Below are 288,358 nucleotides of genomic sequence, written 5' to 3'. Positions count from 1 at the left end.
GAGGCTTAGATGTATCTGGCCTGCCATGAGGGCTGCCAGGAAGAACTGGTCAGTCCATGCCTTTCACAGAGGCACTGGGTTGAGCAAGTGAATGGGCACTGAACTGTAGCCAGTGTACTACTTACCAAGTCATGAGCCCTGAACCAGGACTGCATCTTCTAGCAGGAAGAGGACCTTGTACTAATACGTTCACAGGCACAGTCTGTTCACCAAGCCTTGTGCCCTTGGGCACCTTTTTCTAATTTGCACAAAACCTATTAGTAGGCAAGCTATGGTCTTACACTCGGCTTCTAATTCTGACTTAGCTTCTTAGTGGCTATATGCCATGGGCTAAGTCAAATTTTTTTCTATGAAACGATTTTATTCATCTGTAAAATGGGCATGTGTACCTGGTCATAAGACTTAAATGAATTGCCATGTATGAAATGCCTGGACCACTTAGCACACAGTAGGAGGTGCATAAGCGATGATAGCCTGGATGGTGATGCTGTACATCTCCCAGTCTACCACCTGGTATTCTCTCCAGGTGATCCCTCCACATAACCTCTCGGCATGTGATTCCTCTCAAATATTCCTTCTTTAGTTGGCCTAACTGTGGGTTCTATTTAGAGCCATTGGCTGATCTGGATGACCACAAGGGCTGCTTTCCAAACATTTGAAAAAAAAAAAGGAGACTCAGGCATTGAAATTCCTTGCCTGGCTGAAGCAAAGACTGTCAGAGTCAAGGGACAGTGAGACAGGCCCATAAGTTCCCATTGCCTGGAGCACACAGCTGGCAAGTCTAATTTTAAGTCTTGCTGAAGTCCCTTTTGACACCCAATAAATGCAGAATGTCCTATTTTATCAAAACAATGACTTCTAGCGAGACACTAAACAGATGACAGCCATGCAGCCTTCCCAAATGGAGCAGAACACATGGTCACAAATAATGTTTGTAAATAAATTAATAAGTCATACAGAGAAATGCAGAATTGAGAATGGATAAATAACAAGACATTTTTCTCTTAATTAAAAGGACTTGACTCACTTAAAATACCATAGCACCTTTTGGCTTTGTAGAGAGAGAAACACTTGGAATCATGTGTTAAATCTCTTCTGATAATTCCATGACAACTTCAAATCTCAAATATATAATGTTTTTAGCTTGACATCCTTCTCCAAAAAAGGGACAGTGCCTTGAATAAATCAACTGTAAATGAATAGAAAAAATATTTTTCAAAAACATTTAATGGCTTTTATTTTTATAGAAGTCAGTGTGAAAACATCTGAGAATATAAATCCTCTGTAGAGGACATTCCTACTCCTTAGGACTCTGTTACAGGTTAATTACAAAAATTTCCTAACAAAGCATGTTATCATCTTTACTATCTTTCTTTCTGTCCCTTCTCTTCCTCTTCTCTACAGAAAAGCAAACTGCACAGTGAGAGTTGTGTTTGTGCAAACCTGGCAGTTGTGCTGTTTTTCAGTCATTAAGCTGTGTCCGACTCTTTGCAACCCCATGGACTGTAGCCCATCAGGCTCCTCTGTCCTTGGGGATTTCCAGGCAAGAACACTGGAGTGGGTTGTCATTTCCTTCTCCAGGGGATCTTCCCGATCCAGGGATCGAACCCGTGTCTCATGTGTCTCCTGCATTGGCAGGCGGATTCTTTACCACTGAGCCACCAGAGAAGCCTGACAGACAGAGTAAAAAAGCTAGGAACAATCAGTTTTCTTTTTAGTAGTTCTCCCTACCATTGGCTTTCTCTTCCTCTCCTTAAAGTCTGATCTTCCTATGTACATGTGTGCAAGAAAGAGAAAGAGAGGGGAGGAAGGGAGATAGAGAAAGAAAGAAAGTAAAAGAGACCAGTAGTAGATGAGACAGCTGGAACAAAGACAGGAGGGAGGGAGACAAATCTTGATGGTCCCCTGGGCTCTTTCACTAGTGTCCATCGAGTGAGATTGATTCTGTGATAACTCATCAAAGTTACAGAGAACTTTGTGCTCTGGATGAGATTTGAGTTTCTATTGCCTTAATCTGCTCACAGCTCCCAAGACTCTCCATTGACTCAATCCCCTTTAAGCCATAGATAATAGAATCACAGCCTAAAGAAAGAAAGGAAAAAAAAAAAAGCCTTTGAGGTTGTGTAGTTCATTTTGTAAAGAAAAGGACTAAGACCCAGTGAAGGGTGACTCAGCCAAGGTCACTTGGCCAGCTGTAGCTGCATTGCACTGGAAATTGCCTTTCCTGAAATCAGTTCAGGGCTTTTGTCACTGCCATATGCAGTGTCCCTGCAGTCAGGTCAGCATTCTCCTCATCTCTAGTTTGATGTCACCTTGAGCTTTCTTGAAAATACAGTCAGATAAATGCGAGTTGGTTTGTGCATAAATTTACTTTTCTTATACTTTTTCAGGAGGCTGAGGAAACATGCAGTCGTATTAATTTTAAATACTTTGACTTAGCCTAAAAGTTTCTCCACCATCCTCAGGCTCTCTAGTCTTCCCCAGCCTCATGTTTCAGGGCCCCACATTTACCTTTTATCCCTTGTACACATCTAGTCTCACTTTCACATCCTTGCGCAAACCACAACTTCTGCCAGAAATATCCTAGCAACAGTGGCATTTAGTGGAAGCATACAGTGCCTCACCAGCAATAGTCAGTTGGCAGATTCCTAGGATCCTTCACCTCCTGACTTTGAACATTGGCAGACTAAGTAAACATGCAGGGATATTAGGAAACCATGACACTGCCATCCATTGCTTCTGTGGCTGAAGGAAATATTTCATTTGTTGTCCAGGGAGTATTATGGTGTATCAGTCAAGGCTCGGACAGGAAAACAGAAACTGCTCTAGGTGTTTCAAACAGGAAGGGCTTTAAAATTGGGAATGGATGCTAGAAGAACTGAAGGTTGAGAGGTCAGGAAAAAGGCTCTGCTGGTTCTCAGGTTCCTACCAAAGGTTCCTGCAAGATGCACAGAATGTTCACCACAGTCTGGAACACTAACTTAGGTGATCTTCAGAGACCACTGCAAAACCTTTCACCCACCACCTAAAGCCCATGAATTCCCATCCCTGCTCTGCTGGAAGAGCACTAATATGATTCTAGTTCTCCTCTGTCTTCTACAGATCATAGGGGTTCTTTTTATGGATGCAAACCAGCCTGGAAACCTGGAAACCAGAGGATTCTGGAAAACATAGTTTCCAGACTTTCATCCTCTAAGATGAAAGTAAGATACAGGGGATAATGTACAGGAGAGAATGGTATCAAATTCCCAAACAACCTGGCACTGATGGCATCCATGTTTCTTCACATTGCAGTGGGAAAAGGGAGAGGAAAGTCCTATTTAAGCTTCTATTTCCATTCTAGGTAGACAGTGACTTTTATAATCAAACAGAATTTAAACTTCCCCCTCTCATCACCATCACCTAGAAAAGAACACAGACCGTATGGAGAATAAAGCTACCAAAGATATCTCAAATAAAACACAACTGTGCTAAAAGTTGCAGTCATTCCCCGGTTAATGATCCAGATGAGAGGTCAAGAAATTTTCCCCAGAAATGACCAGATAGTAAATATTTCAGGTTTTGTGGTCTCTCTCAGTCACTCAGCTCTACCCTGGTAGTGCCAGGGCAGTCACAGACAAGTGAGGAAGAATGAATGTAGCAGTGTTCTAATAGAACACCACAAAAATGGGTGGCAAGCCAGATTTGTCCAGCAGACCATAATTGTTTGATCTCTGGTGTAGACCACTAATAAGTAAAAAAAAAAAAACCCAAAAACCTATCAGCCACCTTACAGAACTATCTGGGAGGATGGCAATGTAGGAGACAATGAAGAGAATATAGACTAGGCAAGCATTATTTGCTTGACCAGGCATCAAACCTGTGTCTACTGCATTGCAGGCATTTGAGCCACCAGGGAAGCCCTTCTGATTAAGAGGCAGGGGTAGAGATGGGCACTGTTCCTGAACTGTGGTGAGGAGAAGCAGTGACTGAGAACAGTATCCTTTGTGGTTGCTTATATATATGAGTTGGGGCTTCCCAGCTGGCTCAGTGATAAAGAATCCGTCTGCCAATGCAGGAGATGAAGGAAGTGCAGGTTCTATCCCTGGGCCAGGAGGATCCCCTGGAGAAGGAAATGGCAACCTGCTCCAGTATTCTTGCCTGGAAAATCCCATGGATAGAGCAGCCTAGCAGGCTACAGTCTGTGGAGTTGCAAAGAGTTCAACATGACTAAGCAACTGAGCATGCAGGCATACATACGAGTATGTACAGTTCCTGGGGGATTTAATTTTTCACCTGAACCTAGGCATTCTCCACAACACACTTTTTTTGTGCACCATTATCAATAGTCTTTCCATTGCAAGTGATGAAACCCAATCCATATTGGCTAAAGCCAAAAGATGAATGTCCTGGCTCTTGTACCTAAAATCATCAGGGCTCTTACTAACTTGCTGCAAAGTTGACTCTAGGTATGTGTCTAGTGTTGATACAAGTCAGTCTCTCACCACCACTAAGTACTACTTCTCTCTGCTTTTCTTTGTCTCACTTGAATCGACATTCCGTCTGCGCTGGTGATCCATGATCTGCTAGCCCCACAAGCCCTGTGGGAGGATGGTGCCACTTTCCCCACAGTTCCAGTAAAGTTCTCTCTGACTCTAGTTGCTCTGACCTGAGTCTCAGGTGCATTCTAGAACCAAATTATTCTGGCAAAAAGAAAGGAAAATACTGACTATCTAAGCCTAGGTTATGTGCCCTGTTGCAGGTGGGATCGGGCCCATCTCAAATGCACAGACTGAGAATGAGGAGGAAGCATAGCTCTTTTGGGAGGGGAGAAGGAAATGGCAACCCACTCCAGTGTTCTTGCCTGGAGAATCCCAGGGACGGGGGAGCCCGGTGGGCTGCCGTTTATGGGGTCGCACAGAGTCGGACATGACTGACACGACTTAGTAGTGGTAGTAGTATCATTGCTTTACAATGTTGTGTTAGTTTCTGCTGTACTGCCAAATGAATCAGCTATATGTATACACATATCCCCTCCCTCTATGTCCTCCCTCCAGCCCCACTCCTATCCCACCCCTCTAAGTCACCACAGTGCACAAAGCTGAGTTCCCTGTGCTATACAGCAGGTTTCCACTAGCTTATCTGTTTTACACATGGCAGTGCACAGACATCAATCTGTCTCCCAGTCATGCCACCCTTGCTCCACCCCACGTCCACATGTCTGTTCTCTTCGTCTGTGTCTCTATTCCTATCCTGCAAATAGGTTCATCCATGCCAGTTTTGAGAAAATCATAATTTAGAAAGACACATGCACCTCCCAGTATTCATTGAAGGACTGTTGACAATAACCAGGACATGGAAGAAAACTAAATGTCGATCAACAGATGAATGGATAAAGAGTGGTGCATATATACAAGGGCCTCCCTGATAGCTCCGATAGTTGGTAAAGAATCTGCCTGCAATGCAGGAGACCCTGGTTCGATTATTGGGTCAGAAAGATCCCCTGGAAAAGGAATAGGCTATCCACTCCAGTATTCTTGGGCTTCCCTTGTGGCTCAGCTGGCAAAGAACCCACCTGCAATGTGGGAGACCTGAGTTCGATCCCTGGGTTGGGAAGACCCCCTGGAGAAGGGAAAGGCTACCCACTCCAGCATTCTGGCCTGGAGAATTCTATGGATTGTATAGTCAATGGGGTCACAAAGAATTGGACATGACTGAGTGACTTATACATTCACATATATATATATATGGGAATATTACTCAGCCCTAAAAAGGAATGGAATTGGGTCATAGTTCTGAAAGGAAAATCAAAATGTCATCTGAATGCTGTGCAAATAAAGGCCATGAGTCTATAGCTGGACTTGCTTTCGTAGAGGTCTAGGTTACCCATGCTCAATTAATGCCCTGAACTAGGCAGACAGCCTCTGATGCACATTGTTCCGCTTCTAATGTCCCTCTAAGAGAAAGTGCTGCCTCAGCTGCAGGCACAAAGCTGGTACAAGGCAGATCAGTAAATAAGGGTGAATGAGTGAATGGAACTTATTTAATTAGAGTAAGTATGACAGACATTTTTGGAGGATACTTTGCTGAAGAATCTTAAACAAGATGGAGACACCATTTTCTTCTCTAAACCAGAATCCTTTGATCATTTGTTCTGGTTTTTTCTTAGTTCTCATGAAAGCAGTTAATGAGAGAGAGCTAGGGAGGGAGGGAGAAAGGTCACAGTGTCCTTTCTAGGAGGCCGTGGCACTTGACTTTACCTTTCCTTTAGCTTATCCGCTGAAATGGATAAAGACTTTGAAGCTTTCAAAAGAAAGAGCCAATAGATTTCATTTTATTGGGTTAGAGAGATGTACGTTTCCTCAGGCCTAAGATCGCCCCTACCCTACCAACCGCGGATACGTGTTTAACCGTGGCCACCAGTGCTGCGGTGTAAACAAGCACTGACCTTTTAGATTAGTGCCTAAGCCTTCATTAAGAAGAGCATCCAAAATGACAGCCATGCCTCTGAGGAAGCCCAGCATTCCACACCAGTAGCCCGAGCAGGGAAATTGACTTGGCGTGGGATTCTCCTCTCCCGGGCCCCCATACTGGGAGCCAGGGGCGCAAGACAGCACGCTGGCAGATTCCAGTCACTTAGGAGCTTTCCTTTATGATGCTGCTTTGTAAGAATGCGTCTAGTTAAATTCACAGGGTCATTGACTGTGGCTTTCAAAACACAAGCTTTTATGAAGGAATGCAGACCTGGAATCCAAGGTTCAGAGCCCAGACCTTCAAACAGATTAATCGCCATGGGGAGCATCATAAAAGTTTTCCAACTCTGGCTTCTTCCTGTGCCCTAGCAACCGTGGGGCCCCTATTCAGCAGACCCAGGTGTCCACTATGGTCTGTTGGACAGAGCACTGGGCAGGGAGCCAAGAACTGGGGCAGGCTCATTTCAGCTTCCCAACTGGTTCCGTATGTGCCCCCTTGAGCAGGTTTCCTGCTTATTATGTTAGAAAGAGAACAATAATGCCCCAAGACACAGAGTTCCAGGGTGAGGGTAGAGGTGGGACAGGTGGATATGTGTGTGTGTATGTGTGAGTGTGTGTTGTGGCAGGGAGTGTCTGGAGAGCAAGTAAATCATTTGCAATGGAAATAGTGTCCTGCTGTATCTAGTGGATAAAACAAGTGACTATTTGCTGCTCTTGATAAGCTGAAGCGAGGGGGAGACGAAAGAGAAAAATATGACTGAGGAACAAATGAAGACTTGACAGTTTGTCCTGTGAGCCTAATGTAACCTTCCTGAAGAATTTTCTGATGCCTTGTATAGAAATGTAAAACTGTGCTTTTCTAAATATGAGGTTAAAATAAAATTTTCTTCCAGATAGGGGACATATGGGAGATGCCAAATAAATGTTTATCACATCAGTCAAATAATTTTAAATATTAGCTAGAATGCAGCCATAATTAGCAAGTACACTTCTGTCTGTACCAGACAAGGCAAGCTGTGGAGATGATACCATTTCCTGAGTGCCTACTGCATGCCAAACACAGAGCCTCACACTTTTGGGTGGCTTATCTCATTTCCTCTTTTCAATAGAAGCATAAGGTAGGGTGTTTACCATCATCCCCATTCTGCAGACGGGAAAGCTAATGGATGTACAGGAGTTAAATACATATCATGAGGTTGTGGAGGGGGGATTTGAACCTAAGCAGTACAGTTATTTCTGGAGTGGGCATTACCCCAATCACTGCTCTGCCAGTGATGGCCCCATCTTCCTGCTACTGTTGCAAAGACTAGGAAGACCTGGGACAGAAGGTACCATCCAGAAAGCAGTGGGAGGGTTGCTGGATTTGGCAAATAAAAATGCAAAGTGTGCACTTCAATCTGAATTTCAGATACATAATGATTAATATATTGCTGTATGTCTCAAGCAATATTTGGGACTTACTTATACTAAAAAATCATTTCTTATTTGTCTGAAATTCCAATTGAACTGGGTGTTGTATATTTTATCTTACAGCCCTCTCCTCAGGAGACATGGGTGCAGTGGAAGGGAGGATCCATTCCATACAGCCTGGCTTGTCTGGGTTGCCAAAGGAAAGGACCTGCCTGAAGAGTTCCTCTTTATAATTTACCAGTGGATCTCAACCTTCCACCCAAGACTAGTTGTTTCTCCAAACCAGCTGAAATCTCTAGTGCCTCAGTTGCTTGTTGTAAATGTAGATGACTGAGCATGGGAGAGAAGTGGGTACCATAAGAAAAAACCATCCTTATATACATGTGTTTGTAGCAGAAGCTCCGGGAAATTTTTGCTCTTAAAGTAGTAAGGACTGTAGGTATGTACCCTCCAGTGTCCTGTGGCTCAGAGATGTATTTTCTTCGGCTCAATGATTATTGTTGAGGCTCTACCCTTTGTCCACTAAAGTGTCCATGTGTCCTGTTTTTTCTTAACTACTGGCCTGCCCCACTCATGCATGATATCTGTCTGCACCTCTCCCCAGCCATTTGAGTTGATAACTACTTTTAGGAAGGCACCTCCCCAAGAGATAGCCAGAATTCAATTTCCATTCTAAAACTGCATGGGAATCCTTGACATAATTTAGACAAATGTATGCAGGTTTTAATACAGTTTATGCAAATTCCCAATAATCTACCTATTTTATACTCATAGCAATGGCCATTGGTAAAATCCTAGTGAAGCCCACAGGTAGAGATTGTGTGTAATTGAGAACTGGATGAAGTCAGGGTTCTCCGAGCCTTTAAAAGGGCAAATGGTGTAAATGTTAATAGGGATGAACATGAAGGGGAAAACCGCAGGGACTGCAATGAAACATCTTTGGTTTGGAAGCAGTGAAGCACTTAATCTTTGATTTATAAACAAACCAGAACCAGATGTAGGAATATTCGTTTCTGTGAATATGATGTATCCTGCTGATGAGAATCTCTTTCTCCAAAGAAATAAAGTGAAAATCTGCCAGCCATTTAAATGAAGAGAAATGTGTCTGGTACTTTTGCCTGCCTTGTTGTAAGCCAGACTGTGAATTCAGAAGACTTGGGCCTTACTCATGGCTCCATGCTCTGAACAGTATCGTTGCACCATCTACCAACTGAGATCCACTCAGCTGTCGAAAAAACTGTTTAGGGCTTTAAGAAATGATGTTAGCATCATGTTTACCAGTTCATTAGGCAACTCGCTTTAGTTTTTGCTTTTGACCTTTGGTATCAACATCTTTTATTGTCAGTGGATTGAATAAAGGAATCATCATGGGAGTGATTTGAAAACCATGCAAGGTGAAAAGGTGTTGATGTAACCATTAAGTGTTTCTTAAACTTTGTCTTTGGTCAAAACTTCAGTTTTTGTTTTACAAATAAAAGTAGTGTTTGAAGAGACTAGCTCCTACAAATGAAAAGTAGCATTTGACCTGGGGAGAGAAATGTACCTCGGATTACTTCCCTGTTTCTAGCCTTGAGAAAGATCAGAGATGAGGGGCCATAGGAGGTAGTGGAGTATAACTGCCAAAGCCTGTTATGTATTTAAACCTGGCTGGTGACTATTTATCTTCATGTTCCTTTTATCCTCACCCAAACCATTAGGTAATCAAGTTTAGACTATTCAGATATGCATTTTCAATATTTATCTTCAGGTCATTTAAACCAAGGTGCATTTCCGTGATTAAAAGTGGCACAATGAGGAGAGTTATGAAAAAAATGGCTATAAAAGAAGAAAATTGGAGAGATAAGCTAAATAAACGAAACCAATTAGAAAACAGGCTTCACAAAGAGATGAAAATACATGTAATTTTGTGGAAGAAATAGATAATGTTAGTTAAAGCTTTATAAAGTGCTTGGGGGGAATTGAGAGAGAGCCATTTAAATGTGAGGCAGAGATGAACTAGAAATCAGTAGACTTGATGGAGTGGGGGAATAAATTATTTGAGATTCAAGGTTTTTAATGGGGTTTCAATAGTGTTTTGAGACAGAATGTCAAAAGACCAACATGGGTGAATTACAGAGATCAGGATGGGAGGTAATGAATAAACTTGAGAAGCCGGGATGAAGGAAAGAAAGAGAATGAATTCTAAAAGGATGAAACGGGCTTGAGTGGTAATGAATAACATACTGAGACTAAAATATGAATATTCAACAGTAATATGAGACCATCAGATTAAATAGTTAAGAAATGATATGAATATAATAGGAAATAGAAAACATAGAGCAGATGGAAAATAAGGCATTTTCTATTTTCTCTTTTAGGATTAAGAGTTCTGATTGCAAATGGAGGGAAATAAATGTCAAGATAAATAAAATTAATGTGCTTTGGCAAATAAAGGAAGCTGGAAATACCAAAGAGGGATGAAATGTTGCTCCCTCCCCCAAACACACAGACTAAAGTCAACCATGATTGGCAATTCTTGCTTCTTCCAGGAAGCAGTCCCTGAAAATCCTCACAAAACATCTCATTCATTATTGTATTTGAATAATAAAGTGGCACATTTTGTAGTGTTTTTCTAATTTGCAATTTTCTTTGTGTTTTGATCAAATTCTTTCTCATTGTTATTGAATATGTAGGTTTCATATCTCCACCATTTTTCAAGGGTAAAGAACAGAGCTGTGATTTCATTTGTCTTTTTCCCCACTTCATAGCATCTGCTCACAATGTTTTTTGACTGCTTTACCATTACACAAAAATTAGGTATGTGAGGAAAGTCATATTTTAGGAGAAAGAGACTAAAATTTAGAATGAGAGTTAAATTTAGAAATAAATCATCTGAATGGAAAGATAGAAAAATATTAAACAGATGAGAGTTGATTCAAGCACATATCTGACTGCAGGGAGGTCATGAAGGCCATGGGAACAAAGATGTTTCAAGTTGAAAATGGAAACTTAACTCAAGCATTATTTCACCTGACAAGGAATATCCACATACTTACACAAATGGACGTTTTTTTTTTTTTTCCTTTTCTGTGGGCAGGAAAAATCAATTACATTTTTTTTTCCTAAAAATGATGTCTGCTTGTTCTGCTGGTAATGATGGAGGGATTTGTACCTCACCAAGATGAATGTTCTCAAGTCCCTGTGTCTGACCTTAAATTCGACCAGAGTTTCCTCTAAGTGTTTTTCAAAGACATTGAAAATTTCCTTCTACAAAGTAAAGTGAATTTAACAATCAAAGTCATTGAGAAGACCATGCTGGTCATCCTCAGCCTCAATTGGGCAGTCTACTGCTATGCTTTTTCTTTTTACATGAAGGATTAGCTGGTCTTCAATTGGAGTCACAGCTAAAAGGCACAAAATTGATGGTGACTTTTAAATTTAAAGGCAAAAGCACAAGAGAGATAATGCACTATTTTGAGGCATGTTCAGGTAATTCATAGTGAATCTGTCTAGAAACCATACTAGCAGGTACTGTTTCATTAGGTCTCCAGGCTTCACTCACTAATAGACCTGTTGGCAGGACACAGAGATCTCTATTCCTTATCATCAAATGACCACTTGAATTAGGTCCCTCATATTAGGTCTCAAGAAAGCCATCTTTCTGCTCTCAAGTGATTTCCTTCTGACTGTGTGATTAAGGGTACCCATTTGCAGTTTTCCAGTGCAAAACAAATTGAGAAATTTTTCTTTGAAACAGAAGGCTGCATTACAGGGCATTAAGCATTCTTTATGACACCAGCAAGATTCAAGCAGAGCGTGGATCTTTTCTTTCCTGAAGTGCTAATGGCACAGGGAACTGGAGATATCATTATGCACTTGAAAACTCCAAAAATTACTTTCAGCTGAGTTTCAACATGATTCGGGTCCTTGATTCCATCAGGTGGGGGCAGCAATTGTTTCAATGGAGCAGTACTGAGAAGCAGTGAATGTAAGAGCTGGGTTTCCAGAAAAGAGAAGTCACAGTTCATGGTGCCTGCTCCAGGCTTTGGATTGTGGCTCATACAAATCGAAATTCTTTCTAGATTTTCCTCTAAATCTAGGTTTGAAAGAACTGGAACATTTGTTTCATTTCCCCTGCCTTTTTTTTTTTTTTTTATCTCTCCCCATTGATATTTCAATTTTTTTTTCATATGATGGAAGCCAGTTTTGTGACCCTATTCTGATCTCCTTCTCTTTTCTTCTTTTCTTCATCCTTTATTTCTTCCTCAGGCCTTGCTATGGGCCAGGCACAGAGTTGGTGATGGGGATACAGGGCAAAAAGACAATAGAACTGCAGGGAGAAATAGGTAAATCTGCTATTATAGTTGGAGATTTCAACACACCTCTATCTAGTAGCCGACAGAGAAAAACAAAACCTCAGGTGCTCACAATCTTGTGGGACATTAAGACATGTAGCATCCATTATCAGATGGGTGATGAGTGCACCAACAAAGACAGATCCCTTGTACTATGTGGGGAGGATGACCAGGAGGGTCTGGGAAGGGTTTTTGAGTTACGCGGGCAACTCTGCAAGGACTCAGAGTAGCTGCTGTCAGATGTTGAAGATGGTTAAGAATTGGAGGATGATGGAGGGATGAATGAAGGGATGGAAGGACAAATTAAGTGAAAGGATTTGCATCTTGAAGAATAAGATGCATTCTCATGTAGGGTACATAAGAATTCTATACTAGGTATGAGAGTTCTCATACTAGGTAGGAACTCTCATACCTAGTATGAGAAACTGAAACAGGAGACACAGTTTTAAAGCTTTTAGGATTTATATATTTAAATAGATGTGGGATTGATCTCTGGGTCAGGAAGATCCCTTTGAGGAGGAAATGGCAACCCACTCCAAGTTGCCTGGGAAATCTCATGGACAGAGGTGCCTGGCAGGCTACAGTACATAGGGTTGCAGAGTCAGACACTCACTCTCTCATATAAATATTATCATATTCATAAAAATAAATATACTACCAGGCACAAAGTATGCAGTTTTTATCTTCTTAACTCAATTACTACAGAGTGGCCCTTACAGATTCACAATGTAAAAATATCATTGGAATGAATGAAGGTGATGGAGGCCATTGGAAAATTTTAATTAAGGGAGTGAACTGATGAGGTCCATATTTTAAAAATGTGATCCTGGCATTAGTATGGGGTACCACTTTACAGCTTTGTTAATGCATATGTGCTCAGTCATTAGTGTATGGATTATAGCAGGTTGGGTTATGGCCCGCACTTAGGAAAAATGTTTGTGTGACACAAAGAATAGGAAAAATCAGCATGCATTGCTCTATTTTTATGTATTTTGTACTGCTACGCAATGCACTTCTTACAGTGCCTTGGACAAAAACAGTTTAAGAAATACTGCTTTGAGTTTGAAGAAGCAGAGAGAGCATCACAGGGTACATCTGCAATCGAGGCAAAAAAAAACAATGAAGGCTTGGACCAGGCAGCTGCTTTATATTGCAAGGAATTACACTGGGCTACTTTTCTGACTCATCGTATATATTCCTGTGTTGAACTTTGCAGGACACTGAATAATGGAGGAAATTGGCAAGTTGGAAGCAAGCTCTGAGTTTAAAGTCAAGAAACTGTGGTTTAGTGCTTCCCTTTGTTACAGAGCTGGGACACCTGTCCTCCTCCTAATACAAGTCATTTGTTTTAGAAAAAGAAATCTTTAAACATATGTATTAAAAGTATGGCTACTGATTTCCATGGTGTCTGAGTCCCACTCCAGTGTGGAAGTGACTAGATTCATAAACTTTCAAAGAAGGAGAAATGGCTATGGTAGAAGCAGGGTATGCTATTGGAGGCTCTATTAGTTTCCTAGGGCTGCTGCAAGAAATTTCCACAAAGTGATATCTTAGAGCAGCAGAAATGTATTCTGTTGCAGCTCTGGAGGCCGAAAGTCTGAGATCAAGGTGTTGACAGTGCTGTGTTCCTTCCAAAGGCCCTGGGGAGAATCTGCTTCTCACCCTCTCTGGCTTCTGCTGGCTGTGGACATTGTTTGACTTGTGGCCACATTGCTGCAGTTTCTGCCTGTGTCTTCATGTCTCCTCTTACTCCGTGCCTGTCTTCTCCTCTCTTTTTCTCATAATGACCCTTGTCCCTGGATTTAGGGGCTACCCAGGTCATCCAGGATGGTGTCCTCCAGATTCTCAACTTCTATGGTATATGCAAAGACCCTTTCTCCAAATAAAGTAATAATCACAGGTTCTGGCCATTAGGACATGAGCATGTCTTCTGGGGGACTACCACTCAGCTAACTACAGAGGGAAAGCGCACTTTAGTCAATATTTGTATCTGATATTCCACCAGAAAAGACCTGCCCTAATGCATCTGCTATGGATTGAATGTATGTGTCCTCCCCTCCCCCACCCAAATTCATATGTTGATTTTCTAACCCCCAGTGTGATGGTATTTGGAGAGGCCTTTGGGAGGTAAATAGTCATGAGGTTGGTGCTCCCATAGTGGGATTAGTGTCCTTATGAAAAGACAGACAGGAAAAGTACATTCTCTCTCTCTCTCTTCCCACTCTCTCAGCCATGTGAAGGTATACAGTGATAAGGCAGCTGTCTGCAAACCAGGAAGTGGTCCCTCATCAGACAGGAGAAGTGCCAACACCTTGACCTTGCATGGCCAGCCTCCAGAACAGTGAGACATGTTCGTGGTCTAAACTCTGAATGTGCTGCTCTTTTGCAGCAGCCTGTGCTGACACAATCTTGCTAACACAAAGTTAGCTAGAATCCACTTTGTGGATTCATTCTATGGTTGATGCTGAACATTGGTGCTGAGGCAAGGAGGCCAGGATGCAATTGAGGTTTTCTGTCCTTGCTGTCATAAAAAATGTGTTAATTAGTTGGGAAGAGAAGTAAATGGCACTATTCTGGAAAAATAACACCAAATATGCAATGCAAAAATTTATTACGAAAGGGATGCTTGATGTGTGATTTGGGACAATTGCCTGACCTCTCAGATGCTCAAAATCCTCTTCTTTATGATGAGCAAATTAAACTAGATTATTCTAAGTTCCTTTCCACTTTTATTTTCTTCTGTAAGAACTTTATGGGCTTCCCAAGTGGCTCAGTGGTAAAGAGTCTGCCTGCCAACGCAGGAGATGTGGGGTTCGATCCCTGCGACAAGAAGATTCCGTGGAGAAGGAAATGGCAACCCACTCCAGTATTCTTGCCTGGAGAATCCCATGGACAGAGGAGCCTGGTTGGTACAGTCCAGGGGGTCGCAAAGAGTCAGACATGACTGAGCAACAAAATGCCATACCACCAAGAACTTTATAGCAGATGTCCAGCTCCCCCAGTCCCTTTTCCTTGCTTTGTGCATTGCTAAGTGCTTGTAGCTTGCTTGCCTTATCACAGGATGGCTTGCTGACATGTGGGAAAGCTAAACCCCAGAGTAGCCTGCTTCTCTTCCAGTGAATGGCTCTCTGGAGAACTCCAGAGTGAAGGCTACATCCTTAAGCAAATTAAACATTTCATTGGCAAAACATATATCTTGATACTGTATATACACCTTATCATGACAATGTAGCAAAAAAAGAAGATCCAGTTTGGGATACCAGTGAAAGAGTCGACGTCAATTTGCACATGATGCATGTAGCGTGGTCCCAGAGAATCCTTGTGCTCAGTCACTTCAGTGTGTCAGAGAATCGTTAGGTGTGACTAATTGCTTGTTGAATTTGAATGCACAGGTCTAAGAAAAATGATCCCTGCATAGTCACTACTTTGGAGGGAACCCCTGGAACCCCCACATTGTCCCTGGCTCGCCCCCTTTTCCTTCCATTTCAGAGTTGAAAACCTGGGGTCGTACTTGCCCTGGAGTTCACACAGCTGCTTCAGCCTCAAGAACTCCAGCCTTGTTACGAGGGATCTCTGTTCCCTTCCCTTCAGAGTCTGGAGCCCCTGGCATGATATTCACTCCAGGACTCCAGGATTCAAAGGGTTCTGCAGCCATGGAGCAGCTTTGCTTTTAAATGGCCTCAAGCAGTTTTGGAGCTTTGACTCTCTCCAAGCCTGGGCGCCCCTGGGTTGTGACTTCTGTGCTGAGAAACCCCAGTGCCACCTCCTCTCTCCAGGCATCAAACCTGCAATTAGAAGCTTATAGGAACACCTAGTGAACACCTTTCTGTGGGACTCCCTTGTGGTCTGTCAAAACCACCTCTGTCCCAGCCACGCTTCAATTATTTCTCCTTCCAAGATAGAACAGGGGGAAAAAAGGGAGAGTCAAGTGGAACCAACTCTTACGTGCTAATCTACAAGATCTGGCCCAACTCTGGGGTCTATAGAGTGCCCAGGCAGCTCAGAGACCACCTCAGTTACTGTGGCAACCAGACATTCACGGGGCTCTCAGCCTTGCTTAATATTTCATAGGGATTCTGCATTTTACAGACTCTCCCTTTCAGTCCTGTCAGTTTAAGCACAACTTGAGTCTACCTTCTTTAACTGATGAATCCTGTGGTTGTTTGCATTTTTTAAGTAGCTGAAATTTTAGACATAAGATGTCTCCAATAAATACTTCATAAGTGAATAAATGGTTTGAAATGCCTCATTTTAAACAGACTCAGGAGAATGGATTCCTCTAGAGAATGAGGCAGAGTCAAGAAAATCTAAAGGAGATTGGGACACTTAATTTTTCATTCATGCACAATCTACTCTTTTCACAAGACAGATCTGTGCTATTTTTACATAATTCCAGACTGTAATTGGCTACAGATATTTAACCATAGCAGACACTGGTCTTCAAATAAACATTTTTAAGTAATTTGAAGATTTCTAATTGTTATCATCCTCCAAAGACACTGCCTTTCATGTCAGCGCTGCATACATTTTTGTGTGGCTTTGGCTATCCTCCAGAAATTTCCCCTGAACCTGGCTAAATTCCTCTGCTCTCAGAGCTCACTAATCCTAGATATGTTTCTATCATAAAACGTGGGCTATTATATTGGAGACATGATATTCATGGAGATATGAGTGTGACTTTGTCTCTTTCCCTCAAGTGTAGGCTTCTCAGTAATAAATTCTTATTTATTACTGAGAAAATAATAAATTCTTATTTTCCCAGTGCCTACTATGGTTGTTGAACTGCTCTTCTTGATTTTGACTCTGCTTCTCCCTCTCTACCTCCCCCAGGGCTTTCACACTTTTCTTCTTTAGTTTCTACAGTGGACCTCTGAACTGCTGTTCAGCTGTATACCTGAAGTTTGCCATGGAGAATGGATTTCTGTATAGGACTTTGGATGGAAAATGAGGTCAAGTGACCAGTCTGTTTAAGAAAGTGTTAAGTCTCCAGCATTCACTATAAACTGTCCAGCGAGGGAGAGATTCCTAGAGCTCACAAGCTTCCTTTTATAAGGATTTCTCCTGATAGAGGCAGCAGGAGAACTTTCCCCACAAAGAGCAGCGTTCACCCTCCAAATCACAGGCATTTTCTGGAGTGTCATGCTCATTTCTTTGTTCAGTTCATAGATACTTATGGTGCTTACTGTGTGCCAGGGCCTTTCAGATCTGATGGGCTACAAACCAGTGGGTTCTTTAGAAATCGGCAGCCAGTTGAATTGATATCACCGTGGCAGGAAAATAGTACAAAAAAAGCATAAAATCCCTGTCCTGGGCGATCTTAACATCTTACCATCTTAAAATGGCTTTTTGGTGTTGAGAATGAAAACCAAAGTACTGTCACTTCTTCAGCAATGAGGCACCTCTCCTCCCCCAAGGAAATTCATTTTTCTCAAAGAATGCTCTTAAATGTTCCAAGCAGAAACTAGTTCTCTATGGATTTCATCATAATTTTCCCATTCTTGCTGTAAAGCTGTAGTTTTCAAAAAACAGGCTATTCCACACCTACCCTATTCGCTTTTAATATTTAAGTTTCTGGGCTTAGGTAAAACTGCTCAACTCTTTAATATACCCCATTTCATATTCATCTTAAGTTTCTTGTATTTTATCTTTTACATGAATTTTAATTTTTGTTTAATATTGTTGCAGAAAGATTTACTGACAAGTGAAAGTGATGTTGGTTGTTTTGGGGAAGCTCTGTTTTGGTTTGGTTTGTAATTTATTTCCAAAATTTTCTACAGACATATGAACAAGTGGTTTTCTTTTTAAAAATATCAGAACTCTGGTAAAGAGATGAAGAGACTTGAGTCTGAGCCCTTTTTCTGCCACTTTCTAGCAAAACAAAATAGCATATCACAGCAGTCCATGCAGGCCACCTGGGAGTCAGACAGACCTAAATTGGGAACCACATTCTGCCCTCGCTCCTTTTCCCCATCTTTCTGCTCTGTAATCCTCTCCAGCTCCAAGCAGTGATTCTCAATGCCCCCAAATTTTCATATATAGGATCCACATTTTAAAAAGACAATTGGAGTGCATATAGCCAAAGAAACCCTTCCCATGGCTTTGGTTTTTATTCTAATGACTAGCTGAGTGATGTTGGACCAATCTGTTAATTCATCTTTAAGATGGAGAGGGCTTGGGCTAGATAATCTCTAAAGACCTCTCTGGCTCTAAAATTTAGTAACACTCTATACACTTTTTGGAAAAAAATGTCTTAGAGGTTTGAATATACCTTATAGTCCAGGAAGGGTCAAACTCACTCTCCTTAGAGGCAGTTCAGGATCCTTTTTATTCCTTCTACTGTGCTAGGTCACTTTGGCCATGTCTGACTCTTTGCAATGCTATGGGCTGTAACCCACCAGGCTCCTCTGTCTATGGGATTCTCCAGAAAGAATACTGATGTGGGTTGCCATCCCTCCTCCAGGGGATCTTCCTAACCCAGGGATTGAATTCTTGTCTCTTACTCTCCTGTATTGGCAGGCAGATTCTTTACCACTAGTACCACCTGGGAAAACCTCACTCTCCTTAAATTTTTAGGAGACTTTTCAATTCAGTCTTTTATTCGTTTATTCATTCAACAAACATTTACTCAATACACACCAGGTGGCAGTCTTTATAACAGACACTGGGTTTTAAGATAAAATATAGTCTCTACTGCTGAGACATCTATGGGAAGAGTGCCAGGTAAACACTGGAATATAATAGCACATAGTGATATATGGAGAGGAGTGGGAACTTCTGGAATACATCCTTATCTCAGGAGAGGATGGGCATTTATAAACAAGGAAAGAGGTAGATTTTTTTGCCTTCCATTTCTCCTGCCCCCTACCTCCCCACACCCAAACACACATGCACACATGTTCAACACAACCAACGTGAAGGCTCACTGTGTGCAAAGCACTTTGACTTAGCAAAGTGTATAAATGAGAGAAGCACATTCCATTTTATCAAGTGGTTTATACCCTATACAGAGGTAAAAGATTGGTTCATAGTTGTCTGCACTGTTACATAGAAGGAGATAAGATAAGTAGGTCTAAGAACATTGCTAAAGGGATTCCTGAGAAGCAGAGAGCACTGTGAGTGGAGCATCAGGGACCGCTTGATGGAGAGGCTGACATTTCAAGCAGACTCCTGTCTTCTCGCAGGCTGGCTGAGCAATTCCAGCCAAATATTGGGTATCTTATAACTACTGAACTTCAAAATGAAATATGCAACCTGGAGTAACATCACTTCATATTTCTCCTTTTGGAAATGATCGCTTTCTTTTTCTACATGAACGTGTGAAATATCTTATATAAATTAGCAGTTTTGGCCTGAGGAAGCCTTTTTAACTGACCCTTCAGTTTGCCTGCATATTTCTACTTTCAGAAGCTGCTTTGTATGCTTACCAAGGGACAGTTGTATTTATTCCCAAGCTGGGTGTCATTTAATTAAATTTTATATAAAAGTGATGAAATATGAGAGAAGGAAAGAGGACAGGAGTTGTTATTTGTACAAAATTAAACTGCTCTAGAAAGGCTAAATAAAGGTGAGTCATTAAAAATTGCTGTTAAATTGGAAGCAGATGAAAAAAGGTAATTTTTTACTTTTGTGGAAAAGTAATTCAACAAACTACATTTAGCAGACCCACACTTAAAGAAAAAAATGACTTTACATAAAAATTTAGTTAAAACTTTGGAGACACTCACACAACATTATAAAGCAATTATCCTCCAGTTTAAAAAAAATCTATATTATAGGTTTGCTGTAAAAATTAAAGTTGTTATATGTAAAGTAACCTAACATACAGTAATTACTCAATAAATACACAGTGATTTGTACAGTAATTATCAATAAATGCTGTGCTGTGCTTAGTCAGTCAGTTGTGTCCAGCTCCTTGCAACCCCATGGTCTGTCGCCCCCCAGGGTCCTCTGTCTGTGGGGATACTCCAGGCAAGAATACTGGAGTGGGTTGCCATGCACTCCTCCAAGGGATCTTCCCAACCCAGGTTTAGAACCCAGGTTTCCCTCATGGCAGGCAGATTCTTTATTATCTAAGCCACTAGGGAAGTCCAACTATCAGTAAATGATAGCTACTAAAAAAAAAAAAAACTTTGGAGTGAAATATGTATCATGTTTATGATCCCCTGCATAAATTGACTTTATCAACTGAATGTTTCAAATTGTGTAATGAGGTCTCTACTAACTCAACTCACTCTGAGTCCTTTTGTATTACTGCAGACTTTACTGGAGCCTTTAGAGTAACACTGTAGAAGTTCTTTGTTTTGAATGATGGTTCTGATATGTGCATTTATCATTCAGCTTAAACTCCAGCTCCCACAAAGCCAAAATAGCCATAACACTATGAATTCTGAGAAAGAGAAAAAGAGATTCAGAGTCCAGCCACAAATATTTCTTTCTCGTTTTACATTTTCTCCATGAGTAATCTCTCCCACCTCTAGTTTTTTCCTGCATTCTCACTGACTGCCAAGTCTATATTTTCTGTCCCACGTTCTCCACATCTTTCTTACTGACACCTGTACATTTTCATCTGGTTTCATAAAGCCTTTGGCTGTTGATGACACTTTTAAACTGCATTATAATAGTCATCTAAACATGTTTGCTGGTGTAAATTAATGTCTTTTTCTACCTCCCCAAACAGAATTTCCAAATATCAACCTAGCCAATGAACATGCATTACACGTAGAAAATATACATTGTGGGAAAGTGAACCAAAACAACACATCTAACAAACGTTAAGGTTTCATAGTTGCTAAGTCGTGTCTGACTCTTGCAATCCCACGGACTGGAACCGTCTGGGCCCTCTATCCATGGGATTTCCCAGGCAAGAATACTAGAGTGGGTTGCCATTTCCTCCTCTCTGGGGATCTTCTTGACCCAGGGATCAAGTTCACATTTCCTGCATTGCAGGCAGATTCTTTACCACTGAGCCACCAGGGAAGCCCTGTATTTAAGTTAGAGATTCATTAAAGTGTTAGTTTGAAAGCAACTTAAAGTGCCTAGGAAGATACTTTTATTAGTTTTGCTTTGTGTAGTTTACTAATTCCTACACAGAACAATCTAGTCTGGATTAGCATTTGAAATTATTATGAAAGTTTTGTTTAGTTTGCTTTTTAAAATTTATTTCTTGTGTTTATCTCTAATTTTGGTGGGATTAATATTTTCTGAAGAAATCATATTTGTAAAGCTGCAGTCAATCCATCTATTCCCCAATCAATCAGCAATTCCCCTAAGTCAGAACCTCTTAGGGGGAAATTTTTAAAGACAAAAAAATTAAGTTGCAACTCCAACCTGTTTAGACCTCTGGAATCAGTAAGTTTGCTGGCAGGGCAATGTTTACTTTTTAAACTCTTGCTGCCTTCCAGAACCGTGATTTGTAAAGGATTACAAGTACTATTGTGCCTGCCACCACCATCTGGAGGAACTTAACTGAAATGCAGGTCCAAAATTTTGGGTAAATAACTTTTTGAACAATATAACTTACCACTTTGACCAGATTTGAGAGATATAGAAGCCATACAATGACACTATTCTATAACGTTTCGCTGGGTAACAAATATAGGGGAAGTAGTTAAATCAGAGAACTAAATTTGTAGACGTTCTGTGTAATTAACTTCTTCATATTAGTTCAGCTTCTCACTAACAGGAAAAAAAAAAATAGAGCCAATGAAACAACATAGCTATACACGTGCTTCTCAGATTTGAGCCAAATTTCTGTCACAGTCCATCCCCGCTTCTCTCTCTGCCTTGCACTTTGAATTGTCTTCGATCACGGTGACACTTTTAAACTGTGACTGGTTATAAAGAACACCGCTTTTCCAGAGACTCACTGGCAAGAAGGTTAGTGGTTTTGGAAGTGTTTTTCTTGGCTGAACAGTGTTTTGGTTTCCTCGGCATTACTCTCCCTGACTGCCTTTTGTCGTTTGTCTAACATTCCCACATCCTTGCTTTTCTTGCCCTAGCATCAGGGTTTTGACTGTTCAGCTGATGTTTGCCTGTTCCTCTCTGTGACTAGCTTTTCCCTGCTTCCTCTAAGTGGGCCAGTTTCAATTTGCATATTGAAATTTTTTCTTTCACCCTTCTTCCCATCTCAGTTTGTTCCTCCTGAGCTTTCCTGCCCAATACCTTTCTGCAGGAGTCCAAAGGCAAAAACAAACAATCTGTTTATTACTTAGAGAAAGGTTATTAACCTAAATTCCTCCAAGGACTGGATGAATGCAGTAATGAGTCAAATAGGCAGGTCAGGGGTTGGGGTGAAGGGCCAATAACAATTTGCTCAGCTGGATGTTGTCTTGCTAGAATCAGGGCTAAGGGTGCTAGGCCACCCAGGGTTTTCACAGAAGATGGTAACCTAGAATTTTAAGTAGAGTATCCTTACTTTTAAATGTTAGCATCTTATTTAGTTATTTTTAAAATCTTGTGAAAGAAAAAAAAATAGTCATGGGTAGAGGATGGACTGCAATAACTTTTTGCACACTTTCACAGAAATGATGCTGCCCTTCCTATTCTTAGTGCCACCTCTGCCACCAGATATTTTCACTGTTGCTTGTGTTCAGGTCACCTGCCATAAGGAGGGCCACCAAGATTATAAGTGTTCAGGTCTTCCCTGGGTGTTGTGAGTCTCCCCAAAGTTCATACATTGAAACCCTAACCCCCAATGGATTAGGTATTAGGAGGTAGGGCCAATGGGAGGTAATTTGGTTTACTGATGTCAGGAGGGCAGAGGACCTGTGATGGGACTAGTGTCCTTATAAGGAGAGACTAGAGCTCTCTCCATGAGGTGAGGACACAGCAGGAAGGTAGCTCTGCAAACCAGGAAGAGAGGCCTCACCAGCTGAGTCTGCTGGCACCGTGATCTTGAACTTTCCAATGTCTCCAGTAGCAGTGCTGTCTGTGACTCGGTAAGTAGGCTTTTATAATTCCAAGCTTCAAATTAGAAAGTCCCTGTGGCTACCCACCTAAGGTATGTTTTCCACATGCCAATAAAGCTGTCACTGTGGTCTCCATCAGCCTGGTGTCTCCATTTGTTCTGCCTGTCTCTTAACAGGTTCAAATTTCTAGCAGAGAATGAGGTATAATTTCTAATCTCAGACATCAGATTTAGATTCTTTGAAATTAAATACACTTTAACTTGACTTGTTCAGGAAAAATCTTTCTTTCTGTGCATCCCTAGAGACACAGGGAGGATTCTGGCCCTATCTTTTCTTTTGTGTCCCAAGAATGGGCTCAGCTCATCCCAGAAAGAAGGATCCTGCAGCCAGTTTTGTTTTGCTTTCAGGACTTAAAATCAGTGTTTGTATTTAAAATATCCTTCCAAGATCTTCTCTGTTTAGGGATCATACTTGGGTGTGTTATCCTGAAAGTGTTAGCTCCCTTGATAGTTTCTTCCTCCCAGTAAGTTGGTCAACTTGAGTCATCAAACTTTATCTCTTCTGATCTTAGATGAGACAGTAAGACTAACCAATATTTTTCTCATCGAATGTCAACAAACATCATCACAGATTAGTGTCAGAAACATTTGTTTTCTTCCAAATATTTTCATCATGCTCATACTCAGAGAGTGAGAGAGAGAGAGAGGGAAAGCTAGTGCATACTGTAGCTGAAATCCTAATCATATTAATCAAAGCCAAGTTTCATTCAGTTGAATTCACTAAAAACCATGAAGATCATCACTAGGGCTTCTGCAATGGAGAGAAAAAAGTATGGGACTTTATGAGGAAAATGGCAAGCTTCAAACTATAGATTAAAAATAATATTTTTCCTATGTTGTCAGGATTTACCAAGGCTTAGCATGTGGCATTCATCACTGTCCACTAACCACATATTACAAGAAAAGATTTACTGTTGGATTTATCATTCTGACCCCGATATGTTAGAGGTCCTTTCCAAACCCACTCTGAGTCTTGAGCCTCAGCCAACGCTTTTCATTATAACCTATGGAACCCTTACTCATTCAGGGATAAATTCTACCCTAACCTTTGCCTCTTTGGTCCTCCCCTAATTGAAATGTGTTTTCCTGTGACAGTATCATTTCCTTAGAAGCTTCCTTCTTTGAAAGGTGCCCTTTTGTCCATCTTGAGTCAGTTACTTCCAGACTGTTGTTTTTAGTGCCATCACTCAGCAAAGTTCATCTTATTGAAAATGGATACAATATCTTGGAGAGGTACTATCCTCCTGGAACGTACCAGTCTTATTCAGAGACTTCAGTACCTATGTTTCTTCTTTACCCTACTCCATTCAAGGGTCTTCTGGGTAGCAACATCTGTGCTGACAGTCTCTAACATCTTGGATGTGCTTGTTTTCAACTCCAGTGACCTGTCTTAATTTGGGCCTTTGCTCTATCTAGTATCACTCCCTTTCTCTTTCTAAGCTTTCAGACCACTTTTCAGCCTCTATGTTTTTTTTTCCCCCCAATTCATCCAAACAGTTGTCATCTCCCTTCACTGAACACCTATAGTGCTTAGCTTCTGACTTTTTTCTGTCTCTTTTCTGTCTCTTACTATGTGCCTGCCTTATGTCAGAATCATTCGTGTTCCTCTGTCCAGAGTATCTCATCAGAGGCAGAATGGAATGGAAGACAGATGTGTGGCTGAGTCAGACTGCTTTGACTTTATTTTTTTTAATTTTTATTTTTTCATTTATTTGTTTAGTTGCGGCACATGGATTCTTTAGATGTGGCATGTGGGATCAGTAGTTGTAGCACATGGTCTTAGTTTTCCCCACATGGTATCTTAGTTCCCCAACCAGGGATCGAATCCCTGTCCCCTGATTGCTGGGTGGATACTTAACCACTGGAACACGAAGGAAGTCCCTGGTTTGACTTTAAATGCCAACAACTCTGCTTAATGACTTTGTGATCTTTGGCAACTTATTCAAACTGTTGAAGCCTTAGTGATTTTGGTCTTTTCTGAAAGTTGGGGGCAATAGTATCCACTTTTATGATTGATTCTGAGGATTAAATGGAAAAAATACATGTAAAGCACCTAACTGTTTTGTTAGGCAGCAATCAGAAATTGCAGGGAAGTTATTATTACTAGATACTGGAAGAAAGAGTCTGTTACTGATCCTTGTTGTTGTTCAGTGGCCAAGTTGTGCATGACTCTCTGCAACCCCATAGACTGCAGCATGCCAGGCTTCCCTGTCCTTCACTATCTCCAAGAGTTTGTTCAAACTCATGTCCATTGAGTTGGTGAGACCAACCAACCATCTCATCTTTGGTCACCCTCTTCTTCTCCTGCCCTCCATCTTTCCCAGCATCAGGGTCTTTTCCAATGAGTCAGTTCTTCACATCAGGTGGCCAAAGTATTGGAGCGTCAGCTTCAGCATCAGTCATTTCACTGAATACTCAGAGTTGATTTCATTTAGGATTGACTGGTTTGATCTCCTTGCTGTCCAAGGAACTCTGATTTTTACCGATTCTTACTGATTCTTATCCCCCATGCTTAGTGCCTTAGCCAGCAGATACTATGGTTAATATTTATTAAATAGTTAAATGAAAAAGTGAATGAGTTGAAAGACACGTCCTGGCAAAGAACTATTTTACTTCTTAATAAAAAATAAAAATGGATGTATTAAAAATAGAGGATACAGATTAAGTTATTAGTGTTGCCTTCTATATTGGTTTCCTCAGTTCAGTTCAGTCACTCAGTCGTGTCCGACTCTTTGTGACCCCATGAACCACAGCACGCCAGGCCTCCCTGTCCATCACCAACTCCCAGAGTCCACCCAAACCCATGTCCATTGTGTCAGTGATGCCATCCATCCATCTCATCTTCTGTCGTCCTCTTCTCCTCTGGCCTTTTCAAATGAGTCAGCTGTCCGCATCAGGTGGCCAAAGTATTGGAGTTTCAGCTTCAACATCAGTCCCTCCAATGAACACCTAGGACTGATCTCCTTTAGGATGGACTGTTTGGATCTCCTTGCAGTCCAAGGGACTCTCAAGAGTCTTCTCCAACACCACAGTTCAAAAGCATCAATTCTTCGGTGGTCAGCTTTCTTTATAGTCCAACTCTCACATCCATACATGACTACATGACTAGACGGACCTTTGTTGGCAAAGTAATGTCTCTGCTTTTTAATATGCTGTCTAGCTTGATCATAACTTTCCTTTCAAGGAGCAAGAGTCTTTTAATTTCATGGCTGCAATCACCATCTGCAGTGATTTTGGAGCCCAGAAAAATAAAGTCAGCCACTGTTTCCCCATCTATTTGCCATGAAGTGATGGGACCAGATGCCATGATTTTAGTTTTCTGAATGTTGAGCTTTAAGCCAACTTTTTCACTCTCCTCTTTCACTTTCATCAAGAGGCTCTTTAGTTCTTCTTCACTTTCTGCTATAAGGATGGTGTCATCTGCATATCTAAAGCTGTTGATATTTCTCCCGGCAATCTTTTGGTTTCCTAGGCCTGCTGTAACAAAGTGCCACACACTGCGTAGCCTACAGAATAGATATTTATTGTCTGATAGTTTTGGAGGCCAGAAGTCTGAGATAAGGGCTTGTTTCCTTCTCAGGGCTCTGAGAAAATGAGCTGCTCAGGCCCCTCTCCTAGCTTCTGGTGGTTTACTGGCAATTCTTCTTTGTTGGTCTATAGAAGCATCACCTCATTTCTGTCTTCATCATCACATGACAATCTTCCTATATCCCCACATTGTCTTTCCTCTGTACATACCTGTCTCTTGTGTCTATACCACTCCTTACTTTTTTAATAAGGATGTAGTCATACTGGGCTAGGGCCTACCCTAATGACATCATCATAACTGAATTGTCTGCAAAGACCCTATCTCCAAATAAGGTCCCGTTCACCGACAATGGGGGATTGAACTTTAACATCCTTTTAGGGGAACACAATTCAGCCCATCCATCACAGTTTCTGATTTATAGAACTGTAATATATAGAGGGAAACAAGACCAAGATAAGAGTAACTAATGAGCAACATAAAAAAGAATACAGTCAATCATTAAACTGAATGACATAAACCACTAAGTGGACTTCCCAGGTGGCTCAGTGATAAAGAATCGGCCTGAAATGAAGGAGATGCAGGTTTGATCCCTGGGTTGGGAAGGTCCCCTGGAGAAGGAAATGGCCACCCACTCATGCATTCTTTGCCTGGGACATCCCTGGCAGGCTACAGTCCATGGGATTGCAAAAAGTCAGACACGACTGAGCAACTAAACAACAGAAAAAACCCCTAAGTATTCTATACTTAATAAAAATAATGGTTTTCAGGATCAAGGAAAACTTCGTGGACAAAGGGTCATCTGAAGGTGGAGTCTTTCCTTAAATAAATATTATTTCTAAATAATCATATTTTCTACATATTGTTACTGGTTAACATTTTGAAATAGCTTTAGATTGCTCGAGCTAATGAGACAGCTCAAACAATAGGATCAGACTGCTAATGTGCCACACAGTAAATGTGTGTTGCAGGAAAGAAGTTTCCAGGGAACAAGAATTGCTATGGTAACCTGATATATCATTAAAAATGTAATGAATAAATATCAACAGGGTCTCAGATTCATCACACAGAAAAAACTTCAAGACTGGGATAACTAAGTAGTTCTCATGCTGATTGTTCAGTGTTTTGTTTGCTAAATCAGAGTGATTGTCCATTAGCAAAAAAAGTAGTAATATTCAAATAATTCAGGGCTCCATAAGGTACCTGATAACTCCTTCAGTATAACCTTTTGATTTAAATCACTGCCATTTCCCTCAAAATATTAATTTTAGCTGTAAGAAATAGTCATGATAATAGACCTGATTATATGCTTTTCAAAAGGAAATATTTTGCCAACTCTTAAGAGTACAATAGACACTGTAGTATCTTGGTATTCAGTGTGGAATTAGGAAAGAGATCTTTTTCTTGGAACTCTCTCCTACTGTTATAGTATCCACCTTTCATACCCCACCTTTTCTCTCTCCCAACTTAACAACTCATTTAATCCCTAAGATGTATCTTGCTGTTTATTTCAGCTTATTGCATCTGTCTCTGAAGAGATGAGGCAGTGTTAAACAAAATCCAGTAACTTGGGTAGAGGATGTAGAAGGCACAGCTTGGAACAGGTGACTTCTGTAAGTTCTTTCTCTGGGATTCACTTTCTGGATCTCTTGCATGATATCTGCACTTATGTTCTCAGTTTCTTTATACCCCATGAGAGTAATGTGGTGATATTACCAGTGGTCTATATGTCCTTGGGATGCTCCTCCTACCACAGGGCCTTTGCACAGACCATTCCCTCTCTCTGAGACACTGTCCTTCAGATTGTATCTTGTCCTTCAGAGTGCAACTTCAGCTTTACTTTCTCACATAGGTCTTCATCTGATTGATCACATTCCCTTTCTATAGGGTCTCATAGCATGCATACCTTTTGTTCATAATAATTATGGTGTCACCTGTATGACACTTTGATTAAAGGAAGAACCATCATGGAATTACTAAGTATTTTTGCTCACCACTATGTTTCCAACTCTGGTACAGTGACAATGACAAACCTAGGCAGAATATTAAAAAGCAGAGACATTAGTTTGCCTTCAAAAGTCTGTATAGTCAAAGCCATGGTTCTTCCAGTAATCATCTATGGATGTGAGAGCTGTACAACAAAAAACACTGAGCCCCAAATAACTGATGTCTTTGAACTGTGATGCTGGAGAAGACTCTTGAGAGTGCCTTGGACTGTAAGGAGATCAAACCAGTCAATCCTAAAGAAACCCTGAATATTCATTAGAAGGACTGATGCTGGATCTAAAATTCCCAGTACTTTGGCCACCTGATGAAAAGAGCCAACTCATTGGAAAAGCCCCTGACACTGGGGAAAGATTGAGGGCAGGAGGAGAAGTGGACGAAAGAAGATGAAATGGTTGGATGACATCACCAACTCAATGGAAATGAGTTTGAATGAACACCGGGAGGTGATGAAGGACAGGGAAGCCTGGTGTGCTGCAGGCTATGGGGTCGCAAAAATCGTACATGACTGAGCAATTGAACAACAAGAACATGGTACAATCTGGACACATGTTTATTGGATAAATTAACGAATAGCTTGTGTTCCCTGGATTACACTTAAGACCTTCTGACTTAGCTGTGCTTGCATCCAAGAAGGAGCCCTTTCATGTTTGCACTGGCACCGTGTGTTGGCAATTAGCATGCTGTGGTCTCACGATCTACAGTGATACCACTAATGACTGCTGAAAACGGAAACTCTTGTGCTCTTATTTGGGGTAGTGTACTTTGTAAATTGAATTGCTCAGTTATAATACCACTGTCCTTGCTGATGTGTATTGTTCATAATATGGCACACACAGTTGTTAATGTAATGTAGCCAGGAATTTTCTAAGGAGAAGAATGCTAAGCTTTAAAATGGTTTTTGAGGTACTGAATTATTACTACTGTGAATGCAGCTGGAAAAAAAAATGGTAATAGATATGCAGAAACACTTTGAAGTGCAGTTGGTTCTTTAGGATTCTGAGGCCATGTCAGTATTTGGCAGGAAAGAGTAATGTCACAGACTTATAGGCTTAAGAGGTGAGAAGTGATGGTATATTCTCCCTCTTTGGTATACTATTTTGGAATCTCAGAGAAATAGAAGAAATGGTCTCTGTCTTCAAGAAGCTCAAAATCTAGTTGGGATATGGTCCATGCTAAAATATAAAGAAATCTCAATTTCTGACAATACGGTAAAACACACAGGTGCGCACACACACACACACACAGAGCATTCTTCTGTAGCCATTATTATAAGCAAGAGACAACATCCACCCCATGATCTACAGGGTCCTGTACAATCTGAATACCAACCTCTCTTACTTCTCTGAACACACTTTTTACTGTTCTTTTGCTTCTTTCTGGTCAACTCCTCGATTCTTCCTCAGGGTCTTTGTACTTACTGGTCCCTCCCCGTGACATGCTCTTCCGCCCAAGAAGTGCAGAGCGGGTGTCCTCAAATCCTTCAAGACCTGACTCAGTCACCTTCTCAGTGATGCCTAGTTTGGCCACTCTGTTTAAAACTGCAGCATCAGGGAATTCCTTGGCAGTCCAGTGGTTAGGAGTCCACACTTCTGCTTCAGGGGACACAAGTTTGATCCTTGGTCAGGGAAGTAAGATCTCTTAAGCCACGATCCATGGCCAAAAACAAAGAACAGCAACATCAACAAGTCTCACTGTCCACAATACCCCTCCCTTTATTTCTCTCCAGTGCATTTTGTACCATGTAATAATACTGTATCATCTTGCTTTCTGGTGGCCTTCCCTTTAGAATGTAAGCTCACTTCAGAGCAGAGACTTTTGTCTATTTTCTCACTTCTGGGCCTCCAGTGTATATAGAACAATGCCTAATACATAGCAGGAGCTCAGTATTTGTTGAATGAATGAGAGCACTGCAAAGGATAGAAGGGGAAAGTATTAATACGGGCTATAGAGTTAAAGGCTCCATCTCTACCATTTACTTGCTGGGTTTTCCCAAGTACAACAGTTAGCCTCTATGAACCTCACCAGTAAAATGGAGAATACCACCCTCCCCACCAACTCATTACTTCCTAGAATTTTTCTTGTATGTGCCACCTGGTCTTTAATTACAGAAGTGAGACTAGTCATCTCTGTTATTCTTCTACTGGTGGCCTTGTTGATGGCATACAACAGGCGCTCAGTAGGTAACAGCTGTTGTTAACATAAGAAAGGCTTTCTGGAGGAGTCAGTTTAGATAGAGACTTGAAAGAGACTTAGCAGAATCTGCAGAAACAAGTAAGTGACCTGTGGGGGCTGAATGAGATAATGAACGTTAAGTCTAAGGACAGAGCTTGCCTATAGTAGGGGCTTGATCCCAGTGGCAGAGTGTTCACTGTTCTCACAGTGCTGAAGGACGTGGCCTACACTGCACAGAAAGGAGAGTGCTGGAACAGGTTAAGAATCTCTGAGCCATGTGGAGACAGCAAGGTGAAGAAGGAGATGTGGGAAACTGAGACCATCTCAGGAGGTCATGACATGACCAAATATTGGGTGGGGAAGATTATTTCTTTAAATACATGTGGATGTTTGGAGTTTTGAAAACCAACTCAAAAGGACTGGCAAGTGGTGATAGGTAGCTTGCTGGGGATACTGCTGCTGCTAAGTCACTTCAGTCGTGTCCGACTCTGTGCGACCCCATAGACAGCAGCCCACCAGGCTCCCCTATCCCTGGGATTCTCCAGGCAAGAACACTGGAATGGGTTGCCATTTCCCTCTCCAATGCATGAAAGTGAAAAGTGACAGTGAAGTCGCTAAGTTGCAACCCCATGGACTGCAGCCCACCAGGCTCCTCCGTCCATTGGATTCTCTAGGCAAGAGTACTGGAGTGGGGTGCCATTGCTGGGGGTACTGGAAATGTTCTTTAGCTCAGTCTGGTTGATGGTTACAGTGATGAATACATATGTTAATTCATGAAGCTGTACATTTTACAGTGTGTTAAAATTCATCAAGTTATGTACTTGACCATATGGAACGTATGCTTCAATAAAAAATGAAATTGTGTCTATGTGTATGTGCATGTGTGTGTATGTGCATGTGAGTGCATAATCCCAAGGAAACTTGCTTCACAGTGATGAGGTGATGATGATATGGATGGCGATATGAATAACAGAGGAGAGATTCAGGCCAGAACTTTATCAGTGATGAGTAATACAGAGAACTTGAACTTGAGAGGCCAGAAAGATTGTGGTGCCACTGTCTGAGCTAGAGAAGGAAGGAAAAGATGTTCCTGGGCTGAGGAGGGAAGCAGGGGAGGTTCAAAGGAGTTTTGGGGTCATTTGGTGTTGAGTCATCACATGGCAAACTGTGAAGCTGCTTCAAGGAAGAGAGTTCTCTTTCAACTTAAAAGAAGAACTGATAGTGTTGCAGACCTGGAAATGTCTGCTCTGAGCCCACAAGGCGAGTTGTAAGATCTCCTTGTGACAGTTGGAGGTATTTTTTAATACCACAAAGGAATGTGGGAGAGCTCTAGAAATTCTAGCTTTCCAAAGTAAAATACACAGGACCAACTATCTATAGGAAAACTTTGATGACCATGTTGAAGTTGATTCTCTCGCACGCAAGCATAGAATGACAGGTCTGAAAAGGATTTGGTTCAAGAGTCTCCCTTTCTAAAGCTAACCCATGGTGACATAGTTGGTTCATTTAACTGAAATGGAACTTAAATTTACGAAGTAAACTGCTTCTTGACTCCCTCCCTCCCTCCCTCGTTCCTTCCTTTCCCCCCTTTCCTTCCTTCCTTTCTTCCTTCCTTCCTTTTTCCCCCCTCCTTCCTTTCTTTTTCAAATTAGGAAGGCATGTTTAATAATTCCCTTAATGACAGGATGAATAATTACTTTTTATATATTAAGAAATTGGATTTATTTTAGTTCACTCTGGTCAATAAATTGTTATTCAGATTGAATTATTTAATATATTGAAATTTATTCTGAATTCTTTGTCTAAATGGAAATATGAAGTAAAATAGCATATTTGTTTTCTGTGTGCACACTTGCCTTAAAACGAGCAATAAGATTATTTTAGGGTCAATAGCACCTTCACAAAAGGAAAGCAGAAACATTAATATTATAATCCTGGGTAAGCTGTTCAAACAAACACAACAGCACATCTTTAATTTCTTTAATTCACACTAAATTGTTAGGAAAATTACTCATGTTCACAGCATGGGATCTAACTTCAGGATCTGTAAAACTAAAACAAAAAGAAATGACATGGAAATACTGGGAGAAAAGTCAACAATTAAAATTTTCAAACTTAACCTAGTCATCATCAATTAAACAACCAAGGAAGTGAGTCAGTTTTGAGATGGATCTTAGAACATTTTCAATTAAAGGGAGCAAATTCATTTTCATCTTTTAGTTATATCTAAGGTGCAATTGAAATTCTAAAATATTTTTGAATTTAGGCCTTACGACTAAAATGTAATAGTTCATGATACAGTATATTAAGACTTATGGTACTTTTCCTTTTTATTTCAAGTATCAAAATGTAAGAATGATTATTATCACCTTTTAGTGAAATAGAATATATTAAGTGAAAGAATTGACATTTTTCTCTCCATGTAAGTGCATCTGGGGAAAGAATTTGAAAAGTCTTGTACCTTGAGCTCATATGGGGTTCTGCCCCTTAGTGGACTTTTCATTGTTTGTTGTATTCCCACATGTGAATCATTTTTAACCTCTAAATCAGGAATGAAAAGAAAAACAGGAATGGGGAGATGTGTTTTCTCTTTGATCCATTCTGTGATCATAAAGGAAACTGGGAATATGGAAATGCATTTTCTCTTTGATGCAGGTTTTGATCAGCATATTTATAAGCAGCACAGGGAGTTCTTGCAGAGAAATAGAGATGGGAGAAATCTCCCACCCTGGCACATCTGTGGTTCCAATGTATCTGACATGATTATAGAAAGTACAGATGAGCTCAGCTTTCACGGTGGAGTTAAATCAGATAGTCAACAAGTATTTATTGAACATCCACAGGGGTGGACAACTTTGAACTGCACCCCAGGCATACACTGTAACCTCTCACAACTCAGCTCTATGGGGTAGGAGATTTAAGTGTGGCAAAGAGCTTCATAGTGGCAAAAATTGTTATTTATCCGTAATCCGGAAACTGGCCTTAAATCTGATATAAAGCCATCCTAGCTGTGGTCACATTCACAACGTTGGAATAAAAATTCATCCGTATCCTGGGAAGCCCACATCTGTACTACCTTGTTTATCATTTTCGAGTTCTTCAGTTCTTGACATCAAATGGAAATCTCACTCTGTTAGTGATCTTGGTTGCACTCCTAGAAACTCAAAGTGTGCCAGTGACAATAGATTTCTAATAGGATTTAGTGTCTCCATCATCTCCGCCTTTTTTCCTTTCTTCCTTCCTTCATTTTATGTGGCCACCCACCTGCCCAAAACAGAGCTCTAAATGCATATCCAACTTTGTTGTTATGGTTATTAACTCTCACACCCAGTCGGGTCAGGAATCCCCCTGGGGCCTTGTCGTCATGGTGTCCAGTGGGAACTTCATTCTCTCCTCCTCTTTCCCAGAGTGAGAATCCAGTCAAACGGCATGGTGGCATGGAGCAGTGGTTCCCACACCTTAATGATGATCTCAATTTTCTAGGGATTTTTTCTTTAAATAAAAGAAGTCCCAGGGCCCCATCTCTGGACATTCTGATTTCAGTAGGTCTGGGATGATGGAGCTGATTTGGGAAACACCACTTTCCTCTCCCTGGTGACTCAGATGGTAAAGAATCTGCCTGCAATGTGGAAGACCCAGATTCAATCCCTGGGTCTGGAACATTCCCTGGAGAAGAAACTGGCAACCTACTCCAGTATTCTTGCCCAGAGAATCCCAAGGACAGAGAACCCTGGAGGGCTACAGTCCTTGGGGTTGCAAAGAATTGGATTCAACGGAGTGACAAACACACACACATACACTCACACATACTTTCCTCTAGAGCCTGCTACTCAGAGTGTGGTCTGCAGACCAGCAGCCTCAGCCACACCTGGGGCCTTCTTGGAAATGCAGAATCTTGAGCCTCACGCCAGACCTCCAGCATCGGTCAGAATCAGCATTTTAACCAGCTCTCCACGCATGAGCATGTGAAAGCTTGAGAAGTTCTTCTGTGAAGAACTATGACTCTGAAGCAGACAGCTGGATTGTGCCCTCAAAATTGCTAGTGATCTAGGAAATGTGCTTTACTTGCCCTAAGCATTTCCTCATATTAAAGAGAGAAATGGAGAAACACAGAGATGGCTTAAATACCTTATTTTACAAGAATCTAATTAGTTTTAAAGAGACTTTTTTTTACAACAAAGTTACATTAGAAAGATAATCAAGACAAATGAAAATCTCAGGGTGTGTGATATATTCAGGGTGTGTATGTGTGGTATATATAGCATGTGTGTGTATATGTGTGTTGATGTGTATGGTATGTCTGTGTGTGGTGTGTATGGTATGCACATGTGTATGTATGCATCTGTACATGTGGTGTGTATGATGTGTTTGTTTATGTGTGTGCATTATGTATGGTATACATGCATATACCTGTGTGCATGTATGTGTGTGGTATGTATATGGTACATGTGTATTTGTGTGTGTATTTGTGCTGTGTATGGTATATATGTGTGTGTATGGATGTGATATATGTATTTTTGTGCGTGGTGTTGGGGAAGCAATGACTCCATGCCCTATGGTATCAGTGTGCTAGGGCTGCTGTAGCCAAGTTCCCCACACTGGGTGCCTAGACAACAGAAGCGTTCAGTTCAGATCAGATCAGTCGCTCAGTCGTGTCCAACTCTTTGCAACCCCATGAATTGCAGCACGCCACGCCTCCCTGTCCATCACCAACTCCTGGAGTTCACTCAGACTCACATCCATCGAGTCAGTGATGCCATCCAGCCATCTCATCCTCTGTCGTCCTCTTCTCCTGCCCCCAATCTCTCCTAGCGTCAGAGTCTTTTCCAATGAGTCAACTCTTCGAATGAAGTGGCCAAAGTACTGGAGTTTCAGTTTAGCATCATTCCTTCCAAAGATATCTCAGGGCTGATCCGCTTTAGAATGGACTGGTTGGATCTCCTTGCAGTCCAAGGGACTCTCAAGAGTCTTCTCCAACACCACAGGTCAAAAGCATCAATTCTTTGGCACTAGCCTTCTTCACAGTCCAACTCTCACATCCATACATGACCACCGGAAAAACCATAGCCTTGACTAGGCGAACCTTTGTTGGCAAAGTAATGTCTCTGCTTTTGAATATGCTATCTAGGTTGGTCATAACTTTTCTTCCAAGAGTAAGCGTCTTTTAATTTCATGGCTGCAGTCATCATCTGTAGTGATTTTGGAGCCCAAAAAAATAAAGTCTGACACTGTTTCCCCTGTTTCCCCATCTATTTCCCATGAAATGACGGGACCAGATGCCATGATCTTCATTTTCTGAATGTTGAGTTTTAAGCCAACTTTTTCACTCTCCTCTTTCACCTTCATCAGGAGGGTTTTTAGTTCCTCTTCACTTTCTGCCATAAGGGTGGTGTCATCTGCATATCTGAGGTTATTGATATTTCTCCTGGTAATCTTGATTCCAGCTTGTGCTTCCTCCAGCCCAGCATTACTCATGATGTACTCTGCATATAAGTTAAATAAGCAGGGTGACAATATACAGCCTTGACGTACTCCTTTTCCTATTTGGAACCAGTCTGTTGTTCCATGTCCAGTTCTAACTGTTGCTTCCTGACCTGCATACAGATTTCTCAAGAGGCAGGTCAGGTGGTCTGGTATTCCCATCTCTTTCAGAATTTTCCACAGTTTATTGTGATCCACACAGTCAAAGGCTTTGGCATAGTCAATAATGCAGAAATAGATGTTTTTCTGGAACTCTCTTGCTTTTTCCATGATCCAGCGGATGTTGGCAATTTGATCTTTGGTTCCTCTGCCTTTTCTAAAACCCGCTTGAACATCTGGAAGTTCACGGTTCACATATTGCTGAAGCCTGGCTTGAAGAATTTTGAGCATTACTTTACTAGCATGTGAGATGAGTGCAACTGTACGATAGTTTGAGTATTCTTTGGCATTGCCTTTCTTTGGGATTGGAATGAAAACTGCCGTTTTCCAGTCCTGTGGCCACTGCTGAGTTTTCCAAATTTGCTGGCATATTGAGTGCAGCACTTTCACAGCATCATCTTTCAGGATTTGAAATAGCTCAACTGGAACTCCATCACCTCCACTAGCTTTGTTTGTAGTGATGCTTTCTAAGGCGCACTTGATTTCACATTCCAGGATATCTGGCTCTAGCTCAATGATCACACCATCCTGATTATCTGGGTGATGAAGATCTTTTTTGTACAGATCTTCTGTGTATTCTTGCCACCTCTTCTTAATATCTTCTGCTTCTGTTAGGTCTATACCATTTCTGTCCTTTATTGAGCCCATCGTTCCATGAAATATTCCCTTGGTATCTCTAATTTTCTTGAAGAGATCTCTAGTCTTTCCCATTCTGTTATTTTCCTCTATTTCTTTGCATTGATCACTGAGAAAGGCTTTCTTATCTCTTCTTGCTATTTTTTGGAACTCTGCATTCAGATGCTTATATCTTTCCTTTTCTCCTTCACTTTTTGTTTCTCTTCTTTTCACAGCTATTTATAAGGCCTCCCCAGACAGCCATTTTGCTTTTTTGCATTTCTTTTCCATGGGGATGGTCTTGATCCCTGTCTCCTGTACGAAGTCACGAACCTCATTCCATAGTTCGTCAGGCACTCTATCTATCAGATCTAGTCCCTTAAATCTATTTCTCACTTCCACTGTATAATCATAAGGGATTTGATTTAGGTCATACCTGCATGGTCTAGTGGTTTTCCCTACTTTCTTCAATTTCAGTCTGAATTTGACAATAAGGAGTTCATGATCTGAGCCACTGTCAGCTCCTGGTCTTGTTTTTGTTGACTGTATAGAGCTTCTCCATCTTTGCTTGCAAAGAATATAATCAATCTGATTTCGGTGTTGACCATCTAGTGATGTCCATGTGTAGAGTCTTCTCTTGTGTTGTTGGAAGAGGGTGTTTGCTATGACCAGTGCATTTTCTTGGCAAAACTCTATTAGTCTTTGCCCTGCTTCATTCTGTATTCCAAGGTAAATTTGCCTGTTACTCCAGGTGTTTTTTGACTTCCTACTTTTGTATTCCAGTCCCCTATAATGAAAAGGACATCTTTTTGGGTGTTAGTTCTAAAAGGTCTTGGAGGTCTTCATAGAACCATTCAACTTCAGCTTCTTCAGCATTACTGGTTGGGGCATAGACTTGGTTTACTGTGATATTGAATGGTTTGCCTTAGAAACGAAGAGAGATCATTCTGTCATTTTTGAGATTGTATCCAAGTACTGCATTTTGGACTCTTTTGTTGACCATGATGGCTACTCCATTTCTTCTGGGGAATTCCTGCCCGCAGTAATAGATATAATGGTCATCTGAGTTAAATTCACCCATTCCAGTCCATTTTAGTTCGCTGATTCCTAGAATGTTGACCTTCACTCTTGCCATCTCTTGTTTGACCACTTCCAGTTTGCCTTGATTCATGGACCTGACATTCCTGGTTCCTATGCAATATTGCTCTTTATAGCATTGGACCTTGCTTCTATCACCAGTCACATCCACAACTGGGTATTGTTTTTGCTTTGGCTCCATCCCTTCATTCTTTCTGGAGTTATTTCTCCACTGATCTCCAGTAGCATATCAGGTACCTACTGACCTGGGGAGTTCCTCTTTCAGGATCCTATCATTTTGCCTTTTCATACTGTTCATGGGGTTCTCAAGGCAAGAATACTGGAGTGGTTTGCCATTCCCTTCTCCAGTGGACCACATTCTGTCAGAAGTGTAGGGTCTCACAATTATGGGGACCAACGGAGCTGGCTGGTTCTGAGGGCTCCGAGGAAGGGGACTGCTCTCACTGCCTCTTCTCCTTGCTCTGGCAGCATAGCTGCATTCTCTCAGGACATTCTGTTTCTTTGAATGTCTGTCTCCAAATTTCCCCTTTTCATAAAGACACCAGTCCTACTGAATTAGGGCCCAGCCTTATGTCATCACTTTAATGATTACTTCTATAAAGACCCAGTCTGCAAATGAGGTCACATCTGAGATACTGAGGGTTAGGATTTCAACATGTGCTTTTAGGGGAGACAGTTCAACCAGTAACATCCAATATAGTAGCAGACTACAAACGAGTTGGGGGACATGGGTCCCCACATCACCCTCTCTGTCCTCCGCACATCTGCCTGGGATTGGATCAGAAGTATTGTGGGGAAATAGCTCCTGGGAAGGCCTGTTCCCTGGCCTTGCGGGCATACCAGCCCAGGCTGATTATGCTAAGCATCAGGCAAAAAACACACATCCTTCCACTGGGCTGACTTTTTTACTTCTTGACCATAAGTGAATAGAGGATCAAGACAAATGATCTCTGATGGAGTACTGGCAAGGTTTATTTCCACTAAAAATCAAACCCACCATCATTTCTTTCTAGTGGCCCAACTTATCCCTGATCAAGGGGCTACAAATCTACCCAGACCTCAGCCCTCCTAGCTTCAGGAAGACAAAAATGTCCATGATTGTCTTTACTGGGCACCCTTCCAGGGTCCCCTGGGTCCTGGTTTTATTATTGCTGTATTCGTGAGGTGCGGTCTGGGCATAACCTGAGAAAGTTAGCTACATGTTGGACGATCTTGATTTAAAGCAAAATTCCATGGATGGACTAACTTCCTCAAATAGTAGTGGGCTCAGAGAAAGGGATGAGGTCAGCAGAGCTGGCTGGTTCTGAGGGCTCTGAGGAAGGGGCCCTCTCTCACTGCCTCGTCTCCTCACTCTTGCAGCATAGCTGCATTCTCTCAGGACATTCTCTCTCTTTAAATGTCTATCTCCAAATTTTCCCTTTTCATAAAGACTCCAGTCCTACTGAATTAGGGCCCAGCCTTATGTCATCACTTTAATGATAGACCCTGTCTGCAAAAGAGGTTGCATCTGAGGTACTGGGGGTTAGCATCTCAACATGTGAACTTGGGGGAGACACAGTTGAACCCATAACATCCAAAATAGCAGAAGGCTACAAATGAGGAGGGGGACATAGGGTGAGAAATGTCTGAAATTTGAACTTGAGGTAGTGCGGGTTAGAATCTCAACATGTGAATCTCTATAGTGAGAAATGGCTGAAATTTGAACACCTTCAGTATTCACAAAATCCAAGGGGACACAGATGTATCGTACCAGCCAGGAGCAACCTGCGCCCTGCAAGTATTTCCTTTAGAGCCTACAGAATTACGGAGTGACTCAAATCGTGGAGTAAAATGCATTCATGTTAAATCTGTCGGTGATGTCTGCTTATATGAACTTAAATCAAGTTCGAGCTGACCTTGACAAATTGTAGAAGTGGATACATGCAACAGGGAGATGTTTAACAGATAATTCATGTAGGATAGTTCAAGCTTTGTAAATATAAGTCAGTCATGGAATTGATTTTGCAGAAGAATGGCAACTAGGTAATAGAGGCTAGGTGGAGTGGGCTAGGTGAAGCTAGAGAGGAACAGCTTCCTAATGTGATTAATATGTACAAAGAGGATGGACAGAACCTAACATAAAAGTTTTCAGACTTTTTTGATTATGACTCATAATAAAAAAAGAACTTCACCTTGTGACCTTCTATATGCACATTACATATATCTGAAACAAATGCTTATTAAAAGAATACCTTTATTATATTTAAAACTCTGTTTTCTCTTCTATCCATCCCATCCCATTCCAGGTTATTCTCTTCTATCCTATCCTGCCCTATGCTATACCTCTGCATTCTTTTTTAAATTTTAATGTGGGTGTGACTCACTGCATTGATTTTATGACCCATCTAAAGGGGTGCAACCTAGAAAGTTAAAAAAAATGTATCACTAAACCACTGGTTCTCATCAGGGTTTGGGTTGGGTGATATTTGACCATATCCAGAGAAGGCAATGGCACCCCACTCCAGTACTCTTGCCTGGAAAATCCCATGGACAGAGGAGCCTGGTGGGCTGCAGTCCATGGGGTCGCTAAGAGTTGGACACGACTGAGCGACTTCACTTTCACGCATTGGAGAAGGAAATGGCAACCCACTCCAGTGTTCTTGCCTGGAGAATCCCAGAGATGGGGCAGCCTGGTGGGCTGCCGTCTATGGGGTCGCACAGAGTTGGACACGACTGAAGTGGCTTAGCAGCAGCAGCAGCAGCAGAGATGCTTTAGACTGCCTTAGTTGAGAGGGTACTATAGGCATCTAGTGGATAGAGGCCAAGGGTGTTGCAGAACATCCCATAATACACAGGAAAGTTCCCCACAACAAAGAATTATCCTGCCCAAAATGTCAATAGTGCTGCTGCTGAGAAACTTGGATCTGTACTTAGCACTCTTCTAAATAATCTTTAGATTGTGATGTTCACTCTGAGTTCCCTTGGAGCCATAGAGCTCTGTCAGAGTGGTTCAGGGGTACAGTGAAGTGCCCTGGGACTCCGACCCACTCCCACACCAGTCAGAACAGGCTAAACGTTTGTTTGTAGGATGACCGATTCATGCCAGGTTGCTTAGGATATTCTTGGTTTTATCACTGTGAGCCCCACATCCCAGGAATTCCCTGAGAACCCAGCAAACCAGGTCAGATAATGACCTTATAGTATATTAGACAAGAAGAATAGTTCTTAAGAAGAAGAGTTTCCCTTAAAATAATACAGGAAGGCTGTTGAAAGCCATTGCTTTCAGAAGCATAAATATTATAATGGAAGGGTGTTGAGAACTTGGAGGAGACCTCTGAGGGATCATTTTTTAAATGTTATTAATGGTTTGGCAAAAGAGTCTGATGAAGAAATGTTAAAGAATTAGGTTTTTCTCCCTAGACTGAGAACCCTGGGGAGAGAAGGATCTTAATCACCAACTTCATGGGGAGGAAGCAGCCACACTATTTGAATGAATTTAAGCAGTTATTCTCTGCTGTTACATTTGACAGGTTAAAAGGGATTCATCCTGCAATATCGGGGAGAACTCCTTGCCTTTAAGAAAATATTGGAACGTCTTATTCTGGATTTTTTTTCTGAGAAAATAAAAAGATAAAAATTTATCTTTTAGAAAATTAAATTTTTTGAGTTGGGTATTTCCTATAGTCAGGGAACTCTTGGCTGTGGTCCCTTGAACTTCCTTCTGTCCATGATTCTATGAATGGCTTGAATATTTATCTGGCCAGTGCCCTGGGCTAGGTTCCCTCTGGAATTAATGAAAAAAGACACGAATCCTGTCCTTTTGGAGATGACATTCCCCAGACAGTCAATCAAAAATCAACTGCATCCTTTTTTAGGTCGTGTCTACTTGAAAGTGTCCCTGTAAGGATATTTTTTTTTTTTCCTATTTCCTGCAAGCCAATTTATCGTGGTTACTCAGGTAGTTTCTCTCAGACCTCAGAGGTACAACTAATTAAACTTCAACAAGGTAGCCCCTGACCTCACTGCCTGACCTCCTTTCGGTGCCATTTTGTTCTCCTTTGGTTTGGTATTCTCTTAGCTGAAGGTCAACAAAATATTTCAAAGCTATAATTAATAGTATCTCTTGTTCTTTAAATGTTTTTAAAGCAATAGAAATCCCTCCTGATCTGTATTTGCTTGCCAGAGTTAAAATAGTTATGTATCAAGATAGTTTCATTTGAACTTCCTTTCTCCAGAAGAGTCTGTAATAACATTTTCTCTTGTGAAGATGAGATATCTACCCAAAGGTGAGGACAGGATGATGTTCCTGTATGTAGAATGTCTCCAATCATTTTAAAAACAGAAACTACTTTTTATTTCCTTGATGCATGGAGATTTGTGGAGTGTGACATGGTGGTGAAGTCTTGACTCAGGAAGTAAAAGGGCTGCTCACTGAGATGGAAAGCGGGAGAAAGAAGCACTAGAGTGAGTTCAGCTGCTGTCTCCTTTCACTGCTCCCTTCATGGAAACTTCCAGAGAACTGCAGAGACAGGGCAGCCAAGGGGCTTTGGGCTCACAAATGAGCCTCTTCCACCAGCTTGTCAAGATGCTTCTAGATGTAAACAGTGCATTTCTAACAAGGCAACACCTCATTTCCTTCCCTTAGGAATAAAGAGAATCTCTTTGAAAACTGAGGAACTGTGTCACCGTTGTTTACAGTATTTTAATTATTACAGACCGATTTGTTCAGTTCAAGAAGCCATGGATAACACTTAAATACCTGAATGGTCTAGCTTGCATTCAAAGAGTTACTGAGCTATAAAATACTTATTTGCCAACCCTGTTGTCTTAGACCATTAGCTACCTCCGAGATCCATAATGATTTGGCCAATTCTAGCAATAAGCAAAATAGAAGAGGTTTCATTATCTTTAGCACCCAAAACTGAAATTGCTTATTGCAACTCTTAACTGAATGGTTCTATTTGCTAATAGTCTGTGCGACCCCATAGACGGCAGCCCACCAGGCTCCCCTGTCCCTGGGATTCTCCCTGGGAATTGCATTGTCCCTGGGAGCCTGAACACTGGAGAAGGCTTGAACACTGGAGAAGGTTGCCATTGCCTTCTCCAAAGCATGAAAGTGAAAAGGGAAAGTGAAGTCACTCAGTCATGTCCGACTCTTCGTGACCCCATGGACTGCAGCCTACCAGACTCCTCGGTCCATGGGATTTTCCAGGCAAGAGTACTGGAGTGGGGTGCCATCGCCTTCTCACATAGTTTTTCCTAAGATTTATTTATTTATTTATTTTGTCAAACAAAAGTCATTTTTTCTTCAGATAACCGCATATATATTTTGTTCTAGGGTACCTATCATGTCCTTAGCAAAAACTGAACGTGGAAATCTTTCTCACATTTCAAATAAAATATCATTAAGCAAAGTTCTTGCTGCTTGAGTGAAAAAAAAAAAAAAAAACCCACTGTGTAAATAGTATCATACAAAGTAATGACCTTACTCTGGTTTGCCTTGTGGGTGGAACACAGTGCCTCAGCACAGACATTTAAGAACCTCATGGGAAAAAGGCGCAACACAAAAGGAATAGAGACGAATGGTAGATTCAGGATGGTTTGGTGATTGCCTCGCATTTTCCAGCTGGGTAAGGAACATAATTTGACAAATACCACAGAGCAGAGGGTGAGAACCTGATGGTCTAGGTTGGCAGTAGTGTAAAGACCAAAGACAACTAATCTAAATTCATAATAAATCATTCAGAATGAAGTGTGTGAAAGGGAACAGATAAGGAGAAGGAGAAATGGGAGCAAAGGAAGGCTGAGGCAGCTGGTGAGGAGCTAGACTCTGAGCAGAGGCGAGGCTCACTTTGAGAACTAGGAGCTGAATATTGGATCTTGATTGTTTGTACTGTAAGCCCCCTCAGTCTCTCAAAACCATTGGTAAACTCCTAAGTGGCTCTTGCATGCGTGCTCACGTTTGTTTGCTTTTTAATTTTTTTTATAAATACCATTTATTATTTATGAAGCACTTAATATGTTATCTAATTAAATAGGTAAGAGATGTAGGTAGAAGTTAAGAGATGTAGCTAGAGCATCTTTTGGTATTAAGAACGTATCCAAAATAAGAAAACCAAGGTACGGTGTGCCAACTTTTGTTCTAGTGCCCTTTCTCTATATGTAGCTCTACACTTTATTTTTTTCTATTAAAAATTATTTTATTGTTTCATATGGAAGCCATACGCTAATTTGCATTAGTTTTGTTAATAAAATTAACTGTTTTAAAATTTTGTGTGTGTGTGATTTGTTTTGCTTTGTTTTAGAGCACTTACTTTCTGAAACTCTTATATGAGATCTCTATAATCTGTGTGTTTGTGTACGGTCTGTAGTTTCTTTTCTACGTGAGGGGATTTTGTCTGTTTTGTTTCCCCCTCTAGTTCAAGGACCTACAATAGTGCCTGCTTCAGAATGGATCCAGATACATACCTTTGAATGAATGAATAATGATTGAATAAAAGCTACCAAGACTCTTAGGTTTTCAGAAACTTTAGGGGGAAGTCTGGAGGAGGCTTGATGGCCTGCCTCAGGTGACCTCATTTAAATTTGCTGGTTACTGGTTTAAATTTGCTCATTAAATTTGCTGTTTACAAAGGCTCCAGTTACTTTAAAGTTCTAATAGTTCTTGCTTTTCCCAACAACCAAGCATTCATCTGCATAAACTCATGGCATCTCTCGCTAGTCCAGGTGCATGGAACAAACTATAATCTATTTTGTTTAATGAATAAAAGAATTCTGGTTTTTCAGATTCTGCTAATTTATTTACGATAGGATTTTTTCTATTCTCATCAATAAAATGATGATGATAAATTAATAATAAATAGTATTCAGCAATGATATTTTTTTCCAGCTCTAGAAATACAGATGAAATTTATGGTTGAATCTCAATACCTCATACCTTACATTCTGCTTCTGGTTTTCAGCTCCAACTCTGAAAGCTGACAACCCATGCATTAAATTTGCTTAATTCAAGGAATTTGTTTTGAGGATGGCAAATGGAAATGCTTCATGGTCCAGAACAGCAGTGCAAATCAGTGAAGCTGACCTGCCTGTGACAATACAAACAGGGGCCTGTGGTGAGTTGGAAAGTTCTGGCCTCATCTGAAGGTATTCAAATTCACAATTTGAAAAGTTGTGCTGGTCGAATATAATGCACTTACATTACTATTTGTGGAATGCCATTTTGTAGTTATGATTCCTAATCTCAAACATAAAGGGGTTAAAAAGCTGATTTTGCTCATAAACTCACTTTTGTTTTCAGTCATTTCGATCACTCAGTCGTGTCTGATTCTTTGCAATCCCACGGACTGCAACATGCCAGGCTTCCCTGTACATCACCAATTCTCGGAGCTTGCTCAAACTCATGTCCATCGACTCGGTGATGCCATCGATCCATGTGATCCTCTGTCATCCCCTTCTCTTCCTGCCTTCAATCTTTCCCAGCATCAGGGTCTTTTCCAGTGAATCAGTTCTTTGCATCGTAGCCAAAGTATTGGAGTTTCAGCTTCAGCATCAGTCCTTCCAATGAATATTAAGGACTGATCTCCTTTAGGATGGACTGGTTGAATCTCCTCACAGTCCAAGGGACTCTCAAGAGTCTTCTCCAACACCACAATTTATAAGCATCAATTCTTCGGTGCTCAGCTTTCTTAATAAACTCGCTTTTGTTTCACAAGTCCTTAAAAATTGTCCAGTCAGTTCTTTGACTCAAAGGAAGATTTATGTGAATTTTATATATATATATATATATATATATATATACACACGTTTATGTATAGGAGTTGTGTTTCAATCTATAGTGTTGAGATACACAACAAAGAACAAATGCAGAAGAGGATAAAGCCATCTATGAGCTGAATAATTCAGCAAAAGCATGAAACTGGAGGCGAAGGTGATGAGAAAAAATATAAGCTGCCATCCTGTTTCTAAAATTCCTGGTGAGCTCAGAAGGAATGAGGCTTTCCCATCACATACGGAATATGACTCAACCCAATTCTGTTTACAGCCTATTGAAATTCTAGAGCCCCCCTTACTAGTTGTTTAGCCTTGGACAAGTTAGTCCTGTTAATTCTGTGTGGAAGTGGCTTTATCTGTTCGGTAGGGTTTATAATGGTAGGCATTTCTTGTTTCATCATTCAAAGGGATGTTATGAGGATTAAATGAATTAAAGCACACAGAGAACTTAGAACAGGAACTGAAAGGATTTTATATATCTGTATCTATCTATCTATCTATCTGTTTTTATTTATTGTTCTCCTTGTAACTTTGTTGGGCCCCCCCATGATTCAGCAATAAAGAATCTGCTTGCCAATGCAGGAGACATGGGTTCGACTCCTGGATCAGCAAGATCCCGTGGAGAAGGAAATGGCAACCCACTCCAGTATTCTTGCCTGGGAAATCTCATGCGCTGAGGAGCCTGGGGGGCTATAGCTCAGTGGGGTCACAAAAGAGTCGGACACGACTTAGCGACTGAACAACACCACCTTTGTTGTTACTTCAAAAGCAGGGGTGCTCTGCTGATATTCAGGTTATCCTTACTCACCATTTCTGTCTTCCCTGCTCCATATGCCCACTTTTTAGGTCAACTGTAATGGATTATACTGATCAATGTAACTCTAGTATGTCTGCATATCACTTATGGATATGCCTTTTTTTATATTAAAAAAAAATCATGTGTCCTGTTGGTGTCTTCTAGATGATAAGCCACTGATGTGCAGGAACTAGGGCTCATCCTAGACCCAGATTCTCTGATAGTCCCAAGTCCAGCATCTTTTGAAACCTAATGCCAAGCCCATGTGGCAGTGTTTCCCAATTTGGTGAAGCCCATTATAGGTCCTCAATAAGAGCCTGTTGACTTTGTGAAGCCATTATGCAACCCCACTTGCTAACCAATGGAAGGAATCCTTTCTCCTGGAGATTCTATTACAAAAGTATACTCAGTATTTTGTGTCCTTGTGCCCTTAGTTTTGCAGTCCTTCAGCCAATCTGCTCTTCAGCTTCTAAATCTGACTACACCTTCCATGAAAAAGACGAGTGCGCTTTTCAGCTAGTGAGCATCAGATGTCCTGCCAACCTGTCCCCGGTCTGCTTCATGTCTCCCTCTCCTGGGTACCAACACACATATACACATGCACAAGCATAAAGCAACAATGCAATCTTTTTACTTGAGCCAAACAAAGCAAACCCTGTGCTCCCCAAAACAAACCTTCTGTGCATATGAACACATGACATCAGTGCCCACTGAAGTGATTGAAAAAACAGTTCTGCAAACAAAAGGATTAAGCTGTTCCTACATAACCTGACAGAAATGGCATGTTTTCTCCAGGCTCTCAGAAAAGCCAGAGCTCACATCCTCTAATCAGAGATGAGGTTGCTCTTGATGGCTGTGTGCCTCTCTCAGGCGGCTCAGCTCAGTTCAGTTCAGTTGAGTCGCTCAGTCATGTCCGACTCTTTGCGACCCCATGAATAGCAGCACGCCAGGCCTCCCTGTCCATCACCAGCTCCCGGAGTTCACCCAAACTCATGTCCATCAAGTCAGTGATGCCATCCAGCCATCTCATCCTCTGTTGTCCTTCTCCTCCTGCTCCCAATCCCTCCCAGCATCAGAGTCTTTTCCAGTGAGTCAACTCTTCGCATGAGGTGGCCAAAGTATTGGAGCCTCAGCTTTAGCATCAGTCCTTCCAAAGAACACCCAGGACTGATCTCCTTTAGAATGGACTGGTTGGATCTTCTTGCAGTCCAAGGGACTCTCAAGAGTCTTCTCCAACACCATAGTTCAAAAGCATCAATTCTTCAGTGCTCAGCTTTCTTGACAGTCCAACTCTCACATCCATACATGACCACAGGAAAAACCATAGCCTTGACTAGATGGACCTTTGTTGGCAAAGTAATGTCTCTGCTTTTGAATATGCTATCTATGTTGGTTATAACTTTCCTTCCAAGAAGTAAGCGTCTTTTAATTTCATGGCTGCAATCACCATCTGCAGTGACTTTGGAACCCAAAACCCCTTTCAAATCCAGTTTTAGGAGTTTAATTGCAGGGGTAAAGTTCTAAGCAGGTCAGCATGTGTTTGAAAAACTGCATGCGATTAGCCAGTCACTGCTTGAATTTTCAGGCTGATTGTCTCGTGGTCCTGAACTTCTGGCTTTCTTATGGTTGAAAGGAGAATAATGTAGGACCTCACCAATGAGGGTAAATAAGAGGAGGCAACCTAAGTAAATGCACTAAGCAAATCTCTAGCATTTTCTCTGCATCCTTAGATAAGAGGGCAGTGACCAACCTGGGGCCATGAAGGTGACAACCCCTTGGCTGCTTCAGACAGTGGCTCACAATTTTCTAAGACTAGTTTGGGCATTATTAATAGCAGTTAAAGTTTATATTTCTGAAGGATTTTTCCTTGATGCTCTCTCTCTCTCTCTCTCTTTTTTTTTTCCTGGCTTTCACAAGCATTATTTCCCCTAGACCCAAACTCAATTACAAAAAAAGTTTGATATTAAAAAAAAAAGTAGCAGCATTATGAAATAAACAATTTTCAAACGTTATACAACCTGCAGGCATTAAGGAGGGCTGTGGCCCTACCTAATCTCTCAAATAACAAAGATAAAACCATAACAAAATGTTACTGCCAGAAGGAATTTAAAACCCGACACATGTTGAATGTATCAAGGGATTTTAGAGAATCCTTACCAAATAGATCACCATCACTAAGGTCCTTAAGAAACTTTCTAAAAATGAGTTTTTGCTCCACACATGCATAGAATTCCAGGAAGCTACAAACCATTATTTTAGAATAAACAAATATTTGAAAATAAATGATTGCTAATTAGCATATCTTGAGGATTTATTGTGTGCCAGGCACAGTTCCAAGTGCTTTACATGTATTAATCCACTTAGTCCTTCTAAGAATTGAACAAAGACTCTTCTCAGAGGGCCATACAGCTCATCAGAGACCATCTGGGTCCAGACTGCTGTTTGGTGCAGGTGATATTACATTAACTAAAGAATGTGCAGTGGGTCAGAGATGCTCTTCCCTCCTTCCCTTCCTGTGTGGTGGTAGCACTACCTCAATGTGAACTGTTCACATTCCTGCCTGATTATAGACTGCATTCCCTTGATTTGGGCTTCCCTGGTAACTCAGACAGTAAGCTGTCTACCTGCAATGCAGGGGACCCAGGTTCAATCCCTGGATGGGGAAGACCCCCTGGAGAAGGGAACAGAGAATGGCATGGAGAAGGGAACAGAGAATGGCATGGAGAAGGGAATCCCTTGTTTGGTTTACAGATACACACGTGGCCTTATGACCATGCATGGGAATCCCTGAAAGACTGTTTACAGGGAGTTGATCTGACTGTGAGGCATCTCTCTGTCCATCTGCTTGTCCTCCTTCAGGCTGGTAAGGTACATGAGAAAGTTGGTGCAATCACACAATAGCAGGACTTTAAGGTTGAAGCCATGTGCTGTGATGGTGGCATAGCAAGTAGCCTCCATCCAGTTTTGATCTGTCTATATCTAGACTCGAGAAGACAATGGCATCCCACTCCAGTACTGTTGCCTGGAAAATCCCATGGATGAAGGAGCCTGGTAGGCTGCAGTCCATGGGGTCGCACAGAGTCAGACACGACTGAAGTGACTTAGCAGCAGCAGCAGCAGCAGCATATCTAGCCTTTTATTTTTAAGACATTTTTTTTAATGTCTTAAAGAGGCCTTTTATAATAGCCTCTGTTTTTGAGGATCTCACTTAACCTCAGTTTCCTTAACTTCCCCCCTAATTTTGTCTGTAATGAGTTCATCTCTTGTTGTCTCTTTCCGTCCAATCTCTTCAACTTTCTTCCTCCCAATCCTTCTCCACCTCCCTCTGTAAGAAGAAAAATTAGGAATGCACATGGAAGATAATATGCAACTGTGAATGAAAATATGGTAATTGTATTTGCATGGTAGAACTGTGGGTGATTTCAGTACTACTCTACCACTAATACATTCCAAAGTGACATATTTTGTTTTTCAGTAAAACATAATGATAAGTTATGCATTTATAATCATGTCTAAAGGTCATTGTTTGCTATTTCATATTTATTCAAAATCGTTTTTTTTTTCTTAACCACAGAAGTTTCCCTTATCGTTGAAATGTTCAGAGGTTACCATTATTGTGTGGCCTGGACAAGCAAACCCGTTTTAGTATCAGGGCAGTGTAAATAGAATTAGAAAGTTAAATATATTTTTAAGTCATATAATACATTTTAATCCCCCCAAAACAAGGATTTGGGGATTGTCTGCAGGTTTGTATTATCCATAAGGGTTAACTACTCCATGCAGGAACTGGGTGTTAGTTGAAAATTAGCAATTGGCTCATGTAATCCTAGAAGGACAATACCTAAAATCACTTTCAGTTGTAAGAAAATCAAATGCCTGCAAGAAGGAACACCATGGCATGGCAGCGCTCTCTGTTGCTTATATCTGTGAATTTGTGCAGAGGGAGCAGCCCTTAAAATTTCTAAGTATCTTCTTTCATATATTCAGTAGAACTTTCATTCTCAGAGCCTTTAAGTATTTTATAAATTTGGGAATGAAAAGCAAGTCCCTTCTAGGTTTTACAGTTCTAAAAACAAACAAAAAAGAGGCTGACTGAGGAAACCTATTGGTTAAACAGAGCTAAGTGATTTGAAATGGTCTTTTCTTTTTTTTTTTTTTCTTAACACATTTTCATTTCATAAGGCAACATGTAGTTCCAAATATAGAAGATATCATTTAATTTTTCTTTTAATGTTAACATAATGAAGATTCCAATAGAGAGGGCTGAGAAAACTAGGAAAGGGGGAATCTGATTTGTGTCTGTTTCTTAAAATAGAAACATTCCTAGCAATGGTAAAATAAAATGTACCTTCATTTCTCAACTTGTGAAGTTTGGACAAAGCATGCTCCATCATCAATTGCTTTGGGAAAATTGCATATGTTCTGATTGCATCATGTATCTGTATGTATTAAATCATTGTGCAACAAGGATCTATTAATGTAAGAGGAAAATAAAGCATTTTCCTGGGTGTGTAGCTTTCTTCAAGCTCTCAGTGCCACTTATGCTTTGAGAGTGGCCTCTCAGATATTGGAGCTTCATTACCCCCAGGATTTCAGCGCTTCTCCTTTAACCCTTTCATGCCACCTGATTTTCTCAGAACGTTTGTTCTACTATCAATGGCAAAGCTGGCAATTTTGATTTCAGAGAGAACATAACCGATAAAGACGACTATCAAGAAATACAATTAAGTTATGTTCTGTGAATTGTAAATTGTGTTGTCTCCTGTAGGTGGTTCAGATTTTTGTCGTCTGCTTCTACTGTCTCCCTTTTTCTCCTTTCTCGCTCCTTTTTTTTCTTATAATATTAAAAGCCAGTTCAGTGATTTCCTTATCTAAGGAGACCAGCTGTTTCCTGGAGGTTGGATCTAGTCTCTCCTTTCTAAATCAATGCCTGTCATAGGGAGACAGAAATATGTGTATGACTTACAAGATTTGTCTTCATAATGATGAATGTTTAGTTAGAACATCGATTATAAAAATAGAAACCAGACTCTGAAAAGCAATTTAAAGCTATGGTATCTGTCGGTTACGATCATTAAAAGCTAATGAGTATATTTCTTTGGTGTAGTTAATCTTTCCACAGTCTAACAACAAGTTAATGTGGGAAAGATTACATTTTCATGTATGATAAACATTTTGCTGATTAGTCCCCAAATTATATGCTAACTATTTAGCCCATTATTTAAATACGGCATAGAATAGAATCAGCTTCTTAACTAACAATCAGTTGGAAAATAATCCAGTCTCAGGCAGATTTGAAAGAACATTTATATGTTCTATGCTTGAAGATACATTACATGTGATTACAGTTTTAAATTGTTGCTGGAACAGTTGTTTTCAAAGAGATCAAAGGTTGGTTTTATGCATACAGCTTACTGCAGTTGGTTTATAATTATTTATCAAATGTCTGACAAGGCTAATGAGCTTTGTCTACATTTTCTATCCATCTTACTAGAGTTTTATTCTCTCTGTTTTTGAAGACTATAAATATGCATAAAACTACAACTGGCAGAATTTTCTCTAAATTGGAGGAGTTTGTCATAAAGCAAATGGCTTTGTAAAACACCTGAAGCTTAAGTATGAAACACCTAAAATTCAAAAATTTCACATCATTTGTAGTTTGAATTGACAAGCATAGGTTTTTAGATCTGGTAGGTAGATCTAGAGATTATCTAATTTAATCCTTATTTATACTTTTAAAAGAAAATATTGAAGAAAAAATTCAATTGGAAAGTTACTCTCAGTAAAGCATTTAATTAAAAATTTGTGGTGCTAATTAGAGGAGTCTCTATATAAATTCATAGATATGGCATAAACCTACATAACTGACTCTGTTGCATAAGTGATAGAAACTGTAAACTGGCTTTCACAAGGTGGGAGATCTTTTGGCTTCTGTAAGTGGATCATCCAAAGATATGCCAGGTTTCAGGGCTGGTGTGATTCAGCTGTTCATGGATGTCATAGAGGTCTTTGTTCTTTCCCATCTTTACTTCTTGTCAGCTTCATTGTTGGGCTGATTCTCCCATTCTGCCTTTGAAGTTTTCGTCTTCACATCTACATATCTTACCAACCAGATCAAAAGAGAAAATTATGGCTTTCTCAGATGAACAGATCACTTTTTTTCCTTAGAAACCTCTAGAAAATTGCTGGTCATATTTAAATCAGACCAATACCTCTGACCAGAATCATGCCACAAGTTGAACGGCACAGGGCTGGATTTACTTGACAAGTAGCCAAGGATGTGGGTTCCCTCGTAGTCAGATGATAAAGAATCTTCTAGCAGTGTAGGAGAACCGGTTCAGTCTGGTTCAGTCCCTGGGTTGGGAAGATCTCCTGGAGAAGGAATTGGCAACCTACTCCAGTGTTCTTGCCTGGAGGATTTCATGGACAGACGAGCCTGGTGGGCTACTGTCCATGGGGTTGCAGAGAGTTGGATACTACTGAGCAATTAACACTTATTAAGGATGTGGGTAAAACCATAAGTTTAATTATGGGTTAAACTCACTGGGTTAAACCATCAGGGATGATGCCTTGAGTTGGAGAAAGACCTGTGCTTACTTCTCCAACCTCCACCACTGCTCCATATTGACAGGGCAAACAGCCATAACTTCTGTTACTGTCTATGAATCTTTTAGCAATCATAGGAATAATTTCTGATTATTGTAGAAAAATTGAAAAATGTCTTCAAGAATAGTAATAAAAAAATCACTGATACTCTCACTTTTAGAGATGACAACTAGTCATATGTTAACTAACCAAGAACATTTGTGTATCTTCTTTTAATCGTTTTAAAAATGCAGAAATAAGATTGTATGCATGCATGCAAAGTCACCTCAGTTGTGTCTGAATCTATGTGACCCTATGGACTGTAGCCCACCAGTCCCCTCTGTCTGTGTGATTCCCCAGGCAAGAATACTAGAGTGGGTTGCCATGCCATCCCCCAGGGAATCTTCCAGACTCAAGGATTGAACCCACTTTCTCTTATGGCTCTTGCATTGGCAGGCAGGTTCTTTATCTCTAGGGTCACCTGGGAAGTCCACAATTAGCTTCTTTTAATTGTTTTAAAAGATGCAGTATTAAGATTGCAGCATATCTGTGTCTGTCTGCCTATCTATTTATGTATATATCTTCAGTTTTGTATCCTACTTTACACTTCAACCTAATACTATTGGAAACCTTCCGCATCACATTTAGAACTTTGATTTTTCAAGGTTGGCTAAGTAGAACTATTGGAGGAGACAATAAACAGTTACAGGAAATGCCTTGTTTCCCACCATGTTTCTAAACCTTTGCAGTGTGTCTTTTTGCATTGTTGGGCTGAAAAGTTCATTGCATGGTTCTAAAAAATTCCTCAAGTTTCTAAGACTTGCAGTGGAGGAGGACTGCAATCAATAGAGGTATAGAAGCTGTCTAGAGAAGGAAATGGCTATCCACTCCAGTATTCTTGCCTGGAAAATCCCATGGACAGAGGAGCTTGATGGGCTACAGTCCATGGGGTCACAAAGAGTTGGACACAACTGAGTAATTAATACACAGAGAAGCTATCAGTTGCTCAAAGAGGCCTTCTCTGGAATAAAGCAGATAAATGTTGAACAAAGAGATCACAAGAACTGATCAGGCATGAGGGCACTGAGTTTTTAATTCAATCTCTGTAGAGTTCAATCTCTACAACTATCTGATGTGTGAGTTGAAAAAACATTGTAAATGCTCTATGCCTTTATTTCCTTATTCCTCAAGTGGGTTAAGAACTCTCAATTACCTTCTCAGAATAAAACAATATAAAAAGTTTAACTATGAGAGTCATAGCTGATTTCCTAATATATGTCTTAGTGTCAGCTTAATTATTTCATTGTAAAATTTTGTATTGTTTTATCTTCTTGTGAAGTGTTGGGATTGGTAGAGCAGATATTACTAACCCCATTTGACAGATGAGAGAGCTTAGCATCCAAATAATATCATTAACATTAGAACTGTTCTGCTTATTTAAAGTATCTCCAATAAGTGATGAGGATGCCCATGATGGTTTGCAATCATGGTGATGATAGCTGTCAAGAGAGGTTAAGCAACTAAGAACAAAACTACCATGAATAACATTTGTAGCCTCTATTTTTAAAAACTGGACTTAATCATTCAATTTTCTGTGTTCTAGTTGAATTGGTTGAAAATTGCTTAAAATATTTTTATTCTAACTTTCTAAAGTAGCACATATTCAGTAAAGACAACTTAGAAAATGCAGGGAAGAAAAACTAAATAGAAAATTATCACTCTAATTCTGTGAGCAAAATAGAAAACCAATGATAGGAATCCCTTGAAGGTCCAGTGGTTTGGACTCAGCACTTACACCGCCAGGGCTCTGGTGGGATCCCTGATCAGGGAACTGAGGTCATGCAAGCCACAGGAGAAGACAAAAAAAAAAAAAGGAAAATAAAAGAAAACCAATGATGACTGGCCCTTCAAGTTAGAAGTAACTTTATATGACAATAACTAATAACATTATTAAGTGCTAACTCTGACAACATTACCTTAAGTGCTTTAAAGATATTAAATATACCACTCACAATGACTGCTAACAACTTATGGATCAAGTTCTAATATGTTATCTCTGTTTTATATGTGAAGAAACTAACACCCAGGAAGATGAAATCATTTGCCCTTAGGTCCTACATTGGACTTAGGCCAGCTGGCTCTAGAGTCTGCATTCCTAATTTCTGTTCTGTGTGGCTCCCCCTGCAGTGCACCAGGGATGGCCTAGAATCTGATTCGGGACACTGATCTAAATCCTGAAAGCATTCTTTGGACCATCTCGTGAGCATGTTTGGCTTCCTGAGGAGTGTTAAACAAACTTGCAGCTGAAGCGCAAACTGGAAGCGCTGGAAAGTCAGTTGTAGAGAGAGCTGAAATCCCATAACCTTGGCTGCTCATTCAATGCAGGGAGCTTGTGGAGTTCAGAGTACAATTGGTCTACCTGTCTCTCCCCAGGGAATGGTCAAGGTGACACAAGACAAGAGTGTTTTAGAGGACTTCCTTTTTGTAGAGTCCGCTAATGATGTTCCTTTTAGTTGGTGTTCACTTTCTGAATGGCTGCAATGACAAATGATAGTTTCCTTACAAACAGCTGTTAAAAAGCTAAAAAATAATTTCAATTAAAAAAATTGAATTTCTTAAATTTTACAAAGTAAATACATATTACGACTTTTTTATAACCAGAAAACAAAACCTAGGACTGTATTTCCTAGGAGGGACTATGGCAGATCATGGAGTCAGACTGCCTGTCTACTGTATAATCATATATATATATATAAACTCTGCTGTTAGATTATAAGATCAGTAGAAACAAAGATATTGTTCAGTATTTTATCTTTATGGAATAGGACTGGCACCTAGGCTCTCAGTGATTATTGATTAAAAGAGGGAATAAATATTTGTGAATTAACATGAACGAAATTCTGTTATATAATAATTGGAAAAAAAAAAATAAAACAAGTTATAGAACTTTCTTCCCCATTCTTTGCTTGCCTTTTCCTATCTTCCAGTTTTAGTTTCTCCCAGAGCATTTTCTGATCAATTTGCCCAGGGCAGGACCATCCAGTATTCTCTTTAAGAGCTCTGTGTTTTTTTCTTTCCTTGGGCGGATCCCAATTTATATTTCTTTAATTTACATGTTAACCTGAAGTTGTTGTTTTTCTCTTTCTTCCCTTCACCACAGTGTATGGTACCAAAAGGCACGCACCGTGTCTCATCTGTTCATCCTTACAACCCCAGCAGGCATACACATAGTCAAAGTGAAAGACACTCAGTCGTGTTCGACTCTTTGCGGCTCCGTGGACTATAGGCCAGCATACTGGGGCGGGTAGTCTTTCCCTTCTCCAAAACACATAGTAGGCACTCAATATTTCCTGAATGAAGGGGTATAAAATTAATATGGAAGGAGTCACTATGCTCTTCACAGTGGTTTCCTCTAAAGTATGGAGACACTACAGGAGCTGGGTGAATGGAATTTTTATTTTTTACTCTACTTTCTAAATAGTGATTTTAAAACAGTCTAAATCACATTTATCACTAAAATATAGAACTGTGCCAGGATACTCAGATTTGACTAGAAAGGAATCAGTGTTCATTCATCTCTCTTTGTCACGACCATCTCCCTCAGTGGAGTTTCAGTGGAGGACAGCAACAGAGAGAGGTTTCTGGGTCATCATCCTTCTCCCTCTGTGGGAAGGGCCTTTCAGGATTGTGAAAGAAAGTGAAAGTCTTGGTAGCAGATCCATTCTTTACCTAGGATCTCTGTTTCCTTTAAGCATGTTACTTGATTATATATTTCGCTAACCTTCATCTTCAGTTGCTCAGTCATGTCAGACTCTTGTGAACCCACAGACTATAGCCCACCAGGCTCCTCTGTCCATGGGACTCTCCAGGCAAGAATACTGGAGTGGGTTTCCATTTCCTTCTCCAGTTTCACTAGTGAGTTTATTTAAAATGCATGTTCTAAGACCCTCTTCAGGAGTGTTGAAGGGTGACCACAGGTGGTTGGGAAGATTATTCACCTATGGTGATGAGTGGGGAGACATAATGCATGGGAAGACAGTCTTAGTAAATTAGTACATAGCAACATAGGCTTTAAGAGAGAGTTGCTTCCATCCTTGTCTGATGAACAGGTGCTGAAATTACAGATAGGACAAACATATACTGGAGATGTGACAGTACTTCCAAAATGATGACAAAATGTTACCCCAAATTTCAGCAACCAAAATCCTTTCATGATTCAGATTTGAAGCTAAGTTTATACATTCTATGTAAACCATCCTTCTACTAAACATCTGCTGTTCCTTCCATGAAGGCGGCCTGAAATTGCCATTGGGTGATGATGACTTGATTGGCAAAATATTTATGTCAGACATACAAGGTTTGGCTTTGGAAACCTGGATACCCAGCGGGCAACTATAAGGGAATGGAATAGAGACTTCCTTGCAGGTCCAGTGGTTGAGACTCCATGCTTCCAATGCAGGGTGCATGGGTTCAATCCTTGGTTGGGGAACTGAGATCCCATGTGCAGCTTGATGTTGCCAAAAATGAATACATAAATAAAATAGCTAAGTTCTTAAAGAAAAAAAACCTTAACAACAACAACAAAAAAGAATGGAAGAGAAAGCTTCAACTGCCCCACACAACACCAACACACACATATGCACACACACGGACAATGACCTTCTATCACTGTGGCTTGCACAAGACAAACATTACCCTCCCTCTCAATTTTTCAGCCTCAACACCGTCGACATTTGGGGCTGGAAATTCTTTGTTGTGGCAGACTCTCATTTGCATTCATAGGATATTTAGCAGGATCTTTGGCCTCTACCATTAGATACCAGTAGCACCACCCTCTCCTACTGTGACAACCGAAAACATCTCCAGACATTGCTAAGTATCTCCTGGAGAGCAAAGTCACCCCTGGTTGACAATTATTGCTCTAAACCATGGTTTTCTAATGATGAGAGCAGTTATTAGTATTATGCCTTCATTTGTCTAGCACTTCATAGTGTGCAAAGCCCTAAGAATATGTTTCAGAAAATCAGTTTTATTGCCACCAGGGAAAGCAGTATGAAAAAGTGGTTGACCGTGTCTTACAGTGATCTTCCACCAGCTCTTATCAGAAGAAATTGTTGGCCAGTGGGAGGCTGATGAATGGAACTTTCTTCTTGGTTTTAGTTCCTTTGATGCCACCTGCAGTTTGGAATCCTGGGGCAAGTTTTTTTGTTCACATCCCCTTCTCTTTAGAAAATGTCAAAAGAAATGCTGGCTGAAAGAGTAAGTCATAACTTAAATTATTAACTATATTTCATTAGTTTATCTCTTATGTTCCTATTCTTCAGGGGCTTGGGGAAAAGTGTGAAGGAAAGTCAATGAAATCTCACCCTTATCCGACACTCAAAAGTCTTTAATCCATTCTTTACGAGAAAACCTAAAAGACGGCTTAAATACATTCAGCAGGTGGAGTGTTGGCGGGTGCGTGAAATAACCTTTAGGTCTTTAACATCGTGCGACTGTTCCATTCAGTGGCTGTCTCAGCTTTGTGCAGGGGGGGTTTGCACCTTTAGTTATTGATTATTTTTTCTTATATGTGATGCTGTTGTCCAACAATATTATCTCTTGTCTGTCTCTGTTTATGTCCATCTGTCTCTCTCTCACTCTTTGTCTTTCTCTCTCTCAGTGGTATCCGAGGCCTCAGCATCAAGGTGTTATAGGAAGAGAGAGGTCTTTGAAGCCAGATAAGCCTGAATTTAAATCTTGGTTTCAACCATTCTAAAATTGTGACATAGGGCAAAATTTCTAGCTTCTCAGTATTTCAATAGTCTAGAGTTCATGTGTCAGGAGTATAAGAGCTACTCTGTCAAGACTTAGTTATGCTTAGTTATGAGTGACATATAGCCTTACTCAAGTTAACCTAAGGAAAAAGGAAATTTGTTTGGCCAATATGAAGAGGAAAGTCTGTGAGTAGAGCTGTCTGCTTTCAGGAAAGGTTTGATCTAAAGTCTCAAATATTCTCACAAAGGTTTATTTCTCATTGTTCTTTCACTGACTGAATGTATTCTCAGGTCCATATAGTGACTCACCTGTCTACCTCACTTCCATTGAACACCTAACCTGTGTAAGAGAGTTTGCACCTCAGTATATTAGGCAAAAGTTCTGGGGCTGTCTTGATGTCATTGATTAGCCCCAGTTGATGAAGAGTCCAGATGAACCAGTAACTATGGTAAGGGGGTAGGACTGCACTAACTGGCTTAATCTGAAGTACATGGTGAAAGAACTGGAAAGGGTGGTTCTTCTAAGTCAAAATCAAGGGCAAACCGTAGAAAAGGGACTGGATGCTGAGCAGAGAAATAAGACATAAATTAAACATACAAAAATTACAAAATAACCCTAAACTCCTAAGTCCACTAATGCTACCATGAAATATATGTTAAATTATGTCATATGCAAATGCCTTTGGGGATAATTTTCTCCTACTCCAGAATTTGGAAAAGGCAAGATGTTATTTCATTCATTTTAATATATTTTTATGTCTTGTGTGTAGGTGGATGTGTGTGTGTGTTTAATTGGCATTAAACTCGTTCTCAAATTATTTATTTTTGAAAAAGATATTTTCAAAATGGTCTCATGTCACGCCTAGAAGGAACAAAAGGTTATATTATGAACACTATATCTCCCCTTCCTGTTCCTCACCCACCTACTTGTCTTTCTCATACAGCAGTTTCTTGTATGAAAGTGAAAGTAAAAGTCACTCAGTGGCGTCCGACTGGTTGTGACCCCACGGAATATACAGTTCATGGAATTCTCCAGGCCAGAATACTGGAATGGGTAGCCTTTCCCTTCTCCAGTAGATCTTCCCAACCCAGGAATCTAACCAAAGTCTCCTGCATTGCAGGTGGATTCTTTACCAGCTGAGCTACCACGGAAGCACAGTTTCTTATATGGACTTCGAGAATACTTCATGCCTATACACATAGAGGGGGCTTCCTAGGTGGCTCAATGAGTAAAAAATCTGCCTACAAAGCAGGAGATGTGGGTTTGATTCCTGGTTCGGGAAGATCCCCTGAAGGATATGGCAACCCACACCAGTATTCCTTCCTGGAGAATCCCCATGGACAGAGGAGCCCAGCAGGCTATAGTCCAAAGGATCACAAAAAGTCAGACACAACTGAAGCAACTGAGCACACACACATGCACAAATAGAGACTTTTTATCTCCCCTTCCCCTGGAAGCACTCTTCCCCCCGTTTCTCCTCCCCAATTTTTCCTTCTTCTTCTACACAAAATAGTAGCGTATTTTGCATATTCTACTGCCTCTTACATTTTTCACGTTAAAATATCTTAGAAATGTATCTATATGTTAATGGCTTTTTCATACTTTTGCATACTATATCATTAATTTTTTTTCAACAATAGGTGTTTATTATATGCCAGGTGGAGAAGGAAATGGCAACCCACTCCTGTATTCTTGCCTAGAGAATCCCGTGGACAGAGGAGCCTGGTGGGCTGCTGTCCATAGGGTTGCACAGAGTTGGACACAACTGAAAAGACTTAGCATGCATGCATGCATTGGAGAAGGAAATGGCAACCCACTCCAGTGTTCTTGCCTGGAGAATCCCAGGGACAGAGGAGCCTGATGGGCTGCCGTCCATGGGGTCACACAGAGTTGGACACAACTGAAGCAACTTAGCAGCAGCAGCAGCAGATGCCAGGTCATCTGTGAACAAAACAGAGAACAAATTCCGCCCAAATATCTGACCTTATAAAACTTGCATTCTATTGAGTGCAGACAATTAAGAAATAAGAAAAAGAGCAAAGTATGTACGATGGTAGAAGATGATAAATGCTGTGGAGAAGAACAAAGCAAGCAAGCAGGATATAAAATGAAAATTCAAATGTTTATTTTTTATTTTAAATTCATTTATTTTAATTGGAGGCTAATTACTTTACAATATTGTATTGGTTTTGCCATACATCAACATGAATCTGCCACGGGTGTACACGTATTCCGCATCCTGACTCCCCTCCCACCTCCCTCTACGTACCATCCCTCTGGGTCATCCCAGTGCACTAGCCCCAAGCATCCTGTATCCTGCATCGAACCTGGACTGGTGATTCATTTCTTATATGATATTACACATGTTTCAGTGCCATTCTCCCAAATCATCCCACCCTCTCCCTAGTGAAAGTAAAAGTTGCTCAGTTGTGTCCAACTCTTTGTGACCCCATGGACTACACAGTCCATGGAATTCTTCAGGCCAGAATACTGGAGTGGGTAGCCTTTCCCTTCTCCAGAGCATTTTCCCAACCCAGGAATAGAACCAGAGTCTCTTGCATTGCAGGCAGATTCTTTACCAGCTGAGCTACCAGGGAAGCCCTGAAAGGCCTCTCTAAAGTGACATTTGAAAAAAAGAAGAAGAAGAAGACAGTGAGGGAGTGAACTATACAGTATGTGTGCTGAAAATTTCCCAGGCAGAGGAGATGGCAGGTACGAAGGGCTTGAAGAAGAGATGTCTGTGGTATGTTCAAGAAAAAACTGAGGCTAGTATGGATTGAGTAGTGAGCAAGAGAGTGTGACAGGTGATGGTGCCTGAGAGCCAGTGTAGGAAATTGTGAATAGTCTGCAGCAGTTACGATGACTCGTTTTTTACTTTGCATGCAGTGAAGAAACTTTAGATGGTCATCAGCAGAGGAATTGGAGAAGGCAATGGCACCCCACTCCAGTATTCTTGCCTGGAAAATCCCAGGGACGGAGGAGCCTGGTAGGCTGTAGTCCATGGGGTTGCTAGGAGTCGGACACGACTTCACTTTCACTTTCACTTTTCACTTTCATGCATTGGAGAAGGAAATGGCAACCTATTCCAATGTTCTTGCCTGGAGAATCCCAGGGACGGGGGAGCCTGGTGGGCTGCCGTCTATGGGGTCGCACAGAGTCGGACACGACTGAAGCGACTTAGCAGCAGCAGCAGCAGAGGAATAATGTGATTTCATGTCCTTTTAAATGCCATCCCTGTGGTCAACAAGTGAAGAATAGACTAGGGTGGGAAAGGGCAAGAATGGAAGCAAGGAAATTATATTCATATCTTGTCTACTATTTTCTGTTTTATTAAGAATGTTTCTTAAAAATATATATTGAATTTTATCATGTACTTACTTTAGCATGTTAGGTAATAATTATGATTTTTTTCCTTTGATCTATCTACTATCACTATAGTATAGTGAATTATATCAATAAATTTCCAAGTAAAGAATCAATCTTGCATTCCTGAAATAAATCCTGCTTGATCATAGTATATTCCTTTTAACATGCCTACTGTTGCATAATAATGTTTTATATGAGATTTGTTTGTTAGTTTTCATAACTTTGATCGGTTGAAAGTTTTCTTTCTGAGCAATGTTTTTAGGGTTCTGCATTGATGTTTCTATTACTGCAGAAAAAAAAATTGGAAGCTTTCCTCTCTTTTCTGTAGTCTGCAACAATTTGAAATAGAATGAGAATTAGCTGTTCTTTAAAAGTTTGTTAGGAGTTTTTCTGTGAATCAGTTAAGCCTTGGGACTTTTTGGGAGGGGGTAGAGAGATGAAGCTATTTCACACATTTCTTTATTTCTTCTACAGTAATTGATCATTCAAATTATATCTCTCTTCTGAAGTCAGTTTTACAATGTCACATCTTCATCTCAACCAGATTTTGAAATTAATTTGGAAAAGTTGTCAGTCAAAGCCATTTGAAATGATTTCTTAAATTTCTTCTGTATTTACAATTATTTCTTTTCTGTGTTTATATTCTCTCCTTTCCTGATTGCATTACTTAATAGTTTATCCATTTTACTGTATGTGGGCATGTTGTTGTTGCATTATATTTAAAAGCCATTTTTTAGATTTGTTAGCTCTCCATATGTTCTATATGCTAATTAAATAACTTTTGCTTTAATGTTTACTTTTCTGATTCCTTATGTTTACCTTATTAATCTCTAATATCATGAGTTGGATTCTTAATTCATTCTTCTTGTTTATTCATATGAGTATTTAAATATGACTTCACTGATGATTCCTGCTTTAACTGAATCATGTGGTTCTTATATGTAGGGTTTTATTGTCAGTTTTCAGACATTTTTCAATTTTGCTTTATGAATATTCTTTTTGACCTAATAGGTGTTTGAGTTTTTAAATTTTCAAGTGGTGGGTGGTTTTTGTTTTCTGATTTGTTCTGTTGCATTGAGATCAAGTATTAATAATATTTTCAGTACTGCTTCTTCTTGGAGTTTCTTGATGTTTACTTTGAAGCTTAAATATGTCTTTCTCTAATGACTATTCATTTGATATCTAATAATAAAAATAATCAGTTTTCAAGTTATAGGATTTAATATATATCCATTTGAGCCACCATATTAATTTTTAGGCCTCTTTATGTATAATGTTTGTATATATTTATGTATAATGTTTGTACTTTTGATATGTTATGGACTAAAGCGAAGTAACTGTATTTCTTATTACATCACTTGTAGTTTTTGCTTTAGAAATAGTGATATATTTGGTAAGGAGACACTGAGAGCTTCTTTGTGGATTGTACCTTTTCATATTATAAACAGTTTATTTGTCTTAGTTAACACTGTGTGCTGAATCTCAGCACTGTGTTAGTCTGAGATTAGGATCACAGTTCCGGTTTCTTTTTGTTTTTATTATACTTGCTATGCATTTGCCTATCTTTTTGTTCTCAACTCTTCTGAATCTCTTTGCATTACCCATCTTTTATATAGCACACAATGGAGTTTTCTCTGTAATACTAGCTACACATCTTTTTCTTCTAATAGTTGAGATTAGACCATTAACATTAAATGATATGATAAATATGTTTGATCTTAGGTTTGTTACTTTATGTTTGGTTTCTGTTTTATTACTTTCAAATACTTTTACCATGTAACTTATTTTTATTGCTTTATGTGTGTATGTTTTTTCTGATAAATTTGAAGATTTATGGATTTTTTTGTACTTGCTTATTGTTCCAAAGGTTTTCATAATTTCCTTTATCCTCCACTTCTTTAGCATTATCCATTAATTCTCTACCCTGAGTAACAATCTTATCCATCTTTCCTTCTTCTCTCTTGCTATTCAGTTTTAGAAGATAATCTTGCCTTTATTATATATATATTTTTTAGTATTAAACCTCCACCAATTAATTTTTTCCATTCAACTTCCTAGTTTTATTATTTTTAACTTTCTATTTTATATCGGACTAAGCCTCTTGAGAAACCTGTATGCAGGTCAGGAAGCACCAGTTAGAACTGGACATGGAACAACAGACTGGTTCCAAATAGGAAAAAGAGTATGTCAAGGCTGTATATTGTCACCCTGCTTATTTAACTTATATGCAGAGTACATCATGAGAAACGCTGGGCTGGAAGAATCACAAGCTGGAATCAAGATTGCTGGGAGACATATCAATAACCTCAGATATGCAGATGACACCATCCTTATGGCAGAAAGTGAAGAAGAGCTAAAGAGCCTCTTGATGAAAGTGAAAGAGGAGAGTGAAAAAGTTGGCTTAAAGCTCAACATTCAGAAAACTAAGATCATGGCATCTGGTCCCATCACACATGGCAAATAGATGGGAAAACAGTGGCTGGCTTTATTTTTCTGGTCTCCAAAATCACTGCAGATGGTGACTGCAGCCATGAAATTAAAAGACACTTACTCCTTGGAAGGAAAGTTATGACCAACCTAGACAGCATATTAAAAAGCAGAGACATTACTTTGCCAACAAAGGTCCGGCTAGTCAAGGCTATGGCTTTTCCAGTGGTCATATATGGATGTAAGAGTTGGACTGTGAAGAAAGCTGAGCATCGAAGAATTGATGCTTTTGAACTGTGGTGTTGGAGAAGACTCTCGAGAGTCCCTTGGACTGCAAGGAGATCCAACCAGTCCATCTTAAAGGAGATCAATCCTGGGTGTTCACTGGAGGGACCGATGTTGAAGCTGAAATTCCAGTACTTTGGTCATCTGATGCGAAGTGCTGACTCATTTGAAAGGACCCTTATGCTGGGAAAGATTGGGGGCAGGAGGAGAAGGGGACGACAGAGGATGAGATGGTTGGATGGCATCACCAACTAGATGAACATGGGTTTGGGTGGACTCCGGGAGTTGGTGATGGACAGGAAGACCTGGAGTGCTACGGTTCATGCAGTCGCGAACAGTCAGACACAACTGAATGGCTGAACTGAACTAAAGTTGATTAACAATATTATGTTAGTTGCCTTTTTATAACCACCTTTTTGCATTAAACTTTTACTTTTTTCCATAATGTGTCAGCTTTAATTGTTTGACTTCCATCTATTTTGAGAAAAACACTGTGCTTAAGTTTTTTTTTTTTTATCTTCTATCTTCTCCAAGCTGTTGTTAGTTATAACATTTCTAATGTTTATATCACTATATTCTCTTATATTGGAGAAGGCAATGGCAACCTACTCCAGTACTCTTACCTGGAGAATCCCATGGATGGAGGAGCATGGTAGGCTGCAGTCCCTGGGGTGGTACAGAGTCGGACACGCCGACCCAACTTAGGAGCAGCAGCAGCAGCATTCTCTTCATACTTGTTTTAATCTTAATCCTGCCTTAAAGGGATTCAATTTTTACCAGTGGTCTTTTGCCATAGTATTTCCCCAGTTATTTCTGAATTTGCTTAAGTTTACTTTATAGAAGATTCTTTATACATGAAGTTCTTATGTGAAATAGTCTCTGAATTATTTAATGTTTTAAACTGTTGATTATCTTTTAATGTCTAAATGGCATTTGGGCTGCTGTTGCTGCTAAGTTGCTTTAGTCATGTCCGACTCTGTGCAACCCCATAGATGGCAGCCCAGCAGGCTCCACCATCCCTGGGATTCTCCAACCAAGAATACTGGAGTGGGTTGCCATTTCCTTCTCCAATGCATGTTGGCTAGTTTCTGATTATAGGGGCTTCCCTGGTAAAAAGTCCACCTGGGTTTGATCCCTGGGTTGGGAAGATCCCCTGGAGAAAGGAAAATCTACCCACTCCAGTATTCTGGCCTGGAGAAATTCATGGATTGTACAGTCCATGGGATCGCAAAGTTGGCCATGACTGAGCAACTTTCACTTTCACTTAGATTACAGGGTGACACTGTTCTTCAGGATCTTGTAAGTTGTGTATTGGCTTGAAGAAGTTTAAGGTAACCAGATTTTAAAATTTTAATTACTGTTTAAGGTACTCAGCCATTTTGCCAGGAGAAACTTTGTATTCTTTATTTTGGTATTCTTTTAATCTATTTATTTCTACTTAGAGGATAATTGCTTTACAATATTGTGTTGATTTCTGCCATACATCAGTGTGAATCAGCCATAGGTATACACATGTCCCCTCCTTCCTGAATCCCCAACCCACCTCCCACCCCATCTCAGCCTTCTAGGTTGTCACAGAGCCCCAGTTAGTGCTCCCTGTGTCATATTCTAATAGTTTCTTAGTACTAAGTACTCAAAGTCATTATATTCTGGGAATACTGTACCTTCCCTGTAGGATGATAAAATTCTTTTGTTATTAAAAAATTTTTTTTCTTTATATATTTTAACATTTGTCCTATTTCATTACTTCAGTTTTCTTTTTCTGAGACTCCAATTATGTACATGTTGGAATTCTTTTTTCCTTTTTTTTGCTTGTCTATTAGTGCTTGAGTTCTTTGTTTCTCTGCTTCCTCCTCATCTTTTTCTTTTCCCTCTCTCCTCTCCTCTCTCACGCTCATCTTTTCTTTCTTTCTTCCTTCCATTTGATTTTACTCATTTTTAAAATTTCTGTTCTTTGTATCTCTTACTGTATTTCAGCAGTGTCTGTACTCCCTTAATATGCCTAATTCATACTCATTTCTTAATTTTAATTTTTTTTCACTGTTTTTGCAGATCTCTGGGAACTCCTATCTCTTGTCCAGTTTCCTATTTTTCCTCTGGGGTCCTTTATTACAAGTTATGTTCTTGCTTCTTAGAAGTAATTGTCCTTTTAATAGTAGTAGTAACATTTAATTAGATATTTGTCATAGTTTTCATCTACTTCACTGAAACCTTTTTGCAAAAATATTTTGGTGAGTCTTCTTCATCTATCACTACGTTTGTGACTCCTTTTTTTAGTTTTTTTTTTTTTTTATAGTATCTCTATATATTATCCTTATCTGTCCTTTATGAATTCACCCTGAAGTGGAAAATGTATCATCTTCTGAACCCACCATTTGCAGGAGGTTTCTATGTATGAGCAGGGAAGACCCGAGATCATGTTTTAGCTGAGTAGGAATTTTCTGTTTGACCCAGGTAAATGTGAGATTTTGTTTAGCCTTACCTCTCCCAAGTTAACAGAAAGAGCCAGCTGTGGGGTGGTTCATGATACAAGCTCTCTTTTCTCCTCACTGCCATAAGTTGCCTCCTGCAAAGTTTAGCTTTTCTACACTATTTTTATTTGGCTGGGATTCTTTTGTTTTTCAGAACCAAGTCATATCTGAGGAAACTCCCCTCTCTAGCTGGTTTGTTATTATTCACTCTGTAGTAGAGCAGACATTTAGATTTTTAATTTATGTTAGGGAAATAATAATTTAATAGGTCTCTATGATCTCTGCAGCTGAGGGAACTCCCCTCTTCATTCTTCTGCATATACCTCCACATGATCTATACTGCTATTGGTAGCCACTCCATCCATTTTCTGATATAAAGCTTCAACTGTATCCTAATTTCATCAGATATAGAGCTTTAATTTCTTACTCACATTCAACTAATTTCTTTGAGGGAGGAGAATTTCCAACAGGATAAAAGGAAAATACTAACTTTATACCACAATATTAGAACCAGAAATATTTCTGTTTCAGCAGCTTAACCTGAATATTTGATTAAAGTATTTCGGCCATGCTTTTCCATTTTGATCAGAAAAAATCATGTCTCATGTAACCCAGATTGACACTAGTGTTTCATTTACCAAACACTTATTCAGACCCCTTTTCTTCAACAAATTTTAATGATGTATTTGTGATTATTTTTAATAAAGATTAAATAAATAAAACCAATTTACCTTATAAAATTGATATTTTAGCCTTTATGCTAAAAGTAGGAAACAATGGTCCCCAAGATCTTATATGCAGAGTACATCATGAGAAATGCTGGGCTGGAGGAAGCACAAGCTGGAATCAAGATTGCCAGGAGAAATATCAATAACCTCAGATATGCAGATGACACCACCCTTAGGGCAGAAAGTGAAGAAGAACTAAAGAGCCTCTTGATGAAAGTGAAAGAGGAGAGTGAAAAAGTTGGCTTAAAGCTCAACATTCAGAAAACTAAGATCATGGCATCCGGTCCCATCACTTCATGGAAAATAGATGGGGAAACAGGGGAGACAGTGGCTGACTTTATTTTTCTGGTCTCCAAAATCACTGCAGATGGTGATCGTAGCCATGAAATTAAAAGACGCTTACTCCTCGGAAGGAAAGTTATGACCAACCTAGACAACATATTAAAAAGCAGAGACACTACTTTGCCAGCAAAGTCCATCTAGTCAAGGCTATGGTTTTTCCAGTGGCCATGTATGGATGTGAGAGTTGGACTATAAAGAAAGCTGAATGCTGAAGAATTGATGCATTTGAACTGTGGTATTGGAGAAGACTCTTGAGAGTCCCTTGGACTGCAACAAGATCCAACCAGTCCATCCTAAAGGAGATCAGTCCTGGGTGTTCATTGGAAGGACTGATGTTGAAGCTGAAACTCCAGTACTTTGGCCACCTGATGTGAAGAGCTGGCTCATTTGAAGGGACCCTGATGCTGGGAAAGACTGAGGTGGGGAGAAAGGATAACAGAGGATGGGATGGCTGGATGGCATCACCAACTAGATGGACATGGGTTTGGGTGGACTCTGGGAGTTGGTGATGGACAGGGAGGCCCGGCGTGCTGCAATTCATGGGGTCACAAAGAGTTGGACACAGCTCAGCGATTGAACTGAACTGAAGATCTAGAGGACTAAACACCTAATTTTAAATTGTGTTTTTACTTTTCAGTAAAAACAATAATATGACTAGAAATATAGTTCCTTAGAACTGTTAATGTTTGATAACCAACCTGATTTCTGAATCAATTAGTCAAAGAGTGCTTATAGCTGCAAAATACAACCATATTGTTAGAGCAGCCTCATCAATGTATGAAATTAAGTCTAAGCTCACCATAATGACTAATTTAATTAAGAGAGTCTTTCTTAATTGGAGATACTATAATAGAAAATACCCCTAAATTATATGAATTGGAAATAAGAGGAAAACGCCTTAAAGGAATTCTCAGAAATTATATCAAAATAATAATAATAAATTCAGAAAGGACAGTCTATCACTTTCCTATTTCTTAAAACTCTTAAATATATTCCCATTCCTTTTAGAATAAAAATCAGAACTCCATGGGCTTCCCTGATGGCTCAGACAGTAAAGAATCTACCTGCAACGCAGGAGATGTGGGCTCAGTCCCTGGGTCGGAAATATCTCCTGGAGAAGGGAATGGCAACCTACTCCAGTATTCTTGTCTGGAGAATCCCATGGACAGAGGAGTCTGGAGGGCTACAGTCCACGGGGTCACAAAAAGTCGGACATGACTGGGCAACTAACACTTTCACTTTCAAGCATAATCAACCAAACTTTCTCTGGTTTGGCTCTTACCTACATCTCCAGCTCCATCTTCCATCATGCCTGTAAGTTGCCTTTTCTAGAACAGGAAATCTTGTCTATTTCCCTCATGCTTGGCATGTACTTTTCTGTTCTTGGGCCTTTGCACTTGTTTTCTCTCTGCCTATAGAAACTTGCCCATTATCTTTGCTTATTTAACTAATATTCCTCTTCAGATCTCAGCTCAAGGGTCTCCTCTTCCAGGGAGCTTTCCCTGGCCTACAAGACTAGCTGTCTGCTGTATTTTCTCACAGAATCTATCCTTTTCTTTTGCAATTTTAATGTCTTCTCCACTAGCTATAAGGTCAGCAAACATGGCTGTTTTTGCTCAGTATTTTATTCCCAGTGCTCATCACAGTGACTTTCACATCGTAGGCACTTTATAAATATTTGTTGAAAGAATTAATAATGATGCTTAGCATTTATTGATTGCTAACTATGGGTCTGTCTAGTCACAGCTATGGTTTTACCAGTGGTCACGTATGGATGCAAGAGTTGGACTGTGAAGAAAGCTGAGCACCTAAGAATTGATGCTTTTGAACTGTGGTGTTGGAGAAGACTCTTGAGAATCCCTTGGACTGCAAGGAGATCCAACCAGTCCATTCTAAAGGAGATCAGTCCTGGGTGTTCATTGGAAGGACTGATGCTGAGGCTGAAACTCCAGTACTTTGGCCATCTCAAGTGAAGAGTTGACTCATTGGAAAAGACTCTGATGCTGGGAGGGACTGGGGGCAGGAGGAGAAGGGAATGACAGAGGATGAGATGGCTGGATGGAATTACCGACTCGATGGACATGAGTTTGAGTGAACTCCGGGAGATGGTGATGGACAGGGAGGCCTGGCGTGCTGCGATTCATGGGGTCGCAAAGAGTTGGACACGACTGAGCGACTGAAGTGAACTGAATTTTGGGTCAGATATCTGTGTTATTTTATTGGAGATGGAGATTTTTCTTTTAGCAATTATGAAGTAAAGCAAAGGAAAAAAAAAAAGAAGAAGAAGAAAAGGAAATAAATGAATTTAATTAAATGTCCTTGAGGAAGAATTTTTGGTCTTGCAAAGTTTTGCATATTTACTTCTTATGTTGGTTGAATATGAAAGGTACCCAGGAGTCTAGAATTTGCATTGAAGGTATCTAAACTCTTAAGCTTATAAAAATATGCAAGGAATCTAATGATAGATTTTTAGAAGATATATTTGGCATTTTCTGCTTGTAATTGGATTAGGGTTACAAGCCAATCAAATTTTCCCACACATTTTTTTGTTGCCACCCTTGATCCTATACTAAACCAGAAAGCCTAAGGTAGCAAGGGAGGAATACATTTTTTTTCCCCCTAGGGCTTTGTCTTCTGGAACCTAATGAGAAGTTTGCTTTGGCTTTTGATTTTTAATTTCTCATATTTATTCCACTTTGTGGCACCTTCTGGATATTCTCCTGTTCAGTGCTACTTTGAATTTTGAGAGAAGAAAGTGAAGTAGTAGGAGAAGGAAATGGCAACCCACTCCAGTATTCTTGTTTGGAGAATCCCATGGACAAAGGAGCCTGGTGGGCTACAGTTCATGGGATCTCAAAGAGTCAGACACAACTGAGCAACTAACACATAAGTGAAGTAATTAAGAATTACAGAAGGTTAGAGCTAGAAGAGGGTGTAGAAATTATCTGTTTGATACTTCTCATTTTACAGATGAAGAAACTGCTACCTGGACAGCATGCATGCCAGAACAGTGAAGAGAACTGTAGCTTCCACAGTCCATTCTCAACCATACCTGATCATGGAAAAAAGACAAGAGTTAGACCCAGTGTTGAACCTTGCTTATATATCAAAACTAATTTTCTCATAGACTTGGCTGAAACATAGAATTATTAAGAATATATGTTTTGAGAATACATGGATTTTATATAAACATCACAATGAAAACATAAAAGCATTTCAACTTTCAAGTCTATATTCTTTAAGTATGATTTTATATCATATAGAAGTTACAATTTTTGATCCACATGAAAACTGTACAGCAGAAAGCACATACAGATCTTTGCCATAAGTATGTCTGTGTTTAATTCCCAGCCCCTCCACTTACTAGCTGACATTGAAATAGAAGGGAAGGGGGCAGGGCACAACTTTAAAACACAGGCAAGGCCAGTGACATGGACATAGGACATGACAAAGACTCTTTAGAACCAAATGGGTCCAAGATGGTGGAAGAGTTGACTTCCAGTAGACCTCAAACCTCATTATGTGCTCACTATAATACATTAGCATTCTAAATGACAAACCCACCAGCGCCATGCCAGTTCTGAGACCAACCAGAAGAGGTCAAAAAGTGGGCAGTGGCCCATTTCCTGGACATCTCCACCCCCTTAATAAGTGGAATAATCCTCCCACTTATTAGCCTATTAAATTACCCAGCCCATAAATATTAGCCCTGCCATATTTTGAAGCTTGCTCTCTCTCTCATCTTTTAAGATGGTCCACATTCTGTCTATGGTGTGCATGTGTCTCTAAATAAATCCACTTCTTACTGTCATTTCATCTCAGAATTCTTTGCAATGAAGCAAAAACCTCAAATTCACCAGTAACAACACTTTGGGCAGAATACTTATACTTAGAACCTTGGTGTCATTATGTGAAAAATTAAAATATTGCTACCTGTTTAGAGCCAGACATTTTGGAGTGTGAAGTCAAGTGGGCCTTAGAAAGCATCACTATGAACAAAGCTAGCGGAGGTGGTGGAATTCCAGCTGAACTATTTCAAATCCTAAAAGATGATGCTGTGAAAGTGCTGCACTCATTATGCCAACAAATTTGGAAAACTCAGCAGTGGCCACAGGACTGGAAAAAGTGAGCTTTCATTCCAGTCAAGGGCAATGCCAAAGAATATTCAAACTACTGCACAATCGCACTCATTTCACAAGTTAGCAAAGTAATGCTCAAAATCCTCCAAGCTAGACTTCGACAGTACATGAACTAAGAACTTCCAAATGTCCTAGCTGGATTTAGAAAAGGCAGAGGAACCAAAGATCAAATTGTTAACATCTATTGGGTCATGGAAAAAGCAAGAGAATTGCAAAAAAAAAGCATATGCTTCTGCTTCATTGACTACACTATAGCCTTTTACTGTGTGGATCACAGCAAACTGTGGAAAATTCTTAAAGAGATAGGAACACCAGACCACCTTACCTGCTTGCAGGTAAGAAACCTGTATGCAGGTCAAGAAACAACAGTTATAACCAGACATGGAACAACGAACTGGTTCAAAATTGGAAAAGAAGTATGAAAAGGCTATATGTTGTCACCCTGCTTATTTAAATTATATGTGGAGTACATCATGTGAAATGCTGGCCTGGATGAAGCACAAGCCAGAATCAAAGTTGCTGGGAGAAATACAGGTAAGCTCAGATATGCAGAAGACACTACTCTTATGGCAGAAAGCAAAGAACTAAAGAGCCTCTTGAGGAAGGTGAAAGAGGAGAATGAAAAAGCTGGCTTAAAGCTCAACATTCAAAAATCCAAGATAATAGCATCCGGTGCTATCACTTCATGGCAGATAGATGGGGAAACAATGGAAACACAGTTCCTGCAGATGGTGACCACAGCCATGGAAGTAAAAGATGCTTGCTTCTTGGAAGAAAAGCTATGACAAACCTAGACAGCTTATTAAAAAGCAGAAATATTAGTTTGTCAACAAAGGTCCGTATAGTCAAAGCTATGATGTTTCCAGTAGTCAGTTGTGGATGTGAGAGTTGAACCATAAAGAAGGCTGAGTGCTGAAGAATTGATGCTTTTGAACTATGGTGCTGGAGAAGATTCTTGAGAGTCTCTTGTATGTAAGATCAAACCAGTCAATTCTAAAGGAAATCAACCCTGAATATTCACTGTAAGGACTGATATTTAAGCTGGAGCTCCAATATTTTGGCCACCTGATGCAAAAAGCTGACTCATTAGAAAAGACCCTGATGCTGGAAGAGATTGAAGGCAGGAGGAGAAGGGGACGACAGAGGATGAGATGGCTGGATGGCATCACCGACTCGATGGACATGAGTTTGGGTAAACTCCAGGGGTTGGTGATGGACAGGGAGGCCTGGCGTGCTACAGTTCATGGGGTCGCAGAGTCGGACATGACTGAGCGACTGAACAACAACAGCACCTGTTTAATAGACAAATATTTTTGGGGATGTTAATAAGCAGATAAATACATATTTAATAACACAATACTTTACAGATAGCTATAAGGAGTACATGATATGACAGTGCCTGGAGTATAAAACCTGTGTGCTAAATCTTAATTTGCCTTCCTTTTCTGAAATTAGCGGAACTGCTCATCTCAATCAGCTTGGGTGACGTTTTGCTTTTCATCCTCCAGAGACAGACTTTTTGAGATCTCCTAGGGAAGACACCATTGGAAAATATTTCATGTCAATGTTACATGACATGGAACATGTACTGAGAATTTTTTTTTTTGTACTGAGTATTTAAGTGGTTTCTAAAATGACCCCTATGGTGGTTGCTGCTGTAAATGACAGGAAAATATGCATGCTTTTGTGATTGAAAATTGCTGCTTACTGGTACACGAAACTTTTGTTAACGTATTGATGGAGAATATTTGCATACTAGTTTTAAAGTTCTGTCAGTTTAATATATTTGACTATCAACGAGAAAACAACACATTTTTTTGTACAAACCATCAAGTCAAATTCAGTATGCCTCATGAAGCAGATTAAATTCTTCAGAAGGCCATTGCTACATGACACTTGAAGAATATATCACTTCAGGGTGAAAAATTGCTTCAGATCCTGGCTTTTTCTACTTAGAACCCTATGGCCTTGGGGATTGGCAATAGAATTTAGTGGGATAATTAACACTGTCTTGGGCTTCCCTCATAGCTCAGTTGGTAAAGAATCTGCCTGCAATGCAGGAGACCCCGGTTTGATTCCTGGGTCAGGAAGATCCACTGGTGAAGGGATAGGCTACCCACTCCAGTATTCTTGGGCTTCCTTTGTGGCTCAGCTGGTAAAGAATCTACCTGCAGTGTGGGAGACCTGGATTCAGTCCCTGGGTTGGCAGGATCCCCTGGAGAAGGAAAAGGCTACCAACTCCAGTATTCTGGCCTGGAGGATTGCATGGACTATATAGTCTATGGCATCACAAAGAGTTAGACACGACTGAGGGACTTTCACTTCACTCCACTTCTTCAAGGTCCCAGAACCAAGAAGAAAGAGTTGAATTACCTTCCAGGTGTCATATTGTTGTGGAAAAGACATTGGACTAGAAATTCAGAATCCTGCATTTTCTCCTACCACTCTTTTTGTTGTTCAGTCACTCAGTCATGTCCAACTTTTTGACCCCAGGGACTGCAGCACACCAGGCTTCCCTGTCCTTCACCATCTCCTGGAACTTGTTTAAATTCATGTCCATGGTGTTGGGCAAGACCACCTAACCTGTTTCAATTCTCGGTTTCCTTTTTAATAAAGTTGTAGACCTGAAGTAAACTCTCAGTAAAGGAATAAAATTCTGAGTCTGTCTCACTTACTAGAAAGATATTTTCCCAAGAGCCATGGGGATCCAGAAACTGAGATTCCATTGTCCTAGAAGGGAGCCTATAATATGTTTACACCTCATTCTTTCCTATTCTGTGTATTCAGTGTTAGTCACTCAGTTCAGTTCAGTTCATTCACTCAGTCGTGTCTGACTCTTTGCAACCCCATGAATCGCAGCACGCCAGGCCTCCCTGTCTATCACCATCTCCTGGAGTTCACTCAAACTCACGTCCATCGAGTTGGTGATACCATCCAGCCATCTCATCCTCTGTCATCCCCCTTTCCTCCTGCCCCTAATCCCTCCCAGCATCAGAGTCTTTTCCAATGAGTCAACTCTTTGCATGAGGTGGCCAAAGTACTGGAGTTTCAGCTTTAGCATCAGTCCTTCCAAAGAACACCCAGGGCTGATCTCCTTCAGAATGGACTGGTTGGATCTCCTTGCAGTCCAAGGAACTCTCAAGAGTCTTCTCCAACACCACAGTTCAAAAGCATTAATTCTTTGATGCTCAGCTTTCTTGACAGTCCAACTCTCACATCCATACATGACCACTGGAAAAACCATAGCCTTGACTAGACGGACCTTTGTTGGCAAAGTAATCTCTGCTCAGTTGTGTCCAACTCTGCAATCCCATGGGCTGTAGCCCACCAGGCTCCCCCTCCATGGGATTTCTTAGGCAAGAATATTAGAGTGGGTTGCCATTCCCTTCTCCAGGAGATCTTCCTGACCCAGAGATTGAACCTGAGTCTCCAGCATTGCAGGCAGATTCTTTACCACCTGAGCTACCAGGGAAGCCTCCTTAAAGCTGTTAAGGATGGCATTTTGTACTCCCTTCCCACTGTTGCCTTTTCTAGGCCAAATATCCTTATTACTCTACATATTGATGTGGTTTCAAGTTATTTTATCAACCTGGCTGTGCCATCTGGATGGGCCCCCACAGCTCATGGTCCCATCATATGCTGGATCCCTTGACTTCAACATAATACTCTTTATAGAGTGTCTCCAGGGCTGAGGACAGAGGCCAAGATTTCTTAGCTACAGACCTGTTTCAGGTTTCTCCATCTTATCTGCAAAAAGTCTTAGGACAATGATCTGCTAGTTTGGAAAACTCCTATCAAAGAAGAAATATATTTTGTTCAGGATTACTCATTTCTTAAAGAATCCAGGGGGCCTTCCAATTTATTCTGTTTCCTTTGTTAATTGCTCATAACATAGCCATTCAATTATTTCTAGTAGCATTTTCTCCAGTAGTTGATGTCAGACTCACTGATTTATAGGCTCATAAATCTAGAGGACAAAAAATGATCCTACCTGTTCATCGTATTTGTGACTTGAATTTTTTTCAAAGTCCCTAAATGCTCTTTTTTAAATCATCTCACTTCTTAGTCCCTCTAAGCCAAACTAGTGCTTCCAGAAGCCTGGATTTGAATGTCTTTGGATTGGTCATCCACTCTCCAATCCACTCAATCCTTACTAAGCTTTCTGTTTTAATCTAGCATTTTCATACATTTCTGGGACAGGACTGGTTCATGGAGGATTTTGAGTCTATAGGCTATATTATTTCTGTCCTTTTTATCTTGAGGGTTATTTCCCTTGGTAATGAAGATGGAATCACAAAAGGAGTTGCTACCTTTGCTCACACTGGATTCCCTGTCTAGAATCTTCTCCACTTTTCCTACATAGACTCTTTCAAACTTTATATCACTTGAGAGCAACAATAACAACTATTTATTGTGCGCCTACCATATCCTGGGTGCTGAGAAATGAAAGGAGATATGAAAATGAATGTGTTCTGATCCCGGGCTCAGATTCTTGGTCCTACGTGATGGAATAATGTGTAAAGCTGGACTTACAGTGTGGTGTGAATGATGTGTTTTTGCATGTGAACTCAGGAGCCAGACTACCTAGCTTCAGACCTAGGCCCAAAACCTAGTGACCGTTTAGCCTGCAAAAAGTTTTCAACTGCTCTGTGCCTCAGTTTCTTCATCTGTGAACTGGGGATAAAATTAGCACCCCCTTGTAGAGCTGTTGTGAGAATTAAAGGAGCTAATGACATCACTGACTCGATGGATATGAGCTTGAGTGAACTCTGGGAGTTGGTGATGGACAGGGAGGGCTGGTGTGCTGTGATTCATGGGGTTGCAAAGAGTCAGACTTGACTGAGTCTGACTGAGTACTGAACTGAATGCATATAAGATATTTAGAATAGTACCCAGCATGTGTAAAATTTCAGTGTTTGCTATCATTTCCATCATTCTTAAAATATAAGTATAATAAGGAAACCATTCTCTGATCACCTTCCTTCCCTCATATAACTACTTCCATGTATTAGATGTTTCTTCTCTTTGCTGTACTACTCTGTGTATATGTATATATTTATAACAGCCAATGCTAAAATGATATAATGTAATGGTCTCTCTCCAAGGTACTGGTGGTATTATATTGAAATCTTTCCTCTTGTTTGTTTTATTTTTTTAAATTTTATTTTATTTTTAAACTTTACAATATTGTATTAGTTTTGCCAAATATCGAAATGAATCCGCCACAGGTATACCTGCATTCCCCATCCTGAACCCTCCTCCCTCCTCCCTCCCCATACCCTCCCTCTGGGTCGTCCCAGTGCACCAGCCCCAAGCATCCAGTATCGTGCATCGAACCTGGACTGGTGACTCATTTCATACATGATATTATACATGTTTCAATGCCATTCTCCCAAATCTCCCCACCCTCTCCCTCTGCCACAGAATCCATAAGACTGTTCTATACATCAGTGTCTCTTTTGCTGTCTCGTACACAGGGTTATTGTTACCATCTTTCTAAATTCCATATCTATGTGTTAGTATACTGTATTGGTGTTTTTCTTTCTGGCTTACTTCACTCTGTATAATAGGTTCCAGTTTCATCCATCTCTTTAGAACTGATCCAAATGTATTCTTTTTAATGGCTGAGTAATACTCCATTGTGTATATGTACCACAGCTTTCTTATCCATTCATCTGCTGATGGGCATCTAGGTTGCTTCCATGTCCTGGCTATTATAAGCAGTGCTGCAATGAACATTGGGGTACACGTGTCTCTTTCCCTTCTGGTTCCCTCAGTGTGTATGCCCAGCAGTGGGATTGCTGGATCATAAGGCAGTTCTATTTCCAGTTTTTTAAGGAATCTCCACACTGTTCTCCATAGTGGCTGTACTAGTTTGCATTCCCACCAACAGTGTAAGAGAGTTCCCTTTTCTCCACACCCTCTCCAGCATTTATTGCTTGTAGACTTTTGGATCGCAACCATTCTGACTGGCGTGAAATGGTACCTCATAGTGGTTTTGATCTGCATTTCTCTGATAATGAATGATGTTGAGCATCTTTTCATGTGTTTGTTAGCCATCTGTATGTCTTCTTTGGAGAAATGTCTATTTAGTTCTTTGGCCCATTTTTTGATTGGGTCGTTTATTTTTCTGGAGTTGAGCTGTAGGAGTTGCTTGTATATTTTTGAGATTAGTTGTTTGTCAGTTGCTTCATTTGCTATTATTTTCTCCCATTCTGAAGGCTGCCTTTTCACCTTGCTAATAGTTTCCTTTGTTGTGCAGGTTTTAAGTTTAATTAGGTCCCATTTGTTTATTTTTGCTTTTATTTCCAATATTCTGGGAGGTGGGTCATAGGGGATCCTGCTGTGATGTATGTCAGAGAGTGTTTTGCCTATGTTCTCCTCTAGGAGTTTTATAGTTCCTGGTCTTACATTGAGATCTTTAATCCATTTTGAGTTTATTTTTGTGTATTGTGTTAGAAAGTGTTCTAGTTTCATTCTTTTACAAGTGGTTGACCAGTTTTCCCAGTACCACTTGTTAAAGAGATTGTCTTTAATCCATTGTATATTCTTGCCTCCTTTGTCAAAGATAAGGTGTCCATATGTGTGTGGATTTATCTCTGGGCTTTCTATTTTGTTCCATTGATCAATATTTCTGTCTTTGTGCCAGTACCATACTGTCTTGATAACTGTGGCTTTGTAATAGAGCCTGAAGTCAGGTAGGTTGATTCCTCCAGTTCCATTCTTCTTTCTCAAGATAGCTTTGGCTATTCGAGGTTTTTTGTATTTCCATACAAATTGTGAAATTATTTATTCTAGCTCTGTGAAGAATACCATTGGTAGCTTGATAGGGATTGCATTGAATCTATAAATTGCTTTGGGTAGTATACTCATTTTCACTATATTGATTCTTCCAATCCATGACCAGTTAGACCTAATTGATATCTATAGGACATTTCATCCCAAATCAATGAATTTCACCTTTTCCTCAAGTGCACATGGAACCTTCTCCAGGATAGATCACATCCTGGGCCATAAATCTAGCCTTGGAAATTCAAAAAATAGAAATCATTCCAAGCATCTTTTCTGACCACAATGCAGTAAGATTAGATCTCAATTACAGGAGAAAAACTATTAAAAATTCCAACATATGGAGGCTGAACAACATGCTGCTGAATAACCAACAAATCACAGAAGAAATCAAAAAAGAAATCAAAATTTGCATAGAAACTAATGAAAATGAAAACACAACAACCCAAAACCTGTGGGACACTTTAAAAGCAGTCCTAAGGGGAAAGTTCATAGCAATACAGGCATACCTCAAGAAACAAGAAAAAAGTCAAATAAATAACCTAACCCTACACCTAAAGCAACTAGAAAAGGAAGAAATGAAGAACCCCAGGGTGAGTAGAAGGAAAGAAATCTTAAAAATTAGGGCAGAAATAAATGCAAAAGAAACAAAAGAGACCATAGCAAAAATCAACAAAGCCAAAAGCTGGTTCTTTGAAAGGATAAATAAAATTGACAAACCATTAGCCAGACTCATCAAGAAACAAAGGGAGAAAAATCAAATCAATAAAATTATAAATGAAAATGGAGAGATCACAACAGACAACACAGAAATACAAAGGATCATAAAAGACTACTATCAACAATTATATGCCAATAAAATGGACAACGTGGAAGAAATGGACAAATTCTTAGAAAAGTACAACTTTCCAAAACTGGACCAGGAAGAAATAGAAAATCTTAACAGACCCATCACAAGCACGGAAATTGAAACTGTAATCAAAAATCTTCCAGCAAACAAAAGCCCAGGTCCAGAGGGCTTCACAGCTGAATTCTACCAAAATTTTAGAGAAGAGCTAACACCTATCCTGCTCAAACTCTTCCAGAAAATTGCAGAGGAAGGTAAACTTCCAAACTCATTCTATGAGGCCACCATCACTCTGATACCAAAACCTAATAAAGATCCCACAAAAAAAGAAAACTACAGGCCAATATCACTGATGAACATAGATGCAAAAATCCTTAACAAAATTCTAGCAATCAGAATCCAACAACACATTAAAAAGATCATACACCATGATCAAGTGGGCTTTATCCCAGGGATGCAAGGATTCTTCAATATCCTCAAATCAATCAATGTAATACACCACATTAACAAATTGAAAAATAAAAACCATATGATTATCTCAATAGATGCAGAGAAAGCCTTTGACAAAATTCAACATCCATTTATGATAAGAACTCTCCAGAAAGCAGGAATAGAAGGAACATACCTCAACATAATAAAAGCTATATATGATAAACCCACAGCAAACGTTATCCTCAATGGTGAAAAATTGAAAGCATTTCCTCTAAAGTCAGGAACAAGACAAGGGTGCCCACTTTCACCATTACTATTCAACATAGTTTTGGAAGTTTGGGCCACAGCAATCAGAGCAGAAAAAGAAATAAAAGGAATCCAAACTGGAAAAGAAGAAGTAAAACTCTCACTATTTGCAGATGACATGATCCTCTACATAGAAAACCCTAAAGACTCCACCAGAAAATTACTAGAACTAATCAATGAGTATAGTAAAGTTGCAGGATATAAAATCAACACACAGAAATCCCTTGCATTCCTATACACTAATAATGAGAAAACAGAAAGAGAAATTAAGGAAACAATTCCATTCACCATTGCAATGGAAAGAATAAAATACTTAGGAATATATCTACCTAAAGAAACTAAATACCTATATATAGAAAACTATAAAACACTGGTGAAAGAAATCTTGTTTGTTTTAAAAAGTTGTTATCTCAAGGTTACCTTTCCATCCACTGTTCTCATTCACTCTCTCTTGGCAGCCCCATGACCTATCTCTGATATTGTTTGACTTCCTTAAAATATAGCAACTAAATGTAATCAACTTAAAGTTAATTCCTGACATGGAAGGGTCTTTAGGATCTCACCCCCAGTGCTAGTTTTCATTATTTCATTCTCATTGGTCAGTGCCCCAGCTATACTCTTGTTAAATACTTTGAATTTCACTTTTGTTTTATTCCTCTGCAATTTATATAGAATAGTTAGTTAATTAATTAGTGTTAGTCACTCAGTTTTGTCTGACTGTTTGCAACCCTATGGACTATAGCCATCAGGCTCTTCTGTCCATGGGATTCTCCAGGAGTGGGTAGCCATTCCCTTCTCCAGGGGATCTTCCCAATCCAGGGCTTGAGCTTAGGTCTTCTGCATTATAGGTAGCTTCTTTACAGTTTGAACCATCAGAGGAGCCCTTATACAGAATAGAGGTCCAAATTTTTTTATTGATGATTCCTAAATTAGAAAAGAACTGAAAACCAAGGTTTCTCCCTCCTCCTTCTCTCCATCTTCTTTCTTCCTTCTTCTTTCTTTCCTTTTTCCTTCCCCCCCCCCCGCCTCTTTTTCATCCTTTCTCAGAGATCTCTCTCTCCTTCAACTTATACTAAAATACATGTGACCACAAGTCTACACATGAACTGAGGGATGGAGTTTACAATCTTTATTTGTTATTCCATTTAGTATTAAACCAATATGTTTCACTACAAAATTGTTAATGTATTACAACCACTGCCTCAGACTATACTGGGGATTTTTTGAAATAGTGTGTATATTATTTTATATTTCCCCCACATTTTTGAATTCTAAAACATGTCTGTCTCCAAGAGTTTCTGATAAGAGATTTGTGGATTTTACAGACTTTCCCTTCAATTTAAACCTTGGCCCTTCTGTATAGAGGGCTTCGCTGATAGTTCAATTGGTAAAGAATCTGCCTGCAATGCAGGAGAGCCTGGTTCGATTCCTGGGTCAGGAAGATCTGCTGGAGAAGGGATAGGCTACCCACTGCAGTATTCTTGGGCTTCCCTTGTGGCCCAGCTGGTAAAGAATCCACCTGCAGTGAGGGAGACCTGGGTTCGATCCCTGGGTTGGGAAGATCCCCTGGAGAAGGGAAAGGCTACCCTCTCCAGTAATCTGGCCTGGAAAATTCCGTGGACTGTATAGTCCATGGGGTTGCAAAGAGTCAGACGCAACTGAGTGATTTTCACTTTCACTTCTTTCTTCTGTATAAATTGTGTGATGTTGAACAATTTGGTTAACCTTTCTCTATATCAGAAACTCTCATCTTAAAATGGAGATAGTATTAATATCTCTCCATAGAGTTCCTAATAGAACTCAATAGCTAACATATGGAAACTGCTTTAAACGTTCCTGTTTCATGGTAGGCACTCATTTATTAGTAACTATTACTTTTACGTTTGTTGTTGCTGTTTTTATTTGAGGACAAGGTGTGCTTTCCAACTTCATGCTTGTATAGTACCAACTGCACAGTGAGAACTCTGTAACAGCTTGCTGGATAGCTGCATGAATGAATGACTTCATTTCCCCCCAGGAGTGAATTGATCCCTTTCCAGTCCCCCCCCCCCCCCCGAAAAACAGGTTAAACAGGTTAAAATGCTTGTTTCATTTTTCCCTTTCTGATAGCATCGTATAGTAATAGCTCTTGGGCCTCCTATTCTTTCCATGCTTGGATATATGATTTTCTTTCTATCTTTTTTATATGACTCTATTCAATCAAGCACTTTAAAAATGTACACTGTCAAGCAACACTGCTTTCTTCAAATTTTCCTTATTCATATTTTTTTTATGCTAAAGTTATTCTAAGAATTCTCATCATCCTTGAGACCTCTTCCCTCTTGAGTTCTTCCTGGCACACATAGAATCCCATCTATATTTCCTTGAAACTTTCTGAAATCCACTTAACATAGTACATATTTCTCTTCTGTGGCTACTACAAACCACAAGAAATAGACATGTTCTTCCTAGGCTACCATCATTTTAACCCCAAGAAATATTGTCTTTTGTCCTTAGGGTCTATTTTGGTTTCCAGCAAAACACACAACAGCATCTCAGTACATTTTTGTTTTAAAAGAATTCAGTGCTTCCTTATTGGTCAGAATGAAGTTCAGTGACTCTGCCCCATTCATTGTGTATTCCATCTTCTGAGAGTCAAAACTATTGCAAGGGTTGACTTGGAGGTATCAGGTTGTTCCTTTGGAACAGAAGGAGACTTTCTGAACAAGCGCAGATCATTGGAGTTACTCAACATTGTCATGTCTTATTCCTATAGTTATTTATTTTATAAATTGTCTTTTCTAGCGGGGATATCTGCAGAACTCCCCAATGGCATTAGCCTTCTTGTTCCTTTTCTCTTTCATTTTTATTCAAGTTCTTTTTATCTGCATTTCTCTACTGGCATCCTCTCTTTAGGTACACTGTGTTTTACTTCCACCACTTCCATTAAACATATTGATTTTGAGCAAAATACACATTTTCATTGTCATAGTCTTATCATGACTCCTATCATTTCAAACATCAGAAATACTTTAAGATCATACCTGTTTCTTTTGTTGACTGTCTCATTTCAATTTATTGTCCAAATATTGCTCATTCATAAATATGTATTGGAATGTACATTTATTATTTATGACACATTTCCTGTTACTTGAGAACTTATGCACCTTTTACCTACTGTTCACTAGTCATATGAACCTTCTTCTCTACAATTTTTGGGCCATTTTCCTCTCTCTCAAATGCAGTTTTATCACTCTTATGATCTAGTTGGAAAGTCTCTGCTAAGAACATTCTTCTTAGAACACATTGTCCTTTACCAGGAGTTTTTTATGCAGGAAATGTTTATCATGTTCCAGAAAGGCAACCCTGTTCCTTGACCCTATATAACTTTCAGGGCTTTAACTTCCTGTTACCAGTGGCCTGTTTCTTCATTCAGTAGCAGTTATGTACTCTCATGGTCTTGATTGGAACTATTCTCCCTCTGATATCTCAGTTTCAGACTGTAGTCTCACGTCCTTCCGTCTCATTTATTCAGTCTTCAACCTTGTCAAGACCAACAGCCCATTAGCCCTACCCATTCTCATTTGTGAGGAGAAAGGAAAGGCTTCTTTTCCCTCCTTCTCAAGACATGATTCCATAGTCCATTAAAACAACACAGCCTAGCAAATGTTCCAATTCATTTTATCTAATATCTTTCTCGTTTTTCTTGGCAAAGCCCCAGACTGGTAACTTCTCAGATGAAATGGTTAAAGTTCATTGGAAAAAAAAATCACACATGCATCCAGAGTTTTATTTCATTTAGATTCAAGACTGTAAACCTCAAATCTGCCTGACAGCTCATCTATATTTATCTAGTAAACTCATATTTCTACCCCACCAATGACAAAGACTCTCTCAATGAATGACAAACTCTGGACAGATTCCTCTGAGCCCTTTCATAATTAAGCCCTGACCTTGGGCTCTGTCCTTGGCTTGCTTAGTCCAGTTTTAGCAAAAATCCTGCTGAGTCAGTTTAGAAAAATCTACCATCCTTGGAATCTGATTACCCTTTTTTGTTGTTCAATTGCTCAGTCATGTCCGACTCTTTGCGACCCCATGGACTGCAGCACCCTGGGCTTCCCTGTCCTTCACCATCTCCCAGAGCTTGTTCAAACTCATGTCCATTGAGTCAGTGATTCCATCCACCCATCTTGTCCTCAGTCGTCCCCTTCTCCTCCCACCTTCAGTCTTCCCCAGCATCAGGGGAGTCGGCACTTCGCATCAGCTGGCCAAAGTATTGGAGTTTCAGCTTCAGCATCAGTCCTTCCAATGAATATTCAGGACTGATTTCCTTTAGGATTGACTGGTTTGATCTCCTTGCAGTCCAAGAGACTCTCAAGAGTCTTCTCCAACACCACAGTTTAAAAGCATCAATTCTTCAGTGCTCAGCCTTCTTTATGGTCCAACTCTCACATCCATACATGACTACTAGTAAAACCATAGCTTTGACAAGATGGACCTTTGTTGACAAAGTAATGTCTCTACTTTTTAATACACTATCTACATTTGTCATAGCTTTTCTTCCAAGGAGCAAGCATCTTTTAATTTCATGGCTGCAGTCACCATCTGCAGTGATTTGGGGACCCAAGAAAATAAAGTCTGTCACTGTTTCCCTCTATTTTCTGATCAAATCCTTTATCCCCTCAACTCTTGGTATCTTATCACCCTGGCCTCCCTTCAGCAAGAATCCTGTCAAGTTGGTTTAGCTAGAATCCTCCTTACCCTTGATGTTTCTTTCTTCTTAAAAATTTACCACCCATTAACACCCACTGTTCTCCTTGGCTATAAATTTCCACTTGTCCTTGTTGTATTGTGAGGTAAGCTGATCTCTCTTCCCTACGGCAAACCCCCCAAATGCAGCGGTCTCTCTCAAATAAAGTCTTCCTACTGTCTTTCATGGGCTTCCCCAGTGGCTCAGATAGTGTCTTTAACAAGTGTTATGAATAATTCTTTAACACAAAATGACATATTTCGTGCTTTCTTTTCAAACTTCTAGATCCTTTCTTCTCCCCTTGCTCTTAGCTGATCACTTTGACTCACACTCTGTTCTCTTGATCTGTGAGGAATATCCTCCTCTTTTTAGCACCAAATCTACACACCTACATGCTTCTTCTTAGATCTTCATTTCATTGCCTCCTGTGATACTGGTGGAACCGTGCCTTCTCTAGAAAGTTTCACTCTTCCACGGGTGCTCTAAATTCTACCCCTTCTTGCCTTGTCAAAGTCTTCAGTTCTTCCCTCATTCTCTCTTTCTCCTCAATCAATAAACTCTTCTTTATACATGGATGAATCCCATCATAGTTAACATGCTCCAGACTCTTCCATATTGAATGTGTAGAAGGAAGTCTCCCTCAACTTCACCTCCTCCCCAACAGTTGTTATACCATCTGCTTTCTTTCATGACCAAACTTCCCAAAGATTTGTCTAAATGTGAGGTCTCCACTTCCTTACCTCTCAGTCATCCCTTGACCCATTTCAGTGTAGTTTTTACCTCTGGTATTCCATAATGTCACCAATGAACATTAAATTTCAAAGTACTCTTTTTTATTTCTGTATTCCTTGACCTTTTCATAATATTCTACTCATCTGACCATTCCATCCCTCTTGAAATAGCTTCTTCCTTATCTTCTGGGGCCTGATGTCTCTTTGTTTTTTCCTTATCTCTTCGGTTGTTTCTCATCTCCTTTTGTCATACCTTCTGATGTTGACATTTCCAGATCTCTAGCTTAGGACTCATTTTCTTTTATTTTTTCTGTACAGATTTTTCCTAGATGATTTTTTTTCCCCTGGAAATGAAGTATCTTTAAATACTACCTGCTGCTGCTGCTGCTAAGTCACTTCAGTTGTGTCCAACTCTGTGGGACCCCATAGACAGCAGCCCATCAGGCTCCCCCATCCCTGGGATTCTCAAGGCAAGAACACTGAAGTGGGTTGCCATTTCCTCCTCCAATGCATGAAAGTGAAGACTGAAAGTGAAGTCGCCCAGTCGTGTCCGACTCCTAGTGACCCCATGGACTGCAGCCCACCAGGTTCCTCCGTCCATGGGATTTTCCAGGCAAGAGTACTGGAGTGGGGTGCCATTGCCTTCTCTGTAAATACTACCTATATGCTGAAAACTCACAGTTTTATGTTTCCAACCCAAACCATATCTCTGAGACATCCAAAGATGTTTCAATCTAATGTATCCAAAAGTAAACTTTTGCTCTTCCCACCCCATCAAATATGTCCTTTTACTCTTTTCCCCTTCCCATAGTTGTCATTCACAACAATCTAGAAATTGTTACCTCTCACTTCTGACTCACTACCCACACCAGCCTATCCATCTCCACATGTTAACAATTCTGCCCCCTCCGTCTACTCAAATCCATCTTCATTTTCCCATCTTGACAGCATCTCCCTACTCTAGGGCACCAGCATCTCTTTACTGGGTCTCTACAATTTATTTGCTTGTCTCTACATTTGGGTTATTCTAATCTGTTTGAAACATGGCATCCAGAATGATCTTTAAAAATGAACTTTGATCACATCACTTCTCTGTTTAAACTCTTCAGTGATACCCTTATATGTTTAGGACTAACTGACTTGAAGCCACATTCTGTGCACTCTCTAATGAAATTATAAACCACCATCACCCTCACTCATCTTGCTGCATTCACATTGGTCTTATCTTCATCTTCTTCAAACAAGAATGATCTTCCTTTGTCTGGAACACTCATCCCATACAAGTGGTTTGTGGTAGCTTCATTCTTCTGTTCTTGCATTACAGATGTTGTTCTTGGAGGCACTATGATTTTATTTAATACAATATATATTTTATTTGCTTGTTAACTCCTTTTTCCCTCTATCTCCTCCTGACTAAGCTCCATGAAGGCAAAGATAATGGCTCTTATTTACAAATGTACACCAGACATCTACCAAAGTGTCTGGTATCTGATGTGTTCAATAATAATTTGTTCAGTCACTGAACCCAAAATTTTAACTGGCAAGGTCTTTAGTGCTTCTTTGACTCCCATTTTATTCTCTGTGAGGTTCAGTAGTATGGTTCAGTATATCGGTAGGAGATTTCTTTGTTTATTACTACTCAGTGTCTTCTCACACTCAACTACGCCACTAGCCAGGATAACTCAAGGGAATCCCTATTCCTTGATCCTCAAAGAACTTGACCAAAGTAGCATCCTTTAACAATGTCTACCTACCTTACCATCTTTTAAGATTCTCACCATATAAGTCAACTCATGGGACTTCCCTGTTGGCTCAGTCAGTAAAGAGTCTGCCTGTAATGCAAGAGTTTGATCCCTTTGATGAGAAGATTCCCAGGAGAAGGAAATGACAACCCACTCCAGAATTCTTGCCTGGGAAATCTCATGGACAGAGAAGCTTGGTGGGCTATAGTCCATGGGGTCAAGAGAGTCAGATACAACTTAGTGACTAAACCATCACCACCACCAAGTCAACTTATACTTTTCTCTTTCAAAATCCATATTGTAGCTACTTTATCTGATGAAAGTGGAATGAAAAGAAGAAGAAATCTTATTATGGTATATAATTTTGTTCACACTGAATAAAAATTCAGAATAGCTAGCCTATTTAGGCTCTATGCTCTTTGGATATTAAAAAAAGAAAAAACCTGACATGGAATACAGTATTTGTTGTAATAGCCAAAGGGAAAAGTACATAGATTTCTACATCTTATGGAAATTCAAAGGTTTTAGTATGAAATATACAAAACTATATCTATTATGTAGCTTAAGTACATTGATAGAAATGTTATTTTTTTTCCTAAAATGATGATTATATTTACTGTCATTTCAATAGTTTAATATATATAAATAGAATATGTACTTCTGTGGTAATTAACAATGGTGCTATTTTCATCATAATCTTAAAAAACAATTAATAATGGGGCTATTTTCATAATAATCTTAAAAAACATATTTAAAGCTTAAAGTTTACTTGTAAAGCATCTATAGCATTGTGACAAATCCGATATATTTAATAAGTAGTTAGAGAGTAGACATTTCTCTTAGGAGTATAGCAACCTATAAGTAGGATTATTCAGGTGCCAACATTATTAAATAACATGAAAGCTGAAAGAAAAATCAGTTTAACATTTAAAATTCCCTTAAATGCTCAGTTTTAATAGGGAAAAGAAGTACATAAAACAGTGTACAACCAGATTAAGTACTGAGCCATTACTTTATCAAGGCTAGAAAGAAATGAGCAAATTTCTTCCCCAGGTTTTTACTGTTTTGCTAAGGACAGTCTAGATTAATTTGAAAATGCAATGCACTTTTCTTAACAGAAAAAAATTTGAATCAGCTGATAGATAAGAAGAATAAACACTGAAGTAAACATTGCAGCCGAAACTAAAGTAACTGAAGTGAAAATGTTTTCATAATGAACTTTTATGTTTAACAAGCCCAGACACTTGGAACAGTGTAAGCTATATTAAACCCTTTTATGAAAGGATTATGTTTTGTATGATGAGTGTTTTAATATAAGTATGGTACACAGCGTAAAATACAACTACATTTAACTCAAAGTAATTACGAGAATTCAGGAGAAATTATTTTCTCCTGTACTATCACATTGATACAGAAAAAAAAATTCTTCTGGAACCTTTCACCAACATGTCTCTGTTTCAATTATTTTTGGCAGTATATATATTGCGTCTCTGTCTCAGCTACCTTTTATATCGACAGTTGGTAGCACAAGCCTTTTAACGCACAAAGGGTAGCAGCTCTTCAGCCAATCTGTGATAAAAGGGAAAAAATGAAATCACTATGGAAACTGCAGGAAGGATCTAAAAGCTCTCTTTATAAAGTAAACGTCTGATGTTTGTGACTGCAGGGGTAAAAAATTCATAAATCTGTGTGATGCTATCATTTCTGATTTGTTATCACTGCAAATGCCAATTGGAAGCAGCCTGACCTTAGCTTCATTAAGTGTCTGTTCAGAAATAGTTACTATTCAACAGGAGGAAGACGGGGGCCTGCGGAGAGGTCAGGGGTTTAAGCGGGTAGTGTGGGACAGAGGGAAGAAACTAATTTGCTTCGAATGTTTCTTTTCTCATTTGATTGTCTTTTTCTTTTAAATCACAGTGACTTGATGGAATCGGGCACAATGAATTTGTTCTGCTCTATGTTTTATTTTGGTTTGTGTTTCATTCAGAAATGGAATAAACCTCAGACCCAAATTCAACTTAGAAAAGTATGTCTGTTTTTGCTTTTGAATTGAAAGAAAAAAGGGGGAAAAAAATCACTCACCCTCTCCTTTCAATCAAAAAGCAAATAAATACCAAGGAGAAGTCTTCTCACTTCAGCACCCTGGACCCTTAGGAGTCAAAAAGGAAGGATCCTGACTACACAAGCTGTGATGAATTTGATTTGACAACAGACAGCAACAAACACCTGTGTCGAGGAGGAAGTTTCAGAATATCTCATCAATGCTCAGAAGTTAAGTGACTTTTAAAAGAGTTATATGGATGTTGAAATAAGGAACTTTTTATTTAATAATAGTTCACCTGTGGTGGAGGGACTATGAGGTCAAGAGGACACTGAAAAATTCTCCAGTGTGAAATTCTGCAAATTCAATAGTAGCCTTAATTCAGAGGAAGATGAAAATTCAAGTAAGTAAACCAGTTTCAGCATTGCATATGCTACGATGCTTGTCTTTTCAATGTTTGCAATTGAATACTATTTCATTAGTCAGATTCTCAGGCAATAGAGACTGTGACTTCTTAAAAAAAAGTTTATGGCAACTTTATCACAGTTGTAATGCATTGAAATGAAATGTCAAAGATTGATGTGCATGGTAATTGATTTCATATCGTCATGCTCTATTTAGACAATTATAAACATCGCTAATCTAATGTTTCAAGGTACTTACGAACAATTAGTGATTCTGTACCAGCATCTCAAACACACTTTTGATGATGATAATATACTGAGGTGAGTTCTATAAATCCTAAAAGGGCTGTTGTGTAAATTATGATTAGAAAAAATATTAGAGTTTTTTTTTTTTTCCCAGTGAAATGATTAAGGATTTGAAAATAAAAACAGGAGCATTCTAGTTGTAAGCATGTAAAAATTCAGCACAATTAGCAGAGAGAACACTTTGCTTTGTAATAATATACTTGTTTAAAATAAAAGAATATGACATCTACCATTTCAACTTTATTTAACTTCTACAATTACTAATGACTAACTTGGCTGTTTGTGCAGCCTTTTCAATTTCCATGGTGCTCTCGTATTAAAAGGGTGTCGTTAAATGGTCAGTGATACAGAGTCGAATGAAAGTGTGTGTTTGGGTAGCCAAACATAAATATGTGCAGGCTTTCATTTGAAAATATTTAAATGCCTCATACACACTGACTTCACTGATGCTTTTTGTGCATATAATGAAAACCAATTATCTGTGGAGAAAACTTGACTGGGTGGAAGGAAATTAAATTGGTTTTTAAAGACTTCCTTAAACAGCAGTAGCTAGGGAAAGCTCCAATAACATTTTCCCTGAAGATTGTAATGACTTTACCATATTAATAAATCATGCTTTATCCTGACTTTTATCAAAAGACTTGGATGGGAAGACTTCACGTGACAGAGTGAAGAGAGGGGAGCACTTCCAGTTGGAGCTGTGGGGCATCAGCCACTCTCCCACTTCCTGTGAAGCTCTGCAAACAGCTGTTGGAGAAGTCAGGTAGGTCCTAACTTACCCAAAAAACAGGATACAGGGTACTTTTAACAGAACTTCCAATTGTAGTTTCTTGAAGGGAATATTCTGTGATTTTTAAAATGCTGTACAAAATAAATGTGAGGAAATCTTGACTAACTTTTCTGCCTAATTTCCTCTGGGAGTTTCCCAACTTCTTCCCTATGTTTTTGTGTTGAATATGAACTCTCATCAATCAGCTCTATGTTAATTTTTTTTTTCTCATTGTGCTGTAAGTCTGAGACCCCTTAAGGAGAACATTTATGGAAACATGGAAAACATATTGTTTCCTTTACACATGGAACAATGCAAATGTTTTTCCTTTGTTACTATTCAAAATATTAGCATTCTGTTGTCTCTACCTATGTTGTCAGATGTGACTTCCAACAGCTCTTGGAGAATAAGGAAAACAGAATACCCTTATCTCCAAATATCTGGTTGCTTACTAATTAATGAATAAAATATATCATGGAGTTTTTCTGAAACCAAATGTTTCCCTAATTTAAACTCTGTATCAGAAAGCTGATTATGGAGACTCTATATAATATGTATTATTCTGCTGCAGTGAGGGGATTGTTAGGGAAAAATGCATACTTTTCCTTCTATTAATTACCAAATGGCTGAACTGTTAAATACTGCCAGCATTTAGGTGGTGTAAAGTAGTCTCTAATATTTTCCAACAAATTTTCACTAACTTTTCACAACAGTGCTCCTAGAAATAGTTTTCACTTAGTGAATTAAATGGAAATGTAAGTAGCATTTATCCCATCTTGGATCTTAAATGTTGAGAAGAGAATTTATATATTCCACTGTGTGTTTTCTAGTCAGCCAGTTGCATGATCAAATTTTTAAGATATTGGTTTTGGATATAGCAATACTTTCCTCTCACACAAGAGAAATTTTGTTTCTCTCCAACTCTCAAGAAAGTAAAGTTCTGTGGAATACATCCACGAGGAATCTGTTTATGGCACTAAATACCCAGGATCTAAAGGTGGTTTCTGAAGTTGTTTGTAGTTTTGTATTTTTTTTGTCCTATTAGAAATACTTCGTGATACTGCCATGCATGGCCAACTTGCAGCTGTTAGAAATCTCAATTCCACATGAGCTTTCACTCTGAACCAGAATTTACTTTCTAATCTCAAATCGGCCAACTGAGATAAGACAAAAACTTTTAATTAGAATTTTAATATGTAATCCAAGCCATTTATAGATTATGCACAGAGGTGATCTTCTATATATTTAAATAACTGTGTGGAGAAGTTAGATAATATTTAATTTGGTGGGGAGACTATTTTTAACTTTGCTGGAGTCTGGTTACCTGCGATGTTCCTGGAGAGTCACTCAGAAGTTCTATCAGCATGAGGTTTATTGTGTGAATGAGTAACTGAATGTGTCTGTAGCAAGTCCTGGGGGTAAATTATAAAAATTGGACTATTCTGTAATATAATGAAGATATTCTGTTTTCCTTTCACGTTTCTTCTGGGAAGCCTAATTTCGCATGTCCGTGTTCAAGTTATGTGGATGAAAAGAGAGAGACGCAGCCGAGTACCAGGGGAATTAGCCTACCCCTTGCTACCGTTAATGAGTGGTGCCCCTCACCTCATGGGTTTATTCCTCAAAAACCCAGCACATGAAACAGTTTTTTTCCCTTTCCTTTCAAGAAACAGTTGGCACTTTATGTTGGACTTCTGCTTGACATGAATTATTTGGCAAATTGGGGACTGAAGTGTGAATTATAAACTTAGGGCTGTGTAATAGGCTTCAGGGGTGTTCCAGGGACAAAGTCATCCTAGCAGAGTTCTCACAAAGAACTTTATTGAGAAAAAAAAGTGATCTTTTCCCTCACTCATAAAAGAACAACAATAAAAATGTATAGCTGGCTGAAATACTGATTTCCGTTTATACACACACACACTTTGCAGGAGTGCATCCTCGGGTTTTTTATTTCCATGTGCACATGACTCTCATTAATGTTGATAACCCTCTGCACATGCTTCCAGAAAATAATGGACCCCGACTGTGAGAACTGTCAATATTCAAACATAGTAAGAGCTGAATATTTAAAATCTGTTTGGCACACCAAGCTTGGTTTTTTGAAGACAACAGAAGTTGGACAGAAAGATCAAAAGAGAAAAAAAAAACCACCATAAAAGATAATGACATCTGGATGGGGCCTGGGTAATGCTCTAATTAAATGTACTTACACCTAAGTCTTATCACATGCTCAGGAGCAGAGCTTAGATGCCCCTTTTAAACTGGTGCATTAGAAGCAGTCGTGGGAGCCTTGCCTGCTAGCTGTCACCTCCTCTGTGATCCAGTTCTGTTCTATATGTGTACCTATAATCTATCTTTCTTTCACTGAATGGCCTTCTGCTATTTTGCTATTAAGACAGTCATGATAAATTGGATTATCCCTTAAGCTTACAAAGATATGTGTGTTCTTTAAAATGGGTTTGAAAAATGTCTGTTTCTTCCACCTAGCAAAAGCAGGCTACAGGAATCTCTTGTTTTGTTGCTGTCTCATAGGTGAAGATGAGTTTAGTAAGAGACCTTGCATACTTTTCCTCCCTGTTCAGGTAACGTCTTGACATCCTTTCCTATCTGAGCATAATAGAGGCTCTCCCTGAAGACCATACAAGAGGTAGACTTCCAGAAGTCACCACATCAGGCAATTTTAACTTCGAAAAGAGTTCTGTGTTAATTGCACAGAGTTCTAGGTAAACTGGCCTAACTTGAACTGGTTTAAAAATGCTGCCATTTAGGCTGTGAGACAGTATGAAAGGAGGGAACTGCATTTGTTACGTCTTGTTTTTTGTTTTTTTGTTTTTTTTCCTTTTGTTTAAATAGTCTTGAAACATCATGATGCAATCTCTTATTTGGTTCTTAAAAAAAATAAAACAACACTAGGTATTTAGAAGAAGCTCCTGGGCAGCATGTAAATATGTATAGCATATCTCATTACTATTAATAGCCATGCATGCTTTAACCTTCCCCTACAGCTTTGAGTATTTCCCCCCTGGCTTTGTAAAGTGATGCTTGAGTGTGGGTCTTACCAAGGAATTTCATAGCCATTTTATAGACTCAGCAGCACACTTACTATATCAGAATACGCACACTGTTTCTTGCGTAAATGTGAACAATTAATAACATTAGTGTTCTTTATGGAAAAAAGTCCAAAGTGCTTGTGGATTAAGGCTTTGCGGGGTGCATAAGTCTATCTCTTATTTTAACTCAGTGAGAAGCTGCTTTTTCTTTTGTTTTTCTATTACCTGCCTTTTAATAGTGCTAAACAATCAAATGCAAGGAATTTTGCCTTCTTTCACTTTGCAGAATAAAATTATTCAGTTGATACAGAAGATAAAGGTTAGAAACCCACTGTCATCTAGAAGGTCCAGGAATTTAGAGAATCAGAGGTACTCCCTGGATCTCAGGATCCATCAGGGGAAACAGAGCCCAAGTTATTTTTCTCTGAGCTTCCTTAATTTTATTTTACTGCCTTGGGCATGATTAGGACAATGGTGAGGCTTTGAGGAGGGAAGATGTTTGGGGGGTGCTTGAAATATCTAATGGGGTCTCCAAATGTCTAGTCCTTCTGGAGACCAGAAAGACTCCAACCCCTAGGAAAACAGAGGTCTCCTGAGCAGTTTTTGTGCGGAAGGAATTTCGTGCGCCACACCCCTCTGCAAAACGTTGGGACCCCTTTGGCTCAGGTAACCCCCTTCATATTCTAGGCTGCTTTCCAGAGCCACAATTGCTCCCCTCCTTTTAAGACTGGCTGTTCTGTTCATCTTGGGTGCCAAGATTTTTCTTTTACTCGCTAAGCCTTCCCCATATAATCTAATGCTTCATTTCTTCCCAGAAAAAATAAGATAGTTACTTCAAATTCAGCATTTCAATAATAGTAGTAAAAAGTCCTTCTTTGTAAAAGGTACAGGGTCAGTTCCTGCCACAGAGCTCATCTGCATCATCTCCGTTTCTCTCTTGTGGATGAGGAGAAGACCTTTGCATTTGACCAAAAAGCACTAGTAAATAAGGAGTTAAAATGAAGGCAGGCTCACTGGTTTGCTGAGATCTGTCAGAGTCTGACTGGCTGGCTACATATCTGTCTCTGGAACAATAGGTACCTGTATTCTGCACGGACTGCTGGGCAGCGCTGACACTCTGGAGAAGGTCTGCCTCTGCACTTTCCTGGTGAGAATCCCCAATGACAGTTCCACTTTTCAGTGGAGGAGAAAAAAATATCTGTCTGCTCTCCTGATGAAGGGCAGAGCTTTGATCATTTTTATTCAGGCTTGTCTTGGCCGGAGGTTTCAGGTTCTTAGTCTCAAGTCAGCAGTCTCTCTCTCTCTCTCTCTCTCTCTCACACACACACACACACACACAAGCACACACATCCACTCCCTCCCTCTCTCTTACTCTCTCTCTCATTTCCCCTCATAGGTTCTATGCAGGCAGATGAGTACCACAGCTGTAACTGAGGCACACGGCAATAAACACAGTGGAGCCAATTTCTACGATGGCGAGAGAGGGGGCATCAGAGTTGACAACAATGACAAGGATCCAAGGACCGTCCTTCTGACAAGTTTCAGGTAAGAAAATATTTATGCCCCGATTCTTGTATTTTGCATCCTTGTGGCTGAGAGAGACATTGAGCTAGAAAGCAGGAGTCTCGATAGGGAAATATTTGTCTGAGAGTATCATCTGCTGTCACTTGCCTGCAAACCTGTGTTCTCAGAGCTTTGTTAGTAGAATCATCGGAGGTGAGGTGTGAGCGGGGCTGGGCAGAAGGGTGAGTTGCTTTTTAATGTCTGTCTGGTGACATTTATCGTGCTGTTTAAATTCATATCTGGAAAAAATGCTGTTTGATGATAGTTAGCAATGTTTTGGGTAACATAGAACATATGGCCGTGTAGAATTCAAGGATGCTCTCTCATTCTTAATTTGTAATTATTTTTACACTCAACTGTACTGAGGTCAGAGAGTTTTAAAAATTAATGAGATTCCCTGTGGAGTTCAAATAGTAATGCCTACGTGAGCTGTTACAGAAAGATAGGATTATGCGGATATATTTTTATCATAGATTTAACTCTCTTTTTTGAATGTACTCCATTTGAAATATTTGAATTGTACAGTAGTTTATGGAAGCTTAAGTATTTAGAGATTTTTGTCCTTAATTTTTTTTGTTGTTGTTAATAACCTGGAGAAATTTTGTCAAAATTAGACTGTGGAAGATGAATATTTTCTGTGGAGTTATTGCTAAAACTTAACAGATATCATTGCTATGACAATGGAGAATACCTTATACTTTCGAGGAAATGACAAATAAGGAATGAAACAGATGCTAAGAAAATCTGCAAATTGCTTTCACCTTAAGTAATAGAGAAAAATTCAGGAGATGGGGTAAAAACTGCTGGCATGAACAAAGAAGCGGGTGTATACAGAGATGAGAATTCTTTGTCACAAAAATGAATCCAGGGCATGGATTTAGGAGGTTAAGTGATTTCTACATTCTTGGTGCCCCACAAAATGGGTGAGTCCAGGCATTTAAAAACGTACCGAAAACTTTCATTTCCCACAATTTAAAAACATTGTTTGTGTTCCTGATACAACACATTGTTTAAAAGAGGGGAATTGGAAAGCAGTCTGAGTATACAGTAATCGGGGCTAAAGATGCTTTTTATCCTGAGTTCCCCATTTACAAGACCCATTCTGAGCTTCCTGTGATATATTGTTATGTAAATACTGTGCAGCCAGGGAAAGCAGTACTATGGAGATTCAATTTACTTTGAAAGTTGTTCATTATAGCAGGGATGAATGTTATTTATTTGATGTGATTCAAAGGCTGGAAATGACTTTTTCATTGTGGCGCCTTTTGTAATGGGTGCAGGGTGATCTAATCTTTTTAATTTTGGCTTTCACACCAGTGGAGATGAAAAGAGATCTGAACTCATTTATCGGTTGCTAGGTCCTTCTAGAGACCCAAGTCCTGTTCTTGGTTGCTATGGCCAGTCTGACCTCAATCTCTGTGGTTTTGGGGACTTAAGCAGTCTTTTTTTTTTTTTTTTTAATTGAGGAGCATGTACCTTGATTTATGTCCAAAATTGTGGCTGAACGTCTTTGTCTGCAAGTGATAAATGGTGACGAACCATTCATCAGTTCTTACAAGTAAACACTGCTGTCCCACTAAAAATATGTTTTGTTCTGAGTTAATGGTATGGAACAAGGCAGCCTCCACACTCAGCTATCTTTTATTGTGGAGGGGCCTCGGAAACTTGGAGCAAAGTGGAGGAAATTGGCATTCATTTTCTTGTCTGTTAGCATTTCATTCCTGATTCGGATGATGCGGCTGTAGGTGGACGGAGGATGAGAGGGTAAACCTTCCAATTCTTTCCTTTCTCTTTAGTTGGGGCTGCTTATGAAACAGGCCTTCTTCGGATGCCAGGATTCTGCTGGGGCACTAAGAAGTCAGGAGTAGTTTCTACGGGGTTGGCCTCCGCTTGGCAACTGCCACGAAGAGCTGAGGCATAGACGGGCGGGTGTGCTGCGACTGGGTTGCCTTCAGTTTCACGCGGACTCTTTGAGGGAAAGTTGTATCCATTATTGGTGGCTCCTAGGAACGTTCTGCCTCCATGCTTACTTAATGGTCCCCGGACGTCCTTGCATTCTAGAACCTTGTTAAAAGGAGCCTTGGTGATCAAAGAGGCTGTGGAGTATACAGCTCGTGCTTAGCAGATGAGCCTGCGTGCATTTCCCCGTTTCCTTAAAAACTGATTAATTGATGCTGCGGGGAGCACACAGTCTGCTAATAAGATGATGATAACAAAAAGGTATCAGGAAAGGCATTTATGGCTTATAACTGCCATCTGATTCCTTCCAAGAGAGATTGCGGCTTTGTAGTGTAGTTTTCTCTTTTAATAGTGATATGCTAATGGTTTTTATTCTAAATTGGCCAACACTGAGTATCTCCAGGAAAAATGGGTTCCATAAGAAGTGGCATCCTCCTGGAATTGAAAGGTAAAAATTAAACATTTTTTAAAGTGCAATTTTCAAACCGTTTCCGTGTACTTCTTACCAGTAACATTAGAAAACTGCTTTCTAAATGAGTGTTTAAAATTTAAACCCTTGGTCTAAACATAAAAGGTTTAAAGAAGAAACTCTCTTAGGGAATTTTATTGTTAGTCATTTGCTAAAGATTGCCTAGGTTTTATTAACAAAAAACAACCAGACACTTTGTATGTTTACTTTCAGCCTTGAGAATAAGTAGATTTTTATATTTTAGAGAAAATGGTCATTTGAGGATCAATTAAAATAATCTTTATCTGTTTTATGTAGACTTTGTTTCTAGAGCTGGTTAGAGAAAACAGGATTTGGTGATATAGATGGTCTCTTCCAGCTTAAAAATTCTTCAAAATGTGTTAGTTTTCTGAAAATACACACAAGGATGCATTAATTAGTGTAATTGGACTAATTCAACTAATGTTTAGCTCTTTAGTTGAACAGCAGTTAAAAGTTCTATGTTCTGTTGAACAGGCAATAATTTTGGTGGATGTAATTTAAGAAAAATTGATTTTTGAAGATATTTTTACTTAACTGCTACTTTAGCGCTTTAATAAGAGTGAGGTTTTGCAAAGCTTAATTGTGGCTTCTTAACTTGGGTTTCTTACTTAGGTCTTCTTGAAGGTAATGCATTGTATGAGTGGTTAATTTCACGAGGAATATTGAATTCCAGGTATCGGAAGGCACATATTTCCCAGGATGTGGTATGTATGTATGTGTGTATATGGACATATTTTAATATAAAGTGTCTTATAAATTTCACATTGTGTTTTGCTTTACTGTTATTTCAAAAGATTTAAGTGAATGTCGAATAGCACTCAATTTCCTGAAATGATTAAATTCAGTCTCTGAAGAATCTGGGGAACAGGCCTGTAATGACATTTTGATGACTTTCATTTTAAGGTGTAATAGAAATTGAGTAAAATATTTTAATAGCTATTGTCTAATATCTCATTCCAAATACAATGTTTTTATTGCTCATTCTAGCTTACAATTTTCTGGTGATAATAATGTTGGCTGCTGATTGTTTCTTACATAGAAATCATTTTATCCTTATGTAGAAGTATTTTAGAAATGTCTTCATGAATTTATCTCAGCTGAAGCAATTGTACTGAACTCTTGAGACAAAATAGTATTTCCTGATTCCTCCCATTTTAATTTGGTACTTCCTTACAATATTTAGGTGTATCTTAAAGGAACATATTAAATATTACATATGATAGTTTGTGGTTTAAAGAAGAAAAAACAGTCATTCATATAAGTCAGGGAAGGCTGAGGAAAGAGAAGGAATAAATATTGTTACTGGCCATTATCACAAAATTAATTTGATTTTTCTTCCAGATATCATGTATTTTTAAAAAATTTTAAACGTGCTAACAAATAAAAAATATGTGTAAAATACGCAGTTATTATATCTCTTTATCGAATAGGTAAGTGTAAGTATATAAACTTATATGATTGCACCTAATGTTACCAGAAAAATCTTTGCACCTCAATTCTTTCAGGAGATGTAGACACAAGTTAAGTTAAGCATATGGCTTTTAAAGAAATCTTTTGAGAACTGGAGTTGTGACACATTAGATCAATTTTCATGTTAAGTCAAAATGAAATCCTTAAATCAGTTTTTCTGTGTATGTTACACAAAGCCATTAGCTTTCAAATTGCATTGTTCTAAATGCTAATTAGAAAAAATTTATGTAATTTAACTCGACTGTAGTGAATATTTAAAGTCAGAATATAATATTATTGCTGAATTAACATGCCATAAGTACATTTTTTAAAGTAAAATTATGCTCTAGTATCAGATTATTATCCTCTTCTAATGTGTTTATTGAATTTTCCCAAGTTTGGTTTCTTCTTGTAATTAATATTCCTTTCAACACACCAGTGTTGCAGGGTTATAGATTCCTCTTAGTTGCTTTCTGCCTCCTATAGCTTTGGTTTTTGTCTTTTTGGTATAACATTATTCTGTCACCTAGAAAGTTGTATTGACTTTGAAGGTATTTGTCTGAACTATTTGTCTGAGTTTGGGGTTAAAAAAAAAAAGAAAAAAAAAGAAAACACCAAACTTGTTTTATTAGAAATTGTGTATAAAGTGCTGAAAGAGTTGAGATGGCCTTGGGATGTTGTTCAAGGGGTTGATTTTAGGATATAGGATTTTCCCAGTAGTGGCAAGTTACTTGTATAATTCAGTAAAATCTTTCCTTCAGCTACATGAGTTTATTTTCCACAAAATAGTTTGCCAGGTGACAAGCTGTAAATGACACTGACCATCAGCAGGGAAATTCATTATAGAGAAAGAACGGGGAAGGGAGGGGCCTTTTAGACAGCTATCGGGCTTGCCCCAACTTACTCTCCAAGCATGGTGACAAGGGCACATGGGAAGGTTTTATCTACTGATTAATCACGTCCAAGATCCAACAGCAGATTTTAATTTGCACAGCCAACAGTCAAATACTTTTGTTTAAATGATACCAGCATGATTAGAGAAAATAAAAGTTTTTCTAAAAAGCTGAATTGTATACTCTAGCACTCACTAATAATTAACTGAAACATTTAAAACTTATTCAGATTTTAAAATTTGAAAATTGTAATTTGCTTAATGGTGTTTATAATTTTTTAATAAAAAAAAATGGCCTATATAGACTCATAATGGCCCCAAGTCCTTCTAAAGGCTTTGGACTTTATGATCCTACACCATATAGTAAACAGAACCTTTTTCCATTTTTAGTTATGTCTCTAAGCCATTATTTGTATTCTTAATGTTGTTTGGCATTATTTAATCACAATGATTCATAAATCCTTGAATTTCTTGCATTTTTCTGACAATTGAGTTTACAGTCCAAAAGTAAAGACTAAAATATACCATAAGGCTAGGAGTGTCCTTAGAGAAAGGAAGACAAGGTGGCTTACCATGGTCAGGAACATATGGTGTAGAGTTAACTATCACAATCTTAAGGGTTTTAACATAATTTACTACAGACATCTTTAAAAATATTGGATTTTTAGGAAATGCTTGAAGACAAATTCAGTTTGCTAGAAGTTTGAAACATAGGTATCTAGTAAATTATAGCACTATCTTTCCATAAGGATTTAGAAAATATTCATTCATTCATTCCACCAACACTGATTCAGGGCCTACCCTGTATGTAGCTCTTAATTTAATATTCTCCAATGATTCAATATTCATTATTTGCCTGATTTTGCAGATGATAGCAAGCTCACCAATTATTCATACATCATCGATCAATCACGTCACAATCCATATCATTTTGGAACTTGTATTTCTCTTGCCTCTTCTTTAGATGGCTTAAAGTAAATTCTAGGCATATATACCAGTTTAGAAGAATATATTGGCAAAACAGTCACAGTGAGTTTTAATAAGCTGTCTTATTGATATTCAGGCCCACGATGCAGCAAACAAGTTGGATTTATCGCTTTTTATGCTTTCTTCCAATGCCTCTGATTCTATTTTAAGGGACCTCTAATTCTTAGTGGCTAACGTTTCTTTTCCGTTTGCCAGTCAATTTCCTAAGCTCTTTATCTTTGTTCTTTCAATTACATTATGAGAAAGGTGGCATCATTGACCCTCCTTGCAGATGAGGAAAATGAGGCTTTAAGAAGTAACTGCCTGGGGGTCAGCAAGCTAGTAAGCAGCCAAGATGACTTAAACCCCAGGTCTTTCAGGCTCTATTCATTCCTCTAGTCACTAAGCAAATATTACTGAGCATTTATGATGGCCTTGGCTGCTTAATATGTTTAGAAAAAAAAAACGTCTCTAAGAGGCAAACCTCTGCCCTTACGCAGATACGCACAAGCACTTTGACACTTTCATTATGTTATTTTCCTTTGCATCTATGGATTCCCCAGAACCCATAGGATAACATTTTAAAATTTCAAAACTTCTTCAGAAATCTCACCATTTGACTTCAGTCTTTTTTTTCTTTTTCGATTGTGTTATTGTCTATTTGTAGCCAGGCATTTTCTACACTGGAAGGTTGATCTGCTCATTGCCCCCACAAAGTTTGCCTTGCATTTTCTCTGATGAGTCCTGCACCTGAAACACTTTCTGCTGCTTTCTCATTGCCTCCCATCCTTCAGTGTCTGGGTCAAAGCCAATGGTTGCTATGAAGCCTGTCTTAGAAATGAACTCCTAAGATTCTTTTATCTGTGCTGATCATTTGACATGTGGCATTTGTAATAAGTAAAGTGGCTTGTGGCTGGGTAACATCTCACATATTTCCTGTGTCCCAGTCACTTCGCTGTTTATAGATGTGCCCAACTGACATGTTGGCAAAGAGTTCAGAGAATCCTCAGTAAAATCAGAAAGTAGAAAAGCTAAGAGTGGAAAGTTTGGCAGCAGGGGCCCCACTGCCCATTACAGTGCCTGGCATAGATCATACAGCTAATATACACTTGAGGTGGGGATATAAGGAAGAGAGACCAAGGAGGGGGAGATGGACAACAGACAGAAAGTTCACAGAGAAAAACAAAATAATATTTCCAAATTTACAGCCCAGGGCATTCAAAGAACTTTAAATATTTAATAAGGGTTGGAGAGCCTGTTAAGGGTTATATAGCTACACACAATAAGCTTTACTTTCATGTATTTTTGCTTCTTCTGAGAATAAACTGTCACTTGTATCAATATATATCCTTGAGATACATACTGAACTTTCTGATGTTCCTAAGAGAAAATACAATTGTGTCCTGTTTATACATGTTTTCATCACTATTAAGGCCCACAATACAGAAGTTGCTGGCCCTGCCTTTTTTTCCCCACCCCCTCCCAATCAGAAAACAGCCAGTCTCTTAACCAACATAAAGCTTTATTAGTTAGGATTTTTTTTTTTTTAGTAAAATTCAAATTCAGCATTCAAACTCCTCGCACAAATCTCTTAGATCAACGAGCAGCTCTTCTGGTTAATCTTACTTATGTTTTTACTCAATTGTATTAAAAAATGTAGCCTTGAACTCTCAAGGGAAATATTTATGTCTTTATTTTTACAGATTCTCAAACTCAACTGCTGAAGTTAGGAAGTGTACTTCATAGGAAAATACAGGTGGATATTTCTTAAAGCAACTACTATATCTGACCTCTGCCATGGAGCTGTTTTACTGACTATAAGAGTCATGACTTGTGTACATAGATATGAATATAGGGCTTACTTCAAGAAGGTATTATTCATACCTGATACATACATAACATGTACTAATTTTCTTGGGTGAAGCAAGTTGGAAAGGTTGCACCCTGAACCACTGAACATGATGGCCGATGTGCACCCTCTAATTTATATGGAGGTCCTCTGCTGAAGCATCCCCATTCTTTGGGCATCCCTGCAAGCTAATTGAGATAAGTGAGGATGCAGCTTGGGCCATGAGGCTTTATCCTGCTCTTAAGAAACAAGAAACATTACTGCAGTCAGTATTGTAATAGTTGCGGCTGAACTGTCAGTAAGAGTTCCAAATATGAAACTGTTCCAAATGCGTATCTGCTTATCTCATGCTGTGTTGCTGTTGGTAAAATGCAGAGGATGAGCTTGCCTCCCTTTTAACCCTAACTTTCTTTGGTCCTTTCATTTTGACACTAATTTTAGGCATGAGCCTTGGCACTCAGCTGCAGTGTGTAATTGTTGGTATCTCGCGGGTGCACAATGGAGAACAATATTTAGTCCCTGTGATTTGCCGTAAGAACACACCACATGCAGTTGGAAAGGGAAATGTGTAATCACCCAGTTTTCTCCATGCAGTTTCAATCAGTTGAATCCTTTGAAGATTTTATTTTCTCTAAGTTAACTGGTTGTTTTGTTACTGCTCAGGTAAAACCTTTAGATCACTCTGGAATTTGGACTGTGTAAATTTGGGGACATTATGTATCAGTCTGAATGGACAAACAAAGAGAAGATATTTTTAAATATGCTATGTTAATAACTCATTTTGGTCAGAAGATTTTTTAGAAAAGTTCCTTGAGTCCTCTGTTTCATTGTTGGCTGTGGACTTAATATGTAAAAGGCTCTAAGTGACACATGAATAATACCATTCCCTTTTTAGGCATATTGTGTGATGATGCTGTTGATCTTTAGAGGAAATTCCATTTGGTGACATTTACAAAAATAGTTTCATGTTAGCAGCTTTTAATTTTAATTTTTTAAAAATAACAAGAATGGTATAACTTGCAAGTGACAAGAAAGTCACCCAAGAGGCATGTATAACTACATAATGGAAATATGAAACATACCTTGTCACCCACCTGATGTTGTGCTTATTTGCAGTCCAGGGAAATAGTTTTGACAAGTAGAAAAAATGGCATAAGAATGGAATTATCTGTGTAAACAGGCAGTGTATCATATTAAAGATTGAGATCTATGTTTTTTTAATTTTTAGGGCTGGTGCTTTCAAAGTGCAAGAAAGATTTGAGTCCAGAGTTTAGTCTTCATTGTACTTTACTCCTGCAATGCAGTGCAATGCAATGCAAAAAAAAAAAAAAACATTTCAATTCACCTTGCTGCTTATTGGATTTCTAATATTTATGAAAATTTTAACCTCCTCTAGACAGTTATCTCTTTAAATTTTTATTTAAATACATTAAATAAATACATTTAATAGATACATTTATTAATATATGTATTAAATACATTAATACATGTATTAAATAAGTACATTAGGGAATATCAGTACATGTGGTGAAGAATTTGTGATTCTTTACTGCAAACAAAATATTTTTAAAGTTTGGGATTTCTACCGGTTTAGGGCATTTTATTTTTCCTATTCTAGGTTGAGTGAACGTTGGTATAACATATGATGTTCCTAACTAAATCAGTCTCTTTTACTCAATAATCATAATTATTTCATAAATTTGGGAAGAATTCAAATCATTTATTTACTTAATTATTCAATTGGCTTTTCCCCCCTTAATTATCTTGTCTGACCAGTGTTGCTAAAGGCACTCTAGAGGATTTTATAAAAGGAGAAAATATGATCTTTGTCTCATCAACTATAGTATAATTGGAAAGAGAAAAAGAACTCTAAAGAACTAATTGGATAATATAATAAAATTACTCCTAGTTATCATGCTTCGGTACTGTGAAGGGAGAAGCTATTTTCTCACAGGTGGAAAACAGTATTAACAATCAAATATAGCTTTTGGGTTCAGAAGATTGTTTCAGATTATTTGTTGTGAGAACAATAATGACAGCATTTAGAATAAAGGCTAACTTCTTGAAAATAGATTTTACATCTTTTAATTGATTTCATCAGCAAAAAATTTTCCTTTCATGACGATTTTAAAATATCAAGTGTGTTGCAAGGTTAGTCAATTAATTCAACTGTCCAAAACTTTTAAATGCCTTACTTTAATCAATTATTTATAATAGAATATGTGTGTGGGGATTGGTGGAGTTTATCATTGCCTTATTTGCACTTCATGATATTCTTCCAAAATTTGGGCAGACATGTAAATTGAAGTTTTTTGTTTTTAATACTTCAACTTCCTTGCTATCTTGAGAAGACAGGCTAACATAATCTCTAAAATGGAAAACTTTTCAAAGCTGTCTTTAATAGCATCTCTGGTTGTTTAAAGCCCTGCCCATAGTTTTGCTCTCTGACAGAGGTATTACACCCATTCACCCACAATAAAATAAAAACACTATTCCAAATAAAACCTAACATTAAGCAAAGAGCTTGGGGATAGGTTCAATTTTAGTTCCTATCTGGAATACAAATTTTTAAGATTTTAAGAAAAACCAGCAGTTTTGCTTGCATATTGATTCTCATCTTCCAAAGCCAAAGACTAGTCAGTCAAAAAAATTTTAAACTTAACAAGCCTTGAAATGTTTATCTTTAGTTACATTGAGAACTGTGTTGAAAAACCCAATAATAATTATTCTTTTATCTTGAGGAGTATATATTTTGTAGACATAGAGAGAAGAACCTTGACCCATTTCTCTTTTCTCAGGAAAGGAAAGAATTGGGGAGGAAAAAAACACACTCCAATCCCACCAGAATTTCCTATGGATAGGGTATGGCAGCCACCAAGCAGGGGAAGACAGATGTCCTGTTTTTAAGGGTTTCTGGGAGGGCGGCAAAGAACTGTTTCTCCTGGGGATCCTAGTGTGTGAATGGACTTATAATAGATATTCATCATGGGGAAGATCAGACAGAAGGATACTTAATGAGACCCACTTGGAGACTAGACAGAAGCATCCTCTCTAGAATGTAGCAATTCTCGATTCTCAGTGTCTTCAGGAAGCAAGGTTCACCATCTACCTGTCTAAACAGGTAATGAGAGCAGACACATGACACACCCCCCTGTGACTTATAAATTCCTTCACTGCCCAAAGAAGGAACTCCTCTCACTGCTGTCTGCTCTCAGCTGTGTTTCATCTTGATAGCTGTTTGCAGTAGAAACTTTTGAACTCCATGCAATGTAAAGTTATGGTTGAAAATTCCTCAGTAGAATTTCTCTTTTTTTCTCTCAGGACAATTTGGAACATGAAGATTAGAGACTTAGAGACAGTCTGTCTAACCTAAAACTATACATTTGGGCTCACACCACTTGAAGAAAAATGAAACAAATGGAAAAAAAACAACACTTGAGAAGGTCAAAGAGTCCTACATCCGGGAATATGGAAAATGGTTAAATTTGTGAACCAAAAGAAATAAAGTGTTTAGGAAAAAAAGAGATCAAGTTTGTGCTGAGTTAGAGATTCACTGTTCTCGGTTGCATTTGCACTTGCTGCATCATGAAGTCTTACTGTCTTCTCCAACTGTGATTTTAGCATCACACTTCTCAAAGTAAATAGGTTTGCGTGTGGACATTGTCACCTTGTTCATTCTTTCAGGGGTTGACACGCCTCTTTGGTCCATCTCCTGCATGATCACACTTAATTTAACTTCGGCACAGCTTGCTCATCGTCATACAGTTCTTTCCCCCAATAAAGTAGCCAAAGTGTTTTGATGGATGATGCTTCTAAGGGCAAAGGCTGCATTTTATGTTTCGTTTGGAAATATGTAAAGGTGAAATTGAAATTAGAGTGTCCCATCCATGTCCAGGAGCATGGAGCCGTTTTCCTTGCACCTGTAGTGAATACACATCTTTCCAGTAATCTATGAGTGTCAGATTTTTCAGGTTTATGTTCATTTTTTAGGCAATGTTGACTGGCCATGGTTTTGATCCTTTTTACTTTTGAGTTTAGTGCTCCATAATTTGAGGACCTTGAATAGTTTCTGAGAGTCTAATATTCCAGTATTTGAATAAACATTTTGGAACAAAGGTGTATTAGAATGCAGGCTTCCTAGAATAATCATCAGGATGGCATGTAGAGGATCTTCTCAGCTGATGTCTCCTCTTCTTGTTCACCTCAGGGCTCTAAGTTAAGCAACAGCCTTTCGGGCAGGAAGGGTAGAAACTTTGGAAGCAAATCAAATTAGATCCAATCCCAGACCTGCTGTAACCTTGGACCAATTGTTTAGCATCTTTGAAACACCATTTCTTCCTCTGCAAAATAAGGATTATGACACCCACTAGTGTTTCTTGGCCATTTCCCACATTCCAGATATCATACCCACATGCCTATGAGGCAAGTACTATTATTATCCGCAGTTTCCAAATTACCACACTGAGCTTGGAGAGGTAAAGAAAACCTACTTAAGCATACATGGTTGTTAAGTATTGGGGCCTCTTTTTGGTTCTTTTATTTCTGTAGAATTTGTTTTTAGGAAAAGACTTTCAGGATCAAAAGGTAGGCACAAAATAAATTTAGTTAATTTTCAAAAATGTCATTTAGTTTCAAGCGTTTGACTCTGAGAAGCAGTGTTAAGGCTGTAATTTATATTTCACTATGTAGCCACGCTGCGGACCGAGGCTATTTGAGAGTGGCTCTGTAAGTGGCCGTGGAGGGCTATATGCTATGAGAGCTGCTTTATGCTTTTATTCTTGAAGATGGTGATGGTGCTTCTCATTCTGATGAGCACAACTCCTTCTCAGTAAAGATTCTGGATAAATGGCTGTTACGTGGAATTGAATGCTAGTCTACAAGGTAATTGTTGTGCCTCAGAGGAAGAGTGGATGCCATTTCCAGAAGAGCTTGACATTCTCAGGGAGGAGTTTTGTAGCTTTGAAGAATTTTATATGTGTGATTTTTATGACCCTTGATAAAGAAAAAAGTGAGTATTATTTACTATTATTTACTAGAAATTTCAGGCTTTCCTTCTATTGCGGCTTCACCTGCTGCACGTTCCCCATTCACAAGACACGTCTAACTTCAGCTTCTTCTCCTACTTCATCTGCAAGCTCTTGAAGTCTGTGGGAAGCCCCGGTGTGTGTAGAAACATGGAAATAGCACAGTCTCTTTGGTTGAGAATAACATGTCAGTTTTCTTTCCTTGCTTTTGTGTGCTCTCTGGAGCTCACCCATGCATGATGTTCCAGTTGACTTCAAAGACAAGTCTGTGGTTGGATTAGCTCCACAGGACTGGGAGCAAGGTTTTTTTTTTTAAAAAAAAAAACAGGCTTAGTGCTTTCTAAGCCCACTGAGGAGCTGATAGAGCTATGTGGTTATTAAGACCACATAGCTTGTGGTTCATTATGTCCTCCTGGAAGAACAGGTAAATTTGCATACTAGTTTCTAGATTATTCTCACTATTAAAGTTATGTTTTAAGTGATGATTGAACGGTACCAGAAAGGGTTGACTTACAACTATATAATTCTTGCACTTGGGAGCTTAGTGTCTAATAAAGGAAATACAGATATAATACATTTGGAGTGGGAAAACACCACTGAAGTTATGAACATATAAGACATGCAAATCATAGGGTAGTTTTAAGTGTTGAAAAAAGGGATGGTGTAGTGAGTGGCATGTGGTTGAGAAATTACAATGAAGGTATGTTTGCTTTCCAGACATTGCCAGAAAAGGTAGACTTCTTACATAAGGCTAAAGCCAGAAATTGCTGAGGGAAAAAGGGGAGAAGACTGAATGAGTTGAAGGCATCATCACAAAGTTGGGACACATTTTGGGAGAAGGCCTAGGAATGGAAGAGTAATGAGTGGGCATCAAGAGGCTTGCTGGAGAAGAATATGGCTGACTAGAGAGGGCAAAGAGACAGGGCAGGGTGAGGTGCCGCTATGGACTGTGAAGCTAGGAGAGCCTGTGGAATAGAGTGTCCATGAAACTTTGACTATTCAGGAAGTAGAAGTCATGAGGTCCAGGAAAAATAGGGAAGCAGCCCTAGCAGTTCTGCTGTGTATTGACCATAGGCTTGCTCATGAAATTTGAAAGCCGTGTAAAGGCAGATGAAGAGTTTTAATTTTCAGAAATCAGAGGACCAGATCAAAGAGGCCATAATAATTCAGGCAAGTGACTGCCAGGTTCTACACTGGGTCTGTAGATGTGATGTGAAATAAAAGGGGGAAAATTTAGTAGACATGAGTTTGAGCAAGCTCTGGGAGTTGGTGATGGACAGGGAAGCCTGGTGTGCTGCAGTCTATGGGGTTGCAAAGAGTAGGACATGACTGAGCAGCTGAACTGAAGGAAATAATCACACAAAATAACATTGATGAAATCCAACAGCACTGAAGGTGTACTCGGAAACAGTGAAGGACAGAAAGGAATTAAAAATTGTTCAAAGGTTTTGCTTATTTGATGGGAAAATTACAATAGGGTGAGATTGAGTGAGGGTATGTAATAAATTCCAGAAAGAGGACCCAACATACTTACTGCGTGTTTTTTCCTTCTGTCTCTGGAATGAAGAAGAAAGAGACGTAAGGCTATTTCTTTGCACTTTGATTTATCCCATTTTAGATCCAGGATCACCAAGTATAAACATATATTCACATATTGAAAGCTAAAGCATTTTTTCTTTCCCAGCTCCCATACACTAGAGTTCTCTGAGGTCTTCTCATCCGGCATTGTCTAGGGAGACACTACAGAGAGAAACTGCAGCCTGTGCGGTAACCAAAGGCACAGCCTCTGTATTACTGAACCTCAGATTGAATCTCGACTGTGGTTATGTTCTAGTGAATAGAGCTGAAAGAGAAACGAATCATTTGTCTCCAGAAATTGTCATTCTGACTCTGCCTTTGGAGACACTGGCATGCGTGCTGTGGCTGGAACAATCCTGCTTTGATTTGTCATCAAACACTTGATATTGGACTTTGAAAAAAGAAAAATATTGTGTGATTCAGATGACTTTTCATTTAAAAAAAAAGGACTACGTGTATAAACTCTCTTTTCTAATTCTTATCAGTAGGTATGTCTCTCCCATGATATATGCCATAATTTAATGACCTTGAAACTGTTGATTTACTTCAGAACATATTTGATGTAATTTCCTAAATCGTAGAAAATGTAATGGGAGTTTTGGTCATAATTTTCTTTTAGCTGGAAATTCTGGATGAGGAAACCATTTCATAGTTAAAATGGAGACTGAACTTAGAGGAGGGACTTGCATAAGGTCACAGGGCTAGGTGGTGACAAAGCCAGGAGACTCTCAATTCTATTTATATCCAGATGAGCCTCTATTTATGCTGTGCTGGCCTTTCCCAGTGTAGGAGACTCTAAACTGTAGAAAACTAACGGCACGTATATTTGCCATCAACCAACAAATCAGATCATTTTTTTCTATGTCTCATAATGTGGCCGCACATCTATCACAAAGGCATTATTAGGAAGTATTATCACTCTAGTAATAACTGACAGGGCTTAAATAGCGGTTAAGAAAGAGATTTTTTAAAACAGTAATTATTTAAGAAAAAAAAAATCTGTTCTCTGATTTCTTCAGGAAATATCATCAAAGAATTGTGGATCTGCCTCTATCTTATTTCATGCTTGCTTGCTAAAGAACCTGCAATCCCAGGACTAGGGTTGATTGTCCAGAAATTTTCTCCGTGTGAATGTAGTAGAACAAAAAGGACAGTTGGAAGAGAAAAGGGAATGGGGTGGAAGGGACATTGGTGGAGCCATAGCTGAGTTTACTTTGGTCTGGGTTGGCACTCAGGCATCTAAGATGACTCAGGTCATCTGTTCAAGCGTATCCCTGTATTTTTCCTGTCTGAAAAGTCCTTTCCCTTGCCTTGTCCATCTTCATTCCCATCTCTCTACTCCCCATCTTATTCAGACCTCTTAAAAATGTGACCTGTATGTGCTTTGCTCTTTGTCTTGTCTCTACTTTACAGTTCCCAGCATCTAATACCTGCTTTAACTTCACAATGGAGCTAACGATTCTTGGATTGCTACATCCAGTGGGCTTTGAGATCTTTCATGAAGCTCTGAATTTCTGGTGCATTGATCATTCTTTCCTCCTCAAAGTTCCCTACTACCCTGGCTTCCATGGCACCATTCCCACCAGATCATCTTATTGTTTCTTCTCTGTCTCTTTGATGGCCTTCTCTTCTTTTTCTTCCCCAAAGTTCATCCTTAGCCCATTACTTTTCTCACCCACCACACTTGCCTTTTATACTCTTATTTACTGCCCGTGATTTACAGTTACTCAGAAATATTAAATGTAATTTGAATTTCCTTACTGCAATTCATACTTGAATATCCAACTATCTGCCCTGTCCATTGGGAGCCCTCCAAACAAACATGTGTAAACAAACCTCCTCATTGTTCCTGTAACCTGATTTTTCCATTTGTGGTCTCTGCATAGTCTTGTTTCCACAAGACTTCTGCCTACTCATTTACCCAAAACTACAGACCCCAGAGTCATTTTTGGCTTCTCATTTCCCATCTCTGTTGCTTTTCAAATCAAACCCATTACCAGGACCTGCTAACCTTACATCCTAAATACTTCTTAAATCTGACTGTACTGACCATCCTTACTACCACTGTTGCAGGCCAGACCTGCTGCCACTTGCTGTGGTTTATCTCTTGCTTGGGCATCTGTGCTATTCAATGACTTTTCTTCCACCAGCCTTGGCACCATCATATCCGTACAACCCAAAGTCAACCTGCCACTTGCAAGTTTAAAACCCTCCCATGTTTTCCTGCCATGCTGGATAAAGCCCCAAATAGTCGCATCTTAAATTCTATTCCTAAATGTACTATTTCCTGCCTCTTGAAAGTCTTATCTCTAACGATTTCCTGTTTTAAACTTTGCTCTCAAGCAGTACACAATAGCTGCAAATTCTACATATAAACCACATCATTGCTTTGCTTTTACAGACTCCTTGGTCTCTCAGTCACTTCTCACTCCTCTTCCCTCGCCCCTCCTAATCTTCCTTCCATCAACACAAGTAAGTGTGTTACCTCCTCCAACAATCTTTTCTTTACATGTCTCGTCACCCTCCACCTGTCTGTTCTTATCAGTACCCTGTGCATATGCCAGTCATTGAATTAACTCTGATTTTCTAATTTGTATTTTTGTGAACTGTACAGTCCACCAGTAGCTGTGAACAACTTGTTAGTTACTTACTTCCTTCAACTAAATTCAGATGTTCTTTGATAAGAATTCAGTACAGAAACACTTGGTCCCACTGCTGGCAACTGAGTCAGGAAGGTGAACATTTAAATATACATGTGTGTATATATATCTTTGTATATGTGTTGTGACTTTAATTTAATTTTACTTTTCCTTCTGAACAGTACTTTAGTCACAAATATACAAGTATCTTTAACCTCTCTCCCAGCATCCACACCTTACTTATGTTTTACTCCCCCAGAAAAGCTGAAATTTAAAAAAGACTAAATTATTGACTTGCACAGAATACCACAATTCATTTAGAAGAGTCGCAAGAGTCAGTTACGATGTCAGAGAAAGTATTTTAAAGGTGTATTTATCCACATTTCAGATATATATTTTTTTTTGTACCAATAAGTAGCACACTGTGCTTTGCTGTCCCCCAAAATATGACAAATGTTATTTTCTCAGGGAGAAAAGTAAGGTTTATTTTTTGTTAATGAAATGCCAGACAAGCCCAGCCAACTTGCGGGGCATAATTAAATTGGAGCATCTTTGGCAGTTAGCTCTGTAGCTCCATCCATGCAAATGTTTTGCAAAAATTTATCTTAAGCAATTTTTTTTTTTGCCAGATTCTTTTCAGGATAAAGTTGGGACATTCAGGAATTGGGGCAGTTCTCAAAGCATCATAAACATGTCTAAAGACTGGTTAAATAAGATCCATTATTGTCCTAATTATTCAACTCCAGCCTTTCTCCCTACTCCCGACTACAGACACCCGAACTTTAGCACCTGGCCCATATGGGAGTGAATGAAGTGGCAAAGTTGAGATTTAAAAGCTTTGCTTGTAAAGTCACTCCAATGTTAATTTGTATTCTCTCTACCTATGTTTTACAATGCTACTTACTCACTGTACCTTTTTGTTCTTCCTAGTATCAGAGAGGAGCACACATTCTTTAAGAATTTACGAATCTCCTACAGAAATAGATTCCCAAAAAGAACACACCAAAGACTTCCCTGTCAGTCCAGTGGTTAAGACTCTCTGCTCCCAGTGCAGGGGAAACAGGTTTGAACCCTAGTCAGGGAACTAAGATCCTGCCTGCATGCTCAATGTAGCCAAAAAATAAACAGACACACACCCCAAAGTGGAAAATAGACAAATAGGTGCATTCTGTTTTATACGCACATGGTCCAATTTTACTTAACTTATTCTTTGTTCTAGCTATTCACCTCTTCTGTCGTAGTGCAAAAGCAGCCACAGATAATACATAAATAGACGAGCATGAGTGCCTTCCAGTGAAACTTTACACAGAGGGCAAGCTGAATTTGGCCCAACAGTCCTAGTTTACAAACTTCCCATTTAACTCCCTGCCTCTGTTAGTAGCTCTTTTATTTTGATTTTCAAAGGGTGGACATAAATATTAATGCTCACTCCTACAATGAATAAGATTTTAGGTTATATTAAAGACACACACATGAATTCTTCAAAGTTTAGAAAAGATGGATTTTTAAGATCTTTACTATATTTGAAGTTATTGCTTGTACAGTTTTAAGTTTCTTGAGGAGAGTGAATAGAGGATAATTCGTCTTCTGATCTCACTTTACCAAAGTGCCTGGTTCATGGTAAAGGTATATTTTCAAACAAATGAACGATTAGGGCCAACTCATAAGTCAAATTGGTCATATTGTAGATAAAATATTAGACCCAGTTTTTAAGACTCTTAGTTCTTTGTGCTCTGTTCTGTCAAAGGATCCTAGCTTAGCTGCGTTGATAATGGGATAAAGAATGGTGCCCTTGGCAGTGGGGAAGCAGTGTGTGCTACCTGGGCCTGTGTTCTGAAGCTTGTGGGGATTTTCTATGCTGAGTATATATGCATAGGTTTATAATAAGTAGGGTGCAACTTTTACTCTACTGCCTTAAATCTGTCCCATTAAAAACAAGAAGGAAAACCCTTTTAGCTGTGAACGTGGGCTGACAAGCATGAAGGGTTTACTACTATTTTCGATTCCTTAGGTTTCAGGTTATTGCAGGCATGGTGTCCTGGGTGAAACTTTGAAAGCTCCTGTGATGGCTAAATGCCAGAAAAGATGCTTACATCAGTCAAAAATAGCTCTTCTACAGAACTCAGTTACCACCATGGAGTAGTAGGCTTAATTATAAAAGACATGGATATATATATGGGCCCCCTGGTGGCTCAGACGGTAAACAATCTGCCTGCAATGCAGAAGACCCGGTTCTATCCCTGGGTCAGGAAGATCCCCTGGATTAATCATTCCATGCTAGCTGGAATATCCCTCATTCTTGTTTATGAGAGTACTGCCCATTATAAAACTACTTCATAGTTTTCTCCCCCGCCCCTACAATAAGTGCTGTGAAGTGCTTATAGCAGTATTCCAAAGATGCTTGTGTTAATTACTTAAAAGAGATAAAATAGTCCTTCTCATGGTGGGGAAATGAATATCTACTTTTATTCATCTAGTTTTAATTGGTTCATGGATGATTGTTGATAGCTTTGTGCCAAATGTGTCCTGTAACATATTTTTCTGTGACTATTTGCATTTATAATTATACAACTATAAGAGCCTATGCCTGCATTTGCACACGCATGCACGTAAGCAGATTTATTAATTTCAAGGAGACAGTTCAGATGGTCAAGCTCAGAGCAGGGATCATGATGACATGTATCTGCCCTTTGTGACAATGGTGTCCTAATAGTACAGATTTCGAGCCTCAGAATATTCTACCATCCTACAATAATTGCTCCATGCTTTTAGCCATATTGAAAAAGAGCATCTTTAGTCCTTTACGAAAGTGAAAGGGAAAGTCGCTCAGTCATGTCTGACTCTTTGCGACCCCATGGAGTACACAGTCCATGGAATTCTCCAGAATACTGGAGTGGGTAGCCTTTCCCTTCGCCAGGGGATGGATCTTCCCAACCCAGGCATCAAACCCAGGTCTCCCACATTGCAGGCAGATTCTTTACCAGCTGAGCCACAAGGGAAGCCCTTTATACCTTACTCTTCAGAGACAGTTATTTTTAAAATTTCCAAATTCACTTGCACCTCTATTCTCTATGGGATCTTCCCATCTCTTCCAACTGTGCCAAACTATGCCAAAAACAGGAGAAAACAAGAAGAGACTATACATGTCATTCATGTTGGCTGAGAGATAAGCTGAGAAAGCAAGAATTGTATGATGGAGGATTAAACTGTACCATCATTTGAAAAACAAATTCTTTTCTTTCAAGCTATATATAACTTATCCTTTGTAAACTGAGTGAGACTATTAATAGTAATAATTATAGTAACAACTTTCCTTACATTCCTCTATGCCAGTAACTTCAAAGTCCTCCTCAAACTTGAACTCATTTCATCTTTTTGACAGTCTCATCCATTAGTCAGGACAGAGCTTATTATTTTCTCTTTGCTTCCCACCTCTGCAGTTACTTCCTGCTGCTCTTTCCAAACCTGATGCACCAGATTCAGAGAAGTAGAACTCCTGCCTTGAACACCTAGAAGTCATTATGCTTGGGCAGCATGCTTGGGGATATGTTAGAACATTTCTGCTGTGGTTAGCATCGCCTTAGAGCACAAAATCAGTAAAGAGCTCAGGTCAGGTAACTTAGTATTACTGAAGTTATGCTACTTTTTTGAAATAGAGACAGATGACAGTATAAAAATGGATAGCATGACTTAATTCTTCAAATTTATTCTCAGTTATATCACAGAGTGATTTCAATTCCTACCATTTCTCCAGTAAATTAGTCACTGATAATCATAATTATGACCCTTAGGTGCAATACAATAATGAAATGCCTCCTGAATTATTAAAATAGTATTAATTTATGTCTACCCTGTATGTCATTTTGAGGATTTTACTGCATTATCATTTTTTGAAAACTGGTCACCTGTACATATGATATATACATAAGATTAAATTTTAGTAATGGTAATATTTTTTAGAAGAAAGCCGTATTCCTAGTGTTGAATAAACATGATTATATTTTATGTGGATTTGTCCCCTAGATTTCTGTTCGGTGTCCATGACGTATTTGCTCATTAGGTCTAAGTTGTTATTTGAGAAGAGATAATGCCAAGCATTTGTATGAGGCTTTATTATGAATCAATGCTTTCATTGCCACATACACTGCCCAATTTATCATATAAGCTTCAAGAGGTATTATTACCAGCATTTTATAAAGTAAGCCTCAGGGAGTATGTGTGGTTTGCTCAAAGCCACATGGCTAATAAGTGGTAGAGAGGAAACCCAATCCCATTTGTTCAAGTCAAGAATTTTTTCCATCAAACCACAGCCATCTCAGAAACTGGTCTCCCAGAATTGTGGCAGGAGTTTTAGCCAACATTGGCCTCTCTACTTGTAAACCCATCTGGCAGAGTTCTTTTCCTAGAGCTTGTCAGAGGCGTTAATATCAACCAACAAATCCGAGATTCAGAAAACTTGTTGTAATCCCGATTATCAGTGAAAAGGGATAATGTCCCCAGTATTAGATTGCATTCCATCCACCTGGAGAGGTGCATAGAATGCAGCGTTTCGCAGAGAGATGACTTTATTTATCCAACAATACAACCAAGACTGTGATAAAGCGGGACCCTTTGTAATAGCTTTTTACCATATATGAGAATAGTCAGCTTTGAAAGGAACTGGAGATGTGGGCATTCTCCATTTACCTTGGATACAAAACAGATTTTCTGCCTTTGATGAAAAGAACAGGCAGTGCCCATTCTAAGGACAGAGTGTGAAATAAGAGAGAGCTCTGAGCTCAAGGTTTTATCATCACCTCCTGGTTTTATTTTTTCCATTCTAGTCAGAAAGCTGCTTTGAAACAAGCTGCCCTGATATTAAAAAGTGACATAGAAAAGTCACTGCCTTGAACTTGCTCATATGAAAAGTGGTACAAGAAGGTGAGGGTCACCTCAGAAGGAGAAGTGCCTTCACCATTAACAATAATCTATAAGGAACAAGCAGTGTTTGGGAGGTAGGGCTGAATTCAGAGAAATAGAAATCTGAAACATTAGGGCGGACCTCTGCTTATTCATGAGATATGACTGGTGCTGAATGCAAATTTCCAACTAGAATAAAACTCATAACAAAGCTTTCTGCACTCATTGATTCTGGAACAGTAAAGAGCATGGTCTTGTATTTATTAAGCCATTTCTAATTATTTCTGACAAATCAAATACACTGAGGATATAAAGAAGAGAAGATTGGGGAGGGGGGTTTATGATGTCAGTCTTCAAAGAATTGAACAAGTGGCCCAGAAATGAGGCCCCATTTCCTTAAGACTGACACTGCCACCTAATAAACCAACAGAGAAAATATTTAAAGGAATTTTGTCAATATTCAAGGACTAGTGTAATTTTAAACAATCAGGCATATGGCAAGATCAAGCTTGATGTCATGGTCATTTTGTGAAAAGCTTGTCATTTTGTGAAAAGTTTTTGTGAAAACTTGTGAATGAAAGGGAAGGAGAAATATTTAACTGTGGAGTCGAGGTAAGGAGATGGATACAGGAAGCCTGAGATTCCAGTTCTATCTCATCTGACCTTACTGATAGGCAAATTATTCCACTGAGTCAAAATAGCAGAGATGAAACAACCAAAGTTTCCAAAGAAAATAATTTCTAGTTTCACCACAGAAAAAGTTAAGTGTTGTATTTGGAACATCTGAGATGTGTTGTCTCATTAAAATTTATGATCAGAATTAATTCACATTCATTCTAAGAACCAAATCACCTGGGTTTGATCTGTGTAAGCAATCATAAAAAAAAAAAGGGTAATGAGAAATGACAGCAGGTCCACAGAGTGGTCAGTGAGGACCACTCGGCAGATCTGAGTTTTCTCTTCTCCTCCATTTTTTTTATCTTTTGGGTGTTGGGAAATCAATGTCATTGGTTGATGTTTGCACATGATAAGAAATAAGTGACATCCTTTCTAAAATCACTCTGGTTAAAGGATTTAAGTTACCTTAGTGAAAAGTGAAAGTATTAGTTGTTTCAATCATGTCCAACATTTTGTGACCCCATGGACTGTAATCCATCAGGCTCCTCTGTCCATGGAATTCTCCAGGCAAGAATACTGGAGTGGGTAGCCATTCCCTTTCTCCAGGGGATCTTTCTGACTCTGGGATCAAACTGGGGTCTCTGGCATTACAGGAAGATTCTTTACCATCTGAACCACCAGGGAGGCCCTAAATAGCCTTAAATGAGACCTAAATATGTGGTGATAAGGAAAAATAACACTGCTACAAGAACATGAGAATTTTATTTGTGAAGGATAGTTTTGTGCCTGGCACATCACTCCATTGATTTAATGATGCTCGCAGATAGAAAGCCTGAGCATGGGATAACCTTCCCACAGCATTGCTGAGGCAGTCCATTTCTTTGCTCTGGATGGCTCAGCATTTCAAGTGAGAAACCAAACTGTGCTCTTTGGCTCCTCGTCACTCCCGTTCTCCACATGCTTTTGGTTGCAGAACACCAAGCAGAGCATCTCCTCTTCACACCCCTATCATTCGTGTAGATAACTCCCAGATGAGGCTGCTGACCTGTCTTGCCAGTAGAAGACGGTTGTTTCCAGAACTTTCCACTTTCCTCAGAAGAATTGAGTTGCTATCAGGAAATGTACGTTTCCTGTAACACTTCAGCCACCTTCTTCTACCTTCATGAATTCTAATCCTAGAATTGCCCCTGACTCAATGATCTTTTAGGCTGATGGCTTTCTGGGATGCACCATCGTTATCTGGAGAACTGGAGACTGATTATTGAGGAAACTTCCTTTCAGAATGAAAGGTTTGTGTGTTTGTAAGTCTGAGCCTTCTGAAGGTTGATGGTGGTCAGCTTCCGGACGTGCACATGTAGGATCAAAATGAACACCTTGTGTATTTCTCTTACCATTCCTATTTCTGTCTTTTTATGCCAGATGAGACTACACTCTGACCCCTTTATTCGAAATTTTAATTCTTGACTAGCTTTTTACATCAATGCTTTCTTCTCCTCAGGATTGTCAAAGAGTATCTATCCCATGTTTGAGGCACTGGGAAATGAGGCAAGTGCCCCCTACTCCACCCCCCTGCTCACTGCCAGCCCCTTGGGGACCGGCAAGTGGTTCCCAAGTCCCATGGTCCCTGGACCAAAAAAGGATATTCAGTGTATCCTGAGAATATTCAGTGCATCCTGGGACTATCCAGCTGAAAGCGTGAGCTTTACCTCAAATAGCTTCTCCGTAGTTCTCTTTGGGGGCCTCCAGGCTTCTTGCTCTCTCTCTGGTGGCCGTGTCCATTTTAGAACTGAAAGAAAAAAAGGTTCCAATCTGTTCCTTTTTCTCTGTATAACTCTTAGAGAAGAGCCCGATGCTAGTAGGCATTCTGCGAGTCATCTTCTTCTAGTGCTTACATTACTCTCTCTTCGATGGAAATGTCTATTTTAGGTTCCTAAGTAGCCATTTCTAAGTCTCCCTTTTGACCTGAAAGAGTTAGGACTTAAACATAAGTCTAAGTTTTTAGAATCTAAAGAAAAGAAGGGAGCAGAGAAGGAAAAGACAAGTGAGGAGGGCGGACACTTTTCCTGCTGCTGAACAGTGCAGTTTTAAAATTGCATCTTTGTTGTCTGTCAGTGTCTCTTCAGTAAAGCTGTGCAAAAATATGGATTGTGATATAAAAGACAAACAATTAAGCAAGTCATCCTTTTATGCTACTTAAAAGTTAACCATATAGAAAAGCCTACTGGCTCTTGAAGTGAGTTTCTGACAAAATTTTAAGCTCTGATGATTTTTTCATCTTCTGTAATTTGTCTGTGCTCTCACCAAATAGAGGAGAATGAAATTATTTGTGGAGTTATGTCACGGTGAATTTTAAAAACCAAATTGTCCGTGGGTTGAAAGAATTGCCTGTGACCACAACCAATTTTCCTAAAATCTATATTAATGCTTTTACACTGAAATGGTAAAACTTTTGATGGTCAGTGCTTAGTTGCAGCTCAAGTCTAATCTATACAAACTAAATGTAGTAATAACAAGACTATATATATATTTTTTGAGCGCTTGCTCATGCCATGCACTAGGTTAAGTGTTTTGTGGGGATTAGTTTATTTAATCCTCATAACCCTCAGTGTTAATACCATTTTTATTCCCATTTTATAGATGAGGAAATTAGGTTGTCGAGAGATATTAGTAAATAACTCATGCAACTTGTGAAAAGTAGTACTGTTAGGAATTGACCTCAGGAGGCCTGACTCCATTAGGCTACAATAGGTACCTGCTCTACTGAAAGTCCCTATTCAATCATTTTCCATTCTTGCAGTTCCTTCTACGATTTGATATATATTTTATGTTCAGTGAACATCTTCCAGAATTTAAGTTTTAAAGGAGTAAATAGTATCCCAAATGATGATCAGTGAGAATCAGTTTTGCTCTGAGGTGCATTGAACTTATTCTGACAGAAGGAGATGCTGGCTCTATATAGACGACAATGCCCCAGGAAGAAGGGGATAAATGAGCCTGGGGCTCATTCATACCACGTTTTGATATGAATCTCTACACATAATGACATTGGTTTGGTGGCTGTGGCCAGGCAAGTACAGGAAAATCAGTGTCACATGACTCTGAAGCCAGACTGCCCTGATTCAAATCCTTCCATTTTCAAATCCTACCATTTGCTGACCAGGTGATCTGGAGTGAGTGCCTTGCTGCCTCTGTGACTCTGTTTCCTTATCTGTAAAAGAGAGACAATAGCACCTCCCTTACAGAGTTGTTACAGGGATTAAATGAGTTCATGTCTATAAAGCATTTAGAACAGTGTCTGGCACACAGGAAGTACCACAGTGTGCTTGTTATTTCATCATCATCACCACCATTGTCATCATGACATCATCGTCACCACCGTCATCATGACATCATCGTCACGGTGACACTATCAACATCATGAGGTGCTCAGACATGGCGTGGCAAAAACACCAACAGTGGTTTTATATTTAGACATTCTTAGGGCTTTTGTATGGGAAAAGATACTAGATTCAATTTATCTTAGATAGAGTTGGCTACGTAAAGTGATTCTTAAATCACCTAGATTTATTTTGGTTTTAGAATGAGTGGTAGTTTATAAGTTAGCCAACAAATGTCTTTTCATGACTTGGTCTGGAGGTGGGATTTTGTGCCCTGCCAAGGGGACCTTAGCATCTAACTCGAAAGATTATTAAATGGAGAGACTAACCCCAAACCTAAAAATCTGAAGATAAGAGTAGCAAAAAGTGGGGGTAGATAATTCTACCTGCATTAGGGTAACTAGAGTTTGGGGTTTACATAGCATAAGCATAGCTAACTTATTTTGGGGCACTGTAAAGTGAAGCTCTGAGAGTGCAGTTCTGATTCATTCCCACACATTCTTCCTTTCTTCAAAGGGTTGGAATGGATGCTCCCTAACACACTCTGAGGCATCTGTGGGCGTGAGAGAGGCTTTATTCCTTCAAGGCAATTTGGTCCAACTCTGCCTGCTCACCGATGGGGGGATCCTGGCAAAATTCCAAATGTGATTAATGTTGTATCTATTATTTCACAGGGTGGAGTGTGTTTGGGTGGATGGAGGGGGAAGCCTATAATTTCATAGCTGTTAGAAGAACATTTCTGCTAAATCTCTTTTTATTCTAAAAATTAATTAAAGGATCTCCATGTTCAAGATGATTTGATGGTATAGTACTGTCCCCAGAATAGAATGCAATCCCAGTTGCTACTAAATCTTAATAGTGCAAGTTAGAAGAGTGTAAATACTTCCTACAAAATATCCGTTACCATTTTGACCCATTTTTTTGTGAGGTTGAACTAATCTTTTTAATTAGTTGAACTCTGAAGATTGTTCTCAATAAATATAAAGTCAGAGCTATAAGTTTTATCTAGATCAGTTAAGAAAAGGTACTGCATTTTAAAATCATGCCATCACTGTCTTGTTTAGGAAGAATATGACTTGGATTCAACCAAATGTTGAATTATCAACTATTTTAATATCCACATTCATTGTCGCCTGTGAAGTGTAAGCGTTCTTATTTTTTGTAGGGTCTTTGAATTGCATCCTAAATGACTACCATGTAAATAAATTAGAATAACAATCACGCCATGCCTTTTTTGTCGTCATGGGTCATTCTCATCAAATGCTTAGTAGTTTCATTGCAGTTGTGTAATTAGGTGCAGAACCTCCACCCGAGCCTCCATGGATCAGCTATGTGGACTCTAGCTGCCAAAGGCGCTTCTCCTTCTGAACCGAGCGCTTTGCTCAGCCAGTGTAGACATGGCCTGATAAACAATGGAACTTCTCCTTTGAGAACTGGAGTCTGGACTGATCTAATTCTTTAACTCAAAAATGTGCACAGGTTTGATGAGCAGTTAAAATGCCTATGTTTTAGTAAAACGGGAGCTTAAATTGACAGTAATGTGAAGAATACCATAATTTCTAATGAACTTGAAGGCAGTAGCACTCTCTGTTGTGCAAGCTAATCAAGGGACGATCAAATCAAAGTTTTAACATGAGCTTAACTATCTGTGGCAGGGAGGCTGTTCTTGCAGGTTTATATCTGTCAGATCTTAACACTAAACCTGTCACAGAGCAACATGGCTGTGTCACTTTTAACCAAGATGTCACATGTCACATATATTGTGAGAAACGACCTGCTTTGTGTTTTCCTCTCTAGGATTTTACAAGGAAAAGCGAAGGAAAAGGGAATTTTTTTAACACTGCATTTTTTATTTTGCAGATTTGCAGCCTCATGGAGCGAGTGACGGAGTGGGTTGCCAACTTGTAGTGACTCCACTCAGCAACGCAGAATGGCTGCGGGAAATGTGTATTCAGATAAGCCCAAAGAAGTCTGCCCAGGGTGAAACAAGTACCTTTGAAGTTTAAATCAGGTGTGTGAAGAATGCTGGAAACATGACTTCTTAGGTTTTAGATTTTTTTTTTTATATTTATGTTTCTCAAGGAAACTGATGACTCTTGCCTGTTCTCCTAGCTCTTTTAACGCTAAAGAACACACCCTAAAGTGTAACCCACCCTCTCTCCTAGGATTCAGTATGCTCTATTCCACTGCCTGGAAGGGTCTTCTATTTTATCAGAACTTTTGATTTTCAAGGCATGATTGTGATTTTCATATTTAAAAAAAGGTTTTGATTTTGGAGGTATTTTTAAATTGGGAATTGAAGTTTGATAGGCTTTACCATTTGTCTATTTTCTTAAAATAGTAAGTAGTAATTGTAACATATGTGTTAATTGCAACATACTTAAGAAAGTAACAATCAAGTTGCATTTTAAAACTATATGTTCATGTTATCCTTAAAAAGTTAAGTGGATCAGAAAAATCAAGCGAAGCTAATAAGTTTTTTAGAAAGTGTAAACCACATTTCCTTGCAGGATGAAGTTGTGCTTAATAGCCTTTTTAATTTATTCAGAAACTACACAACTTTTGTTGCTATATTTTGTTAGAAAGGAAGGAGAGGCTGTTTCTACAGGTGTCAGAGAAAAATCGATACTGAGCCATGGATTATTGAATCCCGTAGAACCATGGAGGCTTGGCAGTGAAATTCTTCCAAAGGTGAGTAAGGGCATTGATTTTCCTTTTCATACAGAAGAAATATGACACAAGGAATGGAGGCTAAATTTAGACTGGAAACAAGTCTGATTTGAAACTCTGCCTTTAGAAAATTGGTGACTTTTTTTTTTTTTTTCAAAAAAATTAAATGAGGCAATCCAATGAGAATTTGGACCATATATTTTTCTTAAATTCACTTCTTTTCTTTATTCCTTTGGGGAAAAATTATCTTATGACCAACATCTTATCTATAATTCAGATCCAGTGATTTCCTTGTGGAATACTTGTGTTGTACAATACAAAACAGTCTCTCTTATAAACTTACAACCAAGGAGGCAATATTCCTTCAGTTTCTAAGAGAAAGCATGTTACTTATGCAGTCAAACTTAAAAATATGTGCCCATTACTGATCTTCCTGATTTAAACTGTGCATTCTTCCTGCTAATCTATGCCAGAATTTTTAGACACATACTTGCTTGTTTGTGTACTTATTTTAGGGTTTCTTCTAGATTTCACAAAGTTGAAAAACTATACCTAATGCATTGGTGGTTTGACTGCATTGCTTAGCGTTCCGTCCATGCAGGCAGACGGTGTTCCTAGGTTTGGAAACATAAATCCCAGGGGAAGTGAGCTGAAGAACATTTTATGCATCACTCATCCTATTATGAGCCCTATGCTGCTCCATCTCTACAAGGTAAGCAATATATTGTGAGTTGGCTTCCGGCAGTCGAACATGATGTATGCTCATGGCTCTTGCTTCCAAGCGTATGTTTTTGGAACTCATAATGGGGAGTATAGAAATCCTTTTATAAGTAAAACAATAATTGGAGCAATTTAAGTTACTCACACATGCTCTAGCTTGCTCATCTGTCCCCAGGTAGCATTTGATTGTTCTACCCTGGGACCTACATTCTATAGTATTGTCTTCCTCATGTGAAGTGAGGTGGTAAATTGGTCATTTTCATAATGAATTTGAACAGAGTAGATGATCAAGGAAGATAATTCAGGCCTCCAAGTAGAAAACTGCCAAATTACCATGCTTTGCTATGTCTGGGGGTAGGTAAAATTTGGATTTTCATACTTTGTGGGATCAAAAATTGATTAAAAGGAAGTTAAAAATATGAAATGCTAGCAAGTTTGTGGTAATGCATAGGATTATCTTAATATTTCTTTCTTTTTGATATCCAGTGGGAAATTCTTAGCACTCTTTTTCATCTTGAACTTTCAGATTGGCTGAAGCAATAGTAACTGCAAAAAATTGTTTATGATTTGCATTCTAACTTTCCATCATTTGGTTAATACCCTGACTCTGATTACCCAAGAAAACAATGTTCTAAAAGAAAGACTATTAGAGGGTTGCTGCTGCATTATTAGTGAATAACGTGGAAAGTGCAACATTCTAGATGTCCCATCATAAGAGGTAAGGTTTTATCATGTCTCATTAAGTTGAGATAAAAGTTAATATTATTTATTATGATCCCAGCCTAAGGAAAATTTTGCATTTCAGTTTGACACAGAAAACCATAATATAAAGCTTTACATGCATTGTCTCAATGGTGACCAGTTTCAGGGATTTAAAGCTAGGCTGTTTAATGTATTTTATTTCTGCATAAATTATGTTCTTTTTATTGTTTTCCCATCCTTTCCAGCTCAGACAATTATAACTCAATGTATCATGCATATTTAAGCAAAAATAAATTATGTACACGGCAATTCTTTTGGGGGGAAAAGGCAAACTATTCTCTAACCTTTGATGAAGTTTAACTTTTGATGTGTGAGTTCTTAAATGCGATCAAACCAAAGACAGTGAAATGCTTGCTTTGAAGTATTCTAAAATTAATGTAGGAACTAAAGATTTCATGGTAAGTGGCAGCCTTGTGTTTACTGTTATAATAATATAAATTCTGCATGGGAAGAAAAAAAGTACAAAGTATGATGGAGAGGTGATGGAGGAGTCAGACATATGGAAAATTCCAGGTGCCCGTAGATACAGGGTGAAGATTCTCAAATATCTAGTCATCTCTATTTGGTACAGATTGGCCAAAAGATCTCATTGGCTCTTTTTTGTAGCCCAAAAAGCTTAGTGTTTTTAACATCACTATGCTTTAGGTTTATACAAAATTCTCCCACAATATGTACAATATATCTTATTGATGTCTGAGCAATGTAATAGCAGCCATTCTCTCTTTGGATTAAGTACATCCTATGACTTTTCCTAACATGTTGCAAAGAATTTCCACTAGATAATTTGTAGTTTGTAAAACATGAGTTTTTGAGGGGGAAAGTGGCAATTAATGGAAGCATAATTATCTTCAGTGTGAAAATAGTCTGGGAGGCCAGCTTTGGCGAGCAGCCTTTGACTCATTACCATTTTCTTTGCTTGCTTTGTTCTCATCCTTCGGGTTCTTTCTGGATCCATCTCTCTTTTGTTTCCCTTTGACTCCACTGTTGTATTCCAGTTGGCCGTTAAAGAACAGAAACAGAGCAGTAAGACTGCGTGGCTACATTTTCCCAGTGCCACCAACTGAGAGTTAAGCTGACTAACGTGTTGAAAGCCCAGCCCATTTCGTTCACAGCAGGCATGGCAGGTAAAAGCATTTCTGTATTAAAGTACATGCTTTGTTTCTTCAAGCTCTTGGTCTCATTTCTCTTGTTTGCCAGTTGGGGGGAGAAACAAAAGTAGGTTGGGGACCAAATGCCTGGGGTATTTAATCAAATGCCCAGCGACTCTTGATTATAGGATACAGAAATTTCACTTTTGAGGATTAACTCTGGTGGATTTTGTCAATCCAAATAGGTATCTCCTTCTACTCAGCATGTTATTGGGCTACTTCCTACCACTGACGAAATCAGATGTCATGGAAGAATCTCAAGTAGTTTTAATAACTCTTGGGTTAGCAGAAACTAAATGTGCAGGGAGAAAATTGCCATTAAATATAGGTTTTTGTGAGGGTTCTCAAGTTGTACATTTTACAACTTGTGTTATTGTTTGCTTCTATTAAAACAAGAAATTGAGAATTGATTTCTCTGTGTTCTGTTAATTTGACCCCTCTTTCCTAAGTGGTAGGTATAAACCTCTTTAAATATTTTATGAAGATCACTTAATCAAGCAAATATCCTAACACATATCACTGTGTTGATCCCTGACCCTTTGACCTGTCACTCTGCCACATTGGTTACCTTTTTCTGATATCCTTGCAGAGGAGAATTTAGGGAGCAGAAGGCATGAGGAAAGGTGTTAGTCTTCTCCCTGAGCAGCAGTGGGCAGTGGAATTGTCCCCTTGGAGGTGATTTCCTTGTGAGTGGTGAAATTGGGATGAATAATATCATTTTGCACTTGTACTGAATATATTATTAAGGAGGCTTAAGGGTACGATGTAAGAGTCATCTCAGAGGGATAAATGTAATATACATTTAAGGTGGGAAGACTAGTGCTCTGAGATACATCTGATTATTGAGATACAGCTGTAGCAGGCTTTATGAATAAATCAAAATATTCCTCACATGGTGCCCACATGTCATATATTAAACAAATTTTACCAAACCTCTTCTTTCACTGGAATTAGAGGCTGTACTTGTACCTTCTTACGGTGAGGTATAAATTTTGTTTTATGTTCTATGACCATCCTATGGCTATTTCTTATCAGACTCAATCAAAAGTTAACAGAGATTGCCATGGAAAAATAACTCTCCTTTAAAATGTTAGCAAAAATTCAATTGATAAATATATGTTTTCACATATATTTTTTCATTTATATATCTACAAACACATGCATACATATATATGAATGATTAGAGGCTTATGGATATCCACGCCATAACTATATCTGGAATTTTTTCAGGAGTGTGAAGTCCCTCCATTTTAGCCATTAGATGGATTCTTTAGCCAATTTGACCTTAAGCTGACAAAGATTTTCTATTTATAAATATCCCTTGGGGTCCTTGAAGAATCTCTGACACTCGTTTATTTTCTAAAGAAAGGTTTAGGATCAATAAGTTCAAAATATTTCAGACTTACCATGTACTTCTTTGCTTAACTAAATCAGCATTGTCATGAGGATAGCCAGAGTCTTTGGGACACTTGAGATGGCTGTACTTTAGTGGATGAAGTGACCTCCCAGTGGTCTAATAGCATGATATCTCACATTTGGGTAGTTAGTGCTTTCAGGTTTTCAAAACCCTTTCCCAGTATAGTCATGGTTGATAGCCATCCCTTCTATAGGCAAGGGACAGAAGGGTGGGGGATAAGAATGATTTTTTTTTTTTTTTGCATTTCTATCTGTGTGTTTCTTTTTCTAATTTGTTGAATGCAACATGCTGGAGTATTAAGTGTCTTTCTTTTGTTTTTGGATCAAATAATTGCATGAAGTATGAATACATAATTGTTGTGATGAGGAGAGAGGGAAAGAAACGGTTTCCTTTCAGCTACTGTGGTTCTTAGGGGCCATGGTGCTCTCTGTTAATGAGCTAAAAGGAAGGATGCACCATTTCTTTCTAACAGAGCATAAAGACAACAGATCCTTTAAGTCAATTCACGTTTAAATATGAAGGTCAGTGATCCATGACCAGCTTGCATATGTGCACACGCATATTCATATGTATATACTTGTCCAGATTTTTCAGCCAAGTTAAAAAAATGGTGGAAAGGAGAGAAGAGAGCCTCTAGAGCCTGGGGAGTGGGGTGCTGACCCAAACAGGTGCCAGAGCAAGTCTGTTTTTAACTTGAAGTTTTAGGTTAGACATTCAGTTACATTTTAAAATATTTTATTCTTTATGTATTGTGATTGCTTTATTATTTGAAAAACTTTTAATTTACTTTTCTTGGGCTTCACATTTACTGAGCTTCTCCTATGTGTCAAACACTATCTTACCCCTCCCCCAACACTGTCACATATTCTGGATAGTCCTATTAAAGCCTGAAAAGCAGAGAGCAGAGATAAATACAAGTTTGTGAGCCAGATGAATTGGCAATAGATAGGTGACTTGTTGGAGAAGGAAATGGCAACCCACTCCGGTGTTCTTGCCTGGAGAATCCCAGGGATGGGGGAGCCTGGTGGGCTGCCGTCTATGGGGTCATACAGAGTCGGACACGACTGAAGCGACTTAGCAGGTGACTTGTAAATCACTAATTACCCATACTGTGTACATTTTCTACCTAGGGATTTTAGATGAGCATTGTCAGAATTTAGTAAAAAGCCCCATCAAATCTGTAGGATTTTGTTGAACTTAAAGCAATTCGTTTAGAAGGTTACATTTTTATTGTCTATTTTTCAGAGCTACAGAAAGTTCTTTTTTTCCCATTTCTACTTTGATAGATGTTCCACACTTAAACTTTTATGTCTTTCCACTTTCACTCTTTCTCTCCTTGTTTCCTGTCTTTTCTGAAGCTAAACTGCTACATTCTTTTCCTTCTTAATCCAATTTTTGTATACTTGATGTATATTAAACCAGGAGATTAAGAGCGCAATAGGTGGAAGGCTCTGGCTTCTTTGCTGCTGAGTGCTAAGTTGCTTCAGTCATGTCCAACTCTCTGCGACCCCATGGACTGTAGCTCACCAGGCTCCTCTGTCCATAGGATTCTCCAGGCAAGAATACTGGGGTGGGTTGCCACATCCTCCTCCAGGGGATCTTCTGGACCCAGGGATTGAATCCACGTCTCTTGCATCTCTTGCATTTGCAGGTGGGTTCTTTGTGTCACCTGGGACTAGGTCTAGAATATTGATGTGTGTGTGTGTATCATGATGAAAACACTGCAGCTTAGATTTGGTGCACAAAGGTAGTTGTTAAACTGAAATTAGATTGACTGGTTTGAATTCTTGTTTTACCACTTACTAGGAGGAGCCTGGTAGGCTGCAGTCCATGGGGTTGCTTAGAGTCGGACATGACTGAGCAACTTCACTTTCACGTATTGGAGAAGGAAATGGCAACCCACTCCAGTGGTCTTGCCTTGAGAATCCCAGGAACGGGGGAGCCTGGTGGGCTGCCATCTATGGGGTCACATAGAGTCAGACATGACTGAAATGACTTAGCAGCAGCAGGAGCTGTAAAAACAGTTTCTAAATTTACTTCTTCAGCTATAAAATGAGGAAAGCAGTCATACCCACCCCCATTTGGTTGCTGTAAAGATTAAACAGAATAATAAGTATAAAACACAGTGCTTGGTAGATAGTAAGAGGTCAGTAAATACAAGCAATGATCAGAGTATTACTAATTTTTATTGCATGTTAGTGCAGATACATGCATACGCTGTATACACAGTTTTCTAAGCAGTGCCTTATTCAAAGAATAATGGCTAATCTTAGGCAAGTTGTGAAAAGTCAGTATCTCCCTTCAGCATTGCCAGCTTTTATTGTGTAGCTGCATTCTCTCCTGACTCCCTTTGAATGCCCGGTGTTTGCCTCTCTTCTTGCCTTTACTGGTAAAACCTCCTTTTAAGTAAGGACCTGAAAGTTATCCTCACAAAGGTCTAGATGACTGAGAACTTTTGAGCCGTTGTGTTTGTCAGGGTCCCTGAATTCTTATCAAAGATCAGATGCAGAGCTGATGAGATTCCAGGCACCTGGAAGCAGCTGGAGAAGTTTGTTTGACAGTGTGATCTCTCCTTTGCCTCTTGGAAGTCTCCTCAGAGTGGGAACAGTTAACTGGGCCAAGGAGTAAGGTTCCTTCTGCTGCCCGAGGTGCCGGCATGGGTTCTCCTGGAGGTTGTCTGACATCTTCAAAGGCTGCCTCTCTCTAAGCCCTGGGGCCATTTAGGAATGTCTGTCTGCTTTCTGTTTTGTTTTTTTTTTTCCCCCATTTGTGTGTACGGGTTTTGTATTTAGTGATGCCTTAGACCACAAGCATTAATCCTTTGAACATTTTTTCCTAATACTCTTCTTTATTTTTAGATATACATCCACTCACATATTCATTCTTGGTTATTCGCTGTATTTCTTTCACTAAAGCCTGTATTCATGATTTAAAGTTTTTCACACATCACACTATTATTCTGAGATAGCTCTTGAAATATTCTTTTTTTTAAATAGCACCCTATTTTTTTTATTCAAACACGTTATATTGTAGGATACAAAGTTGGAATATGAAGTCGTGAAGGAAAATAATTATGCATCTATACAAATGGCCATCGTCAGATTAAAATGTAGTGCTTACTTAATTCCTTACATAAAAGTATATGGCTCAAAAATTTAAACAAAAAAGACTTAAAAACGTTGAAAAATATGCAAGAATATGTTGATAATGTTTTTTTATTTTATTTTTTTCTGGAAATTCTTTTTTTATTATTTTATCTTATTTTTAGCTTTACAATATTGTATTGGTTTTAATGTACCTCTACTTTACCTGTATTTTCTGTGCATAAGTTTGAGGATTTGAAGGACTGGGTTCATGTTTCAGATATGCCTACACAAGGAACTTATGGCTGGAAAATCGTTTCTCAGCTTCAACTGGTCAATGGAGGGGGCACCGCTTTGTGTTGTAAGCCTCAGCTGCAAGTGTGTTGTAAACTCAAAAGTGAGGTAGAAGCTTTTATGGCTTTCTTTTCAACCATTGTGACTGCCTTCTCAAGCAACATTTTTCTGGAAGGGCATGAAAAGATGCATTGTGTTTAGTAATTTGTGAAAGAGGAGACAGGATTTTCTCCCATTGACATTTTTCCTTATTATCTAAAATAGCTCTTCTGTGTATTCTTATGATACCTCTGTCCGTTACCTTCTGCCAGCATCATGCCATATAATGCAGAGACAGCCCAGACAGAAATTCTTAGATGAAACTGCAAGAGGAGACACGCCTACTGGAGTACAGAAGGGGCCTGTCTGGATGGGCTAGATCCACAAACTGTTTTATCAAAGGCCCCAGATCATTCTTTTGAGCATCTGTGTGCAGCATGGTCAGTCTGAAATGCTGCTAGGTCACTCGGAAGTTTGGACTGAGCCCATGAACCATAACAAGATCCTCTATACAAATGAGAAGAGATGATTACCTACTATGCTTAGAAAAAAAAAAAACTTTCAATAATAATAACTGCTAATTTTGGGGTTTTAGTAGATGCCAAGTAGGTGCTGAGTTACAGACATTACCCAGTTATCTAATCCTTATAGAGGCTTTGTGATATGGTATTATTATATTCATTTTACATTCGAGGAAACTGAAGGCAGACACCAAAGCCAGTGTTTTTGGTTTTTTTCCCACAGATACTGGGATATAAACAGCATTATGTGCATTTTGCAGATAAGACTGTTGAGACACAGGGGTTTGAAACAACTTGTCCCCGTGGCTCTGGGTGGAAGCACTAGACTCTCCTGCAGGTCTGCCTGACCCTGCACACCAGGCACCACTGCCATTCTGAGTCGTGTTTCCCTCTTAATTTACAATCTGATGCAGATTAATACTTTCATAAAATAGGATAAAATTGAATGACTGGAAAGATAAAGTTAAAAAAGGCATATACAACACAAATACTTCTTTATTATAAGATTCAGCGAACATTAAATTACTCTCACATGGCTACAGGCACTTCCAAATCCTTGCTTGCAGTTTCTGGCTTAGCTCGTTGTGGATCAGTAACAAAACTGCTTGCTCCAGCACCCGTGCAGACAGTGCTTTGAGGAGCACTGTCTTAGGCCTTTGAAATATGAAGATGAGACAGTTTCCTCATTCAACAACATAAGTCTTATAGCCATAGATTTAATTTAATAATACCCGGGTTGGAAATATACTAAAACACAGTTAAAAGTCAGGGCCCTTGTTGTGTGTGTGTGTGTGTGTTTTAAATCTAAATGAAGTTAAATAGAATGTCGTAACAACATACCAACAGGAACGAAATTAATTTTGTATGGAATGCGGCTATTACATGAAGGCCTATCCTCTTGTAACCTCCATAACTGAGATATGTAGACCACTGTAAATTAGCTTATTTGATATAATAGAGATAGCCCCATATTGAGAGTATATCACTTTCTCTCCAGAGGACATGTTCATTGTTGTATCGATTCATTAATATTCTCTCCCACTGTCTCCAAGTAGGTGAAAGAAATGAAAAGAAGTATGATAACAAAGCCAGCAAAGCAAACATTTCTGGTTAGTTTCCACTGTGACTAGAGAAATGCTTGTCACCTGCTCCTTCTTGCTGGACAGAGCAAGTTAGCTTCACCATGGTCCCTTTTTTGGCATTCCTAAAAGCAAGTCTTAAAATAGAATGGCCATGAAAACAGCGAACACACGTTTCCCGGGGAGGACGGGGTCTGCAGCACGTGCCTGTCTTCATATCCATCTGGAGAAGCGTCTGCAGGAAATGGATGAGGGGGGAAGGCTTAATAAACAGAAGATGTCAGAGTTGCTGTTTTTGATGTTAATTAGCAGAATTGTATCCCGGATTTCAAGAAAATGCTTAGTTTTTGCCTGATTCCTAGCCGACCTTTCCAAGCATATGATGGCTGTTCATGCTGCATTTACATGGTATTAGTGTTGGTTATGGAGAAGGCAATGGCACCCCACTCCAGTACTCTTGCCTGGAAAATCCCATGGACGGGGGAGCCTGGTGGGCTGCAGTCCATGGGGTCGCTGAGAGTCGGACACGACTAAGCGACTTCCCTTTCACTTTTCACTTTCATGCATTGGAGAAGGAAATGGCAACCCACTCCAGTGTTCTTGCCTGGAGAATCCCAGGGACGGGGGAGCCTGGTGGACTGCCGTCTATGGGGTCACACAGAGTCGGCCACGACTGAAGCGACTTAGCAGCAGTGTTGGTTATGGAGCTTCCCTGGTGACTCAGAGGTAAGGAATCTGCCTGCAATGTAGGAGACGCGGGAGATTGGATTCAATCCCTGGTTCAGGAAGGTCCCCTGGAGGAGGGCATGGCCATCCACTCCCGTTCTTGCCTGGAGAATCCCATGGACAGAGGAGCCTGCTGGGCTACAATCCACAGGGTTTCAAAGGGTCAGACAGGACTAGAGCACACACAGTGTCGGTTATGGTTAATCTTAATTGAGTTTTAGCTTCTCGGAAGAGGTGCTAGATTTGAGGATCTGTTTGTATCGATCATTGTATCATGTTGTGTCACAGATTCTCTGCAGCCAGTGGTGGTAAAAATAATGGCAGAAAATACAGAGGATCTTTATTTCTCCTTATAACGGAGCTCTTTGCTGACCATGACATTGGTTATCTTAGTACACTGAAATTCTAATGAAACTCCATTCTTGTCCTTAAGCAATGCCCTATCTCGATATCTAGTTTGTTATTCAGATTTGCTGCAGTCATACACACAGCGATCATTCATTTATGGAGTATATACTATGTGCCGGGTCATATGGGAGGCACAATTATGAGGACTTGATTCCACCTTCAAAGAGTTTCCGGCCTGACTGGGGAGGCAGAGGGATGCAGAGATAGATTTAGAGTTTTGTAGCATCTACTACAATACACAGGGATGGACTGACTTGTGAATGTAGGAAAAGTGACTCACTTGGGGTATAGAGTCAGAAAGTGCTTCACAAAATGAGTGACAGGCAACCTAGGTATATAAAAATCAAGAAGCATTTTAAATTTAGTAATGGTAAACATACGGGCTTCTCTGGTGGTTCAAAAGGTAAAGAATCTGCCTGCAATGCAGGACACCCAGGTTCTATCCCTGAGTTGGAAGGATTCCCTGGAGAAGGAAATGGCTACCCACTCCAGTATCCTTGCCTGGAGAATTCCATGGACAGAGGAGCCCAGAGGGCTACAGTCCATGGGGTTTCAAAGAGTTGGACATGACTGAGTGACTAACACTACACTCCTAAAGACATATCAATATTTTTGCACAGTGTCAGTTTCCTTGGGTTTTCATTCATGGTGTGTTTTCTTAGGACTCACTAATAGGTCTCCCAGTGGGACTACTATTTTTATGGAATATTTTGTATTTCTCTACTTCATGCATCATATTGCTTGTGTCTGGACAATAGCTAAAAGTTAGGAGTGGTTTAAAGCAAAATTTTATTTATGATCTCAATATCTCCCTACTGACTATCTTTGCCATATTGATTGCCAGCAGCTTTCTTCTAGTTTCAAAAACTTACCATCTGCTGATGGTTTTTATTTCCTTCTTCCCCTACAATAAAATTCATTAGTAATTAATGAGTTCCTAACTGTTAAGTAGGACTTTAGCCTTGCCTCAAAGATCTTTAAGATAAGACATACCTAAAAAAAAAAAAAAAAGACATACCTAAGATAGCATTTTATTTTTTAGAAAGCTTATAGTTAATGAGTTTTAGCTATAGGAACCTTGACAAACAGAGGCTTTTGTTTAAAAAAAATAAAGAAAATTAGTAAAACCAGAAGGAGACTAGAGAATGTTTTAAAACATCCTTCCCCTTGCCTTGTTTTGTTTTTTTTTGAGGATCCCAGGAAAAAAGTATGATACTTTTAACAAAGTAAATAAGCATTTTTTAAGAATAAAGATTGTCACTATTTATTGCTAACTGACAGTTTAGACAAAGCCAACAAGGAAAAAAGATTATATTAAACAACAGGAAAATTTCCCGTGAGCTAAATTGCTGTCTCAGAATTTGAGACATTGGATGAGGTCACAAAGAATTTAAGTGTCATTGCTAAGAGATGCCATAACTATGGTATATGTCAAATAAAGTGTGAAGGTAGTACATCTTTATACAAGTTGAGAAAGTGGTGAGAGTGAATCCCAGGATTGTATTTTTGAACAGACACACACTTTGTTCCCATCCAGAATCCTGCCGTTCTGACATCAATAAAGACATCTGAACATCTGAAGAAGCTGATAGGAAATGCTCGATAAATGTCAGTCGCTGTTCACTTATTAAGTTAGACTGATATAATTAAAACACTATTTTTAAACAGAAAACCAGAAACTTGGCACCAGACTTTTACATGTGCCAGACACAGTTCTTCTAGGGATTGGAGACACAGCGTTGAATGAGAAAGAGTGCTTCTTATCCTGTAGCACTTAAGATCCAGACAGGGAGACAGACACTCACCCAGTGTGAAGCATGTGACGACAGGTTCAGTAGAGGGTACAATGGGTGCAACTAAGGAGAAAATATATACAAGTCTTGGGGTGTCTGTAAGAGTTTCCTCAGGAAGTAAGGTTTTAGTTTGAAGTTGAAATATCAATTGAAGCTAGAGGCTAGATTGGGTGAAATATGGAGTCTAGGGATAGGATAGAGAGGGGGAAAATGTTGAGCAAATATGAGAGATAGGATTTCCTAAGAGAGTAGATTCTATAAATTCCAGAATATAAGCATTAGAATATAGGTCAGGTACCTTTGATGAGCAGGAAGACCAATTATCAGAAGATGAAAGATCTAAGACCTAATGTCAACTTGCATGCTTACCAAAAGTCAGCTTAGGGATGTGTGTATCTCATAACAGATTCTCCAAGCAAGAATACTGGAGTGGGTTTCCATGCCCTGCTCCAAGGAATCTTCCCAACCCAGGGATTGAACCCAGGTCCCCTGCATTGCAGACAATTTCTTTACCAGCTGAGCCACCAGGGAAGCCCAACTTCTTGTCTTTCATCTGTAAAATGGTAGAAATGATATGGACCTTGCTTAGCTTATGGGATGACTGTGTGGATCATACTAATATATGAAAATTCTTCATAAGCAGTGACGATATTTGATAATGAAGCTTGTTGATTAGTACTTTACATGGAAAAGGAAACTACTTGGGAAAAATTGTTCCAAGACATAAATCCATTTTGGAAGATCTAAATCTAAGATTTATGAATTCCAGTGAGCCAGCCCTTCACGTTAATGGTGAAGGGAACTCATGGCGATGATATAGAATAGTGGGGACTGTGGCAAAATGGAAAAGGCCTGGTCTGTCTGAAAACCAAGACAATGCACTGTTATATAAAAATATGGCAATGCCAGGTCTTGTGATTTTAACTTTTAACGATCTTCTGGTTATAAAGTTGGAAATTCAGATGTTTCTATGAAACTGGTTGGTGACTAGTTCAAATATTCAACAATGATCCTTTTAACAACCCTCTCCCTCTAACACACCCACACATAAACACACACACACACACACGAGAGCTGTGAATTCTGACCTATGGATTGTGACATCAGACTTAAATGAATAATGTAGAGTAAATATATCTCTAATCATTTGAAATTAATGTCAATGGCATATAAATTATCTCCATTCTTTGGTGCACAGGGCAGAATGTGTGTGTGTGTGCGTGCATGCGTGTGTGTGTGTCAGTTGCTCATTTGTGTCTGACTATCTGTGACCCCATGGATTGTTGGCCACCAGCCTTCTCTGAATTCTCCAGGCAAGAATATCGGAGTGGGTTGCCATTCCCTTCTCTAGGGCATTGAACCCAGATTCCCTCATTGCAGGCAGATTCTTTACCATCTGAACTGCCAGGGAAGCCCACAAGGGCAGAACACTAGGGTAGAATATCAAATGATGTAAATGGCAGTCTTTATGTCCCTTGTCACTAGATTCCCAGACATTTTGCTTACCCTTTCATTTTTTCATGTCTGTAAAACCCATTGCAGCTTCAGAGTCATATTTGCTCACTTTTATGTTGAATATGTCACTCCCTTGCTCAAGATCTTTTAAGTATTTCCCATCACAGACATCAAACTCAAAACCTTCTTTCTCTTTCTCTTGCTTTGTGTTTCTTTTCACTCATACCACCAGATCCCTTCTTGCTGTTCTACTCTTTGCTCGCTACATCTTACTAAGAGCCAGCTCTGTCTTATTCATGTATATTGAACCTTCTGAACCCATTTTATTAACTGTCAGCTCTCAGAGTTCTTTAGAACCACAATATACAATTGCAGAGCTTATAGTTATTTTTAATGAACTTCCAGAAATTTTCTTAAGCTGAACAAGAAATCTGGGTCTTGTTAATCATTTATTAGTATGGCCCTGTCTTACTAAACTATAGTGTCTCAAGCTCAATGGAAATAGATGTCAATACCTGATTGAGAATGTACACACACACTCATTTAAATTACTCGGTTTAGTCTAAATTTAAATGGCTGGATTTCCTAAAATACACTTCATACTTTACATTAGCATTATCATTATAATGTTAAAATATTGTCCTAAAAGTATTATTAGCACAATAACGTTCATGTGTAATGGATGTAATATCATAAAATCTCAGCGTCAATCACTGGCTTTTGTATTCCCATAAAAGGACTCTGAGTATTATTGTGTGTCATTTTAGAAATATGAAGAAAAAATTCTTAGACAGAATTACATTTGTCAAAAGTGGTCAGTTTTATTTATTCTTATATTTATTTTCACCATATCTTCGAGGTGGCTTCCCAGGTAGCGCTAGACAGCAAATGCTTGGATATGACAACAAAGACTGAAAAGGTTCACAGTGGAAACTGAGATTCTCAACACTTGTCTTTTGCAGTAGTGACTATTTCAGGTTTTTTACTGTGACTACAGACGGTTCCTTTCGTGAAAACCGTAACAATATATGGTAACAATGCCATGTATTACTAACTCTTGTTCTTTTGACCCACCAACTAACAAAATGGACACAGTTGCTGTTGCATATTAATAATGGGTGGGTAATATACAGGTGGCTTCTGTTTTACTAAAATCACTTGTTTTTATTCTTCTAGAGATTTCAATATAATACAAAGAAAAATTTAAGAATTAGGCTTAAGTTTTGAGATCACTGCCATGACAGTTTTTAAAATGAATTTAAGAAATATTCTACTTATATTGATTTAATTGCCAAAAAAAAAGTTAGTCTGATTTGTAAATTTTCTGATAGGACAGAAAGAAAGTATGGTCAGATCTGGGTACCTGAAAAGCAGTTTATTTTCTTATGCATTGTCAAAGAGGATAAATACACAACAAATTTTATATATGAAGGTATTAACCATTTAAAACATTTATTGACTTCTGTATGTATGAAGTCATTTTAATATTAAAAAATTATTTTAATAAAAAAGGCCATTATAGCTGGAAGGGACTGGGGGCAGGAGGAGAAGGGGACCACAGAGGATGAGATGGCTGGATGGCATCACTGACTCGATGGGCGTGAGTCTGAGTGAACTCCGGGAGTTGGTGATGGACAGGGAGGCCTGGCGTGCTGCAATTCATGGGGTCTCAAAAAGTCGAACACGACTGAGTGACTGAACTGAACTGACAGCTATTGTAAATAGATTTAATGGTAAGTTATATTCTCAATATATATAAATTAGATAAGTAGACTGAAAAATATAAACATATATGACTATATAAGATTTTATATTATAGTTGACAGTAATGCATTTGTTATCAAACAATCTTAATTGTACAAATATGCCCCGTAAATATAGTTTATAAATGACTTAAAAATCTACTGTCTTTATGACATATTTACCTAATTTGTAAAAGTAATGTTTGTGTTTAACCTGGTAGACTTATTGAAAATAATGGTGAGTTTCTTTACCTTACTATATTCCCATCATTAATTTTCAGTGATTAATGCCAAATATGTATGCATCAAAAATGTATTAATTTGATATTTACTAACTTCTTTCTATAATCAAGGCACTCTGCTAAAGCTCTGAAGATACAGAGATGAGTGAGATAAATTCTCTGTCCTAAAAGACTTCATTGTCAAATCAGAATGACAGGAAAATGGATACATTGCCACACAAGAAGTTAGAGAAGGTTTATTGGTTTCAAGAACTCTATGGGTAACTGAAAAAGGTTTTACCCAGAAAGATGAAATTCAAGCTGTTTACTAAAAGATACAGAATGAAGACATAGTGAGAAAAGCATTCTAGGCAGAGGAAAAAAGTAATACCTGCAAAGGAGCCTCAGAGTTATGGTGGGAATTTCAATATGGTGAAGCTTGGAGTCTATGTGGATGTGAAGGAAGAGAGGTAATGAATTAGAAAGATGTGATGAGGTCAGATGGCAGTGAGCTTTGAATGCAAAAGAAAGGAATCTAAAATTTCTAATCTTGTAGAAAATAGTCAACCAACATATATGATTATATTTTTGTTTTTTAAACAGTCTTGTGGTTTGAAATGCTTCGTTGTTATTATTTCTAAGACGGTTTACTCTGTCACCATGGAAAAATATATTTACTGGCTAAAAGGAAAAACAAGACAGAATATTAAGGAAGATTTTATAAGCTTCCGGTGGTGGTTTAGTTGCTTAGTCATAGCCAACTCTTGCAGCCCATGGAGTGTAGCCTGCCAGGCCTCCTCTGACCATGAGATATCCCAATCAAGAACACTGGAGTGGGTTGCCATTTCCTTCTCCAATAATTTTCTAGCCTCCCCAAATAATAAAAAAAAAAAACCTGATTTTAAGCATAATGATAAAATGAAGAAAAAAGATATGATACAATAAACATTTCTGAGTTAGTATTAATAAATGTCAGTGACCTACTGAATGTGGTGAGACAGAGAGTGGGAATCTTTAAGGGTGGCACTGAATGTTCAGGTTTAAAAGATTGGATGGATGATAATACCATTATGGCTAATACTGGATATATGAAAATGTACTGGGGATAGGGAGGGGAATAAATTCTACATTTGAAATACTTGAAAGGAATCCTAGTAGAGGTCTCCAGAGATTAGCATTGTGCGTGTGGAACTCAAAAGAGTTGTGACTATTCATTATTATTTGTGCCTTTTGAGGCAGGTGACTCTACCAGAGGACAGAGTATTTATTTACCAGTTGAGAACCTTTCCCCCAAGCCCCCAGTCGAAGGGAAGGGATGAAAGTATGGAAGAGTCCCACAGCTAGAAACTTGGTAAACTAGCTCACATTTAAAAGATGAGTAAAATGGAAGTCTTCCCTGGTGGCTCAGTGGTAAAGAACCTGCCTGTCAGTGCAGGAGATGCAGATTTGATCCCTGAATCAGGAAAAACCCCTGGAAAAAGAAATGGCAACCTACTCCAGTATGCTTGTTTGGGCAATCCCATGGACAGAGGAGCCTGGCGGGCTACAAACTATGGAGTCGTAAAAGAGTCAGACACAACTTATCAAGTAAACAACAATAAAGACAGAATGGAAGGGTCTGTCAAAGGAGACCAAATGAATCCAGCAAAGACTTAGGGGAAGAATGGATTTTGAGCAGAAGGGAATCTTATTGATGCCAGATTCCACTAAGCTGCCAATCAGTATGGAGATTAAGCATCAGCCTTTGATTAGGAATAATGAAGTTTATGGTCATCTCAAAGATTGAATTAGCAGGAATGTATGTCAAATTATAAGGGGTGGAATAATAAATATAACTTGAGAAAGTGAGTCAGTAAAGGCAGGCCACCTACATTTTCTACGCATTTGGTATTGAAGGAAAGGAGGGAAATAGAATGGTAGCTACCAGTACTGCTGGGATCAAAGGAAGGCTCTTGAAAAAGTAAGTGATTTGAGAACATTTTGTTGGGAGTGATGTTTGTAATGAAAGAGAAACAGAACAGAAGCAGATTACCTGATGGAGCAACTCCTGGTGGAGATGGACAAGGATACAGTCCACCCGGAAAAGGGATCTTGGAAAAAGAACCTCTCTCCGCCCAGAGAGGAAGGAAGAAGCTTAATACAATTGTCAGATGGTAAAAGGAAGAGGCTTCTACCTCTTTGGCTCTTTCATTCTTTAGAAGGTAGGAAGCAAGGTAGTCAGCTGACAGTTGACAAGAGAGGAAGAGTAGAAAAGATACATCACAGCCTGCCTGGAGGACTAGGACAGAGAGATGAATAAGTGTAAGCAAAGGAGCTTTAAAGTTATCCCTTTGCAGTGGCATCAACCTGCCCAGTAGTGTAAGTTTTTTGAGTATCATTGAATAGCATTGAAGCAGGAATAGAGTAGAGGTATTAGTTAAATTATCCTAAGTTAGAAATTGATCCAGGGGTATGAGAAGGACAGTAAGGCAAAATATTGAAGTCTGAAAGTGATCATGTAATTATATAGGGAAGGAGAGACTAAATAATCAAGATTTGTAACATTGTTTCTATTTTGCTTCTATCTTGGCGCTTTTAGGCAGAAAAACTTAATTTATTCTAAGTCAGCTCTAAAAGAAGACAAATATTTAGACAGAAATCAGCTTGCCTTCCCTTCTAGATTCATCATTGTGTAAGGCAGCATAAGTGGAGGAAACCTACACTTGTTGGCTTAATTTTCTTGAGTTTTTGTAGTAAAATGAGTTCTCAGAAAGTTCATCATTTGAATAGGATTTTAACCAGGAGACCATCATTACTTTGTCTCAACAGCTATCTTTGTAATTGCCTGAATTCACACTTGCATTCTGGTTAGTAAGAGATGATAAAGATAAACCTTTAAGAAGGGATAATTATAAATTTATTTAGAATAATTGCATTGTAGGAATACAGCTTTTATAGGAATAGAGTTGTAGGAATTGTAGGAATAGAGTTTCTTCTTCTGTTGGCAGTCTTAAGTCAAACCTTTAATTTCCTGTCTCAGAAATTCGTTGAAGTCTGCCTTCAAATAGAAAAAGCTTTGTCATTTATACATTCTCTGGGGTGTGACAAAGTGGACTACATACTGTATTTGCTGGTCTGATTCTGCTCTCAACCACTTAAATCCAAATATGTCACTTTCTATCTTAGGGCTACAATGTAATCAGAATAAAAATAACTGCTTTTCTCCAAAGTTCAGGCTAAGAGTCTGCAATTTAGGAGAAAGCATCTTAAAATAAAATCCTCTTAGATATTCAATTAAGATGGTTTTACCTTCTCTTAGTACCTTTCCCTTTCTCCTACCTGCCCCTTTACTGAATGAGGGCAGAATATTCCAGAAGCAAATACAGGTTGAATCAAACAACCCTTCCTTACCCATCACTCCAATCCCCAGCACAAGTAAGTGCCCAGGCTTTATGCAGGTGCCTCTCCTCCTTGTTCTTAGTGCAGTGTGATTCATTTACTTGTTCCTCTAGTCAACAGATATCTATTAGAGTGCCTACTGTGTGATGGTCATGTTTCTGGGGACCAGTGACATCTGTGAAAGTAAATGATTCTCTGTAATGCTATTTTTACCCCCACTGTGTTGAAAATTTACATTTGTATTTATGTATTACCCACTAGACTGAACCTACCTGAAGGGAAGGGATTAAAACTTATTGCTTCAAATCCCCATAATCTAGCAGTGTTTGACACGTAGTGGGTGACCAGAGCTCTGTTGACTACATTAATTATACTGTGAATAGCTCAGCTGACATGAGCTTGTTTACTCTCTGAGACTTATGATGGAGCAAGCATATTTATAGAAGACTTGGATTAACTGTCTAGTAAGACATAGTGATCTGCCATGTTAGAATCAAAGACATACATTTAATTAATTTGATTTATTTGGTGGTGTCAGAAATGAAGCAACTTCATAATTTTGATGAAAGTTACAGTTGAACTATGAGAAATATTTTCTGAGAGTGACAACAAAATATGGAAGCATTAGAAAATCCTATTCGTGAAAGCCAGAGAGGGGCAAGTTAAACTCTGAGAGAAAATAAAACCTTTGATTTTCATCATTGCCAAGGTGATTTCTATGAGTCACTTATTCATTTTGTAATTGAAAAAGTCATACATATGAATTGAATATCCACAAAATCTGTTGGAAACGAAGCCATCATGTACTTTCATTTTCTAAGAAATTGAATTTTCAAGATAGTTGAAAGGCTTGGCATATTGTACAGTCATAATGCCATGATTCAAACAAGTGATTGTCTAGTTTGTCTCAATAGAGTCCTAGCCTATTTAAGGGGAATGTTTTTACTAAATTGTCATTGTTTGAATTATTTGGTCAAAATCACCCTGATCTTTTGTCACTTAGGGAGTTTCCAAAAACCTGGTAAATGATGACAACTTTTGTCATGCATGTTTACTCTATGTGACACCCACCAAAATGGTCAATTTTTAAACATTAATCTTATTACTAGCCTATGTTGACTTATTCCCACCAAACAAGTAGATGTGCTGAATTTTTTATGCACATTTTTTTTACATTGAATTTAGTAGTTGATTTGTGATTGCACAAACAGAATTTATTCACATGGAGTCCATGACTGGGATCTTGTTTCTCCTCTTGTAAACTTTTTTTCCTGCTTTCTACCTCTGTCAACTTCTTCAGTCATAAAGATTGAAAATTCAAATTCTGACAAATGTCAAATTTGAAATTTCTTTTATTGTTTTGATGTCTAACTGAAACTCTAGAGCAGAGAAGGAAAGTTATCTTAATAAGAATTGTTTTCTACTGAGAACATAAAATAAACTTTTTGGCAAAGTTCTTGGCAAAATACTTTGGCAAAATACTTCTAATTATCAGGAATATACAAATTAGTCTAGAAGGTCTCCATTGCCATTTTTCCCTTTCATATTCTTTCAATTTTCTAAAGAAGGAGAGCATGAAATAGTGAAAAATGTATTGGACTTGGCCAAAAGGTACCTGAATTTGAATCTCACCCTGAAATTTTCTTATAGTGTGAGCCAGGGCAAGTTGCCTCAGTTGTCTCATGTAGAAAATGATGAGTGTCATTTTGAAAAGTAAATGTAATAAGTAATTATAGCAGGACTAAAGGTGGGATGAGTAACCTATAAAAGGGGGCTTCCCCATGGCTCAGCAGTAAAGAATCGCCTGTGATGTGGGAGGCTTGGGTTTGATCCCTGGGTTGGGAAGATACTCTGGAGGAGGGCATGGCAACCCACTCCAGTATTCTTGCCTGGAGAATCACATGGACAGAGGAGCCTGGCAGGCAACAGTCCATGGGGTAGCAAAGAGTCAGACATGACTGAGTGACTATGCACAGCACATTTATAAATTGGAGTATCTCAGAAGACAATGCCATGAATTTTCTGTAACCATGTGTATGGTAAATGGCGTGCTGAGAGAAATGGATGAAGAAACTAGATAATGCCCAGAGAAGAAACAAGTCAAAAGAAGTGACAGGTGACCTTAAGTATTTAGGGGATTGATTCAAAGGATAGGCAACAGACTGACTTTACGTTGTTCTGAATATGGGACTAGATGGGAGATTGGAATTGATATGTATGCACTACTCTATATATAGATAACTAATAAGAACCTGCTGTATAGCACAGGGAACTCTACTCAAGATTCTGTAATGACCAACTGGAAAAAGAATCTAAAAAAGAATGAATATATGTATAACTGATTCACTTTGCTATACAGCAGAAACTAACCAACATTGTAAATCCACTCCAATTAAAAAAAAATGGGAATAGAAGCAGGACTGATAGCTTTTTAAAAAGGAGATTTCAGCTCAAGACAGGGAATTTTCGAGGTAGATGAACCTAAAGCCTATTTTACAGAGTGAAGTAAATCAGAAAAACAAATATCATATATTAACATGTATGTGTGTGTGTATATATATATATATATATATATATATATGAAACCTAGAAAGATGGTATGGATGAACAACTGGACAGCAATAGAGAAACAGACACAGTGGACAGACTTGTGGAGACAGTGGGGGAAGGAGAGGATGGGATGAATTGGGAGAGTAGCATTGAAGCATAAAAATTACCATATGTAAAATAGATAGCTAGTGGATATTGGCTGAATGACACAAGGAGCTCCAACCCGGTGCTCTGGGAAACCTCTGTACACTTTCTACTACACAACAAAATGAATCATCTAGACATATGCACGTGTGTGTTGGTGTACATGTGTCAAGTCGTTTCAGTCCTGTCTGACTCTTTGCAACCTTATGGACTGTAGCCTGCTGGGCTTGTCTGTCCATGGGATTCTCCAGGCAAGAATACTGGAGTGGATGCCATGCCCTCCTCCAGGGAATCTCTCTGACCCAGGGATCAAACCCACGTCTCGTCTCTTATGCTTCCTGCATTGGCAGGCAGGTTCTTTACCACTAGCACCACATAGAAAGCCCCTACTTATACATATATTCCCTCTCTTGAACTTCCTTCCTGTTCAGGCCAACACAGTACATTAAATAGAGTTCCATGCATTATACAGTATGTTATCAGTCCATTCTGAAGGAGATCAGCCCTGGGATTTCTTTGGAAGGAATGATGCTAAAGCTGAAACTCCAGTACTTTGGCTACCTCATACGAAGAGTTGACTCATTGGAAAAGACTCTGATGCTGGGAGGGATTGGGGGCAGGGACGACAGAGGATGAGATGGCTGGATGGCATCACTGACTCGATGGACGTGAGTCTGAGTGAACTCTGGGAGTTGGTGATGGACAGGGAGGCCTGGCGTGCTGCGATTCATGGGGTCGCAAAGAGTCAGACACGACTGAGTGACTGAACTGAACTGAACTTTATACATATATGCTATACTTCAAAAAAAGCCCCGGAGCCAGTATATTTCCAATGAGAGTATATCTGTCTTTATGGTTTCGTACAATTTTGCAACTCTAGAAGTATCTCTTTACCTGGTAAGTTTTATAGGGAAAGAAAAAGAAACTTTTTCTATTTATCAACCATATTCAAGAAATGTTTTCCTGGTCTGTAATTTCACTTTTGTTTTTTAAAATGGCAACCCCTTGGAGATTCGCCTGTCTAAATCCATTTTCTTGTCAGGATTGGAGATGACAGGTTATTCTAATATCTAAATATTAATTTCTATGGTATATCTATGTATTTCATGGGCTAATCTTCTGTGAATTTTCTGGATTTCGATTAGCTTGTCCTAAACTCCTGGCAAGCTAAATTTCTCTAACAGTTTTCAATTCGTTGCATTAAATGCCTGTTCAGCCTTGGAAGATATATTGATTTTTTTTTCTCAGCAAAGTGACAAATACCATTTTCATGACTATAATAGAGATTGATTACATTTTATGGCACACGGAGAGAATGCTGATCTTAGTGAGACAACCTTGGGGCTTACAAAAATGAAAAAATCATTTGAATTAATAATGAAGTTAATGAATTCATTGGTTGTAGATGAAGCTGAAGTATTTGGCGGAAAAAAAAATGAAAAGTTCTGCAGCTGCACAAATACTAAGAAGAATTAAGATCAATTTCAATATTTTGGAAGTGCTGGTTTTGTGAAACATTTTTAAAAAGTTAATAGTAATGGTTCTTAAACCCAAAGCTATGGCATTAACTCCCAGCATACCTGGGCAGATTGTTTCTCATATGATTTATGTAACCTAAGTTTACAATGGAACCAGTTTCCTTCTTATCCTAATTTTCTCAATGGTTAGGCTTAAACTAAGACAAGTGTTATTGTATTATTATTATTATTCTGCCTTTCTGTATAAAACCTAAAAAGATATTTAAAAAACAAACAAAAACTATGCACATGTCATAAGCTTAATGCATCTAAAGGGTGTGTACTGTGTTTGTTGAGAGCAAATAGAAATAGAGAACAAAGGTATGTATTTTAAGGTGTTGAAATAAGCAATGTTGGACTTGGAAAACACTGCTAAGGAAAGATTATAGAATTATTTTCTCTGAGAGAATCTTTAAAACAAGGACACCAGCTCCTGTTTGTTTAGGGACTATATCCGTTTATTCATCTTCTGTCCCCCCTCAGCTAGCATTGTACGGACCATCCTACCTAGCACATAGGAGGAGCAGAATAATATTTGTTAAATAAATAAACAAGTTACCCCAGTAGCTACTGCTGCTGCTACTGTTTAATGGCTAAACTGTGTCCAAATCTTTGCAACCCCATGGACTGTAGTCACCCAGGCTCCTCTGTCCATAGGATTTCCCAGGCAAGAATACTGGAATGGGTTGCCATTTCCTTTCTAGGGGATCCTCGCGATCCAGGGATTAAACCCAGGTTTCCTGCTTGGCAGATGTCTCTTGCTTGGCAGGTGGATTGTTTACCACTAAGCCACCTGGGAAGCCCTCCCTGATAGCATAAAGAAATAAAAATCATCATAGCAAACAACGTTTGTTGAGCTGCCAATATATGCCTTTGGAGCTTTACCTATTTTATTCTCAATTTTTTCAGTTCTTCCGTTACAACAGTGATAAGTCTTAGGGCAGGAGTGGAGCCTCTAGCATTGATAAAACTGAAGAATGCATATTCTAAGAGATCTGCTTACATGTTTGTTATAGTTATGAGGAAATACAGCCAAACCTGAATATTTGAGAAACACCAGAGAAATTATGATGAGTATTTTTGTGGCCCATCCTTTTATTCTATGATTGTACTATGCATAGTGACACTATTTTTAAGATATTTTCTTATTGTTTCATAGGTATGTGTTTTGTCTCATTTACAAGCTTTTTGTTGATAAATAATTTTTGGTTCATCCTAGATGTTCTCCAGATGAGCCTGATTGTAACCTTGTATTCCAAGGTTTCAAAAGTTTTAAGTCAGTAAGAGATGAAATCTCTAGTTTTAATGTATTGATGTCAAAATAATGCAGAAACTACTCCAGCAATAGCTGATCATTTAGCAAGAGAAAACCTTTTATATAATATTTTATTCTATTGAACTTTTCAGTTTTACACTTATAGAAAGGATCCAGATCAGATCAGATCAGATCAGATCAGTCGCTCAGTCGTGTCCAAATCTTTGCAACCCCATGAATCGCAGCACGCCAGGCCTCCCTGTCCATCGCTAACTCCCGGAGTTCACTCAGACTCACGTCCATTGGGTCAGTGATGCCATCCAGCCATCTCATCCTCTGTCGTCCCCTTCTCCTCCTGCCCACAATCCCTCCCAGCATCAGAGTCTTTTCCAGTGAGTCAACCCTTCACATGAGGTGGCCAAAGTATTGGAGTTTCAGCTTTAGCATCATTCCTTCCAAAGAAATCCCAGGGTTGATCTCCTTCAGAATGGACTGGTTGGATCTCCTTGCAGTCCAAGGGACTCTCAAGAGTCTTCTCCAACACCACAGTTCAAAAGCATCAATTCTTCAGCGCTCAGCCTTCTTCACACTCCAACTCTCACATCCATACATGACCACAGGAAAAACCATAGCCTTGACTAGACGAAACTTTGTTGGCAAAGTAATGTCTCTGCTTTTGAATATACTATCTAGGTTGGTCATAACTTTCCTTCCAAGGAGTGAGCATCTTTTAACTTCATGGCTGCAGTCACCATCTGTAGTGATTTTGGAGCCCAGAAAAATAAAGTCTGACACTGTTTCCACTTTTGTTGAAAAACTCAATGTTTAAGTATTCTCACAGTTTATAAAGCTTGACTTTAAAAGTAATTTAAATAAAATAACAGCTGTAAGACTTGCTAATTGCCATCAAATTCTATGAAAACTCTGCTGTAAATAGTTTCCTCCATATTATTTCCTATCTGAACAGGCTTTGTAAAGCTGTTCCTTTCGCTGTAATGTAACAGCCGGCAATGATAACAAGTATACCATTAGTACTATTAAATATACAAAAATATGATTTCATTTACACTATAACTATTTTATATTTTACTTTCTCCCTCATGTTTCTTAAAATTAGTTGAGATTCAGATTAAAACCCGTTGCTTAAAGTTGGAAAATTAAACCTGAGAAATACATAAATTACCTAACTATAAATACATAAATTACTTAACTAAATTTCATGATGAAATTATTTTTTTAATAATGTGTAAAAGTTTAAAGATATTTCATAACTTTAAAAAATTATATAAATTTCTTAATTTTTAATTGCTTTGTTGGTGTAGGAAAAACCTATCTTTAGTACATTATAAAATTAGTGATTTAAATAGCATCTATTGAATGAAATTATGAGAACAAATTATTGCTACACTTAAATGTAAAGTAAATGTTCGAATTTAACATTCCCATAGGGGTTTCCCTCAGCTCAGCCGGTAAAGAATCTGCCTGCAGTGCAAGAGAAATGGGTTCGATTCCTGGGTCGATTCCTGGGTCGAGAAGATCCCCTGGAGAAGGAAATGGCTACCCACTCCAATATTCTTGCCTGGAAAATTCCATGGACAGGGGAGCTTGGTGGGCTGCGGTCCATGGGGTCGCAGACTCAGGCACAAATAAGTGACACTTCTCTTAAACATTCCCATAAATTATGTTAGGATATTTTATGGGAACTAAGCACTTAATAGTATTAAATCAGAGAGTGAGTGAAAGCGGTCTTATGAAAAGTGTCTAATGAATGATTGAAAGTGAAAGTGAAAGTCGCAAAGTCCTCTCTGACTCTTTGCAACCTGATGGACTATATAGTCCATGGAATTCTCCAGGCCAAAATACTGGAGTGGGTAGCCTATCCCTTCTCCAGTGGATCTTCCTGACCCAGGAATCTAACGGGACTTGAACCGGGGTCTCCTGCATTGCAGGAGGATTCTTTACCAACTGAGCTATCAGAGAAGTCCTAATGAATGATTACATAGCATAATTACATACTTTAGTCTATAATCTTTAATATTAAGGATATATATTTATTTCATATAATTTAGAAATGTAAATATAGTGTTCCTTCCATCAAGTGGAAAGATTGATAGATAATTAAAAAGGAAATGTTTTTGTAAAGTAGAAGTCAGTATGTGCATTGATAACTTTAATGAATGATTTTAAAAGCCTGCAATTCTATTAAGTTTTGAGAACTAATTAAAATGAAAGGAAGCCAGTTTCCCCTCAACAGCATCTTCAAAAGTGATGTTATTTTCAGAAGTTATTTAAAATCTTTAACAAGCATTTAATAGGCTGTAAATACTTTATTTTTAGCTACTAAAAAGTTAAATTTTAATTTTTTTAAGTTACTTAAAAGTGTGTTTTCTCATTGTTATAAAATCCTAAGTGATATAGACACATGTAAATTAAAATGTGAAAACCCTACCCTTCACTTCCATTCTCCAATTCCATCACTGTTAGCAGAACTTTTTCTGTAAACAAAGAAACATATGAATACACATTTTTCCATCAAAAATTGAATAATTATGTACATTAAAAAATAATTTGTACTTAAAATTATGCACCTTGAATATTGTTCTATAATAACATAAATTTTCGGAATTTATGACTGTAACTGAGCAGTTTTCTGTAACACTTATTTCAGATCAGATCAGATCAGTCTCTCAGTTGTGTCCAACTCTTTGTGACCCCATGAATCACAGCACGCCAGGCCTCCCTGTCCATCACCAACTCCCAGAGTTCACTGAAACTCACGTCCATTGGGTCAGTGATGCCATCCAGCCATCTCATCCTCTGTCGTCCCCTTCTCCTCCTGCCCCCAATATATACATTAAAAAAATAATTTGTACTTAAAATTATGCACCTTGAATATTGTTCTATATTAACAAATTTTCGGAATTTATGACTGTAACTGAGTAGTTTTCTGTAATGCTTATTTAACCTAATGTAATTCTCTTAATGTTCATGTAAACTAACGTCCCTTTTTTCTGAATATCAGTGGTTATATGAGCATCTATGTGTGTGTGCACATGCATGTGCTTTATCTACCCTCATGCATCTCTGTGGTTGCTTTTCTAAAGCTAGACTACTAGAAGCACTATTTCTTTTGTTAAAAGTGTAGGCATTTAAAATTTTGTTAGGTTTTAACAGCTGCTCCCGGAGATGGTGTGCCAGTTTAAACTCTCAAAATATATATTAATAATTCTTTTTCTCAATACCTTCATCAGCAATGAATATTATTTATTCTCTTAATTTTTAAGCACTATGATAGTATTTATGGATGATTTTTTAATCTCTCTAGTGATTGGCCACCTCATGCGAAGAGTTGACTCATTGGAAAAGACTCTGATGCTGGGAGGGATTGGGGGCAGGAGGAGAAGGGGACGACAGAGGATGAGATGGCTGGACGGCATCATTGACTCGATGGACGTGAGTCTGAGTGAACTCTGGAAGTTGGTGATGGACAGGGAGGCCTGGCGTGCTGCGATTCATGGGGTCACAAAGAGTCGGACACGACTGAGCAACTGAACTGAACTGAACTAGTGATTAACCAAACTAACGTTTAACTGAAGAATTAGAATTGTGTGAGACCTTCTGAAGATGGGCACTTTAAACAGAATTATCAGAAGAATAGCGTACTTTTAAAAAGTTTTTCTTTAAGGAAATAGTAATGTCTTATAAAATCAGTTGAACTTCAAAGTCAGTCTTAAAACATATTGGAATATTGATGGGAAGGAATTTCTGATGAGATTTTGGATTAAAGCCTTTTGAGAGAAATGAAAATATCGATTTTTCTTTGGAGCAGAGGTGATTTTTATCACCACAAACCCAGTTAAAATAAGAAGTTCTGGGTTGGGCTACTTGCCCTGACTTTCTTTTTGTCTCCGTGTTCTCCCTTCCTCAAGTTCTAACATATCCTTCAGTTCACATCTCCCTGACTTTAAAGGTTCCCTGTTACCTCTAAAAAATGAAAAATAATATCATAACTTGCAAACTTGTTCAAAAATCCAGTTTCTCAGGTCTCATCCCTGAAGATTCTGATTCACACAATTTGGAGTGGGTCAGATCATCTGGGTTTTCAATAGAAATGCCAAGTGATTCTCCGGACTACATCTAGAGGAAGACTGGAGTAAACTAGTAACTAGTTTAGTACTATCAAAGTCTTCTAATAATTACCTGTTAAACCTCTTCAGGCTAGCTTCTCAGGTGTCTCAGTTGGTAAAGAATCTATCTGCCTGCAACGCAAGAGAAATGGGTTCGATCCCTGGATTGGGAAGATCCCCTAAAGAAGGGAATGGCTACACACTCCAGTATTCTTGTCTGGAGAATCATATGGACAGAGGAGCCTGGTGGGCTACCATCCATGGGGTTAAAAAGAATCAGAACTGACTGAGCGACTAGCACTTTCACTTTTTTCAAACTATTTTAAGCTTACATTTAATGTCTGTCTAGCCAATGGAATGGTGTGCTGTCTCTCAAACTAGATTCTGGGTTCTTCTATCTGCACTTTTCCCCTGGAAAACCAATCCCCCTCTCCATTTCACCTCTCTCTTTACCTTATCCCTCATGTTCTAATCGAATCTCACCTGCTAAACAAAGACTTCTATTTCCTCATCCCTCAATGATCCACTTCTGCAAGAATTTATTCCCATCACGCATTTGGTGTTGTGGTGTAGAATTGTTACTTATGGTTCATGTGTAATTCTCTGTATCTCTTATTGTGCCTTACACATAATCAACACTAAAAATGTGTTGGTTGGCTGGTTGAGTGAGTGAGTGATAATATAATTAGACTAATAGGGAGCAGGTCAGAGATTGCACTTCAACCCCATGAAGCCACTTCTTGACATTTTGCAACTTGTTCTGCTCCTGAGAGATTTCCTTGCTCTCACTTCAAATTTGATTGCTTGTTTTGGTGAATAAAACAAAAGCTAATGCTTACCATTTATTTAGGTCTGTTAATTACATATTTAAATCACCCTATGTGAAATGCTTGAGAACATTAATCCATAGCAGAGCCGGAGTTTAAAAATTAAATGTGAAATCTGCTGTTACAAGTCTGGACAATTTTTATCCCAGCAGGTCTGGGTTGCTAAAAGCCTGGATGTCTTAACTTTCTTAAAGCAGGTTAGCTTTCTTAACAGAAAATTATTTTTGTGTTTGGAATAATTTCTTATCAGAAGCTACAAAATAACATTGTGGTGAGGTGTTTAGAATAAATGTATCATTTGTCACAGGCACAGTGCTTGAAGCGCATTTGGCTTCTATGCTGTATTCTTGCTATTTAGAACCAAATTACACAATTTAGCGTAGCTGTGAGTATAACCCAGAACTGTGTTCATGAAAACATGGGCTACACTTAAAAAAAGATAATTTCCTGAGAATGGAAAATGGAACTAGCATTTATTTACTAATATTATTCAAGATTGTCTCGAGAAACACTATTCATTTGAAAAAACTTAATCATGAGGTAGACATTGTCCTAATACTGTTTAATGAAATAGGAAAATTTGCACTATATTTTTTTTCAGTTTTGAAAAGCAAGCACTGGGTAAGTCACCTTGGAAAAATGGAGGTGATTTATTAATTTGTCATTTTCTGGGACTGAAAACAAGATCTTGACAAATAAAAAGACATCCATTGGACATATATTCTTTTCTCTTCAGACTAGCGATTTAGTACTTTAGTGGAACCTCTTGGCCAGGCTGGTCTCCTGTAGGTTTGACTGTGGAAGAGCAGGTGTGCGCTTCCAAAGTGTCTTTACAAGTGTCTCAGTGGGGCTTCCCTCCCGCGCCTCTGCAGGAGACAGCTCATCTGTTTAATCCTTATGTTTTAGTCAACCTTTCTTATTATGCAGACAAGGCTCCGAGGCTCAGCTGGATCTTGACTCCCCGAATGAATTGATGGGGCTCTTTGATCTTAACTGTGTATTGCATCTGTTTCATCTTTCCTCTTCATGCGTAGTCTTCCAAACTCCAGTTCTAGCTGGTGCTCTTAAAATAAATGGATGATTATAGAAACAAATAAAAATTGCCATTTAAAACTCAGGTACAAACATGTCCACTTTTCGTGTTGGACATTCTTGTCATTGTTGTCCTGATAAACTTTCTTGAAAAAAAAAAAATTCCCAAAGCAATTAAATGATGTGACTCTGGAAGGGACCACCAGAGTTAAGAGTATTTCACTGTGTGTGTGTTTGAGTGTGCACACACAGTGCTTTGTAGGACCAGACTTGCACGGAAAGTAAGAATGACTGATCTTTGCAATTTAGTTTATTGTATGTTAGCGTGATATCTTATTGATGGACCATATTGAAGTAAGAGGCATAGCGCTTGCTTAGAAAAATCCATCATAGAACTATAAAGACCCTGCTAGGCAATATTCCTCTTTTTGATTGGACTGAAAAAAGGCTGAGTTGCAGGGAAAATCAGTTAGAATCAGAACTAATCCATATGGAAAGATCATTGTAGGGTATAGGATGCTAAAATAACATTTCTTTAAAAAAGTCTAAGATGAAATACGGATGTAGCAACTTGTGTGAAGTGGGAATGGAGGGGTGTTGAGGGAACAGCAGGGATTGTTTGCTTCCCGCATTAAAGCACATAAAGTTATGATTAATTGAACCAGAAAATATCAAGTTTTTATCTGAGTAACCTTTGATATTCTCATCTGGTATTTTGCAGACTTGTGTTAATTCTTTTTATTTTTAATTTCCCGTGAATCTTCATTTAAGGGTATCACAGTCTTGTGATGATAATGTAATGTCAAAGCTGTCAGAGTAATTCAGCTGAGCAAAAAACTGATGTTTCCAGAAGCCCTTGAGAGGGTTATGAAAAAGTTTATCTCTGAGAGGAAGAATATTGTGGTATGACCTGCTAGTCTATTAAACATATACTTTATCCTGACATGCATACACTAAATATACTAATAACTATTGGTGAATTATCAGAATAAATAACTTCCTTTGAACCATTTAGAGATAAAAAATATAAGGAATTTAATCCCCACCCGTAACCCTATCATATTGCTGTTTTAAAAATATTCAGCTAACTTCCTTACACTCAAAGTAACTCTCAAGCCCCCACATGGTATTCAACACTGCACTGGGGATTCTTTCATCACTATTCTTGTATTTCCCATATGGAATCAGAGAAGAACTGTACAGGAAAGAATAAGGAATGTTACTCAATCCTTCAAGCAGAACTCCTCTGTACTACCCACTCAGTAGTGTTACTCTCCTCTAAACAGTTTGTCTTACTACCATCTGGAACGTGCTTTCCATGTATTTATGTACTTATTTACTTACTTCTCTGCTACCTACTTACTTATTACTTAATGCTTCCATTGGGGGGAAAAAAAAAAAGATCTAGCAACCAACCAAGCAAAGATACGTGGTTTCAGTGAACTTCATTTAGGTTTCCTGATTTTATTTCCTTTAGTTTCTTATCTCTCACACTTGATGGCTCTGTTTCTTCTTCTGTATAACTGAGACAAAAGTGCCTGCACTCTTCTTAGTCTGTAATATTTCTGTGCTGCTTGAACTTCTGAAAGATTTGTCCTTGCCCACATGAAGTGAGTCAACACAGGCCAAAATCTTATTTTATTTTTATGTTTGTCTGTGATTTACAAGTCCCAAAGAGTTCCAGTTTATGTTAGAATAGTATTCGTTTGGTTCACCAATGTAGCTCCCAGGTCAATGCAGTTTACTATATTAGAATTTATTTAAAAGACTCTACATTGCTACCTGCACATTTCCTTATGTTCAACAGTTCTGACCCATATTAATTCTTAATTTGCTTCTTAAATAGTAATTGGGTCATTTGACCTCCCTTAATCCTACCTAAGTGTGAAAGGTGATTTTCTTATATTATCCTCCAAAGAAAGAAGGGGAGAAAACATTTATATTAGGTGTATTGGTGGAGATGAGGTTTCTAATTTTTAACTGCCATTGAAATGCCCTTGTACAGGCTCTCTGACATGTATTTTGGTCTATGACCATCATACATGTCTTCAATTCTTGAATATCTGTTGCATCTATAAATTTCCAGAGAACCAGAAGTTACCCAAGGATGCATTATTGTCAACTCAGAAGTTTGAATAACTAATTAGTGGGCCATAAAATCAACTGAGTACGGAAAGCATGACCAGCATTAAAAGAAAAAGGTAAAAGGAAAAATAGAAGTATCAGAGTGTGTTGCATATAATAAAAGTAAGTACTGTTTGATAAACAATGTTTTCAAAAATATTTTGAGTATATTTGTGGTACTTGGTTGTGCTATGAATATTTATATTTTCGTACCACGAATCTCAGTTTTGTTTTTTCTTTTTTTCCCCAAGCCTAAAAATCCAAACCAAAATTGAGCTGGATCATATAGCTTCTAGGAATGTTTTTGCCTGTGTGCTGAGTTTTAGAATTTAGAGTATTATTTTACCATATTTGAATTATATTTTTCACCAGTTAACCTCAAGCAAATCAAAGGAATTCTTGCATAGCAATACAAATAATAATGAAAGCTTAGCAGATGTTTCCAGAATTCTTAAGAGCTAGGCTGTATCAGCATACTGAGTGTACAGTGTTCTTACCTATCAAACTATTTAGCTTTCAGTAGTTTTTTTAGATACATGAATATTTAGTTACACCAGAAAAAGGATTTTGTTAATACCTTGTTTTGTCATTGGGTCAGAGTGAATATAAACTATGGCTGTATACTTCTATTTTGATAAGAAAGGAAATAACAATTATCAGTCTTTTAAAATATCTCAAGGTTAAAATCTTTACCTTTTCACTTAAAAAGCCATTGTAAATGTGATCCTTTCATTATGAAAGATATTACTGGGGTTTTCCCCCTTGCCTGTGTATCTACTAGGAATTAATGTAGGGAGGACGTTCTGCTTGTCCTTCCATTGCACACTTGCATTTACTTCAGAACTAAGAAATGTAACTGCTGCTCGATGAGGTAAGCATGAGAGAAAAAGAAAATTCTAATTTGGTTGCACACATGTGTATGTTGTTTGAGATTCATTGCCATGTCATTCTCACCCTTTGTGAAGTCCATGGTGGTATGTGGTTGGTACTCTGCAACTAGTAGCAACAGAGTCATTTCAGAGCTTGTCAGAAATGTGGGGTGTCACGCTCCACTCCAGACCTACCAAATCAAAATCTGCATTTTAACAAGGTCAAAAAGTATGTCACATGATCATGAAAGTTTGAAAAGTGCTGGTATGTAGGCTGAGTATTACCTACTACTATATGGACCCAATGGCATTGTGGCTCAGATGATAAAGAGTCCGCCTGCAATGCAGGAGACCCGGGTTCAATCCCTGGGTCGGGAAGATCCCCTGGAGGAGGGAATGGCAATCCACTCCAGTATTCTTGCCTGGGAAAACCCATGGACAGAGAAGCCTGGTGGGCTGCAGTCCTTGGGGTCACGTAGAATCAGACACGACTCAGCGACTAACACACACACACATATGGAACCATAGCCATTTCATGGCTAACATTTTCGCTGGAAAAGAAAAATTGATGAATGAAAAGAACCAGCAGTTTTTCATATCCTAGAGCTGCTGTGAACCATCTACTGGTGTTTATAATTAATGACAACAATGCCGCCGTTGCTCATCAGAGCATCCATTATCAAGTGCTCCCATGCCTTGGCTATTGTGTCTGCTACATCAAGTTACCCATTCAAGCATCTTCTTCACCTACCAGTTAGATGCTGTTTTACAAATAAGGTAGTAGAGGCCAAAGATTGCCTGTTGTGAATCCAAGCATTTTGATGGCTAACATCTGTGATTGGTAGTCTCACTTTTTAAAAATAAAAAAGCCTTATTTGTTTCAAATAGGGATAAAATTTGCTAGTTGAAAGATTCCTATGAATGTAACTATTGACACTTGTTTAGATAATATTTTTAATTAATAATGAGTTCTCAAATTTGCATATTTGAAAAGAAAAGAAAAGTCTTAAATTTTAATCCCACATCAAACTGTAGGGTTACCTACCAGTTCACAATCTATTATATACTAGGCTTTGCTGCTGTGTTGCAACTTGTATCCCGTTGGCTCTAGATATTCTGCTGGCATCTAGGGAACTTAGCCTTGAGAGTGAACTGCCTGTCAGAGGACAAACAATTGTACATTTGTAACATGAATAAAAGGTGCCTTACTTGAAACAACTCTGAAATTGTACGGAATGTAAGAATGCAGTTTGTCTCTCATGTGCTGAATTAAATCCTTTGTAAGGAAGAAAGACATCCTTTGAGAAAGGAGGTGCTGTAGTAATGTCAACATTTTGGCATTTACTGTATGAGGAAAATCAACTTACGTAACAAATGCTATTAAAAATGTTATTGTTGTTCAGTCGCTAAGTCCTGTGCAACTCTTTGCGACCCTGTGGACTGCACCACTCCAGGCTTCCCTGTCCTTCACTGTCTCCCAGAGTTTGCTCAAACTCACCATGTCCATTGAGTCAATGATGCCATCCAAACATCTCATCCTCTGTTGCCCGCTTCTCTTCCTGCCCTCAATCTTTCCCAGCATCAGGATCTTTTCCAATGAGTCAGCTCTTCACATCAGGTGGCCAAAGTATTGACGCTTCAGCTTCAGCATCAGTCCCTCCAATGAATATTCAGAGTTGATTTCCTTTAGGATTGACTGGTTTGATCTCCTTGCTGTCCAAGAGACTCTAACATGATTTTTTTTTCTTTTCCTTTGTATCCATATGAGATGATGGATGTCACTAAACTTATTGTGGCAATCATTTCATGATGTATGTAAGCCAGACCATTTATACTATATAAATCATTATATCAGTTTTTATAGTGCTATATGCAATTATTCATTAATAAAACTGGAAGAAAAAATGAATTATTTAGAACTGGAAAAAATAGCATTGAAATGAGAGCTGGAAGCAAAAGTTGCCAAGGTCATGTTATGGCACAGAAAAGCAGTGCTGTGTCCTTCAGATCAACTGGGCAAACATAAGCAGGTGAAGCATGTCTAGTAACACGGGGAAATGGAGAGTGTCTGGGATTTTTTGTAAAGAAACAAAAATATACTGATTGCACACTCAAGTAGGGATGATGGAAAAAAATTTTAAGTGTTAAATTTGTTAATGTTTCAAATAAATAAATAACACATAAATTTACACAATAGCCAAGAATAGACTGTGAAGAGTAGTTCTCACTCACTCCTGCTCCCCAAGCACCAGTTTCCATACTAATGCAAACACTGTTGGCAGTTTCTTGCATATTTTTCAGAAATATTCTCTTTATATACAGGCATTATGTACAAAATCCTAATTAACTTGGTAACATACAATAACATGGTTCTGTACCATTCTTCTTTTGCTTAAAACGATCCCAGAAATAATTTCATATCAGTAGTTTGTTGATTTTAATGCCATACAGCATTCTAAAGTATGGATATAATAGAACTTATTTAACCAGTTTCCTTTGGTGATATTTTTTAGTTTTTAGATCATTCTCGGTTTTTGCTCTTACAAATAGTACTGCAACTAGGATTATTGGCCATATAATGTCAAGCATATGGAATATATGTATTCTTAGGTTTTCATGTACAGTAATCAATGTATGTACAATTCTTTATTCTGCTTTCTTCAGTCAGCATAGTCAGAAGAATTTTGTTTTCTAAGTCATCCTCATTATCATTTCATGACTGCATACACGTAATTGCCATAAATAATTTAATAATATCCGTTTTGGGGTACATTAGTTTGTTTCTATTTTCCCATATTTACTACTGCAGTGAAAAACTTTGTGCACATTTTAATCTCTTGGAATTTCATAAGGAAAAGTTTCTTTTTTCTTTCAAATAGTAAAGAGCTTTTTGACTCATTTTGACTTTCTGATTCAGAATTATGTTCAAGGGAACTAATAACATTATGGAAACACTTATTTAGGAATCTTATGAGAATGTCTATTTTGAACTCTTTTTAAGTATGAACTCTTTTTCAGTATTTTAAAGATATAGTTTTGAATGAATACATACCCTAGTTAATAGATAGCCATCAACATAACCATCAGCATAGGGCGGCTGGCTGGTTGGTCTACAGGGTACAGTTCTTGCCTCGGCATGAGAGGTACCAGGTTCAGGATCCGGATGAGCCCTTTCTTTTTGGAATTCCCAGGTGGCACTAGTGATAAAGAATCCGCTTGCCAATGCAGGAGACTAAGAGACATGGGTTTGATCCCTGGGTCGGGGAGATCCCCTGGAGAAGAGCATAGCAACCTGCTCCAGTATTCTTGCCTGGAGAATCCCATGGACAGAGGAGTCTGGAAGGTTACAGTCCACAGGGTCACAAAGAATTGGACACGACTGAAGCGACTTAGCACACATCAACATAGTCCAAGGGAATAATCTCTTTTGCATTATTGATTTTCAAATTAGGCCTTGAGGGGGATGTGTGCAACAGTGTTCATTCTTCATAACAATGTATTTCTCAAGAAAGTACTAGGTGCCAGACCCCATGATGGTTGCCAAGGCTATGACAATGAATGTGATTGGCACAGCTTACTTCCTAACAGCATCTCTAAAAGCTGTATCTAAGATGCTTTGTCCTTGACATTGTGTTACAACACATTCTTGTCCTCCAACAATTTCAATTTCTTTGTTCTTTTGCTTTTAGGGCATCTAACTCATTCCTTAATATCAGGCCAACATGTGAAGAATAAACAATATCTTATGCTCAAAAAGATACATATATATCTTAGAATACACATATATGTATACATATGTATTATATATAGTTTAAGAATCCCTGAAATCATATTTCTCCCTCCCTTTCTGAGATTTAAGGAGCATTTTGTCTTCCTAGGATGAAAGTATCTTTCTCTGTAGTTTGAGGGCTCTCTAAATGATCTTATCCTCATTGTATATATTTCAGATTGCCACTAAATACATTTATCTTTTCAGCAATTTAGCCTAAGTAAACCAAGTGCAGGGACTTCGGGCCCTCGTTACAGGAACATCTTCATGTGAAAATAAAATGTATATTTAGGCTGCACACCACGATCGATTAACACAGTGCCTGATAACTGCAGTTTTCACAGGTAGAGATAACCATTTTGGTCCCTTTTAGGGGGTCAGATACAAAGAATCCTTATGTAAAATGGCACCTCAAATTTGCATTTTAACTTTTCACCAAATTCTTCCATCCCAGACCTACTAATTTCTTGATGAATATAACTTTTATTATCATAGTGTATTTTATTCTTTCTAAAGCTTTGCAGTGCAGACTTTTTACTTCATTGATGCTTAAATATTTCAATGGAGAAAATAATTCATTAGTAAATATTACATCAGTTTAATGGCTTAACAAGCAGATCAAACTCTTCATTGACCAAGTAAATGTTTCACTCTCAAAGATACTGTCATATCATTTAAAGGAATTTTATGTTAGCTAATATGCATATAAATTTTACTAAATTCTCTATATGTACATTCGTGTATATCTACACATTTCTATGGGCTTCCCTGGTAGCTCAGAGGGTAAAAAATTTGCCTGCTATGCAGGAAACCCAGGTTTGATCCCTGGGTCAGGAAGATACCTTGGAGAAGGGAATGGCTACCCACTTCAAGTATTCTTGCCTGGAGAACTACATAGACAGAGGAGTCTGGTGGGCTACAGTCCATGGGGTCTCAAAGAGTTGGACACAACTTAGCAGCTATCACACAAACACATACACACACATTTCTGTATAATTCAATAGGCTGACTTTTAGATGGGAAAATGTGTATTAGGATGTAATGATAACTATCTCTGAATCTAAAGTTGCATGTTATTCTTAGTAGAGACACCCAAATTAGTTTCTCATTATTTTGCCTAAATAGAATTTGAACTTTTATGTAAGGATATGTTCTAGTAATCAGAATTTATAGACTACTCTTCTTGATGAAAAACAGAAGAGTAGAGACTTCTTAACGTCAGCATATCACTTCTACGAGTTTACTTAAAGCTATTTAGCCATTAAGCTGGCTCCTCGTGCTAACAACCTGATCATAAGACATTACCAAGGTAGCTCAAAGGTGGAAAAGTAAAGACAAAGGCATCTGAAAACAGAACTCTGGTAGATTTAAAAAATTTTCTCCTTATTCTAATATTCTATATCCTTAACATTGAGGTTGGAGTCCTCCTTATTGCAACTTTGCACATACCCTACCTACTGTTTGAACTAAAAACCCCAGGAACTACCTGTCTGAGATCTGAATGTATTCTTGGTCCCAAATCAATCTTGTCACTTCTCAGGAAAGCAACAGAAGATAATAAGTAGTATTCACCTGATTGCTTTCCTGCTCCGAGACAGCTGGTGACGCGTGTCTTCCTGATAACCAGGAGTTTCAGATCTGAGGCAGGGATAAAGAGAAGCTCGGAGCTGGCAGAATCTAAATTTGACAGTCGATGGCTGAGGAGAGGGTCAGAAGGGATGGAATCTGTGACACGTATGAGAAAGGAACAAAATTTATCTGCTCTGGTTGCAATGATTAGATGTCTCTTTGTCTGGCTCTCCTACAGCGGTTGACTGATTGTACCTGCCAGCTGGCTAATATCATAATTAACAAAGTTGCTACTACGTCTGCAAAGTTTAATCGAAAAATTTGCCAGTGATATGATGGCATTGTCACAAAGATCACAAGGGACTTGGAGTCGACTTTCGCTCAAGGTGGAACGGCAGAGCTGTGGAGGCAAATGAGAAATCTTGAACTTGTTCAGCCAAAGGTAGGTTTCTTTCATAATCCAACATCCTGGGCTCTCTTATTAAGATTTTTATTTGATGGTTAGTGGGCTTTTTTTGGTTGTGTGACTAGGACGATTCAGAGAAAGATCCATATGCTTCTTGAGCATTTACAGCACAATCTCAGAAAGCTTTGAGTTTTTTCCAAATATAGAAACTCAGAAATATAATTAAATAGCTTTTGATGCTGAGAATGGAATATAAAGCAATATATTTGCCTGTTACTGTATCTAGCAAATCTTTATCAGTTTACAGAATTACTGTTTGGTAATAAATATAAATTGAACAATTATATTGTATAGCACTTGGATTTATTTTGTTCAACAACATAAAAGCTATTACTCCTCTTTATTCTATTGTGTCAACCTAGTTATAAGAGTGAATAAAAGCAATCGTAGTTATAGAATGTGTAGAAGTTCTATTTCACTTTACAGAAATGCTCAAAGTGGAGGGGGAGGAGGTCTAAGGTCTTAAGTCAGACAAGAGATTGGGGCTTTTTCTTTATAACACTCAGAAAAACTGCTCCTTTTTGAGATCATGCGCTATTCCTCAATGCCAGTCTGGCCATTGACTATTGTACCTGTGTTTTCTTTTTACCATGATTTGCTTTGCTTGATTGAATATTCATGCTCTGGGGAGTTTCCCAAATGATAGCCTTCACATATTGCTAATTAATGGATGTGAATATTGATGAGGAGGGGTGTGCGCCTCTGTGTCTATGCGTGTGTGCGTCTTCTGAGTACAAAGAGAGAGGAAAGTATATCAAAAAATCATGCGGGAGGCAAAGTTTGGGTTATTTATGCTGTGTCACAGCCCTGCTATAATTCCAAGGCAATCAATTTGCAGTGTAATTGGGAACAAATGTTAAGGGTCTTTTACTTTCCCTTCATGGTCATCTAGGCACTATGTCATGGCAGAAAAAAGCACAATGATTTTTTTTTTTTGTCAATTGCTATTTATCTTTGGTGTTAATAGCAGTTTTAAAACATCATGAAATAACATTTCAGAAACAAATGAATGCACAGCACGTATATTTTTTAATAAGTCCATAAACTTTCTTGTGGTTTTATTCCTAGCCCTAGGAGACTAGACATTCTGAATATGTTCATTTTTAAAACTCGACAGATTTCATATTCTAAAATTTAAAAAATGAATCTTTTTTATGGGAGTGTAAATTGTAAAGCCTTTAAGGGTCTGGATAGTTTACAAAACCGTTTATTGAAATTTTGGTTAAATTTTTACTTAATGCATTTCCAGTCTTCACTAAAATTTAATGACGTTGATAAGAAAAGCTAGAAGTACTGTTTTAAATCATGATTTTATTATATTCTGGACATCGTTTTCGGAAGAGAATGTTATTCTCCTGATAAAGTCTTTCTCTTTTTTTTCTTTGACTTCACTCTCTCCCTTGGTAGTATGTGGCACATAATAGGCACTCGATGCATTTTTATCAAGTGAACGAATTGATGAATTTGAGTCTTTCTACTGCTATTCAAATATTGTTAGCATCTGCTGCCTCCAAATCGATAACTTTTGAACGTGGTAAACATTATGGACAGAAACAAGTAGATGAATGGCACAGTCACAGACAATAGGGAGGATTAAGTTCCTAAAATAATATAATGTTGTTTTAACCTAAACCTCCATAATATTTTGTGTAATTGAGATTTGCTATTGTAGGAACTCAGTTGGAGGAGCAAAGGTCTATGAGGATTAGAAAGGGCCAGGAAAGTGGTTCACAGCTGATGCACCCGTTCTTTTAAACAGGATTATCTCCTGAGATGTGTAGAAATGAACTCTTGTCAGAGTTTCAAAGGAATTAATATTTTTGGTAAAATGTGCTAATGTAAAGAGTTAGAAGATTAGTGATGCATAATGAAAGCAATGCATTCTTTCACATGGAAATAGGAATATAATAGATGTCCTGCAGGTGATTGGGGCTGTAGCAATTTTATTCAAGATTAAAGTTTGATTGACCTTTGTTAGGGTGATTAACCCTTCTGAAATTAAAAGCCAGAGCTGAATTATGCTGGCCCATTTAAATGCAAACATTGAGCAGGTCGTATGTCATTCAAATAATAAAAAACCCTCCTATTTTAATTTTCATTTTTGCACGTCTGAATGAGATGCTGCTTTGGAAGGATTATAGTTCAGGCAAAAGCATGCTGATGGCAGAGCATACAGAATAACATATAGATAATTGGGGGCACGTGGAAGAGTCCCAGGCTTCACCCCCTCCCCATTCAAAGCATCAATACCACCACCCCAACAAAAGCAGGGAGTCTGAAGACAATCTTCTCACACTTAGAATGTGTGTTCTCAATAGAAAAAGAGTATAGAAATAGCTGGAAAAGGGTCGGAATAAGTAACAGTGACATCTATTCTTACCCAGTGCTAACCACTATATTGCGTATTAGATCCATATTAAATCCGCGTGACACCTCCTGAAAAATGGGGGCTTTTGGGTATGGTTGCTTATGAAGCTGTTCGCAAAAGTTGATTGTTTCCGATAACTGGGATTTTATTCCCCATGGTCTCTCATAGTCTACGGATAGTGTAGGTCTTTTCAAAAACGTTGTATGAGGAGCAAACTAGTTCTTTACAAAGCTTTTCAATGGCTTGGTTTTATTTCTCTTTGTTAAATTTTCCTGAAGCCTTGTGAAAAGTTGCATATTCACATTGCTTCAAAAAACTGATTCCATTTTTCATACTATATTAAATATTTTTATCCCTAAGTCAGTGAATATTTTTAGTTTTAGTTTCCACCACATGATGAACGCATCTTCCTTTTACATATCTGTGGACTATTAAAATGATAATAAAGGTTCTCTTCCTTCCATATGTAATTTATTTCTCTCTAGTCATCAAAGAAATTAGTCTGAATGTTTCAAGGAAGAAAAGTCCAAGGTTTTATGGTGTAAAAATTAAGAAGCCCGAGGTACTATAGTTTATTTTTATATAAGCTTTTCATGTGCTCTTTTAACATCCTTCATAATGATAGGCTTCTACTCCAGGCCTATGAAGAAAGTCAAAGATGAAAAACTTGTGATGGACTGACTGGGATTATTCAGCTAACAAAGTGACTCTCACATCCTCCAGAGAGTGGGATAATACCACTCAGCACAGACTAATAACATGCTTAACTAAGATCTGTTTGCTATAAGGATAATTTCCTAATTCTTAATCATGGGGTTAGTATTCAACTATAAATGGTAAACAAATACTTTCTGTACCTTGCCTGATAAAGTGTAGATTATCAGCTTTAGTTTTGGTACATTGGTGTCAAACTTAAAAAAAAATCCAGCTGTTCCCTGATAATATTTTCACTAAAAAAAAAAAAATAAACCCTGCCGCTAAATCAAATCCCTAAAATAAACACTACTAATTCTTCAGACGTATCAACAGTCTTCTCTAATTTGATTATTCTTTTTTCACCTCTTACCAGAACTGAATGAAGATAATTTGGGGCATTCTAATTTATTGTAAACACACCATTTTCTAAACATAAAGAGCTAATGTGCCAGACTACTGATAACATCTTCTCTGTGCTGCAGTTAATTGTCAGCCGTCTTTCCCATAACACAAAATCATAGATCAGAGAAGAGAAATTCATATCATCTTAGGGAAGTGAAAGAGCAAAGACAAATAAGATTATATTTTGTTGAATCCCAAATCCAATCATTTGTTTTGCTTCAGTGTGTTTAGAAGATGCTTTTATTTCTCTGTTGCCTTTGTTTCTGACAATCCATTCCCTTCTAATCCATCCAGTCCCAGACCTGACATTTTCACTTTTAGTTGTGAAATAATATTTTTTGCCATTAACAGGCCGAAATTAATTCGTTTGACATTTTCATGGGACACATATTCTAGTTGGAGTCCTGTTCAATAAAACATACAGTTTAAAAAGTGACCAGTGGTATTATTTTATACATCCTGTATTATTTGTCAGTCAGCAATTTAATTTCACAAAAATTTAGAGTAGGGTCACCGTGAGCAATTTTATTGTTCTGGGCTGAAGAGGGAGAACAAGTGGCAAACTTGAGGATTTTCAGGGTATTAAAAATCAATAATAGTGAAAAAATAAGTCACACGAATTTTCCAAGATGTTATTCTCTTTAACAGACACTCATTCTGGAAAAAAATTAGTGGGTTTTGTCAGTCCAATGAATTATTTTTTGTAATTTGTTTGACAAAATAATATGCTCTCAGACAATAAATGCTCTGATGTTGACTTTACAGCTAATTGCGAAGGTTAATTCCCTAGCTTTAGTTTTCAAGTGAATTGGAAGTTGCCCTAATACAGTGCAATGGCCAGTGGACTATTGATGCATTACCTGCTACTTGTATTAAAACGATCACACCACCTCTACATAATCCCTTGAAAGCTAGAGAACTGCTTAATATAACTTTGACTAAAACACCTTTAGCGTTTCTGAAGCCATCTCTGTCTGACGTTTATTCCATTTCAACATTTACTGAGCACCTCCTGTGTTCCAGGTACCCCTTCAACCAAGGAAGGTGGATCTATGAACCACATTTTATGAACCAGAAACTGAGACTCAAGGGTGGAGAGTGATTTGCCTAAAGTCAAGTCAATGGCACAGCCAGGGTTGGAAGCCAGTGCCATATTTCACGGTCTTTGAGACTGGAGCTGCCCTTGCATTATCCGCAATCTTCCACTTCGCCAAAACTTGCTTATTGTGAGCACAGGAATGTTTAGCACTTTCCCCAGATGAAGGAATTTCCTACATCACAGGATCTTCAATGAAATAATTAATTCTCTAAGAGAAGAGGTGCTTTAGAACAGTTCAGATTATTCCAGGAAATGAACGTCACTTATTGGCTCATTTCATGGAGACCAGAAATTGTCCTTTACAAATATTGGCTGTTTAGTTCAGAAAAAAACAACCTTTAGGCTCTTTTAAAAAATATGTTTAAAATGTGTTTGCTTACCTATCTTTCATTTAAAATTCATAAATAATTGGGTCTAATAGAGTCCAAGTAAGAGGTACCTTCATTCCTCCTCATCTACTTTGGCTGGTTGAATAGTTGAACAATCACTGATAAATGTGCCTCCAAGTTTTATAATTCCTGCCTTTGAAACTGGATTTGAGCACAGAGTCTGATAGATTTCTGTTCCATAGGGAATTGTCCAGTTGTTTATGCCCATTGAGTTTAAAGGAATATATGCGGAAGTTTTTTTGATAAGTATTTTAAAGATACGAGTTCTATGGGGTGACTGCAATATGAGAAAAATACACCATGCTATTTAATGAAACAATTTTGACTTTTGCTTCCTGATTTATTATGAGACTAAAGGAATTAACATGGATGAGTTAGAAAAAAATAAGCCTCTAAAACATTAGCCTCAGAGGTCCCAAAATCTGGGATTGACAGATATATTTTCCCTTGAAAATTTGTTCCACCTTTTGAAAGCTGGCTCTTTTGGTCTATAAATTCTCAGAGTGTGGCTCACAGAATTGCAATAGGTCCAAATATATCCCTATATCTACCCACAAGGCCTAGAAAAGTGCCTGATACAGGTAGGTACTGAGGAAATGTTTGTTAAATTGGATTGAAAGTGACTATTACCATTAAATAAAGCTTGGGATGCTAACTAAACCCAATGCTTCATTTAAAGGCCTGGTGTCTACACTAAGAAATAAACTAAGAAATAACATTTTAGACTTTCTAACTTCAGAGTTCAAAAGAGAAAGGAGAGTTGAGAGAGAGGAATACAGGTGTAGAGATAGTTGTATTTTCCCATATGCGTGTTAGGATTTTTGTTAAATGATCCACTGTTTTCCTTTTCATAGCTTTACCTCTAGGTCTATCAACCTCACCCAGTCCTGACTTGTTAGTCACTAGTCACTTACAACCTACCAACAGGGAACCTAGCTTTTCTGAACTGATAAGAATATTTAATCTAAATGATACAATTGGATTATGTCTATAAGAATACAGGGGAAATAATTCACAATACTCATTTTGAAAACGAATGGAAAAGCAACTTAAGGGCACTGCATAGAACCAGGAAAGTTTAAAAGTGTTTGCAGGAAAATAAGAAATTCTGTTGTTATTCTAACTACAAATGAAAGTACTTGGCAGAGAAATGAAAGAGAAAATGAAAATGTGTGATAAGATGAGATATACTAAAAGCATCTCTACTAAGAGATGCTACGCAAGACGCAAGACGGGAGAGCAAGTTTGACCAACACCTCTACAAATGGGATAAATACTTGAGCATTCATTAACCATTTGAGTCCTGTTTAATGATGATTAAACCCTTAGGCAGATGTGAATCAACTTTACTATGTGGAAACATTGAGGAAAACATTTATGAAAAATATGATCCAATTTCTGAAAATACAGGCCAATTAAAGTTTGAGGTTTTTTTATGCTGTCTGCATGATGTATATATTAATAAGGATGTCTATCCTCTCATTCTTCATCTTCTTAAGCAAAAGCGGATTTTTACTTATTGACATAATACTGAAGAATCTAGTTTTTCTCCAAAATTATACATTTTTTTGCATAAATGTGCCTAATTACCTGAATTCAGTTTTGATTAGCAGTGTTAATTGATGCAGCTGCGGATGGTATCTGTTTACCTAAATTACCATGTGCAAACAGCAATATGTCTGGAAGTGAATATGCTAAACTGAAAATACTAATTAGCTAAGACAGATTGTTATTCAAGTCACATCATAGGGCTTTCTAATGAAAGCCTGGATGTGTCAGGGCTTTATGATATTCAGACAGAAATGTCTATATTACATATGATTTCTAAATTTAATTCATAAGAACAGATGGGATGTCAGCCAGGGTTCTTCTGCCTTATTCCAGTATTAATGTGAATATTTTACTCAACTGGAGATATATTCATATGTTTTTTGTAAGAAACTAGTTGTGTGCCTTTGTAAGAAACTGGTTGTGTGTTTTGACTGTGTGCCAGCTTTGCACATTCAGAAACATCTATTTCTTGACCGATATATTCCTAGATGGTATCCACCCACTGTCCCAAACAGGAAGATAAATAAAACATCTTGCAAGCTTAATCACATCAATTGGCTAATTTAATGAAATCAAGTAGCAGAAAGTGTAGTTAGAAAGACAGCTTACATTGAGTAATAATTTATGTGTGTTTTCTTGCATTCCAAATTAATAAATTAATAGTAATAATAATAAAAAAAGTTTGCTCATAGGAATCTTAAGAATCAGCAAGCAGTTTGCAGGGCTGAAAGGTGATTTCTCATTGTTTTCAGATTTTCTTCCGTCTCTAATCATTTAAAAATGAATAGAAAAGCAGTGCTTATTTTCAGCTGCCCAGTTTTGAAGTATTAGAGCTTTTTCTGTGTCTGTGATTCCCATTCCCTTTGTCCTAAAGCATGGTCTCCTTTGCGTAAGGATTCTCTCCAAAGAAAGCATTAATCTTTTACTGTCTGCTGAGGTACTCAGCGCTCATTAATTGCAGTGTAACTTAGATGTACCCAAAGATTATAGTACAAATCCTGCACATCACGTAGTGAAGAAATAATGGACCCATATTCCTTTTCCCAAGAGGCAAAATAACTATGCTTAATGCATAATAAGTCTCTTCTTCCCAAAAGCTGTGAAAATAAGGCCTTTTGACTCAAACTTAAGAGTTTAAGATCCTTTATTAGATGTTTTAAGATGCCATGAGCAAAATGGGGATAATTTTCATGATGCAAATTTGAACATAATTATAGTTTGGCATATTTAATTTAGGTTTAAGTGAGAATTATAATTACCAAAAATTGAATTATTTCAATTATGCTAATTTCTATCCCCAAAGTTTTGTGTAATGTGGGTTCTCTAGGATAGGTTTAGATCTAGCAAAATTACAATGGAATCTACTAGTAAAAATAAGGAATTTGTGAAAATGACTCTGCTGTAGTTACATTTTAGCTGCAAAATGTTAAAGCACTGTTAACTGGCCCAGGAGAACATGAAGTGCTTGAAATAGCTTAAATCAAAGTAGAGAAAAGGAACATAATGCACTGCTTGGACCCTTTGCATTCCATTTTCTGTATCACTACCAGTTGCAGCATAATATTGCTATTTGTTGTCTAATCAATAAAGTTAATCCCAGTATTTTTAAAATAAAATTCATGGATGTGACAGTTATGATTATTTAATAGTATGCTTTGAAAAGTCACCTTCAGAATTGTCTTGCCTTTGATAACCATTTGACATTAGGCTTTTCAAAGAGGCTTAAGGTAAGATCCCTCTATTCTCCTAATTTCTTTATTCTTAAAAGCTTGAGGAGGAAGGTTTTCTTTCCCAGTGGCTAATTGTAATGTGCTTTATTGTTCTGCAGACAGTCCAAGAAAGTTCATTGTTATAAAACCAAAGTGTGTGTGTGTGTGTGTGTGTGTGTGTGTGTACACACATTCATCAAATCACCTAAGTGAAGAGTTGAACTCAATCACTGCTGCTGCTGCTGCTAAGTCACTTCAGTCGTGTCCGACTCTGTGTGACCCCAGAGATGGCAGCCCACCAGGCTCCGCTGTCCCTGGGATTCTCCAGGCAAGAACACTGGAGTGGGTTGCCATTTCCTTCTCCAATGCATGAAAGTGAAAAATGAAAGTGAAGTTGCTCAGTCGTGTCTGAGTCTTAGCGACCCCATGGACTGCAGCCTACCAGGCTCCTCCGTCCATGGGATTTTCCAGGCAAGAGTACTGGAGTGGGGTGCCATCGCCTTCTCCGGAATTCAATCACTAGAGCTAGTCAACCAGTTTGATTGTCAGGTGTGTTTACCGTCTACGCTGCTGGATTCACCAAAGCAACTGCTGCATTAATGTAAGTCTGCTTTCCAAGCATAGATAAAAGAAGAAACATCCTCTCTACAAAGTTTAGCCATCTATTTTATTCAAAGCAGTGTTTAGGGAACTCTTTGCTCACCATGAGATTCTGTAAATACTGTAGTAAACGAGTTTTTTGTTTGTTAGTTTGTTTCCATGTATAGACATGAACTTGTTCTGTGTCATCATCTTTTCTAGAATCTTTGATGACCCATGTGAGCATTTCTACGTAAGAATCTTAAAATGGGAAAACAGGTCAGTGATGTGAAATGTAGAATGGAGTTAAGGCATCTTATCAGATATTTCAATGAATTGTCTTTAGGCAAATCACTTAACTTCAGGGTGAAAATTAGTTAATTTTAAGAATAAATATAGCTCTCTTTCTGACTTATTAAGGATTTATCACTTGTGCCCAAGGTTCAATGGATCTGTAAATGAAATGTATGAATCTTTTCTTTGAACTCTAATTGGCATGTGGGGGAAGCAGGTCAGACTGAGTTAAAGGCTGAGGGACTTAATCCTTTGAAGAAATTTTTATTTAGTTTTATTGCTTCTAAGTATTGCTAATATATTCTAAGATGAATCTGACACTTTGCTTCATATATGCTGGTTTATTTTCAAAAAGGTAGACTGTAGGCTCCTTAAGGGATATATTTTACTTCTTTGTTAAATCTTCCCTCTGTCTTCATGCAGCTTTATCACAGCAGAAGAGTTACGTACGAGGGTTCTCCCTGGGCAAACTGTGGCCACCAGTGAGTAAAACTCATGGCCATTAACCCCATTTATAAATCTCAGTAACTTATGTTACAGGAAACCATGTATTATCTAACCTGGGGACTGGAAACCCTCTGAAGACATCTAAAAAATTTTAAGCTCCTGTTTATTTTGAAAAAAGTGCATATTTTTGATCAGTTTATGTTCTGGTCAAAGGAACCCTAACAATTCACAAAGGATAGAATTCATCTGAACTTACTCCCTGAAAAGTATAAAATAGGCTACATTTGAATTAATGCAAATTTCAAATGAATGGGATTTGAATTGGTAAACAAAACTTGATAGACAGACCTAAATGCAGATTTTGCCTGTCATGTGTCAGCAGTGTATTCTTGGGGCATTTTTCTGAATTCTTCTGGGCCTTAGTTTACCCATGTCACAGAGGATCATACATACTTATAGGGGTGTTATGATGAGCAAATTATATAATGTATGCAAACACCTTAACCTGATGCCTGTCATCAAGTTGACAATAAATAATAGATATAATTACCATATACAATACAGTAGTTCTATATTAAAAACCAACAGAGGCAATTAGAGAAATGCTTTTGATGTGGCATTCATTAACTCTTAAAAATTGTATCCATTAAAGTGATTAAAATTCCCCACCAATATATACATACAAGCCCATTTTATCACAGGCATATATTTGCACATAAACATATGTGTATACACATACACGTATAATTTGTATAAGAATGAAATTAAACACCTGGCTTCCCAAGGTATATGGTACATGAGTTTTCTCTTCCTATAGTTTCTTACAGCTACCTAACGCTTCATAGCTCAAAAATTATTCTGTACACATTATCATATGTAATCTTCACATTAACAAGATAAAGCAAATGGCATTTCATTCTTCTTTATAAATAATTTATGCAAAGATGCTAAGTGACTTAACCAATGCCTCTTACTATATTGAGGGGCGGGGCGGATAGGGGATGAGGCAAGGAAAATGCACTCAGAGTCTTTATCTGAACTGTTTGGAAAAAAGAAACTAACGATGCTGTTTCTCCATGCAATATTGGTAGAGGAATGTCCTAAGAGAATATTACTATGTATACATATAGGAACCAAGGATGAGAATATTATGAAATCCATGACATTATCCAGATTTTGACAGGTGGAGTGGAATTTGTTTCTCTTCAACAAACTTGTATTAAGATATTCTGACTGGTTGCACCATTCGCACTAGTTAGACATTATCTTTTCCACAGTTATTACTAGGGCTTCTGTGGGTCTTATTTGCAAAAGCTAGGATCAGGAACTTAGGTCCCAGGTCTGGAAAAAAGCCCAGAGGTCCACACATGAGTGTACATCTAGGGATTTCTTAAGAAATTAGCACCTGGAGCCAGATTTACAGAAAAATGTATTCTTCCTTCATGTAAAGAGCTAACATAGGAGAAGGGAAAGACCCAAATGCCATCTCACCCATTTATAATTTGTTATGTTAAGTTAAATTATTTCACTGATTCAGCAAATATCTTACAAATACCTTGCATGTGTGAGATATTGCAGAAAGCACTGTAGGTATATAGAACTTAAATTTAGAAAGATTCAATACCTTCAAGAATTTTAAATAACCATCCTATCATTGTATACCTATTATTGCAACAGTGATGTACTTTGGGTGGTAAATTTTTCCTCCTTTAATTCTAAAGATATTAAATAATTCATTTGTCCATTCATGTACTCATTCATTTAGAATTTATTCTTTCCTGCACCGAGTAGTAGAACATGGATGTGGTTTTTGCAACTGGATGGCCTGGGTATATAAAGATCATTGTGCTGTCTTAGTCACTCAGTCATGTCTGACTCTCTGTGACCCCGTGGACTGTAGCCTGACAGGCTCCTCTGTCCATGGGGATTCTTCAGGCAAGAATACTGGAGTGGGTTGCCATGCCCTTCTCCAGGGGATCTTCCCAACCCAGGGATCAAACCTAGATCTCCCACATTGCAGGTGAATTTTTTACTGTCTTAGGTACCAGGGAAGCCATTTAATGCTCCTGTAATTATAGGTGGGGCAAATTATTTGAATCTTGAGCTTGCTTATCTATAAAATTGGATTGATCATAAAAAGATTGATTGGAGAATTTATAATATAGAGAAGACACTTCCCATGTTGCAGGGCACACCTGAGTGCTATGATTTCTTGAATGTGAATGCTCTTCCGCTCGAGGGACATTAAAGTAGTTGGAATGGATATACACATACCTAGAGCAACTAGAGAATTCTAAAAGGGTCCAGCCCCCATAGGTGCTAACAGAATTTAGAAACAGGAAAGATCATTTTATTAGAGAAGAGGAAACAGTAGCAAAAGTGCTTTCTGAATGGTGTGGCTCGAGATTCTAGCCATGCCTTTTTCAGTATATGCATGCAGCCTGATGACCATCTCCCTGGAGACCACTGTTAATTTAGGAACCTACAACATCTGTGCAGTTTAAATAAGCCCAGAGCCCAAACCCCAAAACACATAGAGTGTGATTTCTCATTCAGTGCGATTGAATAGGACAACATCCATACCCAGGCTTTGATTCATAAACTATATGGACCTAATTGACACCAAGTTGTTGCCTTTTCAGATAGCATGCATGGTAGAGTTCTGGTGTATTTGGACTCCTTCTAGGTTCATATCCAGAAATTTCAAATTAGATTTTTGTCATTAGCTTGTCAAGCTTGTCTTAAGCGCACTTAATGAGATCTGCCAGTGGAATGCCTTTTATGTTCTGTGGCCTTTATGCTTAGCCTCAGCTACTCTCAACTGTGGCTGAGAAGCTAATGAAGTTACCACAGTGCTCGCTTGTCTGCTGCTTTTGAAAACACACCTCGTATGTGTTTGGGTATTTAAATTCTGTTTTCTAGCTTTTAGGGTTTATATTCTTGTAGTGCATTCAAGTGCTATGGAAATAAGACCAGATGGATGTGACAACCAGCCATTCGGGAAATTACATACACATTACATTTTTGAAAACCAGTGTACATATGTCTTTCTGGATGTATTCATATGCTGGATTATTTTTGTTGCATCCAAATGGTTGGGATTTCAATGAACCAGTTACCTAGAATGTCAACTGGAGAATTCCTTTCAGAGGAAAAGCGTGGCCTGCAGTGAGCCATTTTGTCAAACACAGCTGAATATGGAGACAGAATAAAGGTCACTCTGCCTTTCTCTGCCTTTGTTTTAGTTTTCTCCTTAGTAATCTTCACTACAGACATTATACAATAAATTTGTCTATCATCCCCCTAGAATGTGAACTCTATAAGGACAGGAAATTCTAATACTGCATGTAGTGTTTAATACTGTACTGTTCGACGTATCTTAAGCATCCTGTATGTCATACTGAATAAGTTGCCTGTGACTGAGATAAGTGAAATGGTGTTTAATTCCCCCTTGTGCTAAAACCAGTATAACATGCAGGTTTTCTTTTGTCTCTTCAATGAGGAACATATGATTGTGAATAATGATGAATACCTAAATGCATAATGTTCACTATGTATCAGGCACTGTTCTAAGCACTCATAAGAACCTTTAGTGTCAGTTCAGTTCAGTTCAGTTCAGTCGCTCAGTTGTGTCTGACTCTTTGCATCCCCATGGACTGCAGCACACCAGGCCTGCCTATCCATCACCAACTCCCGGAGTTTACTCAAACTCATGTCCATTGAGTCAGTGATGCCATCCAACCATTTCATCCTCTGTCATCTCCTTCTGCTCTCACCTTCAATCTTTCCCAGCATCAGGGTCTTTTCCAATGAGTCAGTTCTTGGCATCAAGTCGCCAAAGTATTGGAGTTTCAGCTTCAACATCAGTCCTTCCAATGAATGTTCAGGACTGATTTCCTTTAGGATGGACTGGTTGGATCTCCTTGCAGTCCAAGGGACTCTCAAGAGTCTTCTCCAACACCACAGTTCAAAAGCATCAATTCTTCAGTGCTCAGCTTTCTTTATAGTTCTTGCCTGGAGAACCCCATGAAATTTTTGGAGAAGGGAATAGCAGACCACTTCAGTATTCTTGCCTTGAGGACCTTTAGTATGGGGGCTGTTATTCTCTCTGTTTTGTGGATTGGGGTATTTGAAGCACAAATACTATGATGCAACACTTCAATTTAAAATTATGAGCCTGCCCTTGTATGTTTCATGTGCTGTTAAAATGTGGCTTCCAGGGTTTGAAAATAAGTCATCTCAGGAATTTATCCATCTTTTTTCATTAGCAAAATCATCACATAACCATGATTTATTAGTTCTGTGCTATTCTTAAATATGCTCTTTAGTTCAGCCTGGTGGTGCAAGGAGAATTACTCATACTTTGCTCTAAGAAGTGGGAATCTGTAGAGGCAATCGCTTTTCTTATTTTGCCTTACCCTCTTCATTGATTTGCTTTCTTATGTGCTCTTAATGTGGAAAAGAGACTAGATGATAAATGCTGTAAATAAATATTTCAAGTTTCTGTGCTCGTTAAGATATTATGTTAATATCTACTGCATATTGTCCAGCTAAATGGAACTGTTGGTATTGGGGATTCTATCTCAGCTCACTCATGGTTGGTCAAGTTTCATTCTTACTGACACAAATAGTGATGGAATAATCAAATTTAGATTTGAGATAAAAACATAGAACTTTGATCAACAAATGTGTCTGCCCAAGTGGGTTTATTTAGGTTGATGAAAGATAAGTTTCTATACCTCAGCACAGACCTCTCATGGTGGTATAGGCTTTGTCTCAGGTGAATGCCAGAACAGAATTGTTAATTCCCTACTATTTGGCAAAAATCACCTCTAGACACATAGGTATTCAGGGTGTGGACAGTATATAGAACGAAATGGCTAACAGATCTTCAGAATAGCAATTTTCAGAGAGATGCTTTTGTGTATTCAGAGGACAGTGTTCCATAGCCCTAAGGACCATATTTCCACTAGAACTGGGGATTGTGTTCACTACCTGTATATTTCCCTGCAACCTTTCTTATTGTCTATCCACAGGGCAGTATTACTTTACCAACTCGTTTCCCTGACACCTTCTGATATTAGTCCAGGGGTTCAAATCAAACTTCCTCCATTCCTTCTTTTCCTGAGTCTAAAAATTCCATGAAATCCCATTTAAAAATGAAATACCTTTATTTGGGGTTTACATAGTCCATTTATTTCTTTTGTATATACTGCATTTATGTGGTAAGCAATTTTAGTATTACTTAATATGGTAGGTCATACATCAATGGTCTAGTGATTTTCCCTACTTTCTTCAATTTAAGTCTGAATTTGGCAATAAGGAGTTCATGATCTGAGCCACAGTGGGAGTGAGAAGTAGATTTAAGGGACTAGATATGGTAGACAGAGAGCCTGATGAACTATGGATGGAGGTTCATGACATTGTACAGGAGACAGGGAGCAATACCATCCCCAAGAAAAAGAAATGCAAAAAAGCAAAATGGCTGTCTGAGGAGGCCTTACAAATAGCTGTGAAAAGAAAAGAAGTGAGAAGCAAAGGAGAAAAGGAAAGATATATCCATTTGACTGCGGAGTTCCAAAGAATAGCAAGGAGAGATAAGAAAGCCTTCCTTAGTGATCAGTGCAAAGAAATATAGGAAAACAATAGAATGGGAAAGACTAGAGATCTCTTAAGGAAAATTAGAGATACCAAGGGAACATTTCATGCAAAAATGGGCTCAATAAAGGACAGAAATGGTATGGACCTTAAAAAAGCAGAAGATATTAAGAAGAGGTGGTAAGAATACACAGAAGAACTATATATATAAAAAAAAGATCTTCATGACCCAGATAATCACTCACCTAGAGCCAGACATGCTGGAATGTGATGTCAAGTGGGCCTTAGGAAGCATCACTATGAACAAAGCTAGTGGAGGTGATGGAATTCCAGTTGAGCTATTTCAAATCCTGAAAGATGATGCTGTGAAAGTGCTGCACTCAATATGCCAGCAAATTTGGAAAACTCAGCAGTGGCCACGGGACTAGAAAATGTCAGTTTTCATTCCAATCCCAAAGAGAGGCAATGCCAAAGAATGCTCAAACTAACACACAATTGCACTCATCTCACATGCTAGCACAGAAATGCTCAAAATTCTCCAAGCCAGGCTTCAGCAATATGTGAACCATGAACTTCCACATGTTCAAGCTGAATTTAGAAAAGACAGAGAAACCAGAGATCAAATTGCCAACATCCACTGGATCATCAAAAATGCAAGAGAGTTCCAGGAAAACATTTATTTCTGCTTTATTGACTATGCCAAAGCCTTTGACTGTGTGGATCACAACAAACTGTGGAAAATCCTGAAAGAGATGGGAATAACAGACCACCCGACCTGCCTCTTGAAAAATCTGTATGCAGGTCAGGAAGCAGCAGTTAGCACTGGACATGGAACAACAGAATGATTCCAAATCTGGATAGGAGTGCCTCAAGGCTGTATATTGTCACCCTGCTTATTTAACTTATATGCAAAGTATATCATGAGAAATGCTGGGCTGGAAGAAGCACAAGCTGGAATCAAGATTGCTGGGGAAAATATCAATAACTTCAGATATGCAGATGATACCACCCTTGTGGCAGAAAGTAAAGAGGAACTAAAAAGCCTCTTGATGAAAGTGAAAGAGGAGAGTGAAAAAGTTGGCTTAAAACTCAACATTCAGAAAACGAAGATCATGGCATCTGGTCCCATCACTTCATGGGAAATAGATGGGGAAACAGTGGAAACAGTGTCAGACTTTATTTTTTGGGCTCCAAAATCACTGCAGATGGTGACTGCAGCCATGAAATTAAAAGACGCTTACTCCTTGGAAGGAAAGTTATGACCAACCTAGATAGTGTATTAAAAAGCAGAGACATTACTTTGCCAACAAAGGTCCGTCTAGTCAAGGCTATGGTTTTTCCAGTGGTCATGTATGGATGTGAGAGTTGGATGGTGAGGAAAGCTGAGCACTGAAGAACTGATGCTTCTAAACTGTACTATTGGAGAAGACTCTTGAGAGTCCCTTGGACTGCAAGGAGATCCAACCAGTCCATCCTAAAGGAGATCAGTTCTGGGTGTTCACTGGAAGGACTGATGTTGAAGCTGAAACTCTAATACTTTGGCCACCTGATGCAAACAGCTGACTCATTGGAAAAGACCCTGATGCTGGGAAAGATTGAGGGCAGGAGGAGAAGGGGATGACAGAGGATGAGATGGTTGGATGGCATCACCAACTCAATGGACATGAGTTTGGGTAAACTCCAGGAGTTGGTGACGGACAGGGAGGCCTGGAGTGCTGCAGTCCATGGGGTTGCAAAGAGTCAGACATGACTGAGCGACTGAACTGAACTAAACTGAATATGGTAGGATATCAATTCCTGCCCCTACTAATTGAGACAATTTATGCAGAACTGCTTAAAAGCCCAGTAAATGAAGTCTGTTATTAGGCATCTATGCCTTGTAAACATCTCAAATACACTGGAAGAAAACTAAAGAAATCCATTTTACACAAGAAGTTTTGGATGAACCCTTGATTTTTCCCATTCAGTGTCAGATAACCAAAATCATATGTTTATGATTTAAGTTACACTCCCAGACTTTGATATCATACTCACTCTAGTCTGCTTCCTCAACTCTTTCCTTTATATATTATGAAATTAACTGGTCCTCATCTAACAGTCAGGTGTTCCAGCTGGCGCTAGTGGTGAAGAACCCACCTGCCAATGCAGGAGACATAAGAGACACAGGTTCGATCCCTGTGTCTCCAGAGGTTGGGAAGATCCTCTGGAGGAGGGCATGGCAACTCACTCCAGTATTCTTGCCTGGAGAATCCCATAGACAGAGGAACTTGGAAGGCTACAGTCCATGGTGTCACAAACAGCTAGACATGACTGAAGCAACTTAGCATGCACATATAGTGATATACACCCATCATTATAATATGGCACAGAGTATTTTTATTACCCTAAAATCCCTGCTCTGCCTATTCATTTCTCACCTCCCCAATCCCACCCCTGGCAACCACTGATCTTTTCTCTGTGTCCATAGTTTTGCCTTTTCCAGAACTTCACATAGTATTGGCTTGTTTCATTTAGTAATGTGTATTTGAGGTTCCTCCTGGTCATTTCTGGCTTGATAGCTCATTTCTTTTTTAGTGTGAATAATATTCCACTGTCTGAATATGCCACAGCTTATTTATCCATTTGCCTACTTAAGGACATCTTAGTTGCTCAGGTCATGGAATTTGATGAGGAAAAAATCCTAGGGATATCAAAGTTCTATTCGTTAATATTTCTAATATTGCAGTAATGTTACTATGATTCCGCACAAATATGTCTAACAACTTTAGCATTGAAGAGATGAATGGGGTGTGGTTTTTATAAATTATATGTGTTGTTGGGTGGAATGATAAATGAGAATGGCCCAGTTCTTATTTAAACAACAGTGTACCAGGTGACAAAACATTCAAGATAACAGCAAGGCCATATCTGTGGGTGTAATGTTGAAAGCTTAGTCATTGCAGGCACAAGAGGAAGTGGGAAATGGAAGAGGTTGGCTTAGGAGAAATGAAGGAGATACACTTCAATCATTATTATGAACAAACAACTATTGTTCTTTTTCTATCATACATCCCAAATTTGGATGCCTTCTTCATCCTCCAAGTGCTTGTATCATAGAAGAACATCAATATTTTTGTTAACTTATTTTTCCTTATCACTGAGAATATTTGTGTATATATGGAAAGTTATGACCAACCTGGATAGAATATTTAAAAGCAGAGACATTACTTTGCCAACAAAGGTCCGTCTAGTCAAGGCTATAGTTTTTCCAGTAGTCATGTATGGATGTGAGAGTTGGATGGTGAAGAAAGCTGAGCACTGAAGAATTGATGCTTTTGAACTGTGGTGTTAGAGAAGACTCTTGAGAGTCCCTTGGACTGCAAGGAGATCCAACCAGTCCATCCTAAAGGAGATCAGTCCTGGGTGTTCATTGGGAGGACTGATGTTGAAGCTGAAACTCCAATACTTTGGCCACCTCATGCGAAGAGTTGACTCATTGAAAAAGACCCTGATGCTGGGAAGGATTGGGGGCAGGAGGAGAAGAGGATGACAGAGGATGAGATGGCTGGATGGCATCACCGACTCGATGGATGTGGGTTTGGGTAGATTCCAGGAGTTGGTGATGGACAGGGAGGCCTGGCATGGTGCAATTCATGGGGTCGCAAAGAGTTGGACACAACTGAGTGACTGAACTGAACTGATATATATATTTGATGATAAAGATTTAGTCTTTTCACACCTATGGTTTTAATCAAGGAAATGTTAATGCCAGAGTAAATTTTTGTAACTTTGACTATTTTGTTGTTGTGAGAGTGAAGAAAAAATATTTTGATCCTAAAAAGAGCAAATGAAGAAAATTCTACTAACTGAATATTAAAAATAACCAGTGGAGGTTGACTCGGAAGGTTTACATTTATTTGATCAAACTCTAACTGACTCTAAGTTCTGAAAGCAGAAACCTTGGAGGAATAGTGATAGAATGATTTGGGAACGTCGACTGAAGGGGAAAAAGATATTACAATCTGCAGAAATAGAGGGCTGCTCATTCCCTACTACTCACCTCTGAAAATGATGCTAGAACAAACACATATGCATGTCACTAGCTTTAAAACCAGGCCCTGTAACAAGTCAAAATATCCTTATCGGCAGAAATCGGTAGACTCTCAAATCCTTTTTGGATTTCAGAAGAGAACATGTTTTACCTTATCGTATGACTGGTAGAGTGTTTAGAATACCTGTTGTATATATGTGTTTTTATTTGATTTGTGAAACAGGCCCTTTCCCTTTATAGCCACAGGAGCCATTCTCAGAATGCACACAGGCAATCAAAATATTTTCAAATCCCGAGAGCCACAGAAACACTAGCTTTCGGTTTATTCACTGGGCTGTGGCTTTCTAAACATTTTCTTTTTTAAACTGGCCCTAAAGGGCAATAAACTAGGCCTCCACTAAGCCTGAGCAAATAGAAAAGATGAGGATTAAGTGGAATGTCATGCAAGAATGTCATGCAGATGAGGTCTGTCTCAAGACTGATGGCACATAAGGTAAGTTTAAACAGGACCATTGCTCTGTGTTCATACCAATCAACCAAAACTAACTCAGCAACATGTTTATTACAGACTCAAGTAGGTAGCATATTTATTAACAAAACATGCATATGAAGGGTTTTCTTTCTAGTTCCCTCCCTCTCCATCTCATTACTATGGTCAGCAGTGTGCTGTGTCTTAATAAAGCAATATAAACGTTGAAGAAATCGATGGGTAATTTTTTTTTAACTGAAAGTGTAACTGTTGACTTAGAAGCAGGCTTTGATAACAAAGGATAGTTTCAAGACTAGCGCTCTGCAAAAAGATAATGAAAATGACATAAGCCAAGTTGGAATTTCAAATCTCTGCAGAATTCAGTATTTTGTAATGAATGCTTCCTTTGCTGTTTTATATTCCGAGAGACCAGGTTAAGTAATTAGCATCCATTAAAAGTTCAAAGTTGAAAACAAATTGAGAAAATCAAATGGTAGTATGGGCAAAAGAACCTTGCCTAAAGTTCTAAATGCTTAATTGAGAGTCATTAAAAGTAATGAAATATTATAAGAATTGAAATAATGTAGATAGTGTCCAAATATGGGGACGTTGGCTATGTTTTGACACCCCAGCATGGAACTTGTTCAGGGAATTCACCTGTGTCAGATAATTTAAGATGTAGTTGACAAATCTTGACTTCCTTTGAATTATAGAAAATATTTGTCAGTTGCTGCAGTTAAATTTAAACACACACACTTGGCTTTGTGAGATGAAATTTATCTGTACGATCTTTATTTTCTTGCCTTTATTATTTCCAGTGCAGTTTATACTGTCACCTTCATAATCCCCTGCCACCAGGGATCCAAGACAAAACATACTTCTGTAGTATCTCACCTTAATCAATGTCTTTCGACCATATGTTCACCCACATATCAGCCAAGTAGGATTGGGGAAGTGTGGTTGAAAAGTAGGCTTAGCAAATCCCAGAAACCCTAAATTATTGAGTTGTCACCTAAGTTGCTGAGGAAAGTAAGTTGAACTACCTTTATTGAGCACCTACTATATTCCAGCTTATATATACAGTTCTGTTCAGTCACTCAGTTGTGCCCGACTGACTCTTTGCGACCCCATGGACTGCAGTATGCCAGGCTTCCCTGGCACCAGCTCCCAGAACTTACTCAAACTCATGTCCATGGAGTCAGTGATGCCATCTCACCATCTCATCCTCTGTTGTCCCCTTCTCCTCCTGCCTTCAATCATTCCCAGCATCAGGGGACTTTTCAAATGAGTCAGTTCTTTGCATCAGGTGGCCAAAGTATTGGAGTTTCAGCTTCAACATGAGTCCCTCCAATGAATATTCAAGACTGATCTCCTTTAGGATGGACTGGTTGGATCTCCTTGCAGTCCAATGGATTCTCAAGAGTCTTCTCCAACACCACATTCAAAAGCATCAATTCTTCAGTGCTCAGCTTTCTTTATAGTTCAACTCTCACATCAATAGGTAACCAGTGGAAAAACCAACCACTGCTATCCAAAAAGTGGAGCATCTTATGGCATAAACAAAGAAGCAGTTACCTGGGACACATCTTGGTAACTGATGCACAGAATAAATCAGATGCTCACAGACAAGGTTCAGAGGTACGGAGCCTGGATGCAGAGACACAGAGCGAAGGGAAGGAACTGGGCAGGACTGATCTCAGAGCAGGAATACACTGCCTCTAGAACGGCTCACTGCAAACAAACAGCGAATACTCTTTTTGCTTTTCTCCCTTCTCCATAAGAGTAAAAATCCCCTTAGGATTTCTAAAACAGATACTAATATAGGTCTTTCATAAAAGTGAATTGGCCTAAACTTTCAAAAATCAGAGGACACCTGTATAACCTCTGATTGACACACAACAATCCAGAAAAGTAGACCACACTATCACTATTTTATAATGAGAAAACTGAAAAAATGTGTTTAATATGCCTTTCCAAGGTTACCCAGATCAGATTTTTAAATGAGGATTGACTCTAAAGACCATATTCTTTCTCTCACAACACAGCATGCTTTCTTACTACCTTGAGAGGCTGTACCAATTCAAAGTATAAAAAGAATCAGTGGTGTTCATGGTCCACTGTTAACAAATACAAAGCCCTGTCCTGCTGGCCCCTGAGTCCTCCTGGTAATTGAAATGAACAGGCCTGGCATTTCTTATGCAATCTTGGGGAAGAGATAACATTAGCTAAAGGAGGGAAAAAATAGGAAAAAGAGAGTATTAGCTCTGTCTACTTGGTGATGGCTCTTAGAGGAAGTAAATGAAAGATATATGTTTTCCTGTTAATTTTTTCTGTTTAAAAGAGAATGAGGGGCCTGGGGTGAAGAGCAAATAGAGAATACTGAGGCTGTGATAATGAGCCAAGGAGCGTTGGTTTGGGGCTTATTTCTCTATTGCCCTGGTCATTTCATCCTTCACAGAATGGGAATATCCTGTTCAGCTTTCAGGCTGGGGTTGTCATGCGAGAAGTGTACAATAATTTCATCCTTTTTTGTAACTTTCTTTTGGGGATAAGCATTTTGGTTTTGTGCTGTTTGTTATTTCAAAGGCATCTATATGCTAATATGTTTTATGCTAATTATTTTCATGTTTTCCCCTTAGGTTGTGCTTCATATCACCCACCAGGGAGGATCATCTCTCATGAAAACTTTCAAATTTGATTTTGAAAATTATTTAGAAAAATTTAAGCCATACTATCTCCCAGGGTAGGAAAGAATATGCTCTAGAGACTTCTATAATTCAAAGGCAATGGACTGGGATAACATTTAAGTTATCAGGCTGACAAATCCTCTTGAGAACAGCCAGGTACACAAAACATTTAACACTGTGACATTGAAATGTGGGAAGAATAATTAAAATAAAAATCTAGTAACAGGCTTTCAGAAATCACTAAAGTACCATTTGATCCAGAGAGGAGAAAGGAAAGGCTGTTTTCATTCTCCACCACGGCTGAGGTGTGCTAACTGCTTCCATTACTATGAGTATCGTATTTTAATTGTATGTCAGCATTCCTTAGTGTCATTTCTAGAAATTTAATTGTAATGATATTAATGCCTGAAACTGAGTTTGTGCTTACAGGGAGAATAAGGTGAGAAAGGATTTCATATAATGAGCTAGCTTGATGTTTTCTTCCAGGTTTTTTTGTTGTTGTTGTTGCAGAGATTTCTTTTAATGAAGTTTAAATTTAGAAAGTAGGTTACAATTTTGGAGGAAAAAAAACCCTAGAAGTCAGTCAATTAACCTGTCTTTAAAAACCTTTTTGCAGGCATCTTCTTTTGAAGATAGCCAAGTCTTAAAAACTGATTCCTCAATATGAGATACTAAAAACTTTATTTTTAAAGTTTTTTATATTACAACTTCACATTTTTTTCTTTGTTTAGGAAATGGACTTGTTTTGTTCCCAAGCACTTCAGGGATGCAAAGAAAAGGTCCCCATTTCCCACTCCTCTGCATTGTTCTCCACCTTGCTCTGTGTATAAGTAAAGAAAGGATTCAGAAGCGCTGGGGGAGTCACAGTCCAGATTTCAGCTCATTTTGTGGGCTGTCTCTTTTGCACCTATTCCTCTCTCCACCTTTGATAGATGCACCCCATTTCATTTCTCTTTTTTAAATGCTTTCACTTTTAGACCTCAATAGTGTCTTCATCCTGCAAGAAGTACAGCCCAGCTGCTGCTCTTTCTCCTCTTGATTCATTCTAATACCTCTTGAACTCTAAGACAGCTTTGTCAGTAGGAAAGTTCACTTTCGGGCTTAGAAGAAAGGTCTCCCTCTGGAAGGGGGCCTGGCAAGTAAGCTAGACTCTCCCCCAGAGAGGAAGGGCTCAGAGGTAGCCTCCAAAAGGCAGATGAAGACAGATACTTGGACGATCGGTTCTGGAACTGCCAACCAGCATTTCAACACATAACTGTCATCACCTCTTTCCAAACAGGAAGAATCATTGCTAGGGATATGTTTGGTAAATTGGTTAGAATAAATGATTGTCAGTTAAAGGTAAAATAACATTTTGTTGAAACCTGGCTGTGTTTGGTACATTCAGTTGAAATAAAAGACCCGCAGTAGTTTATGTGCTAAACCCTGGTGACCTATCATTATTTTCCTTTCATTCCATTTATCTGTCAGTGACAATAACAAAATAGCTACACATTTTCCCTTTTAAAGTTGTGTTTAGAGAAGGATCCCTTGAGCTAACGTATTCGATCTTAATGCAGCCCCAGCTGAGAAAAAAACTTTCTCTTCTTGCTCTTCTCTGAACATAATTCAAGGTAGTTCAAATAGAAAAGCAATTTGTGTACAATTAGGCTCCAAATTTATGAGGTATAGGTGAACCATGCAATTTGATTAAGGAGGCTGCTATGAGTGTATTATTCCCTATGAGAACTAAATTCCATGAGGACAGAAAGGAGATCTATCAACAACTGTTAGCCTGTAGCAGCTCTAGAGGGGCTTCTCAGGTGTCACTAGTGGTAAAGAATCAGCCTGCCAATGAAGGAGCATAAGAGATGCTGGGTTGGGAAGATCCCCTGGAAGAGGGCCTGGCGACCCACTCCAGTATTCTTGCCTGGAGAATTCCATGGACAGAGAAGCCTGGTGGGCTACAGTCCATAGGGTCGCACAGAGTCAGACGTGACTGAAGTGACTGAGCATGCATGCACACAGCTCTAGAAGGTGGCTGTGGTTGGTGGACTTGAAGCAAATATTTGGTGGGCTTGACTCCGTCTATCTGAGCAGTGAGATCAGCTCCACATGCTCCAGAAATGCTGTATGATCTGAGAAGAGTAGCACAACTGGGTTAACATGATTTTGAAATGATAGGGACTAGAATCAGAGAAACTGGATTTGTATCCCATATCAATACCTTAGAGTCATCTGACCTGGATGAGTTTCTTGGCCTCATTTTCCCCATGGATAATATAAAAGTAAGATACATCCTGGCACAGTGCATGCATGTGTGTTTGTGTGTGTGTTAGTCATTCAGTCATGTCCAACTCTTTGCCACCCCATAGACTAGAGCTCCCCAGGCGCCTCTGTCCACGAAATTTTCTAGGCAAGAATACTGGGGTACATAGCCATTCCCTTCTCCAGGGAATCTCCTGACCCAGGGACTGAACCCACATCTCTTGTGTCTCCTGCATTGATAGATGAATACTTCACCACTGTTCCACCTGGGAAACCCACATGGATAATATGGGAGGAAAAAAAGCCACACTTATTGTTTTAAGTGGAATGTGAGGATTAAATGAGATGATATATTTTCATGGTGCCTGCAGATCAGACATCCTCAATGATTGTTACTTCTATTTTTATCACTATTCTTACTTGTAAATGATACTTTTAGGATTTTTATGATCATTATAATCATTATTGGTATTAATAGCAATGTGAAAGATTCATTTATTTTTTCCTTATGGAGAACTTAGCTGAAATTCAAAGATGCACACACTGGGTACTTTTGTCACTAATAATACATTTCCTGTGAAATGAAGATGTGGACAGGCTTAAGCTTTAAATGATTCACTGGAATCCTCTGGAATGCCAGTGATTCACTGGAAGTCTTTATACCATCGAAAGCTTTTGGCAAAACTTTTTTCACGGTCAAATCTAAGATTTTGGACAAGTTGAAAAATTGTTTTAAGCCTATTAAATGTTATTGCTTGTATTAACCAATGCCAAATATTCAGTAATATAGAAAAAAAGTCACTTGCTCAATATTTTTACACTCACTGCCAAGAATTCAGCTATCCAGCTAATGAGCTGTCTTTTTCACTTATCTTTTCCGTACCTGAGATTATGAAAACTTCTAGTGTTGCTAGTATGAGTGGTCTTGTTGATTACTGGGTACAGCTTGAAATTCCTGAATTTCATGAGGTGTGGGATTGCTTAGAATAAAAGTCTTCTAGAGGAAAAGTCATCTTGCTGCTCGAAAAGCTCCCTCAGTAGTGAGCTGCCAGGTCATATTCATGGAGCCAGATCATCTTATGAAAGCATGCAGTCAGGTCTCAAGGTCATTGGACATCTCACTTGCTCGCAAAATGGGAGAAGAGGAAATAGGTTTGTGCTTGCCTCTGTTCCCATACAGAGAAGTCAGATGTTAATTAAACCGTTGCAGGGTCAGAATGAGTGAGTGAAGTCGCTCGGTTGTGTCCGACTCTTTGCGACCCCGTGGACTGTAGCCCACCAGGTTCCTCCGTCCACGGGATTCTCCAGGCAAGAATACTGGAGTGGGTTGCCATTTCCTTCTCCAAAATAAGGTTAGAATAGATCATGCCATTCTGGTTTGAAAAGTCAGCAGTGACTTCTAATTGCAGTGCCCCCCCCCCCGCAAAAAAAACCCAAAATCCACAAATGCATTTGCTTACAAAGTTTTTATCAAATGTAAGTCACATTTAAAGTAAAAAGAAAAATATTTTTTCGTTGTCTGTAGAACAACTTTAGTCACAATAGAGACTTTATTAAAATAATATCTTGAGTATATGTTTTAATTGTCATCCTTGGGATTTAATTTTTTATTTAATTTTCATCCTGTGCTTTCTCTGTTTCATGAAGCCAGCCCTCAAAGTAAATGCTTACAGTTAATTAACTCTGGTGTATTTTAAGGTGTTTCATTTTAAATATTCACACTTGGATTAAAGCGCAGTATCATCTACCTTTCACAATGCTTAGCATGTAATAGAGGCTAAATAAATAGCAATTACTAATAATACAGCATTTCTAGAGCTATACTGTCCTCGATTTCCTTTCCATTCGTCATTCTTCAGTGTAGTTGGTGTAATTTCCCCTTGAACGGGCAAGATTTCGGATTGTTCACAGTCACAAGTAAGAGAACAAAGTAAGAGAGATTTTCATTTACAAGATTGCCTTTCTCTTATCTACTAGTCTTGCCTCCCAGACTGTCTGTCTGTCTCTGGAAAGCAAAGTCAATAAAAATGATTAGAGCTGACATCTCACAAATGTACACCCTTAAACCATGAAGCAGTAATGCTGTGCAGGAAATATTTTTCTGACCTTTTCAAATTGCATCCAACTGTCTCGGGAATTTCTCAGTGACTAGAGGTAATAAGGTTCAATCCGTTTTACTGGCTGACTTCAAATTTAGTTCCCCCGAATCTCTAACTTATCCATTCTTTGCATCTCGGCTCTGGCTTCCATTCAGCATAGAAATCCATGCATTTCATCTTTTTTTCCCCTCCTTAGGTTTTGCAAAAAGATCACCATGTGGAATCTACAACCATGCCAACTCTCCATTTATTTCCCTTTCAAAAACAAAGTATGAGCATGGGGGAGCTTAGTGGGCATAATGTCTCTTCAGTAACCCTTATTGAATTTAATTAGCTTGTAGATTTCATCTCCATCTTACATCTCAGTTTTTACCTCAGTAATCTTCATTATGTAAAACTTTCCATCTTAACTATACCACAGGCACTCTATAGAATATTAAAGAAGCAAAAATACGTGAATTTCTTTTGTGTTGACTTGACTTTGGTTTTTCTTCTGTGAGTCCAAATGCTATGAACACACTCCCTGAGTAAGGATGGGAGTCATCCAAGTGTGACTTGCTAAAAGGCAGCTGGGCAGTCCCATTTTTCACTGTGTTCCCTGAAGGAGAACAGAAAACAGAAGCTGGGGACACGTTTCATGACCTCACCAAAGTGTTGGATGTCAGGAAGCCTTGACAGGGAGTTAAGAAGCTTGTCTTACTTTTCATATTTAGAGCATCTCTGTGCTGAATGTGATGTGGGGGAGATGTCAATGTTTTCTCATTTGTAGGAAACACCAAATTCGACACATTTTGTTGCTCCCATCCATCGCCTTTGTACTGCCTTCTTCAGCAGTGATTAGAATCTTGGCTGAAAGCTCCTGTGGTCAGTGGAGCTTGAACTCTCTTTCTGCTGCCTCTCTTGTCACGGGCAAACAGCCACCAGGAGGAGGACACCTTTTTGAAGTTGTTCTTCCAAGAGTGTGTATTTGTACAGTAATTGTCAAGTTTGATCATCACAAGATATTTGGCTTTGTAAAAATGAGATAATTTCAAATAATCCTATTCAGAAAATAGATTTAGAGGGAAGAGGATAAAGAGTAGACATTTTTTTAAATTCATAGTGATGCATGTATTTTTCTTGAAAGAAAAAGTTCATCTTCATATATAGCTTAACTTTACCATTTTAGAAAATGGAAATAATGATGTTGATGAAAGTTAAAAGGTAATTTACAAAGTATGTTTAAGGATATGGTGTTTTCTTGAAGTTGCTATTTTGTCATTTGAAATTCAGTGTGTGCAGTTATGTGTGTGGAATGCACAATAATTTGAATTTGGGGTCAGAAGGCAAAAACTCCAAAACCAGTGTTCAGCACTTCCACTGAAAGTGTAAACTGATCTGAATCTGCCGGAAGAAAGGAGTGAGGTGGTGCCGGGTTTCATTTATAATGAGTTATTTTGCTTTGGTGGGGTTCTTAGAGATTGGGGAATGGTATGGGAACTTGTCAGGAGCCTCCAGGTGACGAGGCACAAGAGGAATGAGTAGTCTAGTTAACAGTGCCATGAATAGTAATAATTGCTCCTTATTGACTGCCATCTACCAGGTAGATGTTACCATCAGTTACCAGTTACCATAAGTAACTCATGTAGCCTCCTGCAATCTTCATAAGGAGCCCCATAAGACAGGTATAACCATCTTCAATTTACAGGGGCTGAAAGTAAAATTTAAAACACTTAAAACTGAGTTTGCTTATAAGTGGCAGGGGTAATGTATGAAGAGAATTATTTTTATATGGAATGTAAAGCAGTAATTCATTTACTGAACTCAGCGAGTTTTTGACATTTTCTCTCTTTTTTCTTCTCCTCCACTACCTCCTTGCTTCTTCTTTGCTTTTCCTTCTCCTATTCTTTTCTCAAAGAAAGAATGAAATGAGGCCAAAATAGTAAAGCACTCTCTCCCACTGTGTCTTCAGCAAGACACCATTCTTCCTTGCATCCTCATAGAATTGTTTTCAGTAGAGCTACATATAGCATTATTTTGGAAGTTTAATAAAGACCGAGCATTCTGGCCAGTGGCTTATATTATTGCCACATAAAGTAATGTTTATCACCTTAAATAATACTACAGAATATGATGATTCTATGCTGTCTTCAAAAGCTCACATTCAGCCCTGTCTAATCTGTCTTTCATCTGATTAATGATTAACCAGGATGAAAGAATGGATGCAGAACACAGAAGTTGAAAAGTATTTTTGTGAGTAATCTGGTAAAACCTACTTCCGCAAATACAATGTTTCTAAACCAGGATATCTAGAAAACTAAATTCCTTCACATATACAACTAGGATCCTTTTTATTCTTCTGTCTGCTTCCCATTTCCATATTATAAAAATATGCATTCTTGATTACCAAACAGGCTTGTTATTGTGGTCTTAGCTCAATGAAGATATTGATGCATAAGGATTAGATTTCACTCTTAAGGGATGCCTGATATACTTCCTTTTGTCTCCTGGTGAAGGGGCTTGGCTATTTATTCTGGGCAAACTGGGTTTGTGTTGCCTCAGCTCTGTCTGCTCTCTGATGCCAAGGCCAGCGACCTGACGGGGCCGCCTGTGTCCTCGACATATCAGACAGAAAACTAATTCAAATCTAAGCCCAGTGGTGGAATCTCAAAGCTCTGTCACTACTATTCACAGCAAATCTATTTCTTCCTAGAGTGGGTGTTCTGAAATTTTGATCTGCATCTCACTTGAGATAAATAACCCTCTTGAAAAAATTTCAAACAGAACTACGCAGGAAAGGCAGTAAAGCCTTAGACAGAAATATAATTTCAAGATCCCTTTCTCCCTCTGAGGTCTCTGGAATATGCATGTGATCCCAGTTCAGAGTTCTTTCATGAAACCCTTTCTGTTTTGCACAAGGACCCTCCGAGTCCCACTATCACCTTTATTGCAAACAAACTCAAAATAATATAAACAAACAAGAATAGATTGTTCTGAAATGATCCGCTGCACGCAGTTCATCCTTCCATCACTGCTGAAGGGAGGGAAAAGGCAGCATCGGCTTTAAATCTGTAGACTGAATGGTGGGCCCCTATCTGTCCTTCTGTGATACAGAGGCAATCTCCCCTTATTGTTGAGATTCAGCAATCCTTATTATTACTTAATTGGAACCCCACTGATGCCCTGTGGGATTTCCTTTCCTTGGCGAGGCAATATATCCATATAGACATAGAGCATAACCACCATGGCCTACTGTAATATTATAGTCAGAAATATCAACATTGGGATCAAAATTAAACCAATACCTAGGCGAATAGAGTTTCTAGATCGTCTTTTGATATTATTAGGAGCTATCTATTTTTCTGTGTTTATCTTTGGATTTAGAGTGAGGCCAGCAGAAATTCAAATTGAATACCCTTTATCACAGTGTTTCCTTTTCTGTTTTAATTCCTCTTTGCCTTGCTTCCAGAAGTGAAGGGAGAACTGGTAAAATTACTGACAATTATACTTTATGAGCAAGGACACAACAAACACCAGAGGTCTGGGCACTCTGTATAGAAATATTACTGTTTTATTCAGTCTTTATTCTACCTTCTCTGTTTTTAGGTGAATAAATATAAGGTCAACTTTATGAAAATGCCTAGAAAGCCTTAATTTTACTAAAATTAAGTTAATGAAAATGAAATTGACAAGTAAATCCCTCTCATCTTAACTCTCAGTGCCCAAACAGGACTCGTTACCTTGGACATCAGAGGGCCACTTCATTGTCTTTATTTATGGTCACAGCATTTGCATTCATTTCTCTCTTGTGCTATTTTTATTTTTGTCATTGGAGTCCATGAAGACTTAATCATCAGCCCTCTAATTTTCCAGAAAAAAAAAAAAAAAAAGTTGATTTATCAAACTGGTGGCAGAGAAGGAAGAAGATCAATCTGACATTGTAGGTTAATAGTAGGGAACAAAACACATTCATAATTAGAAGAGAAAGGGACTTGCCTTGTTCATTCCAGTTTATAATAAAAAGCCCCTCGCCAAAGCGTCTTAGAAAATAATGCATTCAGACTGCGTCGAATTACCGCCTAGCAGATTCTATTTATCTGTAGCTTAAAAAGCAGCTGCGTTTTTGTAAAAAGCAATGAATGTGGCAGTCCTACTTAAAGGTAGAAGAAAAAGAACACCCCTTGTTTTGTAATAAGGGGATTTTCCATTTAAAAGAGAGAGCGAGCCTGTTGTGTGAAGTACGATTATTACATTCACTGTATTCTATCTCACCCACCAGGAGGTTAATAATGAAGGGCCAGAGAAGGAGGCCAGTGCTACCAGGGTTATCTCGCAGCCTCAGATGTTGGATAAGTCGAAGGAGGCAGGATCGCTTCAGGATGACATTCAGAAAGGCCGGAGTGATTATTGGGAAGAGAAAAGCCTACCTATTCTTTTCTAAGGTAAACAGTTTATTTCATCTGGCAGCTGCATGTTTTATTATAAAAACATGTTTATATAAAGATAGCTCTAAAGTTTACCTTTAAAAATTATTTTAGGTGCCTGAATATTCCCCTGGCCTGCCTGTCCAGGCACTGATGCATTATTAGCAACCTGCCTTAGACAAAGGAGGCACTCGGAGCCCCACCACACCTCAAACCACGCTTTGAAGGATCTGCCAAGCTCACTTTTAATCATGAGGAAGGAATTACCCACATGGAGTCAGCAGAAAATGAGAAAGTGGAGTTCGTGCTGCGAATAATTCCAGCAAGTGCCAAGGGGCTAGTTGAGGAATGGTTTCATGAGGTGAATATCTTTAGCTTGTACTTAGGGTTTGGGTAGCGTATAATCCTTTTCTCTTTTAGGAGCGATGACTATCCTAAGTGTCCTTCCCAACTCAAGAGCGCTCAGAGCATTTGTCAGGCTGTTGACAGATTTGCTATCAGTCTGGTCCTTGTTGTTATTTACTGTAACTAATTTTACATTTGCAAATATGCAGCAGTCCACTGGGGCTGCTAAGCCCACAACTGTTAATAGCTGTGTGTATCTGTGTGAGTGCATGTCCGGTAATCTGTCTCCGTGTGTATATGTGCCCTTGTACTCGTCTTCTCTCTGTTGCGCACGTAGGTGGGGAGGATTGGCCAGCCAATGGGTTCTCAGATGTGGTCTGAGGCTTTTATTTGATTTTTGGACCAAGAAAAAAGAACGTGTCACATCATGATGAATGGTCAATCTGAATATTCAATTCATACAGAAGGAGAAGCGGGGAGGAGGCTATGAGCCCAGTGATGAGACTAACCTTTTCCCTTTGGGAAGAGCTTGATTCAAATTAAACATCACTTTCAGTGTGAAATTAGTTTGAAGGTCTCTCTCCTTTTTTTTTTTTTTTTTTTTTGGTGCCTGGTTTAACTCCTTGATGGGCTGCTCTTTCAGGGAGGAACCTTCCGTCCACCTTTGTGCTTGTCTCTGTTCCCAGCAGCAGCCCATAGTTCTTTGTCCTTTGTTCTGGTTTTCTAAAGATCAGGTCCAAAAAAATTTGTTTTACTATTTTCAAAACTGCCATTATTCACAAGATAACATTCTCCCTAAAACATGTTATTTCTTGATGTCCCAAACTCATATCTGAAATAAATAACTTTCTGCTTCAAAGGACAATCTTGCTGGGGAGGAGGGAGAGGGAAAATTTGGGATCTTTTCCAAAGAAGCTTCCAGTGTCTCCTGCTTTAGGCCAGTGTCTGCTGGCCAAGGGAGTCACAGAGGAGGAGTAGCAACCCTAAAGCCCAAGTATGCTCTCGTTTCTCTAGTTCCCCACATAAATAATGAGTCACAGGATCACCCAGGCCAGCCTGCTGCAACTCTGGCCTCAAACACACAGGTGCCAGGAGGCTTTTGAAACCTCCATTCAGTACTCCCTGGTCCAAGGACTAAGACCCGAACATGTAAAGAACTGCTGTCCATGGACATGCTAGGCTGCTTGCCCATCTGGGCACACCCTTGCTGCTTTGGTTAGGCACCCACAGGACTAAATATGTGATTGATTCTCTTTCTGGAATTTAGTGGCTTGTGGGAAAAGGGGTAGTATGGAAAAGACTAAGAGACAAGCCTGTTCTTCCAGTGAATCCTCAGAAGGAAAATGTTCGGGTTTTTGAATTCCTAAAGAGGAGTGTGGAGGTCAGGCAGCTGGGTTTGGAGTGAGGCTGGGGAGGTGAGGCAGCTGGGGGTGGAGGTCGAGGTGTAGTGGGGGGTGGGAAGTGGAGGCAGAGGAGCAGCTGTGTTTATTTTAATCCATCTCATTTAACCCTCACCTAAAAACAAATTGGAGAGGTTTGGGAGTGCATTAATCTGGACCCAATTAGCATGTCTTTCTCCTTCAAAAGTGCAACCTGAGATTAATGAATATAAACTAGAGTTTCAGATGCAGTGCTTAAATCATTTGCATGTTTCATGCATGATAATTGAATTTATGTCTGCACTTCCTTTCACTTAACTATTTCCAGTCTCCTTCCTATGAGTCACATAAAGCAAGATCTCATTCTCCTAACCTTTTGGTGGAGTTTGCCTAGCTCTTGCTCCTAATGAGAAACTCAAGTGCTTGTTCCTTTTATTTGAATTTGAATAATACAATATTTTCCACAAAGCAGAGGGCAGGGCTTAATAGACTGGGATGCTGTTTCAGGAACTGGTAAACAGGCACTCCAGGTTTATTTTTCAAAGGCCAGAAAACCCATGGGAACTGAAGGCATTGAGTTTTCAGTGGTCCCAGAGAACTGGGTTTCAGTGTGACCACTTTTAAGTGTATTAATAATGCCAAGAGGAAGGTCACTTTAATGCAACATAAAGAATGTTCTCAGGCTCTGGACAGAGTTACTTACCACATGGGATTAGCGCACAGTACTCTTCTGGCATAATTAGACATATGCTTCTGTGGAAGGGGGAGGCGGGTAGTGTCAGCCTTCGTGAAGGTGTGTAGATGAGCAGTTAGCAGTTGTGGTTGCTTAGCATGCTGTAGGTTTTTTCCTTCCTTCTTTCCTTCTTTTTTGTTATTTAGGTGTAGAAGGCTTAACGCTGACTTAGTGCAAGCAGGTGTTAAGGTCCCCCTCCCCACCTGCTCCAACCTGAAAAGCCTAAAAGCTGGCAGTGAGCATGAAAGAATGCTTCCTAGGGAAAACGTTGAGGCCAGAGGCTTGAAATAACCCACCCTGGTTTCAGTTTGTATCAGTGATTTGTCTGTCTTCTGTCTTTCCTCATGTGTTTCCAAGTTCAATGTCCAAGTGATGAGCTTTTCTCCAGGAATTGTCCCCAATGTCCTTTGTTTTTGGTGCATTCAGTGGTTGAGTGTTGCTGAGTGTCTTCTGGTCTTGTTTCCTGGTCCTTGTAGCTAAGCATGTGGCTGAAGGATAAAATCTTGTTAATTTGTGATGTCACTGTTTAAGTGTGCTTCCTGTCACTTATGTGTAGTTTAAAATGTTCCTTAATGTAGCATGAAATGATTGGTTAGCTTTGCAATGGTTGTGAAGTCATGTGAAGAAAATAAGTTTTGCATCCGACCAAGATAAATTCACTCTAGTGCTTTATGGCTTTTTATTCCTATGTGATAGTAATAAAGTCTCATGTAGGGATGGAAGCCATGAAATACATTGTGAAAAATCATCAACTAAGAAGGGGCCATCAGTATAGAAAACGTTAGCCTATGGAGCTATGAACATGCTGGAGAAATGATTGGGCGTATAACTTTGCTACATTCATGGTGTTTCTTTGAGCTTCTTTATCCTGGGATTTTGAGAGCTAAGGAATCTAGGTTACAAGAGTTGATTCATCTCTGTAATCATTGATTTACATGCTCATTTGGGTTTGCACCTTTCTGTTTATCACACATTTTTCTCCATTGTCTCTTAATGAAACTTCTCTAGAAACTATTGGTAGCCTGCCCATCCTGAGGCTGCATTTAGTTTTCCTAAGCCTCCTTCCTCCTCTTGTGGCCTCTCTTCTGAAACAAAGAAGAAACAGTCCAATCAGACTTGCCCTCTTGGAAATGTGGTCCAGATTGCTCTACTCCCAAGCTCCTAAAAAGGTAGACATTGGGTGGGCTCGATCTACACCTTCTCAGATCCATGGAGCCATTGAGAGTTGTTTCAGCTTTACGAGTGTAGTGTAGTTGAGAAAGTCTGGGTGTCAGAGGAAATGGGGGGCTTTGGAGAACTGGGTTCTAATCTCTTTGCCACTTTAATTTGGAGACCTGGGGCAAGTTGTTTAAGCCATGTGAGCCTCTTTATCTTTAAAATGAGGACAATAAATACATCTTGGGAGAACATTGTGAGGATTAAGTGAGTGTTAGGCATACCTAACAAAGCATTTAGCATAAAAAAAAGTTCATGAATATTGCTTTTTCCCTGTCCTGTCTCTTCTCTCTTCTGTTCCCATTTCTCCCCACTCCCTTCAGTGGAAAACTAGCCCCTTTGAGAGTGAAAAATAGAATGCCTAATAAAATACAAACAAACAACTTAAAAAAAAAAAAAATGTTTAGTTGCCTCCTTCCCATATGTGACTGAAATCCCTCAGTTGGATCAATAGCTTTTTTTCCCTTGAACTGCTTTAAAAATGATTGACCTATTTCACTTCTACTGTTTTCTGTATATTTATTTTTGCTTGACTGTTTTAATACTGACTATTGGCCTCTACTAATTTTTACTGGTTTTCTGTTATTTTTTTCAATGAGAATTCCAATAAAGCTTATTTTTGTTATCCTTTGTCTCTCCATTTTCTCTGCACAATGAGATTGTAGCCTGTGACTCTGAAATGTCTGGACTGCTCCAGAAAGATAAATGATGCCTTTCCTTAGAAACTACCCACTCCTGCTACCAAGAAAACGCTGGTAGCTACCCTCCCAACATTTGCATACCAATGTCTTTGGGGAGACTGGTCAATTTAGTTGTAACTTTGATGCAGTTTAATTTTTAAACATATAGAAATTACAACTAACTTTATCACTAAAGCCTATAATTGTGGATAAGGAAAAGGACTTCACAAATACACAAATGCTGAAATATTAAAAAAATTACAGTCTAAGTGTATTGCTATAAAAAATAGAGTATAGTGAAAAATCTGTGACACCATATTTGTATCCAGAGTCCTTTTATTATAATTGAAACCTCATCTTTTAAACCTCATTCTCACCCCTATGTATCCAGATCCTACTAATATCCTTAATCCTTAGTGAGTATTCAGATATTAAGTGCTGGTCACTCAGTCATGTCTGACTCTTTGCAACCCCACGGACTGTAGCCCACCATGCTTCTCCATCTATGGGATTCTCCAGGCAAGAATACTGGAGTGGGTTGCTATTCCCTTCTCCAGGGATCTTCCTGACCCAGGAATTGAACCCGGGTCTCCTGAATTGCAGGCAGATTCTTTACCATCTGAACCATCATGATATTAGTGGAATACTTAATGGGAAAGGAAGGAAGGAAGAAAATGATGGGGGAAGGAAATAAAGAAGTAAAAGGCTATATCACCATAAGAAGTCAATTGTATGTTTAAGAAGGCCATTTAGAACATTTAAGATAAAATGTACAAATGACATATACAAAATCACTCTGGGGATTCAGAGCAAGAAAAATTCCCTAGGATCAGGGATAAGACCCATGTCAGGATTTAGGACATCAGCCAAATTTCCATGGGCAAGAGTCAGGGACTTAAGAATTAATTTATCAAGGAATTTATGATAAGCTCAGGTAAAGTAGTTCTTGAAAATCTTGTAAGAAATATTCAACCCTGGAACACATATTTACTTCTAAATATCTTCACAGATACAGGTAGTAGATCTTAATGGACACACTTACTTAGATTAATTAATTACTGCTGAATCTCAGTGGACTGCAATCAGCTCTTACCCATGTGGGACAGGACAAGTCTATGCTGCCACCATGCCGGTGATTTCAAGGATAACCATGTGTTTGCCCAACCTTTCCCCTCTTTTATTTTTGTATGGTTGTCTTTAAACTCCAATATTTGCTATAACCATGAGGCAACTTGTGCAAAAGTTGTTGCCTTCAAGAAGGGCTCAACATCCCCCAACCACTCTGGATACTGATATGTCACTAGACACCAGCCTTTCAGAGTCATTTATTGGCAATAAATCCCATGGTACATTCCTATGTAAATGCCTATAAATTTGTTGGCCAGTGGAACAAAATGCTGCAATTAAAAGTGGTTTCACTCAACAAGTGAATGAGCAAAATTGTGTTGCAGCAAAGGATGAGAGTGTGACTATGGGCCAGAACAATCCTTCTCACTTTGTTTCCTTCCCACATCCTTATCAGAAATTTCACTTCATCAGAATTTTCACCAATATTATGTTAATCAATGGAGGATAATATCTGTGAGATCTGGGTTTCGGCAGCTTAAGAAAAGCTACACATTGTCCAATACGTTCAAGTCCCAAAATGATGCTGTGGAATTATGAGGCTTTCTATTTGGTGAAATAAGGAGTGCAGAATTTTTCTCTCAGTCTTTGGATGGTCCCAGGAACTCCAAAGTTATGTTTCAAATAGCAAAACCTAATTGTTTTAGTCACAATTTGGACCTTGCAACATAGGCATGTACTCTGAGTTGTCTTTGCTTGAGTAAGAATGAGCTTATAATGGCCTGTACTCTCACCTGCCTAACTTTATGAGCTTTAAGTCACTCAATCTGATGTCAGGCATGGCTGAGGGTTCATTATCAGCTCCGGATCAGAATGAGATCTACACAGGAGAACAGAGCCCAGGAACTCTGCTAAGTCACTTCAGTTGTGTCCGACTCTGTGCGACACCATAGACAGCAGTCCACCAGGCCCCGCCGTCCCTGGGATTCTCCAGGCAAAAACACTGGAGTGGGTTGCCATTTCCTCCTCCAACGCATGAAAGTGAAAAGTGAAAGTGAAGTCGCTCAGTCGTGTCCGACTCTTAGCGACCCCATGGACTGCAGCCTACCAGGCTCCTCCGTCCATGGGATTTTCCAGGCAAGAGAACTGGAGTGGGGTGCCATTGCCTTCTCCACACAGGAGAACAGAGCCCAGGAACTCAGTGAGCACCAAATAACACAACCCTCTTGGTCATGAGCTTCAGGTCTTCCATCCCTAAACCATTCTTGGATCCAGATCTTCCAAAGATAGCTACTCCAGAAAGAGTTGGCCCAGACCCTGTACTTATAGACTGTCCTTGGATTTGAAACACTGGTGGGCAGAGGGTGGAGTGGGATGGGGGTTTGAAGAAATCATTCAGACACTATTGGATGTCTCCTCTCTTCACTACCTTCCACGAAACAGACCCCTAGACATGTGACAATCTGCTAATGCCAACCTCCTCACACTTATTTTCACCTTTAGTCCTTATCAAGATGAATGTAGAATATATCGGTTGATTTTAGGTAATAATACTAGCAGCCCTGGAGTTTCATTCCTTCATTCCATTACTCTTTTCTCTTTCATATGTTTAACGAGGCATGACGAAATAAACTTTCTAGACAAAAGATGTAAAAATATTCTGGGAGCATGTTTTAACTGGGAAGACATAAGCAACTAACTGGTCATCCAAAATCAGGTTACACAAAGAGGGCTCAATAAATACTGATGACTTAATTGCTTGCTGAATTAAGTTTGAAGTGCTTCTAGTAATCCACAGCACCTCACCAGGCATTTGTCCCCTCTCTCTGATCTCATCTCCTGCCCCCTCATTCAACCAGTCTAGGCTTGTGAATTTGGTCTTATTCCCTGAATATACTAGTTGCACTTCTACTGCAGAGCCTTTGAAATTGCTGCGCCCCCCACCCCGCCCCAACCCAGAATACTCTTCCTGAAAATCTACAGGTCTCACTCTCTCATTGCCTCAAGTCTCTGCTCAAAATTCTCATTCTTACAGTGAGATCTATCACGTGACTATTCTCTACAAAATAATAATTACTTGGCTGTACAACTGAAACTAAAACATTATAAATGAACTCTACCTCAATAAAATAATAATAATTCCCCTCCTCTTTCATACTCCCAGCACCTTGCATGCTGTGAGTGCTCAATCGCTTCAGTCATGTCCTACTCTTTGAGACCCTATGGAGTAGCCCACCAGACCCCCCTATCCATGGGATTCTCCAGGCAAGAATACTGGAGTGGGTTGCCATGCCCTCCTCCAGGGGATCTTCCAAACCTGAAGACTGAACCCTTGTTTCCTGTGTTTCCTGCATTTTAGGCAGATTCTTTACCCACCAAGCCATGTGGAAAGCCCTCCCAACACCTTACCTTGATTCATTTTTCTCCATGCACAACACTTTTCATTATCTAATATACTACATATTTACCTGATTTTTTAAAAAATGATTGATTGATTGCCTTTCCTCACAGAACATCAGCTTCAGGAATCCAGGGGATGTGTCTATCTGTTTTATTTACTAGTTTATCTTCAGAGTCTAGAATCACATCTGTACATAGTAGATGTTCAAATATTTGTTGGAAGTAATATTCATTGGGTGCTTCCTGGCCTCTATGTGTCAAGATACTGACAATATATATCCTAACAGCAAAGAATCTTTGGATTTCTCATCATTCGAATTAACCATGCTTTAAGCATTGTCTTCTCATAAGACAAAAACCTTTTCTTCTCCAGTTTCCCTTCTTATAAGTAATAGCATGATGTACATTTTGTCCATCAAATTTAATCCAAATTCTTCCCTAGGAAAAATTCTGAGTTGTGGAATTACTGAGTCACAAGCTAGTGGGTGTTTTTAATGGCTCTTTATTTATATTCCCAAATTGCTTTCCAGGCATGTTTTACCAATCCACACTCCAAGAAGAGGAAAACGTAAGAAAAATTTTTGTTTGCCTTTTCTGAGTAGCATCACACTGATTTTTACCATGTTCACTAGATTCCCTTGCTCTCTCGGTTCATTTGATTGATTCCACCTGAGAATATCAGCTTGTGCCATTTTAAATTTATGTTTTGAACTTTGATTCAAGATTGAAAATAAAAGAAATTACTTTAGAGATGGAAAGAAGTCAGAAATTATATTTTCCAATTCCTCTATTAGGTGTGGCAGGCAGTGAAGTTCCAAGACCATCCTGTTAGTTGGAAGAAAGGCTGGGACTGAGGGACTCAGGTCAGCACCTGAAAAAATGTGGAAACAGTGAGTCAGCTCACAGGAATTAGAGTACACCGTGCTACTTCTGAACTATCAGTGTCTCCCTGTTCCTCATTAAAATTAATGTCAAAATGTCCACAGCAGTGTCTTTTGATGTCTTAAGAGATTGGTGGTATTTATGGCAAGTAGGATATAACTTTTAAGTTGAACTACCTGTTCTACTGGCTGTGTTAACTTGTTCTGAAGTCTTTTATCTCACTCTCTCTTGCACAATCTGGCCCCTTCACATTTTTATTTCTGAATTTCATACAATTACAAAACAACCAAGAAATGAGTAGCATTTGTTGCATTTCTTTGAATATAAGTAAAACAATTAGATAACTGGTCTTTTGTGCTTCTCTGAGCTACCACAAAATTGTCATTTGGACACTTTGGGAATGACTATTCAAACCAGCTCAGACTTTGATAAAACCTATTAGATATCTATCTCACATATAAAAACACATAATCTTCCATTTCTCTCTAAAGAAATGTACACTGACAAAAAACTTGGAATTTTATTTGCCTTTCCTTTAAAATTCTCAAAATTGGTCCTCTATTTTTTTCTCACATGTATATGCCTTTATAAGATCTCTTGTCAGATAAGGTGTTCTTATCTTACTCATGGATTGAACTGTTACAAAAAATGCCAGAGGTAAAGATCAAACACTGCTTAACATCAGTGAAAAAAAAGAATAATTAACAGAATTCTGTTCACTTCCAGAAAGATCTTGAGAGATGAATCAGTTGATGGCTTACATAGGACACTGTGTCCTGATAAAAACCACTAGTGTATGAATATGTGTCTTAACCCAGGTATCTCCTCTAAATGCAGGAAGTCTGAAATTCCAAACTTTCTATGGATAATCCACTACTATTTACTGATAGGCATTAATATTTCTCAAGAAATTTACCCAGGTGCCCAGGTGAAATAAATAGCGCAAATTGATAGGAAGCCTCCAAAGAGAACCAGAATGTCATTCACCATAGCCATGTAGGCTATATGTGTACTGTGGACATATTCAAATTTTTCAGGAGCACAAATTTATCTTCAATTCAAGGGCAGAAAGCTATGAGGCCCCCCTGAAAGAAACCAGACTCTGTGCAAATGAAATTCATGATTTTTAAAATTTCGTTTTTACTTTAAATATCTATTTCTTGGTTATGGCCCCATGTGTCCGACTCTTTGCAGCCCCATGGACTGTATAGTCCATGGAATTCTCCAGGCCAGAATACTGGAGTAGGTAGCCTTTCCCTTCTCCAGGGATCTTCCCAACCCAGGGATCAAACCCAGCTCTCCCACACTGCAGGTGGATTCTTGACCAGCTGAGCTTCAAAGGAAGTCCAAGAATACTGGAGTGGCTAGACTATCCCTTCTCCAGGGGATCTTCCCAACCCAGGAATAGAACTGGGATCTCCTGCATTGCAGGTGTATTCTTTACCAACTGAACTATCAGAGAAGCCCCTCATCTTATTTAGATTGTAGGAAATAATTTCAATAAATATTTCCCTCAGTTTTATCAAAACCAAATCTTTAAAACCAAGCCCCCCACCAATGTCTATCAACAGCTATGCTCTCTCAAATCTAGAAAATAAACTTTTCTTCAGATATTCAAAGCCTCATTCCCTCTCACACCATTTCCACAATGTCTTCCCCCTCCAAGATGCTCAGAAAGTAAAAAAACAAAACAAAACACAATAATCCACCACCAGCCTGTTCCAGGCCGTGTCATTTACATACATCATTTTGATTAATCTTCTGAGCATCTCACCAGGAAGTTATTGTCCTTATTTTTTTTCCTTTTCAAATTTAGAAACTGAAGGGCTGAGAGATAGTGATTCACCAGCTGCTTTTCACATATTCTCATTACATCCTTAGTGTCCATCCTCAAACTCCGGACATGACTCATACCAGGTGTGCCAGCTGTTGAGATATTGTGTCTCAGCTCTAACCCTGCCCCCTCTATGTCTTATATACGGTGATACTAGGGCTTCCTTGGTGGTTCAGACAGAAAAGAATCCGCCTACAATGCGGGAGAGACCTGGGTTCGATCTCTGGGTTGGGAAGATCCTCTGGAGGAGGGCATGGCAACCCACTCCAGTATTCTTGCCTGAAGAATCCCCATGGGCAGAGAGCCTGGAGGGCTACAGTTCATGGGGTTGCAAAGAGTTGGACATGCCTGAGCAGCTAAGCACAGCACACAGGATCCCTTATTCCTACTTCTCCTTGGAGGTTTGGGATTGGAGGGGGCCAGTCCCACCCTTCCTACGCGTGTGCGTGCACACACACACACACACACACACACTCCCTTTCTCATCTCTTCTAATGAGTGAACCTGTCCAGGAAAGAGGAATTGTGACCCTCAGTCACTCCATACTCCCTGCCATCTCAGCTGCTGTATTCTGTATATTGTTGCTAACATTTTCCAATAATTCTGGCTAACAGTCAGAATACTGCTAGAAAAGGCAGAAGTGGCCTTATAGGGGCAAAATGTTTCTGTATACCGAGCAGTAAGCGTCCTGCTACCCCTGAGGGAAGTCACTGGGTCACTGGGGAGGCTTTCCAGACCTTGCCCCACTTCTTTGTGTAAACAGTACAGTTGAGGAAAGTAAAAGTGCAAGTCTCTCAGTTGTGTCCTACTCTTTGCAACCCCATGGGCTGTATAGCCTGCCAGGCTCCTCTGTCCATGGAATTCTCCAGGCCAGAATACTGGAATGGGTAGCTTTTCAGTTCTCCAGGGGATCTTCCTGACCGAGGAATCGAACCAGGGTGCATTGCAGGTGAATTCTTTATCAACTGTGCTACCAGGGAAGCAGGTCCAAATCTTAATTCTACTAGGGCAGGTGACATCAAGAATAAAGGTGAGTGGTGAGACAGATATTTCAGAACGACTCAGCCATCCTTTTGCAACCATGAAAAGCTTTCTGTCTTTGAAGAGTGCATTGTCTGATTATGGCTAGTGAACATGTAGTAGGATTACGGTGGGAGGGCTCAGCTCTGCCCCCGGCGAGATGCATGAGCATGTGAAAGTCACTTGTTCTCTTGGCCCAAGTTCCTCATCTGCAATCTGGGATAATTTCCATCCTTACTTCAGGTGGTTTTGAGGCTCAAGTGATATGTAAACAGAAATACTTCAGTGAAATATAGGACTTGGAGATGTAGCATCTAGAGGGTTATCAGGTTGGACATTGACACAAAATGGCAAAAATTTAATTTCACTTGAAATTTAACTTGGTGATGTTAAGTTCATTCACTGGTTCGTGTGCCAAGCCCTGTGTCAGGGGATGAGGTGATGCCAAGAGCAAGGCAGGCGCAATCCACAGTGGGGATTAGTGGCAGTGGTGGAAGACATAGACAGAACCAGTGGTCAGGGTAGAATAAGGGTTATGAAAAGGGATGCCTGGGGTTCAGTGGATGTATGAAAGGCTCCCTTTGGCAATAAGAAAACTCGTCTTATTCAGAAGCTCGAGACTGAGCTGGCGCCACTTGCCGGGGTCCAGCCCCAGTGGATCCAGGGAAATTCGAAGGAGAGACGGCATTGGCGAATACACTGGCTTTAATTAGATATTAATAGAGATATAAAGAGCAATAGAATGAGGATAGCTCAGCAGGAAAATTCAGTGGAGAAAAGAGGCTGAGTAGCTTGGTTTACGCGGGAAACCAATACAACTTCAAGACAAGAAGTTTGCACCACTTACGTAGGCCGCAGGCGTCCCGTTCTCCCAAAGGAGAGGAGACACTGAGGCCTCCCTGGTCAGATCTTAGAAGCCCAGGCAAAATTAATAAGCTTGGTGGGCTCTGCGCTTCAGATGGAAACTCAGCCAGAGTTTGAGAGAGAGAACGACATGAGGAGACCAGTATTTCGAGGAACTGATCCCATTTTTTATTTTTCCAGGGTCTGTTTTTATACACTGAGATGTTATACAAAAGTCACGCGGGGTCAGCAGTCCTGACTTTTATTAAAGTCAGGTGCTTCATACAGATGTATACAGAGGTCTTAGGGGTGTTACATCATCTTCTGGCCAGGGGGCCTGCTGACAATTTATGACCCTCTCCTTGTGACAGCGGTAAGTCAACACTTATTTCTCCAGGGGTGATTATTCTTAAAACAGACGCCACCCAAATAAAGTTACATTCCTATAGGGTGAGGGTGTAGTGGGTTTTAATTAAGGAAGGAATTTACATAGCCTAAGGTCTAACGTGATTAATATCAAAGGTTAATACTTATTTCTTCTATATATTCATTAATGTGTGTAAGGGCAGGGGATGTGGAGACTTGGCAGCAAACACTGGCTCAACAAATGATTGGCTCAACAATACAATTTCTAATCAGCCCACTATACTTATACTAATAGTTTTCTAACTTCTCTAAGGAACCTGTTTTTAGAAGGTTTAAAGCATCTCATGCCTCTCATGGTTGGGAGGCTGTGAGCAATCACATGTGGCCAGACAAGCCTGTCAGGCAGGCTAGAGAAACTTCAGAGGAGTTTGTAAGTTTGGAACACTCCTGTCACGCCCAGGAATTATTATTAACTGGAGCTCTAAGTTAACTCTTTCTCCGAAAGAGGTGGTGGGGGACAGCCCCCAGTAAAGTCAGAGGTGTAGGTGAGAGCACAAAGTAGTAAAGTAGGCAGGCTCTGTTTATGGAGGTAGATGCTTGAGGATTTCCAGGGGGACTCCTGAGGCTCGATCCCACCTTTGCGTATGTCGAGCCTCCTTCCTCATGACCTTTGCCATGGGTGGAGGTCCTCACGCCGGCTCCCGGCAGTCTTAGAGACTTGACATTTAATCCTGGTATCAGAGGTGGAAGCCACAACTTTCTGAAAACCCTAAAAAGCTCTCCCACTCTCTGCTTTCCACACCATCCATTGATACTATGTATAAAATAGATACCTAATGAGAACCTACTGTATAGCTCATGGACCTCTTCTCAGTGCTCTATGGTGACCTAAATGCAAAGGAAATCCAAAAGAGGGGATATGTGCATACGTATACCGGATTCACTTTGCTGTATGGTAGAAACTAATACAACATTGTAAAGCAACTGTACGCCAATAAAATTTTTTTTTAAATGTCCACCCATTCCTTCTACTGTCACACAGGTATAAAAGGAATTCTTAGTCTAAGGATGATACTGTTTATACAAAGCATTTTCCATTCTGCTCCTCTTTGCTAGCTAAGCAGGGCTCAGTATCTACTGACCCATGTTTGGGACATGCACCTCCATTCTCCAGGAGGGTATAAAATGGGAACCATATCTCCACTTCTTTGACAGGATAAAAATATGTTTTCCTGCCAAAGCAGGAACAAACCAAGGGCTTCCGTCTAAGCTGTTTTTAAAGTCAATCTCTCCAGCTACTTTCCTCAATAAATCTCTTTCATGTACAAAAGTTTTCAGAGAATTGTCATTGTGTGTGACCTTGGACAAGTTACTTAACCTCTCTATGGAGGAATAATTAAAACCATAGGGTGCTTCTTATAGGATTGTTGTAAGTTATGAACTAAAATAGTGCCTGAAGGATTTCCTTGGTGGTCCAGAGGTTAAGACTCCAAGCTTCCATTGCAGGGGGCTCAGATTCAGTCTGTGGCTGGGGAACTAAAGATCCCACATGCTGTGGAAGCACAGCCAGAAGAAAAAAAATTGAATTTGAAAGTAGCACCGGGAATATTTGTTGTTGTTCAGTTGCCAAGTCATGTCTGACTCTGCGACCCCATAGACTGCAGCACACCAGGCCTCTGACAAGCATAAGCCAATATTATTATGATTATAATCACCATCTCTTTTTTCCTAACGCCTACTTACTTTCAGTTCACTAGTTCACTACAATTTGCTTATAATCCATGGCTCATATCCATAAACAGCTCTTGTTAAAGTCACCAATAACCTCCATGTAGCTGAATCTAAGGGGCTATTTTAGTTCTTGTTTTACTGACTTCTTCATAGCGATCTAACCTGTTGATCTGAACCTTTAAAACATTTATATATAACCTCCTCTGTTGACATCTATGACACAACAATTTCTTGTTTTTCTTTTAATCTCTCTGGCTATGGGTCCATTTCTTTTGTTGGCTTTTTAATACTTAATATGAAGTTACTCAAAATTTGGGCCTGGGTCTTTTCCTCCTTTCCTCTTCTCTCCCTGGGTAAGCCTCTTTAGGTCTGTGACTTCATACCTTTGTTGTCTGTCTCTTTTCTGAGCTCCAAATCCATATAAATAACTACCTTCTAGTTATCTCCTAACCTATCTGTCTAGACATCTTCACTAGGATGTTTCAAAGGTATATCATTTGCAACATGTTTAAAACAAATTAGATATCTTGGGCCTCCCTAAAGCTGGGCCTCCTCTACAGGTGAACTTTATCCATTTCTTATCCAATTCTTTCTGTGAATTATATCCATTGCGTAAGTAGAAATCCAGGCATAATTCTTGGTATAGTTCTTACCCCACTTTCTTTTTTTAAATTGAAATATAGTGGATTTGCAATGTTGTGTTAGTTTTTGGTAGACAGGAAAGTGATTCAGTGACATATATATATATATATAAACTGAATATACATATACACATGTCTGTATATTTCAGTATATTGTCTTTTTCCTATTCTTTTCCATTACAGCTTATTACAGACATTGGATATCTTGTAATATTCCTGTGCTATATAGTTGTAGTTGAGTCTATAAGTCGTGTCCAAACCTTGGCAACCCCATGAACTGCAGCATGCCAGGCTCCTCTATTCTTTACTATTTCCAGAGTTTGCTAAAACTCATGTCCATCGAGTCAGTGATGTTTCTAACTGTCTCATCCTCTGCACCCCCTTTTTCCTCCTGCCCTCAAACTTTCCCAGCATCAGGATCTTTTCCAATGAGCCGACTCTTCACATTAGGGGCCAAAGGATTAGAGGTTCAGCTTCAGCACCAGTCCTCCAAAATATATTCAGGGGTGATTTCCTTTAGGATTGACTGGTTTGATCTCCTGCCAGACAAAGGGACTCTCAAGTCTTCTTCAGCACCACAGTTTGAAAGTTTCAATTCTTCAGCACTTAAGCCTTCTTTATGGTCCAACTCTCACATCCATACTAGAAAAAGAATAAGTTTGACTTACAGTGTGTGTATCTGCTAATCCAAAATTCCTAATTTATCCCTCCCCCCAACCCATTTCTAATTTCAAGTTAAATCTTTTATGTACGTATTCAACCAATCCAGTTTTCTCTGACTCCACTGCCATGATTTAAGATCAAACAGCAGAAGGACCCACAAAAGCCTGCAGTTTATCATTTCTAATCTGTTCTGAACCCTCTTGGGGTCTCCAGTCTCATGGCACAGCCAGACATAGCTCTTCAAATTCAAAAGTGACACATCAACTTTATCTCCTTCTTAAAATTGTTTTAGTGTTTTCCAAAGCTGTTAGAAAAAAGACCAAAGTCATCACCATGCCTTCCAAGAAACTCCAGGATCTGGTCCCTGTCTACCTCCTTGTCCCCATTGCTCTATGCAATCCATTCTCCTTCGTGACTGTCAGTCCTTTAAACACATTTGTCATTCCCACCTCTTTACACTCAAGTCCTCCTCTGTCTGGAAGCCTCTCCAGTTAACCGCTCTACCTTGTCTTTCTGGAAGGGATGTCTACTCAGCCTTTACACTTTCCTCCTGCCATGTGCCACCTCTCAGCTTCATAGGCTAGATCTGGTTCATCTGTACCTATCTCCATAGCAGTGAGGGTCTTTCTTTAGGAATTTTTATTCAGTTTGTAATTAACTATTCATTGTGTACTTAATTAGTGTTTCTATTCCCAAATATAACTTCAGTTAGTTCAGTTCAGTCGCTCAGTTGTGTCCACCTCTTTGCAACCTCATGAACTGCAGCACTCCAGGCCTCCCTGTCCATCACCAACTCCCGGAGTTTACCCAAACTCATGTCCATTGAGTCAGTGATGCCATCCAACCGTCTCATGCTCTGTCGTCCCCTTCTCCTCCTGCCTTCAATCTTTCCCAATATCAGGGTCTTTTCAAATGAGTCAGCTCTTCACATCAGGTGGCCAAAATATTGGAGTTTCAGCTTCAACATCAGTCCTTCCAATGAACACCCAGGACTAATCTCCTTTAGGATGGAGTGGTTGGATCTCCTTGCAGTCCAAGGGACTCTCAAGAGTCTTCTCCAACACCACAGTTCAAAAGCATCAATTTTTCTGTGCTCAGCTTTCTTTATAGTCCAACTCTCACATCCATACATGACTACTGGAAAAACCATAGCCTTGACAAGATAAGAGAAACCCAACTAAGACGGTAGGCACCGAAAGAGGGCATCACAGGGCAGACAGACTGAAATCACAATCACAGACAATAGGCCAATCTGATCACATGGACCACAGCTTGTCTAACTTAATGAAACTAAGACATGTTGTGTGGGGCCACCCGAGACAGACGGGTCATGGTGGAGAGGTCTGACAGAATGTGGTCCACTGGAGAAGGGAATGGCAAACCACTTCAGTATTCTTGCCTTGAGAACCCCATGAACAGTATGAAAAGGCAAAAAGATAGGACACTGAAAGATGAACTTCCCAGGTCAGTAGGTGCCCAATATGCTACTGGAGATCAGTGGAGAAATAACTCCAGAAAGAATGAAGGGATGGAGCTAAAGCAAAAACAACACCCAGTTGTGGATGTGACTGGAGATAGAAGCAAGGTCCAATGCTATAAAGAACAATATTGCATAGGAACCTGGAATGTTAGGTCCATGAGTTAAGGCAAATTGGAAGTGGTCAAACAGGAGATGGCAAGAGTGAATGTTGACATTCTAGGAATCAGTGAACTAAGATGGACTGGAATGAGAGAATTTAACTCAGATGACCATGATATCTACTACCGTGGGCAAGAATCCCTTAGAAGAAATGGAGTAGCCATCATAGTCTCCGAACAAGAGAGTCCGAAATGCAGCCCTTGGATGCAGTCTCAAAAATGACAGAATGATCTCTGTTCGTTTCCAAGGCAAACCATTCATTATCATGGTAATCCAAGTTTATGCCCTGACCAGTAATGCTGAAAAAGCTGAAGTTGAACGGTTGTATGAAGACCTACAAGACCTTTTAGAAATATAACTTAGGCTCTGTGAAAGAAAGAACTTTTTCTGGTCTTGCTCCTGTTTTCCTCAAGCACTTACCCAGAGGGTCTATTTTATAAGTAGGAACTCAACATTTGTTGAATAATTGAATGAGTGACTTCTCCTTCCTGGGTTATCAGAGTATTTCATGTTTCCTTTCAAAACTCCCATATCCCTTCCAAAGCTTGGTTGTATCACATTGTAAGAAAGATTTGAAAATTATAATTAAATTTGGGGCTAAAACATAGTGAGGGTTTCTTTCTAATAGATGAGGTTTCCCTATAAAAGTGAGGTTCATTAGAGCACAAGTTTAACAAATATGTGTAAACAGCCTCCAATCAAGTACACAAGATTCAAATAGGAGAGAAGCCACAATTAATTTGAAACCTAAATTTTATTTTTGCATCAACAAAGTTATAGAAAAACAAGCCATTAAGTAATTGCTATTGTGACATAGATTCATGCTACAGTTGAAGTACTTTGCACAGCTGTAATCTCAAACTACCTTGAGGCTTGTCACATTTTTTAATTTTCTGATTGATTAAATGGATTATTTGACATTTTGGCAGATCATAGAAACTACGGAATAACAAAGACTTCTTTCATTCCTCGTTATTTGCTCTTTCTGAGCTTAATGCAAATTCTTTAGAAACAAAAGTGTGATATTTTCTTTTCTATAATTTTATTTCAGTGTTGTAGTTTTACTGATAATAGTAGCAGTTCTTACACAAAAAATTTGCATAATTAACTTAGCATTCTTTCTAATTAAAATGTAATGCAGAAAAAGATATGAACTTCATATCACATTCAGACTTTTATCTTCTTGTCATTTGTACAGAGAATTGTGTACTTTTATATTCTTGTCATTGGAACAGAGGATTAAAAAAAAAAAAACTCTCACTGATGATGGAAAATTCAGTTTTGGCAGCCAATTCATCCTTTGAAAGACTAGGTATTTCCAGGTGGCCAGTTAGGGATGGTTTGGACAGTTTTACATTGACTAGACTGGCCAGAGAAGGGCTTTTTGATTCCAAGCTTATTTTCTCTAATCTGTTCAGTTGATACTGATTATATAAATATTACATAGTTGTCACTCATCCACTGGGACACCAACAGACCTCCGTTTACAACTTTCATCCAACTGCTAACTCAGGTAAAGTTTTCTTAGGTAGACTCTCTAATCAGTTTCTCATGCTCCCTTGAGGAGAGAGGGTATGTGTTTGGGGCTGACTGCCTTTCTAGGCAACCCCAATATATAAATATATATACACTGAGTTTCTATTAAGTGACAGGAGCTGGGCTAGACATTAGAAATAGACACTGAAAAGACACCAAGTTCTCTTTAGCACAGGATCCTCAGACTTAATTGGGAAAATAATCAATATGTAGTAGAATAACTGCTATTCTGGACAATTTAACTATTCCCACCCAACTTGGCAAGCAGGGAAGGCTTGTCAAGGAATTGACATCTAGCTGAGATTTGAAGAAGTAGGAGGAAATGCAGGGAAGAGGGGAAGGTGGAGGGGGGAAATGCAGAACTTGGAATGAAGGAGAAGCCTCTGTTAAGCTTGGAAACATCACCCGCCACGACAAGATTCAAGATATGTAAGCAAATCCAACTCAGTATGTCCCCAAACACAGGCTTGAAGAGGGGCAGCTTAAAAAGAGGCGATTCAAGCAGAAACCTGAGGGTCAATAAGGAGCTGGATTTTATCTCTGTATGTGATGGAGAACCACTCAAGATTTTGAGACAGGAACACTGCGCTTAGCTTTGCTCCTCAGGGAGATCTCTGATTGCAGGGATGAAAGGAAAAGATAAGACGGAGAAAGGTGACCCATTTGGAGGCCAACGCAGTCATCCAGTACTATACAAATCAAACTACTGTGATAGCAGTGAGGCTGGACATCTCAGCAGACAAACCAGAAAGCTATTTAGGAGGGACATTAGGTAGGAATTTGCAACCACTAAATGCACGCAGGGAAGGAGGGGTGAAGCTGAGAGCAATGGTCTGGCTTCCTCGAGCTCCTGTGTGGAAGGCATCACAGTCCATGATGTTACACAGGCGTCCTATTGACAGTGCTAATTACAAATAGGTAGAGATACACTCCTGGATCCTGGAAGATTTAAGCAAAGAGGATCCAAAGCATTCCTTAACCCATCACTTTCTGGGCAAGAGATTTGAGGTTATGGCCTTTTCCCTTCAACAGAGTCTTCAATTAGGTGGCTTCTTGTGTTCTCAGGTCACCCTCCCTCCTGGATTTCTCTTTCTTAGCACAAATTGGATTGTACTGTAGTTGTCCATTTCCTTACCTGTTTTCCTCAGCAGAATACATTTCAGCAGAGAACTATGTCTTATGACTCAGACATTCGTGAACTCAATGAAAGTCTCAACACCCATGGTGTCTACTAGGCATCAGGCACTTATTATGCACAGGACCTTACACAATGCCTGTAAGCTCAGCGGTAAAGTATCTGCCTGCAATGCAGGGGACTCAGGTTCAATCCCTGGGTCAGTAAGATCCCCTGGAGAAGGGAATGGCAACCACTCCAGTGTTCTTGCCTGGAGAATTCCATGGACCAAGGAGCCTAGAGGGCTATGGGGCAACCCTATGGGGTTGCAAAGAGTCGAACACGGCTTAGTAACTAAACAACAACGTGTCGATCCGAAACTCTCCTGTGTTGTTCTATCACTCCTACCCTTCTGACCAGGCTGCATGATGGGAATACCCAGGACAGAGAACAATAATATCTGCTGTTTTTTCAGGATTATAGTGATGAATGGTTGGTGCTTTGTAATCATTCTATCAATGTTCAAATCCTGACTCTGTCACTCATCAGTGGGATGTCCCAGCTGCTTTCTTTTATTTCCTGAGCACCCATTTTCTCATTAGTAAAATGGGGCTAATAATAGCATCCACATCACAGGATCACAGTGAGGAATAAATGAGGTATTAAGTGTCTAATTCAGTAATTGACACATAGAATTCATTCAATTTATCTGCAATGATTTCATTTATGGAAATCCTTTTTAACTTTCCAGCAGTTATTTAATAACACTTATTAAAGATTTATGGTGCATAAAACCTAAAGCATAGAGGATGCAAAGATGCATACCTTAAGTTTAGTGAAGGAGATAAACAAACAAACGGGTAGACCATGTATTGTACTTATTGTACTAAAGAGAGAACATCTAATAAGTGCCACAAGTATGAGCTGTTGTTACAGGTCTGTGGTTCTTAATGTGGCTTTTATGAAATACTGATAACAGAGCCTATGCCCAGATATTTTGATTCACTTGGCATGAGCAGCTGGTATTATTTTTAAGTGCAACCTGGATGGTCCTATGTATAGCAGGTTTCAGATCATATATGTAAAAAATCCAAAGGGGGAGAAATTATTTAAGGATGAGATTCCTGAGGAAGTCTTCATATAGAAATGGAGGAATATGATAATTTCTAAACTTAATTAATCATGCATTTTATTATAAAAATTAAAATGGTAAAAGACCATTTAAAAAATACATAAACCCTTCCCCAAATCTCATCATTCTTTTATTTCTATATTGGTTTTTTTCCTTTTTTTTTTTTTTTTTCAGTCTCTGGGCATACATATTTGTCATGCTAAATCAAAACTATTCAATAGAAACATATTGTGAGCCACAAACTCAAGCCAGACATTAAATTTTAAATTTCTCAACATCTATACTATAAAAATGTAAAGGTACAGATGAAAGTAAATTTTAAAATGTATTTCATTTAACCTATTATATAAAAATAGTGTCAATACAAAGTTAATGATATAAACTCATATCTAAATACATTCTTTTGCATGTGAGTTGTTCAAAATCCAGTGTACATTTTACACTTAACACAATCTTAATTCAGACTAGCCTAATTTCAAGTACTTAAAAGCCACATATGGATGGTGGCTATCATGTGTGTGCTTAGTCACTCAGTTGTGTCTAACTCTTTGCAACCCCATGGACTGTAGTCCACCAAGCTCCTTTGTCCATGGGGATCTCCAGGCAAGAATACTATGTGGGTTGCCCTGCCCTCCTCCAGGGGATCTTCCCAACCCAGGAATCGAATCCAGGACTCCTGCATTGCAGGTGGATTCTTTTCTGTCAGAGCCACCAGGGAAGCCCAAGAATACTGAAGTAGGTAGCCTATCCCTTTTCCAGGGATCATCCCTACTCCAGAATTGAACCAGGGTATTCTGCATTGCAGGCGGATTCTTTACCCGTTGAGCTACCATATTGGACACCATAGTTTTAGAAGACATGAGCTATACAAGACATTTAAGGGATTCCGAAATAGTGAATAGATTTTAACCATTATTATTATTGTGTTTGCTCTTGTTGTTGATATAGAGATCTGATTAAGACAAATCCCATAGAGTCAGACCACTGTGTGGATTACTTAAATACTGAGTTAAGGGATTTGAATTTTATTTAATGGTCATGAGAAAGCACTGGAGATTTTGAGTAAAAATGCTAACTTAACTGGACTATGTTAGATGAATTGGAAGAAAGGGCAGTTGGAGGTGAGAAGACCAATTAGAAGTCCAAGGGAGAGATAATTATGGCATGGATTCCAGCCAAGGCAGGAAATGAGAGGAAAGGAACAAATGGGAAAACATTCACAAAGACATGGTGATTGATTTCATTTGGGAACATGGGTAGAGAAACAATAGAGGCAAAGATGACTCCGAGGCAGATGGGAAGGTCGGGGGAGGAGTTTGTCTAGGGGGTACAGAGTGATTCTATTCAGGTTTATACGTGTGGAAGTTGAGATCTAAACAAGATGAGGACCTGATCCAAATATATAGCAGGTAATGATTGGTATATGGACTTGGATTTTATCTAGAGTGATGGTTAAACCAAAGACGTTAAACCAAAGAAGAGTATACAGAACATAACAAAGGAGATCCACAGGGGAATATGAAAACTGTCTTTAAATACCTAAAGAACTGATATTTGGGGAAATTAACAGTTTGCCAGTGCAGCTCACCAAAGCAAAAATGGGATTAGTCAGAAAAGTCATAGTGAAGCAGAATTTAGCTTCGTATGTAAATAAATTACCTAACATTTAGATAATTGTCCATTTATAAAACAAGTGGGCCTCAAAATTCCTTGAACCTTTTCAGAGCAAACATTTGGAAATAAAAGCACATGTAAATACAAATCAGATGTCTTTGTTGCTCTCGAACTAGAATTTGCATCATTTCTGTAAGAGCTTATCAATCTTAAACACATAACCAGAATAGATAGTTAACCTCTATTAAACTCCTTTATTCATTGGTGGCTGGGCTTTTGCCATCCCCATTCACAGCTTAAACACTGGCAGACAGGTTTGATTAGCCTACCTGGAGCCATCCGTCCTCTGCTTGTTCTCGGATCCTTTCTAACAAAATTCTCTCATCATATGGCTCTTCTGTTCTCCAGCCAGGGACTCATCCTCTTTTGACTTTCTTTTCTCTAGTCTACCAGTGGCATCTATTACAAGGGCATGAATGTGTTGTCTTCTAGGAAGATCTTATTACTTCCTTTCCTCCTCCTCCCTCTCCTTGAATTGAATCAGAATCAATAAAAAGAACATTCATCAATTGTGGGGTTAAGCTGTGGTACGAGTTTGGTGTGATGTGAAAAGAAGTAAAACGTGAACCTGCTTGAGTCTGCATGGTCTCTGGTCTCTGTCTCCCTTCCCTCTCCCTCCCTCCCTCTTTCTTTCCTTCCTCTTCCTTTCCTTCCTCCTCCTTTCCTCTTGGATCTTTTTCTTACTTTGGTCTGATACTAGAAATAGCGGTGGTTAGAAATAAGCCCAATATCCCACTGAGGATAAGAATTCTTTCTCTTCAATCCTCATCTTTTTAGAAAACAATCAAGATTCTGGGAGGATTTGGAACACTCCAGATGACACTTTTGTGTGTGTGTGTGTGTGTGTGTGTGTGTGTGTGTTTTAGGTTTAGGTATAAATCCTGAAAGTAAAAGTTTTGGGGATCCACAGGGCCCAGGTTGTTAACAAAAACCAACTCCATTAGAGAGAGTACAGTGTAGTCGGCAAGAGCATAGACTCTGGTGTCAGGCTGCCAGGTTCTGTCCTGGCTCTTCCATTCACTAGTTGTATGTCCTGGGTCAGATTGCTAACCTATGGGTTTCTCTCATTCCTAACCTGTGAAACAGGGATGCGATATTTCTACAGTTGTGTGGCAGGCACTGAGAATAAGGCAGTAACAAAACAGATAACATTCCTGTTGGGATAGACTTTCCATTCTAGCAAAGAAGACAAAACACAAAAAAAATAAATATATGATTTTTTTGCATAGTGATCAGAGCAAAGAAGAAAAGCCATACAAGGTAAAGAGATAGAGAGTGTTGGAAGATGTACTAGTGTAGGGAGCAATCAGGTAAAGCCTTTGTGAGGAATGATGTTTCAGCCAAGACCTTGTATATACCTGGGAGACAAATGTCCAAACTGAGGGAACATCAGGTGTAAGGTCCCAAAGAGAGAAACTTCCCCGAGTGTTTAAGGAGCAGCAAGGAGACCAGCAGAAACTGGAGTAAAGTGAGGAAGGAGGTGGTGCCAGGAGATGAAGCCAGGAAGTAGACAGAGCACAGATCATTTTGGCCATAGGCCATGGTACAGACGTCAGATGGTCTTCTAAGTGAAACAAATTCCCTGGAGAGGAGTTAGAGGTGACTGAGAAGTATTTTGCTGGTGCAGTTAGAGTTTTGCATAAAGTTGTCATTTACTGAGGGAGAATCAGAATGGGGAGATCAAGAGTTTATAACCAGACACATTAAATTTGAGGTGCCTATTAAATTTTTAATTGGAAAAGTGAAATAGAAAGTTTAATATATATCTTCGTAGTTCAAATGCTGCTGTGAGTCCATAGGAAATGAGAATTAAACATTGACCATTCAGTTTGATAAAAAAAAAAGAGGTCACTAGTGACCTGGACAGGAATATTTCAATGTTTTAATATTTCAATATTTCAATGTTAGGACGAAAGCCTGACAGCAGGGAGTTAGAGAGAGAATAGAAAGAGTCTGCTTCTGGCTATGATGATTGAGCTTGTATCAAACCAGCCTCCTGCTGAAATGACTAGAAAAGATGGATTATAAAAGTCTGTTTGAAGATATTTGCAATATACTAAGACCAACAGTATGTGAAAAGCCAAGATGCAGAGAGAAGGGAAGTGCATGGATGGAAGTTCAATATTTGATTCTCGTTCTCCACCCCCTCCCATTTAGGGCGTTTGCCTATTCATAAGCTGTACTGAATAGAGGCTAGGAAACAAGAAGAACGTGACAGTCAAGGAATTAAGAAGCTGACCTGACCCATGGACAGTCAAATGGAACTACAGAGGAAAAAATAGAGGAGAGGGAGTTGGTAAATAACTCAGGATTTCATTTGGAGACCCTCGAGGGCTTCATCCTAAGAACAAGAGCAACCAGAGATAGACCACATTTCCCAAAGAGTAAAGCTCAGCTCTACTCACTTCAATCACAGCCTGGAGTAACAGTTTTCCAGAAGCAATAATAAATCCTCTGGAACAAAGTTGTCCAAGACAACCTTCCATGATGATGCAAATGTTCTATATCTATGCTTCTAATGGGTTTCCCCAGTGGCTTAGCAGTAAAGAATCTGCATGCAATGAAGGAATCACAGGAGATGGGGGTTTGATCCCTGGGTGACGAAGATCCCCTGGAGGAGGGCGTGGAAACCCACTGCAGTGTTCTTGCCTGGAGAACCCCATGGACAGAGGAGCCTGGTGGATTATAGTCCATCAGGTTGCAAAGAGTCAGACACGACTGAAGCAACTTAGCATGCACGCTTCTAATGAGGTAGCCACTAGCCACATGTGGTTACTGAGCACCTGAAATGAGACAAGTATGACTGAAGAAAAATGTAATTTTACTAATTTTAATTCAAATGAATTTAAGTTTAGAAGGCCACATGTGCTATTGGACAGTGTAGCTCTGGAGGAAGATAATGTATTTAGTGACTCAAATTATCTCTATAATTTTTTCACACATCATGTCTACTTTCAATCAAAAAATTGCCAGGCATGTCAGAATATAAGAGTAAATGAACAAAAGACAAGATAAAGAAATTATTAGCTTAAAATATATTGTAAAAACTTAATGAAAAGATGGGGAATTTCAGCATAACACTGGTACTAGACAAATAGAAATAAAAGGAAATTCTAGAATAAAAAATATGAAAACTCAGTAGATAAGTTTGATTATAGAATAGAAACAACTTATGACAAGATTAAGGAACAGGAAGATAGGGTAACTTGAAAATGTCTGGATAGAAGTACAGAGAAAGAAGAATGGAAAATACAGAAAAACATCAATATGTCATATGAAACACAGTGAAAAAATCTGACATACATGTAATTGAAGTACTAGAAGAAAAGAGAAAGAATGGGGTATAAACAGTCATTCAAGGCATAAAAGTTTCTAAAACTGATGAAAGACTTCAGACTATAATCAGGGGGTTGGGTTATAATTGTATAAATTTCAGAGTCATGGGTTCAAATTAATCTTACAATTCCCTTTCACACATCTTATATCAGTTCTTAGCCTAAATGAATCAAAGCACTGTATCTCTTACCTAACCAATAGAAGCTGACACAAAACTATGCCCAGTGCTAGATTAGTTACCAGGTTACCCCTATAAATCTAAGTAGTTGAGTTTATTAGAATAACCTGGGAAAGATTGAGAGCAGAAAGAGAAGGGGATGACACAGGATGAGATGGTTGGATGGCATCACCGACTCGATGGACATGGGTTTGGGTGGACTCAGGGAGTTGGTGATGGACAGGGAGGCCCGGCATGCTGTGGTTCATGGGGTCGCAAAGAGTCGGACATGACTGAGTGACTGAACTGAACTGAAGAATAACCACAGTTAAAACAATTAGACACAACAGAACAATGCATTGAAGAAAATAAATGAAAGTAATGATTTTGTGTTGAACACCTGACTGCTTTCCCTACCACAATGGAAACTGCCAACATAAAAGAGATGTGCCAATTTTAAATTCTCATTCACCTCCATTTTGGGTTTGTTTTTTTTTGGTTTGGTTTGTTTTTGTGTGTTTGTTTTTTAATATGTTTTAATGTGGACTATTTTTAACATATTAATTAAACTTGTTACAGTATTGCTTCTGTTTTATGTTTTGGTTCTTTGGTCCCACGGCATGCAGGATCTTAGCTCCCTGACCGGGTACCAAACCCGTATCCCCTGCATTGGAAGTCGGAGCCATCTTAAGCACTGAAACACCAGGGAAGCCTCTCCATTTTGTTTTAAGAAAATAGACTGGATGATATACTTTAGAGTAATCTGACTCCTACTTCTCTTTTTCATATTAATCAGAAGTACCTCATTTACTTTAACTTCTATTTTAGGAAAAGATTGCAGAGAATGAAAGTACCAACAATGAATCAGACACTTAGAATGGAAAGCTAACTTTGAAGTAAAGTAATGGAAGGAGAAAAGACCTAAAGGTTATTTAGTTTGGGATGTCTTGGAGGTTTGAAAGAAGGATGGGATAAGGCAGGGTTTGGACAAAAGGTCCATAGGGAATCTTCTGGTTTCCTTCTTCAACCACCACTGTGCTGAATGCTCAATTATAGTTTTGTTTGAAGAAATGTTTCCACTGATTCCATGAAGATAAAAAAAAAAAGAACTTTACAAATTAAATGGCAGCCACTGGTCTAGCCTAACCCACTCAGTGAAGAAACTGCCTCAGAGAAGAGAACAGCAAAAGTTTAGGTTACAATTTTGTGGAGCTTCAAAGCAAACTTTTTTTTTTTTCTTTTTGCTGCAAAACAACCTCCCAAGCTTCATCTGGCAGGAGTGCTCATGTGTGAAACCTTACATTAGTCAGGTTGAGAAAATTACCTGGATAATTTTACTAGCAAATAAATCAGTCATTTGAAATGATTTAGCATGGGACTAATGACACTTTATATCATTTTAAGTACAGTTAAACATATTAATTACAGACACTCTAGAGACTTAGAAAAATGGCTACAATAATCGCATGTCGTTAATTCTAAGGAAACACAGCTTCCTAGGCAACACCTGCTAGGTACATGTAACTGCCAGGTTAATATGGACTTTTACAAATTAATAGTTTCCTTGCTCTTAAGCGACAGTGAACTCCTGAAATCTCTACCCAGCTATGCCAATGTCCACAGTGATTTACTTCAATTTTTGTGTTGATATGCTTATATTTCATAACTTTCCAAGGTTGGAAAAATTCAGGATAAGTATTGAATAAGTAGAGACTGACTTCTCAGAACTGCAGAACCTAAACATGAATATTTTAAGAGGAGTAATATGTGTTTAGTGCAAAAGTATAGAAGAGAAGATAAAAGATGACACCCTTCACATAACTGTTTCATTTCCAACTACAAAAGTTGAATAAACAGTAATGCACATTTTTTTTATCATTTCATATGTGTCCAATGGGCTAAGAAACATATTTATGTTCATTTTCTTCAGCCTTGATCAAACGATCCTTCTGCTTTAAACATGAAAGCTTTCAGATCTTCCAGTCCTTAAATTTCAGGCAGGATTTTGCCTTTATTGGCTGCAAGTATTATTGAATTGTAAGAAGTTAACTGCAGCCATGTGACATGTCCATGTTTTTTCATATTGGGGGGTGTGATAATAACAGTTAACACTGAATACCAACTGCATGCCCAGTCATGGCTTTGCACACATTTATCTCAATACCATCCATCCAACAACATGATAAATATTGTGTTTATACATATCTTATAGATTCAGAAATATACATTCAGAAAAAAAAGAAGTTACTCAATGTCACAGACTTCACAGAATCTAAGCTGAGCATGTTACCCTGCTTCTTACTCCAAAATGCCTGCCCAAATGACTATGTTAGTTAACTCTGCTTGTAATACTATAACTAGAAGAAAATCCTATCTCATACAATTAATATTGCTTTGTATTTATAAAATTCTTCATATCTCTTTGTCTACTTGATATATTAATACAAAATTCTATATGTGAGATAGGAAATTGAAAACCTAATACATAAAAGATTGTGATATACATTATCCTATACATTATTTTTGCTCCAGAGCCCAAACTCTTTCCACTACACCACACCTCCCATCCAGTAAAATACTGGATAAGAATAATAAAATAATTTAAATGTGTATGTGAAATGCCACATGCCAAGAGGCATTTATCCTATCTGCCATTATTTGTATTTGAAAATTTCCACATTCTTTAACAGCTTCATGTCTACAGTAATGTTAAAGGCCCCACAATTGTCTCAGTTTTCAATTTGGATTTATCTTTCTATTATGTGCTGTCCCAAATATCTGCACACATTATTCAGGAACCCTGTGGATAATTCTCCTATACATTTCTTGCTGTTCCTAATATCACTAATCTAGTGCAAGATCTCTTCATTTCACACCTGAATTACTACAGCTTCCCAATCTTCTTTTTTTTTAATCCTTCATTTATAGAGCAGATGTTGGTTTACAGCAAATTTGGGAGGAAAGTGCAGAGATTTCCCATTTATCCCCTGTCCCAACACAGGCATAGCTTCCTCTATGATAAACCTCATTCCCCAGATGGTGCATTTTTTTTCTTTCTTTCTTTTTTTTTTTTTAACCAAGGATAAGCCTACATTGACATGTCATAATCACTTGAAGTCCATAGTATACTTTCAGTTCAGTTGAGTTTAGTCGCTCAGTCATGTCCGACTCTTTGCGACCATATGAATAGTAGCATGCCAGGCCTCCCTGCATCACCAGTTCCCGGAGTTCACCCAAACTCATGTGCATCGAGTCAGTGATGCCATCCAGCCATCTCATACTCTGTCATCCCCTTCTCCTCCTGCCCCCAATCCCTCCCAGAATCAGGGTCTTTTCCAATGAGTCAACTCTTCACATGAGGTGTCATTGGAGTTTCAGCCTCAGCATGAGTCCTTCCAATGAACACCCAGGACTGGTCTCCTTAGGATGGACTGGTTGGATCTCCTTGCAGTCCAAAGGACTCTCAAGAGTCTTCTCCAGCACTACAGTTCAAAAACATCAATTCTCAGCGCTCAGCTTTCTTCACAGTCCAACTTTCACATCCATATATGACTACTGGAAAAACCATAGCCTTGACTAGACAGACCTTTGTTGGCAAAGTAACATCTCTGCTTTTTAATATACTATCTAGGTTGGTCATAACTTTTCTTCCAAGGAGTAAGCATCTTTTAATTTCATGGCTGCAATCACCATCTGCAGTGATTTTGGAGCCCCCCAAAAAACAAAGTCTGACACTGTTTCCACTGTTTCCCCATCTATTTGCCATGAAGTGATGGGAATAGATGCTATGATCTTAGTTTTCTGAATGTTGAGGTTTAAGCCAACTTTTTCACTCTCCTCTTTCACTTTCATCAAGAGGCTCTTTAGTTCCTCTTCACTTTCTGCCACAAGGGTGGTGTCATCTGCATATCTGAGGGTATTGATATTTCTCCTGGCACTCTTGATTCCAGCTTGTGCTTCTTCCAGCCCAGCATTTCTTATGATGTACTCTGCATATAAGTTAAATAAGCAGGGTGACAATATACAACCTTGACATACTCCTTTTCCTATTTGGAACCAGTCTGTTGTTCCATGTCCAGTTCTAACTATTGCTTCCTGACTTGCATATAGGTTTCTCAAGAGGCAGGTCAGGTGGTCTGGTATTCCCATCTCTTTCAGAATTTTCCACAGTTTATTGTGATCCACACAGTCAAAGCCTTAATAGATGTTTTTCTGGAACTCTCTTGCTTTTTTGATGACCTAGCGGGTGTTGGCAATTTGATCTCTGGTTCCTCTGCCTTTTCTAAAACCAGCTTGAACATCTGGAAGTTCACGGTTCACATATTGTTGAAGCCTGGCTTGGAGAATTTTGAGTATTACTTTACTAGTGTGTGAGATGAGTGGTTTGCTATTAACGGTGTACATTCTGTAGGCTTGGTTGAATGTATAATGACATACAGCCATCATTATAACATCATAGAGTATTTTCATTGCCCTAAAATTCTCTGTGCTCTGCTTTTTTTTACGCTCTCCCCAATCTCCATTCCTAGCACCACTGATGTTTCTACTGTGCTCATAGTTTTGATTTTTCCAAAATCTCAGATTGCGTTTTCAAGTTAGCTTCTTTCACTTAACAATATCCATGTAAGTTTTCTCCATGTCTTTTTATGGCTTGATAGCTCATTCCTTTTTAATACTGAATAATATTTCATTGGCTGAATATGCAACAGCCTATATATCCCATTTGCTTGGTTGCTTCCAAATTTTGGCAATTATAAATAAAACTGCTATTAACATCCATGTACAGATTTTTGTGTGGTCATAAGCTTTCACGTTTGGGCAAATATGAAGTAATGTGATTGCTGGACTCTATAGAGTATTCTTAATTTTTTAAGAAACCACCAAATTGTCTCCCAAAGTGGCTGCACCATTTGGCATTTGTACCAGCAATAAATGAAAATGCCTGTTCATCTATATACTCATCAGTATTTGGTATCGTCAGTGTTCCAGATTTTGGCCTTTCTAATAGGTGTGTAACAGTGTCTCACTGTTTGTTTGTTTTAAATTTTGGCCATACACCCTGTAGCATGTGTGATCTTAGTTCCCCAACCAGGATCAATCTTGCATCCCCTGCATTGGAAGTGAAGCTTAACCACTGGACTGCTAGATAAGTCCCATCTCACTGTTATTTTAATTTACATTTGCCTGATGACATATGATGTAGAGCATCTTGTACGTGTTTGTTTGCTATCTCTATATCTTCTTTCGTGAAGTGTCTGTTAAAATCTTTGATTCATTTTTTAATCAAGTTGTTTTCTTGTTGAGTTTTAAGAGTTCTTTGTACATTTGGGGTAACATTTATTTATCAAATGTATCTTTTGCAATATTTTCTCTTAGTGTGTGGCTTGTTTCTCATTCTCTCCATATTGTCTATCACAGAGCAGATTTCTTAAACTTTAATTAAGTCAGATTTGTCAATTCTTTCTTTCATGGATCATGTCTTTGATGTTGTATCTAAAAAGGCATCACTTAACCCAAGTGGAAAATTCTGAAAGAGATGGGAATACCAGACCACCTGACCTGCCTCTTGAGAAACCTATATGCAGGTCAGGAAGCAACAGTTAAAACTGGACATGGAACAACAGACTGGTTCCAAATAGGAAAAGGAGTATGTCAAGGTTGTATATTGTCACCCTGCTTATTTAACTTATATGCAGAGTACATCCTGAGAAACGCTGGGCTGGAAGAAGCACAAGCTGGAATCAAGATTGCTGGGAGAAATATCAATACCCTCAGATATGCAGATGACACCACCCTTGTGGCAGAAAGTGAAGAAGAACTAAAGAGCCTCTTGATGAAAGTGAAAGAGGAGAGTGAAAAAGTTGGCTTAAAGCTCAACATTCAGAAAACTGAGATCATGGCATCTATTCCCATCACTTCATGGCAAATAGATGGGGAAACAGTGGAAACAGATGGGGAATAGTGGAAATAGATGGGGAAACAGACTTTATTTTGGGGGACTCCAAAATCACTGCAGATGGTGATTGCAGCCATGAAATTAAAAGATGCTTACTCCTTGGAAGAAAAGTTATGACCAACCTAGATAGCATATTAAAAAGCAGAGATATTACTTTGCCAACAAAGGTCCGTCTAGTCAAGGCTATGGTTTTTCCAGTGGTCATGTATGAATGTGGGAGTTGGACTGTGAAGAAAGCTGAGCACTGAAGAATTGATGCTTTTGAACTGTAGTGGTGGAGAAGACTCTTGAGAGTCCCTTAGACTTCAAGGAGGTCCAACTGTCCATTCTAAAGGAAATCAGTCCTGGGTGTTCATTGGAAGGACTGATGCTGAGGTTGAAACTCCAATACTTTGGCCACCTCATGCAAAGAGTTGACTCATTGGAAAAGACTCTGATGCCGGGAGGGATTGGGGTCAGGAGGAGACGGGGACAACAGAGGATGAGATGGCTGGATGGCATCACTGACTCGATGGACGTGAATCTGAGTGAACTCTGGGAGTTGGTGAGGGACAGGGAGGCCTGGCGTGCTGTGATTCATGGGGTCGCAAAGAGTCGGACATGACTGAGCGACTGAACTGAACTGAAACCCAAGGTAATGTAGGTTTTCTTCCATAGTGAATTAATCTTGGCCAAGGGTGTAAGGTCTCTGTCTTGATTCTTTTTTTTTTTTTTTGTCATATGAATATGTTGTTTTAGCACATTTGTTGAAGAAACTGTTTTTGCTCCATTTTATTGCTTTTCTTCTTTGTCAAAGATCAGTTGACTAAATTTATTTGGGGGTACTCTATTATGTTGTGTTGATTAACTGTTAGCTTATTCTTCCGCCAAAACTACCCTGTCTTGATTACTATCACTTTATAGTAAATCTTAGAGTCAGCTATTGTCGGTCCCCTAACTTTTTTCTTCTCCTTGTGTTGGCTATTTTAAGTCTTCGAATCCATCTTCCTGCCTCCTCCAATTTTACTTATCATCTTGCTTCTCTAAAATGTTTTCCCTTAGCTCTATGCTCTTGAGCAAAGTAAATTATCTCACAAATTCTCTTTCTCCATAATTAAAGTACTTGTAATAGAAAAAATTATCAAAAAACTAAAAAAATTTGATATACCTTGATTCCAAATCATTCTTTTATCAGATCAACTCTCTGTTTAACCTTTCATGGCTTCCTATTTATCTACATTGTAAACTGCAATATTTTTTAACTTAAGAAAATGCTTTTTTTTAAATTGTGTCCCAACCAACCTTTACAGCCTCCTGTCCTTTTGTTTTAATCATGATTTATTCCATGAATGTTGGCTGGTGCCAGGCTACATTCCGTGTTCTTCCTACTTCCATAATTTTTCTCTTTAAGTCATATAATATTCCCCACAGAGAGCTCCAGGAGACTACTACAAGTAAAAGAGTATAATCTGAGACAATAAAATAAAATGCTTAACATATTTTAAGAGATAAAGCAAAATCAATAGTGAATAAAGAACCTTATGAAGTATAAAAAAAAATTCAAAAAGGAATCAAATGAGTTTCCATAATGAAAAACTAGATGGCAGACGAAAGCATGAATTAAAAATAGCTATAAAGAGAATCAGTGAACAGGAAGATTGATTTGGAGAAATCATCCAGAGTGCAAAACAGAGAGGTGAATAAGTAAAAAATTTTAAAGAACATTTAAAGATATGAAAGCAAGAATTTTCAAAGAAATATACATTGAAGTCTTTTCTTTAAAAATATAAAGATTAAAGTGATTAAAGAAACACTGACTAGAAAGCTCTTGCAGAAAACAAAAATAAATCTAGTACTATCTAGATCCTTGTAAAATGTAGAACATAAGAGGCAACTAGAAAATATCATATAGAACAAGACAAAAGTATAGATTGTCTCCATAACATTTTCAAATTGACAATCCAAAATTCTGTATTCTGCTAACTTGCCATACCAGAATAAGAGTGAAATATGAATGTATTCTTTATCTTTAAGGAATTTATATGCTACTAGAGAAGAGGTGATTAGCTGTCTAATATCATCTAAATGAAGGGTCAAGCAAACTCTTTCTGTAGATATTTTAAATACTGCATGAATCTTTTAAACATTTTTTTTAATCACATAGAGTCTCTGTTGCATACTCTTTATTATTTTACATCCCTTTAAAAATATCAAAACCATTCTTAGTTGGCTCATGTGCTGTGTAAAATCGGGCTTTAAGTAGATTTACCTGAGTCATATTTTCAGATCCTGATCTAAATTCTCAACTTGTCATTTAATGACCTCTACTTTCTTTGCAAGCAGTTTTCTTCTTTTTTTAAGAACTAATTTGTTGAAATATCAATCCTACATTGGATTTTCTTTGTACCTTTGGCAAAAATCAGTTGTACCTAAGTTCATGGATCCAGGCTTTCTTTTAAAAGGTGTCCCACAGAGACATTATACTCTGAAATATTTAACAGAATAGAATATATTTACTACAAACAGTAGCAAAGGAATATATATTGTCTTTCTTTTCTGTCCCAAGTGCTGTGAGTTGACCCAGGCAGGGTGCAATTTTTGACCAGTTGGATTCAGAAAAATGTGCCTCTTTAAAGAGTTTTAAATCACAGTTGTGATTTAAAAGTGAAGCAGTTGACTGCAGGCTTTATTGGTTTATATTTATCTTTGGAATTATGATTATTCATACCAAGACTACAACAATTCATAGGATTCTCATCATAAATGTGAACAACTCAGTTGAATATTTGCATTTTATGAATACCCTGAGCAGGTCAAGCACTGGCTATATTACAGGGGTTATGAAGATGAATATAACAGTCACCTACTTGGAGGACCTCAGAATCTACAAAGAAGAGAATCTATGTGAATTAATTTATATTCATGATCATTAGTTTCAAATGATTTTCTATTAAAAAGACATTGCAGGCAAAGTCTAGAGGTTAATTTTTGATACTTACTATAAGTCATTTAAAGAACAGACCCAAGATGCCTCTGCCATACAAAAAAATATCTAGTTATTTCATGATTTTGTTTTCTTTGGGTTATAATTTATTACTTACACACAAATTTTAAAATATATCTATTTCCAGGTGGCTCTAGTGGTAAAGAACCCACCTATCAATGCAGGAGATATAAAAGATACAGGTTTGATACCTAGGTCAGAAAAATCCCCTGGAGGAGGGCATGGCAACCCACTCCAAGATTCTTGCTTGGAGAATCCCATGGACAGAGGAGACTGGCAGGCTACAGTCCATGGGGTCACAAAGAGTTGGACCTGACTGAAACAACTTAGCAGTCACACACACTCATTTGTTCAGATACATTTTGTCCTCTTGGTATCAACCACTAAGCTCAGAGAACATTTAGATTAAAGACTATTTTAAAGCTTTCTTTCTTTCTGCGTAAATTGTGGCTGTCTAAATCCCATGGATGGAGGAGCCTGGTAGGCTGCAGTCCATGGGGTCGCTAAGAGTCGGACATGACTGAGCGACTTCACTTTCGTTTTACACTTTCATGCATTGGAGAAGGAAATGGCAACCCACTCCAGTGTTCTTGCCTGGAGAATCCCAGGGATGGGGGAGCCTGGTGGGCTGCCATCTATGGGGTCGCACAGAGTCGGACACAACTGAAGTGACTTAGCATAGCATAGCATAGTATGTGTGTGTGTTTGTGTGTAACAGTGGAGAATTAGGGGAATGTATATTGCTGTTGGTAGAGAAATGGGAAGATCTCCTTCAAAAAACAAAGAAATGGCTTCACTTTCTTGATTTTTTAAAAACCAAAAATCCCTTTGACTTCTGCTTCCAATCATCAATTACATCACTCAATCAAAACCCCAGCACCATTACCTCTTAGCTCCCCACATAGCTAGTTCTACACAACATGACTCTAGCCATCCCAATGCTGAGGCCACAGTATTAACAGAATGTATCAAGTTGCTTGTGAGGCTTCATTCACAGTAATCAGGAAAAGAAGTCAAGTAGACACATTTATCATGGTGACCTCGGAGTCTGTAGGTGAGGTGCTCCAAAGGGAGAAGATACCTTTGATTAAGTTAAGACAAACTATAATGGATGAGAGTTCTGCTCAAGTCCAATAAATCACCAGAGCCTTCCCAGGCTAGCAGGGATAGGAATCATTGGTAAATTAAAACTTGCTGCAATGGCTATGCTGATGCCTTTAGTGTGGGCTCTGCCTGGACAACTCTGCGAAGGAAAGCTGGAAAAGGAAGTCTAAATAGTCTTGAGAGGATCTCTGTGATTGATGACTATAAAATGTATTACCCAGTGGACTTTTTCAGGGCTATACTTTAATAAACCTCTGTCCCTTTTAAGTGTGGGATATGGCGAAAGGTCACTGGGCTCAATTTTAGCAATCAAACTGGCAGGCTGAAATGGAAGTGGTGTTGGGACCATTTGTGTATGTGGATCAGTCTCTCCTCTGAGGGTCTGAGAGTCAGAAGGTGTCATTGGAAATAAGAAAGTGTGAGTCTTTTTGTTTTGGATGTCTCTGTGCCTATAAATTTTTGAACTTTTTTCCCTGGGATTCTGAGGCCATGAATAAAATATGAGTATGTTCTATTTCTTTTTTTACTTAATGAGAGATTGCCTCGGATGGTAGGCCAGTCCCTGCACAGAGAAAGCCACACATGGATTTATTAACTCTTCGGAAATGTTTGTTCGGTGCTGAGTAATGAGGAGGTTTGCCAGGGCAGCAAGATAAAAGGCTTCCCCACTTTGTGTTTATCCTCTGGGTAATGAAAAAACAAATTGGTGATTTTGTATTTTTCCTGTTGGAAATTCGTAAGGTCACCGGAGGAAAACAGAGAAGGTTAACTGGCATGAACATTTGCCTGTAAGCATGGTGTCAGGAAAGAAAGGTCACAAATGGATGAAATACCCCACACCACAACCAGTGCCACTGCAAATGCAGAGCCCTAGGACAAGAAATTTCATTCAATGAAAGCAGAATTTTGGGAATAGCACTGACTGGTATACAAAGAATCCTTCATTTTCAGCATGCATGCACTGGGGGGGGAAAAAAAAAAAACCTTTTGTAAACCAGTAGGATAATATCTTCCTTTCAAAAGTTTTTCACTTTTTGCCATGTTCCATTATCTCCCACTCTGTTGGCATTTTTTTCCTTCCTGCCTTTGTGTCCTGTTCCTCTACTCCTTTTGCTTTTATATCTCTCACTGCGGAGAAAAGCTACATGCTGACGGTCAAAGGGAGGAGAAGCTGGTAAAACTGAAGCTGATAATCTCCGCAGAGTTCAGGACATTCAGACCTGCCTTAAGCTTCATCTGATAACTTTTCTTAACGTGGAGCAAGATAAGTCCTTTGTTTCCTTTGTGAGACTCATGAGGAACCAGAGAAATGCGATTGCTGGCATGTTTGCAGAGAATCTCAGTTGAATATTTTGCTGCAAAGTTACATCTGTCATTCCCTTTGGATGAATATATCAGTTTGGCTAAGGATTCTGTTAAGTTAGAAGGCAAAGGCCATGGTCATTTCTTACCAGCTATTTTATTCTAGTCCTTTAGGAATCCCTAGTCTGTTTCATGACAATCTAGATGAGGAGAAAATGGGAAGAAGAAAACTCTTCTGGCTGACTGTTCCCCAGAATATAAAATAATCCCCATCCTTGATGGGGACCTGTCACCAGGATAGGAAAACTGAAGGAAGAATGAGAGAAAGAAAGACAATGGAAGATGGAAGAGGGAAAACTGGCAGGAGGAATGGAAAGATGAGGGGAATAAAGGACCAGTCTTAAAAAATTAGGAAAATTACAGAAAAGAGAAAGTAACTAGGAAAAACTGAACTAGAAAGTGAAGTAGGTATAAGCTAGGGTAGACAAAGGTCTTGGGAAGTAAGTTCATCCAGAAAACAATAATGTTGGATTTCAGTTACTCCATTAGTTTCTTCTGTCCTTCCCAAGTGGAAAATTGCAGGGTTCTGACTGGAAAAATAACACCTCTTCATTCTCTACAGGAAGGACAAGAAGACTGGGAGGTGCTCAGAGGAAAAGGTCTGTGCATGTGTTGACTCTCAGCTTTAAAGCTTTGAAGAACACGATACGGTCACAGAATCATCAGTTAAAGAGGACCATTGACATCTATCTAATCTAACATGCTCATTTTGCAGATGAGAAAGTCAAGGTCCAGATTATGGGGAGGGCTTATCCCACATGTAGATTGTTGGTTTTAGTGATGCTGTTGGGAGCTGAACCCAAATTTTCTGCCTCCAGGTCTCGTGACTTTGATAACTGCTGTTAGAGCTGACCATTTATGTCTCATTGTTGGTGCCTGGTCCATGATAGGGCCCTGGGCTCCTGCCAGCTGCTCACCCCTCACAGCCCTGACACTAGAAACAATAGGGGATGGTAAGGTTTCCAAGCAGGGGAGGGATATAAAGAAACTGGGTTGGCAGAGAATCATTCTAGCAGCTGAGTGTGGTGAGCAGGTGGGAGAAAGAAATCACATGGTAAAGCCCTGATAAAGTACCTGTGCGACCTTGAACCAACCCGTTAATCCCTGAACTCAATCTTCTCACATATAAAATAATGGCATCGGATGGTCCCACACACCTGTGACGTTTTATGATTCTGAGCCACCCTTTCCTGCAGTCATGGCAGTTAATGTTACTTAATTACAACAGCTGACAGGCTGTGCCATGCCTGTCATTTATTTCCCTTGATGTTGGCCACCCAGGCCCTGAGGTAAATTGGCCACTCCACAAACAAATCCCTGAGAAATGGCAACTCTAGTGATTTGCCAGAGGCTACGCCATGCCATCCAAATGGGGAAAAGACAGGCGCACACAATATCTGTTTAACACTCCTCTCTGTGATTAACGAATATTACCCATGGTAATAGCCATAAAATACAAAGAATTTACACAGCAAGAGACTCCACCAGTTTCCCCAACCAGCTAATAGGAAAAGAATCCCAGGGGTTCTGACTGAAATGGTTCAGTATCTAACTGAGGGTAAAAAATAACAGTCAGCTAATTCTGTCACTGGTAACATCGTCATCATGAAGAAAACCCAACTCCTTGATAGTTTCAAACCAGTTACTCTCTTATCTTACATTTTAAAAGTTGTCATTTCAAAGAAAAGGCTGTCTCCTGTCAGATTTTACCCTTTAGAATCAGGTTGATAATAGCCCATTAAATGGAGAAAGAGGTCATTAATAAGAGTTCTGAAAAAATTGTAAGCTCTTGTCATGTAAAGATGGAAATTTTTTCCAAAAGAGAAAAATGTTACAGACAGAATATTGTTCTAATAGTTTCAGAAATCTTGTGTGGGTTGCTCACAAAACATTCTCTGAGGTTTGAGAAAGATTAAAGTTACAAGTGCTAAACTAACAAACAGCTTTGGGATATTTGATAAACATGGGGAACGAAACTAGAATTTATTATTGGATAATCAGGCTTTACACCCCCAAAAATTGGAGGAGCAGAAATGATGTCTGGGGCAATGCATTTGTCTGGAGGAAACGCAAGATAAGCCTTGAATGTCCACCCACTCAGAAATAAAATGGTGTGTAAGTCTAACTCACTGAGCAGACTGAAGAAAGACCTGGGATTAAGAGGAGGCATCTCATTCTTCACTGGATTTTTTTTTTTTCCTTGAAAGGAATTCACAGGTCAAATAAAAGAATTAGCCATTGCCTAACTTTTGCTGTTGTTTAGTCTCTAAGTTGTGTCCAACTCTGCGACCCCACTGACTGTAGCCCGCCAGGTTCCTCTGTCCATGGGATTTCCCAGGCAAGAATACCAGAGTGGGTTGCCATTTCCTCCTCCAAGGGATCTTCCCTACCCAGGGATTGAACTCGCGTCTCCTGCATTGGCAGGTGGATTCTTTATCACTGAGCCACCAAGGCTTTTATTTTCACAGTACCCATTTATTACAGGTCTTCATTTATCTTAATTGAGAAGACTTTTGTTTGATTTCCTGGTTAGAAATTTTTCTTGGGTGTTGAATGACTGTTATCTAACAAATGCTTTCAATCATAACTTATTGGAAGTCAAATATTGGATTAATAAAAAGAAAAGACCCTGATGCTGGGAAGAAGGCAGGAGGAGAAGGGGACAACAGAGGATGAGATGGTTGGATGGCATCACTGACTTGATCACATGAGTTTGAGCAAGCTCCAGGAGTTAGTGATGGACAGGGAAGCCTGGTGCTGCAGTCCATTAGGTTGCAAAGAGTCAGACACGACTAAGTGACTGAATTGAACTGAACTGAAAAAGAAGCACTGCCACTCTCAGTTCTAATATCTGATAGTCTTATAACTATAGATAAATTGATATATTTCTCAGCACAATTTAAAAAAATATCTCATGGTTGTGAAATTTTAAGTGAGGGTAATACCAACAAGACCCTTTTGTCACCTCTCTCTCCTTGCCTCTTTTCCCCAATTTTTTCAGATGTAGAATATAAAAGTACTTTTACTTTTCTATTATCAAGGGTGATAACATTTACATTTTGTTCCCCAATTATAATGGAACCTTTATTGCTTTACCTAAATGCTGAAAGCGTTTAAAAGCATTTCCATTATTATGACTGTGTAAATGTATTTTACTGCAGAGCCAATGTGTACTCATATGCCATCTCTATGTGTCTCTCTGCCACTTAAAAATACAATGTTTTCAGAACCAAGGTCAAAAGATTTCTTTATTCCTACACTTCATTAAAGCCTAATTTGTTTTATTTGGGGAACATAATATTCTTGTTTGTTTTCTGAGTTTTTGATCATCTCTTATCCTGAGGTGGGGAAATGTTATTGATGTAGTTCAGCTCTTAATCATTGCAAATAGTCTTTGAGATCCATTCCTTTCTACCTAAAGCCATGCTTATTGTATGGCAATAACTTTTTGTTCTATAATTAGCTTTTTTTTTTTTTTTTGTCCTGTTTTACAGCTGTCATCTTATCATGATTATCCCTGGACTTTTGGTTTAGCTCCTCTATCTTGTATATCCGACATCTTCATTTTCTTGTTCTTAATCTCTGTTTTGCCTGAGTACATCCTTAAAGAAGACTTTAAAATAAGGAGATAAACTTGAAGAGTTCTCATGTGTCTGAAAATGACTTGATTTTGCTCACATCTGATTACTAGCTTGATTAATTGTAGAATTCTAGAATCAATATAATGTTCTATGAATTTTGAAAGCTCTATTTTATTGTTTTCTAGCATTTATTACTGATGATGACCTACTTTTTGTTTTTTTATAGGTTATCTTTATTTCTCTTCGGTAACTTTTGAGATATCTGTTTTTGGTGTTCAGAAATTATAGAAATTATGCAATGGTTTTTGCTGTGGACTTTTTTGGCACTTGAAACACTATTTTGAAGGAAAGTTTCATCTTCTTTGCTGGAAATTTTTTTTCATTTTCTTTTATTAAAATTTTCTTATATATATAATCTACTTAGAGAGAAATGCACAAGTCATAAGAGTACACAGTGATTTTTTTACGAGCTGAAAACATCCTTGTAACTAGCACTAAGAATGAGAAATGGAAGGATTCCAGCACCCCAGAAGTCTTCCTTATGCCCTCTTCTAATCATTCTGCCAACATAACCACTATCCTAATGTCCAATGGCAATTTTCATTCTGCCTGTTTTACCTTTTATATAAATACACTCAACATATTACTTCTTTCCTAATTTCCTTCTACCAACTTTTCAATTCTTCTTCCAGAACTGCTAGTAGTCAGGTTTTGGACCTTTGGGATTGATACTTTGTATCTATTAGGTGTTCTCTTATATTTTACCTCTTTTTGCTCTTAGTAGTGAAACATGTTCTTAGCTTATCTTCTAATATTTTGCTTTTGGGCCACTTTTTTTCCTCTGGTACTTTTTCATATTATGTAGGCTATTGATGTAAATCTGGGCTGGTGTTACAGTAGGCCCCCAAATATAGTGACTTAAATAATATAGAAATTGATTTAAATAATATAGTGATTTAAATAATATAGAACTTTATTTCAGGCGCATGTAACTGACATGTGCAAGATAGATGGAAAGGCTATACTACCTGAAGACTTTCAGGAATCCAAGCCCCCTCCATCACGTCACTCTGGATGTACACGTGCATTAAAACATTAAATTTCCACATATGAATTTGAAAAAAGGACCTTACTCTCCTTCAAGAAACTGACATCTTTTTGTCTTCTCTTAGGTTTTTAGAGAACTATTACGCTAAGGGAAATCTTTCTGCTACCAGAGGTTTGAGGGTACCTAGTTTGGTTCTTGACTTCCCAGATGGCGCTAGTTATAAAGAATCGCCTGCCAATGTAGAAGTGGGTTCAGTCTCTGGGTCAGGAAGATTCCCTGGAGGAGGAAATGACAACCCACTCCAGTATTTTTGCCCGGAGAATCCCATGGACAGAGGAGGCTGGCAGGCTACCGTCCATAAGATCTCAAAGAGTTGGACACGACTGAGTGACTGAACACACACTCACATTTTGGTTCTTACCTTCTGTTCTTATATATATATATGTATTGTATCTCATAATATTTACATGGTTTTTCCCCCTTGGAGTCATGTTATTTTCTTTTCTGAATTGGCTATGGATTTTTCCACTTATTTTGCACTGTTCTTGTTTCTTGTTTGCTTTTAAGAAAGTTGAAGAGAGAAAGTACAATAAGATGATCATAAGCAACATGTGCCCACCATCTTGAAACATTTTTTCTGGAAGGAATATCTGTAAGACATACTCAAGCCTTGAGAAATGATGTGATTCATATTAGATCCACTGGGTAAACATTATCACCATAAAAGAACCTAGATCTGTCCAACAGTGTTACTGGAATATAGCAGAGCAACAAGGCAAAGCTATATTCTTTTCATGTGTAGTTGAAAATGAAAGGAAAAAAAAATTATATCTTAATGTTTTTGAAATGTAGATCTTCTTTTTTGCCCTAAAAACAAAATTTCAAGAAAAATACTTGATCTGCTTGATTACTTATAAGTTTAGCAAAGATCCTAATTGGGCATAAACTTGGTGTGAATCATCAATGTTGTGCTATTATGAAAAGCTTCCATTATTCTGGGTCATGTTAAGTAAGTATGAGGTGCAAGAAATCAGAATCAATACTTCTAGTAGTCTTTGTCAGACCTTTATAAAAAAACATCTAGTTTTGTTCATAAATATTTATTATGTATCTTTTATCTATCCCAGGCTCTGTGCTGGGCATTGATGATGTAATGGGGAAAAGCTTTATCGCCCCACCTCCATGCTTTGAAGTTACCTGTACTTCGTGAGTCCCAATCACCAGAAGCACTTTTCTCAAAATTTCCCAGGGGAAATTGGGCCAGCCTCACTTAAGGGCCTGGGTACAATAAGAACCTGGTGGTGGATGATTCCCCAAATTATATTGGAGTGTTTTAACAAAGAAGGAAAATGAGCTGGACAGGAAAAACAAGCAAACAGCAACAAAATGAAACAACTCTCCCACACATGTATACATATATATGTCCTCACTATCGTTTACATACTCTTTAAAGTCAATGTTTACCAAGCTTCATACCTTAAGATTATGAATCCAGAGAAAAGCATTCCTAGACTTACTAAATTATACTCTGTGATCAGTTATGCTTTTGCCATCACGCTCCACAAACTTGTTTTGCTTCCATCCAGCACATTTTACAGTGAAAGCCAAGGCAGAATAAAACTAACTTCTTGGCTGTGGGTCACCCAATAAAATGTGTTCCCGTATATGCTCTGGACTGGCAGCACCTCTTGGCAAGAGAATAATGGAACTAGCTTCCTGCACCACGAGGGAGAAGAGCCATGCGTAGCTTATGTCTGGAATAAAAAACCCAGTGTACAACTTTCAAACAACAGATTGTCCCCAGCAGTAGTGAGCCATGGGCAGTGACAAATGAAGCCTTCCCAGGCTGTCCCCTGTACTTCAGTTGAGTCCTGAACTGAGCAGAGGCCCAAGCTGAGAGTGGTTGAGGCACTGTGCCCAGTTAATCCTTCGCGCTCATGCCAAGACTGCCAACAAAAGGTCTCATTGTCACGTCACAGGGGGGCTATGGTACCAATGCACTAGGAGCTGGATGGGTGCTACCAACTCATTGACTGAATGCTCTCTCCTACTCCCTTCCCCAAATGGAAATCAATGGTTGGCACTTAGCATTCATGAGCAGTCTGACAGCACCATTCTTGATGTGCTCATGCTTGTGAGGAAAAGGAAATGGATAAGCTAAAAGCGGCCTTCACTTCCAAACCTCCAAGGGGCTGCACACATCATTGAGAAAAATTGATTTAGCAAAATTATGACTGGCCCTGACTGCCTTTTTAATTGCATGCTGAGTTCGGTGATGCTGTGTCTGATTTTCCTCATGCATAACAAAAATAAAAGAAGGAACAGAAAGGAAAAACATTGAAATCAAGAGTCCCTGAAATTTCCTTTAAAATTTTCAGTCTCAGCACTTACTGTGCTGGCTTTTCCTCTTTATTCCTTACTAAAAATGATCTCACTTTCAGTGTTGGAGGTTATTCTCTTGAACCGTTTCAGACAGTTTTCTGTTATTACTTTAATTCTCAGTAAGCTGTTGGCAATTGCTATCAAATTGCTTCATGGATCAATTCTTCCCTCATAGCCTATTAAATGTTGCTTTCTCGTCCTGAGTAAGAAGTCACAAACACATTTGGTTACATTTGGTCAGTGGGCCATAAGCCCTTAACTCCTCTTTAGAACTAACTGTAATAGACTCCCATTAGAATTTCTGAATGCCCTATGTTCATGGGGCTTTACGTATTCAGCACCATATCTTGCTATTATGGAAAGGGCTGTTGAGATTCAGTGTTGTTTGCTTGGATATGTAATCAGGAAGGGGTGTGAGATACTGGATGTAGTTATTGGCTAAATCCCAATAGTCCTGCAGTTTGCAAAAATGGCCACAGATTAGCCCTTTCACTTTATCAAGGCCACTTGGCAATGTGACTTTGCAACTCCTTTTGCCAGTCAGTGTCTCTTTCCCCACCTCGCAAATAGGAGCTGGTCCTGTGACTTGCTTTGATCAACAGCTGTGGCAGGAGGCATCATGTGTTTGTTCCAGACTGTACTTCAAGAGGCTGTGCACGCTTCTGCTTCCTCTCCCAGAAGCCTGCCTCCCCCAGGGGAGCAGGCCCAGAAGAGCTTGCTGGCAGATGCGAAGCCACTGGGAGGAGACCCACGGAGTCCCGACCTGCAATAAACCAGACTTCAAGTGGCTCCAGACATGGCCCAAATGACAGACGACCCAGCTAAATTAATGGTTATTGTTTTAATCCATTGACCTTGTAGTTTATTATGCTATAAAAATAAATTGATAAAATCCTTATCTTAGTGGATTTAGTGGTCCTTGCCATTCGTAGCCTATAAATATCACCTTCTAGCTTCAGTCCTAAACTAAGAAATCCTTGCTGTATGCATAATGATGATAAGGATCTATGGCAATAACATTTTTATCTATGATGGTATCAGCCCTCTGCTAAAAGACTATGAACAGTTGGTTATTGCCTTTTGAATGATGTTTAAACCTATCAATCCAACATTAAGGCCCTTCATGATTTGGTTTTAGCTGGCCCTTTTAGCCTTGTATCTAAATCTGTTCCAAACGTGTGTGTGTGTGTTTTTATTTTTTTTTTTTTTGGTCTGGACTATCCAGAAAACTCTAATAAATCCCCCAAATTTTGATGCTTCCTCACCTCCTTCCCTTTCCTTGTTCCATTTCTACCACCTGGAATGCCCTTCTCCTCCTCTCTGTGCTGAAAAATTCTACATAGCTATCAAGTTCAGTTCAGTTCAGTTCAGTCGCTCGGTCCTGTCTGACTCTTTGTGACCCCATGAATTGCAGCACGCCAGGCCTCCCGGTCCACCACCAACTCCCGGAGTTCACTCAAACTCATGTCCATGGAGTCGGTGATGCCATCCAGCCATCTCATCCTCTGTCATCCCCTTCTCCTCCTGCCCCCAATCCCTCCCAGCATCATAGTCTTTTCCAATGAGTCAACTCTTTGCATGAGGTGGCCAAAGAAATGGAGTTTCAGCTTTAGCATCAGTCTTTCCAAAGAATACCCAGGAATGATCTCCTTTAGAATGGACTGGTTGGATCTCCTTGCAGTCCAAGGGACTCTCAAGAGTCTTCTCCAACACCACAGTTCAAAAGCATCAATTCTTCGGTGCTCAGCTTTCTTCACAGTCCAACTCTCACATCCATACATGACCACTGGAAAAACCATAGCCTTGACTAGACGGACCTTTGTTGGCAAAGTAATGTCTCTGCTTTTGAATATGCTATCTAGGTTGGTCAGAACTTTCCTTCCAAGGAGTAAGCGTCTTTCAATTTCATGGCTGCAGTCACCATCTGCAGTGATTTTGGAGGTCCTTTTCAAATGTTACCTTTTCTGTGGTGCTTTTCCAAAACATTCTGATCAGAAATGATCATTTATTACTCCCTTGGAATAATGAAAGGCCTTGGCTTCTAGCCCTTAAGAATCACCAAAGAGTTTGGGGTTCTTATTGCTTTAAGCCCTGTGTTGCCCTGGTACAGGACATCACCTCTACCATTGTCATCATTGAAACTACTCATCTGAAGCCAGACTCTCACATTTTATTAGTAGCTCATTTAGTGCTCTTAATTACCCTGTCCTGTAGTTCTATTGCTTTCAGTTCATATGTGATCAGAGTGAGGCTCAAAAACCTAAGCAACTGGTGCATGTGTTTGTGTGCATGCTTAGTTGTTCAGTTGTGTCCAATTCTTTGTGACCCTTTGGACTGTAGCCCGCCAGGCTCCTCTGTCCATGGCATTTCCCAGGCAAGAATACTGGAGTGGGTTTCCATTTCCTCCTCCAGGGGATCTTCCTGACCCAGAGATTGAACCCCTGTCTCCTGTGTCTCCTGCACTGCAGGTGGATTCTTTACCCGCTGAGCTATCAGGGATGCCCAAGTGATTGACTCAAAGTACAGCAACTTCTTGGGCGGCAGGTGGAGTATAAAGCCCAAGTTTTTACTCTGTCCTTTAGGTATCCCTCGCAGCCCCTTGTGCAAGGACACACAGCAGTTGCTAAGTCAACTGGAGAGAGTATAGCCAGAGCTTTGACCACATGTATTAAAAATGAACCTCTGTATGGAGTTTGAGAGTAAATGAAGGGAAGAAATTGCTGAAAAGAGTCAATGCAGGTAGCTGGTCAATAATACTGGGCTCTATCAAAACTTATTTCTTCAACTTCCTTTGGCTAACCTAGAATGTTCTGAAATGTTTTATGAGTAATTATTGCCAAACCGTGGCTTACCTCTACAGACAGTTAATAAGTTTCCTGTTGTTTGCTGCTAGGTGGGAACTAATAACTTCCCCAGCTCCACCCCTTCTGTTCATAATGAGTTTCTGTTTGTGGAGTCTAGCTTGTCTGTAAGGTGGCTACATGACACCCATGAGGTTGGCCCTGAAAGTGAAAGTCGCTCAGTCGTGTCCAACTTTGTGACCCCATGGACTATCAAGTCCATGGAGTTCTCCATGCCAGAATACTGGAGTGGGTAGTCTTTCCCTTCTCCAAGGGATCTTCCCAACCCAAGGATCGAACCCAGGTCTCCCACATTGCAGGTGGATTCTTTACCAGCTAAGCCACGAAGGAAGCCCAAGAATATTGGAGTGGGTAGCCTATCCCTTCTCCAGGGGATCTTTCCAACCCAGGAATCGAACCAGGATCTCCTGAATTGCAGGCAGATGTTTTACCAACTGAGCTATCAGGGAAACCCAGTGGGTCAGGTTTCAATATGGCAGCTGCCTTTTGGTCCAAGTACTGGAAGCATGTCAACAGCTGAGATGCAAGATAAGAGATGGAAAGTTTGGTTTTGCCACTGTGGAGGTACAGCAAGCCTCTTTCCTTTTATGAGAATTTTACTGGGGCTTAGTTTGTTAGTTTGTTTGTTTGGATAGGCACAGATTACTCTCTCACACGCATCAGAAAAGTGGGACAATTTCCCTATACTTGTGAGTGATTTCTTGTTAAATCAGTTAAAAAAAAAAAAAAGAAAGAAACTCAAAAGGCATCATGTTTGGGACTTCTCTGATGGTCCAGTGGCTAAACTCCACACTCCCAATGCAGGGGGCCTGGGTTCAATCCCAGGTCAGGGAACTAGGTCCCACATGCCACAATTACAAGTTCACAAGCTGCAACGAAGATCGAAAATCCCGAGTGACCTAGTAAACCCAAATATACAAATAAATCTTTTTTTTTTTTTTAAAGCATCCTGTTTTGGTTATGGAAAGGTGTTCTTGTAGACAGAAGTATCTGGATCCTTACTTTAAATGGCAGGAATGATGAGGCTGACTTCATGTCCTGCAGCCTAGCCATGGCCTTGGGCACAAAGACCAATTTGGGCAACTTTGGTTGGGTCAGGAGGTGGCATCTGCTTGGCAGGGGGAGCCACACCTGGAGTCCTACATTTGGAGAAGTTTGTCCTTGAACCTGGGTTCTATGGGAGGCAGGCTTCCTGACCAAATCTGTGCTCCCAGCAGGTAGTTTCCTGGGTCTCAGTCTGAAATGGTCCTCCCTCATCCCAGTACCTTGGGTGTGGCTGCCTCAGAACATAGCGAATGAGCCTTGAGGACTGCAGCTGGATTCCACGTCACGTGTGGAAACAGCCGCCCTCTGCAGAAGGCTCTGGCTATGCGTGGATTTTGTTACCATGCAAGCAGTGCCTAATTTGCAAGATGGCAATCTGTGCCAAGCTCCCTCCTTGGCTCCTGAAACGTCTCGACCACAGTGGAGCTGCAGCGGGCTGGTGCCAGAACTGATCTCAGTTCCATTTGATACAGCAAATATCTGTAGACACGAGGAAGGCCTGGCAGCATGCTCGGCCCAGTGGGGGAACTGACTTGGTGTCTAGTCTCCAAAATCCCTTCCAGGCTATGATATAAATACATGGCTTGGAGAGAAAATACAGACAGAATTTATAGTACAAACTGCGTCTTGTTGTGTTTTCCATGCTCTTACTCCATTGGGTTTCATTTGCTTCCTCATTCATGAAGTCACTTTCTCATATTCTCCAAACAGCAATGACAATAGCCGAGCCATGTTTCTTTAGCCTCTTCTTGCCAATTACTGTGCTTCACTCTGAATAACCTGCCATTTTCAAAAAGCCGTTGTTGGAGGTTCACGATCGGACTCTTGCACATAATCAGTGTGCAGAACATGCGTACTGAGTGGAAGCATTGCTCAGCAATCTAGGAAAGAGAGTCAAGTGGTTGGAGTGTCTGTTCTTTAATATTAATATGCCTGAGTTGGAAGTGTGGCCCTGCCACCACCTGCGGTGACACTGTGGGCAAACGTCTTTGTCTCTCCGAGTCTCTTAGTGTCTTTGTCAAATTGGGATAATAATAACCATACCTAATCTGAGGGTTGTTATAGGGTTGAAGCACTTAGTAAATATTATTATTATTGGTATGTTGATGATGATTTCTTTGCTAAACATTCCACAAAGTGTTTAATCTGCATTTTTTCACTAGATGTTCATAATGTACACTTTGAAACAGTGTATGTGTGTATGTATATATATATATATATATGTATATCCCAATGGAAAATCAAGGCTCAGAGACATAATTAACTTATCCAGAGCCAAAGATCTATTCTCTCAATCCCCTGCAGCCACAGAAGGTGAAGGTGTGAGAAAAGAAAGGTTCTTTATGAACTTAAAAAAAATTTTTTTAACACAATGTAAAGATTGTGGGGGGCTTATTTTTCCAGAACTGATGAAGGTTATTCTACACAGCTCTGTTGATTAATAAGTCTGGCTGCCCTTGAAGCAAGATAATTCAGTTCAGAGCTAAGTTTTCTCTGAAATCTTTTGGCAGAATGCTGCCATTATTTCCCATCAAATAGAACACCTGGGCTCTCATTTCCTTTATTAGCGGAAACTTTTCTTTTTCAGGCCACTTTTTATACCAAGAATGTGCAGCCAGGTTATTGTTTAGCATCTCTTCAACAGTTTCAGGTCCCATCCAAATTGGGTTTTCAGGAAAGAAAACTACCGACGAACATCCCAGACAGATCCAGGCATACATTCACTCACTGTGACTCTAGGGACCAGTGCAGCCTTTAGCAGGGTGGATGGAGCTTGAGCTTCTGCACAATAATATCTCTTCAGCATTCAAATTTGGAATTTGGTCCCTCCTGGTCAGTTATGACCTTGGAGCTCTCTGCAATAGCTTCTTTTCCTATAAAGCAGATTGATGGCAGCTCCCAACAGCAAGGTCTTCCAAGAACTACTACTTGTTCATAGACCTTCTGTGGGTGATAAAATGCCTGCCCTTGGGGAACTCCCATGTAGCCTGGGATTCCTGGAAGCAGCATCTGTCAGTGATAGCAGCTATTGGTTTCCTGTACTCATGGCCTGGACCATTCTGCTGGCAACTGCACTAACCTCCAAACCCTTCAGGTTCTCTGGGGTCTGAGAGCCCACCCTGAGCATCCTACCAGAAGGCAGCCTCCAGTTGGGCCTCTGCAGCGCCCTCTACTGGCAGCGGTGAGAAACAAACTCTCGAAAAACCACCTCAGCCTTCAGAACTATTCAAATAGTAACAATCACTACTACTAATGATAATAAGTTTATATTCACAATAGCTAGTAATACCATTGTTACACAGTTCCTGCATGCAGGCACTGTATTAATATATTTTATCTTCATCACAATTTTTTGAGGTAAATACCACAAAACTCATTTAAGACATGAGGAAATTGAGGACCAGAGAAGGTAAAGGACTTACTCAAGGTTACTAGTTGGCAGATGTCAGAGTCAGCATTTTGAACTCAGATTTGTCTGACTTAACAGCTTTTACTTTTGGCCTCAAAATTCCATTTGTCAAGTGACGGGTACCATTGTGAGAGCTGTATCCAGTGTTGCCTCACATGAAGAACGTGTGGGGACTTCCCTGGTGGTCCCAGGGTTAACACTCTGCCTTCCAATACAAGAGGTGCAGGTTCCACCCCTGGTGCTTCATGGCCAAAAAACCAAAGCATAAAGCAGAAACAGCATAGTAACAAATTCAAAAGACTTTAAAAATGGACCATATCAAATAAATCTTTAAAAAAAAAAAATGATGTGCAGGCAGTGGGTGCTGCACTCACCATCCATCCTTCTGAGATGGCCCAGGGACCCGTCAAGCTCAGGTGAGGCCCTCAGGATCCTGGGGAGGCATCCCTGCCCCCTGGAAGCAGAGTCACATCAGGACACTGCTCACTCAGTCGTGTCCGACTCTTTGCAACCCGATGGACTGTACCTTGCCAGGCTCCTCTCTCCATGGAATTTTACAAGCAAGAATACCGGACTGGGTTGCCATTTTCTACTCCAGGAGATCTTTCCAACCTAGGGATGAAACCCACATCACTTGCGTCTCCTGCATTGGCAGGTGGATTCTTTACCATTAGTGCCACCTGGGAATAGACTAAGGTATATTTATACAGTAGAGTATAACACAGCAGTTAAAAGTAATGACTCACAGCTACAAGATTAAATATCAAAACAAAGAACACTGAAAGAAACAAGTTGCAGAAGACAAAAAGAGTACGATACTCTTTGTATACATTGTGAAATTTGTCAGCAATATATTGTTTACATACATACATTCTATGTTCTAAAATGTGGATGGGAAAGATAGTAGCTTCCAAACAAAAATCATTTCTGGATAGGAGAGAGGTAAATGCGATTAGGGAGGAACATGTAGGTTGATTCAACTATAACTGTAATGTTTCGCATGTGAGCTCAGTTGTGTCCGACTCTTTGCAACCCAGTGGACTCCTCTGCCCAAGGGACTTTTCAGGAAAGAATACTGGAGTAGGTTGCCATTTGCTCCTCCAGGGGATCTTCCCAAACCAGGGATCAAACCCAAGTCTCCTGTATCTCCTGCATTGCAGGCAAACTTTTTACCACTGCACCACCTGGGACACTGGCCACAGCTGAAATTCATCGTAACTCTATCTTCTATCCTTGGAGAAGGCGATGGCACCCCAGTCCAGTACTCTTGCCTGGAAAATCCCAAGGACAGAGGAGCCTGGTAGGCTGCAGTCCATGGGGTCACTAAGAGTTGGACACGACTGAACAACTGCACTTTCATGCATTGGAGAAGGAAATGGCAATCCATTCCAGTGTTCTTGCCCGGAGAGTCCCAGGGACGGGGGAGCCTGGTGGGCTGCCGTCTATGTGGTCACACAGAGTCGGACACGACTGAAGCGACTTAGCAGTAGCAGTAGCAGCATCCTCTCCACCACCCCCTCTTGCTCCCACCCCTACAAAGCAAATCTCTAAGACATGCAAACCAGATTTCCAATTTTGGCTGATGTATGTTCCCTGATAATCAGTGGTAAAGAATGCATCATACATGAAATAAAGTGATTTGTGGGTCTCCCAGAAAGCAAGCTGAAGTCAAGTCTAATAACTAGCATACAACTGCAACTTTGATTATCCATGAGTGTAGTATTCATTGCAAATGTTTAATCCCATGAGGTTACATATGCGAAAGGGCTTTGAAAGGTATAAAATATTCTGCAAATGCCAAGTATGATTATTATTGCCAATGCCACACTCACCCTCCCAACAGGTATGTGCTGGGGGAATATACTTGCTGGAGCCAAGCATATTGAGAATGTCGAGAGTGTGACACAAGGGCCCAGTGATGTCAGGGTAAGAGCCCTCATATAATAGTCAGGAAACCTGGATCTGAACTCTGACCCTGCCATTAACAAGCGGGGAAACTTTGACAAGTCATTGGCCTTCTCTGATCTTCTATTCAGTAATAATTCAATAGCAATAATAATAACATTTATAAAACAGCAATTGCAACTATTATCATTTAAAGTTGTGTACTTGTCTAAGAGCTTTGCATACAGCAGTTTGGTTCTCATGACAGTCTGCTATACTGTTAACATCCCATTTTACAGATGCATAAACAGATGCTCAGAGATTTTAAATGATAAACTGGCTTCATAGCAAGTATGGAAGCGTATTTGGAGCTAAGCCAAATTCCATTTTGCTATTCATTGCAAAATCAAGTGATTGGGAGGTTATTTATGCTCTGTTTCTATTTCACTAATAGGAAAATTAGCTATGGTTAGATTCAGAATTTGTTAGAATTCCAGAGGGAGTATATAGGCTCCTAATAAATGAAACAGGCAAGTGATTGATTATGACATTTTCCTAATATGTGGGCTATGCCTGCTCTCTCTTTGGAAAATGCCTTTCAGACTGAGGGCATTGCTCCCACAAGAGGCTACCTTGCGAGAAAATAGAATATTGTACTTAACTCCTCATGTCGCAGCTATTGATTGAGCCTCCTCTCTTGCTGCTTCTGGGCTGTGAGTTTTGTTTTTTTTTTTTTATGGAAAGTGCTAGAACTTGTCTACATCCCCAGCACCTACCTCATTGCTTGTCACATGGTAGATGAATGTTCAATGGCAGGATGAATAGACATGTTTGAGGATGAAAGTGGAAGTGTTAGTTGCTCAGTCATGTCTGACTCTTTGCAACCCCATGGACTGTAGCCTGCCAGACTCCTCTGTCCATGGAATTCTCCAAGCAAGAATACTGAATTGGGTCACCATTCCCTTCTCCAGGGTATCTTCCCAACCCAGAGATCAAACCCGGGTCTCCTGTGTTGCAGGCAGATTCTTTACCATCTGCATACCAGCAAAAGTGTAAATGAATGAATGTCTGACTCCTTGCCCTTGTGGTTCTTTGTTCTTTTCTAGAAAACCTAACTGACTTCTTACTAGAGCAAAATGACTAATCTTGTCCTTTGTCGCTTGAAGTCTAAGAAACCTACTTCAGAGGCTTATGTATTGGGTCATCCTTGGCCCTCCTGTTTCTCTGCTGTTGTAAGTCTCCGTCTGACTTATAAAAACATAGTGTACATTTGTTGTTTGTGAGTACCTCAAACCCATTTTATCTTCTTTCGGCAACACCTACTCCCTCTTGTTTTATATGACTGATTGGGCTGACACTGCTTCCTTCCCTCCACTCCTTCTTAGTGAGCCCAGGGTCCAGGTATGAAAAACTGAGCCCCGTGGTGGCTCAGTGGTAAATAATCCGCCTTCAATATAGGAGCTGCAGAAGATGAGGGTTCAATCCTTGGATCAGGAAGATCCCCTGGAGGAGGGCATGGCAACCCACTCCAGTATTCTTGCCTGGAGAATCCCATGGACAGAGGAGTCCATGGGGTCACAAAGAGTCAGACACGACTGAAGCAGCTTAACACACAGTACACATCTTCAGGCCAGAGTAATTGCTTGGCTTATAAAAAAGCACATCACTCGTGCTGCTCCAGTGAATCGCAGGACTTCTGCTGAGCCAATAAGGAAAAAGCATCTCTTTCCACTAGAGACAGTAGACTAGTTCGCCCAAGCCTGTAGCTGCTGGTGGCCGTCTTGCTGCCAGCAAGAGAATAGCCTGTGTGAGAATGCAGCCAAATTAGGAAGACTTATGTTAAGAGGTGAAGAAAGGTATTCTTGATGACACAGTGAATGCACTGTTTAAGAATTTATCCGCGCTTGGAATCAATTCTGCTAGTGAGTGAGTCCAAACAACCGGAAACATCAAAGTCTGGAGCAGAGGAAGGTTTACTAGAGGGCCAGGCAAGGAGATGAAGTGGCTCATGGCCTAAAAAAAACCTCCAGCTCCCAGAAGAGTTACAGCAAAGCATTTTTAAAGGTCAGGTGAAGCAGGCAAGAGTTGGGTCACAGGGTATGTGATCAGATTAAGCACAATTCTCTGATTGACTGATAGTGAGGGAACAGAGCAGTGTCACAGGGTTAACTTTATCAGTCCTTGGGGCTATGTGCTCAAGGTCATCAAGTAGTTAACTTCTTCCTTTTGGTGTGGAGTTTTTACACTGCAAAACAACCTGGGAAATTTGCATCAAATATTATCATCTAAGTACTTCAGAGACATGATAAAGCAGAGGATATAGGAGAAGGCCTGTCCTGGAAAGGCCCCATACAGACCTGCTTAGTTACACTGGTAGACTTTCAATTATGTAATCCAATAAACCCAGCCCCCTTGTGTGAGTGCTTGCGTGTGTGTGTGTGTGTGTGTGTGTATCTAAACACGAGCTTGGACTGCCATATACCATCATTGTTGAGTACTATGCTTTAAGGACCTAACCTAACTTATTCCCACTACAGAATATTCTTCCCGGGCGGCTCAGATGGTAAAGAATCTGCCTGCAGAGCAGGAGACCTGGGTTTAATCCCTGAGTTGGGAAGATCTCCCGGAGAAGGGAATGGTTACCCACTTCAGTATTCTTGCCTGGAGAATCCCCAGGGACAGAGGAGCCTGGTGGGTTGCAAAGAGTTGGACATGACGGAGCAACTAACATTTTTCTGACCAGTGTCTGCTGCAGGCTGGTGATTGTATGTAGTCTCTAAGTTCTTTAAATGTGGAACTGTTCTGTCACTGACAGAGGCCTGACGCTGCTCTTTTGACATGTTCCTGGGTAAAACTGGTGGTTTTCAGTTAAAGATACAGTAGCATGGCTTAATAAGTAAGGGCCTTCAGTCTCAGGTAAACAGAGTTCGAATTCCACTTTGTTCAGAAGCAATGTAACCTTAGAAAATTGCTTTATCTCCATGAAAGTAAGCTTTTTTGACCATAAAATGGGGATAAAAGTATCTTGACTGCAAGGAATTAAAGGAGTTATGTAAAGTGTCTAAAACTTGGCCATACATAGTAAATGATCTTTAAATAGTATCTATTACATTATTTTTTAAATAAGCCTTAAAGGTAATCTACCAAAAAAAAAAATTATCTTTGGCACCCTTAAAGCTCTATACTGATTTAAAGCTGTAAATGTATGAAAAACAGATGCGTATGTACTTGGAAAGAAAAAAAGCTATCTTAAAGAATGATCATTATGGGACTTCCCTGGTGATACAGTGGATTGGAGTGTGCCTGCCAATGCAGGAGGCAGGGCTTCCATCCCTGGTCCAGGAGGATCCCTCATGCCCCAGGCAACTGAAGCCATGCTCTACAACTACTGAGCCCTGTGCCAACTACTGACTCTGTGTGCTGCAACTGCTGAAGCCCGAGTGACCTAGAGCCTGTGCTCAACAAGAGAAGGCACTGCAATAAGATGCCCACGCCCCTACTTGCCACAACTAGAGAAAGCCCACATACAGCCATGAAGACCCAGCACAACCAAAAATAAATGAAGTTAAAAGAGTTCAAAAAATGTTAAAAAAAAAAATTTAAAAAGAATGGCCACGATAACAGATTGTGTCATTCTAAAATCTTCCGAAACTGGAGGTGGTCAGACATAAGTAGTTGTGTTTTATGGTCTTTGGAAGGAAAACAAAGATTCTGAGGGTTTTTTTTTTTTTGTAATTGAGAGGTCTTGGGCAGAAAATAAAGATATTCCATGGGCAACAAATAACTTACATGAACACAAAAAATATGGAAAGTCATTTTAGATTTCATTAAAAAGGATTAGAGAAATATGGGTAGGACTTTTTGGTATGAGACCAGCTAAATCAAATATCACAAGTAAACAAATATGTGGAGGGGTTTATTACAATAATTTATTTATACATATGCCATATTATACTATGAAATTTTTAAAAGGCAGGAGAAGGAGACAAAAATAGTCTCTGTGCAATTTTTTTGAATGTAAAAAAGTGAAGATAAAATATGGCACTCCATGTTTTAAAAAGCAACATTATTGTGGCAGAAAAGAAGTATTAAGGAAAACATAATGATACATTGAGAGAGCAATATTTCTAAAGATGTGACTGTCCTTAGAAAAAGAATAATGTGTGGTTGGCCGAGGCAGTAAAATGTGATGTCCAGGAGGGGAAAATTTTCGCCTCTACCCCCCTGGAGTTCTTGCGGCTGAACTAATAACAAAATTGACACAAGACAGATTAACAGAAGAAAAAGAAACACATTTAATTCGTGTGCAAGAAGGTCTTGTAGAAATGGGATCTAAAGAAGTGGCCAAAGCAGGCAGCTTTTATACTTTTTAGACAAAGAAACAATGGATTTGAGAGGAATTGACAGCACAAAGAAACTTAAGCTTGGCTGCTTAATTAGTAAGGAATTTAAAGAAAGTTTGGGCCTGGGTAGTAAATTAGTAGAGAATAGCAAGGCTTCTTTTATACTGTCTTCTCAGTCTTGAATCCCTTGTCTCTGGTGCCAAGGATGTCTTTCTACCTCCTAGTACAAGGAAGACCATTTCACAGGGGAGATTTGCTTCCTGCTTTCAGGGAAACAGAGGAGGGTTGGAGCGTCCCTTTTGCAGTTGCTGTTTCTTATGTAACTTTTAATTCAAACTGATCAATGTGCCACTGGGGCATATTTTTTGCCTTCCCACATGGCTCATTGCTAAAGAATACATCTGCCAATGCAGGAGACTCGGGTTCAATCCCTGCGTCTGGAAGATCCCCTGGAGTAGGAAATGGCAACCCACTCCAGTATTCTTGCCTGTAAAATAGAGAAGCCTGGCAGGCTACGGTCCATGGGGTTGCAAAGAGCCGGACACAATGGAGTGATTGACCACAAACACACACACACACTTTTTTTTTTAATCGAAGTATAGCCGATTAACAATGTTGTGATTGTTTCAGGTGACTGAAAAGAAAAAGGGACTTAACCATACATGTACCATTGAGGCATATTTTGAGGCGACATGCCCTTGGCCTCCATGTTACCGAGCAAAGGACTCAGTGCCAGACAAGTATAAACTAGTCCTATGGCACCAGCTATTGAGCAAAGGAAGAATGCTGTTTTGAGGTCCCATAAATCCTAGCAAGGAGGCGGGAGGCTTGGCTCAAATCTGTTTCCTTGATTTGGTGTTCAGTTTTATGAGTTAGGGGAGGAGGATTGGTGTTCAGATGTACTGGGGGGGAGTAAGTTTTGATTAAAAGAACTTATTTACAACACAGAAATAGACCCACAAACAGACAACAAATTTATGGTAACCAAAGAGGAAAGGGGAGGAGAGATAAATTAGGAGTTTAGCATTAACATATATATGTTTTATATATATATATATATAACTCAGACAGTAAAGAATTTGCCCATAATGCAGAAGACCCAAGTTAGATCCCTGGACCAGGAAGATTCTCTGGAGAAGGGAATGGTTCCCACTCCAGTAGTCTCACCTGGAGAATTCCATGGACAGAGGAGTCTGGCAGGCTATAGTCCATTGAGTTGCAAAGAGTCGGACATAATTGAGTGACTAACACTTTCATATGTAAAAACATATATATGCTATATATAACATATGTATACTACTTTATATAATACATATATATGTTGCTGCTGCTGCTAAATCACTTCAGTCATGTTCGACTCTGTGCGACACCATAGACAGCAGCCCACCAGGCTCCCCCATCCCTGGGATTCTCCAGGCAAGAACACTGGAGTGGGTTGCCATTTCCTTCTCCAATGTATGAAAGTGAAAGTGAAGTCACTCAGTCATGTCTGACCCTCAGCGACTCCATGGACTGCAGCCTACCAGGCTCCTCTGCCCATGGGATTTTCCAAGCAAGAGTACTGGAGTGGGGTGCCATTGCCTTCTCCGAATGCGTATATATATATATGTGTGTGTGTGTGTGTGTGTATAAAATAGATAACCAACAAAGACCTGCTGTACAGCATGGGAAACTCTACTCAACACTTTGTAATAACCTATAAGGTAAAAGAATCTGAAAAATAATATATACATATTTCAGCCCAGCATTTATTTACCCTAGGAAGCACTTAAATGTATTAATAAATTTTAACTAATAGGTCTAAATTTATTCCATATACATATATATATATATATACATATTTATAACAATCATTTTGCTTTACACTTGAAACTAACACAATGTTTTAAATCATCTATATTTCAATTAAAAAAAGAACTTTGTTCACAGTAAGATCTGGAAAAGGGATGTCACCAAGTCTTCCTGGACTTGAGCCCTCCGCTTCTGAAAGGATCCTGTCCTTCAGGTTCCTGTTCCTGTCCCTTGGTTTCATGGGGGGAGTGGAATTTTGGTTTCAGGTATTATTTGAGAACAAAATTTTCTCCTCTGCATGCACTTTGGCTACATGACTTGCAATTTTATTCTGTTGTCTCTGAAAACCAACTCAATATCTTGTTAGAACAGGATAGTGCCCACTTGGGGTTGGTTCTGAAACTACATTTCTATACACCATCCATACTGAGTTCTTTTCTTGTCAATACATTTCTACTTTTGTTCACTCCCCTCTACAGTTGGCATTTATGTATCCTAGGAAGAACTTAAAGGTATTAATAAACTTTAACTAATGGGTCCAAATTCAGACCTCATCCTTGACAAGCATCACCGACAAAAGCCCTCTTTCTAGTTTCTCAGAGCTGGCTCTTCCCCCCCAAATTGATTGTCTTGGGAAGAAGAGGAGTGAGATGTGGGTGCCCTCCTAGAAGGTCCTCTGATGAAGAGATGAGGGCTCTGCAACTGAAACCGATTTCCTTTTCGAAATGAAGCTGAATTCCATCTCTGTTGCCTTTGGGCCTCTCCATCGTCCCTTTAAATGTCACATCTGCCTGCATCACTCACTATGTTTTGCATAGGTCAGGATGCTTCCCCGTCTCAGCCAAGATGACGTCTTGGGCACCAAGGATTCATCATCTTTATAGATGTTGAATCTGCTCAGTGCTAGAAAGAAAAGCCACAGAGCAAGGCCTTTAGAGCAGGGTCAGTGAAATCCCTGAAAATCATTAATTTACTCGAAGGAAATATTTCAAATGTCATTCTGGGGCTTCTTGAGTGGCATAAGAGAAGAGCAAATCCTAATGGGTTGGTAAAAACCACTTGCTAATGGTTATGTGGCTTGTGTGTGGTTATTATTATCTTCTCATTCCTGAGTGTAAACACCCATCAGGGATGCACAGCCAATGCTGTGGATGTTGGCCACAGATCCATCCAGATTATTGGATGGGAGGTCCTGCCTCTTAGCCCCCTGATGAGTATTGCAGAATCCAGGTAATGCTCCATGTCTAGTATACATTGTTTCCTCAGCAAAGTTACCCTTGAATCTTTTCCTACTCCCCCACTGAAACTTGTAATTGGTGTATTGTGTTTAAATCATAGTCTAAGTTGTGTTTGCTGTTAACTCTCCCAGGATATCTATTTTAAACAGAATAGCAAGAATAGGAAGCAAGTGTTTTGCCTAGAGAATTAATCTAAGAACCCAAACAGAATCCTTTCCAGAGGCAAGAAAATTGACAGAAAATGATGGGTGAGACACAGCTTGCTGTCAGAGTAATCATCTTCAGTTGTGGGAAGTGGGGGTGGAGGGTGAGAATGATCACCATTAAATGAAACAGGTATCACGGAGGATGCGTTTCTGGGAGCACATTTTTGATGGAGATGCCTCATCAGCTGCCAAATCTCTCTGCAGCTCAGCCAGGATCATTCTGCAAATGGCCATTGCGGCCTGGATTTCATCGCTTCACATTTGCACCTTGCAGCTTTTAAGGGCCATTAGAAGCTAAATACTGCCCCATCAAAGCTCTATCTGAAAGGAGTTGTTGCTGGCAGCCAGACAGCCCATGGAATCTCAGCCTTCGACAGTTCTTAATAGGTAAATACCTTTGCTTATGAGACAGAATGATGATCTGGAAAGGGTGATGCTCTAAAACACAGACGGCATCCATGAGCAGTTGGAAATTTGACATCAACACCCATCACAGTCAGGCTCCTATCCCCGCTGCTCGGAGTGGGCTGGAATGTCAGAGATTTTGCCTTTTGAAAATGTTGCATAATGTGAGACATTAAAATTAAAGGTGATGTTTACTGTTCAGTTCTTATACAGATATTTCCAGATTCACAGTGGGATATTACTTCCCTTGAAAATGCTTTGTGTCTCCGCCAGTTACTGAATGCAATCAGATAGCTTTGCGTGGGCTGGCATACCAATTAGAGGCCTTGTCTGGGTTACGTGTGATGTCTTCCCTCTTAAACTCAATAGCACGTCTGCACATGAATAGATTCAGAGAGGAGAAAACCCAATTGCCAGAAAAATCTAAGGACTCTTTCTGTTCTTAACATTACATGTGTATGTACACAGTCACAAGGTGGAAGGCAAAACAGCCATAAAGTGTGGTGAATAAAAGAAGATTAATGAGGGAAAGAATCTGACAAAAATATTTAATTAGAATGCAATGGCTTGGCCCTATTATCTTGTATTATTATACATCTTGTCATTAACCAAATCTGTATCTAAACTGTGGGCATTTGTCTTCATTATGTAATAAAACGGTATAATGAGCAGGTTCCAAACAACCAATAGCTACCCTGAGAAGCTCACAAATGTGGGGAATGGTAAATGTTTCAATTTTGATTCCATGGCTTCTGGTAGCTAGAGCTCAGCCCTGCTTTGAGAGAGGAAGGAATGTTTTTGTGTTTAAAACTGTGGGTAGATAAATCAAATCAAGGTGTCTTTTAGCCTGACATCCAACCATCTTGGTGTCCAGAGGCCTCTCTCTGCTGGAAACTCACCAGGAGACTTTTTCTGGATTATAGTTTCCTTATCTGTCAGACATGATGGATCTGTATCTTCTCGGAGGTCCCTTCTGGTACTAATACTCTGTGTTCAAGAAAATGGTATGAATTGTTAATTCTCATTTGGGGTCTAGTTTAACTGATACTCAAGAAGCCATTCTTCATTCATTCATTTGTTCATTCACTAAACATTCGTTAGAATGTTAATAGAGTGCCAGCTGCTGCTTCATGTATGAATGGTCCAGAGATGAAATGTCTGCCCCTAAGCTAGTTCTGTGGTTTCCAGTCCTAACTGCACATTGGACAAACTGGGGAGGTACTTTAAAACCCCGATGCCTGGGCCCTAGCCCCAGAGATTCTAATAAATTGACTTGCAATAGGGTGCCTTTCTAAAGCATAATCTGGCTTGAGAAATTCTAAAAGAAGATGCAGAAATTGCGATATATTATACTGTAGTGTTGGGCTTCCCAGGTGGTGGTGCTAGTGTTAAAAAAACCTAACTGCCAATTCAAGAGACCTAAGAGACCTGGGTTCCATCTCAGGGTCAGGAAGATCCCCTGGAGGATGACATGGCAACCCATCTAATACTCTTGCCTGGAGAATCCCATGATCAGGGGAGCCTGGCTGGCTTACAGTCCATAGGGGTGCACAGAGTCGAACACGACTGAAGTAACTTAGCATACACAAATGCACATACTGTAGTATGTAGTATGTGTCTCTAAAAGACACACTTTGTGCTCACTGAGAGAACTCACAGGCTGCAGAGGGAGTTCTCCTGTAGGAATTAATGTCTAGGGTCAATTTTAGAAGATGAGCAAGAATGAAGCTGGTTGAGAGGTGTTGGGATTCAGGTGGGTGACCCCCAAATATATTAATACCACAATAACATATTGATTATTTTGAATTGAAGTTACTTATGACACGGCCAATGCAAGAGGGCCACTCTGACCCTCCTCTGTCTCTCAGAAAGCAGGAAATGAATCTTTCATGTGGAAGGTGCACTCCCAGCCTCTGGAGGTAGAAGGACACCATTATTGGCAGAGACAGGATACGCAGAGTGAGAAGCCTGTATAAACAAACCTGTCACTTCTTTAAAGCCCTGACTCAACAAATTCTTTGTTTGGTAAAACTTTTTATTTTGTATTGATGTATAGCTGATGAACAATGTTGTGATAGTTTTAGGGGAATAGCGAAGGGACTCAGCCATACATGTACATGTATCCCTTCTCCCCCAAACTCCCCTCCCATCCAGGCTGCCATGTAATATTGAGGCAAGTTCCATGTGCTATACAGTAGGTCCTTGTTGGTTATCCATTTCAAATAGGGCAGTGTGTTCATGTCCACCCCAAACTCCCTAACTATCCCTCCTCCTCTTCTTTCCCCTTCCACCTCTCCAAAAGTTCATTCTCTAAGTCTGTGACTCTCTTTCTGTTTTATAAGTTCATTTGTATCATTTCTTCTTCGATTCCACAAATAAGGGATATCATATGATATTTCTCCTTCTCTGTTGGACTTATTTCAGTGTGACAAACAAATTCTTTCTAATTGACCACCTGAAACCTATGTTTCTCTGTCCTGTCAATTCCTCACAAACGTATTGTTTTTTTGTCTAAAAATATAAACGCTACCTGCTTTGACCACTTCTTATGTCTTATTTCTATGAGACCTCCGAGCACAAGAATTAAAACTTATTTCTTTTCCTCCTGCTAATCTGTCTTGTGTATTAGTCTGGTCACATGAATTCAAGTTGGGGGGAATTTCTCCTCCCAACCAAGGAAAAACAAATGTGCTCCCAGAAGAGAGAGCTGCAGAGACATCCACTGGCCTAGAGATGCCTGTAATCACAAGAAGTTCAGTATAGCCAGAGCCAAAGGGGCAAGGCTGCCCAGATGAGGCTTAGGAATAAAGCACTTTGGTAGAAACTGCTGGTTATTCCCTGATAACCCTTCATTTTATGGGGCCCATAGCTACCTAATAAACAACCACATTCCCTAGCTCTCTGGAAACTAGGTATGACCACAGAACTAAGTGCTGGCCAGCAGGAATGTGAAAAGGAATCATGTGAATAACCTCTAGGTCTCATCCTCAGGAGAAAAAAAAAAATATCTGCTTACCACCACGTCGTCTTTCTCTCTGTGCATGAGCTGAAACACAAAAATAGTGCTTCAAGCATGTCGGTCAATGACATCCAAGAGAATGAGAGAGGACAGATCGGAAGAAATTTTCTAAATGGTACTCAGATCATTCACTAGCTTGGACTTACACCCCAAGTGAGAAATAAAGCTTTTATTTTGCTTTACAGACTCTTTGATATTCTTCGTTTCAATAGTGTGTGTGTGTGTGTGTGTGTTAGTCACTTAGTCGTGTCCAATTCTTTGCAACCCCATGTACTATATAGCCCGCCAGGCTCCTCTGCCCATGGAATTTTCCAGGCAAGAATACTGGAGTGGGTTGCATGCCCTTCTCCAGGGATCTACCTGACCCAGGGATCAAATCTGGGTCTCCTGCATTACAGAAGAATTCTTTACTCTCTGAGCCACCAAAGAAACCCCACTCTTCTCTGATGTATATCCCGCCAGAAAGTTACTTTCTGGTGAGGAGACAAATCACTGCTTTCAGAGGGGTGGCTTTTCTAAACATCTACTTTTGTGAAGTTCTGTTGTAGAATGTGTATCACATACAGATTCTTTACAAAAGCCTAGTAAAGGAAGAAATTTCCTGAATCATAATTTTTCACAAAAATTGTAGTGTCTTTAATTTAGGCCAGTGTTTCTAAATCTCTCAAGATTGTAGATAAATACTCCTCATTTTCAAGATCAAATCTGTCTTTGGCTAATGAAGGCCCAGTCGTAATTCCAAAAGATTGTTAGAATGGGCCTGGAGCTGGCCTTTTGTTTCATATTCTGGAATACGATTTTTGTATACAATTCCCAGGCTTCAGGGTAGAACAAGCTCTCAGACACTTTATTGGGTTTTGATTGAGAATATTTGCAGGAGCAATTTCCAGGGGAACACTTAGGTGATCAGCCTCAGGAGCCTGCAATCTCAGGTCCCAAGGGGACAGAAATCACCAGTGGAAACATGACTATTACTGGGGAAATCGATCTTCTTGACAGAACATAAATCAGAAGCGCCGACCAGACATGGCAATGAAAATGCCCTCAGTCATCCTATCAGAGCAGAGGTGTTAACATTGGCAGGGCGGGAGAGCAAAGAAAACCAGTTTGAATGCCAGAGACTTCCCTCCTGCTTCACTCTGTGTGGTTCACAGACCTGCTTGCAAACGCTGGGCAGTTGGGGGAAGTCCAGTCCTGTGTGTCATGGGGCCTGTCCCCACAACTGGTGGTGGTTTCCACATTCATTCTCTGGGGCTGAGCGCCCTCATTCAGTCTTGCCCCTAAGCCTGTATCCAGGCTGCAGACCCTCACTCTGCCATCTCTGAGGCTCCATTTCTCCCTGTCTCTCTTGCTGCTGGCTTGGTTCGCGTTCCCATGGTCTTTCATCTGAGCTGCTGCTGCAATTGTCTCCTAGCAGCTCTTCTGTTCTCCCTCAGTCGTCTGCACACCAACTTCTCACTGTAGACACAGACCCTTCAAGAGCACAAATCCAACCATGCTACCTTCCCCTGCTCTGGCCCTCCCATGTCTTCCCTGTGCCCACGAGGTCCTTTCTTTGTTTCTTTCTTTGGCTTTATGGGGTCTCATCTGAGGCCCGTGGGATCTTCATTGCGGTGTGTGGTTTTCTATAGCTATGGTGTTTGGGCTTAGTATTTGCGGCTAGCGGGCTTACTTGCCCCACCGCATGTGGGATCTTAGTTTCTGGACCAGGGATTGAACCCATGTCCCTGCACTGGAAGGCAGATTCTTAACCACTGGACCACAGCCAAGTCTTGCCCACAAGTCGGCCAACTTCCTATAGCTCCCTCAGTCTTACTCCCCCTTTTTCTTCCCTAGATTGGCAGATGCATTGCTTCTCTTGCCTTTGGGAGGGGGTGATGCCATTTTCATTGCCTGGAGCCAGGGAGACACTCTGGCCCCTAAGAGCATCTCTGAGCCAGAGTTCTCTCTCTGCCTCTGTTTGTCTCAGCTCCTGGGGAGCAGCATTTCTGCATGGTGGGTGCCGCCAAAGAGTCCACTTGCTGTTAGCATGCCTGTAACTGGCTTCTCACTATTCGCAGTGCGTCTGCTCTCAGGAAAAGAGATCAGATCGGCTGTGGATGTTTCAATAATATAACTAGCAAGTGGTGGTAGATACTACCTTTATTTTTAAACTGAAGTATACTTTTTGGCAGCAAAAAAGTATACTTTTTTGGAGATTTAATGTTTTAGATAAATATTGTACTTTCCAGTTTACTGTGGTGCCCACCACCACATAAATTAAATTTTTTTAAATTTATTTTGAAGTAGAGTTGATTTCCAATGTTGTGTTAGTTTCAGATGTACAGCAAAGTGGTTCAGTTTTATATGTGTGTGTGTGTGTGCGCACACACACGCTAAGTCGCTTCAGTCATTTCTCTTTTCGACACTATGAACTGTAGCCCACCAGACTTCTTTGTCAGTGGGATTCTCCAGGCAAGAATACTGGAGTGGGTTGCTGTGTCTTTTTCCAGGGGATCTTCCCAATCCAAGGATCGAACGCATGTCTCTTATGTCTCCTGAATTGGCAAGTGGGTTCTTTACTACTATCCCCACCTGGGAATCTCATATATATATGTATATGTGTATATAAATACACATTTATTCTTTTTCAAACTCTTTTCCCTCATAGGTTACAAACTTAAGTAAATGCCACTTTCGCATGTAGTATGATTCTAAGGAAGAAGAATAAGTTTCCTCCCAATAGACACACACACACACCTCGTTCCTAGGAATCAAAACATTATTTAAAACACCTAGGGCAGCAATAGAGAAGAAGAGAATAGTAAATGGAGTGACAGGGTGTCAAGAAAAGAAGTTGAGAGAGACAGCCTTGAAAGGGGATTAAAGAGACCAATTTGGAAACCTTGAGCATTTCTACTTTTGTCAAGCGACACCCTTAGGTGCGGGCATTGTGGTTTAAAACCAGAATTGATTGGGTTTAGGTGGCCAGGGGATTGATGACTTCAGAGATGCCTAACATTTGTAATACCTATGCAAAAACCCTCTGAGGAGTTGGGATTCTGGGTTACTAGTCTTCTTTCTCTGACTCTCTTGAGAAACAAAGAAACAAGAGATTAAAATGCAAGAAACACAAGCACTGAGGATACGAAAGATTGGCTCTCTGTCCCAGCCTTCCCATTTACTAGCTAGGTGCCCTCAGATAAGTGGTTTAACCTCCCTGAGCCTCGGTTTATTTAATGGCATACACAGGAGCATGAACCCCTACTTACCAGCCTACTGTGTTGCAATGAGATAAGGATGTTCAGCGGCAGCACCGAAGCAGCACATAAAAGTGATCAACAGATAGTTTATATCATCTCTTTCGAGTATGAGTCCCATCTACGTCAAATGGTAAAAGGACTATTTGCCCTGTCTATCACAGCACTGTTAGGTTCTATCAGTAAATAATGCTCATTGAAAGTCCATTGTACATCCGATAGTTATTTTTGTTGATTTGTTAATTATTGTTATAATTTCTGTAGTGATTATTTATAGAGACTGGAAATTAATATTCTGTTTTTTAAAAGGTTAATGATTCTTAGTCTAAGAAACACAGATACCGGGCAATGCATGTCACTCTTGACAGTTGCCCACTCATACTGGAGAGAAGGAAGGAAACCAGTATCAGAGAAAGGCTTGACAGTGCCCTGGGAAGCAGAGTGAATGGAAACTTAGGCTGGGATCTGGTTTTTGTTTTCAGATGACATGAGAAAGCTTAGAATTGCTTTGATGAAGCAAGGTGATGGTGAAATTATGATATGGTGCAAATCTTATATGGTGGTCGTCACTATCGTGGTGAACTTCTACCCTACCTGAAAACTCCTCTCAGGCATCACTTACTTTGTATGGACTTGATTCCTTCTTCTTTCTGCTCTCAAGGCACCCTATACTCACCTCTATTCATGCAGCTATCATGCCACATTAAATGCTATCCATCCATCCCTCCTCCAATAAATATGTGTGTCTCTCATGGGCTGGACACTGTGCCAAGTACTTAAGTCATACAGGTGGTTCATTCACCTATTTCTTCCACTAGAGTGAGAGTTCTATGACCTTTTTTATTCATGCCTATGTTCTTGAGGCTTAATCCAGGGTTTGGTTCATAATAGACACTCAGGAGATGGTTCAGTGCGTGATTAAGAGCATGCCAAGTCCTGTGCAAGTTGCTTAAGCCTTAACCCTCATTTTCCTCGTCTGTTATAATAATACCTACTTCTATGTTTACCCTAAGGATAAAAATAAGATACTCCCATAAACCACTTGGAAAGGTACTTAACATCTGGTAAGTGCTGTATAAATACTAGCCACAGTCATAATAACTGACTCCAGCTTACAGTCTCAGGCATAGGAGACCCACCTGTCACTCTGGATGAGGGCAGCTCACACCTCCTTGTCCCCCTTTCTTTCATCCCTCCCCTCCTGCCCCTCATTACCAATGCCCCTGTAACCACATACATATTCAGAAGCATCTTCTGCATCCCTCTTGTTCTTGGAAGCTCACCTGGGGTAAAGAATTTGCTAAGATCTCTGACAGCCCTTCCCAGTACCAGCTGCCGTCTGTCCAGTTTTTAGCAACTCTCTGCCTCTCTCTGTTCTCACATCAAGAAGCATCTCAAGGGGCAAAACTCATATCTGAGCACAAAACACTTTGCTTTAGAAGCAATACCGAAACTGTCTGGCCACGAACAATGTCCTTTCCCAGGATTAATGTTGCCTTTTCATAACTGCTGATCAAATTAAGACCACAATATGAGCAAAAGCAGAGGATGGCAGAAAGGAAACTACAGAACACAGAACTCTTTCCACTCACCCCCCACCCCCACCCCAACCCCCAGCCAATCACACAAGGCTCGAAGCTAAAATAAAATTAAAGGGAAAGAAAAAGAAACGGATCAAACTGATTAGGTGCTGGTATGCAGTTTAGAAAATCAGTTTAACTGAAGCTAAAAAAAAAAAAAAAGTGCTGTGATGTTTCCTGTGATTGGATTTAAAAATTCATCTCCTCAGTTAAAATCTACTTTGTCACTACATTGCCATCTGTCCTGCCTCCCAGTCATCTGGATGTAGAGTCAATAGTCTCTGAATCGTGTTTCCTAGCTCCATGGCCAGTCACTAGGATGTTCAGCTAGTGATAGGCATCAGGAAGAATCTTAATCAAAACATGTGTCTGGGGTCAGTTTAAAGCTGGGCTTGTTTGCAGATCATGCTCTTTGAGCTTGTAGCTTTGAGAAAGTTTTTGAACTTCTCTGAGCATTTATTCTTGCCTGTAAAATGGGTGTAATTAACACCTACCTTCCAAGGTATCTATGATGATTGCATGTAAGTATACATTTTTCAGCATACTGGAGGTACTCCACAGTTTGGAGTTCCTTTCTTTTTGACACCTGGATATGTTACTTTTGTTTTTGTTTTGATCTCTTCTAAAAGGTAAATCTCCATTAACAGTGTAACTCTTTAGTTCAGTTCAGTTCAGTCGCTCAGTCCTGTCGGACTCTTTGCGACCCCATGAATCGCAGCATGCCAGGCCTCCCTGTCCATCACCAACTCCTGGAGTCTACCCAAACCCATGTTCATCGAGTCAGTGATGCCATCCAGCCATCTCATCCTCTGTCATCACCTTCTTTTCTTGCCCCCAATCCTTCCCAGGATCTTTCCCAATGAGTCAACTCTTCGCATGAGGTGACCAAAGTATTGGAGTTTCAGCTTCAACATCAGTCCTTCCAATGAACACCCAGGACTGATCTCCTTTAGGATGGACTTGTTGGATCTCCTTGCAGTCCAACGGACTCTCAAGAGTCTTCTCCAACACCACAGTTCAAAAGCATCAATTCTTCGGCACTCAACCCTCTTTGCCGTCCAACTCTCACATCCTTACCTGATTACTGGAAAAACCATAGCCTTAACTAGATGGACCTTTGTTGTCAAAGTAATGTCTCTGCTTTTAAATATGCTGTCTAGGTTGGTCATAACTTTCCTTGCAAGGAATAAATATCTTTGTAACTCTTTAAGGCATTATCAATTATTTGCTCCCAAATGGGTTTCAAATTATTATTATTATTATTATTATTTTCTGAATGCAGGTTGTTATAGAGGAGATGGATTGCAGACAGAATGTGATGGATACAGAGTAACCATGGAATTCCTGGGAGAAGACAAGGATTACAGAACTATTATATCCAAGACAACCACATGTGTGCCAGTTCAGTTCCTTCAGTCATGTTTGACTCTTTGCAACACTGTGGACTATAGCCTGCCAGGCTCCTCTATCCAGGAGATTCTCCAGGCAAGAATAGTGGAGTAGGTTGCCATTTCCTTCTCCAGAGGATCTTTCCGACCCAAGGACTGAACTTGTATCTCCTACATTGACAGGCAGATTCTTCACCAGTGCACCACCTGCAAAGCCTCAAGACAATCATACCTCCTTTGCTGCTGCTGCTGCTAAGTCGCTTCAGTCATGTCTGACTGTGCGAACCCATAGACCGCAGCCCACCAGGCCCCGCCGACCCTGGGATTCTCCAGGCAAGAACTCTGGAGTGGGTTGCCATTTCCTCCTCCAATGCATGAAAGTGAAAAGTGAAAGTGAAGTCGCTCAGTCGTATCCGATTCTTAGTGACCCCATGGACTGCAGCCCACCAGGCTCCTCCATCCATGGGATTTTCCAGGCAAGAGTACTGGAGTGGGGTGCCATTGCCTTCTTCCTCATACTTCATTTAAGACCTACCTATTTCCTCCCTTCTTCTTTCCTTCCTTCCATCTACCTTCGTTCCTTCTCTTCTTTTTAAATTCTGATGCAAATCACAGTGGTCACTTTGTACAAGGAAGTGAATGAGAAGTCCAAAAAGTGATCTATTCCCTAAACTAAGGATTGAAAGTGTCTTCACATTCACAAAATCACCAGATTTTGTAGCTGTGGGCAGAGCCATGACTTGAAGCCTTGGCTATTTCTCTGTTTCTTGTCTCTTTAGGCAACTTTCATGTCCTAAACAGAGACACACACATATACACACACACACATGCATGCAACATGATTTATTAAATTTTTACCATACACCACATATTAAGTGTCTTATGGAAATTATAATTTAAGTCCCCAAACTCATGTATAAATTAAGTTTATTTTAATTAAGATTTTTGGAAATCCAATTCAAGCAACCCAATACAAAAGGAAAATTTATTGACTTACAGAACCCGCAAGTCTAGAGCTACAGCAGAACCCAAGGACTTAGCTCTGTCTTTCTCCATCTCCCATCTCTGACTGTCTCTGCCAGGTTCTTGCTTGGATGGGCTTTTCCAAGACTTTCAGTAGCTTCTGATCTAATTTCTACTGGCTTAGTTATTCCAGCACCCAGAGATCCTTTGTCTAATAATCCCCTAAAATATCTTCACTGGGAGTCTCATTGTCCCCACTGTGTTGCTGTAGCAGAAGCTAACTGAGGCACCCCATCATGTTAGCCCTTACCCAGCCCTGTTCTCTCCACCCATTTAACCGAAAGATGTTTGTCCTCCTCTTTCTTGCTCAATTGCACTCTGAATATGATTGCCTTCTAGCTATACCTGATGTTTACCCCTCCAAGACAAGATTCCTAGTATTCCTTTACTCTGGGAGCATTCTTTACTCCAGAAAGAATACCTAAGGAAGACGACCTGGAAAACCAGCAGAAGCTGTCCTGTAATCTTGGTCTCAATGCCCCCAGGAGGAGGAGAAGAATGCAGGACCATATCAGCTCTAATCCTTAGCTTTAACCCCATTTTCCATCTTAAAACTATAAGGCCTCTTCAGGGAGAGGGTCACAGTCTTGAAAGCATTAGCTTGTTGTGATCCTCTTTTGCCTGGCAAAGCAATAAAACTACTCCTTTCTACTCTGTCTCTGTTTATATCTGTCATTGGTGAACAGAGGCTGGTTTTGCAGCAACAGTGTCGCATGCATGAACTTGAAACTGCCCATCGGGCCAGTGGCCATAGTGCTCATAAAGGCCAGTCTACTGTCCTCCCCAGAGCCAGAGGCGGGGCCATCCTCTTGAGAGTGCCTGAGAGTGGAATGCGCGCTCTTGCAGTGATAGCGAGACTCCTGTTCCTGAAAGCATAGGAATAGTGAGAACTTGTCTTTGGTTTACAGATAATGAGGAACCTGCTCAAGAGCTGGCAAATGATGGGGAGCTGGATCTTGAGGTGACATGGGCCCATTTCGGGGTTTTTACCCTTATCTGGGGCTGTGTGAAATAAATTAGGTTGACACTGAGTGAAGCAATTAAGTCATAAATGGTCCCTAGATTGAGAAAACTCTTTAAAAAAAAAATCAATATATCATGAGTGTTCCCTTCCCTTTTCACTGGGTTCAACCTCTCTCTCGCTTCTTACCCTGGACACATAATGGCTCTCCCTGTATACACTTCCACTCAGGCAGAGCCTCTGTGAAAATGAGTTCTTATTAGTAAATCTGGGGGCATATCTAATCTGCATCCAGCACTTTTTTTAAAAAAAGGAAACAAGAAGTTCCCAGCAATGTCAGCCTTGTCAAGTTGAAATGTGTAGAAATCTAAGTGTGGCAGCCAGGGGGTCCATGGTGAGGATAGATTTTTTTTAAAAAAATTTATTTCTACATTTGTGTTAAGGTCAGTGTATTCATTTCACAGTAGGGAGGGATGAATTTTGACATTTTTATAAGGGTGATTGATTGGTTTGTGTCCATTTGTGAGACTCAACATGGCAAAAGGCCATGGCTAATGGAGGAGGAGGGGGGAAAACTCAAAAACAACTAGTTTTGTCAGAAATCGGCCTATCACCATATTGGAAGCTGCCCAGAAACGTGGACACAGATCTGAGCAGAATATAGAAAAGTGTTCAACACACATTTATTAAAGTGCAAATGGAAGGTTATTGACAAGGACTTCATTTGAAATATGTGTCCCAGCTGCTGTGAGAGAGTCGCCTGCTTTTTACTGACAAGTATCTTGTGTCCCTCACCTGGAAGACTTATGGAAGAATGTCATTTTCACAAAAGTGACCTTTTGTCTGGAACCCTCTTGCCCACATTTCATGGTCTCCATTGAAGGTCCAGCTTATATGGGCCTTTCTTGGGGGTGTTGGAGGCTTCCTCAGCCCCCAACTAACTCTATATAGCCTGACCTTTGACCTCCACATTGTGAAATGAAAATATCTCCTACCATATCAATAATCAAGAAATGTCACAGCCATCATCAATTTCCGGCCTCCAAACATGAATAAAAGTGAAAGTCACTCAGTTGTGTCCGTGTCCAACTCTCTGCAACTCCATGGGTTGTAGACTCCCAGGCTCCTCTATCCATGGAATTCTCCAGGCCAGAATACTGGAGTGAGTAGCCATTCTCTTCTCTCGGGGATCTTCCCAACCCAAGAATTGAACCCAGGTCTCCCACATTACAGGCAGATTCTTTACCATCTAAGCCACCAGAGCAGCCCAGGGCTCCGAAAACTGAGATCCAACTGATGCTGCCACCCACCCAGCGGTGGCTGCTAAGGAGCTGGGGGAATACAAGAAGCAAACATCTGCCACTCCTTAAGGTGGACAAGGAAACACTATTGGTTTCCTGTTTCCTTAGCTGAAAGTGAAAGTGAAGTCGTTCAGTCGTGTCCGATTCTTCGGGACCCCCATGGACTGTAGCCTACCAGGCTCTGAGGAGCCTCTCAGTCCAAGGAATTTTCTGCATATGAAAGGAATGAATTCAATGAGCCCAGAGGCTTATATCTTCCCATACATAGAGTGCTAAATTCCTTAACTTGATACCTGATCTTTGAAGTTCAGATTGCCTGCTTCCTTTGTTGCAAACTTGTATATAGGCTGATTTCCCCTCCTCCCTTCTTGGAGAAGTTTTCTCAGAGTCACTGAGATGCTGTCTTCCGGGCTCTGAGTTCTAAACATTTCCACCAATCAAAACAACTCTCTGCTTTAAGATTGTGACTTAGCAGCAGCAGCAGCAGCATTTTTAGTCGACAACATGATTATAATCAGAGCACCTTTAACTCCTCCCTCAATCATTGTCTCCCGGTTAGACTGAGTTTCATGCGTTGATGAGACATGTGTGCCTGCTCCTCGTTGTATCTCAAGTGCAAAGAGGAGGGCATAAAGTTTGTAGTAGGCATTACCAAATATTTGTTGAATGAATGAATGGCTTTTAAACCATTTCAATCTCCACCTTTTGAGCTGTAGCACAGAGTCATGCTCTCATTTGAGGGAGATATGCCCTGGTTGATATTACTCAACCACATTCTGGAACCGTGGACAGAGAAGTGGACCTTTATCAAGCAGATTTAAATTTTGGAGAGCTATGAGTAAGTGGTAACGTGAGTGCTTCTTATCTGCCTAGATCATTGGTAAAGAATAGCAGAAGTAATGAGGCTGCCAACGTATATTGTTTTAGTTACTGCTTTAAACACTGATTCCTTTCCTTCTCAGCAAGGATGAGACTAAAGCTTCATCTAAATTGTTATGCTTATAGGTGATTGACAGGGAGTCATGAGTATTTACCTGGAAAACATTTCTCTATAAAAACAGAATACCATTCCTTGGTGATTCATCACCTTCTTCTAAGATGACCTCACTGTTTAAACACACTGAAGCTTCCATATTAACCCAGGACTGCTTATTCTTGTGATCTCATGTACATTAGGAATTTTTTTTAGAACATCTGAGGTCGGAGACCCCTGTGTGAATGTCAGTGCCAGTTATTCCAGAGTCCTACAGCTAATTCTTCCAATGGTGATGGCCCCAGATTTGAGCAACCACAATACTAGGGATATTTCCACAGGATCTGGAGGTGGAAGTCACGTGGTTCTGTTGACTACAGACAGTTCCCCAAATAGTTCATAAGTTACACTGTTCAGGGATTCCCTGGAGTCAATAGTACCTAGAAGAGTAACCTCAAAGGTTCCATTTTCTGTTTTGGTATTTCATTTACCTCCTATCATAAAGGGATGAAATTATTCACTCCTGGATGTTCCCCACCTGTCCCCTTTCCTCTCTTTTTCCTAAAAGAGTTGTGGTTTTATGGTCAGTTATTTCTCCTCCTCTGTTCTAAAAAATTGCCAGGGCGGTTCTTTGGACTTTCACATTGCAGAATCTGAAGGGTAGGGGAGAGTATAGCTATTGTTTAGACGCCAAGCCATGCCCTGCTCTTTGCAACCCCATGGACAGTAGCACAACAGGCTCCTCTGTCCATGGGACTCTCTAGGCAAGAATACTGGAGTGGGTTGCCATTTCCTTCTCCATGGGATCTGCCTGACCCAGGGATTGTACCCATGTCTCCTGCATTGGCAGGCAGATTCTTTACCCTGAGCCACCATGGAAGCACAGGGGAGAGTAGAAAACAACTAATCCAGGAGGGCAGCAGAATGTGCCTGATCAAAGAGCACTCCTCAGAGGCCATGGAATAAGTTGAAGAGGAATGAGCATAATGCATAGGGAGCACGTTCATGCTTTCACACCTGCCTTACAGCCTGAGATGGAAGTACAAAGAGAGATCAAATAGTATGATAAGGAAGTGAGTTGGAAACTCCCAGATATTGCAAGATACTAGAAAAATAGATGATGACTAAGGTCACTAATAACAGTTTATATGAACTATGTACAGCAGCCTGCTATATGATTTTCAGGAGACTTGAGGATGATTGGAAATTCTATTTTGACCACCTTTTTTTGCTAAGACCACTACAAGTAGGTCAGGACTCAAATGAATAGACAGGGCCCAAAGCATTTCTGCAAGTTTCCATGTGTCATCAAAATAAATGGGCTTCCTCCACAACTTGTCTCAGGCCCCTTCCTAAGGATCCTTCCCCTGTTTTATTACTCTCTGATTCAAGTCCCTTCACATCTGAACCAACCTTGGGATTCACTTCCAGACTAAGCTGACTGTGGAACCTATGTTGGGGGTGAGTGTCCACCTGTGAACACTGTCTTATTCCTCCTTAGGGTATAATTAAGGACATGGAAACCCAGGTTTATCACACAGGGTCAGGCTGCTGCTCATTGGCCAAGGGATCTGTATCTGACATGGCCCTCAGAATTGAGTTGAAAAAGTGCATGGATCCTGTCCCTGATGGTTGCTTCAAATTAACCCTGTGAAGTGGCCTCAATAACCATTTCCCTGTGCTGTCTCCTCTAACATAATGTAAACTTCTGAGGCTGTGGTCTATACTGCATCCTAAATCATCACTTAGAACAAAGTGTGTTCCCAATGTACAACACATCTTGTGCCTTTTTCTAAATTTTCCCATTTCAAAATTCAAAGGATAGCTAGCCACACACATACTTTTCAAATGTTTAGCCAGCCACACTCTTGTCTTCTTCAATAGCACAGCTCTTCCCTCTTCCCCAAATCCTATTTATCCCTTCATTTTTTCACCCATAAATTTGGAATCTACCGTTCCACCTTCTTCCAAGAAGCACTGCTCTGGGCACAAGGAGAGCAAAACCACTGAGAAGTTTCTCTTTCTAAGGTTCAGCAACTAGCTTAGTATTTGAGACAGAGTTGATGCCCAGTAATAGTCACTGCATGGATGGCTCTGCTTCAGAAATACCTGGGACTGTGCTGTCAAAGTGTCAGGAAGAGTGTAGAGTCAAGTTATCTAATTAACCTAATCATTCATTAATGATCATTAATCTAATCATTCAGTAGCATTGCATAAGGTTTTATTCATTCAAAGAACTCATCTGCATAGGCTGAAGGGCAACATCTGGGGCCATGGTCTGGTCTTTTTCTACCTTTTCAGATGGATAATGAACTCGAGTTTGGTTACATCAAAGATTTTGATTCAAATCTGGTTTAATCACATTCTACTTGTGTGAACTGAGGTAAGTGATTCCACCTCACTAGCTCTCTTCTTGCCTGTCTGAAAAGTGGGGATGATAATGTCTTCTTCACAGAAGAGAAAGAGATAAGAAAGCCTGGCACATGGTGAATATTCAATAAATGGCCCCTGATAGTATTGAATGATCCACTGAAGAGGCTACTCTAGAAAATTAGAAGTTTTGAGTAGGTAAGTTAGCATGGATTCACTTGAAGGAGAAACAAAAATTGATTTTTATTTTTATCATAAAACGTTGCTCCATTCTCCCTCTGCAACTCATCTATTCTGTATCAAAAAAGTCTCACTATTAGAAAATTCAAGATCACCTTACCTAGGCAATGGGCTACTTTCCTCCATAGAGCATAATTTCTCATAATCCTGGGCATAATAACTCTTCTCACTTCTCGTCTGCATGGGGGCCATTAGTCGACATAAAGCTCCACAAAGTAAAATTTTCATTTAATTGAATGTGTTTGTTGTTTTCCCAGGCATAATGGAGACAGGTCTATGGTCACAAGCCCTGCATCCTGGGCCATTGCCCGGAGAGGAAAACTATCACTAATTAGCACCTTTGTGGGGCCTGTGGAAGGGCTGCTTTTTTATTCTCCCGCTTTCATCCCTTTTGGCAAACATCCCTGGAAAGCTAGCCACAAATGCTAATGAAATCGCAATTTCTGTTGGAAAATGTGATCCCAGAACATTTGAAAGCTCAAAACCTCACTTAACTGTGTGGTGCATTGTATGTACATTATATTCTTTTGAGACCTGCTTGTTTATACAATGTAATATCTATTTAAAGAGCATTTGTCCAGAAGTGAGGCACTGGCTTATGAAGCTTCCCACCTCGCCACCATCAGCAGGGAGGGCTCATCCTAGTCACCTGGTGTGGATAAAATACATCCTCTCTCTCCTTTGAGTTTCAAGGTAATTTGATGATAAGAACTACATAACTACGTAAGTGGGTGGGTAGATACAAACTGTCAGTCTCTCAAGAGGGATATACATATGAATCCCTAAAGAATATGAAATGACTTTTTCAAGTGATGTGCTTTGTGAGAGCTCTGGCTTTGCCAGTATGTAGCACCCATCAAAAGCAGAAAACTAGATGCCAGGAACCATCAGCAACGGAACAGCAACATATTGCATTTCCTCTTCTTGCTAAGCAAGGTAACCTACTTTCCGATCCTAGCAATAGTCTCATGGTATTAGCCCTAAAGGGGCTTCCCAGGTGGCCCTAAGAGATAAAGAACCTGCCTGCCAATGCAGGAGACATAAGAGAGGCAGGTTCAATCCCTGGGTAGGGAATATGCTCTGGAGGAGGCCACGACAATCCCCTCCAAGATTCCTGCCTGGAGAATCCCATGGGCAGAGGAGCATGGAGGGCTACAGTCCATAGGGTCACAAAGAGTCAGACATGACTGAAGCAACTTAGCAAGTAGGCAAGCATTAGCCCTAAAATCTAGGCACCCACCTTAGGACATACAAGGACACACAGAGGAGAAAAGAAATATACACCCTAGTTAATAAATGACTTAAACATTGACTAAGCACGCTCTGGAGAGTGACCTGGTATTGGGTCCTCTGCTATCACTTTTTTTCCCAGCCTCCTGGTCTATTTTAATTTCCTTGTTGCTGTTCTTGCCTCACAGCCCTGTTCGCTGGCTTTATCTGCGATTACACACTGGTGTCTGGTGCTTCACTATAGAGTCTTGGGTCTTGACAGTGTTTCCCATCACAGTGTGAGAATTTTCTATTTTCCCAGGCCCTAGAGATCAACTCTGTCTTTTGTGAGAAGGAGGCTTTCAAAAGACAGCTGAAGTGGATAAGAGCGACGTCTGGGCTCGCCAAGGAGGAGGCCGCGCATGAGCTGCCAACCGCGGCGTTAGCCCTGCTCCAGCTCAGCCCTGGAATGGCTTGTTTTGAGGGGGTTGGCTTAAGCCTATGGAAATAAAAAGACTTTTCAATTTTACCTGTTCCCTGGGAAGGCTCAGAGTTATCATTCAGAAAACACAGCAGCCCCGGCCTAGAGGAAAGCCAACCAAACTTTTTTTAATTGAGCAGCGAAGTCCCACAGCATAAAGGCTCTTACAAGGTCAAATACAGCTTTTGCTTTCCTGGCCTCGGCTGTTTCCTTGTTTATGTATATATTCAACACCTCCATCAGTGGGAAGATGAACTATTCCCTCCTCCAATCTGCAATGCCAGGAGTAGGCGTCTGAGCAAGAGCTTTGACAGATCAGTCAACAAGATTGTTGTGCAGGTTAAGTACAGAGAATGTTGTCATGTGTGTAATACAAGAGAAAACCATTATGCAAAATCAATATCTCCTTAAACACAAATTACTCTCATTAGGTTGGGACAATGGAGGGACTGATCTGTGAAGAAGTGAATAGGCTTATTGCGATAATTATTTATTCTTTCAAAATAATCTTTCATCAGGTGAGTCAAGACATTTGGAAGCTCTTCCTTACACCCCAGAGCTGACTATCCTTGACTCCTCTGCTTTTTTGAGCTGCAAAAAAAGACTAATGTATCATATAAAGACTATTAGAGGTGGCCTAAGAATTGGAAGCAGGCATTAATGTGAACTGGGACTGGCCCTTAACATAGGCTATAAGATGCAATTATTGTATGGTTCTGTGGGAAGCAATGCATGGAAAGAACATTAGTATTATTTTGGGCTTAGGTTTCAGTAAAATTAATTTTCATTTCATTGTGCTGAAAACAACAAGCAAACAGAAATGCTGCTATTAAAAACATTACTTTCTAGCACAATAACATCTTAGAAGAAAATCTTGGTTTTGGAGGAGATATAATTTCACATACAGAATTTCTGAACTCTTTGCCATGAGTAATAAACAATCTGGTACATATAATTAAAAAGCAAAAAGATTCAGATAATAGCAGACAGTTACTATCTAGATTGGGATCCCCTGGTGGCTCAGCAGTAAAGAATCTGCCTGTAATACAGGAGACTTCCTGCAATGCAGGAGACATAGATTCATTCCCTGGGTCGGGAAGATCCCCTGGAGAAGGAAATGGCAACCCGCTCCAGTATTCTTGCCTGGGAAATCCCATGGACAGAGAGCTTGGCGGGCTACAGCCCATGTGGTTGCAGGAATTGGACACGACTTAAAGACTAAACCACCACCACCACTACGTAGATCACCAAGAAAAACCTAATGAGAATGATATTAATGTTCAAGCCTGTATCTTAGCAGTGTTTGCAATTCTGTTCTTCAGTGGGAACAATAAATGTGCTTTTATCAGGAGCTGTATTATAGTCAAACATTTAATGTTCTCCAAAATCTAAAGGAAAATAATGCACGACAGCTCCTTGGCATGATGGTTTGGCTGATGGAATGAAATGTTAGCCTGACTATAGCTTGTGGAAGCAGAAGAGGTTTCAGCATGGATGTTAAAGTGCCATATTTATACTTAAATGCTGGGCTTCCCAGGTAGTGCTAGTGGTAAAGAACCCACTTGCCAATGCAGGAGACATAAGAGACATGAGTTCAATCTCTGGGTTGGGAAGATCCCCTGGAAAAGGACTCAGCAACCCATTCCAAAATTCTTGCCTGGAGAATTCCATGGACAGAGGAGCCTGGTGGGCTGCAGACCATGTGTTCACAGAGTCAGATATAACGACCATGTAGGCAGTTTCTGAAATGGCCCTTAATTGTGCCTACCTCCAGGTTTTCATACCTTGGGTAATCTCCTCCCCTTAAGTACAGTGACTTAATTATGACTAGAACATGGCAGAAAGGATGGAATGGAACTTCCAAGATTAGTTTCCAAAGAGATAGGGACATCTCTCTTATTCATATGCTCTTTCTGGTACTGCTTGCTTGTTTGCTCTGGTGAAGCTAGCTTCCTTGTTGGGAATTTCTCTTTGGAGAGGCTCAAGTGACAGGGTACTGAGAATGAGCTCCAGCCAACAGGGCAGAGGAACTGAGGCCATCAGTCCGGCAACCAGCGAGAAACTGGATCCTGCCAACAACCAAGCCTGCTTGGAAGCAGGTCCTTCCCCAGCAGAGCCTTGGGATGACTACAGCTCAGGCTGACACCTCTGATTACTGCCAGTGAGAGAGCCTGAGCCAGAGGAACAGTTAAGATGCACCTGGTTTCCTGACTCAAAGACTCTGCAAAATACATGCCATTTTAAGTCACTGAGTTTGGAGGTAATTTTGTACACAGCAATCGATAATGAATGTAGTAGGAAACTGAAAGTTTTATCAAGTTTATCAAATCAGGCACCACTTCTGGAATGATTCAAGCCTCATTATTCCTCTTTTCAAAGGATTCAAAACAATAATCTTGTCTATGGCTTTTCCTCTTTTTCTAGCCACTCTCAAAATACTCTACTTGGTCAGGGTCTGGTTCTAGTTACTGTGATGCTGGATTTGATTCCTCAGACCCTCTGATTTGAGGATTTGATGGCTTTCTGATGACTGATAGGGTCAGTGATCATATGGGTTATGATGATGGAAACAGTTGCCATAGATGGAAAAGCGTCTTACTCCCAAAGTTCTCCAGAAGTTGACTGCAGTTTCAAGTGATAAGGGCATTAGGCCTGCTCCATGGAGCTCTATAGGGCTGCACCAGGGCTTCCCTGGTGGCTCAAATGGTAAAGAATCTGCCTGCAATGTGGGAGACTTGGGTTCAATCCCTAGGTTGAGAAGGTCCCCTGGAGAAGGGAATGGCTACCCACTCCACTGTTCTTAGCTGGAGAATTCCATGGACAGAGGAACCTGACAGGCTATAGTCCATGGGCTCACGAGTTGGACACGACTGAGCAGCTAACACTTTCATGGAGCTCAACAGTTTTCACCTCCTGCATTATCTCGTTGACAGCTGTGTATCCTGTGCATGGAAAGAACCATGCTAGGTCTCTGAGGAATGCCAAAATAAAGGAAACAGTTCCTGCCCTCTTAGAATGCCCAGTGTAATGATGGAGAGAGACATATCTGTAAGTAACCCTAAAAAGCAGGTGAGCAAACATTCGAGTGAAGTCCTCTCTGGCTGCTGCTGCTGCTGCTAAGTCGCTTCAGTCATGTCCAACTCTGTGCGACCCCATAGACAGCAGCTCACCAGGCTCCTCTGTCCCTGGGATTCTCCAGGCAAGAATACTGGAGTGGGTTGCCATTTCCTCTGGCTATTTCAATGTAAATGACTAAGAGAAGGGGAAGCCTGGGGAAGTTACTTTCTTCAGGACTCTGTTAACCTGAAACAATTGAAAGAGATGTTTTTCGTTGATCAAACTTTTAAGTATCCTGAGGGAAGATGAAGTGAAAGTCGTTTGAACTTGAGATATTTTCTTATTGCTGACACAGTATGGTTTGGGCCATGCTATCATACTGATCACTATGTGACCTCCAGAAAACCTGGTTAAAATCCAAGCTGGTGGGTGGTGAGTATAGCTGGACTTGGGAACTAGAATGGGAATTACGTATTGCCCTGGATATAGTGGGATCTTAGGGCTGACTTAATTAACATCCTCTTTCTTCTACTTTTGACAACTTGTGAGAGCAACACCCAACTTCCCAGATATTACATTGATTTTCTTCTCCAAAGCAGTCAGGACTCTCATGGACAATAGGCTCTAAAGACAATTTTTATTTATTTATTATTTACTTTTGGCCGCACTTAGTTGCAGCATGTGGGATCTTAGTTCCCTGACCAAGAGTTGAACTCACATCCCTGCATTGGAAGGTGGATTCTTAACCACTGGACCACCAGCAAAATCCCTGGACAACAGGCTTTGTCTATAAATTCCCACAGGGTAACAGGATAAAAAGATGGAGAGGAGAGGAGCAAGAGTAAAACATTTGCCCTTTTCCAAGGCTGTGTGTCCACCCGTCTTTAATTCTCTCTTAAAAAAAGACTACTGATCGTATTGGTAGACTCATAGGATGCTGATTAGAATCCATGTACTAGATGGTAGGTTTGTCTTACCAAGCATGTACCTCAGCCTCTTCTTCCACCTTTAGCTATGTGGCTGAGGGTTAGGTGGGGAGAGGTTTGGGCCAAGATCTGCCACAAGGAATCTCCACTGTCTTTGCTGCTGTACTTCCATCTCATGACCTACTTGGGACTCCTACTGAGACCTAGTGAACAAAAGCCCTCCTTGGGTTCGGGGACTAAGCCACAAGTTCCTACGTAGTATTATAGCAGCTCTGAACTGGGAGCATAAGGTTTTGGCCTGATATGTGACAGGCACCTTCTTTCCTATTTGGCTGTTGGTCTCCATGTAAAAATGCATATTCCTTCAGGTTTTCAGATTTACTATCATAAATATGCACAATGCTGTGGTGCTTTTAGGAATAAAAAAATTAATTTTGATGAAAGCAATCTAGGAAAACTTTATGAAGATATGAAGTGATTCTTGAGGAATGGGTACGAATTTAGTTAAGTGGACAGGAAAGATCAGGTCATTCCAACCTGTTCCAAGCTTAGGAAGCTAGCTCTGCTGGTCCTGTGAGTAATGCCTTAATGTTAGAGGCACTGAGAGGCATTGAGAGACAGCAGTTGCTTTGAATGAAGCTTACAAGATCCTATAAAGAATAATACTCTCTAGAGAGTGTGGTGCCATCAGAAAAGGCATGGAATGGGTCATTTTTTAATAGAGGACATCTTAAAAAACATCCCAGTCAAACTTGTAATTTTTTTAAGTTTTGCTTTGGGTTTTTTTTTTTTTTGGAAATAATTGCTTTACGGAATTTTGTGGTTTTCTGCCAAACCTCAACATGAATCAGCCATAGGTATACTAGATAGATCTTAGGGGACTTCCCTGGTGGTCCAGTGTTTGGGAGTCTGTCTGCTGGTGCAGAGGACTTAGTCCCCTGGTCCAGGAAGATTACACATGCCATGGGGCAGCTGGGCCTGTGAGCCACAATTACTGAGCCCATGTGCCCTAGAGACCATGCTTGGCAACAAGGGAAGCCACCACAGTGAGAAGTCTGTGCACTGCAACTGGAGAGTAGCCTTTGCTCACCACAACTAGAGAAAGCCTGCATGCAGCAACGAAGATCCAGTGCAGTCATAAATAAAGAAATATAATTTTTTTAAATGATGTAAGGAAAGGAAAAGAAATGGTTTTTAAAAAGGTATATCCTAAGCTAGAACATGAACTATGTTTAAAGCATTATATCAGGCAAAGAAGTGTGATAAAAAGGAAACAAAATGCTTGGGATCCTTCTTTGTGCAGACTTGTAAATAATCTATTTTTACAGAAAATACCAAGATATTTGAAACGATTGAAAAACACTTCTGAAAAATTTGCCCTTTAAGTGCAAATAGATGTTATTCCTCCATCGCCAATTTCGAATTGTGAAGAATGGTGCTGAATAGAGATGGAGAGGTGAGGATACCTGAGGATGAAAGAGATGCGATGCCTGAACATGTTTAAAGATGTACAAGAGTACATTGAATCTGTGAGCGTTATTTATTTTCATCCCTGGGCATTGTGCTTGCTTGTGAAGATTCAAAGCTATATAATAAATGATTCTGACTATAAGATCTTCCATCAAGTGTATGTCATCTTGAAAAGTAAGTTCTCAACAGCTATAAGGAGAATAGGTGCATCTGTTGATGGAAAGAAATAGGCTGCTCATCCCAGTTAGGAGAAGAGAATTGTTAAGTGGAGGGATGTAGAAGTGATTTAGGACCTTCCCTTGGTAGGAGAAGCCAATGGGCTTCCCCTATGGCTCAGCAGACAAAGAATCTGCCTGCAATGCAGGAGACTCAGGGGACATGAGTTCTTGAGTCGGGAAGATACTCTGGAGGAGGACATGGCAATCCACTTCAGTATTCTTGTCTGCAGAGTCCCATGGACAGAGAAGCCTGGCGGTCTATATTCTGTAGGGTTATAAAGAGTTGGACATGACTAAAGCAACTGAACACAGCAGGAGATGAAATCTGGAAAAAAGTAGAGGTGGGATTTGAGCAGCTTTGATGGCCAGCTGAATGTATTAGTAGAAGTCTTGCTGATGGATAGTTTTCCAATAAAATCTGAAGGATGAGAAGAAGACTCGAACTAAGAGCATTCTCTTTGAAATGGACTCTTATTTTGCATAGGCAATAAACTCAAAGCACAACTACCTTAGAAAAGCTAACATATTAAGCTGATTTTCCATCATTCACAGTATATTCTTTGTGCCAAAGAATGCTCAAACTACCGCACAATTGCACTCATCTCACACGCTAACAAAGTAATGCTCAAAATTCTCCAAACCAACATGTTTGGTTCAACACTACATGAACTGTGAGCTTCCAGATGTTAAAGCTGGATTTAGAAAAGGCAGAGGAACCAGAGATCAAATTGCCAACATCTGCTGGATCATCAAAAAAGCAAGAGAGTTCCAGAAAAACATCTATTTCTGCTTTATTGACTATGCCAAAGTCTTTGTGTGGATCACAACAAACTGTGGAAAATTCTGAAAGAGATGGGAATACAAGACCACCTGACCTGTCTTTTGAGAAACCTGTATACAGGTCAGGAAGCAACACTTAGAATTGAACATGGAACAACAGACTGGTTCCAAATAGGAAAAAGAGTACATCAAGGCTGTATATTGTCACCCTGCTTATTTAGCTTATATGCAGAGTACATCATGAGAAACACTGGGCTGGAGGAAGCACAAGCTGGAATCAAGATTGCCAGGAGAAATATCAATAACCTCAGATATGCAGATGACACCACCCTTATGGCAGAAAGTGAAGAAGAACTGAAGAGCTTCTTGATGAAAGTGAAAGAGGAGAGTGAAAAAGTTGGCTTAAAACTCAACATTCAGAAAACTAAGATCATGGCATCCAATCCCATCACTTCATGGCAAATAGATGGGGAAACAATGGAAACAATGACAGACTTTATTTTTGGTGGGCTCCAAAATCACTGCAGATGGTGACTGCAGCCATGAAATTAAAAGGTGCTTGCTCCTTGGAAGGAAGGTTATGACCAACCTAGACAGCATATTCAAAAACAGAGACCTTACTTTGCCAACAAAGGTCCATCTAGTCAAAGCTATGGTTTTTCCAGTAGTCATGTATGGATGTTAGAGTTGGACTATAAAGAAAGATGAGCACTGAAGAATTGATAATTTTGAACTGTGGTGTTGGAGAATACTCTTGAGAGTCCCTTGGACTGCAAGGAGATCCAACCAGTCCATCCTAAAGGAAATCAGTCCTGAAAAATTATTGGAAGGACTGATGCTGAAGCTGAAACTCCACCTGATGTGAAGAACTGACTCATTGGAAAAGACCCTGATATTGGGAAAGATTGAAGGGGGGAGGAGAAAGGGAGGACAGAGGATGAGATGGTTGGATTGCATCACTGACTCAATGGACATAAGTTTGAGTAAACTCTGGGAGTTGGTGATGGACAGGGAGGCCTGGCATGCTGCAGTCCATGGGGTCTCAAGAGTTGGACACGACTGAGCAACTGAACTGAACTGAACTGACACTTATATTGATAATTTAAATAATACAATGTTTTCTTCTGAAATCAATTTATCCTAAGTTAAAAGTTTTCAGAAACAAGGAAAGGACTCAGAAGACATTTAGAAGACTTGTGTATTGCCCAAGAGGGACATCTCAAGTTAAGTATCTCAGGAGGGTGTATTCTTAAAGAGAGAACAGACTAATGAGACTAATGAGACTGGACAGAGATGGATTAGAAAGTTACAGAAAGAGGGAAGTAGGAGCTAGACAAAAGTTTGCAGAAAATTCTCTGCAATAGCCGAGATGCCTCTCTTCTTTGAATCATGGTCCTGAAAAAAGATCAACATAGGTGTTCTAATTGGCCTTTGCCACTTGGTAATCCATGATAAGTTGTTATCTTAGGATAGGGCAGGCCAAGAGAGTTGTTGATAGTCTTAGGTCTGGCTGGAAGGTCAGGATAGAGAATGCAGAAATATAACAAAATGCCACATCTGGGGCTTCTGTTAGTATAGTACAGTGGTCAGCAAAGTTTTACTTTAAAATTCCATATATTAAATAGTTTAAGTTCTGTGGGCAGATGATACATTCTGCCATGATAGTGTGAAAGCAACCACAGACAACAGAAAAATGAATGAGCATGCCTGTATTCCAATAAAATTTAATTTACAAAAATAAGCTACAGGCCAGATTTGCCCTAGGCCATAGTTCGCTCACACTGTATAAAACAAATGTACTGCTGGTACAATGACTTTTTAAAAAATGGAACCAAGGCTAGATTCAGCATATCTCAGCCAGTAAGTAGCTATAGGTAAGGTCCAGAGTTGGGATCTAGGAATCAGGATTGAGCAGGATGGCCCAGACTGCTACCATGTCTATCTCTTGGTAAAACTCCTTGTTCAGAGTTCAGACAGGCCAAGAGAAGATGGGTCAGGGTTAGGGGGAGAAAAAGATGTTAATTCTTACTCTGGCTCTCTAGTAAGAATCTGATGAATCAACATATGCAAAAGTGTATTGTAAAACTCTGTAAGAAGCGTAGGTATTACTATTCACCAAGCATTTATTTTATTCTTAGTGTATATCAAGAATTGTGCAATAGATGAGGGTATAAAAATGAACAAGACTAGTCTCTTCTCTCCAAATAAAAACTATATCAAATGGGTAATTACAACAGGCAGCAATTTCATGGTATTTACTATGTTTTAAGCACTCTGTGTATGCTTAATTTAACCTTTACGGTATAAGTACAGTTATTATTTCCATTTTAAGATAAGACTATTAAAAGAGAGTTCACTTAACAAAGAAAGGTTAAGTAATTTGCCCAAGGTCACACAGCTTGTAAGTGGTTGAGCCAGAATTTCAATGTTGTATGTTTGAGTCCACTATGCTTGTGCTTCATCATCATGACGTATTGAATATTAGGACTATAACTACTTAACTGAAGGTGATTAGAAAGGCATTAGTGATTTTAGAAAGCAAATAATTAGGAAGAAATAAAAGTAGAGATGGCCAGAAGAAAAACAATATGTTAAAAACTAATGTTAGAAAAACTAATATATTAAACTAATATATTTCTCTAAATGTTTTCCATGAAACCTAAGTCCCATAGATGCTCTGTGCAAAAAAGGATTTTGTAATCAAATATTCTGGAAATATCTTGACTTTCCTCAGAGGCTTAATGTATAGTAACCTGCTAAAGTTTTGCTTAAAAGTCCAGCAGAAAAGATCACTGTCTCCTTTTGGTGGGTCCAGTGTTTCTTAAAAAGATTCGTGCTTAGGATCCTTTTTCACTAATATAGTTAAATGATTTCTTTTGAATATTGTGTCTCCCTGAGACAGTAGCATTGAACTTACCTTAGAAGAAACTTGACATGGAGTAGGGTAGTGATCTAAAACAGCTAACTGAGAATGAGAAAGCCACTGAACAGGCGCAAAGGAAAGATCTGCTAAAGAGCTCGTGAGTGCAGCTGTCTTGAAAAGCCATCATGGGTGATCGTGACAACTGGTGTAGTTATGGAGTTATCTCCAGCTGCATGCAGTAGTTGTGGGATGTGTGCATGCATGCTTAGTTCAGTCATGTCAGACTCTTTGTGACTCTGTGGGTTGTGGAGTAGGGGCAGAGAAAGTGGAAGTTAGAATCGGTCTAGGATAAAAGATCTGCTGCAAGGCCGATGAAATAGAAGATAAGACGGGAGGAACTGAATTTGCTATATTTTAAAAGACAAGGCAAAAACAATCTTGTGTTTCTTGTACATTGTACAATCTTACAATTTTAATAGACCTAGAGCCTTCAGAAATGTCACTATATGAGTAACAACAAAAAAACAAAAAACGGAGAAACATGCTTTCATTATTTTGAGGGAAAGAGAACTCTCTCCCAAAGTTAATTTAACATTGCTTACTCATTCCTATTGGACCCCCACTGGTGGTTCATATGGTAAAGAATCTGCCTGCAATGCAAGAGACCTAGGTTCACTCTCTGGGTTGGGATGATCTCCTGGAGAAGGAAATGGTGACCCACTCCAGTATTCTTGCCTGGAGAATTCCATAAACAGAGGAGCCTGGTGGGCTACCCTTGGGGTCTCAGAGAGTTGGACATGACTGAGCAAGTAACAACACACGTTCACTCATTCCTACTAGGGTGTTCTGATAAAGACTTTCAGAGCTCAAACACCTCTGCCATTATTCCCAGTACTTATAGTAAATTCAGAAGTCTCTGAGGCAAATGCATATCTTGATATGGAAAGGTTCTAGCCTATGGTGGTTAACTTAGATGCTGGTTGCTGGATAAATGGTCTTGCTCACTGTGACTAATGCCATGCTGCTGCTGCTGCTAAGTCGCTTCAGTCGTGTCTGACTCTGTGCGACCCCATAGACAGCAGCACACCAGGCTCCCCCATCCATGGGATTTTCCAGTCAAGAGTACCGGAGTGGGGTGCCATTGCCTTCTCTGGACTAATGCCATAGAAGCTGGCTAAGGAAGGCAACTCACATGGCAATGAAGAGTGTTGGAGGGTAGATTTCTTGAAAGAGAAAGACAGGGTAGGGCTCAGAAAACAATAAGAAAGGTTAGGTTCTCTCAGTTGTTCTTCCAGAAATAGTGCCATCTTGCAGCAAATCTCAGTTGAGTTAGTAAGCACATCACTCTCTTGGGCAGTGGTAAATAAACGTTTTAAGTCTTCAAGACTTTACTCCTTTACATTCTTTTTTTATTTTATTTTATTTTTAAACTTTACAATATTCTATTGGTTTTGCCAAATATCAAAATGAATCCGCCACAGGTATACATGTGGTCCCCATCCTGAACCCTCCTCCCTCCTCCCTCCCCATACCATCCCTCTGGGTCATCCCAGTGCACCAGCCCCAAGCATCCAGTATCGTGCATCAAACCTGGACTGGCGACTGATTCCATATATGATATTATACGTATTTCAATGCCATTCTCCCAAATCATCCCACCCTCGCCCTCTCCCACAGAGTCCAAAAGACTGTTCTATACATCAGTGTCTCTTTTGCTGTCTCGTATACAGGGTTATTGTTACCAACTTTCTAAATTCCATATATATGCGTTAGTATACTGTATTGGTGTTTTTCTTTCTGGCTTACTTCACTCTGTATAATAGGCTCCAGTTTCATCCACCTCATTAGAACTGATTCAAATGTATTCTTTTTAATGGCTGAGTAATACTCCATTGTGTGTATGTACCACAGCTTTCTTATCCATTCATCTGTTGATGGACATCTAGGTTGCTTCCATGTCCTGGCTATTATAAACAGTGCTGCAATGAACATTGGGGTACACGTGTCTCTTTCAATTCTGATTTCCTCAGTGTGTATGCCCAGCAGTGGGATTGCTGGATCATAAGACAGTTCTATTTCCAGTTTTTTAAGGAATCTCCACACTGTTCTCCATAGTGGCTGTACTAGTTTGCATTCCCACCAACAGTGTAAGAGGGTTCCCTTTTCTCCACACCCTCTCCAGCATTTATTGCTTGTAGACTTTTGGATTGCAGCCATTCTGACTGGTGTGAAATGGTACCTCATTGTGGTTTTGATTTGCATTTCTCTGATAATGAGTGATGTTGAGCATCTTTTCATGTGTTTGTTAGCCATCTGTATGTCTTCTTTGGAGAAATGTCTATTTAGTTCTTTGGCCCATTTTTTGATTGGGTCATTTATTTTTCTGGAGTTGAGCTGTAGGAGTTGCTTGTATATTTTTGAGATTAGTTGTTTGTCAGTTGTTTCATTTGCTATTATTTTCTCCCATTCTGAAGGTTGTCTTTTCACCTTGCTTATAGTTTCCTTTGCTGTGCAGAAGCTTTTAAGTTTAATTAGGTCCCATTTGTTTATTTTTGCTTTTATTTCCAATATTCTGGGAGGTGGGTCATAGAGGATCCTACTGTGATGTACGTTGGAGAGTGTTTTGCCTATGTTCTCCTCTAGGAGTTTTGTAGTTTCTGGTCCTACGTTTAGATCTTTAATCCATTTTGAGTTTATTTTTGTGTATGGTGTTAGAAAGTGCTCTAGTTTCATTCTTTTACAAGTGGTTTACCCGTTTTCCCAGCACCACTTGTTAAAGAGATTGTCTTTAATCCATTGTATATTCTTGCCTCCTTTGTCAAAGATAAGGTGTCCATATGTGTGTGGATTTATCTCTGGGATTTCTATTTTGTTCCATTGATCTATATTTCTGTCTTTGTGCCAGTACCATACTGTCTTGATGACGATGGCTTTGTAGTAGAGCCTGAAGTCAGGCAGGTTGATTCCTCCAGTTCCATTCTTCTTTCTCAAGATAGCTTTGGCTATTTGAGGTTTTTTGTATTTCCATACAAATTGTGAAATTATTTGTTCTAGCTCTGTGAAGAATACTGTTGGTAGCTTGATAGGGATTGCATTGAATCTATACATTGCTTTGGGTAGTATACTCATTTTCACTATATTGATTCTTCCAATCCATGAACATGGTATATTTCTCCATCTATTAGTGTCCTCTTTGATTTCTTTCACCAGTGTTTTATAGTTTTCTATATATAGGTCTTTTGTTTCTTTAGGTAGATATATTCCTAAGTATTTTACTATTTCCGTTGCAATGGTGAATGGAATTGTGTCCTTAATTTCTCTTTCTGTTTTCTCATTGTTAGTGTATAGGAATGCAAGGGATTTCTGTGTGTTGATTTTATATCCTGCAACTTTACTATAATCATTGATTAGTTCTAGTAATTTTCTGGTGGAGTCTTTAGGGTTTTCTATGTAGAGGATCATGTCATCTGCAAACAGTGAGAGTTTTACTTCTTCTTTTCCAATTTGGATTCCTTTTATTTCTTTTTCTGCTCTGATTGCTGTGGCCAAAACTTCTAAAACTATGTTGAATAGTAATGGTGAAAGTGGGCACCCTTATCTTGTTCCTGACTTTAGAGGAAATGTTTTCAATTTTTCACCATTGAGGATAATGTTTGCTGTGGGTTTGTCATACATAGCTTTTATTATGTTGAGGTATGTTCCTTCTATTCCTGCTTTCTGGAGAGTTTTTATCATAAATGGGTGTTGAATTTTGTCAAAGGCTTTCTCTGAATCTATTGAGATAATCATATGGTTTTTATTTTTCAATTTGTTAATGTGGTGTATTACATTGCTTGATTTGTGGATATTGAAAAATCCTTGCATCCCTGGGATAAAGCCCACTTGGTCATGGTGTATGATCTTTTTAATATGTTGTTGGATTCTGATTGCTAGAATTTTGTTAAGGATTTTTGCATCTATGTTCATCAGTGACATTGGCCTGTAGTTTTCTTTTTTTGTGGGATCTTTGCCGGGTTTTGGTATCAGAGTGATGGTGGCCTCATAGAATGAGTTTGGAAGTTTACCTTCCTCTGCAATTTTCTGGAAGAGTTTGAATAGGATAGGTGTTAGCTCTTCTCTAAATTTTTGGTAGAATTCAGCTGTGAAGCCGTCTGGACCGGGGCTTTTGTTTGCTGGACGATTTCTGATTACAGTTTCAATTTCCATGCTTGTGATGGGTCTGTTAAGATTTTCTATTTCTTCCTGGTCCAGTTTTGGAAAGTTGTACTTTTCTAAGAATTTGTCCATTTCTTCCACGTTGTCCATTTTATTGGCATATAATTGTTGATAGTAGTCTCTTATGATCCTTTGTATTTCTGGTTATCTGTTGTGATCTCTCCATTTTCATTTCTAATTTTATTGATTTGATTTTTCTCCCTTTGTTTCTTGATGAGTCTGGCTAATGGTTTGTCAATTTTATTTATCCTTTCAAAGAACCAGCTTTTGGCTTTGTTGATTTTTGCTATGGTCTCTTTTGTTTCTTTTGCATTTATTTCTGCCCTAATTTTTAAGATTTCTTTCCTTCTACTCACCCTGGGGTTCTTCATTTCTTCCTTTTCTAGTTGCTTTAGGTGTAGAGTTAGGTTATTTATTTGACTTTTTTCTTGTTTCTTGAGATATGCCTGTATTGCTATGAACTTTCCCCTTAAGACTGCTTTTACAGTGTCCCACAGGTTTTGGGTTGTTGTATTTTCATTTTCATTCATTTCTATGCAAATTTTGATTTCTTTTTTGATTTCTTCTGTGATTTGTTGGTTATTTAGCAGCGTGTTGTTCAGCCTCCATATGTTGGAATTTTTAATAGTTTTTCTCCTGTAATTGAGATCTAATCTTACAGCATTGTGGTCAGAAAAGATGCTTGGAGTGATTTCAATTTTTTTGAATTTACCAAGGCTAGATTTATGGCCCAGGATGTGATCTATCCTGGAGAAGGTTCCATGTGCACTTGAGGAAAAGGTGCAATTCATTGTTTTGGGATGAAATATCCTTAAGTCCTATAGATATCAATTAGGTCTAACCGGTCTATTGTATCGTTTAAAGTTTGTGTTTCCTTGTTAATTTTCTGTTTAGTTGATCTATCCATAGGTGTGAGTGGGGTATTAAAGTCTCCCACTATTATTGTGTTATTGTCAATTTCTCCTTTCATATT

At 39.4% G+C, this 288,358-nt stretch overlaps 1 long non-coding RNA gene across 8 annotated transcripts; it reads left to right on the top strand.

Annotated features, from left to right (window-relative positions):
- Nucleotides 1-91,849: 91,849 nt before the first annotated feature.
- On the top strand, nt 91,850-265,388 carry LOC113892773. Of its 8 annotated transcripts, none has more exons than XR_003511128.1 (11): nt 91,850-91,958; nt 96,411-96,559; nt 124,178-124,328; nt 124,900-125,008; nt 125,589-125,699; nt 126,234-126,425; nt 127,465-127,593; nt 157,312-157,472; nt 163,795-163,998; nt 194,945-195,107; nt 195,204-199,388. It is a non-coding gene; the product is annotated as an uncharacterized LOC113892773 (long non-coding RNA). The 8 variants fall into 8 exon arrangements; XR_003511127.1 differs by lacking the exon at nt 91,850-91,958 and adding an exon at nt 95,993-96,161 and having other exon boundaries at nt 125,503-125,699; XR_003511131.1 differs by lacking the exon at nt 91,850-91,958 and adding an exon at nt 96,000-96,161 and having other exon boundaries at nt 124,904-125,008.
- The last annotated feature ends 22,970 nt before the right edge of the window (nt 265,389-288,358 follow it).

The sequence above is a fragment of the Bos indicus x Bos taurus genome, chromosome 5, assembly GCF_003369695.1.
Source record: "Bos indicus x Bos taurus breed Angus x Brahman F1 hybrid chromosome 5, Bos_hybrid_MaternalHap_v2.0, whole genome shotgun sequence".
NCBI lineage: Eukaryota > Metazoa > Chordata > Mammalia > Artiodactyla > Bovidae > Bos > Bos indicus x Bos taurus.
Note: the sequence above shows the minus strand (reverse complement) of the source record. Positions and strands in the feature narration are given on the sequence as shown.